Source organism: Gouania willdenowi, chromosome 16 (genome assembly GCF_900634775.1).
Source record: "Gouania willdenowi chromosome 16, fGouWil2.1, whole genome shotgun sequence".
Lineage (NCBI taxonomy): Eukaryota > Metazoa > Chordata > Actinopteri > Blenniiformes > Gobiesocidae > Gouania > Gouania willdenowi.
Window position 1 is genome coordinate 3759640 of NC_041059.1, and position 288358 is coordinate 4047997.

The 288358-nt window shown below is 37.2% G+C and overlaps 1 protein-coding gene across 3 annotated transcripts; it reads right to left on the reverse strand.

The window, feature by feature from the left end:
* Positions 1 to 71694: 71694 nt before the first annotated feature.
* grik3 (glutamate ionotropic receptor kainate type subunit 3) lies at positions 71695 to 235630 on the reverse strand. Of its 3 annotated transcripts, XM_028470423.1 has the most exons (16): positions 234759 to 235630; positions 140248 to 140421; positions 139392 to 139649; positions 139130 to 139311; positions 134889 to 134942; positions 125955 to 126125; positions 123086 to 123229; positions 118894 to 119001; positions 115075 to 115188; positions 106700 to 106903; positions 97449 to 97672; positions 91433 to 91551; positions 81571 to 81788; positions 76095 to 76320; positions 74261 to 74511; positions 72343 to 72672 (listed from the first exon to the last, which is right to left on the reverse strand). In XM_028470423.1, exons 1-16 carry the CDS (start codon positions 234874 to 234876, stop codon positions 72475 to 72477), a joined length of 2763 nt encoding a protein of 920 aa, XP_028326224.1. In that variant the 5' UTR covers positions 234877 to 235630; the 3' UTR covers positions 72343 to 72474. The 3 variants fall into 3 exon arrangements, with proteins under 3 accessions (XP_028326225.1, XP_028326224.1, XP_028326226.1); XM_028470424.1 differs by lacking the exon at positions 234759 to 235630 and having other exon boundaries at positions 71695 to 72670; positions 139392 to 139597; positions 140248 to 140336; XM_028470425.1 differs by lacking the exons at positions 72343 to 72672; positions 74261 to 74511; positions 81571 to 81788 and having other exon boundaries at positions 76184 to 76320.
* Between the last annotated feature and the right edge of the window lie 52728 nt (positions 235631 to 288358).

Here is a 288358-nt window from a genome sequence, read left to right on the forward strand (position 1 = left end):
ACGTTAGTGCTAGTCAACGTGCTAACATGGAGGAGAAGCTAGTGCTAGTCAACGTGCTAACATGGAGGAGAAACTAGTGCTAGTCAACGTGCTAACATGGAGGAGAAGCTAGTGCTAGTCAACGTGCTAACATGGAGAAGCTAGTGCTAGTCAACGTGCTAACATGGAGGAGAAACTAGTGCTAGTCAACGTGCTAACATGGAGGAGAAGCTAGTGCTAGGCAACGTGCTAACATGGAGGAGAAACTAGTGCTAGTCAACGTGCTAACATGGAGGAGAAGCTAGTGCTAGTCAACATGCCAACATGGAGGAGAAGCTAGTGCTTTTCAACATGCTAACATGGAGGAGAAGCTAGTGCCAGGCAACGTGCCAACATGGAGAAGCTTGTGCTAGCCAACGTGCTAAAAACGTTTATACTAATTTTTTTTTACACATGGCACCCCATAGCTCACTGCTACTGATGGGAGTAGTTCTAAATATCTGTCCGAACCCGACCTGATCCGTCAGGTAACAGTGCTAGTTTGTGACGCAAGATGGTCCCAAAACATCACATGATCTTGTTCTCAGCCAATAGTAAAAGTCAATTGGGTTCATGGGTTTCAACCCATAGAGTGCAGTCACTGACATTTTAAAACTAAACACGCTAAATTTAAATGTTGAGAATTGGACCAGGATCAATAAACAGCACTATTAAATACAGTATGTAGATTTAGGGTTTAGTCACTCTTTCAATGATAACAAAATTAAGACAGAATGCGAACCACCGGGTTCAGGAAAACATCTTCAGCTCAATCCCTGCATAGCGTCACCATCATCGTTGACGTTTTTCTCTCTATCACTATTGAAATTTATTTTTGGTCATTTCCCTTCAGGGTTGCAACAGTTAATTAACCACAATGTTAATTTGGTGTTGGTTTGGATGAAATTCACCCTAACTCGTGCCTGTAGGTAAACACCCACACCTTTAATACCTCAAAGAAGATTTAGTCATTAGTCATCAAAAACACTAAAGCTACTCATGAAAAATCATGTAAATACATTTGCACGGGTGAGAATCACCTGCGGTAGTGCTCCAGGGTTAATAAAGTAGATGGGCCTGTGGTTGGATGAGCTTCCTCTGCATCCATCCACTTCTCACAACCCAGAAAGTGACTTTGACATGTGCACTGTCAGCATATTTCTCCTGCCATTTATACTTTCCGATGGGCAGACATGATGAGTGCTGTAGTAGCCAATGTTCTATCTTTAACCTGAGCTCTTAAGCTTTGTTTTTTTCCATCAAGGACAATACCAGTGTAACAACTGAACAACCTGCAATGGAATAAAGTCCCATCGGCTCTCCGTGCCCAAGGGCACTAAAGCACCCAGTCAGACTTCACAGCCACAAAGTTCTCAGTCTCCCACTGGGAGCTCATGCTTCATGTCAGGTGTCAGATGGAGTTAAGTGGAGCGCAGAAGCAGGACTCCATTGTTTGTGAAAACCCCAATCATTGTCACACTGCATTTCTTGCTGCGAGGAGAGACGAGGTAAGAAGGTTTCTAAATGTGATTCTGATCTGGGTCTGTGTTACTGCAGGTACCTGCAAGACACGTTTTACTTTAACTCCACAATAGGGACATGTAGTCTTGATACACAATATTGGTTGTAGATCTGCCATCAAGTGAGTATGTAACATAGAATGTATGTGCGGGAAATCACAAGGAAAAGAGAATGATCCATTGTCTAATTTTAACCCTGTAAAGCCTGAATAATTAAATAATTGAGATAAATTCCAATGTTTGGAAGATGGGGCCTTTATTGGTCCCAATGAATAACCCCCAAAAAATACAAGCAAAAGTGAAACATAACAGGGGTGCAGTGCACGCAAGAGACCCATCAGATGTATATACATAATCCATGTATCAAAGATAAGGATAATCCATGTTAATGTGCAGAAAAAGGAATGTTTTAATGGTTTATCATTTAAAATCCTCCCTCCACTAGGACCATGTTCTCACTGTTTCATTTAAAGCTTCATTGTTCAGGGCTACAGCAGCTGCAGCAGGAAAGGAAGAACGCTGCGCACAAACAACACTATGTGACCGAACCCAAACACCAGTTCTAAATATCTGTCAGAACCCGACCCGTCCGGTGCCCGTCAGGGTTCGGTCGGGTATCTATCTTCCACACTAGTCACAGTATCAACTGTAATAAACAGTTGATGCCCCCGCGGCGGCTTGGCTGGAGGCTGCCGTTACACTCACCACCGTGGTGTCACTATAGAGTCTAATTTATACATCCTGCCCTATGCGCCTTTAAACTTTTCAAACACAGAAAAGTTATTTCTCTAAAACCACATGTGTATCTTAACTCATAAATTAAAATCTTGTAGAGTTACTAAAAGGCCTCCACTGAAATAATTACTGCCCCATGGTGGATTATACTTGTATGTATCCCATGTAGATCATCATATGACGGGTTGGTTAAGAAAATAAACATCACACTGATCATGCAGATAGTTCCAAAACTCATGTATCTAATATGATACATTTGGCGTTATAGGGTTTTTAAATACAGCAACCAATACTAGATTACTATCTCAGGCCTGTACAGAAATAAGGGACAACTGCACAACAGGCAATTCTGAATCCCCTCAAAGCCAGAGGAAGTATTATGATTACTGTCACTTGGCATATTCTGAGCTGTCTTATCCCTCGACGGCCGCTGCAGAGGACGTGTGGTTATTGTGATGTTGCTTCACTCACTCTCTAACAGAGGTTAAAGTGACCAGACTAAATAAGTGGCTGATGGCGCACTCACGCCAACACTTCAGAAAAGGGCTTCACATCTACGATTGTTCCACAACGTTTGAAGGTTCATAAAAATAAAAGCAAAAGTTGAAAAAAGAGGGTTAGGTTTTTGACAAAATGCAGTCCTGTAACTGTGAGTGATTTGAAATAAATGAGAATGAGTGGCGGCAGCAGAGAGATATAACTCTAAATTGAATGGAGATAGAACAGAGTGTTTTATTCAGCAGTTTGTGAATTTACAAGGTCACCTTGCCTTTGACAGCAGCAGGAATTGATGTGGCTGCTGCTCTTATCGTTTTCACGACTTGGGCACTTCAAAAACAAGAGATCCACATCCGTCCTCCACCCCCAGGCCTTTTATACCGACTATCAGCTCTTTTTTCTAAAAAGCACATCTTTATTTACTATGCTATCATTTCACCTGTCCCCAATGAACTGATTCACTGCAAATACGTTTACTCAATTAGAATCAATTCTGCTATTTTAGAGTTAATATCAACTCTATTGTCTAGACCAGTGATTCTCAAATGGGGGTACGTGTATTTGGCACTACAGGGGGAGAGAGAGGGTGAAATTTACAAATGAAAGCATTAAAAATATAGTTTTATAATGTTTATTTTTTGTTAAAAATGATATTACTAAATATTACTAGCAACTCCAAACGACAACAAAAAACACACAAAATAATAAATACACAAAAATAACAGAGAAACATTTAAAACACCATAAGAAACAACCAAACACACACTGAGATAAAATGTTTTAAATAATACCAACAACACACACAAACAACAGAAACACAAAAAAAGAGAAAAAACTATAAAATGAATTTTATATTTTGATAAGTGCATTGAGATGACTTTGTTGGAAATTGCTTTATCCGAATAAAATTGATTTGAATTGAATTAACACTTGCCAGCAGAAACATATGAAATAGTCTTTGGCGGTCTCTTGTGCCTACCCAACCCTAGTGGTCACGGCACGTCACTGGTGTCCAAGAATCCTCAACACCATCTGAAAGGGTTTTCTCCACAGCTAGAGACACCCCAAGTCCAAAACGATCTCGTATCCTTCCTGATAAGGCAAAAATTATCATTTTTCTGCACAAAAATGGTTAATCTACAAGAGTTGATAATTACAGCTGTACTTTTGGTTAATATGTTCTTTTTCACTGAAAAAAATATTTGTTTTATGTCTGAATTAGTATTGGATCAAGTTGTTCAAGTGTAAAAGGAGCACTGTAAATATTCTCAAATGTTTGTAGCCAAAGTGTCATATATTGTATCTATTATTATCCAGTGAAAACAATCCATACCCGTCTTACCTGGTGGATTAAAAGAGAGCTGATATCCCTGCAGGAAATTAAAGAGACAAATATAATATAATAAACAGTTAAAGCAAATAAATCCATTTGTAATATTTAATTCCCTCACCCAATGAGAATCAATGAGAGAATTGGTAAGGAATCAAATCGATAAGCAGTATCGATAATGGAATCAGAATCGCTAAATTCTTATCAATTTCCATCCCTAAACATAACAGAAAAACATAAACAACCAAACGACACCAAAAACACACATTGAGAGAATAATTTAAATAATACCAGCAACACACAAAAACATACAAAATAAGAAAAATATACTGAATAATAAAAATAACAGGCAAACAACAAGTACACAAAATAACACAAAAAATGATAAAGAACACGCAATCCTGTGTATCTGATTACATGACGTACTGCAGTTATATCCATTTCTTGACAAAACTTATGCTGTTAAAATGAAAAACCTAACTCATATCAACCACTTCCTGTTTTACTGAAATATCAAGCAGATAAAAAGGAAAAAAAACAAAAAAAAAACAGAAGTGATCCAATCAGACGCCAAATAAAGCACATTATTTATGCACCAGGCCTCGACAATACCTCTACTGATGGTGCTGAAAGCACCAGATCTGGTTCCAATGGCTGCTGATTTGGTAATCATAAAGGTGAAAGGCCATCCTCACGGAGTGCATTTTTATAACGCTGCTGATTAGGTATTGTTATGTGTCTAAAATCTTTCAAGAGTAGAGAAAAAAAAAATCTTTCAGGGCTAAAACTATTTCAAACAGAGCAAATCTACCTGAACATTATTAAACTATAACGTTCCAATAATGATACTGATGTAATGTATATTGTTCACTATATTTGTGGCAACACACCTCCAAGAAACAGAATATAATCTGATTTATTATACTTGGTCCATCTTTGGGCACATATTCCATGTGTTTGCTGTTCAAGGGTTTGTCTATGAATGATAAAAACAAACTGCATAACATGGTCAAAATCTGCTCTAAAATCATTGGAGTTAAACAAAGCGTTCTGGTCTCTATGGCGCTAAAGAAGGCTAAATGTTTCTTGGGTCAGCCTCTCCATGCTGTGTCCTCAGAGGTTTCGCTCATGCCTTCTGGACTTTTCCGCAAAAACTAATTGTTTCTCGAACTCTTTCGTCCCCTGTCAGTGAACTGTTGAATTCTGAAGGGAATGTGTTTATTAAGTAACAGACCTTTTGAAACGTGCCCTATTTCTATTGTTATGGACTGTTTTCTTGAGCCACTACTCTTGTCTGAATTGTTGGGAGTGACACAGTGACTCTTTGTGACATGTTTGTTTGTGTAAATGTTCTGTTCTGAGGTTTTGAATTGCCCTTTGGATCAATAATTTTGTCATGAATACACCCTGGACTCTGAGGCTGATGGAGAAGCTTACGTAAGGAGAACTGAAAGACGGCGTGGAGACCAGAACACCTTAAATACAGTAAAAATCAGCCAGTTTATAATAGTAGGAAATGTAGTGAGATGTATCTATAGCTTGAACGTGTTATAGATCAGGCTGTTCAGTGTGTGCGTGTGGTCGATGCGGGTGTGTGAGATAGAGTCCGCGGAGCAGATGTGTGTCTGAGTTAGTCCTGAGTAGAGTCCGACACGGCGACCAGGACAGGTAGCGAGGTTTATGATTACATAGCAGGTCGTTAAAGCTGTTATCCAAAGTTTCTGAGAAATGTCTCGATGTCCCGCCCTAAAAAGCCTCACTTCTTCTCCCAATCTACCAGAAGCCACGCCTCCACTTTTCTGCACGTGCATCACGGAACATAACAAGGTTGCATCAGGTCTCATTGATATAGGTCTATGTGTCAGGTAAGAGCCAAAATCATATTTACATGTTTGCTGTTGTGACGCTTGTTTCCGTGCACAGTTCCACATTCACTTTGATTGACAGTCTCTAAAACAGGAAGTTAAAGCCTATTGGCTGGGTGCACTCGACGATCGTTTCCATTTGTATAGGGGTCTATAGGACGAGGGAGGGACTTATATACATTCGTGTATATGAATGACCACCAGTAGTAGACCATAGTAAAAGACATATACATAAACAGATTTCTCAGAAACTCTGGATATTATCTTTATTAAAGTACAGCTCTGCAACAACAAAACGGCCTGTTCTTTCTGAGCTGTACCACCTTTATTTTCACGTGAGTTCTACTGGAGTTAAACCCGGAGGAGAAGCTGCCTGATCGGCCCTGGAGAGTACGGATCACTCCTGTGACCCCAACCACAATTAGGAAACGCAAACACGAAAGTTTTAACAGAAACAATAAACAGCATAAAGTTGCCAAATCCCCACAATTAGTTTGTTCCGAAGGAATCACGTCCGTATTCTGACTCAGAGTCGGACTCGCTGTGATTGATCCACATTAGTTCACGGTAAGAAGAACAGAGGGAGCGGTATATCAGTCTGGTTCCAGTAAAAAGCTGTAAATAGACTGATATGTAGACGTGGGTCATTGAGGAGGTGAGTTTATATGGAGACGGAAACTCACGGAATTCTCTGTTAAAGCGACGGGGGTCTAGCAGCCCTCCTACCTGCCCGTTCTGATTGGCCGAGACGACTGAAGGGCATCCTTATCAGCCAATGGAGTGCAGCCTACTGTAGGTGACGTTTGTATGGCTTTTTCTTGGAAAATTGCTAAAGTATTGAATGCTGCCAATTTAGTCCGGAAAAAACGGTAATTGCACTTTTGAACGTTTTTCCATTGAAGGTTGTTTTGGAGCCTCGTCAAAAATTTTATTTTTCAAAAAGTTATAGTATTGCTTCTACAACAGATTCTGATTCTGTTAAGTTCTTAAATTCTTTAAAAAATAAAGTAACCACATACGGCCATTAAATTGTCCAGTACGTTTTATGAAAATAAAGTGCTATCAACTTCCAGTTAAAATGCATTGAGGAGTGAGGTAGTTTAACAAGGTCTGATGATGCGTTCACTGACACCTAGTGATGAGGCGTTTACATGCTATGTATATTTTAGCACAAATAAATGTTTTTTTTTTGTTAAAAATCATGATTAAATGCTCGATACGATAATCGCACGGTGAAATATCACAATATATTGCCAAATTGATTTTTTCTTACACTCTTATTCCAAACATACACATTGATCTACTCTCATATTGAGCTTTTCTGGCTTCCAAACAATACTTTTTCCACATCTTTCATGCATTTAAGTGTAAATGCTGATTAAAATGTGGAGATCATTTTGTGTTAGAAGAATTAGCTGAATGATCAAAATATATGTAAACAACATTTATCTGTTATCCATAATGCATAGACTGAATGGGACTACAGTGTGGTGTGACCTGGGGAGTTATTATACACAATATCACGACACGTTGCAGAGTCAACGAGAGATTTGAGAATAAATTAACATAAAAATTTCCCCTGAGGATCTTTCTAATCAGAGTATACTATCGTTTTCTGCTCCTGCTTAATGAATCATAGGAATTATAGTCATATTATAAATGGCAAGTCTTTGCAGGGCTATTAGTTTGTTTCTTTAGGGGTCTAATAGAAGACATGCTTCATTTAAGGCCCTGTAGTGTCCCGTAGCAACACGGAATGAATTGCATTATTTCCAACAGCTGCCATTTTCCAATGATCTTATCACAAGTGCACTAACATAATGTGGCAGAGGAAGTTATTATTCCAGACCAGGCGTCTCACTCTCACTTCATAATAGCATTCATCTCCTGTGAGCAGCTCTTTTTACTCGCCGCTCTACATCCTCACCGCCGCACATTCTTTCCTAATTACTAAAGATAGATTCCATCAGTAGATACGTTCCTGGTCAAGATTTATATTCACGGGGTGTTTGACTTTTAACTTTTATTCTGATGCTAATGCCTGTGGCTTATTAACAGCCCAGCGTGTAAACCCAGCATGAAGTATATACGCAGCGGCTTGAATGCAATAACACCTTTTTCAATACGCTGATTGAAATTTGGTGTTTAAAAGGAGCTTTCTCAAGACGGGACGTGTTCTTTCAACCTTATTATTGCTCTAAGCTACGTTTTTATTTCTTTATTTGCGCTCTAACAAAGTATGTATTGGGTGGTTATTTCCCAAGGTTTATTAAAGCTAGGGGTACTCAACCTTGGGGTCGCCTTTAAGAAACTAAGAATATTTTTTGAAAACTTTGAGCCCATTTTTATTTTTTCCCTTTTTCTGCAGCGCATTGTTTCCACTTGCAAGACATTTTCATCACTTATAAACCTTTTCCACCACTTTTCCACTTAATGTCACATATAGCCTCTTTTCACCATATTTAATACTTATATTTTATCATTTTAACTACATTCACGATGTCATGCCCATTATGAACAGTTTCTTCCCAAAAGCCATCCACTCCCTAAATAATAAACACACACTATAGACACCAGAATCACTACTAATATGTGGAATATGAAATACAGTCTCTTTTTAAATTTGTCTTTTTTCAAATATTTTATTCCATGCACTTTTATTCTGATTAACTTTTTATTCCGACAAACTTTAACCGTACCTTATGTTGTTTTTATGATGATTGTGTCTGTTTGGCTGAATCTTTGTGTACGTGAATGTTGTTGGGAGAGGCATGTGCAATTCTGTTGTACTTGTGCAATGAACCTAAACAGATTCTATTCTATCTTCTATTATTTGCCAATTTAATTACATTCACAATTTGTCATGCCCATTATTTGCCAATTTAAACCAGTTATTCCTAATTTTTCTGCCACATTTAAGCCAATATTGACACTTTTTCTGTCATTTTTGCCCACTCTGACTTACAACATTTAACTTATTTCTGTGGTTTTTAAAATTCCATTTCACCACCTTTGCCACCATTTTTTAGTCACTTTTAGACAATTTTATTTCTGATTAAAACAAGGATTTACATCTTTAAGATGACTATATACTATGGCCCATATAATAATAAATTTTCTAGATAACAGTGGATATTATTCAGATAATTAATTAAATGTGGGGTACAGTGGGGGTCATTAGTACGAGCAAATCAGAAATAAGCAGAACATTCATCAATTTCACCTTATTCTTGAATTTTAAAAAATTCTATATCTATGTAAATGATTTATATTTGTTTGCTTTTATCTGCGGCTTCACCAAGATTTTTAGTCTGAAAACTTATACATATACTTACAATTGAACACGTGGTTATACTGCACGTTTTAATTCAAAAGACCCTAATTGTAAATCAACCACATTTATAACGGCAGAACTATACCTAAATATTTGTTTGTTTATACCTGAATAAAGTGTTTTCAATGTGTGTTGATAATAATTTGTATTTATTGTATCTACGTTGTATTCTTCAAGTAAACACCAACAATTTTATTACTGATTAATAAATATGTTCAGGTTTTTTTTTTATCCAATGTATGCATTTGTTGTTATATAGAACAATACATTAAATCTTTTCACACTGACTATCCATGTTTTCTTGCAAAAAAAAAAAAAAAAAAATAGTAATAATAATAATAATGATAATTTAATTGCCCGTAGGAGGGAATGGGTGTGTGTGTGTGTTGTCCTGTGATGGACTGGCACCCATACCTAACTCCCAATGAGAACTAATAATAATAAAAATAATATACAATATTAATAAAAATAATAACACAATAGGCAAAACAAATCTATTTTTTAAAATATTTGAAAATGTAGCACCATATAAAAATGTACATATTGTTAGGTAATTTTTTGCCAAATAATTAAAAGAAGAAAACAATAAATTGGTAGCTTTATGTGAATCTTTATGCTACGTACTTACAGTTTTCCTTGTCGATTATCTTTATTGGTACTAAATGAATAGAAAAACCGTTTCTTACTTCCTGTTTTGTAAAAGACTATGTGCGACAGATTAGTTAAACGGCCGATCGAGTCGATGTATTATTTATGATAAACTGCTATATTAAAGTAACGTTGTGTTACTTTTCTCCTTCTTGGTGTGAATCCAAAGAAACGAGACATTTTAACATCTGCAGGAGCTGAAACTTTACAAACTTCAGACCATTTTACCCAAAATAAAGAATCTTTTGCATTTATTATCACTTCTATAAGTACTATGAACTTTATTCCTCGTGCTTTAGTGGTTAAAGCAGCCACTTACGACATGAAGCCGAGGCTTCGGAGGTCTGATTACTTAAATAAAACATGAGGAATCTAATGGCCCATCAGCCGTCTTTGAGGCACTGAGAGCTGATTAAAGTTTGCATGTTTGGCATTTAAATCATGAACAAACATGGGGAAGAAATGGCAGCCATTAACCTTTGAAGGATTCCTGCTTGTTCTAAAGCACCGCGCGTTAGGACGTTCCAACTCCTGATTCCCATTTTCCGTCACATTACCCCTCCTGAAAAGCTTCCAGCTGTGTCTCTGTCAACACACAGGTGTGTCGGTAATACTCCAACGCCCAAACAGGTTGATATACTGCACACACACACACACACACACCTTTCATTTACATTTCCATGCATTGCTTCACAAACTTCAAGTTTGTTATAATTGTCTTGGTGTGCTTGTGAAGATCTTGAGAACAATTATATATTCTTTAAATCTTTTGCACATGTATTAAGATGATCAATGCACACCAGATGTACCTGTAAACATCTGCAGTAACCGTTCTTTTAAAATGGTGTGCAGGCTGGATTGATGCATTAGAAAGCGTCAACCACTTAAGCCCCAGCCACTTTTCTCCCATAACAAATAACGTTTCTTTCTCAGCTTCGACATGACCTACATGGCTAATTTTTGTTCAGATTGAAGTAGGACCCTTAGTGGTAACAGATTATGTGAAATTTTTGGAAATATATGATATTGAATGACAATAAATCATGTTGTAAATACAGAAATCTGCAGTCCACCGAAAAAAACTAGACTAGAAAAACTAGAGATTTACATCAAATATAAAGCCAATTCTCATTAGGGAAGGCTAAAAAAGAAGTAGTTGACGTAGTGTATGGACATCAACTGCAGCAAGTTTGGTGATAATATTAAACAGATACACATGTTTTTGTAGAAAAAAGTTTAGGGGGAAGCCCACTTTGCCGCAATTGTACTTACGTTTTCCACAAGTGTGTAACTGTAATATGTCAGTCAAATTGATTCCAATCATTGTTAGTCTTATGTTTGACCACTAGATGTTGCAATTTGGCTTGAAATAAACATCCATTTTTATACCGGTTTCTGCTGTGCCATGCGTAACGCTATTTTACTTTCCACTATTTGATGTTGTTACGCATGGCTGTTATTCAGCAATGTTTTAACCAATCAGAATGCTTGACACATTGTTGATATCAAACACCATGGGAGTGGCTTTAGCCCTGGCCAATGAGAGCTGGGTAAAGGAGGGACCAGTCTTTATACGCACGAGCGCTGTGCGCTCATTGGACGGAATTCTTGACTGTGTGTTTACTGACTACATCATTTTTATTTATCACAAAATGAAGTTTTATGCACATTTAGAGCAACTTTTTATAAGAAACATCAAAGGTAAGACACAATGTGTCATCATTGATGACTTTTTCCGCTGTGTATTGTCTGATTCTGTGGCTGTGTTTTGGTACGTAACATACCAGACCTGTATATCAGTGGATTCAGCTCAGCCTGTAGTTTCACTTCTTCTCTTGTTATAGAGATCTGTGTTTATTTTGTGACTCACAGCAGTGGAAAACGGCCGAGTTGTCGACTTTTCCCTCTTTCAACATAATGTCCTGGTGTGTGTGCTGTGGTCTTTTGTTCTGAATGTGGGTTGACTACAGTTTTAGCTTCTATAGTTTAATATTACTGAGAGGTATAGAATGTGTGATTTCATTTATTTTTTACAACATTAAGACCTATGAGAGTCACGGGAGCTGGAGCTGCCCCCGCTGGTGGGTCCGAAGGAGCTGAAGAGGTTAAAAGAAGCCAGGAGCAGAACTGAGGCCGTCAGAGAGAGATCATTGTGTACTTTTGGAATTTCAGAGGTTTGGTGTTTAGTAAGGCTGCACGATTTGTGGGTGATTTTTAAATTTTATGAGAATAATCGGAGTACGAGTCCCTCTCCCCGGGCCGTCTTTGGGCTGCGCTCCTCCAGGCCACCTTAGTAATTAGCGCAACCCTAGTGGAAAAGGATTACAGATGTGGTGACATTCTACGTTGCTGAGGACATGGTCCCTGTTGAAAAAACAGGTTTCAAACACCCGCTACTACCTCTTCTTTTTAAATGTGAATTTTGTGTAAGTTTCCCTCTTTAAATAGTTTTACTATGTCAGTTTAATACTGTTCCAGTAGAATACACAGAGACTTAAAGCAGAATTTCCTCAAAAGCTATATCTATTAAATTATTTGGATTTGCTATTTTTTTTCCATTTGGTCTCTTTCAGTGTTTTTTTTTCTGCTTTCCTTTTATGGAGGACTTGAGAAGGACACTGAAAACGTGCTGTGCAGAGAATCTGTTTGTGCACCTGCAGTTATATCACTGCCACATGAGCTGCAAACAACAACAACAACGTTATGAGGTTTCCGTTCACAGGCTGAAAAACGGGTTAACACCCAACTCGAAAACCTTCCACACACGTCTTTTTGCAGCCACGAGGCGGTAAAAATAGTTAGCCAGGCTATGTTGGTGCTACAATCTGCTCTTTGTCGTTCCTTGGCAAATATTTTCACACATATAGGACTGTATAGCTTTCTGTCTAATCTCAGCAAGAATCACAGTCACAATTCAATTAATCTAAACCGAAATGACCCACACACTTCGGTCTCAAAAAGTTCTGAAATTTTTACCAACTGTTTCGTGATTATTCAATAGGCACACTGTATATTCTTAGTTTTTGGAATATGGCCAATTTAATGTCAATTTTGTACGTCCTAATTTTTCTTCCATTATCTCAGGAACTACATCACATAGGAATCTGAAATATGGTAAAGTATTACAGCTCCACCTACTCTATCAGAATACCAAATATCTGCTATACATCCTATCTGGTGGACATGACAGCTTTGCAAAATTGGAAAAAAGTTTGTCGAATTTGGGTCTGGAACATGTTTGGGCCTTCAGTAAATAACTTAACATATGTCTCAGCTCCCTGTAATTAGATCAGCTTAGAGCTAAGAACATAGACTGTTCACATCACTAATGATTAGTCACATATATGCATTGGTTCTTGGGTGACAGACTTTTGAAATATGAAAAAAAAAAATACTTTTCTTTACTATTTTTATTGATCATAACTGCCTGTGGGAATGTAAGAAAAAAAAAAAAAACAATCTGATTTGTATTAATTTATAGTATATAAAGATTAGTCTTTCTTGGGATGTGAAACATTTTTTTCTATATGCAACTTAATTTTTATTTTAGACTTTAACTTCAGGTTATTATTTATAACATTTTTCACTAAAATAACAATTGGTATAAAGTTTAGAATATTTTGAGACCGAAGTGTGGGGACCGTTTGTTAAAATGACAGAAATGACCCAGTTATTATACTGTATATATATATATATATATATATATATATATATATATATATATATATATATATATATATATATAATGTTTTCTAAAGAAAATGCAATAGTTCAGAGAAATGAAGTGATCAATGACTTTTGACTCTTTATGATTTTGTTCAAGTGTCTGTGGATTTTACGTTTGTTGCTACTTATTGTGTCCAGTGGAATTCTCAATAATAAATACCAATGTCATGCTTTTATTAACCTAGTGTTAGGACACAACAACATAGCCTCCAAAATACCATTAACATTACCATCAACAAAATAAACGCCATTAAAAATGTTATTTTTATATTGTAGCTCTCCTGTGTGATTAGTTTGTCACTCGTAACATAAAAAACACTGCATCAGAAAATCACTTTTTTTTGAAATCATAAAATTTCAAGATATTTGAGACCAAAGTGCATGGAATGTCCTGAAAATTGGAGTTTTTAACGTCAGCACAAAGAAGGCAGACTTCTTATAAACAACCAAATCAATACAGCACTAAACATGATGTTAAATGATGTTTGTACAGTTATAAGTGATGAATTCAATCCCTAAAAAATGAAACAATAAAAGCACATGCATCATTTTATAAGAACTTATTGCTGTCATTAGTCTTTATACAGTTATTGGCAGAGAGTAGCAGTGATTCAAAGTTGGTAAAAGCATCAAGGAGGCATTCATTCTAATTAATCTGACTTGAAATGTGGCATTTATTGAGCTGTCGGGCTACTTTGGACACATGGAGATAAACGCGTGGCACGAAAAGTTACATTTTGTCCAGGAAACGTTAAGGATGCCTCGTTTCTGATTGTCAGTGACAGACTGCCAGAACGCGGCGTGTCATCAGACAGCAGAGTGAAAACTGCGAGAAGCGCAGAGTGAAAGGAAGAAGAAGAAAAAAAAAAAAGCCATCAAATTTTGTGTGAATGTTCCACATATGCTCACATGAAAGAAGTGCGACAATCAACACCAAAAGGTGCAAAACTTCTCTGAACAACTGCATGAGCTGCCATCTGTGGTTACTTCCTCAAGTGTTTCAAAGAAAACCAAGCGTGAACGATGAAACGCACACAAAATGATTGAAATTTGAGTTGGGAGGAAGTTAGTTTTTGTTTCGTGAACTAGCATTACTGTCAAAATAATGCTTAGTTTTATGAAAATGACCAACTTAACACCGACATTAAAGAAAAAAAAAGAAGAATTACGGAAAGTCTTAGAAAAAGTGTGTCTTCTCAAACAGTTGCGTTTGAAAAATAATTAGGATTTCCTTCCAGAGGATGTATATGCACTGTGTGCTTAGGCAGGGTTTAAGTGCCTGTGCACAGTTTGAGGCTTCCTCAGTTTGGACAAGCAGTGCAAACATCTCACAGAGCAGCAGCAGTGGCTTCAGTGGGGAGAGTTTGGAGGAAAACAGTTTCACTTTTTGCTAAACTTCTACAATTCATTCATTCGCCTCGAAAAAAATATATTCATGATAATTACGTCTTAAAGAAAAATACATTCAAGCCAGGATGGGCAACTATCGCAGCGGGGGCCACAAAAATGTGGTTTTATCTGTTCCGAGGGCCAAATTATCAACATTCATGTTAGCATTTAGAATAATGACCAATCTGAGAATAAATACAATATGTAAATATATAAATATATCAGTGGTTTCATGTTTTGTCAGTTTTTTGCTTTTCTGTGTTATTTTTTGGGTTCTTGTTGTTTTTTGTGTATTTTTCTGTCATTTTCTGCATTTTTGTTGTCTATTTTTGTGTTTTTTGGCTCACTTTCTATGTATATTCCTGTCATTGTTTTTAATTTTTTGTCTTTAGAGCTATTTTGTAATGTGTTTTTGTCATTTTGTTTGTTTAAGTGGTTGTTGTGTCTGTCTTTGTTGTCATTTTGTGTATTTTTTTATTTTTGTGTGTGTTTTCGTGTACTTGCTGTTGATTTGTGTGTTTTGGGAGTTATTTTGTGTATTATGTTGAGCTAAATATTCCTTCCAACTTCTTCAAATGCAATTTTTGGGGATTTGTTTTGGGGGCCGCACAGAATTAGACTGAGGGCCACTTATGGCCCCAGGCCGCCAGTTGCCTAAAAATGATGTGGCCTAAAACCCTTAAAATGTAGAAAACTTTTGTCTAACAAAACACAATATTTGTTTTATTAACTTTTAAAAATGAGACTACTTTACAAGTTTTAGAGCCTGTGTTGAAAATTGTGACCACAGGGGGTGAAAGTTTTAATACTGAGGATTTGTAGTAGGCAATGAAGCAGAGAAGAAGAGCTCTCCTAAGGGACTTTTACTCTCCCTTAAACATGTGCATTTTGAAATAAAATGCTGATAAATGATCTAAAAATCAGGCTGAATGTTTCACTCCAATAGAAAACAATGGGATGTTTACAGGCAGTGGGGCTGTGTGACATCATCAATCATGTGATTTCAAGATGGAGGAACACGGGCTGTTTTGTGAGACATAGGTTTTAGGCCACATTTGTAAAATCAGTGGAGGATCCTTTTAAAGATTATAATTTAGCTTCTGCCATCGGGCTTACTTCATGAGGTGCTACAGTAACAGTTAATCATTGATAAGCATTATTAATTTAGAAACTAGTTAAAAATAATCTAACCCAATCAGAACAGACCTTAATGTCAGCCGACAATAGAAATAATTTCACTTTCGTCAGAACAGACCAAGGTTAGCCGACATATGTTTTACTTCAGCCAGAAGAGACTAATATTGGCCGACAATAGTAATTTTTTTTTTAATTTAGTCAGAACAGACTTGTCCACAAAAGAAAAATCTGACCTCAATCAGAACAGATTGTATCACAGTAGAACATTTTAACATTAGCTGGTACAGATTCAACAGATACAATGATTATTTTAACAGGTACAACAAATATTTAAACATAGGTACAATACAACAATATAACGTTAACACAATAGATGAATTTACTTCCCATGTGCAAAGGTCCTGGAGAGGCTGGTCTTGGTCCTCAGACTGCAGGTGTGGGCTTGATGCTTTGATGCTTTGATGACAAATAAAATTTGTCTTTGATTTCTTCAGTCAAATTTGTCATCTCCATACGTGGCTTTTTCTGAAAAGCCGCGATTCTTCTGAAAATTTACTTTTTTTTTTTTTTATGTGTCACACATCAAAAATTTAATATGTGGCTCAGAAAAATTAGTTTGCGCAAAAAAGATTTTTTGTTTTAGTTTTTTTTATGAAATTAACAAATTACGATTCCACTAGTAGACGCGCAATAAAAATTTGTCAAGTTTTGGTGGTTAAAATTCGTTATATTTTAAACTAAACCTGAAAACACAATCAAGTTGTTAAGTAACTATGACAATGTTTGGGTTTGATTTGCTGCTCAAACCATGACTTGCAGAAAAGCATTAATGTAGGTTTTCTTTGTATGTCGTATAAAGACATTTTGATTAACTTAAACATCTCAATGTGTCAGTGCTGTGCTCTAAAAGACAAATGTTTATTTACAGTTAATTATTTTATGTGTCTTGGCCTGATTTGATTTAATAAAAAGATTCTCTTACGATGAGACGCCTCGAGCCGCCGTGCAGAGAAGACGACGTGCAGCAGCCATTAGAGCTCAGAAACACTATGAGTGACTGAACAGTCAAAGCTTAAATAAGTTTGGCTAATCAAGGGAATGAGTTTCACCTGTGACAGGTGAGCTGCTCACTCTCATGCTGCGTTCCAGGACCCTTGGAACTTTGCATTTCTGGTTAAAAACTCTGAGTTTAAAGTATTGCAGATGCAGCACATCAAAATATCTCATATACGTGGCTGACAGGGATAATATTTACATTAAAGGCAATACTGTTCATGTGTTTTAAACTGTAATCATTCAGAATATTCAACAAAGCCAGGAAATTAGGCAATGATAGGGAGCACAAGCAGTGCATGAGTGATTCAGGTAAAGCATTAAAATGAGAAACGGGGCAGAAAATTAAAAATATATAAATAAATGAAATAAAAAACATTTTAATTGCATTTTTAAATCATGTGAGATCGAGACATGTATTGTTCTATTACTATTTTTATCATTGTATTTGTAATTTTTTTTTTTTCTACACAAAATTTTTCTTCCAGAAGAAACAAAAAGAAAACTAAGACAAAAAATAAATAAAACAAGATGTGTACATAATACAATTATATGATTGTGTTACAGTTTATACATGTAATACAGAGGATCATACATACTTAGGCCTAAGATATAAGTTTTCAAACTTGTCTATTTTAAGTCTTTTATGAAATGTAATTTGTTCCATAACAAAAATTGCGTATACCAATCATCCAAGAATTTAACCATCTTTTTGTGATTGATTTTGTGCTGCTAAACTCACTGTACCAAACAGACGTTTCGTCTCTTTATCTGCATCAATAGAATATAACAAGACAAATAGTAATTTGTCCCAGTTTAAAGTTGTTTGTGGATTCAAAATGATTCTCAATTCTGTTTTAACCAAATTCCATAAATGTTGTAGAGATGGGCATGACTAAAACATATGGTATTGTGACACTCCCTGGGCACCACAGTTTCTCCAACAGCTGGAAGTGTCTGAATAATGTGAACTCTGAGCTAGCGTAATGAAGTATCTACAGAGGCTCTTCCAGCCGAAACATCTCCATAAGTTTGAACTGGTGATTTTTCACTAAAAGTCGTAATGTTTTAGTCAAATATGATCCAAAATGTAATTATTTGATTCCCTTTCCCATTTTTGCTTTATATATTCAGTATTTACCATTTTAGTCTCTTGAAAGTCTTTATATAATCTACAAATCAATTTAAAACCTGAGTCTGCCTCCAATGCTTTAGTGAAAATCTTCAAAATAAACATATCTAAAACATTTTTGTTCTTTGGCATAAAACTATTTATGTGGTGACGGATTTGTAGAAATCTGAAAAAAAAATCACTATTTTGTAATTGGTATTGTTTCTTGATAGATTGAACATTTCTCATGGTCCCATTATGAAAATAAGTGCATCACATTTGTTTTGCTAGGTGCAAAATCATGATCATTAGGGGCCCAACGTAATACTTTAATCTCTTCCTACAATATATTTTAGTTTTTATATTGGTATATTTGTATTTATATGGTTACCTTGTTGCATCAGCTCCTTTAAAAGCCGTTTGTCTCTAAGTCTGGCTTGTATTGGACGATCTCCAGAAATACTTGTTTCTATTTCTGTCCATCTCGCTTGATATTGTGATATATTACACCAACACACCAAAGTTCTAAATTGGGCTGATACACAGTAATCCTTCATGCTGGGTAGGACAAGACCCCCCTTCTCCTTTGCTAGCTGAACAGTTTTCATTTTTTTTTTATTGTATTTGTATTTGTTTTTATTCTGTTATTGTAAATGTATTGCTGCTTTTAAATGGGGACCCCAGGAAGACGAGCAACCACTATAAACAATAAAGTATTTATTTAACCATTCTTTTCATGTGGACATCACAGTTACCGTGGACAACACAGATGACATGTATTGTAAAACACTCATACACAACAATGCGACCAGTTAAAACTCTTCATGTGAATGTGTACTTCCTGCTTCCTGTCTGTCTCTGTGCATCCACTCCAATAAAAGTCAATAACACACCTCCAGAGCTGCACTCCAGCTCGTTCCAGGCATTAGCTTGTGCTTGACAAATAAAGCTCCGACCAGATAGCGATCAGAGAGGGCCCGACTTTAAAGCCAGGCTGCTTGCCTGGCAGCGCTTGATAATCTCTTCATTGGCTTCACTCGGCGCTCTTCCTTTAATCTGGCATCACACAATCCCCTCTTTTTTTTTTTTTAAACCCTCCTGATCAAGTAAACGCTTAATTATGACTAATGAATGCCATTCTGAGCTTGAGAAAACATGTCTATCAAAGAAGATCATCCAAGATTTTTAACAGAAGTGAGAAGTGAAGAGGAACAAAAACTGTTTTTTCTGTTACTTACCAAAATAAAATAAAAAATAAAAAATGGCTGTCAGTAATAGTAGCAAATTATGTCTAAATGGAATGAAAATTGTATTCATTGATGATAAAGAGAAAATAAAGGTTTCCATGAATTAATCTTTGAAATGTACTTATTAGTAGATCTATGTCTAAAAAACACGTTATTTTTTGCACCAAATTTGTTTAATTAACTTTTAAAAATGGGATTACTACAGTGTTAGAGCCTGTGTTCCTCCATTTTGAAATCACATGATTGATGATGTCACATGGCCCCACTGCCTGTAAACATCCCATTGTTTTCTACTGGAGTGAAACATTCAGCCTGATTTTTAGATCATTTTGTAGATTTTTCAGTCAAAATAACAACTTGTGCTGCTATTGGTTGCTCAAATAAATATAAAACATATTAAACATATTTTGTTTACCAAAACAAGGAGGGCTGCTGTCCACGGTCATGCTCGTAGCTCGGCAATCAATGAGATTAACGTAAATCTATGTGAGAGCAGGACAAATATGTCCATACCAGCCTCTCATTGCCCGATGCCTTAATTCTGTAAGGCTCTTTGAGTGTCTAAAGCGCTATATAAAATTGATGCATTATTATTATTATTATTATTATTATTATTATTATTATTATTATTATTATTATTATTAAATGACCATGTAATAAATGTTCTCACCACTAGAGGGCAGTCTAACAAAGGCCAATGTGTCATTTGTGGCAATGCATGGAGGCTTCTGACTGCTGCTCTATTTATATTCTAGTTTACTATGTTGTCAAGCCGTTTTAAATTTTTATTCACGTACCCCTTCAGACATTTAACCTGAAACCTCTACACACTTAAAAAACATCAGAATGTCATGCCCTTATGTGGGGTTGCCTGGAATTCCATCGGGGTGCCCTGAAAAGTCTATTAATTATTATTATTATTATTATTATTATTATTATTATTATTATTATTATTATTATTAATAATAATAATAATAATAATACTACTAATACTAATAATAATAATAAGTCTTGGATTGGCAATGCATGGAGGCAATTGGACTTCTGGTTGATTTATAATCTAGTTTTCTGTTTTTATTTTTTATTCTTATACATCCTTAGACAATTTGCGTTCCCGTACCCCTCTTTGGAAACCTAGGGTCTATTGAATCAAATGTCATATTTATTACTAAAATCAAAATGTTAGTTCCTCCCTGAACAACTTGTGTCCAAAGCTTTGTTTCAAAATCCTTACGTGGCCTTTTTTGCTTAAAGCTGCAACTAAAACTCAAGGCGAGTTCTCACCTGTTCACAGCAAGACTTTTTATGGAGTTGTGAGGAATAAATATTTTGTTGTTCAAGAAATGATTTCGAAGTGGCCCTCATGGTGCATCAGACTCCAGCACGCTGCAACCCTGAACAGTTTGAGCAGATATGGAATATGAATGGATGGATAATGATGCGCTGCAGTAAGATGAAGTATCAATCATAAAACATAGGGACACTACACAGAATGGTTTCACAAGAAAATCCTTGTGTTTTTCCTCTTAAGGGGTTGTTTGCAGGGTTTTTTTCATGTGCTTAGCATCTCTAGCTCGGGGAATGATCGTTTTGTGAAGCTGCGTCTCTTATGTAGTAGTGTCTTATTTTTGAGTCTACCAGTGAGTGCAATTGTTATGAATTGTTGATGAGAGATCTGCAGCTGGTGGCTCAGCCAGAAGGAAAAATAAGATCAAACTGTGACCATAAAACTGTTGTGTTGCTATAAAGGTGGCAGTTAATGAAAGTGGGCAGTGACGGACGTAACCAGCCCGTGGCTTGGTCTAACATGGCCCCAAAGTCAATAATATCAAAACACTTATGGTACGTTTACACTAAACACGTTTCGGGCGTCAAAATCGTGCCTCACGCCGCTAGTTGGACGCTTGTGCTCACTGAATCAGACGCTTGTCACCAGTGTCGAAGACGCTCTAGACACGTGTCCAAACAAGTTGGGAAGGGAGCGTGTTTATGGGAGGGGCTTCTCTGTTACCGGTGGTGTTCATACAATGGATGATATTGTGGCGACCAGTGACTGTGAACATTATTGTGTTGAGAAGGCGGTGTTTCCGGTTTGGTGTGACTCAGTGTGTGCACTGTGATGTCAGAGGGCTATAGAGAAGTGTGGGTGAATGGAGAAGAAAGTTTGGAGTTCCTTGCTGAACACGCCCCCTCCGACCCCCTTTCATCAACTCTACATTATCCAGTGAGTGGCTTGGCTTTGTTTGCGCCCGGCGTTTTTTCTCTCTCGTGCCAAGTTTGATGACCTGCTGACCCGAATCGGCGCTCGCATCTCCTACCAGGACACCAACTACAGGCGCTCTATTCCAGCAGAAGAGCGCCTGTCCATCTGTCTCCACCTCCGGTAAGTGTTTTCTTTCATTCATTATTCTGAATGCGTCACGGTTGTGGAACGCATATGCCACAAAAGTTCAACAATCCCAACTCCAGCGTCTGCCATGTTGGAGGCGCTGGACGCACGTCAAAAGTTTGAAATCGCAAAATACACAGCGTCCGCCGCGTGACAAGCTTTAAAACGCGCAGCAGGACCTCTTACGCCCCCTAGAAGCGCGTCCACCATATATTGTCTATATAAACCTGATGCCGCTGACGCTATGGTCACGTTTGGTGTGAACCTGCAATTATTTATTTGTTTTGGTTGAAGGATCGAGTTTCAGCATCGAAAATGTCGTTTATGTATAAAATGAACAGTTTTGGCCCTAAAATTGAACCCTGTGGAACACCACATTGTATGGTTTGACATTTTGATATGTGTTCTTCAAAGTCAACATATTGTCTCCTATTTGTCATATAGCTTTTAATCCATTTTAAGGCGTTGTGCTTTATTCCGTAATTTTGAAGTTTTTCTTCTAGAATATCATGATTAATTGTGTCAAAGGCTTTTTTTAGGTCCAGAAAAATTCCGAATACAAATAGCTTTTTTTCTAATGCTTCTCTTATATTCTCCGTGATGTCAATTATAGCCATTGCTGTTGAACGTCCTTTTCTAAATCCATATTGTCCTTCATGTAGTAGATTATTGTCTTCTATAAATTTGTCGAGTCTTTTCATGAAGAGCTTTTTCAGAATTTTTGATAATTGTGGTAATATTGATATAGGTCGATAATTAGTGAAATTCCATTTTTCTCCACCCGTGTAAATCGGTCTGATTTTTGCAATTTTAATTTTTTCTGGGAAAACCCCATTCTTGAATGAGAGATTACTTATATGTGTTAATGGCGGGGTTATTTCAGCTGTTATGGTTTTTATTAGACTCATAGTTAGATTATTAACGTCTCTGGATTTTTTGAGGTACAGGTTGTGATTATTCTCTCCACCTCTGCTTCTGTTACTTCTTCAAGTACAAGGTACTTATCAATGTCTTTCTTCTCATTGTCAAAATGGTTCCATTTAAGTGTTGGGTGTTTATTAATCCCTTTCTCCGTGTTTTTTCCAGTATTTATGAAAAAACTGTTGAGTTCTTGTGCTATTATGTTTTTATTGTTTTCTTTTACATTGTTTATTATAAAGTGGTCTGCATTTTTTTCTTTGCTTTTGTGCATTGTTATGGTGTTTATAATTTCCCACAATTTTTTGTTTTTGTTTTTATTCTCTTTTAATTGTTTTTCATAATATTCTCTTTTTTTTTCTCTTAGTAAATTATTGACTTTGTTTCTGTATTTTTTATAACGTACTTCTGCTTTCAATGTTTTTTCTGTTATATATTTTTTATATAATATGTTTTTCTTTTTGCATACATTGGCTATTTTCTTATTAATCCATGGTACTTTGTTTTACTTTTGATTGTTATTTGTTTCAAAGGGCAGCATTTATCGTATATTGTTGTTATTGTGTCTGTAAATGTGTCATATGCTACGTTCACGTCTTCTTCCTTGAAAACTCTCTCCCACGTCTGTCTTTTTATCTGTTGTTTAAAGTTTTCTAGTTGTTTTTCTCCTTCCAGTCTTCTGTATGTCAATGTGTTATGACTTTCTTTTTAGTGTTAAGTATCGTAAATATTGGTAAATGATCAGAGATGTCATTTATTAATATACCACTCTTTAGATCTGTGTTTTGTATGTTTGTGAAGATGTTGTCTATCAGTGTTGAGCTGTGTTTATTAATTCTGGTTGGTTTCGTTATGAGAGGTTTTAATCCATTTGTGTACATGGAATTAGTAAAGTCTTCAATGTGTGTATTTTTTAAAGGGTTTAAAATGTTTATATTGAAGTCTCCACATATCAGTAATCTCTTATATTTAATTTCTTCTATCATTTTAGTTAGTTTCTCATTAAATATGTCTATTTTACAGTCAGGTGCACGATACAAACAACAGATTATTATCTTACGTCCCTCTGGACTTGTAATTTTCACTGTTATCCATTCCATCACTTCTTCCACGGTTAAACTCATCGATTCTATAATCTCCATCTCAATATTTTCTTTTATGAATAGTGCCACCCCACCTCCTGGCTTGTGTAATCTGTTCTTATAGACAAATTTATATCCTTTTATCATAAACTCCATGCCTTTTTTTTTCTTTCAGCCAAGTTTCTGACAGTGCTATTATGTCAAACTTATACAATGTGGAGATGTAATCCTTAATGTCTTCAAAATTTGCATATATACTCTGACAAATACAGTGAATAAGTGACAGACCTTTTTCCTTCTTTGTTTCCACTTTGAATTCAGTCTCTGTGTAGTAATGACAGTTTGTGTCTTGTTTCCAGTGTGAAAAGTTGTTTGGGTCCACTTCGTCCACTTGATTCTTTCCATATCCATAATTTCTATCAGTGTTCTTGTCGTTTAGGTACCTCATTCGTATTTTTCCAGGTCTTCCAGATTTAGATTTAAAGATTTTTCCAAAACAGTCGCACCACATGATATTTTGAGTTTTTGAATAACAAAATAAATTACAGAAGTCATTGAGTCAGTAAAATTAGAAAAGAAGAAAAAAAAGACATGTTGCTACACAGCTTTTGATTAAATTCTGAGAGCGTTGCATATCTTCGCTCTGACCGTTATTCACTTTGTGTAGCTGATTCCATTCCCTAGTCATGCTTGACAGTTGAAATAAACAAGTTGTGCTGAGCATCGTTTCACCGCTTTGCCCCTAATGAGGAAGATAGAGCCACCATTCATCCACACAGGGAGTCTTGATCTGCCACAGTTCAAATGTTAATCACTTGGACCACTTTGGCAAATTGACAAGAGCTCCATTCACTGCTTTGCTCTGGGAGTGTGGCGTCCATGAAAACTCAGCTTGTGTTACCCTCGGTTACTTCCTGACGTGGACGCCGTCTTATTTTACAGTCCTCGTGCATCTTTTCCAATGATAACGGACAGAGACGTGGCATCCTCCTCCACTCTATGGTGATGTGGTCGTGTGCTGAAAAGGTCTCATCCGGACTCTCTCCATCATCTTGTCATGCTGATACTGGTGGAGCAGCGACTGAACAAAAGGGTCTTGTTCACACGTACTAGTCAGCTAACGTCCCTGGCTGGTCTGTTAACGACCCTGTTGTTCATTCACTGTGAATAACTGGACAAACCAAAGCAGAATGCGGGAAGAGGAAACATTTGAAGTGTTGTGTCAATATTTGTGTTGGTAAACAGCTGCAACCATTCATCAATTACGTGTTAAAATAAAGTCATCTTGCAAGTTTGGTTCCATCTTTGCAAGGCTAACCTTTACCACGGCGGGGCCACAAAAATATGTAAGTCTGATCTGAGGGCCATGTTATCAAAATTCATGTCAGCATTTAGAATATTGGCATTAATCTGAGCATCTGAACATTAATACAGGGAAAAACAATGAGTTTGTGTTTTTGGTCATTTTGTGTATTTCTCTCTCTGTTGATGTAAAGAGTTTTTTTTACTGTCGCTTTGTGTGTTTTTGAAGTAACTTAAGCATATTGTTTTCTCATTTCATTTGTTTTTTTATTGTGTTCGTGTGTTATGAGCCAATTTGTGTATTTTTGTTGTCATTTTGTGACTTTGGAGACATTTTTTTGTGTATTCTGTGTTTTTATTGCATTTTGTAATTTTTTTTCTTAATTTGTGTTGTTCTTTAGTTTTGTTTGTTTTTGAAGTCATGCTGTGCATTTACTTTGGGGGCCGATCAAAATTAGAGTGAGGGCCGGATGTGGCCCCCGTGCCGCCAGTTGCTCATGTCTGCCTTCGGGTCATTATGCCATTTCACAAATGAGCCACAATTGTTCCTTAGTTATTAAATAGTCACACTGTAAATGTTTTGTTTAATTGGATGAACACTTTGTGAGATATGGTCAATATGAGGGGGGTGTGAGGGGTGTGATGTTGATTTTCCCTCTTCCTTATTTTTCTTCCATTTTCAGTTTCTAATATCTCAGGAACTACATTATACTAGAAATTGAAGTTTGGTATAATAATATAGCTCCACCTACTTTCTCAGAATATAGAAAAAATATCTGCTATACATCATATCTGGTGGACATGCCAGCTCCTCTAAATCAGAAAAAAGTGAGTGTGTGTTTGGGTCTGTAACATGTTTGGGTCTTCAGTAAACGACTTAACATATGTCTCAGCTCCCTGTAATTAGATCAGCTTAGAGCTATGAACATAGACTGTTCACATCACTAATGACTAGTCACATATATGCATTGGTTCTTGGGTCACACGCTCTGGAAATCCTGAAAAAATCCTTTTTTTTACTATTTTCATTGGCCCATAACTGCATGTGGGAATGTGATCTCTGATTTAATTTATAGTATAAAGGTGACTCTTTCTTAGGATAAAAAACACATTTTTTTTCATGGGACTTCATTTTTATTTTGGACCCCAACTTTGGGTTATTTCACCACTTGCAAATATTGAAAATCCTTTACATGAGGTTATTGTAGCTTGACTCTGTGTCTGATAATCATTTGTAATTTATGAGTAAAAAAGAAAAAGTCATTAATTGCATTTTTTTTTTTTGGTGCAACATTTTTTTTGTAATTAAATAATCACAAATTAAAATCCCAGCCCAAATAAAAACACCTTAAATATAATAATATATAATAATATATAAATATATAATATATAATAAGTACAGTTTATGTACCAGTATAATGAAAGGATATTTGAATTCTTTCAAGAAGGTTTTTTTTTTTCTTCTCAAAAGCACAAATGTACAGTATGTCTGTATACAGCGAGGAGATTTCTGCTCTCCATACTGTATACAACCTTTAGCAAACACAACTGGCTTTGGTGGTGCGTTCTCTTTTGATCAGAAGGTTCATGCTTATGGATTTTGCTGCTGTTGGAACAGAACAATCTATACTTATGTTGCACTTTAACAGCTTGAAGTCCAAACGATCCAGCTGTGGGTTAGCGCAGGGGTTCAGGGGTTCAGTTCAGTTCAGTCCTGGTATACAATCATTCACAGTTACACTACGGTGTTTTCTGACGACTACTCATTGCTGGGCTGTGGTTAAACCCTCAGATGGTCCTAATGGACAGCAGCAACGTACTGTACCTCCCTCAGAACTGGTGATAAAATATAGCAAACCTGCTGTTTGGAACTTAGGTGGAAACATGCATTTTTACTTGTATGAGACAGGGTTGGGGTTAATTGTAATTCTGAATTACAATTACATCACCCCTTTAAAGAGTAACTGAACCCCTCCTTTCTGCTGACCTACCACTAGGAGGGAAATTCAAAACAAGCCTTGATTATGGGCATTACTGCTGTAGTAGTAAGACACGCCCACACCGGTGTGCACAGAGACAGACGGTAATGTACACAATGATGTGTCTGTACACACACACACACACACACACACACACATAGTGAGTTCATAAGCTGAGATGTGTCACTACAACCACTGACACACACACACAGCCTTACAGACACCACTCAGGGGCAAACAACCCTGCTCTCCCACCATCTCTAATACATACAGAGACACACACAGAGACAGACAAGAATACACACATAGCATAGATGTGTGTGTAAATACACACATTGCTTGATGAACCCTTTATAGATGCGCAGAGTCACCAACATTACCGCTACAGCGGCTGTTTCTTCTGAGGGCTGTGATTGGAGGAAACCCTCCTCCCTCCTCTCAGCTTTTATAAGAGGGGAGGGGCCAACATTGAAAGTTGATGACGCAGAGAAATCTAAAGAATCCTTCTCAACCAATAGCAAAATTCAGTTGTAATAGCCAGCGTTCATCCCTTTGAGGCCAGTAACTCTGACATTTTACAACTAAATACGCAAAATTAAAATACTTTTACTAAAATGTGAAGAGTGGGACTAATAAACAGCACTACTTAATACCAAATACATACAGTATGTATTTAGTAACTCTTTGTAAATGTGTGAATGGGTTTGGTCCAGAATACATCAGTGACATGTTAGTCAGGTATGAACCCAGCAGGTCTCTCAGATCTATGGACACAGGTCAGATAGTAGAGCCCAGAGCTCACAGTAAACATGGTGATGCTGTGTTTAGTTGTTATGCTGCAAAGAAGTGAAACAAACTGCAGCAGAGCTGAAGTCAGCGTCACATGTGAACATTTTTAAATGAAAAGTTTTCTCTACTATGTATGATTGAGAGGGAGATGTAATGTGTTTGTTGATGATTTTAATGTTCTTGTTGATTTTAAGCTGTTGAATGTTTTCTGTTGCACTTTTTGATCATGTAAAGCACGTTGACTTGCCTGGTGGATGAAATGCTATACAAACACATTTGTTTTTAACTATCCATGTTCAATTACAACTCAGTTATGATTGCATTGACCAGAATTCTTTCCATTTACAGTTAAGATGATTAATTGTCCCCTGAAAGTCAATTACAATTACGTTTGTTGTGGAATAAATGTATGTCCAGATGCAGCAACAAAACAAGGCAGACGACTTGGTTCTCTTTTACAGCTTTCTTGAATACAACACTGTCTCAGAATACAGACACAGTGCACTGCATGTTGATAATAGGTTTCCAATTAAAACCTTTTTAAAGGTCAGCATATACTGTTTTCATTTCCCAAGACACTCTTAGATAAGCACATCTTAGTTGCTCAATCATTTCCAGTGTGTCTGTTTACTTACATCTGGACGTGAATGTAATTAGTGTCAAACCATTCCTGTCCCATAGACTGAATGACTATTTTCTCCAACACGTTTTCAATTACCAAAGTTCAATTACAATTCATTACAAATACTGAGCCTTTAATAAATCACCCCATAAAACAACCTTCCTCTTGTGTTAGCTTTCTGTTAGCATCTCTTATGATAAGTGGTGTCAAGAGATTAAAAAAGTTGTACGATTAATTAATCATGCTCTGTAATTAATTAAAGGCACACCGTGGACTGTGTGACCTAAAGAGTTGACCCATATGAGTTATTTTAAATGATTCCTCAGGCCGATATACAGCGCTGACAGTATCAATGCATCGAGCGGGGCTTGAAATACCGCCTATGTAAGTTTGGAGAGACGGACCGTCTTTGGCCAGGTCATGTGACGTGGAGAATGCCTGAAGAACATATCACTTTATGGCAGTCACATGACCACAGGCTCAGATATACTCATTGGGCTAAAAGACTTTTAGCTAGTATTTTTCAGCTTGTTCGACTCCTGGTCATGGCCGAGGCAAGTAAAAAGGTTAAAACTGCTTCTGAGGAGGCTAAAATGATGTCCCATCCGCTGGCGAAGGGGGCCGACGATGGCGGCGAGGACAGGGAGTGGGGGGGAGCTCCACCGACGCGGCAAGGAGGACCGAGCCCCGGGCTTGCGGCGGCGGGGAGAGGAGGGCGACGGAGGCAACTCCTCCAGCCGTGGTGCGAGCCCAGCACCGCTTCACACCCCAACCCGACCGACCCAGCCCTTAGAGCCAATCCTTATCCAGAAGTTACAGGTCAACTACTGTCTACATGCACAATCCAAAAAGTAGTGAGTGATTGAATGTTGATTTTTGCGACAGTGCTGCGGCACTTGTGGCCACTAGGGGTGCTTAACGTGAAAGCTACAGGTCTAGCACCCCTAGTGGCCAAAGGTTACCCAGTGTTCCTTTAATCTAAAAATCTGTTCTTTAATAACACCTAAAAAATGCTGAGAAACGCCCTCAACTTGAGGTATTTTCATTTAAATCACATTATTGTGCCAGATCAAAAGATTGATACATAAAGTGTCTTTATAAAGTCATTTATTGTTTGTTTTTAACAGAGTAGAACAGATGCAGACATAGTATTTGAGACTAGTGCAGAGGGCTACCTGTCATATTGATGTGTACTTTTGTCAATCTCCAAATAATAGAAAATACAAGTGAAATAAAACGTCATACAATATGTAGCGCTATAAGTTAGCACATAATAAACAGTAAAAACACTTTTCTGAACTTGTTGCTTTCTCTCTTCTTCAGATAATAATATTTATCCTGTGAGTTTGTTTATTTGTCAGTCACAGCGTACTCGCAGCATGTAGCAGTTAGCACTGTCCGAGTGTCCACGCTGGCTGTCTGTGCTAGCTGCTACATGTTTAGCATTGAGGTGGTAGAGAAGGCTGAAAAGCTCCGGTGATAAGGCAAATTCTTTCTTGTACAATTTACACACAACTAGTCTTTAGTTTTCCATCCGATGTTTTTAAAAGTAAAAAATAACGCAAACGAAGCTGAGCAGCTCGGCAGTCAACCATCTTATATTGTAGTATATGTATATTATGTATTATGGGTATACCGGGAACTCTTGAAATGAGAATGGTTCCGCGCTGTTTGGAGTGCAAAAAAAAGCAATTAATGGCATTCATTTATTGTAGCGCGTGAATTTTTCCTGTGATTAATTAATCGTAAATAACACGTTAAAGTGATAGCCCTACTTATGATAACTGGTTAGTTTAGTAAAATACACTAAAAAATAGTCTCTATCATCAAATTTGTTTTTTATCTCTTGGTTACCATGTTAGGCTTCCTAATCAATGAATATATTGTTATTAATATTTTTGGTGTGGGTGTCTGAGCCTTTTTTTGTGTTAGTATAACCCCAGACTTAAATTAAATTCAAATGGTAAAATTGTTTTCAAGAGAAATTATATTACAGAGAATATTTTTTTCAATACCAAATAAAATTAGGTCATAATTGTAATTAATGATCAATTATACGATTGGTATTGGTATAAGTTATTCTTTTTCAATCATCAACTTTAGCTAGATTTCATTGGGGCTCTTTGCGCTCAATAAAGATGTGATATTACTGGTATAGCTGGTTTTATTTTGGTGAGTAATTCCCTTTCTTGTCATGCCATTGTATTTTAGTGAAGCTCCTCTGCAGCACGTCTTCAGTGCAGTACACTAGGAGGATGGCGGCATCTGTCGCTGACAGTGATGAAACAGCCATTAAAGGCAAGTCGACAACCAACATGTGTAGTATTATCACTTTCTCAAGGTGTGGAAGTGGTGCTGTCATATCCTTAATCATAACATCCATCCTGGCTGTGAGGTCCGGATTAAACAGCCCATTACCCTGACTCTCATTAAAGTACCAGCAGAACACCTTGATAGGTGGAGCCCAATGTGCAACAAAGTGGAATGGATGGCACATGTATGATAAGATCATCCTGGATCAGCCCTCTTTGTTCATTCTTAGAGAACTAGAACGCAATCATACATTTCTTATGATAGTGGGAATGATTGTAGACTGTAGCTGTGTTTGCATTACCTATGGAAATGCACAAAATCTAAAGAGCAGAGCACAAGAAAAAGTGGTTAATGGAAACACCTGATATTCGAAAAAATTGAAATATTGGTAAAAGGTTTTTACGCTTTCATGATGAGGTTTTTTAGATGTTTTTATATTGAAATGTATCATAAAAGTGATATAAATACATATTTCCATCCATCCTTTTTCTGCCCTGCTTGCACATTCATGGAGAAATAATGGGAACAAACCAGAACAAAAATGGTGTAAAGCCAATCACTGTCCTCCTTGAAGAAACACAAGAAATCTATATTTCCATTTACAGGACTCCAAATCCCACAATGCAATGTGCAAAAATGTCAAACAGAGAGTGTACGGTGGAGATAAAAGCATGATGTTTGATTTATTGATGTTTGAGGCAGAAACTGTTAACAGATTGGAATCTGGGTTGGAATCCAGATTTTTAGGGTTAGGGTAAATGGTGCCTTTTGATGGACTGGTGCCTTGTCCATGGTGTACCCCCGTCTAACAGCCAATGAGAACTGGAGATCGGCAGCAGCAGACCCTGCAACCCTGAAAAAAAGGAGCAAGTGGGTCAAAAAATGGATGGATGGATGGATGGATGGATGGATTAATGGATGGATGGGTAAGTGTTAGGCTTAGGGAAATAACTTCTCATTTCTAATTTCAATACAACGTTTGAAATTCCTTCCAAGCCTCACAAAAAAACATGACAAATATGATGAAATAAAGTATAGATTAAGTCATTTACGCCATAGATTTGCAATGTAATTACAATGTAATTACATATTTTTGTTGTTGTTTTTCTACCAGTTGTGTTCGAAAACCAAATAAGTTGATTGTGTTTGTGTTCAGTGCACAGCTGGTCCTCAGCTCAGTTTTTCGTTGTGAGATCTGTTGACTTTCTGTTTGGACTGAATCAACATCATTTGGCTAAAGTTCCTCCTTGTTCTCTGTCCCTTTGTATATCCAGTGTAAAGTCAGCTGTAACAATAGAAAACCTGTGAAATGCTCTGCTTAGTGCCTACAGAAGCTTATTGCATTCACTCAACAAAAATAATAATTGTTTTACTGTTTTCAGGGGAAATGTTTTTTTGGTTTTTCTGATTTAATGAGATAAGTTTTTGTAGGAAATGTTTTTATTTTTTGTTTCATCTGAATTTTCTATAAAAAAAAAAAAAAAAAAAACTATTTCCCATAAAAAACATTTTTTTCTTTCTTTTTTTTTAATCTCATCAACTCGGAAATAAACATTTCATATAAAAAGAGAAACATATGGCCATTTCGAATATTTTTTATCTCATCAATTAAAAAAAACTAAAAATTTTTTTTCAGTGAATGCATTCTGTATCTGCCAACCTTTATATTTAGATTTTAATGTCTTCATATTCATCCTGACCATATTAGGTAATGCACATTGTCTGCTCACAGCTTTTGCATTTACACATTATAAGGCAACACACTGTATAATGCACAAGTGCTTTAATGTTTTATTAAATATTTGATCAATTTAGTCGTTTTCTAAATGTGAGCAGCAAATGCAGATTAAACATCACTCTAATAAATACTGTAAGTTGTGTTTCATTTGTTTCCCCATTTTTTATTTTTCACCTGATAAGATGAAACCTATAAATAAAGTATGCTATATATTTCTTTATCTGATTTCTTCCCTGTATATACGTAGCTTGTTGGGAATCACCAAATGTTCTCCATATTTCTGCGTAACATTTCAAAGACACCTTTGAATTGAAAGGTTGCTGCTGACATGTTGTGGTAGGGATATTACGCCTCACAAACCTGAAGGCAACAGCTCTAAATGTAAACACTGTGAGGCCTTGGGAAATAAATAAGATTTATAGCCTGACACCATGTGTCTTCTTAACACAGCCTCAGATATACCAGTGTCAAAAAGCAGGATAGATAACGGGCTTTAATCACTGTTGTTTACACTACTACCACCACACTGGGAATGTTATACTGCCAGCACAACACACGAGGTTATCAACTAAATATAGTTAGAGTTCATTCACTAGTTTATGTGAGCAGAATACACATGCTATATGCAGTCAAACCTTAAAACCATGGAACAGTCAGAGAAAATGTATAGTATTTAATGTGTAGAATAATGGTATGATATAGTATTATGACATTTTAGCCTTGTGTTTGAGAAAATTAACATGTATCTATTTAGCATTAGTCTAGCGTTAACGTCAACCTAGTGTTAGCATCAGTCTAGTGTTAGCATTAGTATAGTATTAACCCAGCGTTAGCATTAACCTATACCATTAACATTAGCCTAGCAATTGAATTAGCCTTGCGTTACTGTTAGCCTATCGTTAATATGAGCCTAGAGTTAGCATTAACCTAGCATTGGCATTAGCCTAGCATTAGCATTCAGCTAACATTAGCATTAACCTAGCAATAGCTGAATATTTGCAATAATGTTGAAAAAGGTTGAAATGGGTTGAAAAAGTTGAAAAACTAGAAAAAAAGCTAATATACAGCATAATGGCCAGAAATTATTTGAACAGTTTGACACCAAATTTGTTGGAATTAGTTGAAAAATGTGGTAGGAGTAGGAAGAAGATGGAAGAAGAATAACTATAATAAAGTTCAACGATTACATTAGTGAGGATGCAGGAGGCATCCTCACTAATTGTTGGAATGCCTGCCTGTCTGTCTGTCTGTCTGTCTGTCTGTCTATCTATCTATCTATCTATCTATCTATCAAAAACAATTGAGAAAATGTTTGCTGTATATACAAATAATGTGGGATTTTAATTTGTAACGAAAATTATTCATATTCCATAAAGAAGAAATATTCTGTTCAGCAATAAATTGATGGTGAAAATAAACAGAAACAATCGATTCAATTAATAATTGATGGATCTCATTATGATGAATAATGATGCCTAATAGAGCTTTTTCTTTCTCACTATTACTTGTGTCTTCCTAGAATAATTCACTAAACAGCAACAATTTTGATCCAAACATAGGAAAGACGTGAATGGAAATCAAGTCATTTCCGAAAGTTTTATTCCGACACCCTTTGGCTCTGAAACTTTTAAGGCAAATGTGGCGGTGGGAGGAGAGAGGAGGGGGAGACGATGTTCTTCATGCTACAGCTCACCTGGGAGACTGACAAGACCTTGCTTTATGGGTCTGCAATTCCCTTCATGTACAACATTTGAGTTAATAGAAGTCTTCATCCCTGACCAACCTCATCAGGAGCTTACTGCCAGAGAAATTATGGGGCTAAAAATGGCTGTACGGCAGCGGCGGGGTAGCCTGGGTGACGGAGGGAAGGGTTGCTGAGGCAAGACAGGGGAATATCATTATAAGGTTAGATGAGAATGGATATCACAAAAAACAGCATTCTCCGAGCTCTGTTCACACATTCAGGGCAGGTAGACCGTCTGGATGAGGCACGGCGTAGGAATACTGCTCAAGTAAAAAAAAACTAATTCAGACAAAACTTTGTAAAACAAAGTCCGTTAAGCTCAAGCTGAAGGTTGCTTGAAGTTATTAGGATTTCTTTTTTCCTCTTATTTTAATCGTGGTTTGACATTTTGTTTCTGATGATAAATCAACACTTCATCACATCAACAGCAACTATGTCGTCCATTTATCTTCATACCAAACTATATGTTGATGAACTGCCAGAGCCTGTTGTAGCTTCTCAACCTTGGGGTCGTGAGACACTGGGAGGGGGTCGCCAGATGCCTTACAACAATTTGAGCCCATTTCTGCCTATTTTTTTACCCATTTTCTGCAACTACACCAAACCTATTTTCATCACCTTTTCATGCCATATTGTTGCTCCTTTTAATGCATTTTTGCTACATTACTACCATTTTTTACACTTTCAAGACATTTTTGGCACTTATAAACCCTTTCCACCACTTTTCCCGCTCCTAATGTCACATATACTGACCCATTATTGTCACTTTTAACCTCTTTTCACCATCTTTCATTCTTATTTTTGTTTTTGCCAATTTAACCACATTCACAATTTATCATGCCCATTTTTTGCCAATTTAAACAAATTGTTCCTATTTTTAAATTACATTACACCCCCTCTTTATGAGATAAGGAGTCATACTACTGTTGCATATTACGCTTTAACATTTAAGAAGCGGACCAGGTTGGATATGTTTTTTTTTCAGTTACAGGCCACATGTGGGTAGAAGAGGGAGTTTAAGACACTGTTGAATCATTGACACCAACAGAGAATAGGGTTGGGCATTGGATATAAATTGCTGACAGCAAAAATCTTCTGTTCCATATCTGGCCGAGTGGGCCCACACCTGGTGTGTTCATCTGGCCCACATACTGTACCACATGGAATGATGGTACTTGGCCACTTCACTCCTGCTTGCCAAGCCACCACAATGCCAGATGTCAGTCCAGGATCAACCAAATAGATATGGTACCTTATATATGGGCCACTTTTGGCTCACATCCAGATTAGTTGACACTAACCTGTCATAGTTCAGCCACAACTGGCCCAAATATGTTTCAAGATAACTAGCCCACATTTGCAGCATCATATGTGGGCAAATTTTGGCTCACATCTATTTTGTACGGGCCAGAAGAAAGCCAAAAGTGCTGGGTCATTGCAAAATGTGGCCCACATTCGTATGCTATCTGAGATTGGTCGAGGGACTAACTTTCCGATTCACCCGGAATCGTTCAAAATTTTAAATTCCTACTTTTGATACCCAGTCCGCTGAAAGAAAAAAAGAAGCCACAGAACACCAACGAAGAAGAATCCACCGCAAGTAACATCGCAGAAACACCTCTGGTTAGCTTGCTCATTTAAAACATGTAAACTTTTTCGACTCTGCCTTTGAAAAGAATCGAAATCTAGAATCGGTAGGAATCGGAATCGCAACGAGGAATCGTTCTAACTCCCTTAATGAGGAATGTCTTACCCGGTGAGATAATCACCAGAAACTTAAATGTTTTGGGACATTTTGGTGAAAGAGTGGCTTAAATTTCGTAAAACTGTGTTTGGTTTAAGTGTTCTTGATTGTATGGCACAACTAATGAGAAAAAAAACATCTTCCATAGGAGGTTTTGAGACAGGACAAAGAAAGACTGCAGGAACTAGAATACGTATCTAACCTGAGCCCAGATGATGAAAAGGCTGAGAATGACCAAAAGTGTTTTGTTGAAGGTTTTTTGTAGTTGTCAGTCATTAGTTTGTCGTTGGCTGTTGGTAATAGTTTCCTGTCTTTTTTCCTCCCTCTGTCTTGTCAGTATAGACCTTATTTTCAGGATTGTGTGGTGTTTCGTAGGACCCATTTGCAGAGAATAAAAAAGGCCATAGGTTGGAGTCCATGTTTATTTCAAACATAAAAAGCTGGAAAATGGTGCAACAAAGACTGCAAAGTTATACCTTAAAATACTACTTAAACCAACAAACCTAGAAACAAAACCCAAAGAACAGGACATCGACTTACCGACCAAACACTCACTCACTGCTCTGACAAACCGTAAGTAGTGGCAAATTAGTGGTAATTAGAAGGTGGAGAACACCTGAGTGGGAAAAGCCTAATCACTCTCACAGCACAGACAGATACTGACAAGACAGTGTGACAATATACAGACAGGAATTCATTACTAACAGACAAAGAGCTCGAAAATAACAAAAAACGAACCATGTGTTACCAACTAAAAGATGAACAAAACAGGACTACACATCAACCAACTGAAAAAGAGATCCAAGGACACTTGAACCCACAATACGTAATCAAACTTAAGGCGCCTTAAGGTGGCCATGTTCAAAATGTCATACTAACCCACTCATACTAAGTTTGACGTCAAAATTAGAATGTAGTGCATTTACATTAGATTGAGTACATGAGAAATACCAGAATGTATACTATATGGGGACATTTTTCAAGTATGCACGGTGGGCACACTAGTCATACTCAACCGTCCCATGATGCATTATGAGCGGACTGTAAAATGGTCCCGGGACCAGCTTCAAGACAGAAATCAAACATCCTCTTTTCAAAATAAAAGCATCTCTTCTTGTCTTCCATGAGTTTTACATGTTTATATTCAACTTGGTCACTGTCTCACTTCAAACATTTTCAGAACTTTCAAAGTAAAGGTGGAGAATCAACAGAGATATTTAGCCTCAGTGTGAACAAGTTTTTGTCGTTGTATGTTCCAAATGCATCTTGGGAAACTTGGAAGTATACTTCAGTGGGAACGCTCATCATCTTTATCATACTTATAGTATATAGTAAACAGTACATACTTATTGAGTTTGTAGTATATAATCCAATTCCTGTTTTCCTTGAAAACTGGGTAATTTGGTTTATAGTTTTCATTTAGTAGATCTTTAAGTCACTACTTTGAAGTCTTTACTTTTGTACTTTGTAGTAAAGTATACAAATATCATTAAAAGACATCCTTAGGTGCAGTTTACAAGCCGTTTTTTAAACTGGGGTACATAGACCTTTTGGGGTCAATGAGCAAATTATATTCGGTTTACCATATAATAATATGGTATGGTATTTGTGGTGTATCTAGGCAAATTATGTCCTGTGCAACTGCATATTTTAACCATGATGGGATGGATTAAGTCACTGCGTAAACACAACAAAATCATATTCATTCAATAATGCATTTGCATTTATTAATCAGCATTACAATACTGGATATCAAAAATTGATTGGTTTCATCCATTTATGTTGTGACCTTCATCTTATCAATAAAACATGTTTGTTTGTTAAGTTAAAGAAAAACAAAAAGAGGTGATACATAATGAGCTACGTTCAAAGTAGATGAATTGTACTCATCAAACAACAAAATGAAAAGCTCCTTTGCTGATTTCCACAGGGCGTCTGCCTAAATGAGCTTTTGGATAGATGCATTATGTCAGGGAAGGACAAGAAAACTGCCGAAACGGTCCCACTTACAAGAGGAGAAGCTCCAGATAAACATATGGCATATTCAATCTTGTAATGCCAGGGGTGGGAGGGGGGGGTAGCAATGAGCGATACAGTGAGGGGCTCCATTAAGGACCGGCAGCTTGTATTTGCACTTTATTATTGCAAATACAGGCTCTTCCTGTTTTTCCCCCCATTGTTTTATGAACACTCAATTTCTCTGCTGATGTCCTTTTCTCCGAGTTCTGAATGGACTGAAAATTTCATTTGTGCTTGTGTTTGCTGTGGTTTTTTATTGTGGAGTATTCTGTGCTAAGTAGGTCATATTGCCATTTATTTAACTCACTGGAAGGAGAAAATTAAGAGATGGTAAAAAAACTATCATTCTAATAACGTCCAGATTCCAATAATGTGAAGTACTTCTATTATGTTGCAGCATTTCTATAAACCAGTACGTGTTCCAACTGTAGGATACTTCACAGTCTCGCTCCTAGAATAAAAACTACATGGTTTGTGAAAGTATCGACCTCATCCCCAGTCATCGAAATGGCCAAGCTCATAATTAATTCATTAGATTCAGATAATACTTAAACAGACTGAGTTTAGTTCTCCCAAAGCTAAAGATATTTCACCTAAAGATGCATGCAACCTACTAAATATGGTCATTAATGACCAATTCATTATCATTTAAATGTGGAGACTCTAAAGTGATTCAAGTGAGTCCATAATCATGTTCACAGAACCAATTCCAGATTATTTCAGCTTTGTTTCATGGTTTAAATCTTTATTTCAATCAAGCCTTGTTACTAGAGCAGAATGAACACTCCACTGTAGGTTGATGGATAGTTTTAGTCGTAAAAGGAGGTCTGTATGCTATTAGGGACTTGTCATGTTAAGACTAACCAGCTTAATAATGATGAAATGTAGGTGATTTGATTCCCCTCATACCTATAAACGTCCAACAATTCAGAATGTACAGTCAAACCAAATGAAAAAAGACCGAACTCATGGGTGTCAACCGCTTTGTTCAGGTGTGGAAAAAAAAATCAACATCATTGTGCCCAAGTTTTCAATATCGCGTTGATGTTACCAATTTTTGTATAATTTTGTTGGATTTTGTGGAATTGTTTGTGAGAAATTGCAAGACTTTCCACAATTTTCAATTAAAAATAAGTGCATTTATGTGATACAAACAAAGGACAAATACAATCATTAAACTGGTGAATTTGAGATATCTACAATTGGATCATTTGACAATAATTCATGTTTTCTCCTGTAGGCTGAATTGGCCAAATTCGGCCCTCGGGCCTTGAGTTTGACACACGTGACCTATCTGCAAGACCATTTAATGTATTTGTTGTTCTTTTGTGTTTTACGGTAATTTTATATGTTTTTTGTTGTCCTATTGTCTTTTTTTTAATGTTCTTTAGAGGATTTTTTTTGTCATTTTGTGTATTTTTTATTGTCCTATTGTGAATTTTTGCTGTTGTTTTGTGTAATTTTCTGTTATTTTGGGCATTTTCTTTAGCGACTGCACAAAATTCGACAAAGACCAAGTTTGGTGTAGTAATAGTTATCCAAGAAATTGCACGTTCACATAAGTTCAACAGCTTTAAAGACGTTAAAGGCATCTGATGGTCCCCATAGCAACGTACTAAACTTCCTATTTTAAGGTGTTGTCCTTCTTCATCTGTAAGACATTCGTGAATCTGTAGTATTTCATTTCTTTATTCATTTTGATCAAACAAATGAATAAAAAAATGAACGACTAAACAAATCTCAACAGAAAGTCTTATCCCCATTCATCACTGTCAACAAATGCAAAATCCAATAAAATAAACTAAATGGATAATACAAATAAATATTCCAATCAAGCTATTAAGAAAAACAGAACAAAAAAACAAACAAACAAAATGAACATGATAAACAGAGATAGATAGATAAACAGGTATCTTTTGTAAAAAAAAAATTTTTTTAAACTGCATTATATTCACACTTAATTTCATCGTTTCATCAAGATCGTTCCACATAACTACCCCACAATTTGAAATACACATATTTTTGAATTAGTAATTTAGAAAGATGGCTGTAAATGCTGCGTCCACCGGCATTTTTAAAGTTTCTCATTTCCTGATTAGTGCAAGGTCAAAATCCGTCCTCCGTAATGTTTTTTAGGATTAAGGCCATAACGTCCAAGGAACTGGAATAAGCGCTGAAATGGCAGATTGGAATGTTATTCTAGCATAGACGCTCTACGGGAGAGGGGCGGGGTCCCTCATGTAGCGAAAACTTCCAAAATGGTGATAGTCACATATTAAAGGTCTCATGTCATGCTATTTTTCACCATCATCTCTATTTGTTCTAAGAACCCCAAAAACATAGTATTTGAGGTTTATTTTCCCAAACTCACCTGTTTTCCAGAGTTTTAGCCTCTAAAAAGTCACTTTCTGATCAACTCTACACAAACAGGCTGATTCGTGGCCTACTTATGCATATTCATGAGTGGGCGTGTCTATAGATGGGACACTGACTTCCTCCTCCGCGCACGGTGACGTAGGGCCAGAGGACGGCCCGCCCTCCTCCCACCCACTCTGTAGCTCATGCTGCTTTATAAACATGAGACAGAGCGTGGGGGCGGGGCGTTCACCAGTACATACATAGAAAATACATACATAACACTGTGCGAAGGACGCTGAAAGGATCACCTTTGTGGGAGTGTTTCTTTACATGTCAATCACAGCAGAGAGCTTCCTGGAGGCGTGGCTTCTCCAGCTCAGTGCTGAGTCAAATTTGTCATCAAAGTGGGAACCCGTCATCAAATAGTAGCGAGGTGTTTGTGCTCACCCTGCAGTAAGAAAGGAGTAAATCACCCTCTAACTAATGATTGATGGAATCAATGAAAAAAAACACTTTGATCATGTGTATGAAGCCCTAATAACACTTTATCATGTTTAAAGCACAGAAAAGTTGATTTAGCTTAACATGGGCCCTTTAAAGGGATATACATGTGTTTGAGGCTAAAATAAATTAGCAACAAATGTATTATTATGCATTGGTTGCCTCAGAATTTTATTCCACGTGATTACATTTGCACTGTTGAGTTTGTTCTCATCACAATTACAATAAATCCTGCTGGCAGCTTTGTCTGTGTCACTCATCATCCAGCGCGTATTGATTGAACAACACACAGCGCGGGTTAAAATCTAAATTCTCAGTTAGATGATTTCATGTGACATTTTAAGCAGCGCATTGTAATGTGTTGTGATGGTGCGACATGTAACTGTCGGCCTCTCTCTGCCCGACACTGATGGCTATGGAACATGATCAGGTAGCCAGAGGCTCCGCCCCCAAGCGATCCATCAACATAAGGCTGCTGCAAACCACACACACATATTTCACCGTCCTGCTGGTTAAATAGGAAAGACAATATGACATCAGTTGAGAATACTATTTCCACAGGTGATGGATTGAAGTCTTACTTTTGTGGCCTTTTGTAAATTAATACCATGGTACTTTAAAGGGTTTTATTATTTTATTTATCTGAAGGTGAGTTTGTGGTTAAATGGTAAATGGTAAATGGACTTGATTTATATAGCGCTTTATCCCCACACTGAAACAGTCCCAAAGCGCTTTACATATCAGCTCATTCACCCAATCACTCTCACATTCACACACCAATGGGACAGAACTGCCATGCAAGGCGCTAGTCGACCACTGGGAGCAACTTCGACACATAGTCAGGTACTGGGATCGAACCCCCAACCTCTCGATCAGAAGACGACCCTCTACCACCTGAGTCACGGTTAAAAACAATGATGCTGAAGGTTTTCAGTATCGTGTGATGTGAGCGTTATTTTTTATTTTTTTTTTAAATTACATATGAACAAAAATCAATATTCATTGATATATTATTGATTTTCTTGTCAGTGATATAAAAACTAACGTTAGCCCTGACAAAGACCATTCCTGGTGGAAACATGTTGACTTTTTAATGTTTTGACTATTATAACAAAAACATCTCTTTCCTCATTTTGATTTTTTAAATTTTTGCACTGCCTGGTTTTCCCATTTTTTGATAGAAAAACTAAACTTTAATGTTCACAATGGACAAAATCCAATTAGATCTAAGTAAAAAAAAAACTTAGGCGTTATCTTTGATACTGACTTATCTTTTAACTCTCATATTAAACTAATCACACGTACACGTACGTAGCGTCTTAGGGTTAGGATATGACCCTATACTGCAACAGTTATTAGGGTTAGAGTTAGTTTACGTTTAGGTTTAGTCTTAGTCACGTGACCTAAACTGGCCAATGTTGGTATATTGATACGGATAGCCACTGCCATATTTATAGGTGAAATACCTCTCCAGGGTGTAGCCCCACCCCCCTAGCCCCTGAGAAAGCCGGAGATAGACCCCAGCAGACCCTCACCACCCTGAGAAGGAGCAAGAGGGTCAGAAAATGAATGGAAATACAATCCACATTGAACAAGGAGTGTTTTGTTTTTGTTTTTTAATTAAACAAGACATTTTATTTTATGTTTGTGCACTACTTCCTGTCCCGCACAAGTTTGTCTTTGCTGAATTAATGCGTTATCGCTCCGGCATTCTGCAAAAATAGAAGATTTGCGTATGTGGTGTGGAGGGCTCTGAAATGACAGAGCACACAAACATACAGTGGATTTTGACACATTATTGGAAACATATCAGCTCCAGTGGTGTTACACAGCAGATACACATACATTGGAAATTGGATTGCGTTTTAGTCAAACAACTGCAACTAAATCAAAATTGCTGTCAAAACTAGCACTGGCTCTGATAAACATGTAAATACAAAAGGGAAAAGAGGGAAATAAAGGTTAAACATAAAAATAATCTTTAATAAATCAAATATTTAGTGTAACTCTTCATCAGTGGTAATGAAATATCCAATAAATATGGTATGCAGAGAGGTCACACTGATCATGATCAGCTTTTAGCAGATATCAACACATTATCTCAGGTTTAATACTGCCTCTTATTCACAGTGGGCTCAACAACATCCATTAGTATCACTAGGACACTTTTTCACCAGCTTTTCATGACCATTCCCATCACTGCAGTGGTTGAATACCCTGTGTTTCCTTTTCTGTCCTTTCTGTTTTTAGACGACTGCAGTCCTGTTGTTTATCACCTTTCCATGTTCCCCTCCCCCTTTGTTGTCATTGACACGATGTATGTAGCATACAAGATGATGTGTACTCAGAGAGCTGAATTAGCATGCTGATGGACAAACAGTAAATGCATTCAACATGTGCCTTTGTTCATCCTTTTACTTCCTTCTCTCCTGCTGACAAACTGGAATAAAGTTCTCATGAATCAAATGCATTGATTTGACATCACATTTCATGTTATTTATTATTGCATAGCATTTAGCACATCATTAGCCCAAATTATTGTCATTTGTATCATAGCTTCAGCATTAGAAACGTCTTAAAAAGATAAACAATAGGTGAATTATGATGTAGCTACAGTATATTGCGCAATCAGAGTTGGTACTTATTGGCATTGTCGTCGTCAGCTAAAATTGTAACTTGGTTGAGTAGGCTAGAGCTGGGGTTCTCAACTTTGAGGTCAGGATGCCATTTGGGGTCACGAGACACAGGGAGGGGGTCGCCATGATGCCTTCAAGAAACTAAGAATTTTTTTTTGAACAAATTGAGCCAATTATTGCTTATTTTTACAATATTTCTGCAACTATACCAAACTTTCCATATTTCAACCTATTCATCACTTTTTCATGCCATATTTTGGCTCCTTTTAGTACATTTTTGCTACATTATTCCCATTTTTGCCACTTCTACATCACATTTTAATGCCTTTTCTGCACATTTTCTCTACTTTCAATACATTTTCAGCACTTATAAACCCTTTCCACCACTTTTCCACCTATTGTCACATATGTTGACCCATTAATGTCACTTTAAACCATATTTCATGAATATTTTTGCCAATTTAACCACATTCACAATTTGTCATGCCCATTATTTGCCAGTTTATATCAATTGCTCCTATACTCTTTAAATTACAATACCCAAACCCCCCTCCTTTCTGAGGTTTTTAAGATCTCATTTCACCACATTTTCCACCATTTTTGTCACTTTTAACCCATTTTATTTAAAACAATAATTGACATCTTTAAGATGACTATATACTATGGCACTAATAATAATAAACGTTCCTGGATAACAGTGAATAAATAAATCACAGATTCATAGAACAATGGACCATCATTTTACTGACTTTATGGATGGACCCCAAAAATCTCTCCCCTTTATTCCCCCTTATAGACGGTCCTGTCTCCACATGACTGTTCTTCAATGTTCATTTTTTCAACCATTATTTAAATGCATTGAACCAAACTAAGTTACTGTTTTAACTCTTAAAAAAAGCAACATAAATCTACAATCTATCATTTATAATAGTTTTAACCAGAAAAGAAACAATTCAATACTGTCCAATGGAAAATCAGGCTACAAAATAAAAATCCACCAAAAACCTTTATATATTGATCTTTAAAAAAAAATAAAAAATGGACACAAACTATTGTTAATAACGCCTTTGTTACAGACTATTTCTGCCTATAGAAAAATCAATAGAGCTTGGCTAATCAAATCCAGTGTGTGCTTGTAGGGAGAGCCAAAAGGGGAACGCAAGCGGCAGCAAAATCGATGGTGAGATATTGCCTTATTTAACAGGTGCCAAAAATAACAACATTAAAATGTTAACTATGACTGAAGTAACAGAGAGGACAAAAAGAGGTCAGTGTTTGTGTCAAAGTCACTTTTTGTGAACTTGAATGCCTCATGGTGTCGTGTTCTATTGAATTCTCCATATATCTGCTAAGTGTATCATATGATACAGCATTACATAATGAGCTGCATTAAATATCACTGTCATATAAAGAGTTATTTAACTTTATAAACAACTCATAGATATGTTGTTGTTTTTCAAATAAACTGATTCTGCTGCCAAATGATTTGTTCATAATTCTTCAGGTACCATATTTGTATAGCAGTATATTATTAATGCCATTTATATTTATAAATCACCATATATACAGTACAAGGTCATATTACAAAGTCATTAACTTGGCAGCAAACATTATGTTTATCATCCATTATTTTTGGCTTGTGAGCTTGGTTTTTTTAGACTGTTGTGATTCAAATATGTCATGAATAGATAAAAAGAAGGACAATCATCAAGAAGAGTAATCATCACAATTACTATTCACACGTTAAAGTCTATGTGTAAAACTCAAGGTCCGGGGGCCAAATGTTGCCCTATAAAGCATCCAATTTGGCCCGCCTGGAGAAAATAAAAACAACAAAAACAGTTTTATATTTCCCAACAGCTCTAACTCCACTAATTTGTGCCTATGTCACATGACCAAAGTCATATTTTATCACAAATTGTGGACAGAACAGAAACTTTTTCTGAAATCTTGCAATTTCCTACCAAATAACGATTAAAAAAATGTGTTTTGAAGTGAATATCCTGCCGGGACTGATATCAGTAACGTACTACTTAATTATTGCCGTGCCTTACATACTTATATATAATTAATAAATGGAAGTGCAAACTAGGGCACATTAATGTTGAAATTGCAGATTTTTTCCCACCAAAAATCTGCGGTCCACATGAGATGAACCTTATAGTGCTCCGTATTTGGCCCCTGAACTAAAATGAGTTTGACACCCCTGCTTTTACATTAATAACAGGAGGTAAATACAAATAATGTAAATAGATACAAGACGTGTAAATGCATGGGCACACCCATTTTTCAAAAAAAAAAAAAAAAAAAAAAAAAAATGCACAATCCGGAAAAAACTTGGTTGCGTAATTGAAGAACAACTGAAATTGAATTAAGACTCCTCAATTACACACAAAGATATGAGTTTTTACAATTTTGCCAATAATGAGAGATACGATTTTTCAATCCAGAATCACTTCATTGATCCAGATTCCCTCTACGTTGAATGGAATCTTCCAAGAAAAAAGGATTAATCTTTGGTTAAAATTCTATCAAAATTAATGATGTAACCATAACGAAATTTATTAAAGTAAAAATAAATTCAACTTTATTGGCAGAGGAAATAATAATATTGATATTTAACTGGAAACACAAGTAATCCAAATAAATCCTGATTCATGCCAATCCATCATCTTGAATTAGAAAGGCAAAGCTAAGCATGCAATAATAAGTGAATTATTTATTTATTAGGCTAATTAATTGATAATGTAGAGTCGGTATTTATAATGTTTAGACATGAAAGAGCCAAAACACAAGCTGCGCTGCAGATATGGATTTCTCGGAGTTTGTCAAACTGGTGATTTTGATCATATTTTCAGTATTGGTTAGTGTTTGAGAGACGTTTCTCCAACTGAGAGTCTCCATTTAATCTTTGTCTCCGTGGTGATACCTCAGCAGCATCTGCCCCCCTCTGTGCCCCCCTCTGTGCTCCCCACACACACACATGACCTCCTCCTAATGCTTCCACCTCCTCCCTACCTACCGCTCCACGTGAGACATCTTGGCCCAACTTCAGAGAAAAGCGGGATTATCAGATTATTTATTTATTTATTATTACATTTCATTTAACCAACATCACACTGGCTCACAAAGGATAAGAGTGAACGCTGGATCGTAAAGGTCACAATGTTGTAACATAAAAACCTATATTGTAGAGATGAACAACTCTATCACAAACATGTGATTGTATCTGATTAAGGGGCCACATTATCAATATTCATGTACAGGGTTCTTTATGTTTTGTCAGTTTTTAGTCATTTTGTTTTTTTGTAAATTTTTGTGTTCTTGGTGTAATTTTCTGCATTTTTGTTGCCGATTTGTGCATTTTAGGGGTCACTTTCGGCATTTGTTTGTTGTTTTCTGTATTTTCCTGTCATTTAGTACATTTTTAGTGAAAATGTTGTGTCTTTGGAGCTATTCTATAATGTGTTGCTGTTTTTGTAGTCATTTTGTGTAGTTTTGGAATTCAACGTGTGAGTGTTCTTTGTGTATTATGTTGTGCTTTATATTCATTCTAAATTCTTTACTTACAATTTTTGGGAATTAGATCGAGGGCCACGTGTGGCCCCTGGGCTGCTAGTTGCAGATATCTGCTATATGGTGTTGTAGACTATGAAATAATACAATGATACAATAACAGTAATTTAGGAAAATAGAAATTGGAAACTTGCAACTAGTTCCTTTGAATCACGTGTCAAACTAAAGGCCCGGGGGCCAAATCGGGCCCCATTGTGTAAATTACCGAATAATTCAGTTGTAAATTGTTGTTGAAAGAACTAAGTTTTTTGTTTTTTTGTTTTTTTGCTCGAGCTTGAAACAAAATATTTGTACTGTTCAGGTTTAATGCAGTAAAAAGCCAAACATCCAGTGTTTTTGGTGAGAAAGTATTGAATTGCTTTTTTTTTACTACAGTGGCCATGCACTTTGTCAAGTTTATGAATTACACTGCATGTGTTTATTTTAACTCCATTCATTCATAATATCCATACAGTCCAGTCCCTAGAAAGGCTTCCTAAATAGGAAGGCGGATATTGTTGCACCTGTTTCGTGTGGAACAAGAATAAACCATAAGTTGAGCTGGATCCACAAAAAAAAAAAAAAAAAATAGTCCTTGGTGTCTATTGGAGGACGAGACGATAGGTTCAGGTGCCATACTGCAAATGTCACAGGAATGGAGTGAGTTGGAGAGGCGAGACAAAAGAAGGGGTCAACCATGCAATGATGATGGAAACTATGATTAGACAGGAAGGGGAATTGACATGGATGTAACAGTAGAAACTGGGGTGTGGGGGGGGGGTAATGAAAAGCTTTCATCCAGGCTTTAGCAGCAATATCTGCCAACCCTGAGCTAAAGGTCACAATGACCTTTCTACAATTCACTGGTTGACTAACGTTCCTGGTTTTTAGGGGTTGCAGGTTTGTGGTTTATGCCTCATGTGCCATGTCAGAAGATCCATCCAATAATAAACTGATTTCATCTATGCTGCTGCAGATTGAAGACGTGTGTGTGTGTGTGTGTGTGTGTTAGGGAACAAAGTCACACATTAAAACTCCCACACTGTTCCTGAGTTGGTGGCCGTTTCCACTGGGAAAAAGAACCGCCCCCGTGGTACCTGGGGCTGCCTTTTTTCATACCTCGTTTGTTGAGGTTCCAAAAAAAAGCAGCCCTGATCTGAAAATGTGACGTAGGCACAAAGCAGACACTGATTGGGTCTGAGAATCATCACAGTACAGAGTCATCAACTCACGGACAGAGAGGAAGCATTTGGCCAACATTCTACTAACAGGTTTTAACAGGAGAGAACATATTTCTCCAGTATTGGCTTCCCTTCATTGACTTCCTGTAAAATCTAGAATAGAGTTTAAAATCCTGTTAACCTACAAAGCTCTACGTGATCAAGCTCCTGTATATCCTAAAGACCTGTTAGTGCCCTATCGTCCAGGCAGATCACTCTGCTCTCATTCTGCTGGTCTTCTAGAAGTTCCTAACGTGTCTAGATGTTTAACAGGAGGCAGAGCATTCAGCTACCAGGCTCCTCCCCTTTGGAACCTATTTATTTGCTAAAGCGTATCCCATATTATAGCGTTAACCTAACCACGAGGAATAAAGCCCTAAACCTAAAATATAGGAACTAAAAACTAAGATTATATAGTAGAACACCAACATTATGTTCAAACACATGGTCTGGTTACATCTACAGACCATGGAGACGCCGCTCCTCAGCTACTGTCAGAGAAAGACATTTTATTACTAAAGGAAATTACCAATCTATGGGAAGAGATTTGTCGCCTTTCTAACGAGCTGAGAAAGAAAAGATGGGACATATTCATTCTCATTTCACTGTATTCCTGTATCATGTTTTTCTGCGGTCAGTGCCTTCTCCTCGCCTTTCTCTCTCTGCTCTATTTCAGGTGTCGTGAAGCTGGAGTTGACAGTTTCAGATCTGTGGTTCTCTGATGTTCTATCTCTCCATCCTGTTCTGGTAGTCCTTCTGTCCACTAAGCCCAACCAGTCGACACAGATGGCTGCCACCTCTGAACCTGGTTCTAACAGAGATTTATTCCTGTTTAAAGGGAGTTGTTTCTTCCCACTGTCGCTGATTCGTTTTCATGTGGATTTTGTTGGGTTTTATTCTTTTTTCTTACAAATGTTATATTTTGACATATTTTGAGAATACTTTTGTTGTAATTTGCTATACCAGCGATACCACCAATGGAAACACGCATTTGTCACATGTGTCAAACTCAAGGGCCGGGGGCCAAATATGGCCCTTAAAAACATCCATATCGGCTCACATGCAGGGAAAGTAAAAATGATTGAGAAAACATGAATCATTGTGTAAATTATCAAATAATTTAGTTGTGAATATCTCAGTAAAGTTTGCAATGGGGCGTAAAATATCTGCCAAATTTCCACAGGAATTTTGGCAACATTCATAAAATTTAAACTTTTCATGGGAAATATTTATTGAAATCAAGCAGAAATTGGGAGTAATATTAAATCACCGTACTGTATATCATATCCAAATCATGCAAAATAATGTTTCAACAGTTTTATTTGGAAGTAGAACTTTACTATTATTCAAGTTTCGAGTTTCATTTTTTCTAAAATTGTTAAAAGAAACATTCATTCATAAAATTCTGCACAATCCTCAAATTATTTGACAAAATTTCCGCAAATTAAATAAATATAGCCTCTACCTGTCACCTATTGCTTGTATATTGTAAATGCCTTATATAGTCTACATACTTTTATATCATTTATACATAGAAATACAAAGTAGCACTAATGTTATTTGTATTTGACCCCTGAACTAAAATTAGTTTGACACCCCTGATTTAAGCCCTGAAAATATGTGTAACTTTTGACCATTTGCTTAAAATACAGTATTTTAGATTGAGATGATACTACCTTTTATCTATATTTAATGCCATGTTGGTTGCACTACATAATTAAAGACACAGAGTATCGGTTTCTAATGGGATTGCCCCACATCTTGCTGGAGAAAACATGCTTGCTTGTTGTTTTTCAAACGCTGTCGCTTGCCTCAAATCTCCCGTGGAGCCGTTGAAAGTCCCTCAAGGATTTTTTCTTCCACCCTGTAATTTATTTTACCTGCTGTCACTTAATGAAATCCCCTGCAGATTTCCCCCAATTAATGAATTATAGTAAAATAGTGCGGCGTTGTAGCTCAGAACAGCTCATTATTTTTGGAAGTGTTTGTTCAGTTACAGCAGAGTCGCTGATGGCTGGAGCTCAACAGATGAGGTCTGTGTTTGTGAGCAGCTGTTGCAGGTTATTGATGACCTTATTAGAATGCTGCCTGCGGCATAACTGCTGACTTTGAAGGACTTCCCGAATGCAATGACACAAACCACCAGCGACGAAGCTTGTGCCACTCGCTTCGTGCCAAACTGCATTTCCTAATAGTCTTTTACTCAAAGATGTTGAAAGCCTGAAAGGGGAAATGTCGCACTGGGGGGTCCCAAATTCCCAAATTCTGTCTACAACTGAGGGCTTTTCAGCAAATGAGGATGAGGCACAATTTGAGAAACGCTCATTGGCTTTCCAGCATAGCTTCTATTATTAATGCATTGATGTGAATGCACGTTTAAAATGATTTATTCAGCGTTTCATGGCCACACGAAAAAGATAACTGCAGCATTTATGCATGGTGACAGGTGCTGCCCCTTTATCTTTTATCACCCAGACACCCACGCGTCTGCATTAATAAAACCTCATTGAGCAATAATACTCAGTAATTAAATATGACTTTTACATTTGGCCTTACTTGTAAACACAGGCAACAAAACAGCTGAAATTAAATGAAATGAAACACAACGAGAGATAAAAACTGGTCATTTCAGTGCTTTCACATTAATGTTGGCTATGAGGGGAATAACTGTATGGCACAACAGTAGTCATCCTCCAATATTTGTGGATTAATCGCGCTAATATCAATCACATACATTATAAATGCAGTATGTTTGTATTTCCACTTTTGTGGGGACCCTATGCAAAATGCAGCTTGTGTAAAGTTTTAACCAAGTTTCATGAAGCTAAGTTTGAGTAAGCAAATCCTAGCTAACTAGCTAAGCTAGCTAGTAGCACAGCTTTGCATTCCTTTTAGATTTTGGGTCTCCGACTCACTTTTCTTCTTGTGTTTTCCATCCCATGGATAAATCCTTTTAATGACATTATGTCATTTAACGTGAGTATTTCACAAACTGGCTGGTGGGTAACAGGTAATTATGTCAGCTGAAGTCACACATTGTGTAACTTTGGAGTAAAGTTTGAATGATATTGGATTTTTTACCAATATTCGTGTTTTCAAAAGCTGATATCCAATATATCTGCCGATAACCAATATTTTGGTCGTTGTATGAAAACGGAACATTGATATACAAAAGATATATGCCACACTTTTTCTACCATGGACAGCTCTTCAAGATCTACTGTGTTGGGGGTTATACTTGTAAATAATTAGATTTGATTATTCACACTTATTAAATTATGAACACTAGAAGGAGTTGTGGTTTGGCTAAAAATTGAGAAAAAATGCCAAATTTGGCCCACTAAATTCAAAATGGCAGAGTTCCTGTTAGGTTAAAGGTTCAAATTACATTTTTGCTAGTCATGGTCCAATGCATATACCTACCGAATGCCATCCAGCTAGTTCAAACCACTGGAAAGTGACAAATTTTAAGTGGTGCTATCAAGTCCTTCAATTGCGTCAAAAAACTACACATTACATTTTTCACCAAACTATTCCCTCCTGCCCCAGGAAGGGCTTCAAAAATCAAATAATTCAATAATTAATCTTAAAATGGCATAATTTGTGCTCAGAGCTATATCTGAAGTCACAATTTCACCCTTTCCATGAGTAAAGCCTTGTATTGGTCATCTTACAGTATATCTTGCTCTGGATGCAATTTACAGTATTTTAAGCTATTTCATGACAATCCTTGTCCCCAAAAAAACGGCCATCTTGGATTTTGCTTTGAGCACATTTTACAGTATTTTAGGATTTATTATTGAATTCCTTGACCCTGAAAACCTATGTTTTGCCACAACTATCATGTTTCTACATCTATTAGAGCCAAAGTTATGGCAAGATTAAAATACAGTATTTTAAGATATATTATTGAATTCCTTGACTCTGAAAACCCAAACTTTTCCACTGAGATCATGCTTCTATGTCAAATAAAACCAAGTTATGACAAAACATCCAAATTGGCAATATGGATGGTGGCCATCTTGGATTCCTTGATTTTGAGTGGGAATCATTGGTTGACCAGCTTGGATCCCATTAAAAATGGATTCAGTGACTCAAAATCACCCATGTACACATTTCCATGCTTTCTTCCAGAAGTGAACATCTTAGCCTCATATGTCAGGCTATATATAAGAAGAAAATAGCTGAATAACGACTAAAACTATGTGTCATCTGGGGCAGTTAGAATAATTCTTAATCAAAAAGTGTGTAGAGAGTTTATCTTTACACAGCCAAGCAGCATTATGGTCGTTGAGGTGGAAAGCGGCTGTTCCTTTAACAGCCTCATAATGAGTTAAACAAAGCATCCAATCATAATGGAGCTGCCAGGCGTTTATGCCAAAATCCCTCTGACTGTCACTGATATTAACGAGAAGCTTCAAAAACTCAAATTCACGTCACCGCTTCAAAACCTACAGAACATTTTTCAAACTATCTGAAAAGTTCTCGTTACCTTGGTGATTTTTTCCCCTTCATAACATATTACTGGAGAGTGATGGGGGGATGAGGCTCTGAAATGATTTTCCTTTCCGCAGGTTGCACAGATTGGCCTTCACACACCATAAAGCTTTCCCCAGCCTGCCAGATAGCTTCTAGCACCTTCCCCGTGCACGGACAGACCGTAGAACAGGGAAGAGACACATGAGAGGGAACCAGGAGATGTGGAACTTCATTTTTTCTTTTTCATTAGGTGAGCATAAAGTTAAAAAAAAACAAACAATTTAATATCATTTTAAAGTAAATAAGCTAATATTACTTCAGAATTAGCCACATTTTTAACAAGCAAAGTCAATTCAGAAAATTTTGCACAATAATACAGTAAAGAAGAAAGAGTTTTTGAAGCAATTCTGTCTTTTTGTCATTTTATGTGTTTTTGGGGTCATTTTGTGTCATGTTGTGCTTGTTTAGTGTATTTTTTCTTTCTTTACATATAAGTACTGTATATTAGCACTATACTGTTGTTGTCTTGTGTATTTTTGTTGTGTTTTCCTGCTTGTCATTTTGGGCTTTTTTGTTATTGTTTTGTGTCTTACGAGTCCTTTTGTGTATTTTTGTTGTCAATTTTTGCTATAAGAGTAAATTGTTGTGTATAATTTTTGTTTTTTGTGGGGTTTTTTTCTCTTTTTATTGTATGTGGTAGTTTTGTAAGTCATTTAGTGTATTTTCCATTCATTTTGGGGTTTATATTCAAGGTTCCGGGTTTTTATTCGTCATTTTTCAACGACTCCGTGAAAAACTAAATTTGTTTTGTGTGTACAGTTACATGCACAACATTTGTTGCTTCCTGAAGAGCAGTAAGCAGCCAGAGTAAAGCATTTTAAGGGACTAACTCAACATCCCACAGTGGATTTGAACCCGCAACCCTCAATCATGCACTGTTGAAGGACTCGAAAGGACCGTGATTTGCTTTAGCCACCAGCGTATTAGCCATACACTGTTTAAGTGGGGACTAAAGGTCCCTTAGGCGAGCTCTTCTTCTCTGCCTCATTGTCTACTACCAAACCGCAGAGTTGGAACTGTCGCCCCCTATGGTCACAGATTTTTTTCGGGTCACAACTGCTTTTATTCTATTCTTCGGTAAAACAAAAAAGGTTTACATCACATTCTTTAACCTTTCCTGATTATTTAGACCAGTGTTTCTAAAATGGGGGTACGTGTACCCCTAGGGTTACGCGATGGCACTACAGGGGGTACTTGAGAGAGAGTAAAATTAACAAATACAAGCAAGAAAAATATGGGGTTTTATATATATATTTTTTTTTTTGTTAAAAATGTTAATCATGCTAAATATTACCAGCAACTGACAAAATGACAACAAAAACACACAAAATAAGAGAAAAATTTACTGATTAATAAAAAGAACAACAAAATACAACACAAAAAGCATACACACACTGAGAAAAATACTAACTATTACCAGCAACACACAAAACGACAACAAAGACACACTAAATGAGAGAAAAATACACGACATCACGACAAAATATACAAGAATAACAGAGAAACAAACAAAACGACATAAGAAACAACCAAACGACACCAAAAACACACACACTGAGATAATGCAATTTTAATCACACAAACACACAAAAACGATAACAAAAACACACAATAATCGAGAAATATAGTGAATATTAAAGAATAACGGACAAACAACAACAAAATACACAAAATGACACCAAATCACACAAAATGCTACATGAATAAATAAATAAATCTATTCAGGAGCCACTAAATACTGTTTCATTCACTTATTTACAAAATCAGATTCTTTAAAATGTGTGTTCTCACTCATTTATTCCATTATTATGCTGTATAGTTATTTTTTTTACAGAATTCTGAGCAAAATGTAGTAGTCAGACTTAAGGGGGTACGTGGATTCAGAAGTTAGAGAAAAGGGGGTAACTTAAAGTGCATTGACTTTGGGGGCCACACAAAATTAGACCAAAGGCCGCATGTGGCACACTAGCCACCAGTTGCCTACGTCTATATCATTCATTTTAATTTGTGTAAATCAAACCTTTAAGGTTGACTATTGCCTGTGTTCAGCCTCAGTGTTTACACTGCGTTGCATTGTGTGTCGGTAGACATGACAGTTTATTGATGCATGACCACCAGCTTCCCGAGCTAATGGATGATGATGTAAGTGTTGTGTTTTGATAGAGAATAGATAATCAAGCAGTGGTGAACTTCATCCCCTCTGGAGATGAATGAATTCTGGACCAGGGCCAACATCAAACAGTCTTGCTGGAGGCTAAAAGCAGCCTTGGAATTAAACACCAGCTCCAGAGCAACAAAAAAAAGGAAGAAAAAAGTGTATTTTAATCAAACCACTGAGTCAGGATCAATTAGTTCAGAATCAATCTATTTTGCACAAAGCAGCATGGAGTACGGTGGCTTGTTAGGTAATGGAAAAAATACTTTCTGTAATTATTTGTCCTAATTGCAGTGGTCTGATGTCAATACAAGAAAAGGCAAATATGCAGCCCCCAAGTCTAATTTTGAGAGGCGTTCAAAAGAAATACACAAAATGACTCCAAAACTGGACAAAAAGACAGAAAAATGCACACAATTATTCCAAAAACACACAAAATTTACAACATAAATACACAAAATGATGCCAAAAACATTCAACACGACTCTGATAAGGCACAAAATATCAACATAAAGAAACAAAATGACTCCAGACTGACAAAAAAAGGACAAAAATATGCAAAAATGCAAAACATTATTCCAAATATACAAAACAACATTAGTAATATCCAAATTACATCAAGTACATAAAAGATTACTACCAAAATACACAATTATTTAAAAAATACACACAATTAGTCCAAAAATACACAAAACTTACAACATAATTACACAAAATGACTCCAAAAACACCCAAAATGACTCTGATAACGCTCATAATAACAACATAAAGAAACAAAATGACACCACATACAAAATTAAGACAAAAATACACAAGTTGACTCCAAGAATGCACAAAATTGTGAGTTCGTAATCTATTTATGAAGCGCTTTTTGCAGATAAAATCACATAGTGCTGTACAACCGTGGAGAAATTATGACAACAGGTGCAACATCATAAAAGAATAATAAAGCATGAGTGCATTTACATCACAGACAATATAACAATATATCACACAAAATGACAGAAAAATGCATTCAATTATTCCAAATATACTAAACAACAATATACTAAACAAACTTACAACTTAAATACACAAAATGACTCCAAAAACAAATTACTCTAATAATGCACAAAATAACATCAATAAACAAAATGACTCCAGACATACAAAATTAGGACAAAAATACACAATGTGACTCCAAGAATGAACAAAACCACAATAAATCACACAAAGTCACAATATTATTCCAAATATACCAAACAACATTCATAATATACAAAATTACACCAAAATCACAAAAGATTACTCCAAAAACACACAAAATTACTATAAACATTACCAAAAATTCTCCAAAATCACTAACACATTTTACAAAAAGGGACAAAACCTTTTTGTTTTTTCTGATTTAATGTCCAGATTGGTCACTTTTATTAAAATGCTGACGTGTAGTTGCCTATCACTGATATATGGTAACCAGATGCCTCCAAAATCGTATCTTATTGCAGGTGAAAATTGAAATCTGTCATAGCTGGTCATGTTTCTTCAGTAGAACATTTCCTTTGAATGCAGTCATTTAGCAAACATTAGCTGGCAGCAGTGTCTATATGCACAGACTGTGGTCATGTGACTCTCTCTCCAGAGAAATGTTGATTATCATTAAGGAAGACATGGCCACTGTATGCACAGAGCCATGTTAAACTGCAGGAACACAGAGTGCTCTCCACATTAAACTCTACGCTGTTATTTCACGAACACGGGAGGAAATTGCTTTTCATCCACAGTTAAATATTTGTGTCCGTTGAAAGCTTCGATTCCAGTTATTATCAGAGGAAAAGAAAGATAAGGGAAAGAGCAACGCGCTGAGGCATCTTATGGCTAATATTAGAGTTTTTCACCAAAACTCAAATGGATAATTCACTATGATGGCGTTGGAATAAAGGCTGTGTTATTGGTGCTTTCAGTGATTTGCAATGAAAGATTCATTCTACAGACAGTTACAGGGTGGACTGGGACGAAAAATCAGCTCTGGCATTTTCTATCCAGACCAAACCACTACATTATGGTCACGGTTTCTGGATGGTGTGGACCCAAATGCAAAAAGAGATGGAGGCAGAATGTAGGCATAGCGTTCTCAGAACCAATCCATGTTTATTTCAACAAAAAAAAAACAAAAAATACAAAAGGCAGCACAAAGAAATCAGGGAACAAAACGCAGCAGGACATGAAGAGGGTAGACAATGACATCAACATTAACAAAGATCCAGCAGTCATACTGTGTCCAAGCACTCAGCTAAATAGTGAGGGAGGCTTGATTGGGAATGGGCCACACCTGGGTGGAAACATGAGGGAGCTAATCAGTCACAAACCAAGGACACAGATATCACTGGGGGTGGAGCCACAAGCACAGAGACAAGAGTTAAACTTGAACACAGAATAAACAAAAGTGCTAAACACAAACCAAACAGAACCTGACAATTATCAGCTACACCACATAGAAGCCATTATTAAGTCAGTGGTTCTCAACATGTGGCTCTCTGTGTCTTCATTTCAAAAAGGGGAAACTTTTCAACCCCTTTTTTACTTTTTTGTTTGGCCATTTTGCAACTTCCTTTGTCCCGTTTTTGCCCCTTTTCAGAAAATTCTGACACTTTTTTCAGACTTTAACTCCTTTTGCCATGAAATATCCCTTTGTTCTTATTTTTTGTCCATTTTTGTCCAATTTTTGTTCATTCTGATTTACAGTAGGTATATATATATATATTTACATAAACATGTTAAAAATGAGTTTGAGCACTTCAGTGTGACTTTAAGCTGTTTTAATCTAATAATGAAGCCATGGGCAACGAACTGTAGCAAGATGTTAACATGCTAGAAAATGGTGCATTACTGCATCTGGAGAAGATACTCAATCCATCCATCTGTCTTCAGAACCCACCAGCAATGTTCAAGGTTACATGGTGCTGGAGTCAATCCCAACTGCCACAGGGTGCAAGGCAGGGTACGACCTTGGCAAAACATTACTCCCACGGTACATTTGAGGACTAGTTTGCCAAAAGTTCAACGAGAGAAACTGTGTGAATTTGGGTCATATAAAATGATGACTTCCTTGTTTAGGAAGTCTACAACATCTTTAAATTTGCAGGTTAAATAATGCATATTAATTAGAAGCATTTCCTATAGCAGACGTGCAACTGGTGGCCCAGGGGCCACATGCAGCCCTTGGTCTAATTTTATGTGGCACCCAAAGTAAACGTACAAAATGACAGAAAAATACACAAAACAGAAGCAAGAATACATGAAAAAAAATACAAAGAATTACAAAATTGTAGTAATAGATAAGAAAAACACAGAAAATACTCCAAAAACACACAAAATGACTTAAACAATATACAAGATTACAGAAAAGTACAACAAAAGTACACAAAAAGACAAGAAAAACACCCAGCAAAACTACAACAGAAATACACCAAAATCACAAAAAAAAAATGCAAAATGACAACACAAATACACAATAGGACTTCAAAAACATATATTTTATAGGTATAATACACAACTGCTGAAATCCAGAAATACACAAAAAGCTCACAACATTACTATAAAAAATATTTGTTATTTCCTGTATTAATGCTCAGATTAATTATTCTGAATGCTGATATGAATGTTGATAATGTGGCCCTATGGTCAAACAAACACATTTCCGTTCCGTTCCGACCAGTTACCATGATAGATCGTTTTTTTGTGTAACTAACATGACTAGGTGTGCACGCAACAAGTCTCTATGCATTCAAATTTCATTTCATGAAATCACATCGTCTTTTATTGCATCACAAATCAGACCTCATGATGCCTGGGCGTACATGCACAGCACACCTTCGGGACCTGAATCCCTTCTTTTATTAGCCTGAAGTATGATCTTCTATTTTTGGCAAACAGATAAGATCTCCTCAGGATATTATACAATTTCCATTTCCATCATTTTACTGGTTTTTGTAGTTAACGGCACAACAACTCATTTTCTTACTTTTGCTGCTTGATTCCGGTTGTAAACAATGAGAAATGTACCGTCTTCTGGTTTCAAAGCCCCACAATGCCGTGTGCTCTACGTCATCACGATACATAATGTGTGTGCACAGCGCTCCTAAACACTCCAGGCTTTGGTTGGAAACGCTCCGAGACGAAGAGTCTGTTTGATCCGCTCTAGACTTTGTTTGCGTGTTCACACCGACCAAACGAGGAGGAATACCCAAGCAAATGGATCCTAGAGTGTTTAACTGCTCTAGGATCCATCAGTGTGAACGCACACCCTAAGATGGAGGAGACGATGGCAGAGAAGAAGACAACACATGAGTTAACCACCTCCTTTAGCTGTAGCAGCATGAAATGAAACATCTCAGACAACTACGCCCAGGGGCGGAGCTATAGGGGCGGCTGGTAGGGCGGCACGCCCCCGGCCTGGCACTGATTTGTTCCGCTACTGACTACGCCTGTTAGACTAGGCCTGATTCTCAAAAAGGTGAATGTTCAGAGCATTTGGGGATAAAAGTGGGGAACCAAGCTGACTTGGTCAATTTTGGTATATATGCTGATTCCAAAAATCAATGTTCCCAAGCTGTACCTTGAGTCCATTTCTTATTTTTAAAATCAAAATTGCAGCCAAAACAGCAGATTTTGGCCAATCTTTAGCAGTGTGATAATGTCAATTTATTTAGTTAAATCATTTTGGAATATCTTTAAAGTTTGTTACATTTCATTAGAGAAAAAACTCTGCGCAGCACATACCCACGCAATGCAACATATTGTGTAAAGATAATCGTTGATGATATTAGCAATACTTGAATGAAATCATTAATTTGTGTTCATGCAGACTCTGTATTTTACACCCGCGTAGTTCTGTACATCGTAGCTGAGTTTTCTGACATTTGCATCACAAGGTTCTGCACAGTTGTTTGGCTCGAGCATGAAATCATCTCTAAGCTAGCCATGTCCATAAGCAGTTTTAAACGGTGAATTTGAGGATAAATGACTTGGGAACATGGATATTTGGAATCAGCACAACACAGTTGTCTTAGATCAACATGTGACCTGCTTTTGTTTGCCGCTAAGCGCTAGTTCCAGCAATCTTTTTGAGACTATATTATATTTGTTTTTACGTGGAACTGCGTAGTTTTTTTATCTCCTGCATGTATACTCACACAAGACCAGAGGTCCTCAATCACCTTGGAACATAGCTTGATAGCTGTGTCCATGTAAACACACTGAAAGTTCAGTGATGTCTGGACTACAGAGGGTGAGTCATTGTCCAAAGCTTGAGAGTGAAAATGTGACTGTCCCAAAAACAATAGCATGTGCTAAATAGTTTCCTTCCACTGTCGAGTCCAATCCTTTATGGGTCGACAAGTTGTGTCGTCCATGTCATTTTGCACAATGTGCTTGAAGTTTATATTGTGTTTTATGTGTCTCTCTTCAAGGTTTCAGAGTTTCTCCTTGCCGTGGCATCAATTCTTACTCCTCCAGAACAGTTTTCATTCTGCTGCATCCGATAAAGCTACATATCCTGCTCCTCCTGTGAGGGAATTCAGTAGGAGGGAATGATGAGTTTGCTCATAATAAGGTTCACTGCACGCTGACCCTCTTCTATCAAAGCCAATCCTCTGGTGTATCTCCTGCTGAGATGGGACTCTCATTCAGTGAGTCCACTGAGATTAGGAATGGTCCGGGTCTGGTAGTCATTCACCCGCCCGCCCGCCCGCCCACCAAATGGATTGATGACGTTCTAACACTGGCCTGGAGTGTCAAGCATAACATCATCCAGTGACAGCACTGTCAAGGTCATCAAAAAGGCACAAGTCTGGACACGTGACAAGACCTGGAGGAGAATGTTGGAGACGGAGACAGAGACAGTAGAAACGCTTCAGGCAGGGGTGGACTGGGACCAAAGTTCAGTCCTGGTATTTTCTATCCATACCAGTTCACTCCATTATCAGAGACACCATGTAGAAGCTTCAAAAACATTTTCACGTTTTTTCCAGATTTTAGCCAATAAATGTCTATTTTTGCAAGTTCTTTTTGACACTTTTATCTAATTATTGTGCTTTCTTTCTTTATTGTTTTTTGACCACTTTTTATCCAAATAAGCTATAAATACCACTTGTTTCCCTTTTCCTCAATATTTTGCCTCTTTTTTTTCACCATTTTGCTCATTTAAGCTATCCTTTGCCATTTTGCAACTTCCTTTGTCCAATTTTCTAAAAGTTTTGACACTTTTTTTAGATTTTAGCTTCTTTTTGCCAATAAATGTCTTTTTTCTTCCTTTTTTTTATCCATTTGGGCAAGTTCTTTTTGACACTTTTCTATATTTTTTTCCTTTCATTCTTTATTTTGGCCACATTTTATCCAAATAAGCTGTAAATACCAATAAATAGTAATTGTTTGCTTTTTTCCTCCACATTTTGCTTCTTTTTGTTCCACATTTTGCCTATTAAAGCTACCCTTTGCCATTACAAACCACCTGATTCCTCTTTATTTGCCCATTTTTTGGCCACTCTTGACTGCTTTTGGCAAAATGTACTCACTTTACACTTTTTTCTTGCCATGTTTTTGCCATTTTTGGACCATTTTTTGCCACCTGTTACCATGTCTGCCTCCACTCGCTAGCGGACCGGACTGGCCCACTGGGACGATGCCCGGTATACCAGATGGCCAGTCCACCCGTGGCTCCAGGTCAGCATTGGGTTGGTCTCTTTCCATAACGTACCTCGATGCACAACTTGTACGATAACGTTCATGTGGATGGATGTGTGCATGGCTATTGCAGGGAATTTAATATAAACCCTTTTTCAACTTTTAAACTGAAACAAAATATGATTTACCACAACTGCATACAGTATATTGATGCCCTACTTTTTACTATCTGCAGCTTTACGTTGACCATTTGTGGATCTGAATATACATCTACAGTAGCTAATCCATAGAAAACATGAGCACCAGTTGGCATATTGTGTAATTTAAGGCTTGCCGAATCACTGTCACAGACTTTTCTTTTCTTTTCACTCACTATTTGGTTTGATTTGATTTCTTTTTATTTTTTATTTTGATCATGTAAATGACAACTTAAGAACTGTTTATAATGAAATAAAGTAAATAAACATCAATAAATAACAACAAAAATGGATCTTACATCTTTAAATTCTTACGAATCTCAGTTTACATGAACAAAAAGGTGCAAAAAGAAATGTAAACTTTTCTGGTCTTACCATTTAATTTTTTCGAGATGTCCTAACTTAAACTTGAACAAAATCTCATTTTACTAACACTTTGAAAACTATATTGTGAATTAAAACATAATACTCACACAAAAACCATGAAATAATTGTTTTTCAAATTAACCAAACTTCCTTTTCAAATAATGCACCATAACCTATAACTTTTACCTGCAGTAATTATCAACAATCATTTCTTTATGCTTCTTTTTAAACAGAATTATTATTACAGTATCTATTTACTCTTTAGTCTTCAACCTGTGTTTTTTTTCTAATGTCAATAAATCATTCCTACATTGTTCTTCATGCTTCTAACACTAAGTGTGTCCTACACTGATGTTTAACCACATCTCTCATTCATCTTCAGCTGTAACAGACCCACATCCATCCTTTTACATAGGCCTGATTCTCTCCTGCTAGCCACGCTCTGTCCAAAGGGATTCATTGATAGTGAGAGATAATAAATCTTCCCATTAGGGGTCAGGTCCTCCTTTGCCCATCACTCATTAAAGTTGTGGACTGGGGTTTCTCCTGCTCTCCCTACATGCACATCTAGCACATCTGCCATCCCAACACCAGCAAGGTCAATCAATATATATACATATATACAGTATATATATATAAAACTTGATTAGGTGCCTCTCAATGACTCACACTGTTGTTTGGGAATTCTTATGCCGCGTTCACACTGGACGCGGGCACTGCGCAAACGCTTCCGCAGGAAGGAACGTTTTCCCCATATTTGCTTCATATGCGCGTCTGAATTGAATATAAAAGCGCCACCAACCAGACTCCTTTTCTTTTCACTATTAACTATGGAGAACCCCAAGCAGTAAAACCTCTGCTCTTTACCTTCTGTGGAAGCTGGACGCGGCGCTAAATGTTTGCGTGGCCAGATAACACAAAGTTAATGGGAAGACGCGGCAAATTCTTCTCCTGTTTGACTCACACGGCAGGAGCTTTGGCCACGACATGTGCGAGTTGAAAAAAAGCCAATCAGAGTCCTTGGTGACAATAACGTCAGGCCGTCTTTTCACCCATTTCAGCATGAAGGAGAAAATAATCTACGACGCGTCTAGTTTTTTTACCGGGACCGGACCAGGAAGGATTTGGTGTAACAGTGAAACTCACTGGGTTGGATGTGTCGCTGATTAACCTGGTGAATCCAGGAACGCCGGCGTCAAGCGTTTTGACGGAACATCAGCTTCCACAGAAGGTAAAGAGCAGATATATTACTGGGGTCCTCCATAGCTGATGGTGAAAAGAAAAGGAGTCTGGTTGTTTTATGTTCACTTCAGAGGCGCATTAGAGGCTTGTGGGACAAACTGCTGTTTTAAAGGGGACATGTCATGCTAAATCCACGTTTTTAGCCCTTAAATGCATTTTTTGTATATTTAGAGTGTTTAGAAGTACAGAAAAGTTCAAATTATTTGCAGCGGAACTGCGGACTCCAGGTCCAACACTTTGAGCAATCCGCCATTTTTATTTCTCGCTTTTATTTTGTAGTCCAAGCTCAAGGATGCCGAAGTTACGAGAGGATAAGTCAAAATGTTGGGTTGTTGGATGTAGTAACCCACACGCTTCATTACACCGTCTCCCAGCATCAGAACCTTTTCAAAGTGCCTGGTTGAGTTTTATTTTTCACGGAAATGTACCCACATCTGTGGGTAAGGTCATTTTTGTGTGTGTGAAGCACTTCAAGGATGACTGCTTCGCCAGTATAAAGAAGGATTTGCCAAAAGACTTTGTCTGATTGAGGGTTCAATTCCTTCTATCTTTGGAGACGATGAACAGAGCACTTCGGTAAGCTGTAAATAACGCTAAAAAGTGTGATGATAAGACGTCCCTGTCATTGTTTTGTTAGCATTAGCAGTTGCACCGTCTTCATATGTTAGCGCTGTGTGTTCGTTTTAGATCCTTGATGATATGGCCTACGTGATTTAATTAAAGTCTAAAGTTTTCATTTGTCATTTCATTTTGACGTTTTTGTCTCTGACTGTATTAAAATGCATTTTGTGACGTTAGCTTGGCGCTAGCGTTAGCTCGGTGCTTGTGAAATAATTCACAAGCACTTGTTAGGGTTCTGCAGGTTCATCATCTTCATTTTCATCTCGCTCCGCCGGGTCAGACTCTGGCTCCAACATGTAAGGCTGGATGGACAAGTCTAACGTTGTTGACATTTTGTAAATAACGTGTGAAAAAACATTTTCTACGCCGCTAGACAATTGTATCTCTTCTATCAAACTACAAAAATGGCCGAACAGGGTGGAGTTGAACCGAGTGTCACCTCTGCAACCTGGAGAGGGGGCGGGGTATGAAGTGTCTCATTTGCATTTAAAGAGACAGCACCAAAAACGAGTTGCTCTCAGAAGCACATCAGAAAAGGGTAGAAAAGGGGTGGAGCTATAATAATGAGGAATTCAGACCCAAGCATTGCAGTTCCGCTTTATATAGACCACAACTGTATGATTTATATGTAAAAAGGAAGGATTTAAATGCATGATATGTCTCCTTTAAGGACGTGGTAAGAGGTACATGCTAGCTATTGGCCCTCCAAGTGACTCGTAGCTAGCGTTGACTTTTGCCAGCGATCAAGCCGCTTAGAAGAAGAAAGAAAGATGCACCAAAGCCCTACGTGAGGGAGAAAGCTGGCGTCATTTTTGTTAAATCTACAATTTGTGCATTTTCTATATTTTTATCAACGTTTTCCTGTCAATTTGTGTAATTTTGTAATAATAGTTTGTGTGTCTTTGGAGCTATTTTGTAGTGTGTTGTTGTTTTGTTTGTTTTTGTCATCATTTTGTTTGTTTAAATGGTTGTTGTGTCTGTCTTTGATGTCATGTTATGTTTCATGAGTCACTTTGTGTATTTTTTGTGTTTTTTAGTGTAAATTTTGGAATTAAGATTTTTGGGGACCTCCACATGTGGCCCCCGGGCCACTAGTTGCCCATGTCTGATCTATAGCATCCTCGTATCTGCAATAAGAACAATTATGTTCCACACTTTTTATATGAATCGATCCACAGAAGCAACAGCTTTAAATATTTTGTATTTTTATTTAAAACGTCATATAACCCAAACAGCAAACTGTACAATTGAATTATTCACAGTGTGTTAAAAAGAAGACTTCTTCAATAACATTTCTTTGATAATATCTTGTTTTACTTATTCTAATATTCTCTTAACACAGACAGATACTAGGAAAACAATCTAATATTTTCCCGTTGTTGTTTCTTTCGGTTGTTTTTACAAAAACCTTATACAAAAACTATATTCATATAAATTCTGCATGTCCACAAAGAAAAAACCCTGGTTGGCACCAACATGTTTATCCTTTTGTTTGAGAGGTTGTTGTTTTTCTTCTTCTTTTTTTTTTTTTTTTTTTTTTTTTTTTGTTTTTTTTCTTCTGCCGAGTCGTAAGAGCTTTGCAACACACACACACAAAAAAAACAAAAACTAAGTGTATGAAAAGAATAACTGCCATGGCGACAAGAAAAACCAAAAAAAAAAGCAAAACCCGTATCGTACACGCTAATGGAACACAGATATTGTAGCTTACATTTTGTGTTGCTCTCTCGCACATTTCATAGAATTTGGGTAGAAATGACATTATTCAGAGGAGGTTTTGTAAAACACACATGACGGACTCAGCCCATTTAGAAATCATCAATCTTGAGTCCCTAAACAGCTACAGGATACACACGTACGTACTGTATGTACCCACGTATCCGCTGCAGCGACACTTTCACCGCAATGTTATCAGGGAAATTAAAAAGAGTAAAGGTCCCAATAACCCAACGACAAATTGCAGCGTTCATATTATCATTCAGGACCGATAAAGTATTTTATTATCCATTTAAAAAAATAAATAAACAGGATTGTGTGGCTGTAGAGCAGGAGTATTAAATTAATTACATTAAAATCACTCCCAAAGAAATAAATAACATCTAGATAATATCTGACAGTCAACGGAATACCTTTTTTTTTCTCAATAGTATAAATTTAGCAAAATACATCATCTTCTCCACCTGTTCTTATCTACATTATTCTACTTTGCAGAAGGGAATCAATAAACAATGATACAATAAATGTCTACCAAACCATCGCTAAGTCTTACAGATTGGAGTTTCCTTTGAATCATTGATACGTCTGATTATTATTATTATTATTAATATCATCTTTTTTCTTGCTTTCTTTTTTTTAATTTTTTTTTTTACATTTTTATGTCGCACCAACAACGTAAACCTCACAGAGGGTTCGTTGTTTGTTCAGGTCCCGTGTTTGAGCAGCTCACAGACTCCTCGAATCCTCCTCAGGCGTGATTTACATTTACTTCATTTGAATTCACACAGTCAGAGTAAATACAGTATCTACTCAGTCCACAACAGGTAGTCAGACATTTAACAGTAACAGTTCACCAACGTTCGTTTTCCCCAACAAACCGTTCACCTTCCACAGACAGCTGCAGCACATCTGGGATCCAGTAATCAAACATATAAAGATGTTCTAAAGCAGTGGTTCTCAACCTTTTCAGCCCACGACCCCTAAAATAAAGGTTCCACAGAGCGGGGACCCCCACTGTAGCTGAAGGTGGTTGAACACAGACATGAACATTGAAGAACAGCCATGTGGAGACAGGACCATCTATAAGGGGGAATTAAGGGGAGAGATTTTTGGGGTCCATCCATAAAGTCAGTAAAATGATGGTCCATTGTTCTATTAATCTGTGATAACCACATTTATTTATTCATCTGAATAATATCCACTGTTATCCAGGAACGTTTAATATTATTATAGTCATCTTAAAGATGGAAATCCTTGTTTTAATCAGAAATAAAATGGGTTAAAAGTGACCAAAAATGGTGGAAAAGTTGGTGAAATGGGATTTTTAAAAATGACAGAAATTAGAGTGGACAAAAACAGACAGAAAATGTGTTAGAAATGTGTCAGTATTTGAACAATAATAAACATAACAAATCATGTGTGGTTTGATTGGCAAAAATAAGCATATAATATGGTAAAAAGAGGTTAAAAGTGACAATAATGGGTCAACATATGCAACATTAGGTGGAAAAGTGGTGGAAAGGGTTTATAAGTGCTGAAAATGTCTTGAAAGTAGAAAAAAAGTGCAGAAAAAGCATTGAAATTTGATGGAGAAGTGTCAGAAATGGAAGTAATGTAGCAAAAATGTATTAAAAGGAGCAAAAATATGGCAAGAAAAAGTGATAAATAGGTTGAAATATGGCAAGTTAGGTGTAGTTGCAGAAAAAGGGTAAAAATTCCTAGATTCTTACTTTCTTAAAAGCATTTGGCGACCCACCCCCCCAGTGTCTCGTGACCCCAAATGGAGCCCCGACCCCAAGGGTGAGAACCTCTGTGCTAAATGATAGTAGAGCTAAGTTTATTAAATAATTTTTAGGCTTAATAATTCTAGCAAGTTAATTTTGTCTTGTGAAGGTTCAGCCCATAAAAAATTCATAAGAACACATCAAAGTGATCAGCAGACACCTCTGAGGAAGACTGGCAGTTGACAGTCGAAACATGTCAGGAGATCAAAGTACATTTTTCTGGAAAAAGTTGTCTGAATAAAAGAAAATCCTTAAAACATATGAGCTTGTTTTGATAAACGGATGTTTATTCAGACACATTTCTTTTGATTTGATGGGGTTGTAAATTTCTAGAATAAAGTTAAAATATAATGTTGAGATTAAAGTCGAAATTTTGAAAATGAACTGAAAATACAATATTGTGATAAAATTTTAAGGTTTTCTACTTAAGTCAAATCTACGGAAGCTGACAAGGGCTCTTTTAAAAACAGCTCTTACGACTCAGTTCCTTATAGCATCTATCATTTTTTTTTTACTCTTAAAGCTGCAGTATGTAGAATCCTCTCTCCGCTCCATTTCAAAACCGAAATCAAAACTTAACCTCCCTTACCGGAATCTTTCGTGAATGCTCTTAGCAACTTATCTTGTATTAGTGGAGAGTTTTCTGGTGTTTTAGAGACTCTGAAATGAACCCACGTATAACTCTGTAGTTACTGCCCTGAACAGCAACTGCTGCTGTCAGCTCGTCCCCGCCACAAGCACACACACAGTCGGCAGTGATCTCAGCTGCCGCTCAGAGCAGAGTGACAACCATCACTCTGCATCCAGACTGTAAAATGAATTCACCTTGGATAAGCTTCTTTTAGGTTTACAGGCGATGTTTCCCAGCTGTTCTCACTCTCCCTCTGACACCAGTACATGGGGCGGACCCTGCACAGTGACGTGGATCTGCGAGGACGCAAAACGGTCCGTTCCGCCTCAGGGTTATGAATTTTTGACCAAATGACTCCAGAAAAAAACCAACATACTGCAGCTTTAAGTCCTACAGTGCAACATTGACAGGAATTAATTTGTGAATGTTAATCTTATCAAAACAAATACAAAACTAAACGTTCAGCTTTCCTACGCTTGAATAACAGTGATGTGAGAGATTTGTCAGAGGGATGGATTTATCTGCACATTATGATTTAATGTTTCAATTGTATCCTATCAATCATCACATTTGTGTAACGGCTAGTTTATTGATCAAATTTAAAATTGTGATACGTGACCACAAGCGTACCACAAACCACACGTTAACAGAGTCTATAAATGTGACTTTAAATGCTCAATTATTCACCCTGATAGGTAGGCTGTGAGTAGCATGTGGTACAACGTTTTACAACATTGATTTGGGGTAAAAAATAAAGAATTTAATTAAATAATAATAATAACAATATTGGTACAATATTTATGCTGCAGAATATTCTTCATAAGCACTGTAGGATTTACAAATATTTGAACAAGCTGCCCTTTTATTGAGCATTTTAATGAGTTTGTATGATTATAGTGTTTAAATACATGGGGACAACGTTTATTTTATTAATTGAACTGCGTTTTTTTTTTTTTTTCTTTCTCGCGGTTTTTGTGCAATGATTGTTTACAATCTCTAAGTATAGGGATTGGCCAAAGCTGTCACTCCAACAGATACATTAGTTCCTGGATGAAGCCAGTCTTATTATTATTATTATTATTATTATTATTATAGCTGAGCCACATTAACATTCTCATTTGTGTCACTAATTCACTGAACTTGTACATTACAAAGCACAAAATCCATTCTCTCAAAAAACAAAGTGTTTTTCTACTCGTACGTGAATGGTCAAGTCTTTGGTAATAGATTGTTCCATTCATTAGGTTGAGCACAAAACAAAACCATTACATTTTAAATATGGTTAAAAATAAAAAAAATTGCATCAGGTATTTTGGCCCATTTATTTATTTCTTTTCTAAAACCTGTGCAGTCAATCCCACATCACAATACTGAAATAAAATCATTTGCTTTAAATGTTGGAGTATTTTTAACATTTTGTGAGTATTTGTACAGCTCCAAACCACATGAATGAGGTACAACACTATTTTTCACTGACTAAGGCAGTAACGGGAGAGTAGAAAAAAAAATCAACAGGATGAGATTGAAAACATTGACGATGGATCCGTGTATCATTCGTTCATTTGTTTTTCATTATGTAACAAAAACATGAAAAACGAAAAAAAAAAAACCCCGGAAGTGAAGCGTTACACATTCCGAGACATCTTTAGCTCTGCAACAGTCTCTAAATCCTCCTAAATGTCCGTGAGGAGGTTCTGTGTCCAACACCAGCTAAAGAGAAAAGGACACGTTTCTGATGCACAGTTGGAAACAGCGATCTTGTCATGTTGAACTGCCGTTAGCATAGCCGTTAGCGTCGGATGAGAGCACACTTCTGGGTCACGTACTTTGGCAAATCGGTGAAAACAAATAAAGGCGTTTACTGTTTTTTGTTTTCTGTACCAAAGCAAAAGAGCTTGAATTTGAAAAACAAGGCGTTTTCCATTTTTTCATTTTTGGTTTTGGAAACAAATATCAAATAATGAGTGTTTTTTTTACGTTTTTCATGTTTTTGTTACATAATGAAAAACGAATGAACAAATGATACACGGATTATGATGGATTTTGTTGTTGAATGATTGCTGTTTTTATCATTCCTGTGATCATTTATTGCCATTCTACAGCCTTTTATTGAGTTTTTCAGTAACACTTTACTTTAAGTTTTATACATAAAGGCTGATATTACGCTGTCATTATTATGACATGACACCTATCATTAGCATGAACAAGGTGTCATTAAGTGTCATTCGTTACCCTAACCTAGGGGTGTAAAACTGATTTTAGTTCATGGGACAAAATACGGCCCAGTTTGATCTCTAGTGGGCCGTGGATTTTAAACAGGTAAAAAAAAAAGAACAATTTTAACACCATTGTGCTCTAGTTTTCATTATCAGTTCAATTCACTTCAAAACTTCTTGATTTTGTTACCAATTTTTGTGTAATTTAGAGTAAATTTGTGGAATTGTTTGTGAGAAATCGCAAGATTTGTGGAAAAATGTTGAGTTTTTTCTACAATTTACAATTCAAAATGACTGCATTCATGTGATAGAAACAAAGGAAAAATCCAAACCCCTTAAAACACTGTGGAATTTCATTAAATTGGTGAATTTGAGATATCTACATCTGGATTATTTGATAATTTACACGATAGTCAATTCAATAGTCAATTGTTTCTCCTGAATTGGTTTTTCTAAAGCAGTGGTTCTCAAACGTTTTTTGGCTCTAGTACCGCCTTTCACTAACTTTTGAATCTAAGTACCCCCCCTTTGTCCAACTATAGATCATAATGATGGAATGAACAAGTGAAAACACATATTTTAAAGAATCTCATTTTGTAAATAAATTGAATGAAACAGTATTTAGTGGCTCCTGGATCGTTTACGCCCAATTCCTGCTTGATGTGGAACCAAGACTGACTCTTATATTTTCAGTTCATGTTCTTATCAAAATCATTTCTATCATAATTTTGTGTGTTTTTTGGTGTCATTTTGTTTTTCTGTTCTTTTTATTATTCAGTAAATCTTTCTCTTATTGTGTGTGTTGATATTTAAATTAATCTCTCTGTGTGTGTGTGTGTGTGTGTTTGGTGTCATTTGGTTATTTCTTATGTTGTTTTTGTCATTTTGGTGTATTTTGTAGTGATGTGTATTTTTCTCTCATTTGTTGTCGTTTTGTGTGTTGCTAATAATAGTACTTTTCTCTCTTTGTCTCTTTTTGGTGTCATTTTGTATATTTTGTTGTCATTTGTCTGTTCTTTTTATCATTCAGTATATTATTTATCACTTATTTCATGTGTTTTTGTTGTTGTTTTGTGAATAATAATTAGAATAATTATAATTTCTAACTGAAAATAAACATTAGAAAACCCCATATTTTTAATGCTTGCATTTGTTAATTTTCCTCTTTATCAAGTACCCTGTATAGTGCCATCGCGAACACTGGATTTGACCCCCGGGCCTTGAGTTTGACACGTGTGCCCTAACTCCTAACCATAACCCTAACCCTACCCAACCCCACTAGATCCCTCCACCTAACCCAAAAAATGCCAACATAGCTCTAAAGGTGTCATAATTTAGCAAATTCAATGACAGCCTTCATGACCACTTGTTCATGCTAATGACAGATATTGACAGCGTAATGGAGCCTTATGTGTAAAACTTTAAGTAAAGTTTGACCAGTTGTTCAGATACATTTCAGTATTTCTGCTGATTGAGATTTCTCTTCATTGCTTTCTACGAACATGTGTTGTTTTGTTGCAACGGTAAACGCAGGACCACATACTGGTATTTCAAGTACCGTACACTGTCCTTTTATCTCAAGAACTTTTCCCAGTTTTTTCCCCATGTATTCCGTATTTTCTCGGGGTTTCTACAGCAGTGGTGAACACTGTCATACCTGTGTGGCTGATGCTGCCAGTTTGAGCTGCCCGTGTTTAGTTAGAGTCCCTATGTCACTGTGGTTAATGGTGTATCTGGTGAAACCGTCGATGCCGTTGTCTCTAGTTTCTGGCAGCGCCCCAGAAACGCTGCTCAGGAGGCTCTTGCCGTGCGGGGAACACAACGTCACGGGAATACGGGCGTCATCCCAGTGCTGCAGCTCATGCTGTCCTTTCCCGGGAGTCGTCGGTCGTTGTAGGCGTGCATGTTGATCACTGCATCCGTCTTCACCTCGACCGGAGGCTGCGGCGGCTTGTGTTTCACCCTTCTCTCGCAGGTGAATGACAGTCTGATCTCGTCCACCATGGCGCTGCACAAAGACCTCTGGGCGAAAAGGGGAGTGGAGCACGAAGGGGAGACGATGGGGGAGAAAGGGACGGGGGAGAGGAGGAGTAAATGCCTTAGGTTTAAATAGTTCTGACAGCAGAGAGCGGCGACAGTTTAAAGAGCAGAGAAAAGATCGACATATTCTTGTGTTAAATCCACTTGTGTGTTCAAGTGGGTGAATATAAGAATTCATGGCTGTCAGCAAACTTCAAAATCACCACATGTAACATGAACATTGTCTCATGGACCATGGTTACTACTAGCATTGTCATACTCGAGACCAGTCTTGGTCTTGAGACCACATGTTAAGGGTCTTGGTCTTGTCTTGGTGTCTGACTGCTCAGACTAGGGATTTTCCGACAACACCAGTTGAGACCAGCACTGATCTGCTATTGTCCTAAAGTTATTAATGTGATATGAAGGAGAAGCACTTGGAACTGTTCCTGATTAATTCATGTTGTAATATAACATTTAGCGTTAGGTCATGGATTGGAAGTCTTGTCCAGTGCCTTATGTGTCCAACACCTGCGAAAACTTAAGACATCTGTCCATCTAGTCTGAAATCTCTTTAATTATTTACTTTAGGCCTCATCAGTGGATTTTCTATATGTACAAGGATTTATTTTTTGCAATAATTTAGTAGAACAAATTTGTCAAGATTTGAGATTTTTGTTGTTTCAGACACCTTCATTTTTAAAAAAGTCAGAATGCTCTTTAACTGTTCAAGCTTGAAATGGTTTTTAAAATTGATTCAACAATTTTTATGGTCATGGTCTTGTCTTGACTTCCAAAACTGTCAGAAATGTCACACTCCATACTATACACTACACACTCAATGAGTATATACTGTCTACTATATACTATAAGTATGATTAGGATGATGAGCGTTCCCACTGAAGTCTTCCAAGTTTTCCAAGATGCATTTGGAACCTAAAGTCACATTGAGGCAAAATATCTATGTTGATTCTCCACCTTTGAAAGTTCTGAAAACATTTTATGTGAGAAAGTGACCAAGTAGAATATCAACATGTGATCATTTGATCCATAAAACTCACGTATACATTTTTCATGCCGACATTTTGGAGATTTTCGGAGACTCAACATTGCGCTACTGACAAAACTTCCGGTTAACTTTAAAACAAGTTATGGTAAGACTGAAATGTGCAATACTTGGATCTTGCTCTGAGCATAATTTACGATATTTGTATTATTTAATTCCTTGACCCTGAAAACCTATAATTTGCCACTGAGATCATGCTTGTATGTAAAATAAAACCAAAGTTATGACAAAATATCCAAATTTGCAATTGGGATGGTGGCCATCTTGGATTTCTTGATTTTGAGCGGGAACCGTTGGTTTGTCAGCGTGGATCCCATTAAAGATGAATTCGGCATACTCAACAACCTTCATGTACAAATTTTCATGCTTTCGTTCAGAAGTGAACATGTTTTTGACATATCTACCAGGCTACAATGGTTTTTCATCAAATAATATGGTGAAATAAGCTACAGTGCTATCAAAGGTGTAATCAAATGAAATTTCAATTCTAAAGCTGACAGCGAAGGCATTCATTCAAATATATACCTGCTCACGTTCCGCAGTCTTCCTGAGCTTGTAGATGAATTCAGCGATCGCTACAAACACCGACAGCACCAGGCCCGATGCCAGCACGATGAATATACCACCCAGGTTCTGGATACCCATGGGGCCCGTCTCGCGACGCTCTTCTTCCAAACAGCTGTTCCCACTCCACCACTTCTCCTTCAGCATGTGCAGGCGTCCGTCCTCCAAGATGCTTAGGATCGCTATGGTGATTTTGTCTCTATACGGGGAGCCTGAAAACACCATAAGGCCTATTTTATTTGAGAGTCAACGCCAGCTGTACGCAGTTATAATAAGGTTCACAAACAAACCATATCTGAAGAGTCACTGGTAAACAACAGGGGGTTTCAAACAGACATGGGGGGTATTTCAGAAAGCAGGTTATAGTCAAACTCTGAGTATGTTTGGGCTCAAATAAGGAAAACTCACATGTCTGGTTCTAGAAAGCCACGGTAACGTTCTCCTTGAAGTGAACCTGCTTGTTGGCAGGTTTTGTAGTAGAAACCCTGGGTTTCGACTGGCTCCGCCCATCTATTGTCCGTTGATTCCAAATCCGATCAATGTTGAGGCTCAAATAACTAGAGATGCTCTACGCCACGAGAGGTGTTTCCATACAAGATTTAATTTAATTTACCTTGACACTCTTCTCTGACCACACATTAGTAACATCACACACCGCGGACGTGTGTTCTTATTGTTACAAATGTTGTGCTGCTTTATGTTTAACTGTAGTTTTCTTTACAACATTGGGGATGCAGAGCATTTAGGGAAATGCAGAGCAATCAGAAAGGTTTCTATGCATTAAAACGCCTACTGACGTCTGTAGTAAACTCGCCTGGATACAAACCTGATTGGCTTTCAATGTTTTTTATATTATTATGATATGTCAATTTAAAATAATACACATTTGTATCCTTCAATATGATACAACAATTTAAAAAGGTCAAATTAAAATCTAATGGTGCGTTTCCACTGGCGGTATCGGCTTTACACGGCTCCGCACTCCTCTTTTGGGACCCTATATTGTTTTTCTGGAGCGTTTCCATTGAGCACCAACCTGACACGCGAAACGTTCAGACTCCACGGATTGCACTTTTTTGATGCCATCCTCACAAGATCGACAACAAAAATCAATGATGGCCAAATGCTTCCTCTCTGTGTGAGAGTTGATCACTTCAACAAAAGGAGGTACTAAAAAAACCAGCACCAGGTACCATGAAAGAGGTAGTTTTTCCCAGTGAAAACACTCAAAAAGAGAGTAGAGCCGAGCTGAGTAGTCGATACTGCCAGTGGAAACGGGCCATAAATGTGGCGAGATGATGACCTAAATATGTATTACCTTTCCAAATTATATTTTTATGTTTAATTTTTAGCTGCTAAAAAGTGTGCTTTTCTCAAGTTGGATTGACCCTAAATGAACACAACATTTTTAACCAATTATTTATACATGTTTGATAGGATTTTAAGTATGGTTAGCTGGTGAGTGTTTGAGTTACTGCATACTAACTTATGCATTCACTCGAGCTCCATCGGGGGGAAAATAAGTCACTCTCTTCTGGCTTGTCGCCATGGTAGGTCGTGGTGTCTTTGCTCCATTGATGATGGCTTTTCATCGTGCACTAGAGTAACTCAAGGTTTATTAACTCAGAGTTGATTGACCCACTTCATACCAGCTGTAATGGAACCAGATACTCAGAGTATGTTAAGCCAGAGTTTATGGATACACTCAGAGTTTGTTGAACCTCCTTTCTGGAATACCCCCCGTGATCAGGTTTAATGACTCATTAAAGTGTTTGGGTCATTGACAGGGGCTTACCGAGGGGAGTGCCGATGCCGTAGCCTTTGCTGTCGATAAGTCCTCCGACCTGCGTCAGGTTACAGTTTCTCCTGGTGATGTAATCAATAGTAGGCGACTCTGTAATGAGGGCGTAGTCTGACTTCAGGACCCTCTGGATTCCGTCTTCAATAGACTTCACTAATGACGTCCTCGGTCTGCTGCTCATGAAAGCCCACATCTTCTCAAAGGTTGAAACCTTAGATTTCTGTGAAGAAACACAAAGAGCAAGTAGAAAAATGTGCCTTTGAACATCATTTGCTGGTTCTCATTGAGGAGGATATTGAAGTTTCTAAATCAACCCTGAATGAAAGGCATTTATGTCTTTTCAAGTGCTTGACGGCAAAACTCAGAGATGACTTCATTAGTGTTCAGTCCTTTACAGCAGAGGTTGTCATCTGATTGGTTTAGGCCCAAAAACTGGTTCACAGCCCAATTTATAGGGCAGAGGTTCCCAACCTTTTTTGGGTCGTGACCCTATTTTGATATCACATATGTCCAGTGACCCCAGAGACATTTTTTTTCTTTCTAGAATTAGTTTTTGATCAAATACAGAGTAGCCAGGAATAGTACACACTAGTATTTAAACTAGATTTATATTTGAAAAAGTTTAAGAATAGGATACGGTTCTTTGATATTTATTGTGTGTGTGATGTGTATTTGGAAAATAATAATAATTTTTTTATTTTTAAAAAAACTTTTTTCTTTCTACCAATTACATTTCAGGTGACCCCATTTTAATTCCAGGTAACCCCAAGGTTGAAAAACACTGTTTTAGGGCGTCATTAGCATTTGCCCAGGCAAAATATAGAAATGAGATGGAATAAAATATTGTGATTTCATTATTGTGACTTTTTTCTTCTATTAACATTTTTATGTATTATTGTTATAATAACAATTATGTGACTATTATAAATTTTTTGAATATGTAGAAATGAAAAACAACATTAATGTCCCACTGCAATGTATATATACTATATATATATATATATATATATATATATATATATATATATGTAAGAAAATAAACTAAAACTGCTGTCTTCATTATTTCTTAAATCTTACATTTTCGATTTTCCGTCTTAAGCAGCACAAACTATCAGACTTTTTTTTATCTAAAGTTATTAATGTTCCTGTGCAACTATATTCAATGCAATTCATTTTAAATTGATAATTTTTTTCTTAAGGATATTTGAAAAACTTGAAAAATCTGCTGCTTTACATCGTTCAGAATGAGGTTTATGAAGCCACTGACCTCTGTCATCATACCTGCAGATGTCTATTATTCTCAATAAATTGAAGCATTGCACACATATTTTCTTTTAAGTGCTCTTGAGGCGGCGGAATGCCTTGCCATTAGTCTTGCATCAACCCATGTGGTATTTCATGCTATTTTTGAAGAGGTCACATTTATGCCATGTCTAATTCTAGATAATTACTGTCTACAGACTATAAGCCATTTCAAATTGTGAAAGATGCTATTATGAGGAGCCCTTTATTATTGTAAACTCCAACAGAGGCAGAGCCGCAGCTGTGTAAAACTGAGATATGATAGTCTGATATTAAAACTTAAAGCTACCAATTACCATTAAAGGCAAGCGTTGCCAAGATGGCACCTGACCATATGGCAACTTAGAGCTGATGCTGCTTTTTTATTACTCCAACGAGTAATTCACTGATGACTCATGGTGATAAATAAGTTACTATTGACTCTCAGATATAAAAACAAACTGTTAGATCTTGATTTTTACGCTGTGAACTGGGGATATCGGGTGAAAAAATGTAACAAATGAACTTTTCATGACCTACTGACGTGACTGGTGATTCCTCAGCCTGCCCTGCTTTTGTTAGTTGAACACCTGAGTCAAATCAGCATTCAACAAGGGAGAGGGGAGTGGTTAAAAAGCCTGAGGAAACCAGAGGCAAAGGCCAAGTTGGAAATGCCACTGCTCCTCAGGGATGGGTTAAATGCAGAGACCAAATTTTTATATGTGTAAAAAAAATATATGCCAATAAATAAAGGTGAACGCCCTTATCCCTCTAACGTACTACTCAGTTTGAAAAAACAAAAAACACGTTACAAACTAAAAGACGAACAAAACAGGACTAAACATCAACAAACTGCAAAAGGAGACCTGAACCCCCATGGCTTTATATTTGATGTAAATCTCGAGGTTTTTTGGGCAGACTACAGATTTCTGTATCTAAAACATGATTTATCAGTAACACATATTTCCAGAATTTCACATCATCTGTAACCACAAGAGATGTAATGATTAGGAAGGAAGGAATAATACAAATGAAGAAGAAGCCTAATAATTTAAATTCTGGTTCTATAGTAAACAATGCAAAACTGCAGAATAGTTCTTTTTCTTTTTAAAAGTGAAAAAGTATTTTGTGCCTTAACAATTGGACTTAAAAAAAAAAAAAACAGTCATTGCATTGTATTTATGTCATATTTGTTTAGACCAGCAGAGGGCGCTGGTAACCCAGTGATAGGTTGGCATGCAGTTATTCTAGCAGTGAAGAAGAGATGCTATGCTAGCAGACAGAGCTAATAGAAAAATGTGACTTTTACAATATTACAGATATTCTTTCGGTTTTAAAGGGGTAAGAAATCATTTATGAACATGTTTAAGAGTAGAAGTCGGCCAGACAGAAAGTAGTAGCAGATTCCGCCCGCCGCCAACACTTCTGGACAAGAAAAAGATAATATATAGTGCCCTCTGCTGTTTAAAAAAAGTACTGCGATTCAATTTTCACAGTATCGATGTAAACGTGATACCTATGAATTGATTTTTCACTGCCTTACGATTAATCGTTACATCCCTAGTAACCACTAAGGGTCCGACTTCAATCTGAACAAAAATAGCCATGTAGGTCATGTAGAAGCTTAGAAAAACATTATTTGTTATGAGTATGTAATTTTCGGAGAAAAAACGGCTGTGACTTAATGCTGCGTTCACACCAAATGCGTTTCGGGCAACAAAATCGTGCCTTACGCCCCTAGTTGGACGCTTGTGTTCAGTGAATCAGACGCTTGTCACCAGCGTCGTAGACGCTCAGGGCGCACGTCCAAACAAGTTGGGAAGGGAGCGCGTTGAGTTTTAGGGGAGGGGCTTCTCTGTTGCCGGTGGTGTTCATACAATGGATGATGTGGCGATCAGTTACGTTCATAATTCACCCATTGACTGTGAAGTGGTGGGGAACATTATTGTGTTGAGAAGGCGGTGTTTCCGATCAGATGTGTGCGTTAAAGGGCTATAGAGAAGAGTGGGTGAATGGAGAATAAAGTTTGGAGTTCCTTGCTGAACACGCCGCCTCCGACTCCCATTTATCGGCTCTACATGATCACCTCTCTACGCTCTACGGGACCTCTCAACGCTCTTAGAAGCGCGTCCACCATATATTGTCTACGTAAACCTGACCCTGTTGATGCTTTGGACGCGTTTGGTGTGAACGCGACATAAGAAGTAAGCTAAATCTAAAACACACCCACACTGCTATATTGTGACACCTCTGTTCTCAAGTTTCCACTCAGGTGTCCTTCATCACCTAATTAGAGTCTGAACAGTCAGTAAGTGTCTGTGGAACTGTTCAAAATGTCATACGAAAGTACGGCACATACTAAGTTTGACGTCAAAATTAGGATCTGAACCGGAACCTCTCGCACCCTGAGTAAGAATCACACTGCGAGACTTAGTTTTTTATCATTAACGTAATGCTGATGTCACAATGTGCAATGATTCTGTTGCACTTGTGTGTCCATTTGTCGGATCATGTGACCAATGGTTGTATCTCTATTGTAGCTTTTTTAATGAGTTTTTGTGGTTTTCTTGGCTTCACAAACAGAATCACCTTTTCCCTCTCTTTCTCCATTCCCTTCTCTTTTATGAAGGCCTGCAATCAAAAACTCGATTCCAATTCCGTTCACCCATTGTCGTGTTAACAAAAGGACAATTGTTAAGCTTTGGTGAATCGAGGCAGTGTGTTGCTACCCGCTAAACAATGACAGCATCAGAGTATGTAAAATTGAGAGTGAAATCTCTACAGATATAAAAAAAAAAAATCACTTTAAAGTCACAAACAATGCAATGGGCCCATGGGAACAAGTTTGTAGCAAATCTAAAACACAGCGTACACTCAGTGTCTCTTTTTGTGTCTGATTCACAACTAACCAAATACGAGATGCCAACGTCTGAATACATTTTTCGGAAGGTAAACATTTCAGGATCAAATGGATGCGCTTACACGCTGTACCTCTTCCCTGGTCTCGTCACAATTGATCGTGACTCTCTGCCTCATTGAGTTAACATCATTAAATGTTTTTTGTCAGACCAAGTAGAAGTGGAGAACACTTGAGCTGAAGGCAATCAGACACCTGTGTCTCCCAATTACCAAGCTGCGTTCAGAGATTTGCATTTCAGGTGTGGAGAGAAAGATCCAAAGAAAGTTTTGACTCCAAAGAAAATCAGAAATTTAATGTTTAATTATTTTTACAGTAAAATCTGCATGACTAAACCTAAGTTAAATATTAATAAAGCCACATTCATGCCAGTATTTAGACGAATGACAGATCTGAGGTTTAATATAGAAAATAACAAAGGTTTATGCATGTTTTAGTTGACATTGTGTGTATTTTCCTCTCATTGTGTGTGTTTTTCTTGTTGTGTTGGGTCTTGGTAAATGTTCCTCTTATTTTGTGTTTTTGGAGTCAATTTTGTATATTATTGTTGTTGTTTTGTTGAAATCTTGTGTATTTTTGTTGTTATTTTAGGTTTTTGAAGTCAATTTAGCATATTCTCGTTGGGTTTTTTTTTGTATATTTTGTGTAGTTTTGTAGTAATCTTATGTATTTTTGTTTTTATTTTGTGTTTTTTGAATACACTTTGTATATTCTTCTTGTTTTGTGAATTTTTGGTGTAATCTTGTGTATTTTTGTTGTCATTTTGTGTTTTTGGAGTCAATTCTGCATATTCTTGTGGTTGTTTTGTGTAATTTTGTCATTTTGTGTTTTTTTTTTTTTCCTTTTCTGTATATTTTCATGTGTTGCCCAAGGAAATATTTGAATAATTCACTGGTAACCAACTGATTTATGCTGCTGAAGCATTGCCCTGCATTTCTAACAAAATATTAGAGTTAAAAGATGTTCAAAGTCTTGGTGAGTCGACATCAAACAGAAAAAAAAGATATTCACTCATTGGTGATTTTTGTAGTAGATAATTTATCTTACCAATCACATGCAAAAACTCCCATTTCACCACATTTTGCATAATTTCTTTCCATCTACACATCACAACATTAGCCTTACTTCAGTGATCTAGCTTCTACGGGCTTGGATTAAGCACCAAGTCTCAGGTTAGTCCTGTTGGCAATCAGCTAACCAATAGATCTATCCTTCACCAATCACTTCTAGCTTATGTCATACAGAGTCTAGTCTGCGGTGTTTGTGCTTTACCTTAAAAAACGACATTGTGGCTCCATCTTTGACCACGCCGTACTCAATCTTGGTCTGCTTAGCGATGTCATCAGCCGAGTCCACTGGTGAATCCATCCTCTCGATAGTTAGAAACGCTGCTAGATTGGCGGTGTATGACGATATGATGATGAGTGTAAAGAACCACCAGATCCCACCGATTATCCTGGTGGACAGAGCTTTGGGCATCAGCTCAGAACCTGTGTTGTGTGGAGCAGAGGGAGGCGACCTTAAGTGGTTAACTTTCCCAATATATACTTCAAGGCCTACTGACAAGAATCGATAAGTTTAAGGAATTGATACAGAAAAAAATCCGGCATGTGTAATATTTTCAAAAGTCATCATGTAATGAGTAGAATGAACATGGCACAAGTCATTAGTACCAGATGCCCTGACCAAGAACTGTGCCCACCTGACAAAGATCTGTACCTTACAAACTCAGCCAACAATGTCAAACACAGTCAATATGTGGCAAAGTAGCAAATGTATCAGCAAAAGGGAAAAAGGTGTAATTATTATTTTGATGTATGAAATCAAAGGGAAAATCTCATTGTCTAATTCCCCACAGCTAATACACTTCCAGCGTTCAATCAGCAATTACACTTATCTAGTAAAGACTGAACGGATTAATGATAGATTGTCATTGACTATTTAATTTTACTGAAATGAGTTTTTGGAACCAATCCTGATAGATGTAAACATTGAGCTCTAATCCTGTACAAAGGTAGTCTGGGTGTAATTAGTGAGGATACATCCTCCCTATAGTTATGATCTGGTTTTATCTTCCGTCTTTCGTTAACTCCTCCTACAACGTTTGTCCGATTTTGACAAATAAGCTGTGAAAACATTCAGAAAGTTCCGGAGATTTATGATTGTACTCTTGTAATTTAAACTTCTTGAGTTATATTAACATGTTCAGCTAATATTTTCAACACATTTACACCTTTTTTAACCTTATTGCTAATGTTAAACTATTGCTAGATTCATGCTATTGCTTGGTTAATGCTAAGGTAGTGCTAATGATTGTTAGTGCTCAAGCTAGGTTAATACTAATATTAGGCTAATGCTAGGTTAGTGCTAATGCTAGGATAATGCTATTGCTAGGTTAATGTTAGGCTAATGTTAATGCTAGCCTAATGTTAACACTAAGCTAATGTTAATGCAGGGCTAATGCTAAGTTAATGCTAAAGCTAGCTAATATGATGCTATGGTGTGCCTCCACCACCGCTTGGATTAAATTCCCAACGGTCACAGCTGCAATCCAGGGGCATGCTAGCTCCGCACACAGCCATCAACGAGCATCGCTCCAATCCGCCTACTGCTGCAACACTTCAACGCCAGGCGATGACAAAAGATTCCCCACAGAAATCAGCGACTCCAGCACCGTTAGAAGCAGAGCCGCTTCAACGCCAACCAGAGCCGATAACAGAGACTTCCCCGCAGCTTTCAGGGACCGAGCTCCACCAGATGCCGGACGTTCCCGGTCAGTATAACAAGCCCACACACACTCCTCACACCTTCTTCCTGCTAACTACACTCATTATCGGCGATTCAATAACGAGGAATATTAGAATCTTTATTGTCATCACACACTGTATACCAGGTGCTACAGTTCACACCATCTTAAACAAATGCTACCCACGCTACCAGCAACTGTCACTAAATTATAGTTATCCGACACAAATCGATACTGACCATAAATGAGTTTAACCTTCTCTTTGACGTTCTAAAAGCATGTGGGAAATCAATATTCATTTCTGGTCCTCTTCGTTCATTAAATAAGGATTTAGAATGATTTAGCCGCCTACTACAGCAACACAACTTCTTACAATCCTGGTGCAAACTCTAATTTTACGTTTATTGACAACTTTGACCTCATTTGGAAACGTGCTGATCTATTAAAAAAAAGACGGTGTTCATCCAAATTTACATGGAGCGCAAATGCTAAAATTAAATCTACAGGCTGTGATTCACAACTCCACACGCGCATGACTAGCTGAGAATAAACCAGCAGTTAAACCAGGCCCAGACCTGTTTAGCTTCCGAGATCTAACCAGATCAGGCAATGACAGGCTGGTATTCACTTGCATTTTCTTCAGGAAATGCAAATATTCTAGTAGGTATTATAACCCCCCACAGCCTTCACAACTATCATATAAAAGACAATCTAAAACACTTTATTTGCTTTTATGCCTGAGTTAAAAATAAAGGCGTTAATATATCAAACAAAGGTAGAGCGAGATACGGCTTGACTTTGAGTGTCCCTCTGCTGAGTAATACTATATCCACATTTCTCACTGACTGCCGTTCCAGTTACTTTATATCTCATCTGTGACAACCTTTGAAATACCCTTGCACTTCTTGGGACTGTTACTTCACTGAGAAGATTTATGAGGGTGATTCTGAGGCGTAACAAGCACCACAGAAGAAGAGGCCAGAGTTCTCGATTCCTTAACCTCTTCTCCCAAATTTGATTGGATTTGTCCTTTATGGCTCGACAAACAGCTCTGCATGAACCCAAACGAGGGAAGACAGTGAGATTCCTTAATTCACTGATCCAGTTGTGCTTTAAATGAAAGTGAACCAATGTCTTATTCAGATGACATGGGCACTGTTGTCAGCAGGACGCTTTAGACGGAGCTGCCTCCAAACAATCTAATAACTGCAATTAAAAGAAACAAATCAGTCAAACAGTCATAGAAAAATTAAACATTTGTCTTGTACATGAGGAAAAAAAAGACATCAGTGCTTTTTTTGGAGAGGCTTCACTGAAAATAACCAGAAAACAGAAAGTTCCACTGTACAAATCAATATATATTCTTCACATTTTTTTAAGAATTGGTCTCAATGGGAGAGTTTAGGGCCCTTTTGCATCACCTTGTCACAAAAACTTCACCTTCTTTTTTTTAGCTAATTTATTTTTGACTATTTGGTTTGGCTTTTACAGTTTTGTCTTTCATAAGATCTTATTCTGTTTATCATGTGCTTGTCTTATGTGCTATTTATTTGTTTTAAAGGGATCATTCATTCTTTTTATAAATGCACCCTAAAACCCTTGAAATGTCCTTATTAGAAGATCTGGCTAACAAAATGCATTATTTTGCACCATATTAGTTTTATTAACCTTTTAAAATGGGACTACTTTACTGTTTTCGGGTCTGTGCGCCGCCATGTTGAAATGACGTCATTGACGATGCAAGTTTTGTAAATATATTATCTGTGGATAAAGGGACTAGTGGTTAAAGGAGGAGGCTTGTAATTGTAGGGTCACTGGTTCTAATCTCCCTGGTCCATCCCTGTGGGATGTTGATCAGTCCCTAATATGAACCCTAACCCCTCCCTGGGTTCTACACTGTTACTGCCCACTGCTCCTCAGGGAGGGGTTAAATGCAGAGAACACATTTTGTGTTTGTAGCTTTACATAATATGACAATAAAGTACAATATATTTTCTATATTAAACCACAGTGTTTGTTTTACCTCTGAGGTAGTTTCTTATTGGGTAGGAGGAGCCAGGATTGCCAGGAGGAGGAGTTTTGACCTTATGATGTCACAACGTGAGAAAAATCCAATTCACTTGTTTGGAGCTGACTTTTTGCAAAATGTGGAATAACAAGGAAGGCAGGAAACAGAACTTTGTCAACTTTGGTCCTCTGAATGAGGCTAAAGGAATGTATACCACGGTATAGCAAAACTATTCTAAAGTTAATTTTTCATAATACTGGACTTTAAAACCTTTTATCAGTGACCAATACTGACTGGTGTTTGACCATTGCCTCTAGGCCTCATGATAACACTGTCATTGAGATTCTGTCTCAGTCTTCAGTTTTGGGTAAAATTATTGTGATTTTACCTTGACTAAACAGAGTGCTTTGCATTTAATGATACCTTTTGAATTGTCATCTGGGTAAAATAATAAAAAAAACAAAACAAACTGTTTTCTTCTGTCGATTCAGGGGTAAATCGTGACAAACACAACACTCTGGTTCTTAAGAGTGATTTCAGAGTTTCAACCTGACGTGAGAGGGATGGTTTTTCAATGGCAACGATTACCTGCACTTAGATCTTCTTCTTCTTTTTCTTCTTTGTAAAGTTATCACACAATGACTGCATTTCAGGGCTGGAGACTTTTAGTGGTGGTTAATTGTTTTTAAGTAATGACATCGTTTAATGGGCGATGTTAACTCCACTCCGAGTAAATAAGACGTGAATTTGAATCTGGGATCCATGTTTGTTGCAGTCGCGTTAACTCCTGTTTATTGACCAGAGTCAAATGAAGCAAGTCATTAATTTGTCTTTAAAGAGGCGAGAACCTCTTATTTGTTGCTAAAAACCGAGACCTGGAAACATTATATCACAGTTTAATCAATGAGAGACCCTCCCAATTGCATCGGAGGGAACACAAAGTGCTTGCTTTTGCACCTCCTAATGTTCTCTGTTTTATTCTCTTTTTACGTTGTCGTGGCACCTCCCTCCCACAGACAAGTTGCTGAGATTATTTTGGATCTGCTCAAACACCCCCATTTGCATTTTAAACATGTCAAAGAAATGGTTTCTAGCTCAGCTGCTGTCAGCGTTGGCAGCCAAGCCAGGGGCGTCTGTTTATGTGACACAGAATAACACTATACCGTTGATACGCTGCACTGCATGTGCTACACGGTGCCACGGCACTAATGAGAGCATGTGCATTTGATACTAAATGAATAATTCATTTTTAATGATGTAAGTTTATGGTTTACATGGTAGGTGCTGTGCATCTCCAGTGCTGTGTGGTACAAAAGTGAGTGACAGGTAATATTCCCGAGGGGTGATACAAGGGTAACGACTACTATCATTTCAAAAACATGATCAAAGGCCAAATTCTTTTATTATTTTCCCAAACAAGTTTTAGGAACATTTAACAGCACTTTACGTATGTGTCTTTTTAATGCAACCATCAGAAGGACCAGGAATGAGCATTTTTTTCTGAAAGATAATAACTCTATATACTGTTTAGTTTGTGTGGTAACACTTTACTTGAACTTTTACACATGAGAATGACATTGCAGTGTCAGTAGCATGAATAAGATGTCATTAAGTGTGGTTTGCTAAATTCTGACACCTTTGGAGCTATGATGGCATTTTTTGGGTTTGGTGGATTGGGTTTTAAATTAGTCTCTGAAATAGTTTTTCTACATAGCAGTTGATAAGTTGGGTCAGACGATGCTATCTGTAGCAGCGCCTCCAGCCCCGCCCACATCCTCTACCACAGAGTGGTCAACTGTCCACTACAATCATTTATCACTGACTTTGTTCATTTGTCACTCATGGATTTATTCATTTTGGTTCTGAACCCTGTCTGAGTGTCAGTGTGGATTGGAGACACTGTTCCAGTAGGACCGTTGTCCCTGCTAGCTGCTACATGTTTAGCATTGAGGTGCTAACTGATACATGTTTAGCATTAAGGTATTAGCTGATACATGTTAGCATTGAGGTGATAGCTGCTACATGTTTAGCATTGGTGTGATAGCTGAGGCTAGAAGAGCTCCGATGATCAACAAACTCTTAAACAATTTGCACACAAACTAGACCAGGGGTCCCCGATCCTGGTCCTCAAGAGCCACTGTCCAGCATGTTGTAGATGTTTCCCTCTTCCAACACACCTGATTGAAATGACATCAGGCTTCTGCAAAGCTTGATGATGAGTTAATCATTTAAATCAGGTGTGTTGGAAGAGGGAAACATCTACAACATGCTGGATAGTGGCTCTTGAGGACCAGAATTGGGCACCCCTGAACTAGACTATCATTTTTTTTTTTTTTATTTAAAAACTAAAATTAACGGTTCCTCCCGTTTCTTGTGTTGTTGTCTGTGCATCAGTATTATGGGTCTACCAGGAACTTGTGAAATGAGAAAGGTTCCGTGTTTTTTGGAGTGTAAAAATAAACCCAAAAATGATCATCTGCGTTATTATTTTTTTTAGTGTATTTTTTATTTTTTTTTGCACATAAGGCAATAAAGTCCCAGCTCTACTCTAAATACTAAAAGTAGCTTCATAGTTTACTAAACGCAACAATTGGTTTGTCGAGTGATGAGTTTGGTTATTGTGACATGTGACCACTAAAGCTATTGGCTTTACAAAAATAGCCTAAATATATCAACAACAAACCTAACGTGAAAGTATTTCTTAATGGCCAAGGCATGTTTAAGCTTTCAAATAGAAATAATTTATAATAGAATAACAGAAATAATAAAATACACAAATAGATGCCAATTATTTAAAACGATGAAAATAAAATATTTTCCTGCAGCATTTTGGGTTACACAAATTTATACTATACTCTCGAGTAATTTGTGATAATTTTAAACACTCTGTTAACGTGTAAAGTGATTAATGTAATTAAATATCAGAGCTTCATGTTTTTCATTAGACCAACTTCCATAATGTGTCGTCATGGCAGGAAAATGAGTGGCCCTCCTCAAGTCGTTGGTTTTAGTCATGTTTTATACTATTGTCTTACATTGCATTGGTTCTATAATGTATCTAGTGTCACATAAGAAGAGGGACTGATTAGATGCAATCGCTTCAATCAACTCTTTTAAAAAAGAGGCTCACTTGACCTGAAGGCTTTGTATTACACACTATTTGTGTTGCCTCTAAATTCCCATCCGCAGCCCACAATGTTATGAATTATTATGGGAAGTTCTCCCCTGTTTGGTTTGATAATGAACACTACTAACTAGCTCATTTGGTTTCTCGTTTCACCCAGCATATACTGGTGCTACACTCACAAGCCCTTTTGCCTGCATGGCTAAATTGGCAGAGCTGCTAACACTGTTTCACACGAGTGCTGCTGAGATTCAGCGGCTAATGAATTGCTGAATGTGTTTTGCTATTCTTATGGGCTAAAGATTCACTGCGGGCTCTCGCTGAGCCTCCTTGATTTGTCTCGTTACATGGAGGTTAAACATTTTGCTACCCGGGTTCTTTTTCTCCGTAGTTGACTTCGTTATCTTACTTCTGGGGCCTTCATTTACTTCCCTCTCCCTTTAGGGGACACACAGCCGCACCAGAAATCTATTTATCACCCTTTTTATTTTCCACTCAGAACAATAACACCTGCAGTTCAAGGGTTAGTTGTCGAAAACAACCAAAGTACCGTAGACTTGAGGTACGTACAGTGGGGTGAAAAAGTATTTGGCAGCCACATATAGTACAAGTTGTCCCACCAAAAAGATGAGAAGTCTGTAATTTTCATCATAGGTTCAAATGTGAGAAACAAATCCAGGAAATCACATTGTTTGACTTTTAAATAATTTATTTGAAAATCATAAAATAAGTACTTGGCACCTACAAACAAGCAAGATTTCTTGCTCTGAGACGTGTCACTTCTTCTTTAAGAAGCTCTTCTATCCTCCACTCGTTTCCTGTATTAATGGCACCTGTTTGGACTTATCTGTGTAAAAGACACCTGTCCACACCTTCAAACAGTCAGACTGCGTCCGAATATTCTCTCCTATCCACTGTTCCTTGACCCCCGGAAGTGTTTAAGTGGTGGCCATGATAAGGAACGTTCAAAATCTCTTTAAGCTCAGGAATATTATCAGAATATAACTGACATAAAACAGAGCAGTCTGTCATTCAAGAAAAATGGATCAGAGACATTTTAGGCACTTTATGTTTTATTCAACATCATTCACATTTGTGAGCAACCATTCTCAATGTTTCACTTTTGTTCCTCGTAGCCTGGTAGCCTCTTTTCTTTTGGTTTACATTCAAACCATGTGATTTTTGATATTATATCAGCGGAAAGTGTTATAAATGTGTTTTTAGTCCATTTTCAGAAATTTGTAGTTTTTCCACCAAGGCAGACGTCACTAACCTTCTAGGCCGTCGGATTATTACGTCACCTAGTGGAAGTGTGTCTGACTGTAAAAACTAACGTGATTGCCTTTTCCTAACTCCTCTCCTAACACTTTTCCTTTTCTTCGAAAAGGCGATTGGACGGACAATTCGGACGCAGCCTCAGACTCCAAACCTCCACCATGGCCAAGACCAGAGAGCTGTCTAAGGACACCAAGGACCAAATTGTAGACCTGCAGAAGACTGAGATGAGCCACTCTACAAAAGGCAAACAGCTTAGTGAGACGAGATCAACTATTGGAGCTGTTATTAGAAAATGGAAGCAAAACAAGATCACTGACAATCTCCCTCTACCAGTAAGAGGAGGACCTGGTCACTGACCTGAATAGAGCAGGTAGTAACAAAGGTTACTATTAATAACACACTACGATGTTATGGATTAAAATCCTCCTGCAGTGCCCAAAAGGTCCCCCTGTTTGAGCCAGCACATGTCCAGGCCCGTCTACAGTTTACCAGTGACCATCTGAATGATCCAGAGGAGGATTGGTAGAATGTCATGTGGTCAGATGAGACAAAAATAGAAATTTTTGGTATAAACGCCACTCGCCGTGTTTCACAGTGGATATGGTGTCCCAAGAACACCATATCCACTGTGAAGCATGACGGTGGAAACATTATGCTTTAGGGCTACTTTTCTGCAAAGGGGACAGGACGACTGATCCGTATTAAGGAAAGGATGCATAGGGCCATGTATCATGAGATTTTGGCCTTAAAACTCCTTCCATCACTGAGAGCATTGAACGTGTAACCAAGGTTACATTACGAAGTATTGAGTTGAACTTTTTCTATTGACCAAATATTAATTGTCTGCACAATTATATAAATAAATTCTTTAAAAATCATACAATGCGATTTCCTGGATTATGTTCTTCACATTCTGTCTCTCTCTAGCTGCGTTTCCATTAGTCTTGGAAATGCAAAACATCTAAATAGGACCAATAAAAACTGGTAATGGTAATTGAAAAAGCACTAAAATATCGCTAAAATAGTTTTTATGCTTTAATGAGGAGGAATTTCAGACGTTTCGAGTTTGAAATGTGTCACAAAAGCAGAATGGAAACACTTTCTGCAAATACACGTCACAGGACGAGACATACCTGGTCACATGACCACGTTTCTCTGAGAAAACATGATGCGGAACGTGTAAACGGAAGAGGAGACCAGGACATTTCTTAGCATTAGACTTAACTATTACTGCCACATTAGACGTGAAACAACAAAGGAATACAGAGTGTTATAAGGAGGTTTGGAGCGTCCATCTTCCTGCAGAGAAGTCTCGCGGGATGAGATTTCACGGAAGTTCCGAGACTCCAAAACAACGGTCAATGGAAACGCAATTATACTTTGTTGACATTTAGAAATATCACTTTTATTTTGCAAAAATCTACATTGGAAACCCAGCTACAGTTGAAGTGTATGAAGTGTACCTATGATGATGATGTTTTTAACTGGGACAACTGACAAACCCTTTTTTTGCCCCAAATGTATGAGAATGTCTGCAGCGAGTCATTCACATTCACAGTCATGAAGCGTCACACCAGCTAGCTCTAGCATATCTGACAGCTAGTATTTGTCGGGCAAGTTCCTTAACTTGCCCTCTGTTTTCCGACATTACGGAAAGCTCCTGAGCAGGGCAAGAGACCTGTTTAAGAAGAAATAAATGCGACAAAGTTCCTCACCCGTCAACGTCTGACAAGTAGCTGTCACATACTTGTCCTTTTTTTAAAACAGCAGGAAGGTGACAACTGCCTTCTTTTGTCAGGTAAGACTGAACCCCGCAGTTGTTGCTGACAGCCAAACGTCTTATGAAACATTCACGATATGGAAATCATTGAAGTTGACAGTTAAAGAGGCTGAAAGTGGAAGCTGCAGGGATGAGTAGGAAAAGATGTGCAAGTGATGGGGATGATTTTGACATGAAGGAAGAAAGGAAAGGAAGTACCTTGTTGCATTAGGGAACCGACTCCAAACCAGAAGCTGTTGAGGAGCGTGAAGTTGTTCTCCACCACGTCTGATCCAGGGTTACAGGGATGGGCGTCGTACCACTCATACGGGCTGAACCTGGGAACCAAACAAGAGGAGTTTAGCTAGGTTTGTTGTGTTGTAGCAACAACTATGTTAGTCTCACTGAAGTTGCTTTAGACATTAAAGCTGCAGTATGTAGAATTGTGAAACCTGTGTGGAATCAACCACGCTCCCCCCTCTCGCCCCTGTTTTGAATTCACCGGTATCCTCGTGAACGTGCACAACTGTGGAGCTGTTTACAACTTTTCTCTCCATACAGACTCGTGACAAATGTATGTTTTTTTCTAGATTGTCTTGTGTTTTTCCATTTTTCATGTGTTTTTCAGAATTTCCCGTTTACCAGATTTTCAAGTGTTTCGATTTTCAAATTTTTTGGGTTTTTTTTCCCCCCCATTTTTCACATTTTCACATTTTTCACGTTTTATTGATTTTCACGTTTTTTTTTCGATTTTCAAGTTTTTCTTTCGATTTTTAAGTTTTTCTTTCGAATTTCAAGTTTTTCAGATTCTCATGTGTTTTTTTTTTGATTTTCACACGTGTTTTTCAGATTTTTCACATTTTCCCGTTTTTCACGTTTTTCACATTTTCACGTTTTTCACATTTTCACGTTTTTCACATTTTCACGTTTTTCACATTTTCCACATTTTCACGTTTTTCACATTTTCATATTTTCTGAAAAACAGGAACAAGCGGGACTAATAATGGATGGATGGAAAACATGAATGCGCATCAACTTTATTCGGGCAGCCAATAGTAACGCTCCAAAACAGCTCATGGAGCACTCTTGGGTGAAAAGTCGTGCCACAACCCTGGATTTCTAAAGCTAAATTACACAGCCAAGAGAAGGAGGAGAGGTCTAGAGTTCTCTCGGAACAGTTTGAATTACAATATGGATTTTTGACCAAATGAAACCAAAACAAATTTACAGTACATACTGCAGCTTTAATTTCAGTTTGTAGTAGTTCTTGTATATACTTCTGAAGAATGTTGGGGCTAGGGTTAACCCTGAACTCACAAGAGATTCAAAGTAACCCTTTTTCAAAAGTGCAGTGATAAATGTGAACAATTAGTTTTAATTTGTGACTTAATAGGACAGATACAGAAGCAGAATCTTCACAGCGTTATATTTGTAGCTACTGCTAATGAGTCTGTGTCTTGCTGTTGTTGTTTTTTTTTTTTATCGTGGACTAAAATGACAACAGTCACAAACCGTGGTGTTTCTGTCTCAAAGTGTTTCTATTAATATTCCAAACTCATCTGTCCTTAATAGCGTTTCCAGACATCAGAGAGGCCTTCAGCAGCTGTTGTAAAAAAAAAAAAAAAGAAGCACTCCCAACCATTTTAATGAATTCCTCCAGGCTGATTTAAAACTGAAAGCAATGGTCCTTTATCGTTTGATTGTAAAGAGGCAGAGAAAATGGGGGAGTCTTCATCCCAAGTCAGAATATATGCGAAAGTAAAAAGAGGCACAAGAGAAAAAAAAAAAAAACAATAATGAAGTGCGCTTTTCCATTATTTTGAGTGCAGTTCCAACATTGACATTTGTAACAGCACTGATTCAATATATACATCCAGGTTCTTTGCTAATTTCTAAAAAGGTTCTGCTGTCAAGCTGAGCTGTAAGATTGCATCAGACTCTGCACTGGAAAACTGCACAGTGGAAGCTTTTTTTAGCGATTCTACAAACTACACTGAAGAAAAACACAAACCCAACACTTTTGTTTTTGCTCCCATTTCTCATGAGCTGAGCTCAAAGATCTAAAACATTTCTTATAAACACAAAAGACCTATTTCTCTCCAATATTGCTCACAAATGTGTCTAAATCTGTGTTAGTGGGCACTTCTCCTTTGCAAACATAATGTTTTTAAAATAAGAGCACATACAGTATATGAGGACGCTGCTGATTTTCTGGTGCTAAAATAGATTAAGTCTATATTTTCTCTGCAGTGTCTTTGGAACCGTACTCAGAAATCATTTTTGAAACAGCAAAACAAGGCTTGTTATCTGCAAAAATCGCTGCAAATATATTGAACTAAAGTGAGAGTGGAAGGGGTTTTTCAGTAAGACATGTGGGGAAATTTTGCACAGAAAATGTTTAAAACATCAGGGAAAATATAAAGATATTTCACATATTTTGGTGCCAGAAAAACAGCAGCGTACTCATACGTGTGCTCTTATTTTGAAAAGAACAAATTCCGATCTCGCCTTAATGAAAGACGGGTGTTTTTTGTTTTTGTTCTCTGGAATTTCTGTTTTTTGGTTTTATTAACAAAAATTGAAAATCAACTGATTTTTAAATATTATTTTTTAATCCCTTCTTGGCCCTGATAAAAAAAATATGCCTTGAATTTCAATTTTTGTTTATCACATCAAATAATGAATCGTTTTTTGTTTTACAATTTAGTTTATTTAACGGAAAATTCAAAGACCAAAACATACACTGACCGATAATCCTTCCCACCTCACAGGTGTGGCATATCAAGATGCTGATTAGACAGTATGATTACTGGTCGGGGGGGGTGTCAGAGAACGCAGTGCATCACGTCTCCTCATAGAGTTGATCAGGTTGTTGATTGTGGCCTGTGGAATGTTGGTCCACTCCTCTTCAATGGCTGAGCCAACTGAACACGCTGTCGTATACGCCGATCCAGAGCATCCCAAATACACTCAATGGGTGACATGTCCGGTGAGTGTGCTAGCCATTCAACAACTGGGATGTTTTCAGCTTCCAGGAATAGGTTGGACGCTTGCATCATGAGGTGATGGTGGAGAATGAATGGCACAACAATGAGCCTCAGGATCTCGTCACGGTATCTCTGTGTTTGTTGTCCATAACGTATGCCTGCCCATACCATAATCCCACCACCACCATGGGCCTGACATCAGCAAACTGCTCACCCACACGACGCCACACGCGCTGTCTGCCATCTCCCCTGAACAGTGAAAACCGGGAATCATCTATCAATGGAACACCTCTCCAACGTGCCAGACGCCATCGAATGTGAGCATTTACCCACTCAAGTCGGTTATGACGACGAACTGCAGTCAGGTGGAGACCCCGATGAGGACAACGAGCATGCAGATGAGCTTCCCTTAGACAGTCTTTGGTTATGCAAAGCGATGGTTACAGCAGCTGTCCAGGTGGCTGGTCTCAGACCATCACGGAGGTGAGCATGCTGGATGTGGAGGTCCTGTGTTATGAGACCGGTTGGATACTGCCAAATTCTCTGAAACGCCTTTGGAGATGAATTATGGTAGAGAAATGAACATTCCATTCACAGGCAACAGCTCTGGTGGACATTCCTGCAGTCAGCATGCTAAAGTGTGATTAAACTGAACATATTTAGAGTGGCCTTTTATTGTGGCCAACCTGAGGCACACATACTGTCTAATCAGCATCTTGATTTGCCACACCTGTGAGATGGGATTGATTATCTCTGCAAAGGAGAAGTGCTCACGAGCAAACATTTAGACACATTTGTGAACAATATATGAGAGAAATAAGTCCTTTGTGTTTATAGAAAATGTTTTAGATCTTTGAGTTCAGCTCATGATTAATGGTAGCAAAAATCTAAATGTTTGCTCAGTGTATCTGTTAAGGTTTCGTTTATGTCATCTCCTGACATGTTTCGACTGCAACTGCCACACCAGGGCAAATCACCCATGAGGAAGACTGGCAGTTGACAGTCAAAACATGTCAGGAGATAAAAATTCCTGAAAAACCTTGTCTGAATAAACAAAACCTTAACATACATACTGTACATTTAATAAAGCCACTATTTCCAACATTTTCAATCCATTTAGTTAGAAAGCAGACTAGAAAATTAGTTATTATGTTTGCTTTTTCATGTTATTTTTTAATTCTTCTGCAAAAATCCTTCTGTAGTCCAGACTGGGAGTTATTTTGCCAGTACGCTGACACGTGCTCTGAAACAAAATTATTACTGATGGTATTTTTGGTACATGGTTTTTCAGATTCTGTATCTAGGCCATGAAAGAGGACGAAAAAAAACTTTGCTAATTTAGCAATTTAGAGTGATTTTGCACTTGTCTAAAGACACTTGAGAACTTGTTTAGTCTCACAGCAGCCAATCAGAACGGAGGAGCTGCAGCTGTTTGCACTCGAGCTCCAGAACTGCTCTTTTAAATGGCTGCTTTTTTTTCTACAACTTCCTCGAGCACCACTTTGCATGAGAAGCAGCAGGAAACGCAGACAATGATGCGTAAAGAGATATTCATCATAATCACGACCCCGGGAAACTACAAGTGGAGAATGTTTCAGCCAATCAAACAGTTCATCTGACTTATTATTACTGTGGGAACTTTACTTTTTATTAATCAGTGTAAATACGTGGCCACCTTGGGTTTGTTTAGCCATTTTTTTCCCTCCCCACACACTGCAGCAGAAACATGTCCCTTATTTTATTTTATTTTTTACGCTGCATTGTCAGCAGTAAAGATTTAACACAGGAACAGGAATTTGCGCTACTGAATGATATTTTTGTATTCCTCCTCCCTCTGCTGATCTGTAGAAAGCCCATGCATACATAAGCACAGTGATCGCTACGCAGCATAATAAACCAGGGCTGGTGACACTAGGCGAGTCTCCCCCGTGGGGGATGCGACACCCGCACTTTATAAAACATAAAAAAAGACAGTCCCCCCTCACTTCTAACAGAAGGATTCACAGTTAAAAACGTATTGGTCCAGTTAGATTGATTGAATGGTGATCAAGCCAATCACAGCCAGCCATTTGATGAAGCCGTCATTCAGAGAAGGTAAACGTGTAACAGCAATGAGTAAAAAAACGACTAAAAGGTGGCAAAAAATGCTCCAAAAGTGGCAACAAACGAGGCAAGAAACGAGTAAAATGTGACTAAAATGGCCCAAAAGCAGTCAAGTGGCAAAACAAGAGGAAACAGGTGGTAAGTAATGGCAAAAGGTAGCTTAAATGAGCAAAATGCAACAAACATTAGTGAAAAAGGGCCAAATGTGGAACAAAAAGAGGCAAATTGAGGGGGGAAAAGGAAACAAGTGGTATTTATTGGGCTAAAGGTCACGTATTTGGATGAAAAGTAGCAAAACATGGTTACAAAATTTACAAAAATGTAATTAAAGTGTCAAAATAAACTTGTAAAAATGGACAAAAATTAGCAATTTCAGTTACATGAAAGTTACACGAAAAGACAATCACATATAACATGGGTGGACAGGAGCGGAGAAAACTCTGGGTCGCCTCTAAGGCAGCGCCCCGTATATTAGATTAGAAGTAGAAAAACATGAGGTAAGAAGAGGGAAAAAGGCAAGAAACAAACTTCTTGGCACACACAGAAGCGTCAAAAAAGACAATTACAACAAAATTTGAGGGCATAGCACATATGGTCGGGGGAGGGGACTTGTGAAGGGGAGGATTGCAGCCAGCCACTGGGGGGCGCACACGTGCAGCCTCTTACAGGCGCCTTGCTCGCCTCTCCTGCTGCCACTACGTGTGACGGTGGGCCAGAGCATGAAAACATGGAACATGATCCCGTTCTCTTCATTCTGTACAGTGCAGCCCATCACACATGATGTGAAACCACCTGACTCAGGAACAAAGTTCCAGGTGGTGGTGGGGAAGAGGAGGAGGAAGAGTAGGAGGAGGAGGAGGAGGAGGAGGGGGCGGAGCGTCAGTCGACACAAACATCCTGGAGAATAGTCACATAAGTCGGCCTTGAACGGCTGGCTTGGGGAGTCAAATGAGATAACGATTTGTTTCTCGGTCAGGCTAAAAACAATGTTCCGTCAGCATTTGGGCACATCTCTCAAGCAGTAAATCCAATATGGTGGCTTTATCTAAAAAGCTGTTGTATTGGGGGCTGGCAGTTACATACAGTATGTCTGTCATAGAGGATTACATAATGGGACTGATAAGACCAAATAAAATGCAACTTGCCTGGCAATGACGAAGAGGACGCAGCTGACGCCCAGGTAGGCCAGCAGGATGTAGACCCAGATATCAGGAGTCATGGGGTTGAGGAAGGAGAAGAAACCACTGTTGGTGGAGTTGGGTTTACGGTACAAGATGCTGATGCCCGCGTTCAGGAAGGGCTTTGTGAAGTCGATTAACTTTTCACGAGAGTAGGTGATGGTGAGAGGAGCAACTGCCAGGTCTGCCCTCTATGGAAGAAAAAAAAACCATCAATTTTAACAGTTGTAGTAGTTTTCTTCTACTGGTATATTTGGTTTAAGTGAGACTTTAATAATTAACACGCTGAATACATGAATAATTAAACACACAGAACTGCTGCTACAAGCAAATGTCTCTCAATTAGGACATGCAAGACAGCAATTAACAATTCTATAGAAACTCCTAAAACATGTGTCAAACTCTGGCCCTTTATAGCATCAAATTTGGCCCGCTCGAGGACATAAAAATTACTTTTTTTTTTTTTAAATTATCAACTAATTTAATTCTAGATATACAAAAATGTTATTAAAATCCACAATATTTGCAGAGCTTAGTTTTCCAGTTTTTAAATCTCAAATTGAACTGTCAATTTTTTCAAGATCTATCAAATTTTCCTCAAATTATTTCTGAAAATCAAGGACATTTAAGTAAATATCCTGCAGGGACTGATATACTGCTATACTTTATCATCATTCATATATCTATTATACATTGAAGTACAAACCAAGGCACAAAATAATGTTATATTTGCTTTCTTTTCCACTTATAATCTGTGGCCCTTTAAACTCAAACTGGTCCATATTTGAGCCCTGAACTAAAATAAGTTTCACACCCCTGTTTGAAAATAAAAAAAATACATCAACATTTTTACGTACATATTTTAAACCTATCAACAAAAATTAATAAAACTCATCAAATATTCTGGACGATTGACGTCAATTTAACTAATGCTTTGCAGATGCTGATGCAGGGTAAAATCCCCTTCCACACCAGTAATCAAAATGAATTAATACAGATGTTTAAAGTAAGTGGTGAACGTGTAAGCAACTACTCTAAATATGAATGTGAGATTGTACAATGTAAGAAACACAATCAAGTTTGTTGCTTCTGCGCAGAAATCAGAAGATATACACCTTAAAAACAACAGATATGACATAATATATATGATTAAAGTGTAAAACATTTAAACAAATCAATAAGTACCATAATGCAAGAAAAACAAGAATATGAACAGTTGACGTTTTGTTGTCTTAGTTAAAACTGTTTAAAATTAAACATGACAAATATGTGATATTTAGGTATTTGAAATGTTATATTCAGGTTATTTTCTTATATCTAAATAAAAACATGTTTATAGAGGTTATAAGTGAGTGGAAGCTGAATCAATGCTGTCAAATGTAGCTATAAAAAAGAGCACATTTTAATTAAAATTTGTATTCCTGTGTAATTACTAATAATTGCAAGTGTTGCTTTTGTCCCTGTGACAAATTTGCAACTACCATTTTTTTATGTCCCAGTCTGCATACCTAGAGAGTTACAGTTAATATCACGTCCCCCCCGCGGTTCCCCGGCGCCACGGCTGGACAGGAGGTTAATGAAACCAGCTGCTTGGTTCACGCTCGGATACTCGCCTCATCCAAAAAAACCACACAGCTCACAAAGGGGCGCTTTCTTCCCGTCCTACATACTGAGCAGTGGGATAGGCCACGCCTTTTGTTCCCACATTTGTTTACTATAAGCATTTTTACACCACTAGAGTCAGTTCACGCACTTTCAGTAAACTAAATCCCTTTATTATCTAAATACACTAAACAAAGAGTTAAAAATAATTAAGAATCCAGCATTTCTCAGTCTTTTCTGTGACCCAACAAATTAAGAACTACGTTTTTGGAATGTCTTGGTTTTGCTATTTAATTATTTATTGAAAGACTAGGACTAAGATTTTAGTTTTTTTACAAGTTTAGCCTAAAATCTTTGAAATGTAGTTATTAGTAGATATGTGTCCAACAAAACACACCATTATGCACATTGACCTTTTAAAAATGGCACTACTAGAGCTTTAGAGTCTGTGTTCCTCCATCTTGAAGTCACATGATTGATGATGTCACACGGCCCCACTGCCTGTAAACATCCCATTGTTTTCTATTGGAGTGGATAATTCAGCTGGATTTTTAGATCATTTAGCAGTTTTTTTAGATCATTTAGCAGTTTTTCAGTCAAAATACCAACTTCTGCTGCTTTTAGTTGCTGTAAATTATCAGGAAAAGTTAAAGATGTCGATGTAAACCTCTTGTTTACAGAAAGAGAATAAAAGCAGTCAAAAGTCAATAAAAAGAGTGTTTACGGTGAAGATGGACACAAACTTCCAAGCTGCAATTTGAATCTTTTACGTCTTTCATTCCGGAGAACGTCATCTTTGATTCATTGATCTTTGAAGGCTATACTATGTCTTCATCTGGCGATATGTCCCTCCTCTCTCTAATGCAAACACATGTGATCACATGGCTGTAAAACAAATGCTAAAAGAATGTCTGTGACTTCAAATAGTTGCTCCCACTGGTGCTGGTGTTGATGGATACACTGTGTGTCCCACTGTGTGCCCTGCTGTCTCTATCAAACTATTCACATTTCTATGTGATGGCTGGGATCCAAATGACGTGTTAATATACATGCAGCGTGTTCATCTACAAAGACACACGTGTTTGGTACAAGCAAAGAAGATAACCTGACGGCGCCCCCGCTGTGTGCCACATGGCTCCATGTTTTTATCTTTGTTTGCAGACGCTTGGTTTATGAGCGTTCTGTGGACGTTCATGCCTTGTAGAAACCATGTGACGTCATAAAGCAAGGAATCGCATATTCAGTTCAATCGTTACATTTAAAAATATTTCTAAGAGTTTTTTTTTATTTATTTTTTTTTTTAAGGAAATCAAATAAAAAAATATGTTTTACAATATGCTGTAAAAACTAAACATGGTGTGAGATGTAAATGTACACTGTTGTGTTTTAGTTAGCTATTTAGATGAAAGTAATTGCTATAAAAAATACAGTAGTTTACCTGTTTGAAAAAACAATTGGAACCAACAATCAAAATGGAAGATTACATTCATATTTTAAGTAATGAACTGTGCTGATAATCTAAAATATTGATTTAATATGAATGTATGTTTTTATCACAATAATAATGTTTATTTTTTCCTTCATTACATTCTAGGGATGTAATGATTAATCGTAAGGCAGTTAAAAATTAATTCATAGGCAACAAATATCTGATGTAAATACAGTGCAGACTGTTTTTTTTTTTTTTTTCAAAATCCAATTGTTAAGGCACAAAATACATTTTCAGTTGCACTTTTAAAAAGAAAAAGAACTATTATGCAGTTTTGCATTGTTTACTATAGAACCAGAATTTAAATTAATAGGCTTCTTCTTCATTTGTATTATACCTTTATTTATTATTATTATTATTATTATTATTATTATTATTATTATTATTATTATTATTATTATTATTATTATTATTATTATTATTTATTTCATTCAAGATTTATTTTTAGTTAAATTGCATTGTTTTGAATAGTTTATCAAGGGATTCTTTTGACAATGAAAAATAATTAAAAAAAAATAGTACAGTATTTTCTTTTCAAAAAAAAATAAAGGAATATTTTTCAGTCATCATTTGTCTACAGTCCCATTTTGTAAAATAAATTGTGAGAGAATCGTATCGTGATCCCAGTATCGTGAATCGAATCGTATCGGGAGTTGAATGAATCGTTAAATCCCTATTGCATACATATGAGTCAATTAAATGATTTTATTATTACTGTTATAATTGTTATTATTGATATTTGTATTACAAACATTTATTATTATTGTCACTCAATTATTATTATTTTTTTTTTATTTCATCTAATTTTATTTATTTATTTATTTATTTTTATATATACGTATATATATATATATATATATTTTTTTTTTTGTTTATTTTTTTTTTTTTTTTCTTCTCAAACACCTATGGTGAGGTTATGATTGTTACTATTTACTTCTAAATTAAAATTCATATTTTTTCAATATAATACTTTTCTGCATTCCTCTACTAATATTTAAACCACTATTTTATGTTATATTTATGTTCTTATAATATCTGACCGTCATGTCCACTTAGCATATTATTAGGTATGTCCTATTTGTGTTGCATCAGCATTATACAAATGATGATAATTTTCCATCCTGTTGGTATAAATATTAAGGAAATCTTTCTCCAAAGTTGCCTTTAGAATGTGTTTAAACTCCAAACAGTAATACTATTGAGTCGCTTTGTCTAATAATGATCATTCTAGTGCTTTAGCTGATTACAACAAAGCTCTAATTATCATATTCCCAGCTCCTTTACCCATTGACCCCTAGTGGAGAAGCTACGTGCTAAACTATCCACAGCATGTCGTAGTTGTTGACGTGTGGAGTTCCTTCAGTCTCAGAGGGAGACACAGTGAGCGTGTGCAGTATGTGGAACAGAGAGGTTTACAACAGGGCTGCAGTGCTGTCTTCTGGAATGGAAACATCCACTCCCATCAACATGTGTGAAAGTGCTCTGAAACTCCAGTGAGGGGATTCTGGTTTCCTTCAAATTAGATGTTTTGTTTCAATTGCCAGTTGGGATCAATCTATTACCCCCTGAAATACCAGGGGGGCTAATACCAGATCTGGGGATAAATGCACAGATGAGGTAAAGCTATGTTCAAACAGCAGGTCTAAATGCACAATTCAGATTTTTTCCAAGGAATAAGATTTATTTATTTTTTTTGCACATTAGATGTGACTTCTATTGATTTAAACCAGTGGTTCTCAACCTTTTCAGCCAGTGACCCCACTATACCTGAAGTTTATTATTATTTGCACCACAGTACCATAGTATATACATAGCTTAAATATATAAATCCTTGTTTTAATCTGAAATAAAATTACTTAAAAGTGACAAATTGTGGTAAAATTGGTTGAAAGTTGCAAAACAAGAGTGGTCAAAAACGAAAAGAATAAAGTGGTAAAAAGGGCTCAAAGTGTCAATATTGGAGAAATTAGTTTAAACTGGCAAATATTTGACATGACAAATTGTTAATGTGGTTAAAGTTGCAAAAAAATAAGCATGAAATATGGTAAAAAGAGGTTAAAAGCGATAATAATAGGTCAACATATGTGACATTAGGTGGAAAAGTGGTGGAAATAGTTTTTAAGTGGTGAACATGTATTTAAAGTTTGGCAGAAAAGGCACTGAAATTTGATGTCGAAGTGGCAGAAATGGGAGTAATGTAGCAAAATTACATTAAAAAGAGCAAAAAATATGGCAAGAAAAAATTATGAAAATAGGTTAAAATACGGCAAGTTTGGCATCGATGGAGAAAAAAGTAAAAATAAGCAAAAATGGGCTCAAATTGTTAGTTTCTTAAAGGCATCTGGCAACCACCTTCCATCTCCTCCTTAGATGCAAAATTGAGACGTTTATTGCATCTCAATGATGTAAACGTCAGATAAATGTGACCAGGGTTAATGTAATTTAAAAAGTAGGAATGTTTAGTTTAAACTGGCAAATAATGGACACGACAAATCGTTAATGTGGTTAAATCGGCAAAAATAAGCATGAATTATTGTGAATAGAGGTCAAACGTGACAATAATGGTCAACATATGTAATATTAGGTGGAAAAGTGGCAGAAAGGGTTTATAAGTGCTGAAAATGCATTACAGTTTGATGGAGAAGTGTCAGAAATGGGAGAAATGTATTAAAAATGTATTTTGGTGTAGTTGCAGAAAAAGCATTAAAAAATTTATCAAAAATGGGCTCAAATTGTTTAAAAAAATATTCTTAGTTTCTTGAAGGCATGTGACGACACCCACCCAGTGTCTCGCGACCACAAATGGAGTCCTGACGCCAAGGTTGAGAACCCCTAATTTAGAGTATGACCTTAATGTGACCCCCATGTGCAAATGAAGTCCTGAGGTAACACATGATGGATTTAGGAACACATTTAGGACCACTTTCGACATCGTGGTGGGAAACCAAACCAAGAAATAAAAATGTTCAAATGTATTTTTGAGCTCAGAACTTTACGTCAACATTGTCCCGTGTTTTATTGAAGACCTAATATGTGGTCATTATCTGGCTCAGTGCATTAGTCAAAACCACCAGATGGAGCATTAGGAGCAATATGTTCCCAATAAAACCAAAAAGCTTGTTTTTTTTTACTTCTGCTTGGCTGTAACAAAAGTAAACTCAAGTGTAACCACCTGGTAAGACACAATTGTTTAATGAGAAAGTCTGTAAAGTATCTCAATTTCAGGCGTAAAATCCCTTGGATTTTGTAAGTGCATTTGTTCTTCCAAAGGTTATTGTTATCTACGTGAATCTTTGCAAAAAGCTCGGTGGGGAGAGAGAGAGAGAGAGAGAGAGAAAAAATAAAGTGGTGCAGTGGGAGCCCACCTTTCCCAACCCTTTCAGCACCAAGCCATTGACTCATGCCATACAATTCCCTCCACTAAATGCCACTTAAGCTATTACAAGTTTTCAGCTGAGTACAGCGCTGACCTGATGGGGCTGAGGACAAAGCCAGAGCACTGACAGGGACACTTATGAAATGCCAGCAGAGATTTGCCACCATCGCATCGACGTGAAGCTGTTTCACGGGTTTCAAAGCTTTGAGTTTGACACGGACAGCTGCTTTCTGCTTTTATCCCCCCCCACCCCCACACACACCCGAACCCTTACAATATGTACAGTTTTACACACTCATTTTATGCATTTGGCTTGTTCAGCTATGAGAAATATTTGGTCTCGCCGGATTACATCGAAACACTTGTAACTTTTAGGCAACCTTGACATAAGTGTGCAATAAACGTAAGTGACAGCTTTGTAGGCTGCCGCCGACTTGTCTTTAATCACGAGCGCAGCACTGTCCACAAGGAGGACATTAACGACAGAACCCAGTTCAATGACAATCTGCCTGATGATGCAAAACATTTTCACTTTGTATGAAGCAACATAAACTCAGACAAGATATTAAAATGACAAATGACGCCCATTTGCTAAGCGCTAGGACAAGTAATGCCTGCATGATGAAGATGTAGCTGCACTAAGCAGTTACTTGGCTTCGACTATTGAAAGGGAAAGAATATAATGTGTCCCCTAAGGTGGCTAATAGCACACAACGCCTCAAAAAGATGTTGTTTGGACTGTCCAACCTTTTTAAGGAACATCTTGTCAGCAAAAATGTGTTCACTTTACATTAAAACTGTAAACTGTAAGTAATAGAGAAAACTGTTTGAAACTGTCCCAACAGCTCGTGAGGAAGCTAGCAGGCTAGCATGTAGCATTAACCCTCCTTGACCCCATTCGATGTTTATCATTAAAAAACAATAGTTGACTTTATTTTGTTGCTTCATATTTCATTTGATCATTTTAATAAATAAAGCACACACTTATCATTATATTTATTTCAATGTGCTGAACTTGCACACATTGATGTTCATCTGGGGTCAATTTGACCCCAAGTTGGTTTGGCAGAGGATTGTGTTGATAACGAGAATGTTGACCCTCCAACAGACACAATCCCTTACAATCATGTGAGAGAAAAGGATGAAATATTTTCAACATACACTAACTCTAAAACTCAAAGTTCTCGAGTATTGAAAGGAAACGTGGAGAAAAAGAATCTAATGTGTCTCCTAAGGTGGCTAATAGCTCACAACGCTTCCAATCCACGTTGTTTGGACTGTCCAACAATTTTAAGGAACACCTTGTCAGCACAAATGTTTTCAGTTCACATTAAAGTTGTATACTGTAAATAAGTAAGTTTGAAACTGTCCCAACAGCTGGAGTGCAAGCTAGCAGGCTAGCATGTAGCCTTTAATAACTGTAATTTAAACTCACATCAAAAACTGTTCATTACTAACATTTGTAAAGTATTTGGATTTCAGAAAAAATTGAAGGGAATTTTGTTTGATCCAAAACTGTCAAATGATTATGTTTTAAGATGCAAAGTTCAGCCATTTTTGGTTGTTAATTTACAGGTAAAGGATTGATTATGAGGATAAACCTCACATATTGTTTATGTTTACCTGTCCGCAGTAAACCACATCCATAGGTTACTTTTTGTTCAACATGTAAAATGGGTAAAGAGGAACTTTCCTAAATCATGTGGCTAAAAACCTTGGTTAGTCAGACTCAACCGCCCCATGATGCATTGCGAGCGTAATGAAAAAGCATCTCTTCTTGTCTTCCATTAGTTTTTTTTAACACTTTTGTAAATAGGGCTCTTGTTTTGAAGTTAACAGGAAGTTTGGTCAGTAGCACAATGGTGGGTCTTTGAAAATCTCCGTAATGTCGTCATGAAATGTGTCTACGTGAGTTTTATGGATCAAATGATCACATGTTTATATTCTACTTGGTCAGTTTCTCACTTCAAATGTTTTCAGAACATTCAATGTAAAAGTGGAGAATCAACAGATATTCAGCCTCAGTGTGAACAAGGTTTTTGTCGATGTAGGTTCCAAATGCATCTTGGGAAACTTGGAAGTATACCTCAGTGGGAACGCTCATCATCCTAACCATACTAACAGTATATAATAGACAGTATATACTCATTGAGCTTGTAGTATACAGTATAGTACAAAATGTGACATTTACAACACAGCCTTAGTCTTGTACATTTTAGGACATCCTCATTTGTCACATCAAACGGACTAATTTTTCAAACCAAACGCCTTCAGATCAAACGGCCTCATGCTTCAAAATAAAAGTTCTCAGACTAAATAGCCTCAGACAAAACTGCCTCAGGCCGTAAAATATGAGGCTTTGGATACAAGAGTAAGTTCAAAGCTCGTGATTTCTATTTATTTTTAAAGGTTAAAATATATCAGTGTTTCATTTAACTATATGAAACAATATGGTGATATATCGTAACTTTAAAAAATAAAATTTCAATTTACTTCGTCAAACAAAACGCCAAGGCGTGAGACGACTTTTATTTTGAAGCCTGAGGAAGTTTCATTGGTTTGACAAGTGAGGCTGTTTGATAAATGACAGAGGTTTTCCTGATACCGGATACCTCACTGTGAGACCTGAGGATGTCCTAAACTGTACACCGTAGTGAAGTCTATCTTTCATTTAAGCAGATTGAATGGTAATATTCATGGCATTAACTATTAGCTACAGGTAATCCATTTAAAAAGAGAAATCAAACCTACGTGTTCGATGAGTTCCCTGATCATGCCGTTCCACTGGCCCTTGTCGTCCTGAGAGCCGTACTTCCCATCAGGCACCAGGCGGATCTCATACGTGAATCCAAGGACGCTGCTCAGCTCCTTCAGCAAGTCGATGCAGTATCCTTCGAATCGCTCGTTTCCCACCAGCACCTTGTCAGACTTCTTAAGCATGACGTATGGCTCCTCCTGCAACACACGCACAGGATCAAATGAAAAGCAATGGTGAGGTCAGCGTTTGCAATTTGTTTCAGCATGTGCACCCAATTAAAGCCAAGGGATGTGAGCTGACGAGTCGCTGTTGCATTTAACGCACACTGACAGCACATTCACGTCCAGCGAGCAGACGCTGGAATAGTACAGAACACTTTTTAATAATTAGACTTCAATGTAAGTCCATTTCATTTCAATAGGTGGAGATCATTTTCCTTTGGCAATCACGGGGTAACAAAGAGCAATATTTGTAGTATTAATCATATGCGGGGGCAGGGGGGGGAGAAGTTTTCATTACAGTTTTCTCAAATTATTTGTAAAAAATACAAAATATACACATTTTAAGTGCCATAAAACAGTGACTGTACAAAATATAATGAATTCATTTGTTATTATTGTTGTTAAGTTATTTTTTGGCGTTCGAGTCATGTGACTTGGTTCTTCGTCTGTTGCACATTGTAAATGGTGAAGCGACACTGCACCCAGCAGTTCATGTATGGTACTGCAGCAAAAATGAAGCAGACAATATTTTCTGTTTATTTTTAAAAGTTAAGACATATCAACGTTTATTTATTAATCAAACAATACGTTGATATATTGAAACCTTTAAAATATAAAATGAAAGAACGGCTTTTCAACTTACTTCGTCATGTATACCTCCGGTTCCTTCAAAATAAAATGCCATGTCGTGTTTTACAGCCTGATGCCATTGAGTCGGATGACTTTTATTTTGAAGCCTGGGGTTGTTTTATCTGACAAAGGTTTTCCTGAGACCTGAGGATGTCCTAAAACGTACACCGTACATGGAAGATTCCATTTAATTTTAGTAGGGATATGGTGAAATTTTAAAAATTAATATCTTGGTTTGTAAGTGACTGAACTTTAAGTCTAATAAAAAAAAAAAAAAACTAGTTTATCTGCCTTGTGTAACTTTAAATAATACATTTCAACACTCACTCAATAGAATTTCAAAAATCTAGTTTAAAATTTGATTCAGTCATGTCGGGTTTGTTCCGAGTTTCTGCCGGATTGGATCTGGATTGCACATTTCATCCAGATGTTTCCAAAAAATGGGATTGCCCATACATTTGGACATACTGTATCATTATTAATTAGGATGTACATTTTTTTAAAGTGTTAATTATCATGGTGCCATGATCAGGACACATAACTGCAAATATCTGGCAAAGAGGAGATTTAGCTCTTGGTGGAGGTTTTGCGCTCTCTGCGTGCTCTTATTATTTATTAAATAGACATTATTAGTTGCATAGCTCAAGCCTCTTTGTGTCTTTTTCTTACATATTATGAAATAATGTCTATAGTGTCAATAAATCTGATCAATAGAACCCATTTCATCCACTCAAGCTACAACACCACCAAACAATGGGTCACCTTCACACTGGAATCAATTACCCTGCTCCTGAGCTCAGTTTGAAAATATCATACCACGCCGTTGGAGGCAATAAATTCTATTATGGCTTTTTTTTGGTAAATGAACCAACATGTTTTGAAATACGCTGCGGGACGTGTGAGTGTATCTGGCAGTGAAATGGTAACAGGCTCTAAATAAAGGAAATCATTCACGAGCAATTGTGTGTGTTACCCATTGTCACTGCGGGGATCGGCTCCGTGGAGGTTGGTCACAAGTGATGAAGGCCACACGTGGCCGTGTTCCATTTCACTGCCGCGCTCGCTTCCTAATCAAGTTTTTTTTACGGCTCAAATTATGAGCAGCCAGGCAGGATATTACAGGCCAGTAAAGAGTGTCAGCCACCCGAGCATTAAATGAAGCGACCTGTGCAGACACCATGTAGGAGAGTCTGTAGGTTTAGGCAACGCGGCTGGATTTGCATTAATACTGAAGGGGGGGGGGGAGAAAAAATAGAATGAAATACATAATAAACCGTCTTGAGATTTGCACCAACCACAATGTGGTTAACATATACGACTAGAATATTAACATTTCCTGAAGAAAATGCTAGTGAGAATGCAGGTGCTGGCCTGCATCGCACTGCATTAGATTAGCATTAGCATTATTATTAGTTAGCATTAGCATTAGCTAGTATTAACATTAGGAATTAGTTAGCGTTAGCTAGCATTAACTGTCACTACCCGATCTTTTCACAGACCAGATCTGTCCAACGCACGCGCTTTGCTATTGAAAAAGAATTAGAAAAGTATGTTTTGAGTGAGTACCTATTTATTTTGGTTTTTATCATATTTTCTGTTTGGTTTTTGATTGTTAATGTTGTGTATTGTTTTTATTTGTTTTTTTAATTAACAAAAAAAAAAAAAAAAAAACCAATTAAAAACACCACAAAACAGTCACATATTTAAATGTTTACTATTAAAATATTTAACAAACACTGAATGGTCAGTTTACATTCAATGATCACGTCCCAGCAGTTCTGTCGTAAGGATCGCGAGTGCAGGAAGTGACGTAGTCTATGCGCATGTGATGAAAGAATCTGAAAGCATTCGGTCCGTGTACGTATTACGCACTGATAGTTAGCATTAAGTAGCATTAACATTAGATAGCATTAGCCAAACGTTAGCATTAGCATTAACCTAGCATTTAAAACATTAAAAAATCCAATGAATCTCAGCATTTAGTCCAAAACACATTAAAACTGCCGTAAAAAATGTAAAATATAACGTCCTATTTACAAGAATAAAGCAGCTCTGCCCTGATTTCTTCTTACTTTTTTATTTTATTTTTTTTTACTCTGTCATTAAAAATCCTAATTTTTAAATGAATGTTTAATTAATACTTTCAACTTACTTTCATATCGGAAGCAGCACATATTGATGACGTCTCGCGTTCTTCCAGTTTTTTTACGGCCTGCGGCGGGTGTATTTGAGGTAGTTTAGTCTGATGACTTTTATTTTGAAGCCTGAGGCCATGACAGCGTTTGGTTTGACAAATGACAGAGGGGTTTTCCTGATACCTGACACCTCACTCTGAGACCTGAGCATGTCCTAAAATGTACACCGTTGTAAAGTCTATCATTGATTAAAATGAAGTACCTTTGACGTAAATCTGCTAACAAACAAACAAATAAACAAACGCCAGTGAAAATATTCCAGTATGACTGCATGTGCAAGAGCCTGGAACTTTCCTCAAGTTGTCCAATTAACTTGATCAAAAGTTTGCATTTTTAGGGAAGAAATCCACTGCCATCTGTTCCCACCCCTTAGATTCCTGTTTATTCCACTTTCCCCCCGTTTACAATCTCAGCATGGGTGGGCGTAACAGAGAGAGAGAGAGAGAGAGAGAAGTAAGGTGAGCCTGCATGCACACATTACAGGCAATGGAGTGCAAACAATTAATGTAAGAGGGGAAAACACATTAGGAAGCTTTAATCTCTTCTCCAGAGTTATCACGATAAAGCTGTCAGACGTCTTGTTCATGCATCACTGGAATCAGTTTGATGCTGCGTCATTAGACGGAGGATGGGAGATTGATATTAAAGAAGAAACCTCTGCTTAGCAATTTCAAGTTTGTTTTATGATCCTAAACTAATGATTTCCCAAAGAGCTTGCAGAGTTAGGAAGATGTCAGAAATATCACCAAAAAAGACAGAAATAACTCAACTGTGTGCAGCACAGGATACACACAGAACAAGGCTTTTAGTTTGTTTAGGGGACAAACATAGAGCAGTTTATTCTCATGTGGGCCACAGTGTTCAAGTAATAGTTTGCACATGCACGTATACATACAACACAAAATATGTAAGAAACGACAATATCCATGCAATAAGTAATAGATATCAGCAGTGCTGGGAATAACGGCGTTTAAAGGGCCCATGTTACACTAATTCCACTTTTCTGTGCTTTAAACATCATAAAGTGCTATTAGGGCTTCAAACACATGCTCAGAGTATTTATTTCATTGGTCAGTGTCCCGTCTATAGACACGCCCACTCATGACTATGCATAAATAGGACGCAAATCAGCCTGTTTGTGTAGAGTTGCTCAGAAAATTACTTTTCAGAGGCTGAAACTCTGGAAAACAGGTGAGTTTGGGAAAATAAACCTCAAATACTATGTTTTTGGGGTTCTTAGAACAAATTAAGATGGGTGAAAAATAGCATGACATGGGACTTTTAAGTAAAACGATGCTACTAAAGGCGCTACTTTTTCGGTAAAGGAGTAATCTAATTAAATACCGTACTCTCCTCATCGTTACAACGCCGTTATTGTTAGTGGGGAAGTAAAGTGACACGTTACAGTTCGGTTTATTAAAGCACCACGGTGTCAGACATCCCATCTCAGCACTTTTCATCCTGCAGGCAGCAGCAGGACAGTGAAGAGCGCACGAGAGAGCAGGGGTGGGCGGAGTCTCCAAAACAAACATGGCGGCCGACATGGAGAAGACCTTTGCAGCTGTTGCTCTGCTGTGTTTTAAAAGACCTGGATTTATTATTGAAATCACAACAAGAAGAGGTTTTAAAAGTGTAAGTTTGTACCGTACTACGGGCTGTTTTCGTCTGCGGGCTAAGAACTACGCTTGTCACGCTATTGACGTCAGACCTGCTCATTGTTTGATTGGTTACTCTGCACGTGTTTGTCCCGCCCCCCTGACCTCAAACGCCGTTAGCGCTTCCAGATTAATCGCCTATATAATTAGGATTTATTCCAGGCTACATCTCTCCCGTCTTCTGATTTTAGTCATAGTTTTAGTCTCAATCAATGACTTATTTTTTAGTTTCCGTTTCATTTTCGTCTGCAAAAATATATTTGTGACAAAAATATTAATGACAAAAATATTTAGTCAAACAAAATATAAAAATAACTTCATAATTACTTTGCAGAGTAACTAATTTTACTTTTACAGCATAGTAACTGAGTTACTATTTTTGGGAGAAGTAATTTGTAACGGTAACTGAGACGCCCAACACTATCAGTCCCAACAGGGTCTTCACTTTAAATGTCCTTGATTTTGTGACCAATTTCTATTTAATTAAGGGAAAATTAAAGAAGTTTGTAATAATTTTTGTTTTTTTTTCAACAGTTTAACATTAAAAAATTACTGCAATCATGTGACAAAAGGACCGGAAAAACTGAGAGCTAAGGCTGTGAAATTAATCAAAATTCAATTACGATTTCCATTACACTCAACGATTACAGAAATTATTATACACATGTTTCATTTGCTAAATAAAACCAACTTTACTTTTTTCAAGTTGCACTTATATTATTAGTAATTGTTCAAAGAATATGTTTTACAGAGTTTCATACAACAGTGAACATACAAACCAGTTTTTTCTTATTTAAATGCTACAGTTCTGTAGTAATATATAGTTCAGATGCTGTGCACTGCATTTGTTTACAAAAGGGAACATATTTGAATATTATTTTTTTATTAATACATTGCTCCTTTTTATTTACTTGCATTCAAATAATATATATTTTTTGTTTTGTGCATAAATTTTAGTGTTTGAAGGTTTATAAATCACTTTTTTGGTTGACAAATAATCATTTTAATTAACGTGATAATTTTTTTTTCTATAATCGAGCAGCCCTACTGCAAATATTGTTGAGTATAATTTATTATTATTATTATTATTATACATCAATTTTATATAGCGCTTTTCTGGGTACTCAAAGTCGCTTTACAATGAAGGGAGCAGTGTATGGGGTCGGTGCCTTGCTCAAGGGCACCTCGGCAGTGCTTGAGAAGTGCCCTGGCACCTCTCCAGCTACCAGAACAACTTCTGTTCTTTTGGACACAATGATTTCAAATTTCTTCTGTCATTTTTGCTCTCTCCTGCGGCCCAGATTGGGCCCCCGGGCCTTGAGTTTGACACATATACAGTAGATCTTCACCACTGCACACTATTTATTCATTATTCATTTGATCCCACTTCTCCTCTTACGACATCATGGATATCACATTAAAGCTAATAATTAAGTCCCACTTTAGCTTTCCTTTGTGTAATTGCAGCTTTGTTATCTCACACAGACGTATTACTAGTGTTTACTCTAGCTGGATGTCTATTTGTCCTGAAGGGCTATACAGGCTAATATGGAGGTGTAAAAAGATCACAATCGTTTGTTCAATCTGAAGATGTAATTAATGCATTCTGCTGCTGATTCATTTCCACGGGCTGCTGCTGCAGGGCTTCTCAGAGCTGACAGAGAGTCACAGCACATAACATGTAATCTATCATTTGGGTTGTGCTATGTTTAGATTTGGAAATTTGTGCCATGTATTATGTACTTGTCATTCACAGGGATGTAAAGAAGCCAGCAGCTCATTGGACGGTTGGAACGGGAGATGCTAAAACCCGGAAACATCCGGAAACATTTCGTAGACATAGGCCAACGGATACAAAGTAAATTGTGTCCCGTACTGCATGCACAGGCTGTAAAATCAGTTTACATATATAATATAACATAAGTTTATCATCGTACCAGTTGCTAGAGTTACTATCTTTACCAGGAAGCAAATATTTATTTATGGTTATTGTTTTCCAGACTTTTATTGAGCTTCATTTTATTAGTTCCTACTGCATATTTACATGTTTATAAATGGTATTTTATTAATGTGCATAGCTCCTGTTATGAACACTAGTGCAGTGTTCGTAGGAAGTAGGTGTTGCTGTAAAAAAGTGGGAGGTTCAGTAGCTTTTTCATGGATGGTTAAATGAGGTTGAGTTTGAAGGTGGGACGTCAGGGACATTTAGGTTTGTTGTGAAATGTGTAGATTGATAATTATTGTGTTTTCATATATTTTGGCTGTTAGCAAGGACACTGTAGGGAGTCGAACCCCATCTAGTCCCATTCCAGTTTGTTGTCCTCGTGGATCCAGATCTCCTCGTTTAGTGTCATTAATCCACAACAGTCAGTTTAGATCAGGGGTGTCCAAATCCGGTCCTCGAGGGCCACTATCCAGCATGTTTTAGATGTTTCCCTCTTCCAACACACCTGATTCAAATGATCAACTCCTCATCCAGCTCTGCAGAAGCCTGATAACGATCCTAATCATTTGAATCAGGTGTGTTGGAAGAGGGAAACATCTAAAACATGCTGGATAGTGGCCCTCGAGGACCGGAATTGGACACCCCTGGTTTAGGTGCACTGAACGGGAGCTAACTGCTAACAGCTATATACAGTACTACTCCAGCTCGTGCCGCTGCAGGTACAAATCCACGGTCACGTAAAGCATGGACTCAGGAGGTGGTGCGGGGAGTGATCTCTCCAGTGATTGGCTCTGGTGCGCACGTGACTGTGGTGGCTCCGGTGGACAATGATTTTTGCAGTCCAAACAAATCTGACATCACACACCCTTGAGCCAAGCAGCAGCCATGTTGAAAGTCTCAGGTCAATCTGAGCCTAATTTGCATGACGTCACAGGGTTAAATTTCTGAGAATGCACTAAAGCCACGTTTACTTTATAACACTTTCTGCTGATATAATCTCAAAAATCACAAGGTTTGAATGTAAATCAAAGGAAAAGAGGCCACCAGGCTACGAGGAACAAAAGTGAAACTAAAAGACACACTCACCTTCCACTCAGAAATATGAATTATGTTGAATAAAACAATGTGGATAAAAATGTCTGATTTCTTATTCTTGAACCACATAGTGTTTGTTTTATGTCAGTTATAATCTGATAATATATTTTACACATAATAGGATATGGGTTTTAGATTATTTAAAGTTGTTCAAGGCATATTATTGCATTGGTAACTTACATGATCTCTGTTACTTGTCAGAGCTCAAGTGTGCGTGTCCCTTTAGATGTTGTCGCCGCAAGGAATTGTGGGTAAGCATTATCTGGTCTCCTTTGGTAAAGGATGCATCAGTGTTTCCTAGGCTAAAGGAGGTTATAAAGGAAGCATTGAGCGTCTTTTCCTGAGTTTAAAAAGAAATCAGACGTTCTTCATCATGGCCACCACTTAAACACTTCTGGGGGTGAAGGAACAGTGGATAGGAAAGGAGATAGGAAGGTTATATTTGTTATAATTACAGTTCAATTATGATTACAGTAAGGAGCATTCTGTCTCTGAAATGTTTCCGGATGTCTCCGGGTTCTAGTATCTACCGGTTGGAACAGGTTCAGGACAGAATGTGACTGATGGTTTCTAGATGGATCTGGATTATTTGTCTGGATTTTCTGATTCTTTCTTGCAACGACCTACCAGGATGGTGGTGATGACGAGCGAGCGGTTCGCCAGGGAATCAGTGATGTTCATCCCTTTCCGCTTCGGCACTTCTGTGATGTTAAGACCTCCTGATGCACTCCACTTTCCCACCTTAGGAAGACAGAAAAGAAAAGTGTGTGTAGCTGAGTGTGTGTGTTGGTGCGCTGCGACCATCCCCTACATCCAACATATGCTGTAGCGCTGCTGGATGGATTAGATGATTGGACAAGTCAACTTAGTGTGGGAGGGTGGCAAAATAGTTTCATTAAATTTATCTTATTATAGTTTTGACAAAAAAATACAAATGATTTGATTGATTGATCAGGAACTGAGTGTTACCAGGTGTTATCTATAAAAACAGCTCGATCAGAATTCTCCATAAAGCAATACATAACCAATCACATGACCTTCATGTACATACAGTACATACTAACCATAGATTCAAGTAAAGGATGACAAGTACTCACGTTACTGTAATTGAGTTGCTTTAATGGGTACTTTTTTTTAGTGTATTTCTAAAGCAGTCATTTTAGTTGTACTTAAGGTACATTTTAAAATGAGTAATTTCTACACCCAACCGTTACTGAGTAAATTCATATTTTTTTTTGTTTTAAAATGATCAACAGACATTGTGAAACTACAAAAAAATGTAATAACCAGACAACAATCAAATGCATCACATCATAACCGACCAATCAGATTAAATATAATAATGCACGGTGCCAAAACAGTGTTAAATGGAGATTATTTTCATAAATGTAGCTATACTATACTTAAAGCCTGGGATTTGTTTTATTTTCAATTGAATTTATTGTTGTTATTTTATTTAAAAAAGAATTGTGCATTTTGACAAACCTTTTATTTTATACAGATGTATTTGTGGCAAATAAATGAAGATGTTTACTGTGTCCATGGCAAGATTTATTACCAAAAATAAACATGGAGGGTGAAAGTAACTCTTTTATGTTGAGTACTATTTAACTGAGCTATTTTTTACTTGTACTTGAGAATAATTTCAATCAAGTAACAATACTTCTACTTGAGTAAGATATATCAGTACTCTGTTACACTTCTGATACTTATCGTACATACAGCATATTTTGTGCAATATTAAATACATAGTTTATTTATTTTATTTTTCTCTCTCTCGGTGCAATAAAAATATGTATAAATACATATATAATGCTAACCATGTGTAATAATATTAGCAGTTTAACTAACAACCAACCAGGCCATGTGCAATTTCTTATTTAAGACAAAATAGTAGCACGTTTTCACTTTAGCACTAAAGCACTTTATCGTCTGCCTTATGCACTTTAGCTGCAATGCTCACTTTATTTCTGGTCTGTCCTAAGCTAAATGTTGTTATATTTGAGTCTTTGTATTTTATTGTATTTGTATTGTATTTATTCATGAACCATTTGACTGTAAACATCCCAGCACAGGTTTCCTATTAAGGTGGGCGACACTGTGTGGATGTTGGCCCATTGTGAGAAGCAGCTTTTTGGATCATTTAGCAGCTTTTTTGGTCGAAATGACAACTTGTGCTGCTTTTGGTTGCTCTAAATTATCAGAAAAAATTCAAGATGAAGAAAGAGGATGAAAAAAAAAAAAAAAAAACAGTTGTGACTGCAGGGGGCAGCAGTTCCAACTCTACGGTTTCACAGTGAACAATGAAACAGAGAAGAAGAGCTCTCCTGAATAGTCATTTTAAGTGGTTTTGGGTTTCACTCCGATAGCAAACAATGGGATATTTACAGGCAGTGGGGCCGTGTGACATCATCAATCATGTGTTTTCAAGATGGAGGAACACTGGCTCTGAAACTGTAAAGTAGAACAAATATGGTGCAAAATAATGTGTTTTGTTCGACATAGATCTACCAATAAGTAAATTTCAAAGGCTTTCGGCCACATTTGTAAAAACAGTGGAGGATCCATTTAAGGGTCAATCAACTCAAATCACTGACAGCTAAAATATAAGCTTTACTAATAAAATGAGAGATGATTTAGAAGCTGTGTATGCGTATTCAAAAACATGATTTGTAGGCAAAGCGATTTATACTGTCCATGATTTTTTGCTAAATGCAGAGAAAAGTATGAGCCACTTTCACTGATCGCTAATCAATAAAAGGCCCCACAAACCATGATTAATATGGAACACAATCCAATCCTTAAGATTAATATAGCATACATATTTTGGTGTGGTAAGATAACACATTCTTTAAATAGAAAACATTCAGAGGATTACAAGAATTCAAATGAACAGAGGGGGGATGAGGGGAGGATGGGGGGGTGGGGGGATGCTGGGTTTACGACACAGTGGAAGTACATTTGTAATCTCAGAGAGGCGAGGAATACAAAAAAAAAAAAAAAAAAAGAAGAGATTACACAAATAAAAGGAGTTAAACATGCAGGACGCCTGGAGGCAAAAAAATAATAAAATCTGTTCATTTTGTAGAGACACACTCAACATATCATTACATATCATTAGCACAAATAGTCCCGCGGCTGTCGCTAACAATCTCCACACAGATTTTAATATTCAATGGGGTTTGTGCTTGAGGTGGATCCATTTAAAGATGTGAAAACACACACACACACACACACACACACACACACACACACACAGGAAACCTCCGTTAGCCTATCAAAAAAGCACGCTAGTCACATCTTGTCACAGGAGAGAGACTCAAAAACACCTGAATGACTTCCGTTTGGCAAAACACTTTCTAATTGTGAGCCGAATTACAATTAGCTCAATTCATTAAGCTACACTGAGGAAAAGGACTTCCTGTAAGAATGTATTTATCAATGATCAGAGAATGGAAACGGTTGCATTCATTTTCCTCTGTTCATAATTCCTGCGTAAGCTCCAACTTGAGCTAATATTCAATTACAATGGATTACCGTATGTACTGTACTTGGAGGGAAGAATTTTAACATTTAAAGCCGATTCCAAGGATATAGATGAAGAAGAGAAAAATGAAATCCCTCTGCCACGCAGTGCTGGATCTAACGTGCTTTAACTGGGGATTTGTCAGTCGCACAATACGAAGGCAGTAATATGGCATCAAATAGGGACGGTGCTCCATGCTTAATTGACCACATGCAGGACAAGACGCCAAGGAAAAGGAGAATTACTTCAAAGCTGCAGAATTAAAAGCTCAAGTTCTCAACAAAAACCAACCCTGCTATTATACAGTCCTGAGTGATTAGTATTTTAAAATAAAAGTGTCCTAAAAACCCTACGTTATAATAAAACACATTTATTGTCTTTTTATTTTATAGTTTAATTTCAAATAAAACGTGTTTATACAGCTCATTACCACCAAACAGCATTTTGGGGCATCACCTCAGATTAGAAAGAGAGGCAGCAATTAACACCCTAATGTGTACCGTACCCTAATCTAATTTGCTTTATGATCCACTAACTTATGCTCATGTTGAAACAGCCAATTTGCTTCCTTGTTAGGAGGTAAATGATACTGTCAGATTGGCATTATCTGCTCCCTATAAAAAAAAAATAAAAGATGTCTATGAAGGCAGTAACCCGTTTTATTCCTTTTCATAGTTCAGGCATCAAAGATGGGGTTTTCATGGGGGTGGGGGTGATGAGACGAAAGAAAGGGTCTTAAAATGAAAGTTAGGGTGATTGAACCTCAAAGAAAGAAATATTATCTGTTTTACCAGGTTTATTTAATTTAATTTAATGATGTTTTAAAATAAAGGACTTGATGTTATATGCCACCTTTTGTAAACTTTGTGTGATTGTTCAAACAAAAATACAGAAAAATAAAGAATAAAATGTAAAGTTACCTTTTCCAGGCCATCCTCCTTTAGACTGACGATATCCAAGTCAAAGTCAGTGCGTAGACCAGTCGTCTTGTTGAAGGATAGTCTCCCAGTTAGACCATCCCAGTGGGACTGAAACACAACAAACTCACACATCATGTTCTGTGGTGCTGGTTGAGAAGATCAGCACACCATAGACAATCTTTGACGTATTTCTCACGCAACAAGCTAGCAGTGCGGCAGAAACAAGAAACACGCTGTGTTAGCCTTAGGAAATATTCGAGTATTGTGTGTACAAAGCACTTATATAGAGGCCAGAAATGTGTGGTTGTATTACATTAAGTGAGTTTCATAAACTCTAAATGGTGTTTGTTGAACTTGGAAATACAGAGTTACGAGTTGTCTTGAACGCAGCAGTACGTGTTTTTCGGTCAGCTCACTTCTTAAGTTAGCTACATTCTATTCCACGTCACAAATGTGTGGGTGGCGGTGGTGGTGTAACAGTTAAGATCAAACAGTACCATGTTTTGGAACCTAAACGCAGCCAAAGAGTTGAGGGATTTCCATGCAGGACCCGAATATAACATTGCACACACAAGAGCGTCATGGATGCAATGCAGGTGAGCACTTACAGGTGTAAATGTGAACTAAACCATTGCATTCAATCCCTGAACAGAGAGTTGGAGATTAATCTGTGGAGGTAGACCACACTGGAACTAGCATTAGCATTAGCATTAGCATTAGCGTCTAAGCGCGCGCACATGTACACGCGCGCTTCTGTGTCCATCGTTACCCTGAAACAGACAGAAGTCTCCAGTATGAAAGCAAAAGTAAAGGGAAGTGCATCACTGTGCTCTATGGACTTTATTTTAAATGAACTAAATGAGCACGCACACATACAAACACACACACATACAAACACACACACATACAAACACACACACACATACAAACACGCACACATACAAACACGCACACATACAAACACACACACACATACAAACACGCACACATACAAACACACACACATACAAACACACACACACATACAAACACACACACATACAAACACGCACACATACAAACACACACACATACAAACACACACACACATACAAACACGCACACATACAAACACGCACACATACAAACACACACACACATACAAACACGCACACATACAAACACACACACATACAAACACACACACACATACAAACACACACACATACAAACACACACACATACAAACACACACACACGCAGACGCTGTCCCTGCTTTCAGAGCTGGTAGACTGGGGAACAAGTCCGTCGCCTGCAGCCGCATTGCTCCAACAGATACATTTTCACCGTTTGCTCATAGGTTTTCACCTTTGTGTAGTGTTGTAGTAGTCAAGGTCTTGGTCTTTATACCAAATTTTAAAGGTCTCGTTCTCGTCTCGGGATTTTCCCTCAAGACCGTTGGAGACCAGCACTAATTCCTGCTATTTTTAAACTTTTTTATAATGTGATAATAACAAGGAGAAGAACGAGATAACACAATCCTTTATTCATTCTTTAATCCATCACGTATAATGACCACAACCTTCCTTAATGTGACTGAGTGACGTGTGTGACACTCACACACACACAAGCAGGAGAGAGAGGCGGAGCTAAACATGTCCGCTAACTTGTTGGTTGTGAAATTTGGTTTCATGAACCACGAAGAATACATTTGTAAAAGCAGAGCAAAGAGGAAACACTCTGTGGTGTGTAGGTGACTAGACATGTTATTTATTGGCAGAAATACTTTTAAACACTTGCTGTACATTCAACTCACATAAAAATCTTTTTTTCAAATATGTAGAATAATTGTGAATTTATCGGTAGTAGTTTTAATATTTTAGTTCATTTTTTGCAGACGCCTTTTTTGTCCGTCAAATGTATTTAAAAGAAACTAAAACTAAAGAGACAATGTTATTTAACTGTCGAACCTTGTCATCATTTTATTTATTTATATATTTTTAAATTAAAAAACTTGACTCGGTCTCGGTGCATTCTGAACATGTGCATATTGCACAAAAATATAAAAATAGTTTGACATGGTGAGGAAACCAATGGATTTTCCCGAACCATGACGACCCTACAGGCTAAAGCTGTAGCTGCCATGTAGCATCGCAGACATTATACTGAGAAGATGGAGCATCAAAGGGAAATGTGTCACCCCCCCCCCACTATATAATAGCTCATACTCTCTGGCCCCCCGCCATGAGAGTGGGCGGCACGTTGAAACATCCCTAATTCAGAGAGTGACACAAATGCCTGTTCCATATCACATCCCAACGGACTATTTGACCTTCACAAGGTGTCACACTTCTGTCTCAATGTGTGCAAATATCAGATCTATTTAGTGTTTCTATGGCAGAAAGGACATATGTGTAGGACTGTGCCCTTTCTTTGACTCAGAAACTGATCCGTCCTCCGTGAAAAGCAATTAGAGATTTTATATAAACCTCCGACATTTTCTAGTGAGCAGCCGTCTACAAATCCAACACAAATACTGCATTTAAAACATAAATAGATAATATAGATAATATAGATAGATAGATTATAGATAGATAGATAAATAATATAGATATATAATATAGATAGATAATATAGATAGATTATATAGATAGATAGATAGATTATAGATAGATAGATAGATAGATAGATAGATAGATAGATAGATATATAATATAGATAGATTATATAGATAGATAGATAGATAGATAGATAGATACAGTAGATAGATAAATAGTATAGATAAATAATATAGATGTATAATATAGATAGATAGACAGACAGACAGATAATATAGATAGATAGATGGATAGATAATAGATAGATAGATAGATATATAGATTATAGATAGATACAGTAGATAGATAAATAGTATAGATAAATAATATAGATATATAATATAGATAGATAGACAGACAGACAGACAGACAGATAATATAGATAGATAGATTAGATTGATTATATAGATTGATTATATAGATAGATAGATAGATAGATAGATAGATAGATAGATAGATAGATAGATAGATAGATAGATAGATAGATAGATACAGTAGATAGATAAATAGTATAGATAAATAATATAGATATATAATATAGATAGATAGACAGACAGACAGACAGACAATATAGATAGATAGATGGATAGATAGATAGATAGATAGATAGATAGATAGATAGATAGATAGATAGATAGATAGATACAGTAGATAGATAAATAGTATAGATAAATAATATAGATATATAATATAGATAGATAGACAGACAGACAGACAGACAATATAGATAGATAGATGGATAGATGGATAGATAATAGATAGATAGATATATAGATTATAGATAGATAGATAGATAGATAGATAGATAGATAGATAGATAGATAGATAGATAATATAGATATATAATATAGATAAACAGACAGACAGACAGACAGATAGATAATATAGATAGATAGATAGATAATATAGACAGACAGACAGACAGACAGACAGATAGAAGACGTATAAACTAAACTTGTAAGGCCCCACCAAAAAAATAAATAAACATTTCTCTCTATATACTCAACCCCCATGTTGTAATGTTGCGCCACTATTTAGTAAATGTTGCTCAGACATGTCTTTGGTCAGATTTGATTAGGATGCTAAACATTGACTTTACAATGAGGTGAGATGATCAAACAGCATTTACCATAATGTACAAAAGTGACTCATATATTTTTACTGCCTTAGTCTTGTGGGTAATAATTAAAATAAAAAAATAAAAATAAATGCTGATTATATTCCCATTAATCTTGCTGTTAAATATGTCCACACACTCCTTGACTGCTACTTTGCGGGCACAGTTTTATATTCTCAGCGTCTATTCGCTCTCATGTTTGATGAAATAAGAGCTGATTACACAAGTTGTGCTTTCAAAAGGTTAGAGCAAATGATTTCAGAAGAAAAAAATGGGTTATGAATACTGGGAATTTATGAGGGCTGACAACAATGCTGCTTTGATGTGTCTATCACGGCTGAATTGACTTTGTAAGCGGATGTGATTGATTTACTGAGTAAATATTAAACCCCACAGCAAATACGTTGCTCTCCCTCTACTCACATTGACTCTTTTTTTTCGTACATTCTATTACGTTAAATGATCTCAAGCTAAAACAGGTCAAATAATGCACACGTACCTCTTTGATGAAGCTCATAAAGCGTCCCCCGAATCTCCAGGGTTTGTGTCGGTGACACTGCAGAGAGTTCACCGTCATCTGTGGAGCGTGTTGGTAGGACACGGACACGATGTGGACCGCGTCATAGGTCAGAGCTGCGTCTGTCTGGAATAAGTTGGAGAAAAACTAATTATGATGATGGATCAATCCAATTATACACAAGCAAGGAAATAAAAATCTCTGTTGAGGACACCTGAGCATTGTCAAAGTAGACCTTCTTAATTCTAACAAAATACACAAAAACAGAAAAAAACAGAGTACTGAGGAATAATCAGTGTTTGTCAACCTTGGTGGTTGGTCACACAAAATGTTCATTAATTGATAAAAAATATGAAAATTATTATTATTATTATTATTATTATTATTATTATTATTATTATTATTATTATTATTATTATTATTATTATTATTATTATTATTATAACATTGACTATTAAAATAATTCATTATTATTAATTGAATTATTAGAGATGGGACTCAAATAAAAAAATCTAATTAATTATAATTAATCTAAATTAATGGCATAACAATATTTGACACGAGAAGCAACATTTTTCCAATTTAAATGTATTTTGTCATATTACTGAATCAATGAAAACAATACATGACCTTAAACAACAAAAGTTTATTATTTATATCACTGAGTGCTAACATATTGTGTTATATGAATAAATAACAATATGATTACATTTTCTGTTTTTGTATTAAAAAAAAAACAGCCTTTAGTGCAGAACATTCCAGAAATGTGTAAATATCATTAAATAAATAGAGCAACTGATGAATTTAGTTTAAAATAGTTTTTCTACATATCAGATGATAAGTTGGGTCAGACGATGCTATGTGTAGCAGCGCTTCTAGCCCCGCTACCACAGAGTGGTCGACTGTCACTACAATCATTTATCACTGACGTTGTTCATTTGTCACTCATGGATTTATCCATTTTGGTTCTGAACCCTGTCTGAGTGTCAGTGTGGATTGGAGACACTGTCTGCTCCACTAGGACCATTGTCCCTGCTAGCTGCTACATGTTAGCATTGAGGTGCTAGCTGCTACATGTTAGCATTGAGGTGCTAGCCACTACATGTTAGCATCGAGGTGCTAGCTGCTACATGTTAGCATTGAGGTGCAAGCCACGACATGTTAGCCTCGAGGTGCTCGCTGATACATGTTAGCATTGAGGTGATAGCTGCTACATGTTAGCATTGAGGTGCTAGCTGCTACATGTGAGCATTGAGGTGCTAGCCACTACATGTTAGCATCAAGGTGCTAGCTGCTACATGTTAGCATCGAGGTGCAAGCCACGACATGTTAGCCTCGAGGTGCTCGCTGATACATGTTAGCATTGAGGTGATAGCTGCTACATGTTAGCATTGAGGTGCTAGCCACTACATGTTAGCATTGAGGTGCTAGCCACTACATGTTAGCATCAAGGTGCTAGCTGCTACATGTTAGCATCGAGGTGCAAGCCACGACATGTTAGCCTCGAGGTGCTCGCTGATACATGTTAGCATTGAGGTGATAGCTGCTACATGTTAGCATTGAGGTGCTAGCTGCTACATGTTAGCATTGAGGTGCTAGCCACTACATGTTAGCATCAAGGTGCTAGCTGCTACATGTTAGCATCGAGGTGCAAGCCACGACATGTTAGCCTCGAGGTGCTCGCTGATACATGTTAGCATTGAGGTGATAGCTGCTACATGTTAGCATTGAGGTGCTAGCCACTACATGTTAGCATCGAGGTGCTAGCCTCTACATGTTAGCATTGAGGTGCTAGCCACTACATGTTAGCATTGAGGTGTTAGCCGCTACATGTTAGCATTGAGGTGCTAGCTGCTACATTTTAGCATTGAAGTGCTAGCTGCTACATGTTAGGATTGAGATGTTAGCTGCTACTTGTTAGCATTGAGGTGCTAGCTGCTACATGTTAGCATTGAGGTGTCAGCTTCTACATGTTAGCATTGAGGTGATAGCTACTACTTGTTTAACATTAAAGTGCTAGCTGCTACATGTTTAACATTAAGGTGCTAGCTGCTACATGTTTAGCATTAAGGTGCTAACTGCTACATGTTTAACATTAAGGTGCTAGCTGCTACATGTTTAGCATTAAGGTGCTAACTGCTACATGTTTAACATTAAGGTGCTAGCTGCTACATGTTGAGCATTAAGGTGGTAACTCTTTCTTGCACAATTTGCATAAAACTGGACATTTATTTTCCACCCAGTGTTTTTTAAACTAAAATTAATGCCTACAAAGCACAGCAACAACTTCCCCCAAAATGATCCTGTCTCTCTCATTGTGGTCTGTGATCAGTATTACGGGTAAACCGGGAACTCGTGAAACGAGAAAGATTCTGCGCTGTTTGGAGTGAAAAAAAGTGATGAACTGCATTTTCTTTTTTTTTTTGGTGGGTTATGTTTTTGCAATTAATAAATCACAATTAATGCGATAAAGTCCCAGGCCTAATATTGACATATTTTTTAATTATTATTATTTAATTTTTATTTTTTACAACACATAATCTCAAACAAAAGTATTCTATACTTTCACTTCCAATATTCCATTTCAAATATAAATCTAGTTCAAATAAAGGCAGTAAAACCAATATCTGAGCTGACATATCTTGTCACTTTTCTAGAGAAAAAAAACGTCTCCTGGGTCTCCAGAAAATTGTGATATAAAAATGGGGTCACTGAGCTTAACTCACTTTGCTCAACAACCATGGAGTGAAAGTGTTTAAATACATTATTTACAGTTACAGAAGGAGGATAAATTAGACATATCTTTAGCAATCTGAAAGGATTGGAAGTGACAAGCAGTCCCAGAACATACCGTCATGATTCCCTCCAGCAGGCCAGAGTCAGGCTTTGGTGGTAACTGACGTTCCATGGACCATTTCTCTACTATGGAGGAAACCTGGGGGTTGTCCACGTTCAGGATGCGGAACCCCGTCATGTTGACTCCACAGAAACGATACGGCTCCAGGTCAATCGCCATCAGGTCCTTTGAAGAGAAAATGATTCTTTCTTTAAGGTGAACCCCAAAGGGAACAATTAAAATGATAACAAATTCAGTGAGGGCGAAAAAAATAAATAAAAAAAGGAAAAATGACTGTAGCCCCTAGATTAGATCAGGAGATGTAAGGATTGTGTGTGAAGCGCTGAGTGTATCAAAATTAAATCTACAAAATGCTCCAGTGGCAGCTGTAGAAGCTTTTTAAAATTGACAGGTTATTATTGCTTGTGCGCCCACAGAATAATCAAACATGCTGCGCGATGACACAATGTAATATAGGTGAGTTATTAAAATGCTACATCTCAACCTTGTTATATCTTATATAGATTGCCTCTTATTTTAGTTGTCGTTGTTATGTGTGTGTTATTAGCTGCTCAAAAACCTTGAGGAAATAGCAATAAACCATTCAGAGGTGAACTGAAGTAGAAGTACTGGTAGTTTGTGACCTAAAGAGTTGACCCTTATTTTAAATGATTCCTCAGGCTAATATACAGCACTGACAGTATGAATGCTACGAGCGCCGCGTCCCTCTTGAAATACAGACTATGTAAGTTTGGAGGAGACGGATCGTCTTTCACCAGGTCATGTGACCTGGAGAATGCCTAGAGAACGTTTCACTTTATGGAAGTCACGTGACCACAGGCTCGGATATATATAGTTCCCACGTGACACACACATATAAGCATTTCCCGAGTCCCGACCCGGCGCCATTGTTGTGAGCAGCTGAACTTCAGGATAAGGATTGACCATGCGGGGTCGCCCGTCCGCCTCAACCCTGGCCGCCACGCGGGCCCTCTGCAAAGGGGGCTGACGACTGCGGCAAGCCCAGGGAGTAAGAGGGAGCGACACCGAGGAAGCGAGGGAGAGGAGGGCGCCGGTGGCTCCTCCAGCCCATACTCCATCACACTCTTATCCTGTACATTTTAGTATATACAGTAATATATCTGTAACAGATTTAGTCGACTAACATCTTTATGTCATTTAGTTGACTAAAACTAGACTTGAACTAAAAATAGTCGTGATGACTAAAACTAGACTTGAACTAAAAATAGTCGTGATGACTAAAACGACATTGTATTTTAGTCAAAAGACTACAACTAAAGCTAAGTAACTCAAATAAATAATACTCAGTCACGCCCCCACATTTATTGTTGGTAATAAATGTTGCCACGGTTCCCTTGCATACAGTAAACATCTCATATATAAACTTAAAAAATGAAGATACCAAACTATCAGGTTGTGTTGGCTAAAATACTAGTCTTCAGTTGTCAAGTAAAAGTATAGATACTTGAATAAAAAATGACTCTGGTAAAAGTATAATTATTGAAGTTGCTCCCTTACTAGCGTAAAAGTAAAAAGTACATGCTACTAAATTTGACATAAAACTTTACATGGGAACAAGTTAAAGCTGTTTCCCTTTATGAACCCCTGGAGAATGTAGCACTTATTATAAATATAATTTGTAAATGAAATGTTTAAAGAAAAAAAAATGCAAATGCTCAATCAAACCCAGCGCATTATTAAAAACTTGAATATTATAAAACGAAGGAAAGTGCCTAACAGAAAAAAGCTCAAACTACCAACATTTTGCATCTTTTCACATCGTGACGTCATCTTCAAAGGACTTAAAAGTAACACATTAATTTTTTAGGTATTTAGATATTTGTTTAAGAAAGTAAGGTGTAAAAAAGTCGCCAAAAAAGTCAATACTCGAAGTGCAAATACCAGAAAAGTGACTGAAGTACAGGAAGCTCTGGTTGTGAGTGATTAGCACCCTCCTGTTTGACACTCAGGTGTGGCTCGTTCCCATTCAAGCCTCCCTCACTGTTTATGTGAGTGTTTGGTTCATTGTGAATGTTTCTCTTTTTTCTCCTGTGCCTTTTTGGTTTCTGTCATTTCTTTCAATAAACACAGACTCTTATTTTGAACTCAGAAACGTGACACAAATTAATTTATTAATTTATTTTCCACGAAGGAATCTGTCGAAAATAAAAGGATTTTCAAAATTTTAATAAAACACCACCGATGAATTCAATTCAAACTTACATCTAATTATGAACTCTGAAACTAAGAAAATGACTGGGATTCAATGCGGTTTTTGCCAATTAAAGCGACTCAATTACAGTAACGTGAGCACTTGTAATGTGTTGCTAATATGTCCTGTCAGTTTACTCCATTAGTCTGCTAAATGTATTAATGACTAGAAAGAATTGGTTCAAAGGCAAAAATCCTACTACATTAGCAGGGTTGAAATTAAGCAAAATGTTTAAGAAAAATGTATGAACTCTAAAATTGAGAAAATAACCTCCATTCTGTTTTAAATTAAAAAAAAATAATAATTTACTCAGTAACGAATAGGAAATGTAAGTGCAAGTGTAAGTGTAAATGCATTTAATTGTTGTCGTTTCATTTTTCCATTGAAAATTTTAAAACAAAACAAAAAATTAATAATAATTTACTCATTTCACTGATTTTAAAACAGACTTAAATACATACATAATACTCACAAAAGTACAAGTACCCATAAAAGCAACTCAATTACAGCAACGTGAGTACTTGTAATCTGTTACTTTCACCTCTGCAAACAACAGAGTAATTCCGTGGGATAATTCTAACATTTCACCATCATCGTTCCCTTGGCAACACCCAATTCAATTTGAGCCGCTGTAATTTCTAGGGCAGCCGTCGTAGCTGAAGTGTGAAGTCACATGTTGACACATGTTGTGTCTGGATAGGCCACAGGGCTCAGAACAACACATTAGAATGAACATAGATATTTCATTAGCACCCTGTGAGGTTACTGCTAGAGCGCTTTAGACGCTGAGGAACGTTCAGGATTTATTTTCCTTTCCTTTAATTCCTCCTCACCACAAAAAAAACAGTCGTATAGCACCTGGTTTTTGTAAAGATTCATCAAAGAAAGCACTTTTGTTTCATAAGACACCCAGAAAAAGCTGGCAAACTAGATCAGGTTACAGGTTGATGTAGCTTTGAAGCTAAGAATACAAAACTAACTGGGACAGAATTGTTTGTGTGATAAATTTCATCCTTTTATGACATTGTTATATTTTATAAAGGATGTCAGTAAAGCAACTTGTTACAATTACAAGTTTGCCAGGTTTTTTTTTTACTCTTGCATTGCACACACACAAGTTATGATGATGGATCTATCGAATTATACACAAGTAATTGCATAAAAAATGTAAAAATCTCTGTTAAGAAGATTAATGAAGAAAACAAATCTAAATATCTAATTTTAAAGTATTGATGGAGGTCAACATTTGGACCACCTAAAATGTGAACACCTTCTTAATTCTAACAGAATGCAGATTTTATGCAGAAAAATTAGTAATTTAATCATTATTGTGCTCTAGTTTGAACTTTCACGTATAAATAAATGATAATATTAAAGCAATAAGTGACAGATTTCAGTCCCAGCAGGATCTTGTGACCCATTTTTATGTAATTTGGGGCCATTTTTTTGGAATAAATTGAAGAAAATTGCAGGATTTGGGAAACATTTAGTTATTTTAACAATTTCAGTTTAAGAATGACTGCCAGCATTTTAAAGCACATGATATATTCTTACAAATAAATGTGTGAGTAATCCCCACCCAGAGAGAGTGTGTTCTGAAATGCAGGGTGTTTGTGACAGCTGCAAATATGAGGACAAAAAGAGAAAAACTCAGCTCGTCTTCTCAGCGATAGCGATGTTGAGGTGAGAGCTATGACAGACTCATTTTGAAGGACATGGAAGTTATTACCCTGAACCCTCTCTGCCTTTTAATGCTCTAATAAGTCGGCCTCACCTAAGAGGATGGAACGTAGATACAAGGGAGCTCCATCAGGAAGAGATAGTACTACTGGGTAGGTATAGCATTGCAAGAAGTATTTGTCATTTTTGGTGAAATCTGCTGCCGGGGCTAATCTTCTTAATGGTGCGTCAGTCAGTGTGACAGCACTGCAGGTTGGATAGATACGATACGAGCTTCAGGAAAGAAAACGATGCACCAGAAGCCTTTACTGTTGTAGTGCTTGAGACCGGCCGTAAACTCAAGACCACATTTTGAAGATCTTGGGAAGTGTTTGAAATGTACGGAGCCCCGAAAGGGACACAGGTAATTTTATTTATTTTTATTGCGTGCTCACGTAAAAGTTACACGCAAGCAGGTGATACTAGTATTGTGTAAGAGAGCATATAAAGGTAATTGTTAACCCTAAGCTTTACTAGATCCTCTAACATGATTAACTCCTTACGAGAGCATGCGAGCACGTGGAACTTTTAAGTGAGCATGGAATAAAGGGCTCAGTAGAAATGTCACACTAACGTAATACTATTAATACTAAATTTTATGTCAAAATCAGTATGTAGTGCCTTCACATTAGATAGTATGAAAAGACTGAGTTTGCAAGAAATACCCCGTTGTATACTATATATGGGGACATTTTTAAGTATGCACGGTGGGCACACTAGTTATAAGCTGCGTCCGAATACCCACACTTCCACAAAGACTGGTTTAGGTGCACTTCCAATGTAAAGTGTGTAAGGGAACAAGTGCGGAAAGGGTAGAATTGGGACAGTTTGCGGTTACGTCATCCACCTGTCATCAATAGTGACTGCAAAATGGTGTTGATAGCAGCTGCGCTAGCTATATTGGCTATATAAATATATATATATATATATAAATTAAATAATTTATACCTCATTTACACTTGAAAATCTATTTTTTTTTGTCATTTTTGCTGCCAATGAGGTTTATTGTGAGAGCTTGTCCGCCATCTTTTTTTTTTTTTTAAATTGGAACGTCCCACGACAAAAGGACTTATGGGTAATTCCCTTCATCAAAGTCCGCTTGCATGCGCGCTTCCCACAGGTGTGCATAGCGGGCGGAGTTAAAGCACAATGCTTAAGAATGGGACACCCTACGCACTCGCACCCTTCAGCGGGAGTGTGCAACCAAGGGGCACAAGTGTGAGTATTGGGACGCAGCCATACTCAACCACTCCATGATGCATTGTGAGCAGAATGTAAAATGTTCCTCGGACCAGCTTCAAGCTAAAAATCAAACATTCCCTTTTCAAAATAAGAGCATCTCTTCTCGTCCTCCATTAGTTTTTTTTAAACTCTTGTAAATAGGGCTCTTGTTTTGAAGTTACCTGGTAGTTTTATCAGTAGCACAATGTAGGGTCTCCAAAATGTTGGAATGAAATGTGTTTCTGTGAGTTTTATGGATGAAATGATCACATGTTGATATTCTACTTGATCACTTTCTCGCTTAAAATGTTTCAGAACTTTCAAAGGTGGAGAATCAACAGAGATATTTAGCCTCAGTGTGAACAAGGTTTTTGTCATTTGAAATGCATCTTGATAAACTGGTATTGCTGGGTAGGTATACCATTACCATAAATATGCGTCTTTTTAGATCAAATCTTGCTGCCGGGGCTAATCTTCTTAATGGTGCGTCAGTCAGTGTGACAGCACTGCAGGTTGGATAGATACGATACGAGCTTCAGGAAAGAAAACGATGCACCAGACACTAGAGTTGTAGTGCCTGAGACCGGCCGTGGACTCAAGACCACATTTTGAAGATCTTGGTCTTCTCCATTGAGACCAGGACTGATCTGCTGTTCTTCAACTTAAATAATGTGATAATAAGTTGAAGCACTTGGAATTGTTCCTGACTAATCAACTAATCAATATTTGAATGTGAATTTAAAACATTTAGCATTAGCTCACTGATTGTTCTACCTCGTTGGAAATCTTTTCCACTGCCTTATGTGTCAGACACCTGTAAACACTGGGACACCAGTCCATGTTATATGACAGCTCCATGCAGAACTGTGCAGCACTGTGGGGGCGGGGATGCTGTGACTGGACATGTTTTAATTACTCTAAGAAAAACGCCCATAACCATGGCATTTTTTTTATTTCCTCCTAGTGGCAGGTCAGCAAAAACCTGGGGCTGTAATTACAATTTAAATTAAAGAGAGAATGCTCTTTAACTGCTGAACCAATAGATTTTTATGGTCTTGGTCTCGACTTGGTATTCTCCATATTCTGGTCTCGGGCAAGTCTTGGAAATAGTATACTCAGTACTACACACTACAAACTCAATGAGTATATACTGTCTACTAAATACTATAAGTATGATTAGGATGATGAGCGTTCCCACTGAAGTATACTTCCAAGTTACCCAAGATGCATTTGGAACTAACAAGGAGAAAAACCTTGTTCACACTGAGGCTAAATATCTCTGTTGATTCTCCACCTTTACTTTGAAAGTTCTGAAAACATTTGAAGTGAGAAAGTGACCAAGTAGAATATATATATATACATATATACAGTATATATACAGTATATATATATATATATATGCGCTTATTTGATCCATAAAACTCACGCAGACACATTTCATTCTGACATTTCCGAGATTTTCAGAGACCCTCCATTGTGCTACTGACTAAACTTAGTGTTAACTTCAAAGCAAGAGCCCTATTTACAAAAACGTTAAAAAACTAATGGAATATAAGAAGAGATGCTTTTGTTTTGAAAAAAGGATGTTTGATTTTTAGCTTGCAGTCGGTCTGGGACGGTTAAGTATGACTAGTATATAGTACACATCCGGGTATTTCTTGCGTACTCAAACTTTTCATACTATCTAATGTGAACGCACTACATACTAACTTTGACATTCTCTGTCTTGGATTGTGTGGTCTTGAGTATAACACTAGACCATTCTATAAAAATTATTTTTCAAATTGTACTGTAAGGCACTGTAACATTATATGCACAAATTAACATGAAGGCTGAGTAAATGGCATCATTTTATCTAAATGCACTGCATGCCAGATTAATGTCATTGCCACTCTGTGAAGCATGAAAGATGACACACACACATCATGCCCCGCCCTCTGTGTCATATCGTGTTATCAACACAGACTGGCTAAGTCCTCTGAGACCAGCAGAGAGAATGCACGAAGGAGCCAGAAACAAAGAGACAATAACAGAGAGTGAAAGAAACAGCTTCAAACATGCTGGTATTTATTGGCATTCAGTCTGTTTGTCTCCGGGGGAGTAAAGGGGAGGTGGGGGCGGGAGGGGGGTTCAGTCAGAAGTGGCTACAGCTCCCTGCTGGGGTCAGCTTGTGTTTGTCAGAACACACTTCTTCATTAGAATGAAGATTTTAAAACAGGAAACATTTTTATCTGAGGTTGGATTGAGAGAATAGTGAACAGAGAGCCATAGTGAGTGTTGAATAGCTAGTTAGCATAGCACGGATTGTTCTCAGGGCCCGGTTTTTCAAAAGTAATCGGCTCAGATTGTGGATAACAAATCGGATCAAATCTTGAAAATGGGTTTTTCAAAATAAAAAAACAACGTAATCAGAATAGATCACGTAATCCAATATTGGTTTTGATCTGGATCAAAACTTTAATTTAATTTTTCAGAATCACTTGATCCAAAAAATCTGGATTAAACTGATCCATTAGAAGGGTGGATTCAGAGTGGATTTCAGACCCAAAATGTCATGAAACTTTAAAAGTGTAACAAATAATAATAAATTTGAATCATGCTGTAAAGCCTACAATATATCAAATGTATTCATAAGGTTTTAATTGTATTTGTTCATCCATCAGCCTACAGTAATTAGGTTATAACAGTGTAGACCTACAGTAAAGTAGAAATAATACACCAAACAGCTCAATATCTATCTAATTTTGTCACTAATTAATGTATATTAATCACAATCAAAAATATTGTTTTGTTTTTAGATTATTTTTTCGTGATGCATGCAATGATAAAACAGGATAATGAAGTAATGACATCACTGGTTTCTGAAATCGAAATTTGAAATTGTGTCTAAGTTTTGTTGCATATCCTGTTTGCTGATTCTGGTTCCGGTTCCGGTTCCGGTTCCGGTTCTGATTCTGATTCTGATTCTGATTCTGGTTCTGATTCTGGTTCTGATTCCGGTTCCGGTTCCGGTTCCGGTTCCGGTTCTGGTTCTGGTTCTGATTCTGATTCTGATTCTGATTCTGATTCTGATTCTGGTTCTGGTTCTGGTTCTGATTCTGGCAGAATGCAGGAGGTTGGTCACTGGTCAGGGTCTCCAAAGGCTTCATCAAACAAAGATGAGCACTGGTTATGCAGATTTGATAATCCTATAAGGATCACATTGATCCAATCAGAAACTGGCTCAAAAGTAAAATAGATTACATGATCATGGAAAACAAGGATTACCAAATCCAGATCAGTTTTATCAGGATTAAACCTTTATTGAAAAAGCAAGCCCTGGACCATTTAAGAGTATGGACTGGGCGTGTCTTAACTGATGCAGAAGCCCCGCCCACAATTTGGATTTCTAGCCTTGATTCACGTCATTCAAAACCTCTGGGTTTAGTTGCTTTTTCTTTCCTTTCTTTTTTTTCTCTCTCTTTTCCAGTTACTTTTCTCCATATTTACACACCAAGACTGAAGCTTTAGATGCCCACGAGCAGGATAAGGCAGTTTAAAAGATGAATGCGCGACCTTACACAGGGGATGTTCACTTTGAGTATCACTTCATTATTTTAATGCTGCAAACTTTAAAAGGCTTGTGTAGATTAGAAAGTGAAGAACTCCAGACACAGCTTTCACTTCAGCTTTGTCAAACAAAATGTAAAAAAACTCGTTCATCAAAACCTCAAGCAGCAAAAGGACAAGAAAAAATAAACAAGACTCTATTTCCATTAACATGTTTGGTACATTACCAGCGTGGTGAAGATGTAGTGGTAATACTCTGTCATCATCCCCATGGTCTGAGCCTGGAAGGTGAAAGAAACAGGAGACAGCAAAGGAAAGGGCTTTAAATACAAGAAAAAACCTGCACGCTCAAGCAAAAGTGGTGATTTATCAAAATAAAAATACCCACAACACTTATGAAAATATAATGTTTTCTTTTTCTAGCCTTTATTCTCAATTTCTTTGCAGCCCATGGAAACAACAACTGTGACAGCACCTAAAGTAATGCATTTAAAATAGTTATGGAATACTTTGGGAAACGCAATGTTTTTTTTTTGTAGAAAATGACGAGCCTTCAATCAAAAGAGCTCGGTAATGGTTTCCCTCATATCCGAGAACTCCATCACTGCCACTTGTTTCACTCCATCTACATTCAAAGGCACCACATTCCCATGGCGACAGTGTTTCCCATTTAATTGTACCATCTGTTGAGAAAAGGAAAAAACGCCAAGGTTATGTAAATACAACGTTTTTGCTTACGAGGAGGCAAATTCCTCCGCCGCAGCTGCAGACATGGACCCAAATGCCTGACATTGAAACTTTGTCACATGTGTGATATATAAAAAATAGTTTCATGCTGGGCCATCATTTTCTAATAATTATCCAATATATTTTTCTGAGCTTCTTCAGAAAATCACCAGCCTATTTTTATTTTATTTTTTGGTTAACCTCCATTTGTCCCAGTTTAAAAAAAGGTGTTTCCTGTTTAAAAAGTGAAAGTGAGTTAAAATGTGAAAACCGTTTGAATCCAAGGGCATCAGATTGTACGTGACAGGTAATTATCAGGCCTTTTAACATTCTTTGGTGAGTCTTACCATGAACGACATTTTATCAAAAAGTGCTGTTGAATTTTTCACTCATTGTTCTAATGGGAACTCAACTGCAGAAAGCACAATCTGCCACAGTAACTCTGAAGTTTAACCATAGCCACTATTTATAAAAGAAACAAAATGTCTACAACCGATGGTTTTTCTACATATTCTATCCTACCTACTTATTTTCTATCAGTTCTCTCATGGATGGAGGAAGGACTTTCTCAGTTTCCAATGCTTTTGTGCTGTACCCCCCTTTAAAGAATGAAAAACTTTTTAAAATCTCATAAAAATAATGTAAAATTTGCCATCACATATTTTAGAACAGTAATAAAGCTCGTTATTAATAAATTGCAAAGAAAAAAACTATTATTTGTCATGCGCAAGGTTCTGCAAGGCCACAATCTCCCCAGAGCCACTGGTACATGGGATTTTATACCAACTTACCTGTATTTTTTTGCATTTTTAACCAGTTATATAAACTATAGAATAATAAAGATATAGTGTAAATCTCATAGATCAATAAATCAAATATATTTTATTAACAAACAAATGTAGAAGGTAGAAATTGTCGCTCAAAAGTTTGTTGTCTCCATTATAATCAAACGGGTTGCTGACAAATGGTCACGTGACTTGAACTTCTAAAAAGTTTGCATGGCATCATGGGATTTGGAGTCCTGTAGAAGAATGCAAAGATGGCGTCGAAACAGAAAGCTTTGTATTATATGGATATATATTTTGAACATTTTGAGCCCATTTTTGCTTATCTTTACCCATTTTTCTGCAACTACACCAAAACTTGCCATATTTTAACCTATTTTAATCACTTCTTCTTGCCATATTTAATGCATTTTTGCAACATTACTCCCATTTCTGCCACTTCATCAAATTTCAATCTTTTCTGCACATTTTTTACACTTTCAATAAATGTTCAGCACTTATAAACCCTTTCCACCACTTTTCAGCCTAATGTCACAATGTTGACCCATTATTGTCACTTTAAACCTCTTTTCACCATATTTCATGATTATTTTTGCCAATTTAACCACATTCACAATTTGTCACGCCCATTTTTTGTCAGTTTAAACTATTTGTTCCTACTTTTTAAAATACATTTTCCCAATCTAAGCCAATATTGACACTATGAACCCTTTGTCTGAACCATCTGTCTGTTTTTGCCCACTCTAATTTGCAACTTTTAACCAATTTCCATCATTTTTTTAAAATCCCATTTAACCTTTTCCACCATTTTATTTTAAATTCAAACCAGGATTTCCATCTTTAAGATGACTATAATAATAATAAACAGTGGATATTATTCAGATGAATAAATGAATGTGGTTATCACAGATTCATAGAACAATGGACCATCATTTTACTGACTTTATGGATGGACTCCACAAAGCTCTCCCCTTTATTCCACTTATAGATGGTCCTGTCTCCACATGACTGTTCTTCAATGTTCATGTCTTTGTTCAACCACCTTCAGAGTAGTTGATAGTGTCTATAATCATATATAAGTATAAGTATAAGGTAGCCACGCCTCCTCTGTGCTTTAGTTTCATTGACCTTGAGCTTCACATTATGCAGCCTTATATGAATACATTTCATCTTTCATATTTCAATAGAAAAGTAAACATTGGCAGTATGGAAGAGATCTGTCTGCTGTACTGTTTTTGCCTCAAAGCCTTCACTCACTACTTCCCTCGTGAGGACGTTGATTTCTGAGCAGGAGATGCTGCCGACTGGCCAGGAGCGAATATGTGTCACCTTAGATCTCCGTAACTTAAGAAGACTCAGTTATTTAAATAAGTTTGGAGGAGATGATGCGTTTGGTAAACACTTTAACAGAAGCTGACAGCTAGCTGAATGGAGGTGGGGTGGATGGTGGGGTGGTGAGGTGTGGGGAGGGGGGCCACCAGTCTGTTCCTGACATCTGCAGAGCATCAGACAACCTACACATTCACCACTCCGTGCGTCGTACTGACAGCTCTTTGTTGACTGGCAATCATTTATATCAAAACACATAAAGACGCAGCTCTGCAAATAAAATATGGAAGATCTTTGCATGGCTGCGTGTTGATCCTTTAGCATGGAGAATGAAAATGTGTGCATTGATTTATTTATATTTTATAGCTAATGGAATCAGAGGAGTAAGATCTAGTACAATATTTAATAGTAAACATAAAAAAATAAATAAAAAATAAATGTCAAAACGTGTTTGGCTTTAAGTGGGTGAGACGATAGATATGGGTCGTTCTATGTCATTTCAACACATTTTCAGGACATCCCACTCACATCTGTCTAAAAACATGATGAAATGTGTACCAAATTTTTTGTTTGATTGGATGAACACTTTTTGAGATATGGACAATTTAGTGAGAGGGGTTTGTGTGACATGCACTTGTCCATTTTCAGCTTCCATTATCTATATCACATAGAAAACCTAATGATGTTTTATTTCTTTTCCCCTAGTTTAATGTGGCTGCCCTGTCAAGTCCTGTAACTTTGTTCAGAAACAGTCCGATTGATCTGCCATTGATCTGAGTTAATTCAGCACCATTTGAAAATGATCTACTGACCATCATCCAGCAGGTCTGACCTCCTGAGCAGCGCTGTGTCACCACACTGCGTAAATTACGCATCTGATTCTGGCCTGATGCTCCGGCTTTCATCAACGCGACACCAGAGTTTTGACGGTCAAAACATCTCTGAAGCGTTGCGTCCATAGCGCGCAAAGCATCCTCTCCCCACCGCAGCGTCACCAGACTCCACACATGCACCGCTGCGGGTGTGCAGCTTTTTCTCTCCCTCAAACAAACTTTACTCTGCATTTTCTTATTCAGTTGCTGTTGAATATTGACTATTGTTTTCTTTAAATTATTTTCTTATACATTTTTTTCCATCTCCACGGTGTTTTGTGTCAACATTTACTGAATCTGATCTCTGCGTGTGTGTGCGCACCTGCTTGGCAGTCGTATTATTTTCTTGTGCTAAAACAATCTCCACAAACAGTTCCAGATTTGATGAATTGCATTGCGACCACTACATTACTGTATTTGCATGTCCTCCTCCCATTTTTTTGTGCCCCTTATTAGATCTGCCTACTTTGCAAATTAATCAGAAGGAAACGCGCTAAATGGATTGAGGGTGCATTCTGACGCACAGTCCTGATTCCCTGGAGTTTGTACTCCTTATTAGCGCGTAGAGTAATGTTTGCACACGTTTTAATACCCCTAAACCTTTAGTGAATCCGCCCCTTAATGTCTTATCATCATAAAAAGTCACATAATCTCTTCCCACCCTTACTAATCGGTAATCCAACTTTACCATTTTTTAAGAAACTAAAACATTTGGTATCATCAAAGGTTTATCATCTACTATGATATCATTCTCACCTGTTTCAGAATCTGCGCCGCCATGTGGTGACTGCAGTCAAAGATGATGCGAAACTCCCGACTTCTCTTCATTTCTTTAAGGAGGGGTCTAGTGTCTTGTGTATCCAGAGGAAGTTGCCGAATCTTTAGCCGAATGTTGTATCTGGACGGAGCCATAATCAGCTCCTGGAGCCTTATCAGACCTGAAAACCCAAGAAGTAGCATGTCAAAAAAAACCAACCACAGCAGATCTTGTACTTCTCAGATGTTGAATGGTTCGTACCTGTGCTATCATCGTATACGACAGTCGCTGTTTTCCATTTGAGGAACTGCACCAGGTCCAGGATAGCGTAGCTTAAAGAGGAGTAATCTGGGTACAGGTTGGCGTAGAACGTGTCCCTGTTGTCCATGGGATGATGTTTCCATCGCACTTGAATGTGTGGCACTTCCAGCGCGTTGCAGATAGACTGCACGGCGTTGGATGACGAGCTATGGGAGGGCCCAAATATCGCAACCACGCCAAGAGACAGCTGGTCACATGCTAGCAGAGAGAGAAATAGAGAACAGGTCTTTGAATTCTATGTTGTTGGTCCATATACTATAAACTCGATGGTACAATTAGCCAGTCGTCCAACCTTTTAAGTTCTGGAAAATGTTGACTTTTAAGTTAATCAATTTAAAAAAAATTTAAGCAATCAATTGCCTCAATATTTTTGAGTTCTGGTAACTTATTTAGGTATAATTTGCACTCCTACGTATACATACAATATTAAATATATAAGAAAGCAGCAATTTCCAAACAGTAAGTGACAAATATCAGTCCCAATAATTAATTTTGCAAGATTCGTGACCAACTTCTATTGAATTACGAAAAATTTTATGTAATATTTTGAAGAAAATTTAAGGATTTTGTGAGAATTTTGAGTTTTTGTGAGCACCTGCAAATATTGTTGAGTTTTATTTACACAATGATTCATATTTTCTCTGTCATTTGTACTTCCTCCTGCGGTTGGTCCAAAGGGCCAGATTTGGCCCCCGGGCCTCGAGTTTGACAAATGTGATATAAACAGTTTATACATATTATTTTATTGTCTCTAAACACTTGCATATCACTTTTTTTAAATATGTATGCCACCCACCTTTTCTTGATGCTTCAAAGCTGTCATAGATATTAATCCTCTGTATGTCATATGTTAATGTCGTATTTGGCAACAAAGTCCTGTTTCTGTTAATATTATTGACGGCAAATTTAAAAGCCAGCTCCTCAGCGCTAACGAGTGGAATCGGTCCTTCTGTTTGTTCGAAGATCCCCCCTAAGAGAAACAACAAAAACACAAGAAAAGCAAACATGAGGAAAGTAGCTCGAGTCCAACCAGTGACGTTCATTCTGGAGAGAAAGGAGAAAAAAGTTGTCTCATAAAATATAATAAATGTTGATATTGGTCAGCTAGTATGTATTATAAACCTATTTTTCCATTCAAATCCAATATTAGTTTTTTTCAATTAAGAATAGCAGAATATCTGCATGTCTCGTTTAAATGACTACAAAAACACACAAAGTTACAATAAAAATACACAAAATGAGAAGGAAATTACTCCAAAATCATGCAAAGTAACAACAAAAATGCACAAAATGAGAGGATAATATTAAAAATCACTGACACCAAGTGACCGAGCATTTATGTGCTATGTTAGCACAATTACATATTTCTTATTAAAAACATCATTAAAAAAATCAATTTGTAAGTTTTTTTGGATTGATTCGATGATCACGCGGTCAAATACCTCAAAATCTATTTTTTTCTTAAAGCCTTATGAGGTAAGAACATAAACTTTTGTTATTTCTAGTTTGAAATATGCTCAATTGGAATTAATTTTGACCTTTAATGTAATTATTATGTAAAACATAATCCGTTGTCTGATGAATAAGATACTCTTTTGGGTTCATTTTTGCAGCAGTCCATGTGACCAACGCTAGTGAATATAATCAGCAAATATGTAGCGGTGTTACAAAAACTAACATTAGCTTTGAAGTTTTATGCCATAATGGATCTAAGCTCCGTGTGTGTGTATTTCTGTGTGTGTGTGTGTGTCCTCCATCAGGGTAGCAGCGTATCTCAGGCTCTCGATTAAGACGTCCTTTTATTTCCCCCTGAATGCAACATCGGTGGAGAAGATAACTCAAGTTGGGCTTCTTTTCAAGCATAAAATTCAAAGGATGGTTTTTTCTTCTTCTATATTTCTTTCAGCCTGAGCCTACTTCTCAAATGTTGTCCATATGAAGATCAAAGCAGAATTGTGCCTCAGATGGTGTTGATGTCAGACCATCAGACGTGGCCAACATTCTGCATGTGGTGATGATGGAAAAAACAAAAAAAAAAGAATGTTTTCCAGTATTTTCAGTGCGTTTATGTTGACCTGCAGAAGACAAAACAATAAAACCTGAGCCATCAAACGAAGCTCGGCCCATAATGTGTCTCATTATATAACGACTCACGTGCACTGAGAGACCAATGAGGGACAAGGTAAACCTCAAACCGTAAGAGGAGGAGTTACAGATTCTTGCAAAAGAAAAAAATAGAATTAAATATATGGACCACGCCAACCACAATGTGTGTAATATCTATTTATAAAGCAAAACGTGTGCGTGTGTGCTTCAAATATCTGCGGTTCAGGGACAGACAGAGCTGAAACTTTCAACATGGCCGCTGCTTGTTTCAAGGGTGTGCGACGTCGGATTTGTTTGAACTCCAGTGATACAGTTAATAGATTATTTCTAACTAATGATATCATCACTGTAGAGCTAGACAGTCTGTTCCAGTCTGAGGAGATCTGGATTCACGAGGACAACAAACTGGAATGGGAATAGATGGGGTTCGACTCCCTGAAGTGTTCTTGCTAAAAGCCAACCTCATTAAACCATCCATGAAAAAGTTATAGAACCTCCCACTTTTCTGTAGCAACACATACTCCCTACAGGCACTGACCTAGCATATAATAATGCAAAAATGATAATAGTAACGTAAATGATAATGTTGACACCCAAAATGACAACGAAAATACACAAAATGACAACGAAAATACACAAAATGACAACAAAAATACACAAAATAAGAGAATAACATTCAAATTGACTCCAAAAACGTTTTACATTGTGAAGAAGAAATGCGCAACAGAAAAACCAACCTAAAGTCCCAAAAGTTTGACCATTTCACTGAAAACGTGTACCAGTATTTTTAAAAGAACAACAAATGAATTAATTTACATTTTGTACAGTCACTGATGAGAGAAACAAACATAAAATTACTACAAAAACACACAAAGTGAAAACAGATGTTTGCAAAATGAGAGAAAAAAAAACATAAAGAGAAAAAAAAATACGCAAAATGAGAGAAAAATATAAAAATACCATACATGAACTGCTGGGTGCAGTGTCGCTTCAATTCAAACTTAATTTGTATAGCGTAATTTACAACAAAGTCATCTCAAGGAGAGAAAGAAAGAAACCATTTATATTGAGAAGAAGAATTGCGCAACAAAAGAAGAACCAACCTAAACTCTCAAAAGTTTGGGACCATTTCACTGTAAACTTATACTACACACCTTAGGTAGAACTAACAAATTAATTCATACATGTTTTGTACAGTCACTGTGTTTTATGACACTTGAAATATTATGCCCATCATATTAACAACTGTATTGAATGTATATTTGCAAACTCGGCATATGCCTGTAACCCTGTTAAAGTAAAAAACAAAACAAAAAAAAAAAACCCTTCATCATCACATCTTCGCATGAAGTGAGATTTACTGATGCTAATCCACTAGCGCTGCCAAACAAAAATAGTTTCACTGTTTCCCACTTTATGCATAATTGTTAAACTAACAAACATCAGATGTGCTGTCACATTAAAAAGTCCCTTTGTGTCGCTGCTGCAGAGGTTTAAACGACTTCTCAAATCACGTCTGCAGGAAATTCATCTTACGACGGGGAGGCCAACGTCTCCACCCCCACCCCCACTCATTTACAAACAAAGCAAAATCACTCAGCCACCAAAATAAAGTCAAAAGTTACAAATATCTTTGCATAAATTTGAATTTCATTGCCTGCGTGTGAGCTTTCATAACCATCTCTGCTATTAAATAGGGTTACGTTTCACCAGAAAATAAAAAAATAACACTCATGCACACGACATGTATAAAATATCAACAAAAACTTTGTAAACAGAGATTAATAAGAAGAATTGGACCAAAGTTTATTAAATATACTAAAGGGTTAATATATAACGTGCAACAGGATATCGTGATATAAAACGTCACAAGATGTAACGTTGAAGGCCCATTTTTGTGTGTAGGCATTTATCTATTTATTCATTAATTGTTAGACTGCCAAAGATGAGTCACGATAAGAACAACAAAAACACACAGAAAGGCTCTAAAAACACACAAAGTGACAACAAAATACACTAAATGAGGGAATGATGTAAAAAATGACTCCAAAAACATGCAAAATGACAACAAAAATGACACAAATTGCAAGAAGAATGTACAAAATGACACAAAAAATGCAAACATACAAAACGAGAGAAAAATATACAAAATGACTCAAAACATCCATTGTGACAACAAAAAAGCACAAAATAAAATAATAATATACAACATGATGACTCCAAAAAGATGCAAAATGACGACAAAAAATCCCAAAATGAGAGAATAAAATACAAAGTGACGACAAACATGCACAAAATGAGATAATATTACACAAAAGGAGAGAATACAGTATTACACAAAATGAGAGAATAATACAGAAAATGACAAACAAACAAACAAACAAACCAGTTCATATTGGTCATTATTCTAAATGCTAACATAAATGTTGATAATGTGACCCTCAGATTAAACAATCACATTTTTGTGGCCCCTGCTATGATGAAATTTGCCCAGTCCTGAAGTCAAGCCTTATTTTATTCTATTTCTGCGTTCTTTTTGTTTTGTCACAAATACAATGTGTATTTTTCCAAAAAGCAGCACATACTGTAGATGTAAAAAGTTGATGTGACCGTGTGTATCAGCTCCTCCCCCTCCCCCTCCCCCAGGACTGGGATCACACAAACAGAATGATGCTACTTCTCTGCTGCTGTGGGCATCAGGAACTACTCAGGGAGCCGAGCTCATCTCACTATTTATGCCTCAAAGCCCCCCCCCCCCAGCATCACGAGGGGGCCGTGATGCATAAACCTGCCCTGGTGGAATGCGTCACATTAAAATAAATGAATCCGTCCATTTGGTGGGCAAATCTCATTAGAGTACATTAAGTGATTGCTGGAGTATATAGTAATTTGACTGTTAAGAGGATAAAATGTGCATTGCTCAGGAGCACTCTAACAAATTTAATAAACAAGGGACTCGGCTCTTAGAGAGGAAAATGCAGCAGATAATTTGCTTTGCCCTTTTCAGAAAACATTGAGTACGATAGCAAGGATTGGTTCCTGAGACACACACACACACACACACACACACACACACACACACACACACACACACACACACACACACACACACACACACACACACACACACACACACACCTCGTATAAAGCATCTGTATTTAGCACGATGCAGAATTTCCTCTGATCCTGCAGAGATTACAGTATGATATGATGAATCCGCGCTAAAAAAAAGAGAGAGCGTTGCAGTGGGCGTGCACAAAACCAGCCAATTACATTTACAGGATCCTCGTCAATTTCCGTCAGAAAACCTTTGAACATCAGCCTTTAATTAGTATGAAATATATACTGTAAATCAGCACACAACATGTCAACGAAAATGAGAATAATATACAATATGACTCCAAAAATATGCAAAATGAAAACAGAAGTTCGCAAAATGAGAGAAAAAGTTACATAAAGATAAAAAAAAAAACAAATTTACTGCAAAAAAAAAATTAGTGACAAGCAATGCACAAAATTAGAGAAAAATATACACAATTTGAGGAAAATTCTAAAATGACAAGAAAAACACGCAGTGACAACAAAAAATGCACAAAATGGGAGAAAATAAACACATTGACTTTAAAAACACACAAAGTGAAAACATAAGTTTGCAAAATGAGAGAAAATTAAACATAAAGAGAATAAAAATGCACAGTAATACATAGGAAAATACACAAAATTACTCCAAAAACATGCAGTGACAACAAAACAACAAAAACACCCAAAGTGAAAAAAATACACAAAATGAGAGAATAATGTACAAAATTACTCAAAACAAACAAAATTAAAACAGAAATTTACAAAATTACTAAAAAGAGAGGAAAAAAATACAAAAAATTAGAGATTACTATACAAAATGACTCCAAAAACTCACAAAGTGACAACAGAAGTTGGCAAAATGAAAGGATTATATACAAATTTACTCCAAAAACATGCAAAGTGAAAACAAGTTTCCTCCAATGAAAGACAAATAAACAAAGAGAACAAAAAATGCACAAAATGAGAGAAAAATATCCAAAATGACTGCAAAAAGTAAGCCAACACACACACACACACACACACACACACACACACACACACACACACACACACACACACACACACACACACACACACACACACATCTGTATATACTGTAGCATGGTGCAGAATTTCCTCTGATCCTGCAGAGATTACAGTATGATATGATGAATCCACACTGATGAGTTAAAAACAGAGAGCGTTGCAGTGGGCGTGCACAAAAAAACAGCCTCATGAATTTACAGAATCCTCGTCAATTTCCGTCAGAAAACCTTTAAATGAGCATGTCTCCGACAGACAAAAAACACAAAAGCCTTTAATTAGTCTCTAAGGTCCCACTGCAATATATAAATCAGCCGCTAATTGCAGCCGTTACCATAATTTGTCTTTTGAGGGCTTTGTGGATCAAATGCTTTCAAAAAGCAGCACATAGTGAATGAGCAGATAAAAGCAAATCAGCAGAATTTAGGGAAACGTTCGCAAAAAAAACCAAAAACGGAAGAAGCAACGAAGGAGGGATAGAAATGCTGTTTATCTCTATAAATCATTGAAATATCAAGAAAAAGAGTCAATAAGGCAACGTGTTTAGGGCTATAAAACATAGCTGCAGGGCATTTGGTGGCCTGGAGGCCAAATGGCTCCCAAAAGTCCAAAAGTAGAACAAAAACACACATAGAGGGAACAAATACAAAAAAATGGCAGCATGAATTTACAAAATGATTTTAAATGCATACAAAATTACAATACAATACACAAAACGGTAACAACACAAATACACACAAATAACAGAAAATATAGAAAATGGCAACAAAAGCAGACAAAAACACAAAATGGCAACAGCAAAATACACAGAAATAACAAACAAACACACAAAATGACTCACAACACTTTTGGGAAGAGCAGAAACACACAAAATGAATTCAAAAAGCAGAAAATAGCAGAAAAATACACAAAATGATTTTAAAAAGCATATAATAGCAGAATAAATACACAAAATGAATTTAATTAAAGCCAAAAATAGCAGAAAAATACACAAAATGAATTTAAAAAACTTAAAATAGCAGAAAAATTTCACAAAATGAATTTCAAAAGCATAAAATAGCAAAAAAAAATAGACAAAATAAATTTAAAAAGCTTAAAATAGCAGAAAAAATACACAAAATGAATTTAAAAAGCAGAAAATGCACAAAATCTGTGTTAATGCTCAGATTAATCATTATTCCCAATGCTGTCATGTTGACAATAAACAATAAAAAAATGCCCATCTCTGGCTCATCATTTATTCTGCATGTGAATTGAATCTGTGTTTTTGTGAGGTTAAATAATAAAAATGAAGGACAAAGACATGCTGAGGTGAGTCAGAATCACAGGTTTCACGTTTTTGCTTTTCATGCTTTTGCAAAAAAAAAAAAAAAAAGAAGAAATCAATGTTTCAGCATAAAAGCATGAAAGCCTTCTTCACGTGTGCAGCATTTACAAGCAAACATCCACCTTTTGTTCTTCTATAGAGACGTTCTGTGTGCGTGCAGAATATTCCGCGGTGGACAACAAACAACGATATGGTGGGAGGAGCTTCACTTGGTGCTAGCATAAACACAATATACAGGACCTGGAGGAGTTTATCGTTACGTATTTGTGACGTAGGAGGAACCGATAAACGGAATTGAAATACGAGCAAACAAACGATTCCTAGGAATTGGATTACTGGGAACCGGTTCTCGGAAAGAACCTACATATGTTCTCATCACTATATAGTCGGCTGTAGACCCTCATAATGTACATTATTTATTTGTCTGTTGTAGTAGATTTACAGGCAGCGATGTAAAGTAGTGCTACTAGTTGCTCGTGTCTGAGAAACACATGACATGACATTTACAGTGCACGCCTGCACGGTACATTACAGAACGCAGCGGGAAAAGTGCTTCATATATTAATAGTATTGCATCAGTAGAACATCATTTATCTGTGTTTTCCCTGCACTCTATTGAAGGTTGTAGTTTTTTTTAAATGTTATCCTGCTTGAACTGTTGAACCATCTGTAACAAACTCATGTTATATTTGGAAACACATTTTTCACTGTGTAACCTTGGACATTTCCACCTCTGTAGCTCCGCCTCTGCTCAGAGAGACGATGGATGACTTTTTTTTTTTTTTTTTTTTTTAATTATGTCAAATTCAACAACCAACAACCTAATTAAAAAAAGACCATCATTACTATTTATTGAAGGCATGGAGTAATGTTTCTAACAGCTCATTAGTATTCAGGATGTACAGTTGTAAATGCTCTTATTTTTGTTTTTTTTTTAAAGCATAATTATTCATAATGTGTTTTACTGCTCAGAGAAAACATTATTATGATGCCTGTGCACCGTTTAATGTAGAATTTCATGTGTTGAAGCTTAAATGTGAGAGGGATAAAATCGTCAACAAGCTCAGTCGATTTTCTGATATTTCCAACTTAACAGCGTTTGTAATTTTAGTCTAAACATCTTTAGCGTTTTAATAGTCGATAAATAGCTTTATTTCAGACTCGGGATCCATAAAAACCATACATACAAACAAACACATAGAAAAATAGTGTTTTTATTTTTCATATTACACATATTGGGACTCGAGGGCGGACCAGGTTTTTCCGCTGATGCCACTTTCAGCTCGAGCTGAACAATTTTGGAAAATAATCTAATTGCAATTTATGTTTTCCTCAATATTGCGATTGCGACTTAATATGCGATTCTTTTTTCAAGTGCCTCTTGTCATGTATTTTTTGATGAACACAAGCAATAAATCAATCTGTTTTATAATAAACAATTTTAGAAATATTTAAACTTTACATAAATATAAAATATAAATTTTAAAGCACAGATTACAACAATATAGCAAACAAATGTGTGGCTTTACCTCTTCAACATGCACTTCTTAAACACTCTGAACTTAACAGGACAGTACAAGACAGGACAAAAAAAAAATTGCAACCTTTGTGATTAGAAAATCATGTTTTGTGATATAGCGATAATATCGCAGATGCATTTAATCGTTCAGCCTTACTTTCAGCCCCGTCCGAGCACTTTTTAAAACCGATGGGAGCAGCTGAGCAGCAGTATGGAAGCAAAGGCCGTCCTCTCGCTTCCACACAGGTGACCCCCGGTGCACAAAAAGACCGACGACCTGGGTCACGAGCGGGCGGGATTTGGACTCTAACTAGGAACGTGTTCGGACTCGGGGGTCTGTATCAAAGTGACCTCCTCTGCTTCCACACTCCTCTACCAAGCTTCACCTTTATTGTTGTTAGTTTTTTTTTTTTTTTTTTACTTGTGTCGTTGTTTTAACAACTGTAAAATGTCTTTGAGTTTTTGAAAAGTGCTTTTTAAATAAAATATATCATTATTATTGATGGAACGAGCAAGATTTCCGAGTGTGAAATGGTACATTTACGAGGTCCACCATTCACTAACCAGGTCCATGATTATTTATTTATTAAACCATTAAGTTTTAATTCAATTCACAAATTTGAAGGAAGTGCACAAGATGGACACTAGTCGATAAATGAAACCGCACCGATCAGCTGATTGGTCACTGAAAATCAGGAAAAACCTGAATTTTTAGCTCGTATGCAGCATTAGCAGCATTAGCTTTAGCGGCATTAGCTCTAGCAGTGAACTCAGTATTCCTACCTTGGAGACCAAAACTACGTTTCCACAAAAAATCTTTGAAGGAATCAACGCTCCAACGGGAAAAATAATCTGTCAGCCATGACGAGTTTAACCCTCTTGAGCTTTGACCTCATGCGCGAGAACTGAACGAGAGCGAGATTTCCAAGAGTGTGAAAAGGCTCATTTACAGGGAGCAGTTATTTTTTTGTACTTTTAGTATTATTCATTTTTCTTTTGCAATTGCAAGAAGATTTTCCTGAATTTATTCTATGTTCATGCACTGAAATGGTACGAGTTTGAATATAATTAAAACATTCGGTTGTTTTTGAAAGGTTTTGATTATTCTTTAATACATTCCATATGTTTTAATCAATCAACCTTTTTAATTTAGACTCAGGTCCATCAAAAAGATTAACATTCAACAATATTTAAAAAAAAAAAAAAAAAAAAAGATCTTGCAGTGTTTCCACTAAGCAGACTGGTATCTTACAGCACTGAGGACAGGGTTAATCAACATCATTATAATGGCATTACAGGAACAGTTCAGTCGACATATAAACTTCAACATCAATCGTCTCAAAAGAGCATGAAAAGTGATGACTTGTACTTTACAAAAGAGTTGACTTGCACTTTTCCATCTTGGTTTATTAAGCAATATACGCAGACGATCATTATACGCAAACCGGAGTTTTTTGTGGATGCTGGCTTTCCTAAATGTAATCCATAAGGACGCAGTATAAAAAGGGGTACAGTAAGCCCTGAAGAGACCCACATTCACCCTCTCAGAACACCAGGAAAACATTCTGGTCAACAAATTTGCCTGCATATATAAAATATGACGCTGTCTATTCATATGTTCATCATCTGTCATTTCATCAGTGATGATGAGTCCCAGATATTTAGTTTTAGTGCAAACAGGAAGCACTTGTCCTGACACGTAAAACAGTGGAAAAGTGATCCCCTTTTACTCTGCAAATCAGAACAGAAATCTTCTTAGCATTATAATACAAATAAACAACCCAGCACTGCTCGGTGAAGCTGCTCAGTTATAGAAAAAACAATAATCACGATTATTCTAGTCATAATTGAAGTCACGATTATTCAAATGATTATTTGTTAGGCAAAATTTTTTTCAATTTTTTTTGTCCAAAACAAAGTGAAATATATTCTTTAAACTAAATCAAATCCTTCAAACGTTGAAATCAAGAAAGTTCACTTTTGCACAAAACACAAACACTTATTGCACGTGATGTGTCCTAAAATGTCCCGAATAACTCAAAGTTAGTATTAATAATCGTTTTTACTAGAGATGCACCAAAATGAAAATTTGAGGCCGAAGCCGAATAAAATATAAACGCTTGGCCGAACACCGGCTACCAAATATCGAATGCGGTTGTTAAGTTTTTCACTATTTTTTTTTTAAATAGTGCATAAATAGCCTAGAATCCATTTTTAGACGTTTTTTTCAATATTAGGACATTTTTGAAATATTCCAGCAGCCTTTGCTTTTCAAAAAAGCACAACAAAGTTTTTAATTTATATTAGCCTTTCAAATAAAACAAAACACGCATTCCAAAAAAAAAGCTAAAGTGCATTAATGGGGAGGTATGATGAAAAAATCACTTTCTAATGGTTTAGCTACAGTGATAAACATCCTTTAGCCTTATTAACATTTTATAAAAAGTCAGCTTTAAACGAGCGAGTTGTATTTTGCCCACGTTAGCAGGTGACGTCACCTAACACGCCTCCTAGAATGTAAGCTCCTCCCTCTCCAACTATCTAACAGCTAAAACAAACACTGCTGTTTAATATAGAATATATATTATACTTTATTATCATATATGTAAATACAAAGAGCTCTACTTTTTCTGCTGCTGATCGTGTTGGGAGTCACTGCTTGGAGCCATGGACCCATTGTTTACACACATCAGCTGTTAGCACACCGTGCTAATGCTACACCAGCCTATGCAGCGACACCCGGTGTAGTGTAAGGAGGAAACTATGGGGATGTTAACGGGTTCGTGGCTCACAGCGCTAACAACAAACTCTGTTGTTTCCAACTTTTACGCGGTGACGGACGACGGAGAGCAGAAAGGAGAGAGTCTGGTTGTGTTTGTGTGTAGAAAGGAGGAGCTACTGCTGCTGGTTCTGCAGCAACATGCACACTCTTTTCTGACTCAATATCACTGCACGTTGTTTGACTGCGTCGCACGCTACTATTTGGCCTTGATTATAACTCACTAAACCCAAGGCTGAATGTTGGTTTTTTTGCAATATTCGGCCGCCAAAAATATTCGGTGCATCCCTAGTTTTTACTCATGTGTCCCACATTCTTTGTAGATATCCTAAATCGTCAACGTTTGTTTTATTTCGCAAAGTAAAAATGTGTATAATTTAAAAAAATAAAATAAAAATAAAGTAATTAAGTTTTTTCTCGATTATGTTACTTTTGTAATCGTTGAGTGTGATAATTGAAATCGTAATCAAATTTCGATTAATTGCACAGTCCTACTGCTAGGTGAAGCAATTGCCAAATTGTCTGCATAAAGTACATAAAATGATTAATAAGTTAATTGCCAACCATACAACCTGTTTTACAGTTTCTCATCTGGTCTGAAAGATCATTAATGTAAATATGAAAAAGACACGGTGATAATTACATTACATTTCCCCATTTAATCTACATGCCCTGGTTTGACAGGATCATTTTAACTCTGCAATAGCAAGAAAAACCCCAAAACATTTTCCATAAAAACTGTTATTTTATTTTTATCTATTATCTATTCTAACTTTTTTCAATAAACAACAAACTGTTTATTTTCCCGATACTTACAGCATGCATAATACGTTTCCTTTGTCCTCGTATTCTTGTATTTACTAAGCTCGCTGAAACAAATGATTTTTGCTGCTGCTGAACAGACCAAAGCAGACGATAAACCCAACTCATTACGCTCCATGATTCGTGCGCTCGCCAACTGCATCTTTTCTCCCCGACTATTGCTTCTTTGTGCATGTGTGCTCTCTCCTCGCTGGTGGGACTCTCAATATCCTGGTGAATTACTTCCTGTCTCCATAGATGTACAACAGCCCTCAGCTTAACAATGGCAGCAGCAAACAATGACCAACACACACACACACACACACACACACACACACAAGCGCATAGACGGAGAAAAGCAGCCAATTTTTGGAGGAAGAATATGTTTCTTGGTAATTACGGATAACAACACAACACCAGGGAGTTGGTGTTATACTGTTATACAACACCAGGCCCAGTGGTGAACTCAGCCAATTCTGACATTTTATAGCTCATATAGCGAAAAATGAGGCCAACAATGTGTTCTGTTTAATCAATGATGATCATCATGTGAGGGAAATTAAGAGTGGTTGTTAATTAATGCTGGCTGCCAACATCTTGGCTCATTAGTTACAGCAAAGTCACCTCGGAGGACGGAGCCCGTGGGTTTTATCTGCACCGTGCACCGCGTCTTATTCGAAGGATTTTATTACAGGATTAGATTTAGTTTCTTCCCACAGTGTAACGCAAGAGTTTACAAAGTTTATTTTGGTTTTTCTCTCAAGTAATTTGTCTCCCATAAACCATCTCAAACTGTTTTTTGTTTTTTTTTATGTTCTTGTTTTACTAAAACTACTCAAGACTCCAAATATTAACTAAACTTTAAATCTTTCTACAATTTGATTTTCTTCCTATATTTTCAAATGTTTCAGCCTTCCTAACGCAATTACTTACAAACGAAACATCCCAAATCACAACAGCTCCAACACGCGTCCTTGTGCTGTCCGTAGTCATTTATTAGATTTACTCATTTTATTAGTATATTTAGTAACTCATAGTAGATATTTGAATGTTCATTAAGATTGTATTTTTATCTGATCTATTAATCTTTAGTAGAAATTGGAATTACGTTTATTGTAATGAAGTTGATGTATTTATAGTGATTATATATCAATGCATAATATATACTGTATTAGATCCATCATTATGCAGTTACATTGTAATGAATTATAGGTTGAAAAGGGGGTGGGGCTTAACAAGTTTATACTTTTTCACACTTTTTTTCAAATTGATATTTGAATATATTTTTTTTCCTTGATTTCATGTATTTTTCAAAATTGAGTTTGAAATAAAAAAAAATCAATCTATCCTTCTATCCATCTATCTATCTATCTATCTATCTATCTATCTATCTATCTATCTATCTATCTATCTATCTATCGAGAAAAGCACCACAAAAACCAATATAAAGAGGAAAAATCAAATCAAATAAGTCAATATATATACAGTATATATATATCAACATAGTATAGTATACCAAAATCAACATATATATATATATATATATATATATATATATATATATATATGTTGATTTTGGTTTTTGTGGTGCTATATATATACAACTACTATATTTTAAAATGGGTTTTTAAAATAAATCTGCATATATATATATATATATATATATATATATATATATATATATATATATATATATATATATATATATATATATATATATATAAATGGTAATTCATTAACCACACTTTTTTGGTACAGTATATACATTACGAATTAAAAAGGAAAAAAATAAAAGGTAAATATTGTTAAACAAATTGTATTTTTGGATGCCTTAGAAGTCAAAATGGTTTGTTTAAATCATGCAAAATTGTAGACAATTCATTGAGATTGTACATTATATATGAAAAGTCTATCTGTTTATGTCTTTCTACACTTTAACCACCCGTTTAATGGGGAAATATGTGTAAATGTGTGATATTCTCCATAAACATATAGGTGAGGGTATATTTTACATGTGTGACCATTTTCATTCAACAGTTTTGTCTTGGGGAGAAATTTTTGGGGTCCATCCATAAAATCAACAAAATGATGCTCTATTGTTCTATAAATCTGTGATAACCACATTTATTTATTCATCTGAATAATATCCACTGTTATCCAGGAATGTTTAGTATTTACGCTATAGTTTACAGTCATCTTAAAGATGTAAATTTGTGTTTTAATTAGAAATAAAATGGGATAAAAGTGACCAAAAATAGAGGAAAAGGTGGTGAATTTGGATTTAAAAAACCACAGATACTAGAGTGAACAAAAACAGACAGAAAAAGCGGTAAAAAAACAAACAGTGGGCATGACAAATGGTGAATGTGGTTAAATTGGCAAAAAGTAAGCATGAAATCTGGTGCAAAGAGGTTAAAAGTGACAATAATGGGTCAACATATGTGACATCAGGTGGAAAAGTGGTAGAAAGGGGTTATACGTGCTGAATATGTCTTGAAAGTGAAATAAAATGTGCATAAAATGCATTAAAATATGATGGAAAAGTGTCAGAAATGGGAGTAATGTAGCAAAAATGCAATAAAAGTAGCAAAAATATGGCAAGAGAAATTGATGAATCAATTTTGAACTTTAAACAAATCATTGCTTTTATTACCACACGTTTCTGTTTTCTATGTTTTGATAATGTGAGATGCAAACGGTTTATGATTACGATTTCACAGTTACAACTTTTCCTCTCGTAATGTTTATTTTGGGACATTCTGTAACAAACCAGGACAGAATAATTAATTTAATGTATCCAGTAATGGTAATACCGCACTGAATATATACAGTAATAAGAATAGATGTGACTCTAAACAGTGTGTTAGAGTCTAAAATGAGAGAAAACAGAACTAAATGACTATTAACTAACTACATTAGTCAATTTTAGCAAGACAGGAAATGTTCCCGGCCTACATTTGTTGGTTCCCACACAGACACTATAGGTGAGTTTGACAATGTGTGCATATGACGGACTGGTGTGAAACCTGGTAAATGTCACCAGTGCATGGCTCAGGTCTCTCTCTGCACCTTTTGTTGTTGCATCAAAAATAATGTGCTCCATTCTCGCCCACCAGCAAATAAATCAATGACCTGTTCACAGTTTTTCTTCATGACTCCCAGCAAACACCACAATCTCTACAATGTGTCAAACTCAAGGCCTGGGGGCCACATGCGGCCCCAAAGACAAATCCACCAAAAATTGTAATTAAAAAAATTGAAAGTAATGTGAAGCCCAACATCATACACAAAATAACTCCAAAAACACACAAAACAAGAGCAAAATGCAAAGAATGTCAATAAAAATAGAAGAAACAACAACAAAAACACAAAAAAAGATTCTGAAAATACACAAAAAAAGACATCAGACTCACAAAACAACCACATAAACTCATAAAACAAAAACACATATACAAAATAACACCAAAAAAACACACAAGGGTAACAGTTACACAAAATGACAGAAAAAATACCCAAAACTACTGAAAAAATATAAAAGGGCACAAAGTGACAATAAAAAAAATGCACACATAACACACAAAAATTGACAAAAACACATATAATGACTCGTAAAATACACAAAACACCAGCAGAAATTCCCAAAATAACAGATAAATACACAAAATGGCTAAAAACAATGACAAAAAACCTTTTGCTCTTCCCTGTGTTAATGCTTAGATTGGTTGTTATTCTTAATAATGGCATGAATGTTAATAATGTGGCCCTCAGATCAGACAATCACACATTTGTGGCCCCGCTGTGATAACAGTTGCCCAACCCTGCTTTAGACCATAAAATTTGGTCCGCAGGAGAAAGTTAAAAAGAGAAAAAAAACACAAATTATTGTCCAAATGACCAAATAATTCAGTTGTAGATAAATCAGCTCAAATATCTAAATACACAAACTAGTGATGTAATGATTCACTCAACTCCCGATACGATTTGATTCACGATACTGGGTTCACGGTATGATTTTCTCACGACTTATTTTACAAAATGGGAATGTCGACAAATGATGACTGAAAAATATTGTATTATTTACTGTATTATTTTCCTTTTATTTTTCATTGTCAAAAGAATCCCTCGATAAACTATTCAAAACAATGCAATTTAACTAAAAATAAATCTTGAATGAAATAAATAAAGGAATAATACGAATAAAAGAAGAAGCCTATTAATTTAAATTCTGGTTCTATAGTAAACAATGCAAAACTGCATAATAGTTCTTTTTCTTTTTAAAAGTGCAACTGAAAATGTATTTTGTGCCTTAACAACTGGACTTTTAAAAAAACAGTCATTGCAATGTATTTACATCAGATATTTGTTTGGACCAGCAGAGGGTGCCGGTAACCCAGTGGTCGGTTGGCATGCAGATATTCTTGCAGTGAAGAAGAGATGCTATGCTGGCAGACAGAGAGAAAAACCTGACTTTTACAGATATCCACGTAATATTACAGATATTCTTTTGGTGCTAAAGGGGTAAGGAATCATTTATAAACATGTTTAAGAGTAGAAGGCGGCCAGAAAGAAAGTAGTAGCTGATTCCGCCCGCCACCTACACTTCTGGACAAGAGAAGAATAAATATATAGCGGTTTCAAGAAAGTACCGCGATTCAATTTTCAGATTATCGATGTGAACCGTGACACCTATGAATCGATTATGAACTGCCTTACGATTAATCGTTACATCCCTAACACAAACTAAATAAAACAACGTAATATTTGGAGGATTGCAGTTTTCCCACGCTGTTTTCACATTTTTTTTGCCATAATCAAATCGATGTAATATGTTTACAAATGCTATACTTTAGTTGTATACACTTTTTTATTTATGTATGTATGTACTGTATGTACAGTATGTATGTATGTATTTATTTGTCTTTGTTTATCTATTCACCTATTTATCCATTAATTCATGTGGTAAATCTATATTTTGAGTCCCTAAATCTCTGTTCATAATGCTAATATACAAAGCTCCATCAATATAAGATGTCTATCCTGATAAAATCAATATATTAAATAGATAATACACAATTTTAAATGGAAAAATAAGTGTTTTCCATAGATTTAAATGCCCCCATGTATCCATAAAAACAGGTTTATTGTTTTATTTCAGTAGTACAATGGTTTGCAATCGTGTTTTTAACCTTGATAAAGTAGCTCAATGTTAGTATATTAAACTCTCAGGGCCCCCAAGACATGTTTAATAATTGATAATTATTATTCAAGCCAAGAGACAGACGTGGAGGCTGGAATCTATGAATGTCAGCAGGGAACGTGATGGATATACAGTACTTTAGGAAAACTTTCTCCTACAGTTTTCTTATAGTTGATGTTATTCACACTGTTATATGAGTTCCTACTGCCAGAAATAAAGGGTTGTATTAAATTCATTGTCTACACTGTTGAATTAGTTACGTCCTCATCCACACTCAAACAAGTCCATCACAGATTGAAAAGAACACGGAGACAATGCAACAATAAATACGTAACCATTAACACACTGGAAAAGTCCAACTATTCTACCTCACATTTTTAATAATAACCTTGAAACGTTAGATAAATTAATTGGGACTCTGGTTTTCTGTGATCGTGGAAAATGGGCAGAAAACGAAGAAATCACGTTCTGAAATGGAAAAAAAAGACACAAATACTTCACATTGTTTTAGGATATTTTGGACATTATCACACATTTATATGCTATTGTTCTCTGGAAAATGGATAACTGGATGTCTAGCAATTGTAAAAAAAAAAATGTACAAATATGTCAAAATTTGCTCATGATCTCATGCGCTACGTAATCACATGGTTGTGTGGGCTTTAGCTCAAACTGAAATGGAAATATCTACAGTATATGACATGTACTAAAACCTTCACTTGCATGTTTTGACACCATATCACACATTACCATGGTATACCACACATTACCATGGTATACCACTTTTAAAAAGAAAAAGAACTATTATGCAGTTTTGCATTGTTTACTATAGAACCAGAATTTAAATTAATAGGCTTCTTCTTCATTTGTATTATTCCTTTATTTATTTCATTCAAGATTTATTTTTAGTTAAATTGCATTGTTTTTAATAGTTTATCAAGGGATTCTTTTGACAATGAAAAATAAAAGGAAGAGTTTTTTTTCCAAAAAAAATAAAAGAATATTTTTCAGTCATTTGTCTACAGTCTCATTTTGTAAAATAAATCGTCAGAGAATCGTATCGTGAACCCAGTATTGTGAATCGAATCGTATCGGGAGTGAATCGTTACATCCCTAACCAGAACTGTTTAAAAGATACCAAGCAGGCACCGATACCCGACCCGAAGCAACGATCACAGATATGTGCCGCAAAATCCTGGAAGGACTGAGTAGTGAACAACAACAACTTTTGGATGATGTACAGGTACAGTTAAAAACAAATGTGATTTATGCAGCTATAGTCAGTGCTAAATATTCCAAACAATGTCATGAACTCATTCCTCACTGCAGCAGCATTTGTTTGACAAAGCACAGTCTCATGAACAGCCTCCATCTCTCACGCCGCCATGAATTAAAGCCTCTATTTGTCACTCAGAGTGATTCATTAAGTCTTTATTGTTGTTTTAATGATGTATTGAACCGACTGATGTAAGCAGTAATAACTAATTGTTTCAATGAAAGCCCCGTATTATTCCATCACACTTCGGCTGTTTATGCAGTGTCTGTTACTTTAATAGACGTTGCGTGAAGTTAAAGAACATTTTCCATGGCTGACTCATATCAGAAACCATTAGGCTGTCTTATATTATTAAAAAATACATTATGATTTGAATAGTTACAGTAAAATTAGAAAGTTGTAGTTTATGACATTGAGAATCACGATCCATAAAAAACTGTGTTAGGGTTAGAACTACATTGTAAAACGTGTGTATCAACCGCAGGTGTTACATTATGGAATAGTTTAACAGAAGAAATAAAAGACAATAGAAAAACATGAGCAAATTTTTAAAAATACATACACAAAACAGATTTTAAACAAAAACAAAGCCAAACGCAGCCAAAAATATGTAATAATATAAATGAAAACATATGGTATCTTTGGTATGGGTATAGTAATGTATATACATTTGGTTTTATGTACAATATAGGTGAGGTCTCCACCTTTCTTAATATAATTATCATTATTTACATATATATATAGGTAGCTTATATTATAAGTTGTAAATTGGTAGTTTATAATATTACTGCGTTGTTTATGTACAATATATAGATGTATGTTTGTGTCATAGATGTATATATATATATATATATATATATATACATATATATATGTACTGTATGTGTGTATACAAATATGTATGTATAAGTACATGTGTATGAATATATAGGTAGCTTATAGATAATATTTATACTGGTTATAAGAGGGGTAGAATTAAAAAAGTCAGACTTCTTCCAACTCCTTTTTTGAACCTGTAAATATTTTAATTCCAGCAAGATTGTTTTTGTCTTTTTTTTTTAATATTATGTTAAGGTTTAAATTATTCAGACAAACTGCTCCTCAGGAAATCCACTTTGATCTCCTGACATGTTTCGACTGACAACTGCCAGTCTTTGTCAGGATCGCTTTGATGTTTCCTTGACTTTTGCATAATAATTTCAGCAAGATTCTTTTTGTCTTCTTTTTGAAGATACAACACCATAACATATTATTCAAAAAGAAGACAAAAAAATAATATTGCTGGAATTATTAAGCACAAGTTAAGGAAACATCAAAGGAAACATCAAAGCGATCAGCAGATGCCTCTGACTGAGACTGGCAGTTTTGGAATAATATGTTAATGTTTTTTTGTCTTCAAAAAGAAAAGAAAAACAAAAATTATCGTAATGAAATATATACGCAGAAGTTAATTAAACATCAAAGGAAACATCAAAGTGGTCCTGGCGAAGACTGGCAGTTGTCAGTGGAAACTAGTCAGGGGATCAAGTGGATTTCCTGAGGAACAGTTTGTCTAAATAAACTAAACCTTAACATATTTATGTTTTATTTAAATATTCTTACTTTGGTTTTATGATTTGTTTTTAAAATTAACTTTTTGTGAAATCAGATTAAATTTGAAATGTGTCAGTATTTTTATTATTATTTTTTCCATATGGTTTGAATGTAAACTTCCTGATTCCAGACAACAAAAGGAATAGTTGTACGTATTATTTTTCCCAGTAGCCTCGTCGTGGTTTACATTAAATGGCCGTTGAGCTCTCTCACAGCTCAGAGGCATTCTTATTTATTTGATGCGATTAGTAGCACTCATACAGACCCTATAATGTTCTGGTATCTTCCCTGTCAGAGGACTGTCAGGTAACAACACATTTGTAAAATCTAATTTTATGCTCAAGTGGTTCTGCTTCTGCAATTTATCGCAGCTATCGCTCACCTCTCTCTCTCTCTCTCTCTCTCTCTCTCTCTCTCTTTCTGTCTCTCTCTCTCTCTCTCTCTCTCTCTCTCACTCTCTCTCTCTCTCTCTCTCTCAGCTCACTGAGGTGTTCTCATCTCATTATCATTCCCAAACATTCACACTGGATAATCTGTGAGGGCGGGAGAGCCTGTGTTCTGCATCGCACATGGCGCCCTGGTCATAATAAGAAGTGTTAAAAACACTTTTTTTTTTTTTTTTAAAGATGTACCATAATATCTTTCTCAGAGGTGAAAGTAATTGATTACAAGTTCTCACATTACTGTAATAAATTAGTTGCTTTTATCAGTTCTTGTACTTTTTTTGAGTATATTTGTAAATCAGTCATTTAGCTTGTACTTTAGTATGTTTTAAAAGAAGTAATTTGTTACATTTCTACACCCAACCGTTACTGAGTAAAAATCTGGCTTTAAAGAACAAGTTCAATTCAATTCAACTTTATCTACTGTATATAGCGCAATTGACATATAGTCACCTCAAAGTGCTATCAGAAAATACAATTCTTAAGAATTTTTGTCGTTTTGTGTATTTTTGTCTTCATTTTGTGTTATTTGGAGTAATTTTGTGTATTACTGTTGTCGTTTTGTTCATGTTTGTAGCAGTTTTGTGTGTTTTGGAACATTTTCTGTTGTTCTTGTCTTTTACTGTATTTTCCTGCAATGTTGTAATTCTTTGTATTTACTGTATAATGTATTCTTGCTTTTGTTTTGTGTCATTTTGTACGTTTACTTGTAGGTTTACTTTAGGCTGCATGTGTCCGCCAGTTGTTAAGTGTCTTTTAGAAGAAGTAATAAGTGTATTTTTTAAACAATTGACAATAACAAAAAAAATATGATTAATTTTAAAAAATATATACATATGAATGAAAACTATACAACATTTATATATATATAGTGTCATGTACTGATCACATTAATATGATCCCATATCAGGCATCAGGGTATTTCTCGCATACTTTTTTCATACTATCTAATGTGAACGCACTATACTAATACGATCATTTAGACTTAGTATGAGTAGTACGTTAGTATGACATTTAGAACACAGCCTCAGTCTTTTAGACGGGCTTTGAATGGACAACTATCTTTGAGAACGTTCCATTGAAGAGCTGCTGGCTTTCATTCTGTAAACTTACATAATTACCGTTCACTGGAGAGATAAACTAATTCTCGCTCCAGCCTGAGATTTAATCAAGTTGACCTTTTGATTTTCGTCGAACTCGCAAGTTTAGACGACACTCCAGAGTAGATAACCACTTATTTTCAAATCTTGCAAATGCAGTATTGTTTATAATAAACATCGGAGGTCTGGGGATTTGCTGTTACCTCAGAAAGGAAGGTGATGTCTCTTAGTGAACCTCTAAAAAAAACAGCTAACCTAAGCATCTGCAAGCTTTACTTTATTTTGTTTTGTACAACTGCTCCCAAAGGCAGATGGAATCTGCTGTTTGTTTCAGATTTCAGACCATGTTTACAACATATATTAGAGCTAAATGTAGGTCACCAAGTGTAGAGACGGGTACGTGTGGACCAAAGCCTTAATAGCTTTGTGTTCATTAAAGTGTGAAAGAGAAGACACTGTTCTGTGTGAGAGCAGGATGATTAAAGGTGCGTTCACGCAGACGAATCCTAGAGCGGTTAAAACGTATAGGATCCGTTTGCTCTGATAGGCCTCCTCGTTTGGTCGGTGTGAACGCGCAAAAGAAGTCTAGATCAAATCAAACTAGAAAATTCTAGAATTCTCAGAGCGTTTCCAATCGAAGTCTAGAGCGATTAGGAGGGAAGTGAACGGGTTAGGGCTAGTGTTGAGACTGGTCTTGGTCTCGTGCCAGATTTTAAAGGTCTTGGTCTCGTTTAAAACTTGAAAGTATCTTTACCCGGTCGTGTCTCGGTCTCGGAGTGCCCAAACTCAGGATTTGTTTGTCAAGACCATGCACTGACTTCCAGAGGTGGCAAATGTACCAGTCTACAGTCTACAGTCCTTAAGTAAAAGTATAGATACTTGAATAAAAATGACTCTGGTAAAAGTAAAAGTATTGAAGTTGCTCCCGTACTTGAGTAAAAGTTAAAAAAAAAAAATGCTACTAAATGTACTTTAGTCAAACATTAAAACAAATATCCCTCTATTAATAAGACAGGATTTTTAAACCAACAAATTCCATAACTTTTATTTTTTTTAAGAACTTGTAGAAAACTGGAAATAAATTAAATCTGTTACCTTTGAACACCTGGAGAATTTAGCACTCATTATAGATAACATTTGTAAATAAAGTGTTTTAAGAAAGACATCAATTGTATCATCTGGACATGCAAAGTAGGAGGTATCTGATTGGCTCGCTCACAACCATGTTAGCACGTTGACTAGCACTAGCTTCTCCTCCATGTTAGCACGTTGACTAGCAGTAGCTTCTCCTCCATGTTAGCACGTTGACTAGCAGTAGCTTCTCCTCCATGTTAGCATGTAAAACTAGCGCTAGCTTCTCCTCCATGATAGCACGTTGACGAGCACTAGCTTCTCCTCCATGTTAGCACGTTGACTAGCAGTAGCTTCTCCTCCATGATAGCACGTTGACGAGCACTAGCTTCTCCTCCATGTTAGCACTTTGACTAGCACTAGCTTCTCCTCCATGTTAGCACATTGACTAGCACTAGCTTCTCCTCCACGTTAGCACATTGACTAGCACTAGCTTCTCCTCCATGTTAGCACTTTGACTAGCACTAGCTTCTCCTCCATGTTAGCACATTGACTAGTGCTAGCTTCTCCTCCATGTTAGCACAATGACTAGCACATTGGCTAACACTAGCTTCTCGTTCATGTTAGCACGTTGACTAGCACGTTGACTAGCACTAGCTTCTCCTCCATGTTAGCACGTTGACTAGCACTAGCTTCTCCTCCATGTTAGCACGTTGACTAGCACTAACTTCTCCTCCATGTTAGCACTTTGACTAGCACTAGCTTCTCCTCCATGTTAGCACTTTGACTAGCACTAGCTTCTCCTCCATGTTAGCACAATGACTAGCACATTGGCTAACACTAGCTTCTCGTTCATGTTAGCACGTTGACTAGCACGTTGACTAGCACTAGCTTCTCCTCCATGTTAGCACGTTGACTAGCACTAGCTTCTCTTCCATGTTAGCACTTTGACTAGCACTAGCTTCTCCTCCATGTTAGCACGTTGACTAGCACTAACTTCTCCTCCATGTTAGCACTTTGACTAGCACTAGCTTCTCCTCCATGTTAGCACTTTGACTAGCACTAGCTTCTCCTCCATGTTAGCACTTTGACTAGCACTAGCTTCTCCTCCATGTTAGCACATTGACTAGCACTAGCTTCTCTTCCATGTTAGCACGTTGACTAGCACTAGCTTCTCCTCCATGTTAGCACGTTGACTAGCACTAGCTTCTCCTCCATGTTAGCACGTTGACTAGCACTAGCTTCTCCTCCAGCTTCGCCATTGTTGGTTTGTGTCTTTTTACGTTGTGACGTCATCTTCAAAGGACTTAAAAGTAACGAGCTCATTTTTAAAGTGTGAAGAGTAGAAAGTACAGATATTTAATTTATAAAGTAATGAGTAAAAAAGTTGCCAAAAAAATAAATACTCAAAGTGAAATACCTCTGCTTATCTCTGCTATTCTTCAACTTTACTAACATGTTTTTGTGTAACCCTGCTAAAGGACAAGCAAACACAAATGAAAAATAACTAAACCTCTTTGGTGGGGGTAAAAAAGTACCATGAAGAAAATTCCCTTTTTTAGAATATACTACAGAAATAAAGTCACATGATATATTGTGATGTTGACAAATATCTCAAGACAAATCAGCCCTTTTCCTCAAAGTCACGGCTAAAAATAAACCTGCCCCACTTCCAAAGCAGATGGACCACACGTCCAAAGGTAATACAGACAAATGAGGCTGGGGGTGTGGGTCGGACCATCGGGGACACCTTGGGCTAGTTTTTAGGACAGCAACCCATCAGCTAGATAATAACTTCACTGTATCAGTGGGAAAACTACTGGATGTCTTTTGCAAAAACCAATCTGAGCAGATGTGAATGGAAGCCTGGGGCGTGTGTTTTTACATTCCTATGGAACGCGTTGGAAGATTCTTTCCTTCAGGCTGTACTAGGAAAAAGACCCTGAACTCCAGAGTAATAACGGGGACGTAACGTCATTATGGGACATTACTGCTGAGGAATACGACATTTATTCCAAAATGTGCCTTTACCCTTCTGAATGAATTCAAAGCAACACACTTGACTTAAAGCAGACATGGGCAACGAGTGGCCCGGGGGCCACACGCGGCCTTCAGTAGAATTTTGTGCGGCCCCCAAATAAAAAAAAAAAACACAAAACAAATGCAAAGATGAACAAAATGATAGAAAATATATAAAAACAAAAAATGCATTAAATTAAACAAGGACCGATTTATACAAAAAGATTCCAAAAATATGCGAAATGACTCAAAACAAACAAAAAGAAAACACAAATCAATGACAAAAACATTTTAAATGAGAGGGAAAATATACAAAATGAAAAGAAAATTATCATAAAATTAATCAAATAACACAAAAAAAGCACACGTGACCACAAAATAAGAGAAAAATCAACAAAATGACAAGAAAAATACTAAAAATGACACAAAAATAAATGTGATAAATATGCAGAAATATGTGAAGTGACCAAAATGCACAAAATTACTCACAAAAAAATACACAAATTGACACATATATACAAAATGATTACAAAATATGTGAAATGACTCAGAAACACTTCAAATGAGAGGAAAATATACAAAATGAATTGAATAACACATAAAAGCACACAAAAAGAGAAAAAAATCAACAAAATAACACAAAAATAAATGTGATAAATAAGCAGAAATATGTTAAATGACTCAAGAAACATAAAAAATTACATAATAAATAAATAAAAAATGCACATTAAATGAGAATAATATCCACATTTCCTGTATTCTTTGCAAGTACGCACAAAGTTACTCGCAAAACACACAAGACGGCTACGTTACATTAATACACAAACTGACAGAAAACACACACACACACACACACACACACACACACACACACACACACACACACACACGCACACACACACACCTTTCGTCTGTTATTTTAAATTATTTTGGCGCTCAGATCAAAATCAAAGTTGTCCATCTCTGGCTTAAAGCCTGTTTAATACCTGTGTATAAAGCAGGAAAAAACCCATTAGGATTATGATTTAATCCATACAAATATCATAAGTCATTGTGCTATTGTATTTTCTCCATCAGCTTACAGCTTACATCATTGTTCTGGGATTGATACGACAGAAAGGAAGCGATAGGAGGAGAGATACCACCTAAATGGGAGTCATTTTGTTCACTGTGTGGAGAACAATATGTTCACAGCTTAAGATTCTGCTTTCTTTTCAAACACAGCTTTCCTATTGTAGCTTCATGATAAAAAGCTGTTTCATCACACAGCACAAGCGTTATTCCCGAGTACTTTGCACTGCCTTTTCAAAGCTGATTAGAAGGCCAGCTCATCCTCGCAAAAAAGGAGGATATTTACATTCCAGCTTCATGTGCAGCACATTTTAATTCTGCTGCTATGATTTAACACAGCAGCTTCACATGAGAGCGTTAATGGCTTCATTCCCTCATTACCTGATCTGGTCAGCACTGACAGGTGCACCAACCAATGAGCTTTTATTCACTGTGCCAAGTTTTCCTGCACCCGTACAGCGCAGCACAAATTAAAATCAAAGCAAACCTTTTTTTTTTCTTTTTTTTTTGAGTCAAAAAGGACAATAACGTGTCACCCAATGGCATTGGGAATATTCTCTTAATGAGATACAGTATAGTGGCTTTGATAAATCTACACAGCCACAGGTCAAACATCATCATTTCTCATGCATTGATTTTTCAGGGTTGTTTTCTGGACATTAACCAAGAACAGCATTAAAGCCATTTTATACAAGCTCATCGACACTAGTGTGTGTTAATACACAGCATATGTAATGGTTTAAAACAGACAGCTCGGGGGCCACATGCGGCCCCCAAAACAAATCATCCAAATCTTGTAAATCAAGACATTGGAAGGATTATAAAGCCCAACATAATACACAAAATAACTCCTAAAACATACCAAAAATATGAAAATTACACAAAACAAAAAAAGAGAGACACAACAACCACTTAAACAAACAAAATGACGACAAAAACACACTAGAGAACAGCTCCAAAGACACAAAAAAAAGTCAACAAAATTCCACAAAATGACAGAAAAATATAACAAAATATAGAAAGTGATCCCAAAAACGCACAAATCGACAACAACAATGCAGAAAATGGCAGAAAAATACCAAAAAAACCCCAAGAAAAACACCACAAATAACAAAAACACACATAGTAACAAAATGCAAAAAACTGACAAAACAACAAAAGCACAAAGAATTAATGCTCACATCGATCATTATTCTAAATATTGACATGCATATTGATAATGTGGCCATGGGAACATATTTAATCAGATTTAATCACATTTTTGTGGCCCCTGCTGTGTTTTTGTTATGTTTTTGTACTTGTAAATCTTTGCATTTCTGTTGTCAATTATACTTTTTTGCAGTCACTTTTTGTATTTTTTTTAGTTGTTTTCTGCAATTTTGTGAATAATTTGTGTCTTTTTTGTCTATTCTGTAATGTGTGTTTTTTGTTTATGTCGTCATTTTGTTTATTGTCTGTCTTTGCTGTCATTTTGTGTATTTTTTTGTGTGTTGTGTACTTTGTGCATTTTGCTGTCGATTTATGTGTTTTGGGAAAATTTTGGGGGGATTTTTTTTTTGGGGGGCCGCATAAAATTAGTCCATGCTGCCGGTTGCTCATGTCTGCTTTAAAGCAGGGTTTGTCAAATGGGGATACGTGTACCCCTAGGGGTATGCGATGGTACTACAGGGAGTACTTGAGGGAGGAAAATGAACAAAATGAAAGCATTAAAAATATGGGGTTGTATAATGTTTATTTTTAGTTGAAATTTATAATCATACTAAATATTACCAGCAGCTCACAAAATGACAACAAAAATACACTAAATAAGATAAAATTATACTGAATAAGAACAAACAATCACAAAATGACACCAAATACACACACACTAAGAGAGAAAAATAGTTACCATTACCAGTAACACACAAAAACCACAACAAAGACGCACTAAATGTGACAAAAAAAATACACAAGATCACGACAAAATACACAAAACACACAAAACGAGATAAGAAACAATCAAATGACATCAAAAACACTCACACCGAGAGAATTATTTAATACATAATACCGACATAAAAACGTAAAAAAACACACAAAAAGAGAAAAATATCCTGAATAATAAAAAAAAACTGACAAACAACAACAAAATAGACAAAATATTTTTGATATACTGTAAATGATCTTAATTAGAACATAGGTGGGAGATGACCATGAAAAATAGTAATAAAAAAATAATGTCACTCATTTAAAAAAGGAGATTCTTCAAAATGTGTGTTATCCCTCATTCATTGCATCATTTATTATGCTCTATAATTAATTCTTCACTGAGCAAAATGTTCTAGTCGGACGATGAGGGTACTTGTTAGATAAAGGGGGTTTGAGAACCGCTGACCTAAACTCCCGTAAATGTTTTCCTTTACTGCACCACTCACACGTTGTGCATCAAACGTACATTTCAACCATTTCTCACGGTGATTTTTAAAGCCTCACAGAGACATCCGTGTGTTCCGGCCGACATCTTTACGGCCCTGTATTATCATGTTTTTTCCCCTTTCCCCACTCACCCACTGAGCGATGGTCACACACGCTGCACAGCATCAATTGTCTTCGCCTCCTGCTTTGATCCCTGACACTTACACTTACATCGCGCCTCAACCGCTCGCCGTGGAGGGCTGACAATCATCACACGCTTTGTAGTTAAAACAACACATAATACACGTAGCCCTTGTGAGAGTGGGCTATATATACCAGTCTGGGCCTCATGACTGAACATTCACCTGAAAAAAGAAAAATGATTCAAGGCTTGTGATGATTTAGCTGTCACACTCACAAACAGCGTCTGTAAACACCAGGTTGATTTGTACGTGTGACATGTTCAACGAAAGGAAAGACGTTGTTTTTCATTTTGTAATAAATAGTTCAACGATGAGTACCTGGTGTTGTTTAGATGTGTGTTCACGACACCGCAACATAAATCATGAACTTGAGGTCAAGACTGAGAAAATGCGAAAGGGCTGTCAGGTCAAAAACAACACGATTATTTATATTTAGCTTTAATTTTGGGAAATAATAACATTTTATTATTATTTTCTAGGTCTGGGACTTTAATGCACGTTTATTGCGATTAAGTAGTTACAGAAAAACAATGCACTATAAAACACAACGCAGGTAATTGCTTTAGAAGACAATTATTTTCCATTCCAAATGTGTAAATATATACATATTATTTTGTAATATTATAAATAGCATGTTTGTGGTGAAATTGTCTAGTTTACCATCCATTTTTTTTATACAGGCAGACATTCAGATATTTGACTAAACTGTGAATGTGCTTGAATAAATCACAAGGTCATTCTGAGCAGACTGGATGGTGTTCATTCTTCCTCCAAATGAAAAGCAGAAAACCTCAAAGGAAGTGAAAGGGCCACAGAAGCACATCTGTAACTGCTGCTAACCTCACCTACTTGTGCAGTCAAGTCTGAGTGCTTTCATCTGACAGGCCTAATGCCATTGATAAGTACTTGAGAAAAAAAAGAAAATTCCCCTCAATGCAACAGCAGTTCACTTTGCATTTGTGGAGATACACATTGGCCACGTTTTAATGCCTCTTTAAAGCAGAATAAAAGTTAATTCCTTTTTAAACTGACCTTAAATCCTAATGCTAATTTAATTCTGAATTAAACTTAATCCTAATTAGGTGGCTGGTTTATTCCAATTTTAATTCTGAATTAGATAATTCCTCTATTTTGTAAACACTTAACTTAATAAGTTAATTCCGGTCATTCTGCACATGTGAGATGACGCGTTGGTGATGACATGGTGATGGCCACCCAGACTCAAGTTGAGGCTAATTATTTAACTCATTCAGTGCCATTGACGTGTTTTTACGTCATTTCAAATCCTTACGCTCAGTGCCATTGACGTACTTTCACATCAATTACGTTTTTTCACGGGGATTACTAGAAAACACCCTGGCAGAGGTCCCTCATCAATATCTAAGCTGTAGGGTGATGTAGTCACCAACTGTGCCCTGAAGGTGGCAGCAGCGCACCATTAGATGTGCGATTAGCCACTGATGCTACCATTAGCTAAGGAGGAAGAAGCAGAAATGAGGGAGATTATGGTGCTATGGAGTGATATTGTGAAGTATCCAGCAGCTCACAGCTCCACATACTAAGAAAGAACATGTGTGGACCTGAGTGGATTATTGATAATGTTGCGATCGTGAGATAAAACCATCAACTAACCGGGCAAAACGGGTCATCGCTGCATATCGGGAGGAAGAGGAAGTTACGTCTGTGTGATTGACGGGGGGAGGCAGTCAGCGAAACATTGAACTGTGAGCCACATAGCAGCACACGTTTGGATGAGAGATCATCCGTGATGGACAGAGCTCAGAAGCAGAGGAAATGAGTTTACGAGACACAAAATGGCGCTACAAGAGTTGATGCTGAAGTTCCCAGCAGCTCACACTCGACCAGAACATGTGCATGAAATTAGATACTTTAATCTTTCAGAATCTGGTGTCAGAATTCAGACTGTCATAGTACAAAATATTCTATGGGTCTTTAAAAATCAGTCAAAATGCTCAGAAACGGCTGGCACTGAATGAGTTAATAAGAGCCTTAGAAGATATAGATATAATGAAAAGATTGGATGGACGGAAGCATCAACATGCAGACTTTTAAACGGACACATGGTCCTCAGTCTGACCACAACTTACCAAGTGAGAGAATTCTGTAATTTATTATATCACTTACATTAAAAATCATCAATCAATAAAGTGCAGTTAAAACAACATCCTCCCATCTACAGCTAAACGTGTCTTGCATGTGTTTCCGAATGTTGTTCAGCATATTTTTTTGTCTTGCCTATAAAACTGAAGGAGCCAATCTTGCCCTACCTCTTCACATGCAGAGAAAAAGGTGTTTATCTCTCTGCTATTCTAATAAAAGATAATCAAGCCCATATGCTTGGAAACAACTAAGCCCACCTCGGCCATTTTCAAGGGTGCTTGAGGGACTAAGAGCCCAATGCGAGCATATTGCATGACCTAACCAGAGCCAATGGCGTGGCTCAAGAGAGTCGTAACTGTGAAACACTTCCTTTTATATATAAGCTCTAGTTTAGCCACAGTCTCTCTAGATCCAGTGCACAAATGTGTCTAAAGATAGCAAAAGAATGAAGTCAAGAACCTACTTTGTCATTCAAAGCCAAGTCATGTGGAGAACTTAGATGTGACCTTCGTTACCTTGTCTATAATATCCCATTACACTCTTTTTAAGGAGGAACGACTGCAGTGCATCATTGAGTTCTGATCTCTCGCGGCAAAAAGTGCTGTGACTCATCTTTAAGAGACACTGCTTTAACTCACTTTAGGGAAGAATGGTCCATGAACCTTGACATGTGAAGTCATAATCAGTTCACAGACTTCATTAAGAAGCCGACTAACTACTCACGACTATAAATGTAATAATTACGCCATCAACGTTCAGTCTCAGGCAGAAGTCACTTTCCCAGTCTGTTGTTTGTTCAAATAGCCTAAATCCAAACGGGGACAGTCACTCAAAATCAAGTCATCATCACTCTGTAAAGAAGTCCTTCTGAGTATGCAAAGCATGCACCAGTGGCTCATGAAATATGTTACCCCCCCAATCACAGGTTACATCCACGCCATCAATCCTCAAGATTAATTTGGCCTGCGAGATGAGTTACTCAATAATTCACAGTGTAATATGTGTCTGCAAATTAATCCTCATTCAATTTGACAAGCAATATTAAATGATTGCTAACCAGGTAATTTTAACATAATTATTCTTCTTTCAAGCAATAATCTATTGTTGAAAACCTAAAGGGCTTCTGCTGCTGCTGCTGCTGCTGCTGCTGCTGCTGCTGCAGTGACGACGTACAATTAATGCATTAGCTCTAGATGCTAAACGCTGGTCATATCGTTGTATGATACACATGCTGGTAATGATCTTTGTTTTGTCGTAGCATGCTGATCTGTGCTTTCACACAGGTTTAGTCCTGGACAGGTGATCATTTTATCACCTTGGTTTGGCTCAGTTTGCGTTCAGACAACAACTTCGGATGTTGAGGGCGCTGTTACCCGAGTAGAAACTTATCTACACAGAGAAACAGAAACCTGAAGAAGAGGCTCTCATCTATGGGTCAAAGCTAGCACTTAAGAACAGCGACGGTTCTGGGGAGGGGCCAGCAGGGGCTGGTGCCCCTGTAAAACTGACCTGGGCCCCCCCGTGGCCCCCCTCCACACCAAACAAGACTCTGTGACAGGCGGAACAAATGGGTGGAGCACTTGTTTCCAGTCAGACAAAGCGCCACACCACTGGAAGATTGCTGCGCGGGAGAAAGAAAATCCTAGTTTTGAAGGGTTAAATGTTTAAAAAATGTTAAAAAGTATAACAAAACCTGCTTGAAAATTTAGCAGAATCTATGATCTACGTGACCTAAACATGAGCATTGTTTTTTTTTGTTTTACCTTTTATGGAGTTATTTAGCTAGCTGCTACCATACAGGCATCATTGAGTCCAGAAAAGATACAACAGGTTGGGTTTAATTTGACATGTTATTCGTTGTTTAAAAATCCTCAATTCCTATTCATAGACCGTCTAGACAAGCCTTAATTAGCCATTGGTAGATGCTCTTACTGTTTCATCATTTTTAGGCTGAGCTACAGGACTCAAAACGCCTTCACTTTGTTGTTCTTCTTGTTGTTGTTTAGTACACTAGTTAAAATCACTACTCCTCTGTTATTCGTGAATGGATTGGGATGAAATTTGGTAGCTATAATCTATGGACATGTACGCAGCAACGCTCAGAGCCTGATTTTTTATTTGGGACCCAGGGGGGCCCCAAGGAGCCCCAAAAGACAAAAAAACAAAAAACAAAAGCTGATTTCTCATTTATTTGCGAGTCAAATATTATGACAGTTGGTGGTACCGAATTATTGGCACATACCAATATATAAATGGGGCCCATTACCCCTTACGTGTCATGGGGGCATAATTTTTCAAATGACTACTCCTCCGTTAGTTCTCATTAGATCGGAATGCAGTTTGATATGAATACTCTATGAATGAATATGATGAGATGCACAGAGCCCTTTTTTTTTAAATGGGGCACGGGGACCTACTCCTGGCCCAATTTTTGGTAATTTCCTAATTTATGGGAACATAGTTGTGTGAAATATCGTTTCAAAGGTAATTCAATGTAGAATATGATTATGCCTCACACAATTTGATTAGGAGCCTGAGGGGCCCACCCCCCTTTTTTCAGCAATTTCCATTAAAGCCATTTTCTCATTTATTTGTGAGTCAAATATTGCAAGAGTTGGTGGTACTGAATGATTGACACATACAATACAGTATATGCATGGGGCCCATTACTCCATATGTGCCATGGGGGGCACATATTTCAAATGACTACTCCTCAGTTAATGCTTGTTGAATCAGGCTGTAAAATGACATGGATATTCTATGAGCGGATGTCAAGAGCCTCTCAGAGACCTTTTCTACTCTGTGGAACCGAGTCATGTGACTGAGCTCTCGGGAACGTGGGACCTGCTATTCATCATGGAGACGTTCTGCGGGCCCGGCCGTAGTTCATCTGAACTTGTTTTCATTGTTCATAATGTTACACGGTGTTGTTGTTGAAGCCAAGAAGGATGTTTTAAATTTGTTTCCTTTACTAATTTCTTTGGACATGACAAATGCAACGTTCCTTTTTGGAGTCGAGACCAAGTCAAGATCAAGACCGAGACAAAAACCAAGGCTATAAAAATCCATTTCAAAGTGGATCCAGATCAATATACTATTCCTGAATCAGTAACGGCTCTCCTAAACAGTTAGCTCATGTAAGTGCACCAGAGGCTGTTTGGAGCGGATCAGAAGTTGTTCTCAGAACACCAGCTGAGACAAACCTGGGACTAAAACATGTGTGAATACACACTATTTTTTCCATTTACAAAAGGAAGTCAGGTAATGATAAAATATACTTCTGTCCTTTTTCCATTCTGACCCTTCTATGGTTTGGTGATGATTATAGGAAGTGTTTTGTAAGAGGCTAAATTTAAACTCTTGTTTAATTACGTTAAACAAAGTGGTTGTCAAAAGTGCGCTGTAATAATGTGGGCTAAATTAAACAATGCCTTTCCATTTTTGTCTAGACTTTGAAAAGGCTCGCAGTGAAAAGCTCCGGCTTTATTAATTGAGCCTCTAAAGGTAAAATCAATGTCAATTACACACTATTGTTTTTGTGACCCGGAGTAGTTATCTAACCTTCCACTTTATAAACTACGGCCAACAACCGTCTGCTCTCCTTTAACCCTCAGGTGGAGTCATTGGGTGTGCAACAGGTCTGTGACAAAGATGTTAAAGGGCCCTTTCAAAGTGGTGCTAATGAAAATGAGGCCCTCGGGGCCCCCAAGTGGGAAAACATAAAGAAATGAAGAGATTCAAATGGCAGCCTTGAGGTTGGTGACGATAACAGTTAATTTTTAATGCTGCTCTTACCCTAAGAATCATTGTGTTATTTTCATTCCAACAAAAATTGATCTGCCTGACTGAGAAAATTTGCTCACTAAACCTAATTTAATATTGAGAGTCAAATAATGCTTATTTAAAAATGGCCTATTAAAAACCATTTGGAGTAAAGCTGCTTGGAGCCAAACTAGTAAATAAGTAGGGAAGCTAATGGACCACGCAAAAGATTTATTGAATATAAACAGCCATATTTTCTATTTAGTGACGTTTGTTTTTTTAATCATTTAACCAATACAAAGTCCACTAAAGAACTTTTAAAGCTAAAAAGTGTTAAACTTATAATATCACTGTAGCCTATGGCGTTGGATGCAAACAACAAACTGGATCAGTTTGAAAAAAAGTATTACATTTCATATTTGACCAATCTTTATGAAATTGGACTCAGTTCTGTCATGTTGGTTCTGTAATTACCGGATTGCACATTTAATCGAGATTTGTCAAAAAAATGGGGGTGCCCATACATTTGGACATAATGTATGGATTGTAATGGGAATAGAAATGGTCTTACATGCCTTTGATTTGTAAATTTGGTAGAAAAGCTGTTTTTTTCTGGTCGTAGTACTATGCACTCAAGATGAATTTTGTTAGTTGATTAAATTATTAATTAATTAAACATGTTAATGATTACCTTCCCAAAATGTAATACCTAATTGTGGGAACCTTTGTAATCAACTTCTACCAGGATCAGCTTTGTATTTTTGGTTTATGTTTGTGGGCTATGTTTGAAGTTGTCACAATACCTTTTCTTCTGGGTTTTTTTTTTTTTTTTGAACCAAGTTGGACGGTTTAATAACAACCCAATTTCAAAAACTATACTGTGAAAAAATTAGTGGTGTCAATAGATTTAAAAAAATTGTGATTAATTAATTATGCTCTGTAATTGATTAATCGATCTAATTAATCTTTTTTTTTTTTTTTAATCACACCTAAAAAATGCTGAGAAAAGCCCTCAACTTGAGGTATTTTAATTTGAAATTACATTATTGTGGCACATCAAAACATTGATTTATAACAAAGTGGCTTTATAAAGTAATTTATTGTTTGTTTTTAACAGACTAGAACAGATGCAGACGTAGTATTTGAGTATATTGATGTGTACCTTTGTCATTCTCCAAATAATAAAAAATACGAATGAAATAAAACATGTAGTGCTATAAGTTAGCACATAATGAACAGTAAAAACACTTTTCTGACACGGAAGTTGTTGCGTTCTCTCTTCAGATAATAATATTTATCCTGTGAGTTTGTTTATTTGTCATTCACAGCGTGCTCGCAGCATGTAGCAGTTAGCACTGTCCGAGTATCCACGCTGGCTGTCTGTGCTAGCTGCTACATGTTTAGCAATGAGGTGGTAGAGAACGCTACGAAGCTCCGGTGATAAGGCACATTTTTTCTTGTACAATTTACATCCGGTGTTTTTAAAAGTAAAAAATAACGCAAACAAAGCTGAGCACCTTATATTGTAGCCTGTGCATCAGTATTATGGGTATACCGGGAACTCTTGAAATGAGAATGGTTCCGCGCTGTTTGGAGTGAAAAAAAGTGATTAACGCTGTTATTTTTTTAGCACGTTATTTTTTTCCTGCACTTAATAAATCGCAATTAACGCGTTAAAGTGACAGCCCTAGAAAAAATTTTGACTATTGCAACAAAATTTCAACAACTATATTGGGGCTAAATTTGGACCAATTTGGACGTTATTTCAACAAATTAGCCCAAAAAAGAACATCCAAATGACTTTACTACGTAATAACGTTAAGTGTTTGGTGGGTTCGGTACAAAATTCTTTGAACCGTTGTACTTCAAACAAACGACATACAAGCTGACAGCTCATAGATCACATGATTGTGGCTGTAGAATGTCGCTCTGGGTAACATTGTGATGAAGTGCCAGGATGTGGGATTTTTCAGTCATTTCTGCCACTGAACGTGGACTAGATCCGTGGTGTTTGGTGAAAACACTGACGGGGTAGAGACCGTGATGGACACAGGTAATTTAGCTTAGCTTACAGCCTCATCCGCCTGGCATTGGACGCCATTGTCTTGTTTGTGTTTCTCTGGCACAGCCTTTGATTGAACTGGCGGCCTGGGCGAGGATTTGGCATTCACGACAACAATGGGCCAGAGGCAGTGGAGGTGGCTCTGGGTATCATGCATTGTCAGAAGGGATTGTCTAATGGACGTTCACTCTGCATTGTTCACTGTTTCTGGATTTAAAAAAAAGAAGGGATTTTGTGGTTTGTAAAAGGGCAGCTGAGCTTGGGCTGGTAATCAATTTTCATTGGCTCTGCTTACAATTGCAAATATGCATAGACAGTCTCTCATAGACAAGCAATTGACACAATAAGTAAATAAAATACATAACATAGAGAAAGATCAGAGGTGTAAAAAGTACTGATATATCCTACTCAAGTAGAAATACTGTAACTTGATTGAAATTGTACTCAAGAACATTTATTTTTGGTAATAAATGTTGCAACGGTTCCCTTGCATACAGTAAACATCTCATATGTAAACTTAAAAAGGAAGAGACACAACATTGCACAATTTGAACATAATTTATTTTCCACAAAAGCATCTGTATAAAATAAATGGTTTGTCAAAATGTACAATTCCTTTTTAAAATAACACCAATGAATTCAATTCAAATGAATAAAAAATAAATAAATTCTCAGGCTCTAAGTGCAGCTACATTTATAAACTCTAAAACTGAGAAAATAACCAGCATGCAATGCTGTTTTGGTGGCATACATTACGTTTAATGTGATTGGTTGGCTATTATGTGATGCATTTGATTTTTGACGAGTCATTATATTTTTTGTAGTTTCACAATGTCTGTTGATCATTTTAAAACAAAAATATATAAATTACTCAGTAACGGTTGGGTGTAAAAATTTTATAATTGCTTTACTTCTTTTGAAACATACTTAAATACAAGTAAAATTATTGATTTAGAAATATACTAAATAAAGTAAAAGTACCCATAAAAGCAACTCAATTACAGTAACATGAATACACAAAATCCATGACTTTTATCTGAGATCATACTTATATTAAATACAGCGCTTCTCAACTGGTAGGTCGGGACCCAAAAGTGGTGAGCAGACCTGTACTGGGTGGGTCATGGACAGCTGGTCAGAAAACAAAGAATAAACTCAATATTTATCATGTTGGACTTTCTTTTGACAGGTATGCTGTGAAATGCATGTTGCTCAGGAAAATATATAGATTTATGTTTAAAAAAAAAAACATTATATATGTGTATGTGTGTTTTCAGCAGCAATTTTTGAAAAACTGAATTTGGTTGGTTGAATTTTAAATAAAAATGGGTCATGATTTAATGATCGTGGAACAATGTGGGTCCCCTGTAGTAGGTAGTATATACTCATTGAGTTTGGGTGTGTGCCATTTCCAACCCAGTCAGACAGAACTGTTACACTGGGTCGTGGCAATTATATTTGAACAGCGACGCAGTTTCTCTGACATTTTAAAAAAATTGCAGCTTGAAATCCACACAACACGTCAGTGGAAACGAGACAAATTCACAGCAGTGAGTTAAATCAAAAATAAAAATCCTGCAAGAAACCAGTGTTTACACCTACGAACGACTACAAGGAGGATATCCAGTGTGCTCAGCCCTGCTGTCTACCTGTCAGAATCCTCCCTCCCTCCCTCACTCCTCTGCTACATTCACCATCTCTGTCAGATTCCCGTCTCCTCTCACACAAACAGCGCTGATGTCTCCAGAGCTCCCAACTGTCACTTAAATCACTCTGTGCAATTCATAAGGAGAAGCACGCATAACATGTGTGAACTGAAGAAGGAAAAGATACGGTCAATGCTGTCAGCCAGAGGTGGATCATGTATCCTGATAGATTACAGATGTTGGCTTCATGTAGCATTAGTGCAGTGACTGATGCTATGGCTACACCTGAGTATCAGCATCACACATGTTCCATAGTTCAACACATAATATTACAGGTACTAATGAACTCATTTGGACAGATTTAAAAAGCAACATTAGCGTTATTTCAACCACTATGGCAATATTTGTCCCACCTGCACTTAAAGCTGCAGGAGATGATGTTTTATATCAGAAAAAGATACAAGTCTCATAGATCAGTGGTTCTCAACATTGGGTTAGAGACAACATGTTTGCTTATTTTTACCCCTTTTCTGCAACTACACCAAACGTGGCATATTTAAACCTCTTTCCATCACTTTTTCTTGCCATATTTTGCATTTTTGCTAAATTACTCCCATTTCTGCCACTTCTCCAACAAATTTGAATGCCTTTTATGTACATTTGTTCCACTTTCCAGGCATGTTCAGCACTTATAAACCCTTTCTACTGCTTTTCCCACCTAATGTTGCATATGTTGTCCCATTATTGTCACATTTAACCACTTTTCACCATTTTTCATGCCCATTATTTGCCAGTTAAAACTAATTGTTCCTACTTTTTTGCCGCTCTAATTTGCAACTTTTAACCAATTTCTGTGGTTTTTAGAAAGAAGAAACTAGGAATATTTGTTTTGGAACAATTAGAGCCCATTTTTGCTTATTTTTATTCTTTTTCTGCAACTACACCAAAACTTGCCATATTTTAACCTATTTTCATCACTTTTTCTTGCCATATTTTTGCTCCTTTTAAAGCATTTTTTGCTACAATACATTACCTTTACCACTTTCAAGACATATCCAGCACTTATAAACCCTTTCCACCACTTTTGCACCTAATGTCACATATGTTGACCCATTATTGTCACTTTTAACCTCTTTCCACTATATTTCATGCCTATTTTGCCAATTTGACCACATTTACCATTTGTCATGCCCATTATTTGCCAGTTTAAACTAACTGTTCCTACTTTTTCTGCCACTTTAAACCCATATTTACACTTTTAACCCGTGAAAGAAAGTACATCATGTTCTGATCAAAATGGCAACTCTCCCTAGCTTATGCCAAAAGGTAAAATATTATTTTAAAAAGTCCTTTTTAAGGTGTTTTTTTTTTAATACAAAAAAGGTGCACATATTTTTGGGTATTTTATTGGTAATACATTAAACACATTTTTTGTTAAATACATTTGCACTACAGGTACCGTTTAACTTCAAAAGAAAAGCCCCATTTGCAAAAGCGTTACAAAACTAATGGAAGACAAGAATATATGCTTTTGTTTTGAAAAAAGAATGTTTGATTTTCAGCTTAAAGCTGGACCCAGGACCATTTTACATTCTGCTTGCAATGCATCATGGGGTGGTTGAGTATGTAGAGCGTGCATACTTGTCCTCATATAGTATATATCTGGGTATTTACTCTAATCCAGCCATTTTAAACACAGCCTATGTCAGAAACCTTTTAAAAAGAAACTTGATCCTCAATGATTCTCTGCCTGGTTAAAAAGACGAATATTGATCTGGAAGAATAGATGGAACAGTCAGTTCCGTCTTCCAAACAGACAAGCTAATGAGAGGATTCGATCAGGTTGCACATTTTGAGCCAGATGTGATGTGTAAACAGGAAATGAATCTGCCAAATCTTTTAGCACTTATCACTTCATAAAAAACCTGCATTATGAACATTTGTTAGAAGTTTCCTGAATCAAAAAGCCTCTAGAATTGTTTGAATGTTGCGCTCACCAATTTAGATCAATGTTGTTTCCCACATAGCTCTAGTGTTTTCTCCCCCCACACCAGCCACTGGGGGGGGTGAGGCCTTTGTTGTACATGATTTTGGGGCGAGTGAGTGTAGCCCAGCTGAGTTAATCTATTTTCCGCATCAGTGACTTGCAACAAGTCGACTCTCTTTTTCATTAAGTGACTGAGGGATCCTGGAGGCTGAGCGACGCAGGGAGCACAGCCGCTGTCAAAACACCCGCTCAGCTATCGCACACACTGCCAAGTACCCGATGGGAGACGTTTCAGAAAAAGGTTTATGTTTTAAACTCTAAACATCCAAGTATAGGCATGGAAAAACACCCTCTTTATTAGCCTGAGTTTCAATCTCTTGTCTTCTATGGCAGGAGCTCTCAACCTCAGGGTCGTGAGACACTAGGAGGGGTTGGCCAGAAAACTTTAAGAAACTAAGAATATGTTTTAAACTATTGGAGCACATTTTTGCTTATTTTTTTACCTTTTTCCTGCAACTACATTAAAATTGTCATATTCTAACCTATTTTTATCACTTTTTTTCTCATATTTTTGCTCCTTTTAATTAATTTTTGCTACATTACTCCCATTTCTGCCACTTCTCCATCACATTTTGATGCCTTTTCTTCACATTTTTTCCACTTTCAAGACATTTTCTAGACCCTTTCCACCACTTTTTCCACCTAATGTCACATATGTTGGCCCATTATTGTGACTTTTAACCTCTTTCCACTATATTTCATGCTTATTTTTACCAATTTAATCACATTCACATTTTGTCATGCCCATTATTTACCAGTTTAAATTAATTATTCCAATATTGAGACTTTGAACCTGTTTTTACCACTTTTCTGTCTGTTTTTGGCCACATAAAATCTCATTTCACCACCTTTTCTGTCATTTTTGTCACTTTGAACCCATTTTATTTGTGATTAAAACAAGGATTTCCATCTTTAAGATGACTATAATAATAATAAACATTCCTGTTTAACAGTGGATATTATTCAGATGAATAAATAAATGTGGTTATCACAGATTCATAGAACAATGAACCATCATTTTACTGACTTTATGGATGGACTCCAAAAATCTCTCCCCTTTATTCCCCCTTATAGATGGTCCTGTCTCCACATGACTGTTCTTCATTGTTCATGTCTGTGTTCAGTGGGGGGCCCTGATCTCAGGAACCTTTATTTTAGGGGTCGTGGGCTGAAAAGAATCAGAACCACTATTCTAGGGGTAAAACAAAAAAAGACCATCCAGCAGCACTGTTTTTTGGCAGTCTGTTTATGTCCATGTTTTGTCCGTTCTCAATTAGGAATGTACTGTTTACAACGATGTGCTGCCATACGCCTGAGGAAGGAACAGGAGGCCCCGGTGTCCCTGACAAAGGGGTGCCACCATCTCCTCTCTCCATCTGTCTGCGCGCTCTTCCAGGGGCTAATTATCCTAATCCCTTGAATCCAGAACGTAGGCATGGTGGCATGTGCCACAGTCCCAGGACGGGAGCATTTTGCCTCCCAGTTAAAATGTGGAAATTTAATTAACGGCTGCCAGTGGGAGGAGGAAGAGATAAGACGACCAAAGGAAGGCCGGTCCCTGGCAGATGTGGGAAGGAATTTGGAAAATACTCTGGAGTACTTTAGGTAGGGATTGAGTATGTTAGCTAGTTGGTTCAACACTGTTTGGTAAACAATGACATATGAGTTAAAAAAACTTAAAATTATTTACCTTCCTGTTTAAAGCAAGTCAAGTCACAAAACCAACTTATCTTTGATGTTGAAAAATGATTGTGATTAAAACTGGAATAATTCATATTTTTGATTAAAATGTTAAAGTTTTATTTATTCAGACAACTTTTTTCAGGAAATTGACTTTGATCTCCTGACATGTTTTGACTGTCAACTGTCAGTCTTCCTCAGAGGCATCTACTGATCACTTTGATGTGTCCTTATGAGTTATTTCTGGGCGTGGCCAACTTGACATTTCTGTCAGGGTGGCCACGCCCCCGCCTCTGAGGAAGACTGACAGTTGGCAGTCAAAACATGTCAGGAGATCAAAGTCAATTTCCTGAAAAAAAGTATCTGTATAAATGAAACTTTGACATTTTATTCAAAAAGAAGAGAAAATGAACTCCCAACAAGGTTATTACAAACCTTTTGAGATCACATGACACAGTGTGTGTCACCAAGTGTCTATTAACTATTAAAGATTATACGGAATCAAAATATCATACACATTTTAAGAAAATAAGAGTATAAGTCACAGTTTTGTTGTTCTTATTTGAACTGTTGTAAACTGAGATTACATTGATACTCTTGGCAACACTTGTTGGCAAGCAGGTACGATGTATTATTACTGTATTATTTGTTGTTGTAAATTGTAAAAAAAGTCAGACGAGACACCACATACTAAAATATGAATATAAACAAAAGAAAAACATATTCAGCGTTTATTTCTGATTAAAATAAATCATTAAATATTTCACTGAAATATAAAACCTTCTATTACAGAGTAGGTCTGAAAGGTTTTAGAGATATTTTTCAATAAATGCCTTATCAATTGATAAAATTAGCCTTGGTTTTTGAAGATGATTCTGTTGATATGATTTTGGACAAACCTTCCAATGTGGTTAGCAAAGTTAGCATCAGAAGTTAGCGCTAGATGTTAGCGAGTAAGAAATCAACAACAATAGCAGCTCTTCATAGAAACGTGGTCATTCCCAAATAGCAAAATGCTTCTGGCCCAGTGGTCCACGCCTGACATGTTCATCTGACCCACATACCACATGAAATGATGGTACTTGGACAATTCGCTCCTGTTTGCCAAAACTTAGCCACAACCAAGTCATTACAATGCCAGATATCAGCCTAGGACAGACCAAATAAACATGGGACCATATATATGGGCCGCTCTTGGCTTATATCCAGATTAGTAGATCTTAACCCAAAAATAATTCAGCTAAAACTGGCCCAAATACTAGCCCACATTTGCAGCATCATGTGTGGGCCAATTTTGGCACAAATCTATAATGTACGGGCCAGAACAATGCCAAAAATGCCACATCTGTATGCTATCTGGGGTGATAATGTTTGTCTTATATATAACAGGTCATTTATTAATGTTAACCTGTAAATAGAAGCTAAGGTTATTCTTTGATTAGGATTGAATAACCTGGATCTAGGGTTATTGTTGTGAAGGATGCAAATGTAATTGTCTGTGTAAGATAATGTTGTAGCCCTACCCATGAGCAAAATATACACCAACCTGCAATAAGGTACAAATGTATGGAAGCCAGTAATCGTAAAAAAAAATAAGTTCTTGTAATGTTAAAAATTGGAAGGTACCTTATGCAGTATGTTATACATGAACAAATTCAGGAATGAATCAACTTACAGATGCACAGCTGTGTTTTTCAGCAGGAAGTACATTTTACTTAATGCGATACATGTCTGACCTGTGTCCCAGCTAGGTAATGGAGGTCGTCACTGAGCCCGTTTCTACGGCCATAATAAAATACCCAGACGTAGCAGAAAGTGTGTGTGGTGTGTGACGTGACACTCAACTCTGCTATTTTTTAAGCCTGCAAATGAAGGTCCATGAGATTGTGCTTAATACTTATAAGCTGCATTATGGAATTAATAGACTTTTGAGTAGCTAAAAGAGAACAGTCCAAGCTTGATGTCTTTAATTGACCAGTTTAATCCATGGGATAAAGTGTCTGACTCTAACAGAACACCCAGGTTGTGGCTCCTTCACTGATTAGCATTAGCATGGCTTCTTGGCTGACAGGAGGAGCTAATTAGTGTAATCACCTGCTCTAATGCAGCACATGGTTTCCCAACGTTGTTTGATAAAATGTAGCAACTTTGTTTTTCTCTAGGAAACAGTGCTGCTTGATTACAGCATGCAGTGGTATTACTGACACTGTAGTATACAGTACATCCTAACGCTGCACTTGACTTCCAGGATTGTGATCCACCTTCACATCTCCTCATTAGAGACTCTTTGCTGATCATTACTGCAGTAAGTGCCTTTAATTGATAGTCATTTCTCACACATGACTTTCCCGTCCTTTGCTGATGAGCCTAAGCACTTGTTAGCCTCATGAGTCTCTGCTCTCCCACCTTTCACCCCCCAATAGATTGCAACCAAATGTCAACGATCATTTATTTAAAACACGAGCGTCTTCAGCTCTTTTTCTTTTACGGATGGTTTATTTTACGGACTGGCTAGTGAAGGCTGTGTTTGAAATGTCATCCTAACATACTACTCATACTAAGTCTGACGTCAAAATGATTACGTAGTGCTTCACATTAGATAGTATGAACATATTGAGTATGTGAGAAATACCTGGATGTATACTATATGGGGACATTTTTTAAGTATGCACAATGGGCACACTAGTCATAGGTGTTGTTCTAAATGTCACACTGCACTACAAACTCAATGAGTATATACTGTCTACTAGTGTTGTGTTCAAGACCACACTATCCGAGACCAAGACTTGCCCGAGACCAGGATGCACCAAAAACCAAGACAAGACCAAGACTTTCGGGAGCCGAGACCGAGTCAAGACCAAGACCATAAACTATTTTTTTTTTTTTTTTAATTAAAATATATATATATATATATATATATATATATATAAATAAATAAATACAATCATGACAGGGTTCAACAGTTAAATAACATTCTCTCTTTAGTTTTAGTTTCTTTTAAATACATTTGACAAACAAAAAAAGGCGCCTGCAAACAATTAACTAAAATATTTAAACTGCTACTGATAAATTCACAATTATTCTACACATTTGAAAACAAGATTTTTATGTCAGTTGAATGTACAGCAAGTATTTAAAAGTATTTCTTTGCGGTTCGTGAAACCAAATTTCACAACCAACGAGTTAGCGTACATGTTTAGCTCCCGCCTCTCTCTCCTGCTTGTGTGTGTGTGTGCATGCGTCACTCAGTCACATTAAGGAAGGTTGCGGCCATTATACGAGGTGGGTTAGGGTTAGGGTTACCCTTGGTTACCGGAAATTTTGTCAATAGTATAATTGCGGATCACCGAAAATCTCCAAAATGTCGGAATGAAATGTGCATAGATACTCGTTGAGTTTGAAATGTATTGTACAGAGTGAGACATTTCCAACACAAGGAGACTCAAACCCAACACTAGCTGGGTTTCCATTACAGACTTTTACAAAATAAATCCGATATTTGTAAATGTTGACAAAGTACAGTATAATTGCGCTTTGAATGTGTTTCCATTGAACGTTGATTTGGGCAGGAGCCTCGTAACTACTGTTAAATCCTGTCTTGTGAGACTTTACCGCAGAGAGACGGACGCTCAGAACCTCCTTAGAACACTCTGTATTTCTTTGTTGTTTCACATCTAATGTGGCAGTAACAGTGTTAAAATATAATGCTAAGAAATCTCCCAGTCTCTTCTTCTGTCTAGACATATCGCGTCATGTTTACTCGGAGAGAAGTGGTCATGTGACCAGGTACGTCACGTCCTGATGTGTATTTGCAGAAAATGGTGTTTCCATAGCGCTTTTCAATATCGAAACGTCTGAAATTCCTCCTCATGAAAGCGTCAAAACTTTTTTGCAAAATTTGAGTGTTTTTTTTTTTTTAAACTTGGGTGTTTCCATAACCAGTTTATATTGCGCTACTTAGATTTTGCGCATTTCCTGGGGTAATGGAAATGCAGCTTGTTTTTTTTCTACAGCTTAATAGGTAACATGACATTCAGACAGTCATGATTAAAGTAATCTGCTGCTTTTATTGTTCTCAGTGTACATCTTTGTCATTGTTACTACATTTTAAATGATTGTTTCATAAGAAAGTGTTTATATTGAAAACATTTTAATACATGAAAGCCTACAGATCAGTGGTTGTTGTGCCTTTCTTCACCCTTTTTGTCCTAGTGTCTGTTCCAGGCTGAAGCTCTGCCTTGATTCTTGTTAAAGTCTTTCTCTGCAGGTCTCTGAGGCCCTGATTAGCTGATTATTTGAAGGTGTGACCAGCCTTCTTAATGGCACCTGCCTCAATCTCTTTCTCAGTCTTTCTCTTCTCAGATGGCCAAAGTCTCCTCACCTTTGTGTTGTGTTCTTGAGTTCTGTGATACGTTGTTACGCTGCTACCTTGTTGTTTGTTGCCTCTAAGCCAGGGTTGTGAATTTTCTAACTCAAAATCAGGATAAATATAGCATGCTGATAACCAATTATGGCCTACTGTTGTCAGAGGTGTTTATTCAAGGGTTCTCCACTGTATAAACAAAGGTCATTTTTCCAATTACAAGGAAATATCTTCAGATTTTTTGCCCAAGCAACAAAGTTGACACACTAAAAACTGTCATGTGTCAAGATCCAATGACTATTGGGCCAATATCAGCAAAAAAATGAATAATGCATCTAAGTCTATGATATGATGTATATTTCATTTTTGTCTTTGTCTCAAACTTGAACAACAAAAAGCAAGACATTACAGAAATCTGAGTTCAAGACGCTCTTTTTCTCTACTGCGTATGACTGAGAAAGATATTTTAAATACATTTACTGCTGATTTTAAATGTTTTTACTGTTTAATTAATGTTCTTATTGATTTTTTTAACTGTTTAAATGTTTGTTTGTTGTACTTTTCAATCACGTAACGCACAAATATACATGGCCGTTGATTGTAGAATATTCTTGGTGAGTTTTTCTTATACCTACTGTTGCTTACTATCCTTCTCTTTCTGAGTGATGTCACTTGATCGAGCTTTTTCTAACAATCCACACTAGGAAATATGTATGATCCATGTTGGTATTGGGTCGTATGTGAAGTAATGATGTCGTATCCACATATTTTGGGTCCCGAACCTTGAGTTGAGAAACTGTGGTCCAGAATAGCAGTAGAAGTAGTCAGAGAAGTTTGAACCATCTGTGCATTTTAGACATAGTTTTGAGTTATATGACTTGTTTTGAGTCAAAATGTGTGGAAAATTTACAAAAACTGGCCAAAAAAGTAAACTCCAGACTTTCACTGATTAACTTGAAATAAATAGACTCTGCGATGTGTACTTTTTTGTTTACTCTATATTCTAGGTGCTTGAAGTGGGGTATGCAGAGTTATATTTTATATTTATAAAGGGGTACTTGATTTCTTTTTTTTTTAACAGCATGACAACATTAGAAACTGGAATATAAATGAACCAGTAGTCAGGAGCCTCCATGCATTGCCACAAACTAGAAAACTGCAAGATCAACTAGGGATGTGAATCTTTGGGTGTCTCATGAGTCGATTCGATTCCGATTCTTAGGGTCACGATTCGATTCAAAATTGATTCTCATTTTAACCAATTTTCGATTTAAAAATTGATACAATGCGTAATGTGTTAAGGCAAATGATGGCATCAAAACAATGTAGTTTGTATAAGATGTTTTAAATTGATTCCAATGATGTATTCACACTTTTAACAAAAGGTAACATTTATTCAGGCTAAACAAATAAAAACTCACTTACTGTACAAGAAATAAAAATAAATAAATAAAAGCTTAGGCTAGCTGCATTTTTCTCCCAGAAGTTACAAAAATAAACTGTACACAAATAACACAAATTGGTGTTTTGTGTGCAACAGAAACTTTTTTTAGTAAGTCTCAATTCTCAGTGACTACAAGAATAAGTTAAGGTATACAAAAAATTAAGTTTTTGTTAATAAATAAAATTGCCTTAATAAAAGCTTTGGCTGGCTGCCTTTTATCTCTCATAAAAGTGTCTATTTCAAAATACACAAAAATGAAACATTGTACAGTCACAGTCAGTAAATCACATTAAGCTGATCTAAATTTAAGACAATTTAGTACTTTTTCAGGCCTAAAAAACATTATTATTATTAATATTTTTAAATGATTTTTGAAGTTTATGAATTGATTCAGAATTATGGATGATTAGAATTGCGATTTTTAAGTGAATCGATTTTATTTTATTTTTTCTCACCACCACTGCTACAAACATGCTTTGACAAACATGAAAAACAAATATCGACAACATTTTGCACGAAGAAGGATTTTTTTTTTGAGTGAGTTTCTGCATCTTCTCAACGTCACACTGTATTTCACAGCTTCAGGGTAATTAATATGTTATATTACTGCTATATGTTCAATCAACAAATAATTGGTAGATTTATTTTTACAAAATAAGAGATTTTTCTCACAATGAAAATACCAATAGACTAATTAACTAAATAAATTAAGAGATAATTTTGAATAATATGTTTTATTGCGTGCATACAAATTATTATTATTATATATTATACCTCAGCAGGATAGGTCAAATTCAGAGACAAATTTCACTGTAAGGCTACATTTTATATGGCATTATATAGTTTACTTTGATTTATTTTATTAAACGATGCAAAAATCAACATGTTACAGCAGCCAACGACACAAAGAGCAAGCAAACAAAGAACACTAAATATAAAAACAGAAAGGAAAATTAAGAGATAAAATAAATAATAGATATTGTTAAAGAGAAATAAGAAAAGCTTGGGAACTACTGATCTATATGCATCAATATTACTGCAGCTTTTGTAATACACTTTAAAGAGAGATTCAGGCAAATATAGTCTATGTTCTTAAAAAAAAAATTATCACTCAAGTATTACCAAAGACTTGTGCAAATATTCAGTGTATTATAAATGAGACACCAAGTATTACGTTTGCTCCTAATGTCTACAGGGGAGAAAATTAATATTTGATGTTGGGACTAGAAGGTAACTCTGTGGAATCAGATCTCAAACCAAGGAACATAAAAAAAAATCTGTGTTTGCCGAGGTGGATGAGTGTTCTTTCTTAATACGATTGCTTTTCCTGCTAAATCCTATGGAAATATCCCAAATCACAGGAAATGAGCCTGCAACACTAACACTGCTCTTATCCTTCTCACGGATGAATGAACAGACACCCAGTTGTTCCCTTTTCTGCAGTGAGCAGCGTTTTTGGCAGCTAGTGTCTCACCTCTGGGCATGCTAACAGGCTAACGATACGCTAATGTGTCCCATTACGCCCCGGTTTTGCCTGCAAGGAATTGTGTTTTTTCTTGAGCATCATCATCCTGGTTATGGTTTTTAGATGGACGCAGTACGTGCGCTCATAAAAGATACACGCTCAGAGTCATTAGGAGGTCCATTTACACACGGTGCCTTTCTTATTCACGTACGTCTGCAGGCTCTAAAGGAGCCACAAGACCACACAGAGATAATGAAATGGAAGTGGGAGCCTAGATTCAGAAAAAACTAGATTTATCCCACCCAGCAAAATATGGTTGAAAAGATGTTTTTTGCCACGTCTAAACACCGTAAAAATTTGGTAGAAAGGTGAAACGCCGTCTTTGTCTGGTCGTAGCACTATGCACTCAAGAATAAATTTGTTAGTTAAACAGTTAATTAATTCAGAACGTTATATCTTACCTTCCCTAAATGTAATACCTAATTGTGGGAACATTTGTAGTCAACATGTACCAGAATCAGTTGTTTCGTGGTTTTTATTTGTGGCTGTTATGTTTGAATTTGTTAAGATATCTTTAAGTTCTATTTCCAATCACTATTTTTGGGTCACACTTGGACCAAATGTGCAAAACCTGGACTAGGTTAGACCGTCCAAAACAACCCAATTTTAACAACTATGTTGTGAAAAAAAAAAAAATGGGCCTAGTTGGACGGACCAATAGCAACTATATTTCTACTAATATATTGGGGCTAAATTTGGACCAATAAAAGAAACCAAACCAATTTCAACAACTATAACTGGGTTAGAATTGGACCAAGTTGGATGATCCAATGACAACTAAATTTGAATAACTATTTTGGGGCTAAATTTGGACCAATTTTTGACAGTAAAACAAAAACAAACAATTTCAACAACTAAAGAAGGGCTAAAATTGGACTACGTTGGAAGGTCCAATAATAATCAAATTTCAACAGCTGTATTGGGGCTAAATTTGGACCAATTTTGACAGTTAAAAAAAAACCACCCCAATTTCAAATTCTTAAAAATTAGAAATAGTTGGACGGACCAATAGCAACTCAATTTCTCCGACTATATTTTAGCTAAAATTGGACTACATTGGACAGTTTCAACAACTACAATTGGGTTAGAATTGGATGAAGTTGGATGATTCAATGACTAAACAAAATTTCAACGACTCTATTGGAGTTATATATTTGATGGTCAAACCCCTCCCTCCCCCCTTCCCCCATTTTCCACAACTGAAAAAGTGCTATAATTGGATTACGTTCGACAGTTTAATAACAAACCAATTTCAACAATTATAATTGGGCTAAAATTGGACCAAGTTGGACGATCCAACGACAACTACTGTAAATTTCAACAACTGCTGAAAATTGGGGCTAAATTTGGACCATTTTTGAGGGTCAAAAACTCCTTAAATTTCAACGACTAAATAAGGGCTAAAATTGGTCTACGTTGGATGGTCCAAAAAAAAACCCAATTTTAATGACTGTATTTAGGCTAAATCAAAGCTGAGACAGACCGACCTGAATTAGCCCAAAAGAGAGCGTCTAAATGTCGTTGGGTGTTTGGTGGGATAAATCCGTTTTTGTTCAAAAAAAGCCCACATATTATAAAAATCACATTTTCTCTTTGGCAGTGCATCTAAATGACTGAAGGAAATTTGGACAATATCATCTGCCAGGATCTGGATTTTCTGCTTGCATTTGCAGAGCATGACGTTCACATTATCATGGTGTGATGCAAGCGAGTGAAGGAAAATCACTAAAGCTTTTTTCTGCCTTCTCTCTCTGGCCTTCCCTCATTCCATTACATTGAAAAGCTGAATCCAGGGCTGATGTGAATTGCACCACTATATGACCTCTTATTTATTCATTGATTCTCCCGCTCGAACATACTATTAAATCTCACATTTTCCTCTTTTTTATTTGTATGGCAGCTGTGACAAACTGTGCACACTGGACACCTTCCCAGGATGTGTCATTTTCCTGTTTTCCATCAAACGCGTGAATTTCGATCTGTAATGGCTGTATTGCTGCTCAGTGTGAGCCACTGAAATGAAAAAAATTATGAACATCTTCTGGAATAAAGTAATATACATAACTCAGTTTCTTACTACATGTGTTTGATTCCCTATCATAGTGGTTCTGTGAAAAAACTACTTTAGAGCATAATGATGAAATGAATGAGCAATAACACACTTTTTAAAGAATTTCATTTTGTAAAGAAATGAAATTGAACAGTATTTAGTGGCTCCTAATTATATTTATTATCATTTCCGTTCCTCTCTCTCCTGATCCTTGTATTTTCAGTTCATGTTCTAATCAAGATCATTTTCTATGATCATTTTTGATCATTTTATTATTATTCAATATATTTTACTTTTTGTTTGTTGTTGGTATTAATTGAATTATTCTATCTCAATGTGTGTGTTTTTGGTGTCGTTTTGTATGTTTCTCTGTTATTTTTGTGTATTTTACTCTCATTTTGTGTGTTTTAGTTGTCGTTTTTGTGTGTTATGGGTTTATTTAAATTATTTTATCTCAGTGCGTGTGTTTTTGGTGTCGTTTGGTTGATTCTTATGTCGTTTTGTAAGTTTCTCTGTTATGTTTTATTTTATTTTGTAATGATCATGTGTACTTTTCTCATTTAGTGTGTACTTTTGGTATCATTTTGTTGTTTTTTTTATTATTTAGTACATTTTCTCTTATTTTGTGTTTTTGTTTTCATTTTGTTGCTTGAAGTAAAAAATAAACAGTGTACACCTCCATGGTTTTAATGATTTCATTTGTTAATTTTCCTCTCTCTCGCACTCAAGTGCCATCGCGTACCAGGGGTACACGTACCCTCGTTTGAGGACCACTGCTCTAACACTTTCATACTGACCAAACTTTTAATGGATCTTTTGCAGTATTTCACAAACGATAAACTTACTGTTGGTGCAACACTTGTTTTTCCTTCTAGCTGTTCAATCCCACATTACAAGTATTGCCACAGCTAAACTGCACGCTATAAAAAAGATAATATGATCTAATAAAACTTCACTCTGTATCATAAAGATGGAGTTTTGCAAAGCGGATGATAGAGGCAACGATCCACCAATGTTTGAAAGGGGCCACTGTATATTCTAAACTCGAGGTAAATAAAATATGCTACATGGAGACCTTTTAGTAGATGCTGTTACGTTGAAGCATAGCAATCAGCTTGAAGACCAAGATGAATAGATATCAACTTCTTTTTAACCACTTTTACTGGAATAAATGTAATTAAAGCAGATCTTGTTATAGCTTTAGTAGTAATTGTCAAACAATAACAATTTGCCTCTTTGAATCCATAGGTTGGATTTAATGTCATTATAGTTGGGTTTCAATTACAGATTTTTGCTAAATTAAAGCAATATTTCTAGTACAAAGTATGTTTGCGCTTTGAATGTGTTTCCATCGTAAGTCGACGCTCCAAACCTCATTTTAACACTCCAACATGGGAATATAGCTGTAATATTTTTTAGGTATAATGCTAAGAAATGTCTCGGTAGTTTCCATTGCACTTTCGCGATACACCTCCTCATGAAAGCAAAAAAACTTTTGAGCAATATTTTAGTGGGGGTTTTTTTTTTTTTCGAAATTCAGGTGTTTCCAATACCAGTTTTTATTGCACTATTTAGTTTTTGTGCATTTCCAAGGATAATGAAAACGCAGCTAGAGACTAAGAGGTGGATTCACTAAAAGTTTAGGGGTATTAAAACGTGTGCAAATGTCACTCCACACGCTAATAAGTGGTACAAACCCCAGGGTATCAGGACTGTGCCCTCAATCCATTTAGAGCGTTTCCCTCTAATAAATATGTAAAGTAGGCGGAATGGGAGGAGCAAATGCAAATAAATTAATGCAGTTGACGCAATGCAATTCATCAAACCTGGAACTGTTTGCGGTGATTGTGTTAGCGCCAGAAAATAGTACGACTAACAAGCAGACACACACGCAGAGATCTGCTGCAGTAAATGTTGACACAAAACACAGCGGAGATGGAAAAAGGCTCCAGTTAACCTTAAAACAAGTGCATGTGAGGGAGAGAAAAAGCTGGACACCGAGGCAGTGCGTGTGGAGTCCAGTGTGGCTGCGGTACAGAGTCGCTGTGCAAGGAGATCCGTGGATGTCGCTCTGGACGCATCCGCTCCAATGAGCTCCTGTGTCTTTCTCTCCATGTTTTGACCCTAAAACTCTCGTGTTGCGTTGATGGCAGGAGCGTCAGGCCAGAATCAGCTGAGTACTGCTCTAGAGCTCAGACCTGCTGGATGACGGTCAGTATAGCATCTTCAAATGGTGCTGATCATCTGTGTCGCTGCATTAACTCAGATCAATGGTGGATTCTTAAGATGGTTTCTGTCCAAATCTGCCTGTTTTTCATGGACTGATGAGATCAAAGTTACAGGACCTGATGGAGCACCGGCCCACATAAAATTAAGGGGAAAAGTTGTTTTAAAAAATCAACAAAAAAACATTTTTATTTGTTTATTTTGTTTCCTAAATGTTTGTGCAGCAGACATAGAAGTCCACCCACCTCCAATTTACCTTCTTTAAATGTAATTTTGTGCTTCTGTGCACTCACATCTCCACACTGAATGAGCAAAATGTTCATTTAAATAGGGCGGTCTCCACCGTGTCTATATGCGCACCTATAAGTGCCGCAATGTTAGTGAATTCCCCACAGCAGGTGAGGAACCAGCGCCACCAATGGATTTAGAGACGCACCTTGTTTACCACCCTTTATTTCAGATCTTAGTGAATCCGCCCCAAAATGTAAAGGTGTATTCACATCGACGGATCCTAGACCGGATAAAACGCTCTAGCATAGCAGAAAATATGTATCCTAAAATATTAAACTCTTTGATTTTGTTAAAGCAAAGTGTCTCTATCTATCTGTGTTCTTCTCCCACTGCTGGTTAATAACGCCATTACAGTGCCGCATCTAAAATCTGTCTACAGTTTAAATGTGATGGCCTTTATTATTACATTGTCTGCTGTGCTTGACAAAAAATGATTTTTTTAAAAAAAAAGCTCGGCAGGTTTGTACGCCTGTGGGCTGGGATATTTGCTCCTCCAGAGCCAAACAGATTATTTTAATGTAATAATTTACACTAGAATGCTGTGGGACATCATCAGGTGTGCTGTGAAAAAACGCCCACTTTTCTTTGTTGGTCCAAAGGTGTGATAATTGAAAATATTACAGCAATTTTCTGAAGTAGATGTTCACATTCCTCCAATACAACAGGTGGTACTAGGTACCAAAACTATTTGTGTGATGATGTACAAAGTAGGGCTGGCGATATGAACCATAATTCAATATTTTATCTCAAAATGACAGTCTTGATGATTTTAATTCAAATAATGTTTTACCAAAAAGACAATTCTGGGTTAAATTTACTAATGCAAAATGCTACACAGGGTCATTTATTAACAAACAGCTGCACAAAATGTGCCACTTTCGGCTTTTTCTCCTGTAAGAGACAGCACGTGTGAGTGAGTTCTGCACTGTGGCTTGTTTAGATAAAGGTCGGGGTTAGTACGCACTCAGTAATTCCTCTATCTGTGGTTTTCATTCTGTTCTGAGAAGTAGCGAAAGCAGCAACTCCCAAAACAAGTATTTGAATACAAAAACTAGTATAAATGTATATAGTTCCAGACATAGGCAAATTGCAACCCGGGGGCTACAAGTGGCCCCAAAACAAATCCCCAAAAATTGTATTTCAAGAATATAAAAGCCCAACATAATAAACAAAATAACTCACAGATCAACAGCATAATGCACAACAACATACAACAAATTCCAAAAATACACAAAATGACAACAAAGATAGACACAACAACCACTTCAACAAACAATATGACTACGGAAACACAAAACGCAACAACACATTACGGAATAGCTCCAAAGACACACAAATTGTCAACAAAATTTCACAAAATGACAGGAAATTACAGAAAACAACAACAGTAATACAGAAAATAACCCCAAAAATGCACAAATCTACAGCATAAATGCAGAAAATGACAGAAAAATACAATAAGAACACAAAAAATAACAAAAACACACAATGACTATAAAAAACACACAAAATATTGTAATTTTCTATATATCGCCAAAATGGAAAACTCCATTTATCTTGAATCTCATTTAAATGTTGATTTAAAGTCTGTGTTATTTGGCTCACTGGCCTTTCTCAGATAATGTGACAAAATACTGTGTGTGTGTGTGTGTGTGTGTGTGTCTAAAAGAGGAGATGAAGTAAAGAATAAATTGGGCGATGGTCATGGTGACACTGCGTAAAATGTTAAAGTGAGATTTTTTTTCTGACACGTTTCACTTTACATCAACACACTCTGTGATCATTTCAGATTTTTTTTTTTTTTTTTTTTTTTTTTTTTTTTTTTTTTTTTTTTTTTTTTTTTTTTTTAACTTTTTTTTTTAACCTTGTCTGCACATGCTGTCGAAGGTTAACACTACAAGAAGTGCAATCTTTTAACAGCAATGCATATTTTATTATTGCAATTAAATAAATTTATTTATTTCATTGCATAATTGTGACCATCACCAGCCCTCCCTAGGGAAGGGTAAGAAATACTTTATTAAAGGGAGGATGTAAAAAAAGAGAGGGCAGTGTTTACACCAAGGTGAGGGGTTGGAGGGGGGTGGGGAAGTTAACAGGGAAGAGGGATACAAGATAGGATATGGAATGAGTGGGGAATAGTTGTTAGGTTCCAAGTGATGCGATGTGAAATTGTGGTTGTGTATATTGTGCAGTTTGGTGACCAGTGTGCGGTTTAGGAATAATAGTGGTGGCTGTGAACAGAGGAAGAGGTGAGTGGAAATTCCATAAAACAGGTATTTGGGAACAAGGTGTCTAAGGTTGAGCCCAGTATGAGTGTTATCCCACAGCCCAAGGCCAGTGCATACATGACAAATGTATTTCCAAGAACCGCCACTGCAAAACCCACGAGCCGCCCCCGGGCCCGAAGAAGCAGTCAGGCCAGCAGCGAGAGCGGGCAGCCTAAGGGCCCCCGGCGACCACCCCACGGCCAAGCAGCCCCCCGCACGCCCCCAAGGTCCCAAGCCGAGAGGCAGCCATCGCCCCCCCCATACACACCCGAGAAAGCCCCAAGGAGCCAAGGACCCAGCGCACCACGCCACCGATCCCACCCCCAACCCCCAGACCCCCCACCCCACCGACCCCCCCCCCCCACACACACCCCCGCGCCCAACCCCCCGAGGGGAGGGCCCAGAGAACTCCCTGCCCGAGGCCCCAGCGGAGGAACCGAAGCCCACGCCCAGCAGACGACCAGAGCCGCGCCGAACGGGCAGCCGGCGGGCACCCGCCGGCGAGCCCAGAGCCAGCAGGGGCCCGACCCCAGGCCAGAAGGACCCGGAATGGATGCAGCACCAGGAGCAGCCCGCCCAGGGAGGACGACCACACCCCAAGCCGCATAAGGCACCAGGGGGCCGCTGGGAGTCCCCCCGCCGGCCCCCAGGCACCCCAACCTAGCCCCCCATGGCGCCCCAGATCACCCCCTGCTGATGCCGCCCGCGCCACGAGCTTCAGTTTTTTTTAAAGCCAGGGCCCCCCCCAAGGGCCAAGCCAGACCGCCCCGCCGGGATGTGGCCCCCTGTTCGGGCCCCGACACCCTGCCTCACGGGGCACTGCCCAAGCAGGGGCCGTACCAGTAGGTACGCAAGGGCGCGGCACGCGCCACCCGCCCCGAAAGACCCCCGCCACGACCGGCCCGGCCAGCAGGCCAAGCACCCCGGGCCCCAGGAGCACCCCCCGGGAACAGGACCCCCCAAGGGCAAGCCCCCGGGCCAAGCCCCCCGGGACGCGCCCCCCACCCCGGCCCAGGACCCGGCCACAGCCCAGCAGAACCGCACAGCCCCAGACGGCACAAGGCCAGCAGCCCAGGGCCCGCCGTCCCCCGGACGGCGCAAGCCACGGGGCAGCGCCCCCCGCCGGCCCGCGAGCAACCGGCGACCCCCACCGCGGGGACGGAGGCACCCCAACGGCACACATCAAGTAAGGGACAGCAGCCCCCAGCCAAAGATGCCCCGGACCCACCCACCAGTCCGCAGATGGCAGGACGTACCCACCAGGCGGCCGAAAGCAACCTCAACCACCGGAACAGCTAGCGCCGCCCCCCCAGTAAACAGCATCATCCCGAGGCGCCAAACAACCCCGCCCCAACCCCGGTGAGGACACCAGCACCCCCCCAGCACACCCACCCCCCAAACCGGCGAGGCAGGCCGCCCCGGGCCCGCACACCGCGGGGCCCGCCCCCAAGGCCACCAGGAGACGAAACAAGCACCAAGCCACACCCAAGGGGGAGAGGCACCCCCGCGCCCCACCAGGCCGACACCGCCCGGAAAGACCCCGCAAGGAGAGACCCCGGCAAAGCCCCTCCGAGACCCACCGCCACGCCCGACCGCACCATCGTGATGTATTTTTACTCTATGCAGTGGCCCAGCCACCAACAGAGGGGCCAGGCCCCCACCGGAGAGGCCCAAATGTGTGTACCAACCCACCACCCTGTTATGGTGCCTCTCCATTCCCCAATGGAGAGGCACTTCCCGATCCCCTGTGTGAATGTGTGTGTTTGGTGAATGTATGGGGTGTGATTAAAAGAAGGGGGATGGAGGGGAGCGGTGCTCCCCATCCAGCCTCTGTGGATTTATGTGTATGTGGTGTAATAGGCCGGAGGGTGTAAGTGATAATACACCCTCCGGGGGGTGGCATGTTGAGATGTGATTAAAATTGGAGGGATTAGTAGGGCAACTAGGGTGGGAGTGCCGCCCCCACGCCACTACATAGTAACACAGGTGGCGGCCCCCTCCACCCCCAGCCCCACCATCCAGCCCCCCAAGGGTTGGGTATGGGTGTGTGGTGCATTTTGTGAGTGAGCCAGACCAGCTGGGAGTGTGGTGAAGTGAACATGTAGGAGGCCTGTCCGGTGTGAGCCGGGCCCGTCCGCATGGCGGGCCACGCGAGAGGGTAGATGGCGCAGACGGGCAAGTGGCACTGTGGGCCCCGGAGCAGCACAGCCAGAGACCCCCCCCCACGGCACCCCCCAGACCGCGCCGGCCCCGCGGAGCACGGCGACAACCCCCACCCCCGGGCACAGCCAGGCACCAACCCCATCCCCCGGCGCCCCAGGGGGCGACCCCCGCCGCACGCCGGCCCGGAGCAACGCCACCCCGCCGCCAAGGGGAGCGGCCGAGCAGGGGGGAGGCCCGCGCCCGCACCAGGGCCAGCACAGGCCCACCCGGCGCCACGATACAACACTCTCCACCGGGAGGCGGCCCCGGCCCCCCCGACTAGAGAGGACGCCATCCACCGCCAAGCAGGGCCATCCCGCCAGCCACGGACCGGCAAGCCGGAGTACCGAAGCACCCCCAGCCCGGAACCGCCCCCCCACACCAACGGCGCCAATGGAGCCCCCCCCCCCCCACGGAGGCGATCCCCGACGACCCACGCACCGGCACGAGACACCCCCCCGACGCCAGCCCACCCCGGACGACAGCGGGCCCGAGGCCACCAGCCCCGCCCCGCCCAAGGCTGCGCAGCGCCGCCACGAGCCGCGGCCGGTCCCCGGGCAGATGGCAGGAGAGCACTCCCCCGGAAACGTAGACCAAGGATCCGCCCCCGGGGCACCCCCGCCCCGGAATCGCGCCCACGGCGCCCGGTGCACCCAGCCAGCAGACCAGCCAATCCCGACAAGGATCCACCAGGCCAAGAACCACGCGCCGCGCCCCCGCACACCCACCCAATACGACCCCCGGGGAGACCCCATAGCACCCCCCACCCCACCCCTCTAGCCGTAACGGCCACACCCCGGCCATTGCGGTCAAACAAAAAGCCCCGGAGGGGGCCCCGCCTGGCTCGCCGCGCAAGCGACATCCCTGGCAAAGGCGCGCCCCAGGGAGCCAAGCCTAGGACCCGCAAGGGCCGACGGAGCAACCCACAGCCACACCCCGCCACCCAGCGACCCAGGAGGCAATCGCCGACCCCGGGCAGCAGCCACCCCCAAAGCCACCCCCACCCCGGATCCCCCCGGACCGGAGCCAAGGACCCCACCACCCCAGGCCCCCCAACGAGACCACCCCCCAGCCAACCCACCCGGCACGGCACCGCCCGTCCCCCAGGCGGGAGCCACAGCCCCCCCACCAGCGCCCCAGGCCAACGGGAGCCCCCCAAACCCAACCCAACAGGATGGCGGGCGCAAGAGCAAAGGAGGAGGGGGGGGGAGGACGAGACAGGGGGACAGGGAGCAAGGGGAAGGAGCGGCAGGGGAGCACGCAGGGCCCCAGCCCCAGAGACCAACCAGATGTGCACGCGAGGGGCAACAGCGCCAAATCAAACAGCCCCGGGACCTCGTGAACACCCAGAAGGAATGCACACCCGTGTCGAGGCAACAAGAGACCCCGGCAACCCACCCCAGCCACCCCGGCCAAGACCACCCCAGAGGCCCAAGGTGGCCCAAGCTTACAGTTGGGCTAGTGCGTTAGTAAAGAGTGGTGCTGGCAGTCGCTTGCAGGCTAGATCATCAGGGTTTTAAAAATTTAGATTTAATGCAATTAAAAAAGGAGTCCAACGCTCCTCAAAGCACGTTATTTTTTTTTGTTTTCTGAGAGCAGACATCTTTTCCATGGAAATAAATTCTGTGAGGAGATTTTGCCATTGGTTTATGTTTAAGGATTTTTTGTCTTTCCAATTTAGTAATATTGTTTTTTTTGCTATGGCTAGTGCCGCAAGGATTGATTGTGATTGGTTTGCTGGAAGTTGAAGCATTGTCAGGTCTCCAATCAAACAAAGATTTGGAGATAAAGGAATCCTGCAGTCCAAAATGGAGGACAGTTTTTCAGTGATTAGAATCCAAAAGTGTTGAACTGGGGAGCAAAGCCATAAGGCATGTAGATAGGAATCCGCTGTATTCTGGGTGCACTGAGAGCAGATGTCTGTTGCTAAGAAGCCCATTTTATGCATTTTCTGTTGGGTAGTGTGGGATCTGTGGAGGACCTTGTATTGAATTAGCTGAAGGTTTGTGTTTTTTGTCATCTTAAAAGTATTACAACAAATTTCTGTCCAGAAATCAGTGCTCGGGGTGATTGAGAGTTCGGCCTCCCACTTCGCGATTGGTAAGTAATTACAGTTAGTGTTCGAGAGCGCTCTGTATATTTTTGAGAGTTTTTTTGATTTTGTTGAGATTTTTTTCATATATATAGCCAGTTCTGGAGGTTGTAAAGTAGTTAAGTCTAGTGGAGTATTTTTCTTTATTGTCTCTGTTACTTGTAAGTACTGTAGAAAGTTACTTTTATTTATATCGAATGCTTGGGTTAGATTGTTATATGGCCTGATCTTGTCATTTTCAAAAAGGTCTTGGAGATGAGTGATTCCACTCTCTTCCCATGTTTTCAGATAGAGTGGTGTTTTTTTATTTTTAAAGTCAGGGTTGTGCCAGATTGGAGACAGTATACTAATTTTTAATTGGACATTTGTGATGTCCAGGGCTTTCCACCATGCAGTCAGTGTGGAGGCAATTAGTGGGTTTTTAAAGCAGTTGTGATGTTTGAGGGTCGCAGTGATAAAAGGGAGATCAGAGAGTTTAATGTGTTTGCAGTCTAACTGTTCTATTTCTAGCCAGGTGTTGTAGTATTCTTTTGGTTTTAGCCACTCTGTTAAATATAATATTTGGTTTGCTAAGTAATAATGCATGAAATTAGGGGCTTCTAAACCACCCTCGTCTTTGTTTTTTTGAAGGGTTGAAAGGCTTATTTTAGGTTTTTTATTTCTAGTATAGAATTTTGTAGTTGCAGAATCTAATCTTTGAAACCATTGTTTTGGTGGTTTCAGTGGTATCATTGAGAACAGGTAGTTTATTTTAGGTAAGATTTTCATTTTAACTGAAGCTATCCTGCCAAGTAGTGAGATGGGGAGATTGTTCCATCTCCGCAGATCTTCTGTGACTTTGTCCAACATCGGATCATGATTTAGTTTAATTAATTCATTTAAGTTTGGTGATATATTTAAGCCTAGATATTTAATTGTATTTGTGGTGGAGGGGTGTTGTGGATTTTGGTTTGCAGGATTCCATGAGTTTTTTGTCAAAGGGAGGATTGATGATTTTGTCCAGTTAATGGAATAGTCTGATAATTTAGAGAAGCTGTTTATTAGATTAAATACTTCCTCTAAAGAGGATTGCGGTTCTTCCAAATAGAGTAAGATGTCATCCGCGTAAAGATTAATTTTGTGTTCTGAGATGGATGAGTGGATTCCTTTAATAACAGAGTTCTGACGTACAGCTGCTGCGAGAGGTTCAACGAATATTGCAAAAAGCAAAGGTGAGAGTGGGCAGCCTTGTCTGGTTCCCCTCTGCAGTGTGAAGCTTTGGGATGTTATTTGGTTTGTGGTTACTGAGGCCTTAGGTTTATTGTACAGGGTGGAGATCCATTGTATGAATGATTCTCCGAAGCCAAATTTGCCAAGGACAGTTAGGAGGAATGACCAGTTTACTCTATCAAATGCTTTTTCTGCATCGAGTGATAAGATTATTTTTTTCTTTTTAGAGTTCTGTGCCATGTTGATCACATTAAACAGTCTTCTCACATTGTCTGTGGAGTGTCTATTTTTAATAAATCCTGTCTGGTCTTGGTGTATAATTGACTGTACTACTTTCTCTAACCTGGATGTGAGTGCTTTGGAAATAATTTTTAAGTCTGTGTTAATAAGTGAGATGGGACGATAGCTTGAGGGTAACATGGGGTTCTTGTCTGGTTTAAGTAACAATTTAATGTTCGCTGTATTCATGTGACCTCCTACATAACCTTTATTTTTGATCTCTGTTACTACTCTGAAAAATCATTTCAGATTTTTGAACTATCTAAAAGATACAGACACCCTATTTTTTCAATTAAAGCCCATCAAAGAGCATGACAAGCATGAGGGGATATGAGAGGGAATGAATATGCTGCATGTGCCTTTTTTAATTAGGATGGCGACGCAGCAGGAGAGACAGTTTGGGACAAAGTTTGCAGAAATACTTTAGGAAAAACGCTGATCGTGTAATGAGGGACATTAATGCATCAGAGGAAGTCAGCAATGATACAATTATAGAATCATTTCTTAGGATATTTGAATACTTTTAATGGCTTAAGTTCTGTTCTTCCATCTTCCACATCTTATCATGTTTAAGGAGTCTAGTACTGATAAATATGATCTGTTTAATGGATCATTCAATACGTTGATTTAAGTCATTTGATTGATTTTAACAATAACTTTTTGTTCATAAGCATAAAATACTAATAATACTATGAATAATAATGACAAATGGTATTCATTTTTCAAATATAGGAAATCTTACAGTACTACAAGCATAAAATCGAATTACAAATACTTTAGAAAGGAATGTTTTTGTTTTTAATCTATTTTTGAGAAACTTGTCTTACCATAATCTAGAAGCAGCTAAAAAAAAGTAAAATGTATTAAATATCTGTATATAAATAACAACAACATTAGTGCAATTATAATAATTATAATATTAAATATTATTTATTTTTCATAGTCTACAGCTCAAAACCATAAAATATAAATACAAAAAATAAATCTACAAACCAAAAGTGACTCTCGAAAGGAATGTTTAGATTTTCAGCAAACAACTATTTTTATTTTTAATCTGTTCTTGATAAACTTGTCTTAATATAATCTAGAAGCAGCTAAAATAAAAGTATTTCATATAAAATACATGTATTAATCCTGAAACTTTTTTTGAAGCTTGCGCACACACCGAGCGTGTGCATCCGTTATTTTGGACTTATTTGGTGATTACGTTTTAAAACTTTTATTTTATTTTAAAATCACCGCAGAATCAACGCGGGTGGCACCGGATGGAGGGTTAGACCAGAGAGGGGGGAGGGTCGTCTGAGTAGCTGCGCTCACACTGATATACTAGCAAAGCTCTCAAGTCTCACGCATTGGGAGTGAAACACATGCATTTCAACCTGATGGTCAGGTAGCAACACACACACACACACACACACACACACAAGTGGGTGCATGCGTGCGGCTAATGGCGTGCGTGTGTGAGAGTCTGCACCCACGGAGGATAGATGGACGGTACCACAAGCACAAAGAGGAAAGGTTTTAACAGCACCTTAACACCTACAATAAACAGCACTAACCAATTTATACACACACACCAGCATTTAGACATTTTAAATGCTAAATAAATAGTTTTATTTGTACAATTGCATTGGGACAACTTTATCAGTTTATCATCTGCATGCCTCATAGAATTAAACTAGGGAAATCACACACGCTGTTTAACTTTGCCTCCACAAATAAACCCCTTTAGAACACTACAGAGTACAGAGTGTGTACACCTCTTTGTACATCCAACCTTCAAACACATACTCAATAATTAACATCACTTCTTAAGTTCCCACATGAATATATACTTCCGACAGGCACTGTGTTAGTTATAATAATAAATGGTATTTATTTTTTTCCATTATAGGAAATCTTATAGTGCCACAGGTCGAAAGCATAAAATCTAAAGATGGAAAATAAATATAGAAACCAAAGTGACTCTAGAAAGTAATGTTTAGATTTGCAGCTAACTGTTTTTTTTTATCTATTCTTGACAAACTTGTCGTACTATAACGTAGAAGCAGCTAAAATAGACGTTAAATGTATTAAATATCTACCTAAAAAATAATAAAGTGTATAATAATAACAATAAAAATAATTTAAGCAATAATTTAATAATATAGTTTAATAATAATTGTAATAACAAATCTTAAAAAAATAGGTCATTGAAAGTACTAAAAAACTGTAACTGTAAAAATACTGTAATTGTAAAAATACTTACAATCTCTATAAAACATAGTAGCAAATTAGATTTCTTGCTCCTTAACCAGATTTTCTTTTTTAAATATATGCGTTCCAGACTTTCCTGACCTCGAGTGTTCAATTCATAGATATGTAAGAAGCAAATCACGTAACAAGCATACACACTTATCAGCTCCCATATTCCTGGTTCCTCCAGAGAACTTATGAAATTAAAATGTGTTGAGGGAAACGTGGAAGGCCTGACCTATGTGCATCCAAATCAATACTTTCTCCGTAGAGATGCCAAGACCGTATTACACATAATCACCATGAGGCACATCAGGCTATTAAACATTCATGTGGCCAGATGCCTGGAGAAGAGGTCAGTGGAGTGGGTTTGAAACCAGGAGGTCATCCTGTTGTAACCCCAAGAAAAAACATTTTGTTTTTTTTGTTTTTTTTCAAATATGGAAGACACTGAAAAAGCACTGAAATACAGAGCATCGAGGAGAAACCTGAATTGGTTTATTAAATTACAAAAACACTGACTTTATTCCAAAGTCGTGACAAGCTAAAAATATAAGAGTTTAAGAGTCAACTTGTGTTTAATGAGTATTAGCCACTAGTGGAGCTGTAGAGAACTGTAAGGTTGATTATCAGCTACACAGATGACACACAACTATATCTATGAGTGAATCCAGATGACTATGGTCCCATAGAGATGTTGTGTGACTGCTTGGAAAAAGTAAACTGCTGGATGAGTGAAAACTTCCTTCAACTAAATCACGACAAGATGGAGGTGATTGTCTCTGGTATCAAGGAAAAGAGGACTGCTATCAGCGAGGACCTTCAGTCTCCATCTTTAAAAGCTAAAGACCGAGTCTCAAACCTTGGTGTTCTGATAGATTTGATCTGACTGCTGAATGTCAGATCTGAGTCAATCACAAAAACATCTTCTACCACCTAAAGAACATCTCCAGGGTGAAAGGTTTATTGACTCAGAAAGATCAGGAGAAACTGGTCCATGCTTTTATCTCCAGCAGACTGGACTATTGTAATGGTCTTCATCAAACATCTACAGATGGATCAGAACAAAAAGGTCAGAGCACATTAGTCCAGTTTTACAATATTTACACTGGCTCCCAGTCAGCCTCAGAATAGACTTTAAAGTTCTGCTGCTGGTCCAGAATACATCACTCGCTGTGTTTCCATTACCCTTGGAAATGCGCAAAATCTAAACAGCGCAATAAAAACTGGTTATTAAAACACCTTGAATTAAAATAAAAACTCAAATATTGCTAAAAAGTTTTTACCCTTTCATGAGGAGGTTTTTCAGATGTTTTGATAATAAAATGTATCGCAAAAGAACAATGGAAGCCCTTTTTCACAGAACATGACGTATCTGGTCACATGACCATTGCTCTCTGAGAAAACATGGCGCGGTACGTGTGGACAGAAGAGGAGACGGGGACATTTCTTAGCACTATACTTTATAATTATTAGAACCACACTAGAAGTGAAACAACAAAGGAATACGGAGTGTTCTGAGAATCTCCTGCAGAGAAGTCTCGCGGGATGAGAGTTCACCGGATTATAACGAGGCTCCAAAACAACTTTCAATGAAAACACGTTCAAAGCACAATTATACTTTGTGAGATGTTAGCTAGATTTGAACCCAGCAGCAAACATGGTGACGTTGCTTCTAGTTGTTATGCTGCAGAGCTGAAGTCAGCATCACATGAGAACATTTTTAAATCCGTTAAAACCACTCTTTTTCTCTCCTGTGTATGACTGAGAGGGATATTTGTATTGATTTTACTGCTGATTTTAATGTTCTTATTGATTTTTAAACTGTTAAATGTTTTCTGTTGCACTTTTAAATCATGTAAAGTACATTATTTTTGTATTTTGTAACTGTGTCTGTTTTATTGAATATTTGAAGTGTACATGAATGTTGGAATTTCGTTCTATTCTATTCTAAGTTGTGTATGAAATGTGTTACACAAATGCATTTTCCTAGAGCCTAAAACACATGATCATTGTTTACAATCATGCTTGTAAAAAGACCCTAAAGCATAAAATTCTAGTGCTAAAACCTATAAAGACGTTTTTGAAAGCCTGTCTTTCTTCATCTCGAATGCATCTTTTTTTTCATATTTCTCTGTTTTCTAGTGTACTTTTAAAAGATCTTAAGCATCAGCACTGAAACGACCCTCACATTTGTCAGCAACAGCGTGACGCTCCATTTGCAGCAGAGACAAACTCCTTGTCAAGGTATGGATTTATTTCTGCAGGAAAATACCGAATTATCCTTTCTCTCAACCTCGCTCTGCGCCACCCAGCAGCTTGTCAACAAAATGACGATGTGTTCTTTGATCCAGAGTGAATAGAAACAGTCTCAGCAGTGAAACGTTACAAGAGAGATCCGTGGCTTTGCAAGATGTTGCGTATTATTCAGCAGCTCACAAAGCCTGAGTACACAGAGTGTAGTGGTGGACTCAGGGGTCACGGAGTGGAAAACTCACTTGGCTTTTTATCCGTGGGTTTTTAAAAAATACAGCATTTTTCACACAATGTTCTGTAAGTCATCAAGGAGGTTATAGTTGGAAAATAGATGTGAAAACATACATTGAATGTGTTAAAATGCCAATCATCCAACAACACTTCCTCTCAAATTCCTCTCATTGTGATGTTCTGTATTTCACGTGTCACACTCTAGACCCGGGGGCCAAATCCAGCCCATTGGAGCATCCTCTTTGGATGAGAAAGTAAAAATGACATGAATCATGTGTAAATAAAACTCAACAATATTTGCATGTGGTCACTGCATGAATACAGTCATTTTTTTATATTAAACTGTTGAAAAATTTTTAAATTCTTACAAAATCCTTAAATTTTACTCAAATTTTTTAATAATATTTCCCTTAATTAAATAGAACTTGGTCACAAAATCTTGGTAATTTAAAGATATCTATCACTTATTGCTTGGATATTGTGAGTTTCTTACATATTTAGTATTTTGTATATATATAGAAGTGCAAACTAGAGCACTATAATGTTAAAATTACTTGTTTTCCCGCCTAAAATCTGTGGCCCTTTTGAGATCAAACTGCTCCATATTTGGTCCCTGAACTAAAATGAGTTTGTAGTCTGTCACCTCCTGTTCTCAGTCCATATTCAACACACAATCCCTTAAGCACTATAACAGCTTCTGTGAACTCCTTCATTAAGATGTAAACAAGAGGCTTAGTGCAGCTTCACAAAATACATTAAACCTCTTGGCAATCTAAAACAAGAGGCTTGTTACGTCAATCATTTAACTTCATATTGAGTTAGCACCGCTAGCGTTGATGCTAATGCTCGATTGCAGAACAAATGTTTAAAGTAAAGTTAATGTAGTGAGATAAAGAAAGGTCAAAAAACGCATTTAAAGCGTGTACTGAATGTAATCAAGCTAGAGCTTTGTGTTTGCTTTGTTATCAACGCAGAATTTGAAGGTTCAAGCAGGAAATGTTTTCATGCTGGGATCAACAGGCACTCATAGGGTCTATCCTCCCCAAAGCCTTATTCGTCTTTACAATAATCTGCTGGATTTGAACCCTTCTACTGGGAAGGAAAGGAAACTATGAAATGTAGACAAGTTAGGATACACAGTATATGCTAACAAGCTAATTCTTGCTTTATTTTCACAGCTGGGTTTTAGCAGTTCACAGCATTAATTTCTTCAGCTCTTTGAGCTACTGCAGATCATTTGTTGGATCCAACCACATGGATCATTTTCAATAAGTCTCGGATGTTCCTGATTCTGTCACTGGTTTACTTGTTTTCCACTCTTAGGGTGAATCCGAGAAAACTAATCCGAGAGCGTTTAAAATGCTCTCGGAATGGTTTGCTCTTAAAGTCTAGATCTAGATCAAACATCAGACTTCTAGAGCAGATGTTTCTGTCGGTCTCGTAGCATTTCCAGTCAAAGCCTAGAGTGATTCTAAACGCCGTGAACACAACACAGGAAGTATCGGCGATGACGTAGAGCGCACAGCATTATGGGTGATCAGGAGAACCGGCAACGGCGCAAATCACGGCGTTAAAACCACTAAAAGAACAATAATTTGCTGCTCCATTGTTGAATGTTGTGAAAGAACAAACGTTGAAGGCAAAAGTTTCTGAGCAGTATTAGGTGTTCGACTACTGGGGTTAGAAAAAATAAATAAATAATCAATTTCAGCACCTAAGAATTGACTTTGGAAAAATGTTATTAAATCAATTCAAGATCAATTTTTTACTCAGCTCTAGTTCATATTAGATAGTGTGAAAAGATTGCGTGAATTTATATATGGGGACATTTTTAAGTATGCATGTTGGGCACACTAGTCATACTCAACAGCACCATGCATTTGAATATATTGAATATATGCATATATTCTGAGAGAGTAGGTGGAGCTGTATTACTGTACCAAATATCAGTTTCCTATGTGATGTAGTTCCTGAGATATTAGAAGCTGAAAATGGAAAAAAAAAAAGACACAAAAATCTATCAAACTAAGAATGTACAGTGTGAATAATCACAAAACAATTGGTAAAAAAAAAAAAAAAAATCTCCAAGATAACTGCACCAAACAATTGTCTCTTCCTGCAATAAACTAAGAAATATTACAAAGTCATGTTTTTAATAGAAGAAAGATTCCTCAGAACTATTGCAAAGCATTACATACTGTACACTATAACGTAAGCTATAGTAAAAGACTTGGAAAATGAAACCTTTTAGATGTATTTGATTACATTTCACTCATCATACTTTAAAGGAAAATTTAGATAAAAGTGAAAAATGTAAAATTCTTGTAGATCCTATGATTGTTTACCTTGGTTTTGTACTGGTGGATGTCCTCTTTAAAAGTCACATTTACCTTTTTTTAAATAATGACAATCGCAGCAAAAAGAAAAGCATTACAGAGAACTGGTTGAAAGTCGACCACTCAACAGTGACTCAATGGATGAATATATTGTATTATAGGGAATATATTAAATGTAAAAATGGACCCATTACCTGAAAACCCAGTTGAGAAATTTTGACAAACGCTGGACCAAACGGATGAATTATAAGACAAAGGACTGAATATTTACAAGGAGCAACCTTTATATTTAGTTTTATCATATTTTTGATGTAACAAACTGTACAAATTTAAATATAGAGTTAAAAAAAATACAATTTACTCAATTTAGACACAAAAGCTAGCAAACAAATGATCTGAACATCTAAAAATCCAACATTATGGAAAGCAGAGACCCAGGGATGTGCCACTAAGGATTATGGGATGTACTCTGCCTTGCATTGCAATGAGAGTGGATTTGCTCAGCTGACTGAAGCGTATACTGTTGGTTCCAAACCCACCATGCACTAGTGGGGTTATAAGGATACTCATCACCCCAGCAACTGACTATTTCTGCTCCAGTGCTCATTGTAGCTGCAGACCCTCAAACACAGTCTCACGCTACTAAATAGTGACACGTTTGCTCTAAAACTTTAGCTGCATAAGGAAAAATGATTTATAAACTTCTGCACATCCTTCAATCCATTATGCATGTCTTAAGATTCTCGTCCAAGGTCCAAACGCTATATTCAAACTAATAAAGGCTATAGAAGTACAGCTTGATAGCAGTGATATAAGAAGAAGTCTCAACTTGAAGAAATTCCGATGCCATCGGAGGTTAATGCCAGGACATAAAAATAATGAACAGAGTCTATATGATTTAATGAGTCCCACCTCGTGGACAAGTTCATCCCTACAATATTCATCAATCAATAACCCGGGTCAGAGTATTAGGAGTTCTTCGTTAGGACTGCGTTAACTTTAAATCATGTCTTCTAACTCAGTGATTGTAAATGCCATCGGGGCAATTCTTTTCCAATTGCCTTACTAAAAAAGACATTACGCCACGTCTCGATGGGAGTTAGTGCTGGAGTTGGCAAATTGAGTCTGGAAGCAAAAGGAAGCAATGCTTGTCATAAATATTGTACTTCTAATTCATTCCAAACCCACTTCCATATGGTTCAATATCCAAGGAAATATTGAAGAGCCTTTAAATGTTGCAGTCACACAACGATCTAGATTCAGCCCAGCTATGAAATGATATGTGAAATAAATGTCTAATAGCTGCTGTCGATCAGTGGTTCTCAAATTTTTCTGATTCTGAATCCAAGTACCCCCCTTTGTCCATATACAGTACATTTTGATCAGAATACAATTAAAAAACAGCTAAAGAGCATAATGATGGAATGAATGAGTGATAACAGTATTTTTAAAGAATGAAACAGTGTTTTGTGCTTCCTGAATAGATTTATTTCTACAGTTTTTAACATTATGGTCAACTCCCACCTGGTCTGAGACGATGACTGATCCTTGTATTTTCTGTTCATGTTCTAATCAATGTTGTAATTATAATTTTAACTAAAAATAAACATTGTAAAACCCCATATTGGTGGTGGTGAAAGAATAATGCCTTAATTCTGTAAAGCGACTTTGAGTGTCTATGAGAAAGCGCTATATAAAATTGATGCATTATTATTATTATTATTATTATTATTATTATTATTATTATTATTATTATTATTATTATTATTATTATTATTATTATTATTATTATATTTGTAATGCTATTATATATTAGTTTTCCACTCTCTCTTGTACCCCCTGTAGTGCCATTGTGTACCCCTGAGGGTAAACGTACCCCCATTTGAGAAACACTGCTGTAGATGATAGGGAGTGACCAATATGGGTTTTTTAACGATTTATTTATTAGATTATTGATGACTCGATTTATATTCCTATGATCCAACTAAGTCATTCTGTGCTCGGCAAATTGGCCTTTCAGATGACATTATTCGAATCTAAAAACGTTTTAAAAGGTAATCAATCAATTGTATCGATACGAGGGAATAACGTATTAGATTTAAGCAGAGCACACTTTACATGTGTTTTAAAAGCACTTTTAATATTAAATATGTCACAGAGCCGTCTGTGTGTGACGTCAGCAGAAAAGCAGATAGCAAGGAGAAGAAGCCGACAGACGATAAATGGATGAAACCACCTTTGGGTCCAGTGTGTGGAAACACTGAGATATTCTGAAGGTGTTGCTCACTGTGTCCACCGTTCACCACCAGGCTCTGCAGCAGCACATGTAGCGTTAGCATGTTAGCATTAGCTCTGCAGACGCCTCACGATAACCATCAAGTTTATACAAAAAGTATCAGGTTCAACCACTGCTCATTTAACCAGAACAGATTTTGGTTTTACTTCATTGTTTATATTAATATATGTATAAAACCAATCAGAAGAGTCAGGTAAACCTCATATGTTAAGTATTTTTTTATGAAAACGCATTGAAAATGAGAGCAGAAAAGTTAACGTCCTGTTAATTTAAACTGACGTTCGTTGGACTTTATTTTAATCTGTTTACCCTTCGTTCTTTGGTTATTTCGTTTCAAAGCCAAATGAAAAAGTCAAAAAAAGGGATTGTTTTTTTTAAATGTTTTATTAATTTAAAACCAGAAACAGGAAAACAGAAAAAACAAACAAGCAGCGTTTTGTGTTTTAAAATGAAATCTGGTTCTGTTTGTTTGATATTTGGATATTTACGGGGAAATTAGGACGAGAACTTCATGTTTTAACCTCACCACACAAAACAACGACAGACAGACTTTTACTCTGCTGCGTATGATAAAATGATCTGTATCAGCAGCCGTCAACACACACAAAAGTTGATCTCAAGAAACGAGGAACACCAGTAGACTCATTACACCACCTCTAGTTCTACATATCATGAGCATGTTTTACGTAACATCTATTTTTTGGTTTTGATTTATTTATGTATTAGTAACGTTTGAATTCACCAGTAATGTGACTTATGCGTCGCTTCTTTCTATGTCCGGACCAGGGGCAAAAGTCTGCTCAGTCACCAGATTATCTGGATACTATCTGGACCGTAACACTGTTCAGTAAAGTTGGCAGATATTCACAGATTCAGACTTCCAGCATCAATAACTCTTTAACGAAACATCATCGACACACAAATTACACCTCAGTGGAGGTGGAAAAGATGATACAAGATCATTTTTTTATCAAACGCAGCAGAATAAAAGTCCGTCTGTGTGGTGAGATTAAAACATGAAGCTCTCGTCCTAGCTTCCCTGTAAATATCCAAATATCATTTTTGTTTTTTCTATTTTTTTATTTGGTTTTGAAACAAAATAACCAAAGAACAAAGGGTACACAGATTTATTCTAATAAAATGTGAAGACATTTGACATTAAATGTTGTTTACTTGTTTGTTAGTCCATAATTCATTTATAGGTGATTTCCTTACAAGAAACAACAGGAATTGTTCTAAATTAACCAATATCATCCATGGATCGAATCGGCAACAACAAATCGTGATTTGAAACAAATTGTGTTTAAAAAAAACAATAAAGCCCTAGTAATTAAGGAAACTGATCAAATATATTCATTTGCTGTAAAAAAAAAAAAAAAAAAAAAAAAAGGTTTGGTGTCAAAATAAGGTTGTGGCTTCTTTCAAACTTCAGCAAAAAAAAATTTTATTGCAACTTCCACATTTCCTCAGTGGGGGCTGTAGGCGGGACATTGTTATACAATCAAGAGTGAGATATATAAGAGTATAAGAGTTTTAAAATAAATCTATTTTATGAGCTATCTCCGGCAACTTTAAACAGGTCGTTGTTTTCCCTTTCAGTTTTTAATAACTAAAGATGTTTTAAATATTGGATAAGCAACAGGAAAAGCTAAGCATATGAAAAAAAAAAAAGAAAAGTTTGGACTTTGGACTGCAAAGCAAAGCGGGGGACAATTGCAGTGCTGCATGCAATCAAAAGGTGGCTGAAAGGCTGAGTTGGGTCTGATGAGCCAGTGTGTCACTCCAGCGTCCCCCCTAGCTAATCAACCACCAAGGAGGGGCATCACTCACGCCCTACGTCACCATGCCAAGAGGAAGGCAATCACCAGCCCATTTCTATGTGCCGTTCATCCCCACCAGCCTTCCACTCTCAAATCAAGGTGCACAGATGTCTCCAGTGCACGGTGAGGAGGTGAAGAAGCAAATCAAAATCAAATGTTCAAATCAGGAGAGTACAAAATAAAGAGGGATGGAGTTCTAGAAGATGTTTGCGAAAATAATTAAACATGTTTGAATAATTGAATAATTCTGCAGTCGGAAAGGGACTGAGTTAGACTCAGTTGTCATCCAACCAAACTCATAAAATGTCTGTAGTCAAGGGCCCAAATGTGAGCCTTTAATGCTAGAGAAGATGAAAATGTATTGGCCATTTGGTCAACGAAATTAACACAAGTCATCTGACAAGCATAATGTACGTTTGACATCCACACAAAGGGTAAAATATTGGAATTTAAAATCTGGCAAGAGTTAGCCTGAGCATTGTTATGTAATTACAGAACTCCCTCCTTCTGGTCAGACTGCCATAAGCAGACCAGATACCATCGTACACTGAGAACATTCACCAAGATGTCTGTCTGAGGAGGCTACGCTATGTCCTGACTACCGCTATCAGCAACATACACAGCACTGAGAGACATAACACCAGCCTGTTCCCCCAATATCTCGTAACACATAATAAACCCTGTGTCCGCATCTGACCAGCAACCCTAAAGCTTGAGTCCGTCTCATTCATCCAAACCACCACAACAGAGCACATCTGGCCTGTGCTGCAGTGAGTAATACTGCAACATCCCAGTTTGCTTTATTTTGCCAAACCCCTTTAATCCAGATAACATCTAATTCCAGGGGTTTTCAAACTTACAGGGGAGAACATTTTTCAAGGACCCCCACATCATCCTCGTGTCAATTTAACACAATTTCCTGTTATTTGTACCCCAGAATTCCATAGGAATTATATAGTCTTTCAACGTTTGTCGTAGAAATTAACTACTTGTACTCGTTTTGTATATAACATAAAATGTAGTAAATGTATTATCAATAAGAAAAAAAAAATTCCATCCATAAAAGTGTAAGTAGGCTACACCCTAAAACCTTTTTTTCTGCTCAATACATATGATTAGGTATGAAATAATGTAATTTATTGATTCTAATCCCATTCTTAACATTTTAAGTATTTGGATTTAGCGTTTTTAGTTGTAAAATGTCAGTGACTGCCCTCTATGGGTTGAACGCTGCTATTGCAATTGAATGTTGCTATTGGCTGAGATTAGATCTGTGATGTCACTAACGTCACTGTTGGCCCCGCCCCTCCTGTAAAAGATGGAAGGAGGGACTAGGTTTCCTCAGTGAGCATTGATTGACAGCTTCATGTGAAACTGTGCAGCGCTGTGAGGGCGGGGCTGCTGTGACTGGGTGTGTCTTAACTACTCTAGGAGCCACGCCCATAATCATAATAATCATAATAATCATAATTTCCCCCTAGGTCAGCAATAGCCTGGGGGTGTATTTACACTTACACTTTAACTTTTGATTTTAATTTTTAAAAAGTACTTTTGTTTACACGGTTTGTTTTATTGTTGCATTGCAAACACTTTTTTAGTGATACGACACAAACAAAATATATTTTATTGATTATTCCACTGACCTCCAAGCTACAGGTCGTCCTCATAAATGTGTAGTTTGAGATCTTGTATTTTCTATCTGGAAACTAAAATATAAGACGTGTAATAGAGTTGGTTGCATTGGGAAAAGACACAGGGCAAAGTGGAACAAGGGATTAACACAATGAGCAGATGATAGCGGGGTCACACTTCCAGTCCAGCAAAGAGGAAGAGCAATGAATGGAAGCTAAACAAAAGCACTTAAAATAATATCAGTCCAATAGTGAGTTTTTTTTCATAAGAGCGAGGAGATGTAGAGGAGAACGAAGGGCTTCTTGCTCCCACCATAATATGTGTAATGTGGAACAGGAATGAATGAATAAATGGGAAAAATGTCTGACATATCTGCCACGGGATGCTTCTCATGCTTCACAAAAGCCCCACACCGAGTAATTGGAGGTAATATCTCCTCCTGTTCTCTGGATTGAGTTTGACATTGGCGGGACAGGCTCCTCGCTTTAATAGGCTCCACTCAGAAAAATCAAACACGCACACACACACACACACACACAAACGAACACACCACGCTCAACCAGCCGTTTTAAAGTGTTCCCTCAAAGAAGTCAAGATATAAAGGTCCCTGATCCACCGCTGCAAGAGCACGTCTGTGAAATCAGATGACAATACCTGCTGATTTTCCTCCTAAAACCTCCTGATGAAAGAAAAACGCCACTTTCCGAAGTTCCACTTTTTTGGTTATGAAAGAAAATGTATGACTTCCTTTCAATTTGGAGAAAGTGGGAAGAATGTCACTGCATTCACTGCCCATTTTATGTTGGAAACACCAGTGTTAAGTTAACGTGTTGATATCCAGCTTCGTAGTACAGCTGCTCTGGGATTAGTTAATAAGGATCCAAAAAAGTCTCATGATGACATACACGTGTCAACATTTATAAATAGTATTACCCTCTAAATCAGTGGTTCTCAACCTTTTCAACCCGCGACCACCAAAATAAAGGCCCCAGAGAGCAGGGACCCCCACTGTAGCTGAAGGTGGTTGAACGCAGACATGAACAATGAAGAACAGGACCATCTATAAAGGGGAATAAAGGGGAGCGATTTTTGGGATCCAGCTATAAAGTCAGCAAAATGATGGTCCATTGTTCTATGAATCTGTGATAACCACATTTGTTTATTTATCTGAATAATAATAAATCCTTGTCTTAATCAGAAATAAAATGGACTAAAAGTGACAAAAAAAATGGTGGAAAAGGTGGTGAAATTAGGTTTGGAAAAACCAAAAAAAGTTGCAAATTATAGTGGCCAAATACGGACAAAAAAAGTGGTAAAAAGGGTTCAAAGTGTCAATATTGGAACAATTAGTTTAAACTGGCAAATAATGGGTATGAATAATGGTGAATGTGATTAAATTGGCAAAAAAAAAAAAATGAGCATGAAATACGGTGAAAAGAAGTGACAATAATTGGTCGACATCAGTGACATTAGGTGGGAAAAGTGGTGGAAAGGGTTTATAAAAGCTGAAATGTAAAGAAAAATTTTATGGAGAAGTGGCAGAAATGGGAGTAATGTAGCAAAAAGTGATGAAAATACGTTCAAATATGGCAAGTTTTGGTGTAGTTACAGAAAAAGGGTAAAATTGTGCAAAATTGGCTTATATACACATTTTAAACTGGATAAAGCTCATATAGATCAGATTGTGTTTTAGGAAATTGACTTTAAAACAGAAATTAAAATCTTAGATTGAATTCCTGAATAAAAACATGCTAACTAAGGCTATGCTAGTATGGTAATTACTTTTCACCACGACTGAACATAATACAGTATTTCCCTGTGCCAAACAATCTGCAATCAGCATGTCTACTATCAGCTGTGATTAAAGGGCCCAACAGTGCAGTCATCGTATGTAAATTTAATGAGGGATCTGTAGTATATTAGAGTGATCATTTCCTTTGCCAAAGCAAACAATAGATGTCTTGCCGGTCGTTTCATCAGAATTGCCATAAAACATTAGCGTTAGCTGGAAGTGGAGCTCTTAAACACATTTACTGTGTTTGTGACATTTAACAGCTGTGTAAGTGTAACCTGAGGCGTTGGTGATGTATGTATCGCCTTTGTTGCCAGATGTCTTTAAGAAACTAAGAATATACTATTCAATTTAAGATTATTTTTACATTTTTTCTTCAACTACACCAAACTTGCCATATTTTAAACTGTTTTCATCACTTTTTCTTGCCATATTTAAACTCCTTTTAATGCACTTTTCCTATAACTCCCATTTATGTCACTTCTCTATCAAATATCAAAGCCTTTTCTGCATTTTTTTTCCACTTTCAAGACAATTTCAGCACTTATAAACCCTTTCCACCACTTTTCCACCTAATGTCACATATGTTGACCCATTATTGTCACTTTTAAGCTTTTTTGACCTTATATCATGCTTATTTTTGCCAATTTAAACACATTTACGATTTGTCATGCTTATGAATTGCCAGTTTAAACTAATTGTTAATGCTTTTTAATCACAATACCCCACCCATTCCCCCATTTCTCTAATGTATAATGTGTATTGAAGCCCATTTTTGGCTTATTTTTACCCTTTTTTCTGCAACTACACCAAACATGTCATATTTTAACCTATTTTCATCACTTTTTGTGACATTACTCCCATTCCTCCATGAAATTTCAATACCTTTCTGTGCATTTTTTCCACTTTCAAAACATGTTCACATGTATAAACCCTTTCCACCACTTTTCCACTTAATGTTGCATATGTTGAGCCATTATTGTCACTTTTAACCTCCTTTTCACCTGATTTCATGCTTATTTTTTTCTCCAATTTTAACACACACAATTTGTCATGCCCATTATTTGCCAGTTTAAACTAATTGTTCCTACTTTTTAAATTACATTACCCCCAACCCCCCTTACCCAATTTCTAACATGTATAACATGTATATGAGCCTATTTATGCTTATTTTTACCATTTTTCTGCCATATTTTCATCACTTTTTCTTTCCATATTTTTGCTCCTTTAATGCATTTTTCCTACATTACTCCCATTTCTGACACTTCTACATCAAACTTCAATGTCTTTTTTCTACATTTTTTCCACTTTCAAGACATTCTCGGCACTTATCAAACCTTTCCACCACTTTTCCCACCATAATTATTGTCACTTTTAAACTTCTTTTCATCTCTTTATTTTTGCCAATTTAAACACATTCACGATGCCCGTTATTAATACTGATTGTTCCTACTTTTTAAATTACATCACTCCAACCTCCCTTTCCCTCATTTCTATAATGTAAAACGTGTGTATGAAGAAAAGGACAAACACTCGTGACTGAAGAAAGCTCTGATTGAGGCTCGATGGGATAAAACACTTGAGACTAGAAAACATGATTTAGGAACAATCGGAGCCTTAATTCTTCATTAACTCCTAGTGATAGAAAATTGATTTAATCTGTGAAAAAAAGAAGAAAAAAAAAACCCTGCCGCTTAATCACAACACAATCTACGCTAATCAATCTGGATCACTAACTAAATGGTTACTATGGCAACCCCTAAAAGGGTAAAACTACTCACATTTCTTCTTGCTTTTCTACATGAAAAGGTTTGATTCCTCGATGCACTGCCACTGCCAGTCTGTAGACCACGCACAGTTATTCCCTCTCCACCTTTTGCTTCTTTTCCCTGGCAGTAAGAATCTCTGTCTAGTTCTCTGTGTTTCAAGACAAGCTGTCCATAAATGAGTCACGGGGGAACATTTTGTGGTTAACCACACTGCTCTCCAGGGGCAGCCCTGAACTAGATCTGCAGTAGGTGGAACCCAAGGTAAGGCGGAGTGGAGACGACCCGCCTCGGTAGCGCTTAGTGGAATCTTCTGGGTATTTGCTGTGTTAACTAAATTGACATTTGTCTCCCAACCTTCTGGCTTTCTATCAGCTGAGTTTATGTGCAGGGAAGGGGGGGTAGTAACCTCTAAGCCTTTTTGCACTTTCTATAGAATTCCTTTCAGTTATTCCTGCCAGCGAGCACAGTTTTGCTGCTCTAGGCAAAAATCTGTGATGCCGCCCCTATATTTGCAGCGTGCCATGATAGCAAAACCTCACAAAATCCAACATGTCAAACTAATAGAGCAAAAACCAGCATCATATTAACGACAATAAGCCACACACAATGCAAAGCCGAGCTAACAAGAGTTCTCAAAGTGTCAACAATATGCAATATTCAGCAATTCATATCACGCAAATTGTAGCAATGCACAAAAAAACACTTTTATCACCGACACAACTCGGCTGTAACAGGATGTTGTCAGCACGCGTTTGTCTGGAAACGGTCCAACGTGAGCGCGCAGCCCTCAGTCCACGTCTGACGTGCACCTCCAAAAAAAATCCAAGCTTTTTATCAGAAGCATAAATTCATCTTTAGTCTGTCAGCACACGTTTCACAGAGATCTTCAGCACTTCATTGCGACTGTACTTTATCAGCATTAAAACATCATCACTGCACAAGAATTTATACACGTCAATGGATGTAGAAAACCTGTGGAGACGGAATCAGAATTTTCATTTTGGTGCATCCAAAAAAGGCAATAAGCTTTTTTTTTTTTTTATTATTATTTACAGCAGGCTCCAGCCAGCATGTTGGCCAACCCCTGAACAAATAAATACATTACTCGTGTGAAGCAAACAAACGCACGTGCACGTATTAAATGTAAGCATTATTATATAATAATAAGCAATTAAAGCTCACCTTTTAGAACTGTTTGTCTTTATCATCACAAATCAATATATCTTAATAAAATAACAAATCGCTCTGTTTTCTCTCTTTGTTTTCACAATCATTTTAGGCGTTTACACGCATGCCTGCAACGTTTGTCTGAAGCCGGCATACATCTTTAGAACGTTTTCTTCTTTTCTCAGGCACACAAACATCATGTCAGTAGGCCAGGCTGCCATTGGCTCTTGAGAGCTGGGGGCGGGAGGGTAGGGAGGGGGCGTGTGCAGGTGTAGCGTGCGTGCATGTGTGTGTGTGTGTGTGTGACATATTCCTCAGTCTGATTCTTTTGAAAGACTGTGGTCTACTTGATGATTTGCGTCATCAATGACATCATTTCAACATGGCGGCACACAAGCTCTAAAATGGTTAAATAGTCCCATTTTTAAAAGTTAATAAAATGAATATGGTGCAAAATAATGCATTTTGTTCTACTAATCTACTAATAATCTACTAATAAGGACATTTCAAAGGTGTTAGGCCACATATGTAAAAACAGTGGAGGATCCTTCAACAGTACAGTAGTCCCTCATTTATCACGGGGGTTTACGTTCTAAAAATAACCCACAATAGGCGAAATCCACGAAGTAGTCAGTTTTATTTTTTACAATAATTCTACATGTTTTAAAGCTGTAAAATCCCTCACCACACACTTTATACACTTGTTTAAACATTTTCAAAGTTTAAACCTTCATAAATTTTAAAACATAAACCTGTTTTCAAACATACAGCATGACAGAGTCACACTGCTAGTGATCAGACATTGATGCAGAACGCAATCAGAGTCTTTGTTGACGATGACGTCACGACAACACGTCTGTTCACCCATTAACCATGGAGTAGAAGCTGTGTGACCTGGAGCTGTATGACACGGCCTTTATAACCAGGACCAGACTAGGAAGGATTAGGTGTGGAGGAGAATCAGCGAGGAGGTAAAAGTTCTCTCTGTAGCACTGAGCTAGCATAGCATTAGCCGCTAATCAAACCGGCTTTTTTCACTGGTGGTTTATGTTTATGAGAGGAGAAAAAAGGAGCACAGCTCCTCGCTTCAGCAGACAGTGAAACTCACTCAGTTGGATGTGTCGCTGGTGGGTGAACGCAGCATTAGCCAATCAGAACGCAGAACACAATGCGCGTTCATACACTGTAAAAAAATTGCATTCCAATACTGCACTGTAAAAAAAATCTGCGAAACACCGAGGCTGCACAAGGTGAACCGTGTTACAGTGAGGGACTACTGTATACACAACAGAGAAAGGCGTATGAAACAGTTTGTGGAGGCAAGAATCATCCCCTTGATATTTTGGGTGATAGCCATTAATTTGTCGTGTTTTGCCCCAACGAGGTTTGAGTTATCTGTTTCTTTTCTCTGGGGGAACGGAGGCATGTTCTCTCTCACTGTTCATTAGTATGCCCACCTCTACCTATAATATGCTCCTGGGATTCTACGTCGACTTCCCTTATAAATCCCCTTGTCATGCACACACTCATCTCTAGGGATGTAAGAATATTTCCTATATCAGCTAAAAATTGATGCAAATAAGAGTGGATTAAAATGGATACAGCCCAGTAAGTGTGTCAATGCTCTGCTTAAACAGTAGGGGGCACTGAAACTGTTTTAATGACGCATGTTTAGACCTCACGGTACTGGTTCAGTCAAAGACCAAAAAGAGAAAACCTGGCCCGAACCCGACAGAACATGACCCGAATCCATCCATCCATCTTCATACCCGCTTATTCCCGTTTATCAGGGTCGCGGGGGTCTGCCGGTGACAATCTCCGGCTCTCATAGGGCGCTGGGCGGGGGTACACCCTGGACAGGGCGTGACCGGAATCCGTCCGACCCAAATCAAGCCGATGTCTCTTTAAACCCGAACCAGTTTCAACCGGACATTATTCACCTCCATGCGCGCGGCGTGTTTCTCGTGCTAATCAAAACACATCACGTGATTTACCTCGCAATGCCCGAACCCGACCCGAACCCACGGTATAACGATCGAAATTAAGCCTGAGCCGTCGGCACATAGCAACACGCGACGCACACACACACACAACGACACACACACATTAAGGAAAATATGTAAATTCCAAGCCAGGAACACGAGCAAACTTTTCTTACATTTTTATTTTATGTTTTTAAAAAAAAAAACATGTATTTTTGTTTTACTTTACATGGTGATAAATGAAGAAATGTCCGGTTTATTTTGATTTATGGGTATTTTTGAAATCAGGATGGTTGAGTGTATCCTTACGCTTCGACTCATCTCCCTGAAATCATGAAACAAGCAACGTGAGAAAAATCACACCGACCAATACCTGACATTTGCAGTGCACCTACTGTACAACAATGGGGGCTCGATTAAAAGGGCAAAATGAAACCATGTCAGCCTCTATTCACTGTCCTTAGCCTCGGTCAAATAGGATTTAAACCCGTCCACTGTCAATTCCTGATTGCTTTAAAGCACTGAGAAGAAAAAAAGGTCTTGTTATTCCAACGCGTGCTCGTCGTAGCCAAATGTAAGTGAGGTGTCAGAGGTGACCAGGTTTACATAGAGCGTCTGGACGTAGATAAGGATGGTGTGCTCACAGAGGAGGGGAAGGTCATACTAATACTGCAGCGTTTGAAACGCGAGGGAATAAAGAGTTTTATCGCGCTCTGGGCCATACACAAAAAAAGCAGCCATTAACACATTGTGGTAATAAAAGGTTTAAACTAATTAAGCAGCTAAATAAAAGTGTGTGTATCCCCATCGGATTCCTATGACTATTTGTACATCTAACAAGTCTGTGTTAGAAATGTATAAAAGAAAGCATGGGTAAAGTTGATTTTCATGTCGTATTTAAAAAAAAACAAAAAACACTGAATCACTTCAAACAAAAATATGTTTCACGCTGAAAGCAAAACGCCCCATTATGAGTCTTTGTTCTCCATGTGTTTGATGTTTTTTTTTTAACTTTTCCCGCTGAGCCCTGAGGAGGGGCTGAGATGGAGAGTCAAATAGAAAGGACAAGGGCACTTAATAAAGACAAATGGGCTACAGCATGAAATTTGATTCATTGCCTCATTCACAGGGAAACAGCCAATACTGACACGCTATGAATTCCAAAACATAGTCAAATCCTTCTTTACTGGAATGACACAGATTCCCTGAGGGAGTTACACAACGGAGGGGTGGGGGGGGAATCAATCAAATCAAATGGGTGTTTTGATTGACAATTCAATGTTGAGTGAAAATGTTTGAAAGCAAATTAGCTTTAAAAACCACACATTTCTTTCAAAAAGGTGTAAAGAGTACTGGTATTTGACTGAAATTGTACTCAAGTACAACAAAAAACACACAAAAATACAGAAAACACACAATTATAACAAAAATACACAAAACAACATTAAAATAACTAAAAAACACTACCTCAGTATTAATATTATGTACAGTACATGTCTTATACATTCATGTGTATGTATATGTGTGTACGTATGTATATATGTTTGATGTGAATGTATAAACTGTAGGGGTGTTGAAAAAAATTGCTTCTGCGATATATCGCAATATTATGTCGCGCGATTCTCAGATCAATTCAGAATGCATCCGTATCGATTTTTTTTATAAATTATATATATATAAATTATATATATATCAAAGTTGGTTTAAAGTTGTTGGCACATGGCATGTTAAAGCCAATGTTTTGAGTGTAAAATATGCCAATAAAATATATTTCATACATAATGTTCTTATGATGGTGTACACATTTACAGATTAGTTGTTTCTTAAGTCATATATATAGAAAAAAAATTGCAATAATCGCCTGTTATATCGTATCGTAACCTATGTATCGGAATACAAATCATATCTCCAGATACCAGGCAATACACACCCCTAATAAACTGTATAAATAAAACTTGTGCAGAATACATATTGAATGTATATTGTGAAAATAGTAATATAAGTTAAATTATTTTGTGTGTGTGTGATATTATGTAGAGAACCTTGTTTTGTTGTGATGGGGTACGTACTGTATGTGCTTTGCTTCAACCTACACCCTTTCTGCTGAAGAATTACACAATTGAGTTTTGTTCTGTTCTGTATTGTTTTTGTTAAAACTGCCGAGACAAAAAACAAAAAAAACGCAATTCACAAAACATTACACAAGATAATAACCAAAATACATTAAACGGCATCAAAATTCATTCAAAAACACATACAATTACAAAAAAGGCAACAATAATACACAAACTGAGTAAAAAAAACACAAAATGACAATTAAAGTACATAACAGCAAAAAAAAATGACTAAAAACACACAAAATGATTCCAAAACCACATAAAATTTTACAAAAAGGCAGCAAACAGTAGTATTAAACGTAAAAGTTACTAGTTACTTTCACCACCACATTTATTTTTGGTAATAAATCTTGCCATGATTTCCTTGTATACAGTAAACATCTTATGTAGAAACAAAATATTGCAGAGTTGGAACTTAATCTATTTTCTACAAATGTATCTGTGTAAAATAAAAGGTTTGTCAAAACGTACAATTATTTTTAGAAAAATAAAATAAAATAACGCCAATGAATTCAATTCAAAATGAAAAAAATTATTCAAATTATTTCATTTTTTGTAGTTTCACAATGTCTGTTGATCATTTTAAAAGCAAAAAATAATAATACTCAGTAACGGTTTAGTGTAGAAATGTAATGAATGACTTTGCTTCTTTTAAAACGTACTTAAGTACAAGTAAAATTAAGGATTTAGAAATATCCTAAAAAAAATACAAGATACCCATAAAAGCAACTTGATTACAGTAACGTGAGTATTTGTAATGCGTTACTTTCACCTCTGGTTTTAGTCAACTAAATATAAAATATATACGTATATACAATTAAAATACTGTCTACAGTATATACAGTACTAAAATATATACAGAAGCATAGGAGTTTTTGCATTTTATAAAAAAAGATTCAGTTACCATTTATCAACCTGATAAAGGATCATAAACACACAGATTTCATGTAATCAATACGTAACACCAAAACAGGATTTTGTCCAATGTGATGAAATCGCAGTTTAGTTTTTATTAGTTGACAAAAATATCCCAAAATAATTTGTAGTTTTCATTCACATGTATTTTTTTAATTAGTTTTGTTATTGTCACTTGTTAAAAAACTACACTTATTACTTCCTTTAAAACATACTTAAGTATAAGTAGAATGACTGATTTAGAAATATACTCAAAAAGTAGTTTCCATAAAAACAACTCAATTACAGAAGATTCTTTGTTTTTTTTATGAACTTCAGGCGTTTAAAGCTGACCTTAAAATGATTTGGTTTAATCTGTATGTCTCGTACATAGAATTAACTCCCTTGCATTAGCTATGAATGTGTTTAGCTTACAGATCATCCTCCTAATTCCCTCTAAGTATAAAAGGTCAACTTTTAGTTACTGTCAGTCAAAGGCAGAAAATTCCCGAGAGGAAAAACCTGAAGTTGATCGATCCGCTCACCTTTCTCTCCCCTTCATTTTTCTTTTTCACTTTCTTCCCACATTGAAAGCTCACTTTGTTTCAGCATCTTTTGTCTCAGGAGCATCTTTCTTTGCCCATTTCCTTATTCACAATCAAACCATTAGGATTTTAGTTTTTATGTTTGTACATGTACTTATGTGTCATTTTATATCAAAGTTCAAACCTTTAACTGATTAAAAAACCTTTTTTGTTCAGAAACAGGACTCCTGCCGAGTGTTTGTGATATGAAAACACCATCTGGTGTGAGAGCCGCGGCTATGCTAGGCTAGGCTAGGCTAGGCTAGCCTGATGCTGGATATCATGGCTCTGCTGCTGAAACACAGGATTATTTTACTGGTTGGTAGATTAGCTCTATTAGCCTCCAGGATCTGGGATTATTTAATGATATTTACTATGTTTAACTGAACAATAAGTTAATATTAGGCACCTGATTTTCATTGAGGCACTTTGTGGTCATGCTAATGCACAAAATATGGATGTAATGGACAAGTAGGTAATAATATCTTCATATTTCATTTATTCAGACAACTGTTTTCAGGAAATTTCTCCTGACATGTTTTGACTGCTTCAAGTCAGTCTTCCTCAGAGGTGTACGCTATAGGGCAGACATAGGCAACTGGTGGCCCGGGGGCCACATGCGACCGTCTGTCTAATTTTATGCAGCCGCCAAGTAAATGTAGAAAATGACAGAAAAATACAAAAAACAACTACAAAAATAAACAAAACGACAACAGTAAAACACAAAATAACACAAAATGACAAACAAAAATGCACAAAATGACTCAAAAACTATACAAAATTACAGAAAATCACAACAGAAGTACACAAAAAGAAAAAAAAAATTACTCTGCAAACCCACAGCACTAACAAACAAGAAAAAGGCCAACAGAAATACACAAAAATTACACCAAAAAATGCCAAATGACAACACAAATACACAATATGACTCCATAAAACATACATTTTACAAGAAAATTACACAAAAGGACAACATAAATGCACAACATGTGATTATAACAAGCAAGACAACAACAAACATACACAAAATGACAGAAAAACACACAAAATATATGATAATGTGGCCCCTTGATCGAACACATTTTGTGGCCCCCGCTGTGATAGAAGTTGCCCACCTCTGCTATAGGGTGACCATATATTGACTTTCAAAAAAGAGACATCTTCACACTTAAAGTTTTCTTAAATTTACCTTGTAACGGCAAAATACAATATAGTAGATCAAAAAGTTGTTATTGTCCATAAGATTTAAAAATCAAATTCTTTTAAACTTTAAAAAATGACATATGTAAATCACCTTTATTATACATTACAACAATATGTCCTTAAAAATGTCATGTAAACCTTCTTAAAATCTCTCAATCATTGAAACAATGAGAAACATATTTTCCTAGAAATGAGAAAAACTCAAGGCTTCCTGAATATTAGATGGTCATTAAATATTTACTTTAATAAATAACTGTGAAAGTTTACATCCCATGCTGACTCTGTGCTTTATTCTGTCTGTTGTCATGGAGACCGGAGGTGATGCGGTCTCAACCAGATGATGGAAAATCTATCTTAACTTTCGAAATTCTAAGTTTATCTCAGTTCTTCCTGTTTTTTTCTAATCTCTCTCTGAACCTCCATGGAGATTTTATCATCCAGGAGGAACTTCCTGCTGATATTTTTAATTAAATCCACCAGCATTTGGTCTGTTTCAATCCATCTTAGACTTTAGTCTCTCTTATCTTTTCCTTGTGTCTTACAATTTCGTCAACTCGTTAGCTTTCAGAAACTGGTGGAATTTCTGAGATAGAGCAAATATGACTTTTTATTAAGTTTTTTGGCTCAAGTACCCCTTTCTCTTATTTCTAAATCCAAGTAACACCCTTATGTCCCACCGATTGATCGACAGCGATTTCCCTGATTTTGGGAGATCGACAATCGGCCGAACTTCGCATATTAAACCGATCGTTTCCACTGATCTTTTCTGCCTCCGCAAACGCCTAAAGTCCGTCTGCTACACAGGCTAACAACAGCATGGTTAGCTTAGCATGTCAGCAGTTTTACGCAAAAAAAAGAGAGTAATTGTAATTCCTGTAACGCGTAAATAAGTCGTGGTGGTGCTGCAAACAAAACGTGACCTTTTTCACCGTTTAATAAACCACCACAGCGCTCAGTGTGCAGCATTTGAAGCTAGAGAAATCAAGCTAATGCTAAAGCTATAGCTAGCGGTAAACAGAGCCAGGGGTCCGCTGAGAGGTGTTTGACGTCAGTTATGAAAAAAATTGTCAGGCTTTTAAAAAAAATCAGTGATTGGCCAGAAAAGTGCAATTGGTGTACCCCTTATAGAGCATAATGATGAAATGAATTTTTCTCTCATTGAATGTGTCTATGTGGTCGTTTTTGGTGTAATTGTGTGTATTTTGTTGTTGTTTGTCTGTTTTTTTTATTATTCAGTGTATTTTTTCTCCTTTTTTGTGTGTTTTTTGCTGTCGTTTTGTGTGTTGCTGGTAAGAGTAAGTATTTTTCTCTCTTAGTGTGTGTTTGTTTTTGGTGTAATTGTGTGTATTTTGTTGTTTTTTTTGTTATTCAGTGTATTTTTTTCTGTTTCTGGTAATATTCACTGTGATTATCATTTTTAACAAAAAATAAACATTATAAAACCCAATATTTTTTTTGCTTTCATTTGTTAATTTTCCTCTTGCTCTCTCTCAAGTACCCCCTGTGCTATCGTGTACCCCTAGGGGTACCCTACCCCTATTTGAGAAACACTGCCCTAGACCAAGACCTAGACATAGACCCTAAAAAACGTTAAAAAATATTTTCATGAGTTTGGTTACCCTACGTATCGTTATCGCTTTGATGTGTCCTTATGAGTTATTTCTGGGCGTGGCCAACCTGCCAGTTCTGTCAGGCTGGCCACGCCCCTTCAAAGTAGATTCCCTGTAAACAAAAGTCGTCTGAATAAATGAAACCTTAACACATTAGAGTCATAGATAAACAGAAAAGGCAGCACATGTTTGCAAACGGGTCGTACGCTCAACCAAATAAGCATCTGTTGTTTCTCATCAGCGAGATGGAAGCAAATGATGAGACACGAGTGTCGCTGAAAAAAAAACCCAAATAAAAAAAAAACAGAGAGAAGGGGATTGAATTAAATAGAAGAATCCCAGCGAGACCAGACATATACGTTCTAGAACATTCTGTGGTGAATGGGTGTAGGTTTAGAAAGCAGAAAGGGCTTCTTCTGTTTCTCTTTCCCTATGTGTGTTCCTACCAGTGGATGATGATGATGATGATGATGATGATGATGATGATGATGTGTTAGTGCATATAAAAACAACAGTAGTATTCCTCCCTATTTCAATCCCTACTTTCTCTAACACATAATGGAATTACACATCAAAGAAGCTTCTGTGTGTATATTCAATTCTTCTGTGACCTCTACCAGCCTTTGTTCATATTCACAACACCCCCCCCCCCCCCACACCACGCCCCCTCCCCCATGCTTCCCCTCCTCTCACTCTACCTACAGGGAGAGATTAAATTTAGAAGAAAATGAAATATTCATTTTTATTCAGCGACTGATCGTAATTTGATTCAACTTTTGATGCAACATTTCTTTATTGTCTTTTTTCCCCGTTTCTAAACATATTTCAGGTCACATTTTGTTGACTAAAAATGTTCTGCCGTAGTTATAAAGAGACTATGAGGAATTCTAAAATAAGAATTTCCCAATTACGGATTTTCTTGTCGGAGAGTGGATTGCGATATTACAATTATCACATTTATTTTAGCATTATTTAATTACACGCAAACATGAATAAGTAAAATCAAATAAACAACACTTCTCATAAAGTCTATATTTTTAATGTATGTCCATCCTTGGATGCTCTAGTAACAAAATAACAGATCAATAATGTAAAAGAACCAAACAGTACAAGAAAAATATGTTAAATATGAGTTAAAAACAAATCAACTAAATAATCAATAAATGCTAGATATTAACAACGATATATACTTCTTTAAGAAGTACTTAAACTATTCTAAATATTCTAAATAAATGTCAAATAGAATAATTTGTTATGAAGTAAATAAGTATAATTAAATACGTCAGTGAGGAGCTTTGTTTTTGTTCCGAGCGTTTTGTGCTAATAAAATTCTAGCGTAATAATTCCTGTAAAATTGACTGTATTTTAGGAAACATTAAGATGAATTATTTTTAATGTTTAATATCACAATTATTTGTGAAAATGGGTAATCGTGACATTTCTATTCGAAAAAAAAAATAAATTGTTTTTTTCAGAATATTTAGGAAAAATTGCTGTTAGAATTCGGCCTGGGCAATATATCGAGAGTCAAGATTTCTGTTTTGGCGATATAGAAAATTACATTATTGCCTATAACTGTATATTTTTATTTTATAGCTTATTTGTTATAAATAAAATAATTGTTTTAGGAGTCCTTGCATTCACTACTTCTCAGAACACCGTGGAAAGCACAGCATTTAACCCCAAAACAAGCCACACTACGACCAACCGTCGCCATTTTGGGTCATTTTCAAAAGCACACACACCCAAATGCTGTACTATTACAGTGTTTTACATTCTCTTAAAACTTCTGAATCATTTCAGATGACACTGAAGCACCAACCCTGTTCAGAAAGATCACATGACTCCGTCAATGCACTCGCTAAAACCCGCTGGAGCAGTTAATAACACAAGAACTAGATAAAGACTTTTACCAAGAAGCCAGAATCCCAAAGCCTGTGAGCGATGGTCACACTGCAGCGTGAAGCTTCCACTGCTGCAGCATTTGTCGGCTTACGCTCAAATACTGTGGACTGCCTCCAAGACAACAAATAAACCCAGAGACTATAGCACGCTCAGAGGAATTCACCAAAGTAAAGCACATTCTTTTTTGGGCTCAACCTGGTCAATATGGTCCAAATTTAGCCTCAATATAGTCTTGGATCGTCCACTTATAGTCGTAGAAATTGAGTTACTATTGGGACTATGTTTTCACAATACAGATGTTGAATTTAATTTAGCACATTTGGTCCAACTTCATTTATGGTCATTAGCTGAACAGATTTAAACCAGAACTAAGTAACTTTTTCACCTTAATAAATCCTTCCCTGCGAGGGTAATAAAAGTGTTTATGGGGTGATGGGGGGTCTTTAATCACCCCTATTGTCTCTTGCCAGAAAACTGTACTTGCAACTTTCCTGTCTCTGACCCGGTGATAAGACGTACTGCTTTATGGCAGCCCAATACAAGCTAATGCTAGATTCTGACCAGCGCGCGGTTGTCTACAAATTCACTTTTCTCAAACTTATATCATAGCGGAGCCAGTAAAAACAAGGCAGAGAAGAAGTTCGTCTGAGGAACTGAGCAACTCCATCAGTGACAGCTCAGCAGCAACACACAGCAATCACACACACTGTCGTCGTGGCAACAAGCATGCACACACACTCACAACAAAGATTACTATTGCAACAACAACATCATTAGTAGGGTCAAACTAACCTGTCTCACAATGGTCTGCAGGCAGCACACACACAAATATCTATCTATCTATCTATCTATCTATCTATCTATCTATCTATCTATCTATCTATCTATCTATCTATCTATCTATCTATCTATCTATCTATCTATCTATCCATCCATTTTCAGAGCCGCTTTTTCACGACAGTGACATAACCATAAGGGACCTTTAGGGAGAGCGCTAAGCACAAGTTACTTAGTTCTGCTTTAACCCTTTTATTGGGGGATAATTTGGACCAATTTAGCCAAAAAAGAAAGAGAAAAAGGCATTGTAACAACTTTAAACATAACAGCCCACAAATGTAAACCAAAAATACAAATAAAAGAGGTTAAAAGTGACAATAATGATGGGTCAACATTTGCAACAAGGTTTAAAGGTGCCAAAAATGTCTTGAAAGTGGAAAAAATGTGGTAAAATTTTAGCCCAATTATATTTATATTCATTGAAAATTATTTGCTATTGGGACGTCCAAATAGGTCCACATTTTCGCACAATATAGTTGTTGACATTTAGTTGTCATTGGTCTAGATTTAGCACAACTTGGTCCAAGTTTGGCCCATAAATAGTAATTGGAAATCAAACTTCTCATTTGGGAAAATTAGCTCAACAATTTTAACCCTTTTATTTGGACTAATTTGGAGTAAAATAGCCACAAAAAAAAAAAAAAAAGAAAAAATGTGTAACAACTTCAAACATAACAGCTCACAAACACAAACCAAAAAAACAAATCTGATCCTGGTCCATGTTGACTACAAAGGTTTTCACCTTTCTACCAAATTTTGAAGTTGTTTAGACGTGTGGCAAAAATGTATTTTCTGTGTGTGTGTGTGTGTGTGTGTGTGTGTGTGTGTGTGTGGGCAGGTGACGTGAAGGCAGTAGGATATGAAATCAACTTCAGACGATGAGGGACATTGATTAACTGGCACTGATTAAGTGCATGAGGTAGATAAAGAATTTGATTATTCAATAAATCCCCGTCAGGCAGTGAATAACCTCATTGATAGAGAAGACAGCCACAAATGATAGATTAGTTTAATCAATCTGCAAATGAACGCGACAATGTGTTTCACTACTATATGCCTCATCATGAGATAGAATATTAGATACATTATACTTTTTATAGCTAATTTTAAAATCAAGCAATCCCTCGCTGGTGTGAAGGGGCCCAGTGGAGCAATAGTAATAGAATGGGTTGCAGAATAAAGTAAAATCTTGTTATTTTTATGTTTCTAAAATTGTCCATTACAGGTTATCTTTAGAAACAAATGAAAACAGCATTCTTGCATACATAGCATGCAATTTCAACTAGGGACAATGTGACATTGCAAAACATGTTGGGGGGAGGACACAGGTATTCTGAAAGGCAAGCGGAGCAAGACCCAAAAAAAAAAAAAAGCACAACACGAGAGAGAACAAACACCCGAGGAAAGAAGAGTCTTTTTTATTCCCTTCAACAAATAGAAGCTGCTGAATGAAACGGAAACGCAGCAGCAACCATCTGGAGTCAACTTAGAGCAACGCGCTGTAAAAAAGCACTAAAATCAATGGCAACAACTCTACCTTTGGATGCCCACCATTACCCAGATGGTGAACAAGTCCAGGAAGTGCAAGTCATCTAAGCAGAGGATAGACGCTGCACTGATAGAGACCAGCAATAGCAACAGCCATGAATCTTGTACATTCATGTCGGCATTCAGAATAACCACCAATCTGAGCATTAACACAGGAGAGAACAAAGAGTTTTTAGAGCATTCTGTGTACGTTTGTTTAATTTCTGTTGTCCTTTTGTGCATCTGTTTTGGAGTCATATTGTTTATTTGTGTTGTTTTGTGTTTTCTTTCTCTTTTTTTTGAGTCTTTTTTGTGTATTTTTGTTGTTGTTTTGTTTGTTTGTAGCACTGTGGGTTTGCACACTCATTTCTTGGGTGTTTTTCTTGTCTTTTCGTGCACATTTGTTGTCATTTTCTGTAATTTTGTATAATTTTTGAGTCATTTTGCGTATTTCTGTCGTCATTTTATGTGTTTGTAGTGCTGTGGGTTTGCAGAGTCATTTTCTGGTATTTTTCTTGTCATTTTGTGTATTTTTGTAGTAGTTTATTGTGTTTCTGGAGTATTTTGTGTGTTCTGTCATTCTGTGTCTATGTTTGTTCATTTTGTGCATTTCTGTTGTCTTTTTTGTGTATTTTTGCTGTTGTTGTTGTTGTTTGTTTGTAGTACTGTGGGTTTGCACAGTCACTTTTTGGTGTTTTCCTTGTTTTTTGTGTACTTTAGTTGTCATTTTCAGTAATCGTGCATGTTTTTTCAAAAAATCATTTTGTGTATTTCTGTTGTCATTTTGTGCGTTTCAGGAGTATTCTGTGTGTTTTTCTTCTCTTTTACTGTATTTTTTCTCACTGTATTGTTACTGTTGTTTTGTGTATTTTAATATCATTTTGTGTGTTTACTTTGTGGGCCGCATGTGGCCTCTGTACCCCCAGTTGACTACGTCTGCTTGAAGGCATGACATGACCCACGGTGCACTAACTAACTATGAGAGAGCCCTCTGTTGGTGTTTGGCTGTAGATTCACGACACAGAGTGAAAGAAACCTAAAAAATCAAGGGTCTTTCCCTCCTTTGGTATTCAGGTATAATATAAAATCTCACATAAATAAGCAAAAACAACACATCTGCAGTGGACACAACAATGACAGACTCTTCTAAAAGCAATGAAGTAAATGCAGCTTAAATTTGAGCTTTTCTTTTAACACTTTTTAAACTAATGCCACCTTTTGTTTAGTCGTCTCCAGTGTGTAAATAACAAGACAAACAAAACTAACGGATAATAATAAAGTGTCTGAAACGTGTTTGAAGTGCACGGCAGTGACATTGCACAAGTAGAAACTAAAGCCTGTCTGTGTAATGCTTTAACATTACAGAATAGAACAGAACAGAACGTGATTTGTCATTGCAACAAGAACAATGAAATTGCTAAAGCCATTAGGTCAGTGCAAACAACAAGAATTTTAAATACAATAAATAAGTAAGTTTATTCTTGAAATTCAAAACACGCAAATGCAACCGACTGTATCCTATTCAAGTGAGCTGCATACCAATCAAACAATATATTATATTAAACATTTTGAAAATAACTGACATTTTGAAAATAACAACAATGTAATAGAATCACATATACTGTAGTTATTTATTGTTTACTTCAATTCATAAAAATTCCTTGCAGATTTTTTCCCCTTTCAGGTAAGAAAACAATTTACATTCTGGAAAATAAATACAATTCAGACAAACAAGACCCCCAACACACACACACAGACACACACACACACACACACACACACACACACACACACACACACACACACACACACACACACACACACACACACACACACACAGGTCATATGTTGGCATATACGTGCCCAATGTCATTTCGAGTGAACATATTGTGCCAAATGTCAAAAATAATTTGTATCATGACGAAAAAAGGTATCGATGCGTTTCACGATCATTCTCACGTGTTCATATAGCAGCACACACACCAACACACACACACACACACACACACACACACACACACACACACACACACACACACACACACACACACACACACCAGCTTATTCTTCTTATATTGTGTCATAGCAGGAGAAATAAATAAAGGAGTGTAAAACTTTGCTCATGCTTTTTTCTGCTACTGGGTGTTCTTGTATTTCATCAGTATTAATAGCTCACTGCACTTCCATCTAAAGAACATGTGTCAAACTCAAGGCCAGGGGGCCAAATCTGGCCCTTTCGAGCATTCAATTTGGCCGCAGAAAGTTGTAGTGATCTCAAATTCACCAATGTAATGAAACTCCGTAATATGTTTAAGGAACTTGCATTTTTATCCCCCCTTTGTTTATATCACAGTCGTTTTTTAATTGCAAATTATGGAAAGAACTCTCAATTTTTACAACAAATCTTGCAATTTCCCACAAAAGAATCAAGCATTTTTGAGGTGAATTGAAGCGATATTGAAAACAATTGGCACTGGAGGTCAAACTGGTCCAGATTTGGCCCCCGAACGACAACCCCTGATCTTTAGGGACCTGATAAAGAGCTTAATAATATAAGTGAGCTGGTGAGTCAACAACAACAATAACAACATGCTCCATGGCTGAAGTCAATGAAAGCTGTGGAGGTCACACTGACTGAATCACACATTAATCTAGAGTTTCATGACTAACAGTCAATGACTTTAAAAACCAATGAAATATTATAAATAATAATGATAATAATCTAAAAACCGTCCCACAGACCTGAGCGCGCAGCGGTTACGCATAAAAATCCGCTCATTTCCAACTAACTTTGAAGCTTTTCTGCGCAAATACAAGCACACATGCGGAGAAATGAATTTACCTATTCGGATTACATGAGGCATCCCGTGAGAACACCGAATCCATAAGAGACACGCGAGCAGCGGAGTCCAGTATTCCCAAGCCGCGGTCCGCGGAGACCTCCAGGCATTATTTCTCATGGTTGGAAAGTCCCGGGGTCGACTTCCTATATTCTTCTTATTTATTTATTTTTTTCTTTAGATTTCCAAAGATGGGACAGAATAATCTCTCATCAAAACTGATTAGGATTGTGCGTGTGTAGATAGGGCAGGGAGAGACGCGCACTCATTGTGTCATTCTGCTCTATTTCTATTCTCCCATGCAGCGTCTCTTCTTCTTTTATTTGTGGTTCCCACGGAGCCTCGGGTCCAGTGTCCAGTCCCCTCACACCGACACAGGCTGCAGGAGTCTCACTATCTCCTCCTACTTATGGGTCCGTCTCCCAATAACGCACCGTCTCCAGCGACAGCCGAACCGCGTCTCCAGCGCGCGCACCAGTGGCTGAGGAAGAGCTGCGCGCACGGTGCGGAACTTTAATTCTCACAGAAAACAAAATCAGCAATTGTAGAATTCTCAAAATGAGTTCTCCTTCTCCAGCCCTTTTTTTTTATTCCGCTCGTGATAAGAGTTGAAGGTTCCGTTCCGTTCCCGTTACGCACGAAGCTCGTTATGGAAGGATGTCCAAAATCATGTCGGATGATAATCTAGGGTGATGGTGGAACATAGCGTTCATTCACACACACTGACACAGTAACAGTCAGTTAGAGGCTGGACGGGATGGTTGGAGTTAGTGGAAGAAGGAAGCCCGCGTGCCCGCGCTCCTTCTCCGTCTGATGATGACGATCCTCCTTCCAATCCACGGTGCCACTAGAGGCACGCGTCGTTACGCATTGATGTCCATGAAGTGTTGTGTGAAGGTGAGACGATCCAGACACACAGACAGTCGCTTTCCAGATGTTTCCAGCTGTGTTTAAACAATGCTGGTCTGCCCTTTATTGTGGAGTGCAGCTTTAACCGTCTTTATGATATAAAATATGTTAATATTTCTACACATTTTGGCAAAAAACAGAAAATGTATCCTATAAGGTTAATGAAATAATGTGTTTAAATTAAATGAGGAATATAAGTACCTGAGATCCATGTTCTGTCATTTAGCACTTTGTGGGCAGTTTTATGTTTTTGGAGTATATATTAATATTTGTATATATATATATATTTATTTATTTTTTATTTATTTATTTATTTTTCTTTTTTGCATTTTTTGTTTTTCGTGTCATTTTGTGTAATTTGCTGAACGCTGAATATGAAAAATAGGGGGAAAAAATTCTTAATACTATTGTTGTGAAATATTTTATTGCGTTAAGACAGTTAATGCAGTAACAATTGATTTAATTTTAGTCAGTCTTTTGACTAAAATGCAACTTCATTTTGTCAAAATATACAGTCATCAGGACTATTTTTTCAGTTCTAGTTTTAGTAAACTAAATGACAGATTTTAGTCAACTGTCACAGATAGTCGATTCAAATATCAAGAATATGATTTGCATTTAAAAAAATCAGATTCAGTTATGGTTTATCAACCTTTAATGGGATGATAAATAATGTTTGTAAATACACAAAGACAGAACTGATATGATCAATACGTGACACAAAACCACGTTCTGATTGAATTTAGTCCAATGTGACGAAATGATAGTTTCGTTTTCATTAGTTGACGGAAATATCATTTTTTTATTGTCACTTAGTGAAAAAATACAGTTGACGGAAATGTTTAGTCAATAAAATTATTCACTATAAAAAATACAATTAATTGTTTTTTTAATTGTTATTATTATTACTATTTGCACTCCAAACAGCGTGGAACCTAAGTGCGATTAGTTTGTCTTTTTATTTTATTTGATTTTTTTGTATTGCAAAAAAATAAGACACTAAAAAAAAAAACTTAGTTAATTGCGTAACCTCATTGCACATGTTCCTGGTATACCCATAATACTGATGCACAGACCACAACACAAAAAACAGGAAGAACCCGAGGAGAAGTCGTTGTTGTGCTTCATTTAGTTTTTATTAGTTGACGAAAATAGAAACTTTATTTTTTTGTATATCTTTCATTTATATGTACTTTTTAAAATTAGTCATATAGTTTTGTTTTTTTTAACTTAAAAAAATACAGTCAATGAAAATTTTTAGTCATCAAAATCATTATCATCATTATAATTCACTGCTTTACAAAAAGCCTTGAGTGACGCTGTTTGTGTTTGTGAGGTAAAACTATTGGAGTTCACTGCGCGCAAACAGATGTTGATTTATATGAATTTTCATAGTCAGGTGACAAGAATTATAAGTAATAAACTGACGGAAAATAAACTGAGTCATGTTGCAGCAGTTTGGAAATAATGAGCAAAAAACACACAGCACTGGACATTTTTGACTGTTGATGAACTGAGTTTTTAGACTTTAAAAAAATAAAATAAAAAATAAAATAAACACCCAGCAGCTTTTTATTGTAAGACAAATTGCCATTTCTCAAGCATCTTTGAGAGACACATTGCTAGATTGTTTCAGTGTTTAATAACACTCTGTTGATGAGAAAGTGCTGCGGCTCATTGGTTTTATTTTTCTGTTTGGAATGAACTGTGCGTCGGGGGGTGGAGGGGTTGGGGGTGGGGGGGTGAGCAACCAAGAACAAGCCAGACCGACTGCCACTGCATATTCATGTCTCCCACAGCAGATTTATGGCCTCTTGGCTCAATGTAAGGACTATCAACGTGAGTTATGTGGCCCCGGCTCTCGCATTATCCAGATTCATTGACTCGCTGCTCTTTGAAATACAAAATGTACACAGCTCTAGCAAACAAGAGCATTTTGGGGTGTGTGGGTGCCCTCTATGGAGAGATGGAGGTTCTGTGCTCTCAATCTCTCTCTGATAGGCTGGAGGGAGTGAGGAGTGATGGCCTGTGTGTGTGTGTGTGTGTGTGTGTGTGTGTGTGTGTGTGTGTGTGTGTGTGTGTGTGTGTGTGTGTGTGTGTGTGTGTGTGTGTGTGTGTGTGTGTGTGTGTGTGTGTGTGTGTGTGTGTGTGTGTGTGTGTGAGAGAGAGAGAGAGAGAGACGTACCTCATGAAATAAAGTGTTTTACTCACTGAACACTGAAACAAACAGTATCAGCTCCATGAAGTCGTCACACATGGCGTCACTTGTGTTTCCAGTCATTTTTCAAATAGAACTAGCTAGCATCAACATTAGCATAGCATTAGCATTAGCCTAACATTAGCATTAACTCATTCATTACCAGCCATTTTCAGATTTTCTACCCCCTCAGTGCCAGGCGTTTTTGAGCATTTTGACTGATTTTAAAGACCCACAGAATATTTTCTACTATGACTATCTGAAATTTGACACCAGATTCTGAAAGATTGAAGCCTCTACTTTCATCGAAAAAAAATTGTTTCTGGCTTGTTTCGTTCTTTTGTAATCAGCCGTTGAATAGAGCAAGTTTTACACAAATCTTCAGTTTCAGAGCAAAAAGCTGAGAAAAAAAAGCCTTTTTCTAAAAAAAAACCCCGAACATTGTTTCCTTATATAAAACAAAACAAAACAAAACACTGAGACAGGGCTTTTTCTATCTATGTCAGAGTTGAATACATTTCTTACTGTATTTTGGCGTTCCTCCAAGTTTCTCTCCCGTCATTCTGCACACACGCAACTTCCTCTTCCTCCCGGACATGCTGAGTGTCACTGCGTTCCCCGTTTTTTTTTTTTTTTTTATCTCACCATCACCACATTATCCATGAGTTCCACATGCTTTGGTCGAGTGTGCGCTGCTGGGAATGTCAACTCTCATACGTAGCGCCATTTTCTGTCTCGTAAACGCCTTTCCTCCTCTCCCTCTTAGCTCTGCTGAGCATGGATGATCTCTCATCCAAAGGTGCGCTGCTACCTCCTATGTGTAACCTATTATTTTGGTACTTGGCTCACAGGCTATCCCCTCCTCCTGACACCCAGCGATGACCCGTTTAGCCCTGTTAGTTGATGGTTATATCTCACCATCGCAACATTATCAATAATCTACTCATGACCATACATGTTCTGTGTTAGTATGTGGAGCTTTGAACTGCTGGATATGTCACAATATCACTCTGTAGCGCCATAATCCCACTCGTTCCTGCTTCTTCCTCCTTTGCTGGGTAGCATCAGTGGCTAATCTCTCATCTAGAGGTGCACTGCTGCCATCTTCAGGACACAGTTGGTCACTACAACACCCCACAGCTTAGATATTGATGAGGGACCTCCGCCAGGGTAAATGGAATGGTAAATGGACTTGATTTATATAGCGCTTTATCACCACACTGAAACAGTCTCAAAGCGCTTTACATATCAGCTCATTCACCCAATCACTCTCACATTCACACACCAGTGGGACAGGACTGCCATGCAAGGCGCTAGTCGACCACTGGGAGCAACTTAGGGTTCAGTGTCTTGCCCAAGGACACTTCGACACATAGTCAGGTACTGGGATCGAACCCCCAACCTCTCGATCAGAAGACGACCCTCTACCACCTGAGCCACGGTCGGTGTTTTCTAGTAATCCTCGTGAAAAAACTGAAATGACAAGTTATGTCGTCAATGGCACTGAGTGAGTGAACAATCAAAAACCAAACAGAAAATACGATAAAAACCAAAATAAAATGGATTTCACTCAAAGCATAAATTTCAAATTATTTTAAAAAGCAGGGTTTCAACCTTAAAAAACGTAAAATAGGCCGCCCGGATGTAGACGTGTTTCGCGCATGCGTTGAAAGGACCTGAAAGTATCTGGCCCGTGAAAGTATTGGGCACTGACAAGCGTTAACATTAGTCTTACATTAGCATTGGTTTTGTTTTGTTTTTTTAAACAGCAATGGTGGTTCATGGAACCTCACACTAGTTCTCAGAAGTGATCAGATGACTATTGTAGCGCGATGGAGGTAGAGCGGAGGAGACAGTTTGTATTTGTACTAAGGTAATGGTTCTTTACCAGTACAGGTCTGTAAACCATTTGGTTCTGGAAAGCAAAGAAAGAATACATTATATATGTATTTTATTTACTGTGCAATGTGAAAAAAAACACTACGATTGTAGCCACAGCTGCCCTGGGGCCCCTCCGACCACCACCAGCACTCACTCACACACTACATTCATACTGGTCTCTGAGCTGGTCTCATATGATCTATGTTTGACGGCTCGGTCAGTCCTGGTTTCTCTTTGTGGAAATGATCGCTGTAGCTTTTATACAAAGCTTTTTCTGCCATGTTGGTCCTAACTAATGGCTTTAGAAACATCAAGTGTCCATTGTGAAGCTGGAGAAAATGAGCCGAGACGTGTTCTCGTGTAAGAAGATTGATCAACACATTTAGTTTATTTGCGTTTATTTTTGAAGATTTTTTTTTTTTTTTTGAAGAGAAGAGGGAGTCCATTCGATCAATTCCCACAAAGCTTTTCACAGCTTGTTTACACGCCTCTGATTGGACAGTGCAATCCCATATGTGAGATTGTTCATAATTATGTGGCGAAATGACCACGACTTCGATTGTGCCTTTACAAGTGAATCATGTGAAACACTTTCATTTCACTATTGATTTGACTTTTTTTTTTGTTCAAGAAAAATACAAGGAACTTCAATATCAGAGCTGGAACTGCCTCATGTACAAGTTTAAATCTCATCATAATAAATGCTTTTAGGATTAACTTCACAAAAATAAAACAAGTTGTTTTTCAGGAGAATAAAAAACCCTGTCAACTTTTCAAAGTATAAAGACATTGATTACAGAGACAGAAACATTATAACAATTCAACCTCGTGACCAGATTTTACCCCATTGACTCCCATTGTAACCACATATTTTCCATATACTGTAATCAAGTCATAATGCTTTTTTAATTAATACCAAATAGATCAAAGCCTCTACTTTCAAAATATTGTTTTTTGTCTTGCAAAACATACAAGGTGTACGTCTTTAAAACTGTCCTTGTGCCAAATATAATAATGCATTAAGTTGAATTCTGCTATTAATTAATGACACGGTCAAGGCTGTGATATTTTCATCAGAAATATTTCACTTTGACACTTATTTTAGGAAATACTGCATTTTTAGTGAAAATAGAGAATCTCATCATAAAAAGTCAATAGGAACATAAAAAAGCTCTGAAATGTATAATACATTTTATTTCTATGGATAGGTCTGAAGTAGTTGAAAATAATGATACGGTGGAAGTAAATAAAAAATAAAAAAAAATCATACATTTTTATTGCACTTTTATGAGATGGAAGTGTATGTGAATGTAAAGGAGCGAACAAGGATTAAATTGGGTCGACTGAAATTGATTGGTCGAAAAATAATTACAGCTAATTTCAAATTATTTAATTATTATTATTTTTCAAATTAAAACACAATTTTAAACAACTACTTTATACTTTCACTTTCTGAAATGTAAATGTAGTTTGAAATAATATACAGATTTGATGTGATCAATGCATCAGCTCACATGTTCACTTGAGTTTTTAATGGATTTTGTCCCGTTTGACAAAATGATAGTTTAGTTTTCATTTGTCCACAGAAATATAAATATATTTTGTTGTGATTTTCGTCAATCTTTTTTTTTTTAATTAGACAAAATGTAGTTTTTTTTATGTTTAAAACTATTTCATATTCTTGACTTCATTATATTATATTTACTTTGGTGTAATAATAGATGTAATTCATTCACTGAAACAAACAGTATATCATACATGGTCAACCGGTGGTTCGTGGCCCAGATGTAGCCATTGATTAGATTTTGTGCCCCCCCCAAAAAAATTTAAAAAATTTAAAATAATATATACGCACACATTTATATATATTTGTATACACAAACGGACACAAAATGACAGAATAATCATCAAAATGACTCCAAAAACACAAAAACAAATACGAAACAAATACGAACAATCTGACAGAAAAAAAACCTGCAGAAAACTAGAACGAAAAATAGACAAAAACATTTTTGTCTTTCTTGCATTAACACTCAGATTGCTCACTATTCTAAATACTGACATTCTCTTAGTGATGGTTACTATTCACAACGTTGTTTTTGTTCTGTAAACCGGGCCCCCCCCCCCCCCCCCTAAATATCTACTAATACATTTCAAAACCTTTGTTCTTTAGACCTGTCAGACTTTTTAAAACAACGTGTCACATCCAACATAGCTACTCTTTCTTCCTCCAGCTGTCATGAAATGTGCTAACCCTATTATATCACATCTGCACTGCTCAGGAGCAGACAATTAAATGTCACTTTGCCTTCCCTACTACAACCATCGCATTGGTACGATTCAGGGAAAGGTGCCCCTGTGTCGACTGCGTTATGAGAAATAGGCCCATTCTGCCGTTGATTGCGACGTTTACCGCAGCTCTACTTTGTGGCTGAAGATGTATGTGCTGCTGCCGACGTATGTGCTGATAGTATATACTCGGGAGGGAGGAGACAATCACAACCCTGATCAGTCATCCAGACAGTCTGTGAGATGGGAAATGACTGCTAGCGGGGTTCAGCCGCTGGTTATAGACGAGAACGGCTCAGAGTGATAATAGATTCCTGACCAGCCTGATTTATCAATTGAAATATTAGCGTTATCATCCTTATCGTTCCCTTCATTTATCTTCTATAATCCCTACGTGCCAGGTTAAATAAGGCTAGCAGTTTGTTTGTGTGCATGTGCAGCTTCTGAACTTCTAGACCAGTATTTCTCAACCTTGGGGTCACGAGACACTGGGAGGGGGCAAGAAACAAGGAATATTTTGAGCCTATTTTTGCTTTTTTTAACCTGACACTTTTTCTTCTTTAATACATTTTTGCTATATTAATTCCATTTCTGTCACTTCTCCATCAAATTTCAATGCATTTTCTGCACATTGCTTTCCAATTTCAAGACATTTTCGGCACTTTTAAACCATTTCCACCACTTTTTTCACCCACTATTGTCACTTTTAACCTCTTTTCACCATATTTCATGCTTAGTTTTGCCAATTTAACCAAATTCAGCCATTCTCATGCCCATTATTTGCCTGTTTAAAGTAATTGTTTCAATAATGTTTTCCAATATTGACACTTTGAACTCATGCCCATTATTTGTCAGTTTAAACTAATTTTTCAAATATTGACACTTTGAACCGCTTTTACCACTTTTTCTATACGTTTTTGGCCACTTTATTTTGCAACTTTTAACCAATTTATGTGGTTTTTAAAATCCCATGTCACCACCTTTTCCACCATTTTTGGTCACATTTTATTTGTGATTAAAACAAGGATTTACATCTTCAAGATGACTATACATTATGGCACAAAATGTCCTGGATAACAGTGAATATTATCCAGATAAATAAATAAATGTGATTTTCACAGATTCATAGAACAATGGACCATCATTTTACTGACTTTATGGATGGACCCCAAAAATCTCTCCCCTTTATTCCCCTTATAGATGGTCCTGTCTCCACATGACTGTTCTTCAATGTTCATGTCTGTGTTCAACCACCTTCAGCTACAGTGGGGGTCCTTGGTATCTGGAACCTTTATTTTGGTTGAAAAGGTTGAGAACCACTGCTTTAGATGATGAACACATCACAGCTTAGATTAGATTTGTCTTTAATAACAGGGACACATGTCATAGGCGTTGCTGTAGGCTATTAAAGAATAAATGTTGTATTGTTCTCACAATGAATGACTCATCACTGGAGGAGACCTTTGAGGTCAAGCAGGCGAAACAAGAACTCAAATCCGACTCCAACACTTCTGTTGAAGAACCTATAGAGTGGAATAAAGGAGTGATTACATTTCTCACATAAATGATTACACTTGACCCCATCCCACTTAAATACATCACCAGTGTTGCCAGATTCTCAGGTTAGAGCAACACAACAGCTCATTACAGAGCCATTGTGAATGGCTAAATGCTAATCCAAACAGTATGTGGCCCCTCTTAAAAAATAACATGTTAGAGTTTTTGATATTGAAGCAAAAAAAAACAAAAAAAAAACGTCTTTATTAAAATAGGTTGCAAAAGCTGGGGTTATGTTTGATTTTCATCTTTATATTTGTGGATTGTGTATATGTATGTGTCTAACTCTCCTCCTGATCCCCATGATTCCTTGTGGTCCAAATTTTTGGCAGTTTGTTTCTTTGAGATTTATCCTCGTGGTTTATTTAGAATCTTTCCTCTAACGTTCTCCTTACAAATCCCTGACAGAAGGGTGATGTTCCCCTTGAGCATATTGAGCCGCAGCTTAGTTTTAAAACAACAGCTTCTGATCTAAAAATGTATTAGATATAACACTAAAGATTTTTGTTTTTGTTCAATTTTGATAACGTGGAAAAAATGTCATAGGCTACATAGAAGCTTGAAAATAAAAACATTTTATATTAGTCCAGACACATTTATAGCTTCTTGGAAGCCCGAAAATGCTGTTGCTGCTTGTTGACATAACTTTATGGAGAAATTCCTGATCCAATTAAAAGGGAGTTTTTCTTCCAACTGTAGCTGATGCATGTATATGTGGATTTTGATGCGGTTTTTCTTAACAATTTTATATTTTCATAAGCACTACAAGATTATTGTTGTAATTTTTGCTATACAGTGTAAATAAAGTTGAATTGAATTGAATAAATGTTCCATAATTACAGTTTCATTTAGCAGATGCATTACAACACGAGCAGTCAGGGTTACGGGATTTGCTCAACATTTCACAGTGATGGACCACATTGGATTTTTACCGGTGACCCTCTGATTACAAGCTAGCTTCCCTCACTGTTATGCCACCACCGCCAAAGGATAACTAAACTAATACTTTCCATCCGAAGCCACACTATATGTGCAACGTTGGAGGTCAGCAATTTTCACATAATTATGAGCCAAAAACACTCGCAGCAGAAGTTTAAAATCACAATTTTTTTTCCTATATTCTACACTTATTTTTGGGCATAACAGAAATAAAGACATTTTCCTTCTCTTCAGGCGAGGCTAGTGTTTTGTTCAAAACTGGAATATTTGAGACCGAGACTTGCCTGAGACCAAGACAAGACCAGGATCAAAACCGAGACAAGACCAAGACTGAGACAAGACTGAGAAAAGACTGAGACAAGACCAAGACAAGAAGAAGACTAAGACAGAGACTGATGCAAGACCAAGACCAAGACTAATACAAGTAAAATACCAAGACCAAGACCGAGACAAGACCAAGCCAAGAAGAAGACTAAGACAAGGCTGAGACAAGAAGAAGGACCAAGACAAGACCAAGACCAAACCCAGACAAGACGAGGCGAGACCAAGACCAGACAAGACGAGACGAGACCAAGACCAAGACCAAGACCAAGACAAGACGAGACGAGACCGAGACCGAGACGAGACGAGACGAAACCAAGACCAAGACAAGACAAGACAAGACCGAGATCGAGACCGAGACCGAGACCAAGAAGAGACGAGACGAGACAAAACCAAGACCAAGACCAAGACAAGACAAGACAAGACAAGACAAGACAAGACAAGACAAGACCGAGACCGAGACCAAGAAGAGACGAGACGAGACAAAACCAAGACCAAGACAAGACAAGACAAGATAAGACTGAGACAAGACCAAGACCAAGGCCAAGACTGAGACAAGACTGAGACAAGAAGAAGACCAAGACAGAGACTGATACAAGACCAAGACTGAATATAAAGTTTTTGTTTTTGCTTTTTTCACAAAAAATCCATTCCTCATTCAAAACAACATACATATTTCTGTTTATTATGCATATGTTTGTTGGAAAGTTGAAACACTTTAAAACGTGTCTATAGAGGCAGACAAACAAGTGGGAAACGTTATGTGCAGATTCCCAGCAGGCGTTGTTTGGGAGGTTATCTCTGCTCTCTACTCTCTCTACTTGCTCTACTAGCCTCTCAGTTACGAAGCGAGGGCAGCGGTGACAGCCGCAGCGTGATTAGACGCTACGTCTGCTAATATTGCTCAGGCAGCTGAAGGGCCAGCCTTTGTTGTTGTTTACACAGCATTCGCCCATCATTAGGCTTGGCAAGGCTGGCTGCCTACTCCTTTTATTTTAATTAAAGTGAAATCTACAGTAAAGACTGCACGTGTGGCTCTTAGCCAGAAATTTTGAAGCAAGACTCAATTAACCTGTGCGACCCCGTCTAACACAAACACTGAGACATTAATTATGTGCAGCATCCAGCCCAGACAAGCTTAGTGGCTTCAGAACTACAATACCAATAGGTTTGGATGCATTTTTCACCTTGTTTATGTTTGTATCTGCCAAATCGATGGCCCATTAAGAAAATATGCAGCAACATTATATGAGCATCATGAAAGCGCAGGTGTCTGCAGAGCAGGCAGCCTCAGAGAATCACTTTTCATCGACCTCATATTAATGTGAGGCAGTCAAAAGCTGTCACTGGACTAAAATGAGCAGCTTTTTCATATCACATGCATAGTTTCCCAAATGGGAGGTTTTTTTTTTTACCTTAGCTAACATTATACAAATCAGGAGAGTCAGTTAAAGAGAATAATCATGATCACTGCAAGCATTATTCTGTGTATGTGTGCGTGTCATTTCCAGGGCTGGGGTTCATATTAATTTCAATTGTATCATTGATAACTAATGCCAGTTATGACGTAATTGCAATTGTAATCGCAATTGTAATTTAAATTGGATCATGTTCTAATCATAATTAATTTGTAATTGAACTCAGATAATTGACTTTGTAATTTTAATTGTCATGGAAATTCTATAAAAAGTTACGATTTAATTATTCATCTTGGGGAACTGACTGCACATGTGCAAACACATATAAACACAGGCTATGGGAACAGAGGCAGAGCAGCAATGTGCCTTTGGGAGAGGGTGTGGCCTCCTCCTGGCTCCTCCTCCAGCCTCACAGCAGAGTGAGACTGTGCAGCGTCTCAGCCGTACCAGGAAATAGCAATGCTTAGTCATTTGGGCTATGAAAAGCACAAAATGCTGACACTTTTAAACTTATAGATAATGTATGCTATCGGAGATTAAATAATAATTCATTTTTAATTACATTATAATTAAAACAAATAATCAAAATATCAATTCACAGTTGGGTAGGCACTGCCTACCTTGCCTACCCTGACGGCAAGTCGCTGATTTTAACATAGGAATCTTCACAGCATTTCAATGTCAACAAAGGTAGGCCTAACACATTCTAATCACCTGATTGTGTTTATTAAGTGGTCGACAAGTGGGTATTTTACACTTCTTGTCTTAAAATATAAGGGATAGTGGAGCTAGGGTGAGGTGGTGGGACGGGTCATAGCGGGCGCCAGAAAATCTCCCATATTTTCAAATCCAAAACTTGACAAGTGTGTGTGTGTGTGTGTCTGTGTGTGTGTGTGATTTTGTTTGAGACACAACCACAAAAAAGGGTCACACTAATGCAAAACATGCTACAATTTCCGTACAACGTTATTAAATGGCTCTCATGTTCATTTGTTGGCTATAATGAGAAGTTGCACCCTGCAGCAGTCTCCAGCCCTGGATAATATTAAAGCACGCTACAAAGTGCACATGCTCTCAGTTTGATTGATTGAATCTGGTATTGAACACGAAGGCTTCGTCTCTAATTCATAGAAAAATACATGTATTAATAAGATTACCTCACATTGTGGTGTTTGTTTACACGAGTGTGAGATTACCTTTTGTGTTACGTTTGATAGGGAAAGACTGGAAATGCTGAGAGAAGCTGAAAAAGCAGCAGGAGTGCAGAAGGCTTTTATTTTGAAGAGCGTGAATTCACTTTTTTGGTACCCCCTTTCTCTTACTTTTGAATGCAAGTACCCCCTTATTTACGACTACTGTATTTTGATCAGAATACTATGTAAAAACAACTATAGATCACAATTTTGGAATGAATGAGTGAAAACACACATTTTAAAGATGGAATGAAACAGTATTTAGTGGCGCCTAAATAGATTTATTTCTATATTTTCCTTTATTTTGTGTGTTTTTGGTGTCATTTTGTGTTTTTTTTTATTTAGTGTTCAGTATATTTTTCCCTTATTTTGTGTGTTTTTGTTGTCGTTTTGGTGTGTTGGTATTATTTAGATTATTTTGTCTCAGTGTGTGTGTGTGTGTGTGTGTTTTTGGTGTCGTTTAGTTGTTTCTTTTGTCGTTTTGTATGTTTGTGTGTTTTGTGTATTTTGTTGTTTATTAATCAGTATATTTTTCTCATAATTTGTGTGTCTTTGTTGTCGTTTTGTGTGTTACTGGCAAGTATTTTTCTCTCTTAGTTTGTGTTTTTGGTGTGATTTTGCGTCTTTTGTTTGTTATTTTTATTATTCAGCATAATTTCTCCTTATTTTGCATGTTTTTGTTGTTATGTGAGTTTCTGCTAATATTCAATGTGATTATCATTTTTAACTAAAAAAATAGACATTATGAAACCCCTTATTTTTAATGCTTTCATTTGTTAATTTTCCTCTCAAGTACCCCCTGTAGTATACCTAGGGGTACACATAGCCTTATTTGAGAAACACTGTTGTAATTCATAGAAAAATACATGTATTAATAAGATTACCTCACATTGTGGTGTTTGTTTACACAAGTGTGAGATTACCTTTGTGTTACGTTTGATCGGGAAAGACTGGAAATGCTGAGAGAAGCTGAAAAACAGCAGGAGTGCAGAAGGCTTTTCTTTTGAAGAGCATGAATTGTACAGATAGAAACGCTGACAACATGAATGAGCGAACCCACCGTAACCCTCTCCTCAGGCAGTGTGGATCATTTATGTCTGGTATAGTCCAATGTTTTTCCCCGTGGAGATAAATTCATGTGTGTGTGTGTGTGTGTGTGTGTGTGCGTGTGTGTGCCGTCCATCATTTGAGGAGCAGATGAGTGTGAAGTGAAGCACACACTAACCAGCAGCGTGTCACTCACGCTTTGCTCCCCTCCTGTCACACATGAGTCCAGGAACAAACTCAAGTGTGACTGTTTCACATCAGTTTGGAGCAACACGTCAAGACAACCTGCAAAAGCAAATGTTATAACCTCAACCACAGAGGAAAACTTTTTTATTATTTATTATTTTATTCCAGCTTTTAACATCATCCATACATAATCAGCAGTGTTGGGAGTAACACATTGCAGGGCAAGGAATGGGAAATATATTTGTGTAGTGTATTTCATACACAAGGCAACTCAATGTGGTTTACATAATCAACAAGTGCAACAGACAATATTCAACAGCTTAAAAACCAATAAAAACATTCAAATCAGCAAGAAAAAAACATTTAAAATCATCAACAACAACATGACCAATAATCTTCCTCTTCCTCTTACCTCATACGCAGAAAAGAAAAAGAATGCATAATTGCAAAAGTAACAAGTTGCTGTAATATATTTTCAGTAATGCAGTAATAGAACCCATTACGGAAACAGAAATCAGCAATACATTACTCGTTATAATCCCAGTAACACAAGTTACATAGAGTCTTTAATGAATTCTCATGACATTCCAATGAAAACTAATAAAATAAGACAAAAAAAGTGTTGAAAACACCACAGTAAATTCTACCCCTTTCTGTGGCGTAGAAGAAAAAAAATCTACATTGTGATATCATATCCTATGGGGTGCCAAATTTAATATTTAGATTTAGATTTAACATTTAGATATAACATTTAGCATTTAGATATGATTTATAACATTTAGATTTAGATTAAATATTTAGTCTTAGATTTAACATTTAGATATAACATCTAGATTTAGATTTAAATATTTAAATTTAATGCTTTTTTTTAATCTCTATATATGTGGTTAAATGTTGTGTTAAATGTAGGAAAATGTGCTAAATATGAGAAAAGTGAGATAAATAATGAAAATGTGTTAGCTACAACTTTTATAGTAAATTTTTACACTTGGCACCCCATAATATCCATACATTTGGCTCTGCTCAGGTCCTAAGTTATTATTTTATTTAGGCATACATTTTTTGTTTAAGTTGCACAAACTTTTATTTGGCTCCAAGTCACATTTTATACATTAAAAATGTATTTACAGTTAAAAAAAAATTTTCAGTCATTTGTTTTATGATGACTGACTGAAAGTTGTTTTTGTAACGTTAGCCTATGTTTAGGCATTGTTTTGGAAATGTTGCACATTTTAAAGCATTGATTATATGTTTATATCATTAAATAAGAATATGTTAAGATGCTGATGACTGATTAAAAAAAACAATAAAATATAATAGTGTTTTGTGGCGTCACATTTGTAGAAATTTTTATTTTAAAATGGCTTCACATAACTTAAATGTGTGATTAGCTAAAAGTACCTTAAAGTAGTGTAACTAATGTTTTAATATAAATGTGTTTTATTGCATCTAACTCTAATCATTGTAGAGCAACTTGCCCAACACTGATAATCAGTGTACAGCTCACATACGGTATCTTGCATATCTACAAACATCCATGCTTTATCCCACTGGGAGTCATGGGGAGCTGAAGTCTGTCTCCTGAAAAGGTCGCCAGTTCATCACAGGGACAAAACAGACACACAGACTGATTCACTGGGATCCAAACAAAGAACGCTGAATAAGGTGCACATGCAAAAACTTTCCATTTATTGTTTGTTCACGGCACAGATGCTCGCAAGTTCTCATGTGGAAGAGCAGAGTGGTCGTAAGCAGGGCTTTAAAGGTTCCATATCATGTGTTTTTCACCCATTTGTTCTAAGAACCCCAAAACAGTATTTGAGGTTTATTTTCCCAAACTCGCCTGTTTTCCAGAGTTTTAGCTTCTGAAAAGTGACTTTCTGACTAACGGGCTGTTTGCTGCCTGTTTATGCATATTCATGAGTGGGCGTGTCTACGCACTGAGTTGCCTGCGAGGCTCCTGCATGACTCGCTCTGAGACAGATCAGTGATCACCAAAGCCATTTTCTCTTGCTATCCACTCACTGTTGTTATTGTTTTCAGCCAAAAAACTGCACATTACAGTAAAACACGTGGATATTTAAGAAGTTATTGTGTGAGTTCGTCGCTGCACTGTGTTCATCCAGCAGCAGCAGCTTCAAACACTCACTGGAGTGTTAAGCTGCTAATTCACTTTCTTCTCCTTCTCCTCTTTATTAAATACAGGAATAGTGAATTTAAGCTGAAAATCATTTGTTTTTCACCTCAATCATTGCGTCGCATTGGGTCACAAACACGTCAGATCAAGTCAAAGGCGATACAATGACTGCTCCCTGGATGCCTACACTGCAGTGTTCACCGTGGAGGCGTGGCACCAGCAGCAGGCACTTCCTGGAGGGGGCGGTTCAGAATGCTAATGATGTCACTAGCATTGGAACCACTAGATTTTCAGAAGAGAGCAGAGAAGCAGCTCAGAGAGCAGGAAGAAATCCCAATAATACTTTGGGGGGGGCTGGGGGACAATATAGGACCTTTAAATTAACACCCGCCAATTGAGGATAAAAAGGAGCTTCGGTGGGTAACGTTGTAGCCAATGAAACAGCCAATGAAACAGATACCACTGCGTCTGTTTGAATTGGCAGGCTGCAGAAACATTTCAACAAGTCATTGTTGCCAGATTGGGCTGTTTTTCCCGTCAAGAAATTTGAGGGTTTTCTTGTGTGTTTAGATTTTAAAACATAATGCATATCTGGCAACATTACTGGTTGTTCTGATCCTACATTTCCCATCAACACTATGTCGTGACGTGTCATAAAACGATTGGCTACGTGCTTACGTTAGCGTGATTGTTATAGTTTGGTAACCTTGCCTGCAAGATGGATTCTCCTGGTGTTCATCTTATGCTGTTCCCGCCTTTGCCTTTCAAGACCGATTGGAACCAATCATGAGGCAGTGTTGTGGTTTAGGGCGGGATATCCGAGTGTGAGAAGGGAGAAGCGCTGAAGCAAAACTGGCGCATGTGCAGTTGCAGGGAGAGGAACTAGCCGGGCTGCCGCTATTAGCATAGCTCCGAATCAAAATAGTAAGATGTCGACACAGGAGGATGAACGTGTTGAAGCTGCTATAAACTCAGTTTTTAACGACATTATTATTATTATTACATGTAATTCTTAGTACTGATTACTTCTATTTTTTCTAACTTCAAACAGTGTTCCAGGGGTCCAATTTTTATTTTTTTTAATCTGAGATAAGTTTGTTTATTAAGTAATGAGAATATATTTTATAAAAGGTTCACTTCTTCGACACAGCCAAAGTTCCATATTACACCTTTTAGGCATTGTTACAACATTATTTTTAAATTAAATGTTTATATTTTTTACCATTGTAATGTATTTCTGCAATCAACTAAAATAAAAACTATTTAAAGAAACATGAACACTTAAATCTATTCTGTGGTTCATACTGTAGTTTATTTTGGCTGGTGGAACATCTGGTTGGCTCGTAACTTTAAGAATCTATTACTAGCCATGCTGGCTGGTTATTTTAAAGCCCTGGTCGAAAGTGCAAAATGACCAAAATGTGTGTTATCACTCATTCATTCCACCATTATGTTCTATGATTGCTTTTTCACAGAATTTTGAGCAATATGTTGTTTTCAGACAAAGGGGGGACTGGAACCAAAAAAGTTGCAGAACTTCTGGTCTAACAAACCAAGCCAATCCTCAGAAAACTAAATAGCAGATGAAATATAACTGAGCATCATTTAGAAATATTAATTTAATCACATTATTCCAGGGGCATCCTTAGCATTACCCATCATACTGTAGCTATTCCTGCATTTATTTTTAACGCCACTTCTTACATTCAGTGACATTTGATTCTAATTGTGCTTTAGATGGAGCACAGATCATCATCTTTAATGCTAGTTAGTGCTAATAATAGCTTAATGATAATGTTAGCTCAATGTTTGGCTAATGCTAATTAACGTTAATGCTTTGTTAATGCTATGCTAATGCTAAAGTTAGTTAATGCTAGTTATTGTTAATGCTAGCTAGTGCAAATAATAGCCTAATGCTAATGCTAGTTTAATGTTTAGCTAATCCTCTTGCTCGTCAATGTTAATGCCAGGCTAATATTAATGCTATGCTAATGATACGATAATGCTAATGTTAGTTAATGCTAGTTAGTACTCATGCTAGCTAGTGCTAATAAAAGCCTAATGCTAATGCTAGTTTAATGTTTGGCTAATGCTAGTTGATGTTAATGCTAGGCTAATGCTAATGCAGTGTTCAATGACTCGGGCCAACGCCTGCATTCACACTTGCATTTTCTTCAGGAAATGTAAATATTCTAGTTGTACATGTTACACACAAATCTCGTGACGGTTTATATGATTAATTCTTTTTTCCTCCCCCCCCCCGGCAAGAATATCAAACTCCGCCTACGAATCTAGCCTCGATTTGTAATTAACCACTTCCTGCATTCAGTGACATTTAATTATAATTAATATTGCATTTATATATTTATTACAAATTGGATTTCAGACCTCCATTAAACGCTGTCTACATAGTGACCACAGGTGATATGTGGATCTCTCTGACTCCACACAGATAAACCTCTTTTGCAGTGATTTAGTGGATAGAGTCCTGAGTTAGACTGGCTCCTGTAACTCAATATATGCAAATGTCAGCCAGGCAAGGTTCACTTGTAGCGATTATCCATGTACACGATCTGTGATTAAGCCCGAGCGGCGCGGTGTACATTGATTGAGAGAACACATTTCCAAATGGCCCCGGTGTCTCATTACACTTCTTTTTTTCCTCTTAACCCACTCAGTGATTACCAGCAGGTTTGGTGCTCGTTATTCCAGCTCAGTCATAATAATCAGTTAGCCATTAAGTGGCTTATTGCTACCTTCAAAAAGAACATAAACCTTTAAATATTTTATAAATATTCTTTAGTGAACAAAGTACGAGATCTAAAGCCCTAAATTAGACATAGACACATACACACTGGTATGGTACTGCAGCAAAAATGAAAAACTAACTTACTAATCATTTTGCAGGAAACATCCTCACTGATGTTTTCCCTTTTTTTTCCGTCACAGAATTCTGGTGCATTTCAACTCCTTCGGCAATTGACTGATTTTGACAATTAAGATATCAAAAAGTGTCAAAAAGTCAGCACAGGGGTGTTAGTATTTTTGTGATTTGTGACTTTTATCATTTGTATTTTAATCTTTTTTGTTCAAAAATGTCCCTGTTTATTTTGATTGGGAATTTCAGCATTTTAAGATTTAACAGCTTTACCTTTTAATTTCAGCTGTTCGGCCATTCTTTAATGGATTTCAACCATTCAACTTTTAAAATATTCAGCTATTTGATGGCTAATGCTAGAATAATGCTAATGCTGAGCTAATGTTAGCTAATGGTATTGCTGGGTTAATGCTAGGCTAATGTTAATACTATAGGTTAATACTATTGTTAGTAAATGTTAATGCTGGTAAATCTTATTGCTGTTTGAATGTTTTCTGTTGCACTTTTTAATCATGTAAAGCACATTAAGTTGCTTATTGTATGATATATATACAAATACATTTGCCTTGCCTAGTGCTAATAATAGCCTAATGTTAATGCTAGTTTAATGTTTGGCTAATGCTAATGCTAGTTATTGCTAGTTAGCGTTAATGTTAGCTAGTGCTAATAATAGCCTATTGTTAATGCTACTTTATGTTAATGCTAGGCTAAGGCCATTGCTATAATAATGCTGTTAGTTAATGCTAGTTAGTGTTAATGCTGGCTAATGCTAGTAATAGCCTAATACTAATACTAGTTTAATGTTTGGCTAATGCTAGTTGATGTTAATGCTAGGCTAATGCTAATGCCAATGCTAATGCGAATGCTAATGCTAATGCTAGGTAATACTAATACTAATGCAGTGTTTGGCGTGACCGGCCATTAGCATAATGTCTCTGAATTGCGGTATAATCATTGCATGTATCATCGTGAAAGAGAAGTATTTCCAAAGCAATATAGTGAGTGGTTGGGTTAAAAAAAAAAAAAAAAAAAGTAAAGTCAGCCTTCAACAACGTCCTGATAATTTAATCTCATGCAATTTACTGAACAGTTTTTCCTCCTTTTAACAGAATTGGGAGGTTTCAAAGGAGCATTTCTCCGTTTCCAGAGAACCAATCGGTGCTGCTGCTGCTTTATAGATCCAAGCTTCAACTAAAAGACCTGACGTTTAAGTGTTTCACTACTGGGAGGTTGCAAAGGTATAATTAGCCACTGTGTCTGCTCTGTCAGCTACGGCAAACCTACACAAGATGCTTCTCTCCACTGTCAAGTACATAGAGTAGAAACCCAATATTACACTGCCAAGCTACTGCATCAGGTTCCTGCTGCATGATTCCCTCATGGGAATTCTTCTCACAAGCAGAAACAGCAATTATCCATGGACGACAAAGTGAAAGGTGAAAAGATTAGTATTTAGCAGCAACTCAGGGGTTAATCACAAACCGGGGGCAAAAGAAAAAAATAGAATTTAATTTAAAGACCAGGGGCAGCAAAGTAGTTTTAGTTCAGGGGCCAAATACGGAGCAGTTTGATCTCAAGTGGGCCACAGAATTGATGCTGTAAAACAAGTAATTTCATCATTATTTTGCCCTAGTTTACACTTCTACGTGTACATAAAATACAAAATATGTAAGAAACTGACAATGTCCAAGCAATAAGTGACATATATCAGTCCCAACAGGATCTTCACTTTAAATTTGCTGGATTTTGTGAACAATTTCTATTCAATTAAGGGGAAATATTATGTAATAATTTGAGGGAAACTGAAGGATTTTGTAAGTATTTTGAGTTTTTCCAACAGTTTAACATTAAACATGACTTCCATCATGCAAAATAAGCACCAGGAGTGTTGAGTTTCATTTACACAATGACTCGTGTTTTCTCTATAATTTTTACAAATTGGATGCTCCAAAGGGCCGGATTGGGCCCCCGAGCCATGAGTTGTTCATGTCTGATATAAACCGTTCTAAGACACTAACTATCACAGCAAACACAGTCAATTATTTTGTCAAACTTGGGGAAAAAAATGGCGACATAAACAAACCAGCACTCCTCACCTTTAAAGTGATGCCATGTCTTATTGAATCCATATATTCCACCAAAAAAGGTCTCAAAATCCTCCTAAGACATTCAAAAATCCAATGAATCCCAGCATTTAGTCCAAAACACAATGAAAGTGCTATAAAAAAAAAAAAAATGCATGAAGAAAGCAGCTCCGTCCTGATTTCTTCTTACAATATTCTTTATCTCCGTGAGGCTCAACGTGTCATTAAAAATCCTCTTTTTAGATTAATGTTGTAAATTAATAATAAAATACTTCTGCTTTATGTTTGCTGCGGTACCATACATGAACTGCTGGGTGCAGTGTCGCTTCACCATTTACATTGTGACGAAGAATTGTACAACAGAAGAAGAACCAACCTAAAGACAGGTGGAGGATGGTCACATGACTCGAGCGCCAAAAAATAAATTGTATTTTTAAAAGAACAACAAATTAATTCATATATATTTTCTACAGTCACAATGTTTTATAACACATAAAATGTTATAAATATTATAGTAAGAATTGTCTTTTTTTTTATAATTTGGGAAAACTGTAATTAACCTTCTGACCTCTTGGGGGCAATGCTACCCCTGCCTTCCCCCGCAAACTCTGCGTATAGCTAGATCGGTGAAAAAGGTAATGCTGGTAATTTGTGCTGAATACATTTTCAATAAACACCTCAGTGAAAAGACTTTAGGCAAATGTGCTGAGCTGTAGCACAAAGCAGTCGACTATTAGTTTTTATTCAACCCGTGGGGTACATCTATTGTTGGGGACTTTCTCAGCGTACTATAACTACTCAATGAAGGAGACACTGCAGTATGCTCAACATCAAGAAGGCCCAGGAGGGTTTCTCCTCCTCTTCTTCATCAAGTCAAGTTTAATTTATCACCCTTAATTATAACCACTGTCTCCAAGGTTTCTGTAGCTCCTAAATAATGACACAACAGATCCTACAAGGGATACACAACGCCAGACGGCTTTCAATTTAAAATAGATGAAACATTAGCTTTTATATCCATGGGTGGAGCGTTAATCTCGATGAGTGTTTCATAATAATACCAAATCACAGGCTGAATCCTAAGGTTTAACATAAGGAATGTCCCATATGCAAGGAACGACCAGTGGGCGTGCACTGTCGCTGTTCCCGCTCAACGTTCTTGAAGCTAAAATACAGTGCTTAGGGGTGCTTCCATCTTGCAAACTTGATGTCATTTGGAGCCAGAGTCTGTACAGTAGGGTCTGGTGGGAGGAGCTCTGGTAACAAGCCCCGCCCATTTAGCTTAATGCCCTCATGGCTTACACAAGCCCAGCTACGCCAAGATCATAAGTATCTTTGCCTCTGGAAATTCTACCAACGTCTTGTTCAGATCATAACATATATATATATATATATATATATATATATATATATATATATATATATATATATATATATATATATATATATATATATATATCATAATGTATTTAGACTCAAATATTTAGTGAAATGGTGTTTCGGTTTTCCTTCACGACGTAACTGCTATTAACTAAGGGCTCTATTCTCCCATGTGCGTAAGTCCAAGAAGCCGCACAGTGGCGCTGTTTTTGGCTGTGTGCCAAAAATCAGTCGCTATGCGCCTTCATCCCAGTTACACACTGTGGGTGGAGCAGCCTTGAAATGTGGGCGTTCCCATTCAAATCTGGCTTTACGCACATTCTCCGGTGTGCGTAAGTCCTTTTCATCTTACACGCTTCTAACCCTGGAATAAGTGCAGCGCCCTCATAAGGTGAAACAGTATATTGTACTAGAAATATGGACTGAGTTACATTTAAAGCCACATGGACTCATGCGTCGCGCAGCAGCAGCTGTGATCACTCAGCTGCTGCTGCTGCGCGATGAATTAAAACTCTGACAGACGCAGACTTCTGTCCACGTTGGTCACAGTGATTCAACTATTTTCATGCTATATCCAACATAAAGTCACAGTTTGATCCACTACAGAGTGAAACAAGCTGTCGTATGCAGATGAAGATGGACCACAAACCGTTCCCACACATACTGTATATTAATGAGGCTCTGCTCAGGTCACTTTAAAGTATTTATATTTAAAACTGTGTATTATAGAAGCCAATAGTTCTGTTTCACTGCAAACTTCCCTCTGTATTAAAGCAGGACGTATTGTATTTATTTAATTGCATAATTGTGACCATCACCAGCCCTCTCTATGGAATGGTAAGATTGGTGGCACATAGGGAAGCTTGCATTCCTCACCGGGCGAATGAATGCATGACTGGAGGATATTTATTGTTTTACCAAGATCTTCTTATGATTGTTATATTCATAAAGTTGAAGAATAGCAGAAATCAGTGCTGCTCTTGGCGGAAATTCCAGAGTCTGGGTAGTTCTAGAATGAGAAGAGAAAAAATGCTTTGAGTGTGAGACAAGACCTTTAAAATGTGATCTGGACTACTACACCACTGGTCAGAAGTTGTCTTCCGTGTACGGCTTATATAAACCGTCTAGTTGTTAAATACCACTAATTTACCTTCACTAGTCAGCAATGGACCATTCACCCTTTCTCCAAATATAGTGCAAACACTATTATCCAGCAGCACTGTATTGTGTCATTAGAGCATGGAGCAATTAATTGCAGCGCTATTATGAGGAGCATTTTGACAGGCTGTGCTGACATGCCAGTGAACCCCGAAATCATTTACAGTCAGCCCTAATCAAACACAGGTGCAGCAGCAGTAATTACCAGTGAGGTACGTGACACCATCACGCCACACACAATACACACTCTACGTAAGCGTAGATCTCACTTTGACTCTAGATCATTTATCAACGTTCCATTTATTTCTGAATGCAGGACACAAAAGTCCAATCAAATAAAACACAACTGTGGGTGTTTTTAGAGGTGATAAAGTGATAAAACTCTATCAATTTGTGCTGTTGTTCTTGCTTATTTTTAGCTCAGTGCTGATAAAACAGCTTCATCCACTCAGTGAAGGGAAATAAAAATGCCAACTACAGAATTTGAGAAAAGCACTAATTACCAGGACATCGATCTGGAATCATCATCAGCCTAATGAAGCTGTCTATAGCCCATTTTATTATTAATGGAGCAGAAAAGACTGGATTTCCTTTGATTTCTGTTACAAAGACACAAACGAGTGATTCTTTTCATTCTGAAAGCATGACTCAACGCTTTTGCCTGGGATTTTTAATATTTTGAGCCGATTTTGCTTTATTATTACCCATTTTGTGCCACAAAACCAAACTTGCCATATTTTAACCTATTCTCATCACTTTTTCTTGTCTTCCTTTTGCTCCTTTTAATGCATTTTTGCTACATTACTCCCATTTCTGCCACTTCTGAATACCTTTTCTGCACATTTTTTCAACTTTCAAGACATTTTTGTCACTTATAAACAATTTCCGCAACTTTTACCAACTAATGTCACATATGTTGACCCATTATTGTCAATTTTAAATTTTTGCAAATTTAACCACATTCGAGATTTGCAATGCCCATTATTTGCCAGTTTTAAAAAAAATTGGTTCTACTTTTTAAATTACATGATCCCAAATCCCCCGTCCCACCATTTCTGCCACTTTTAAGCTAATATTGACACTTTAAACCCTTTTTACCACTTTTTTTTGTCCGTTTTTGGCCACTCTGCTTTGCAACTTTTAGCCAATTTCTGCGGTTTTAAAATCCCATTTCACCACCTTTTCCACCATTTTTGGTCTAAAGATTAATCAAACCCGTCATGTTTTTTAAAATTAATTTTTGAATTGCAATTTATGTTCACTACGCAGCCCCACATGTGACATGGTACTGTATATGGTCTATATATATATATTTATGCCAACAAAATACTAATTAATTATATTAATATTATGTAGTGTTAATATAGTATTAGTATTTTGTGGCCAGAATTATTTTTTTAATTTTTTTACCATGTCATATCTGGGTCTCCATAGTTTCCAACTAAAGTAATTTCAATATAAAAACCATATTTTGTGCTGTTGCGCTCCCCTATTGAAGAATAAAAAACTTCACACACATTCAAGCCCGATTCATCTTCAAAAGTCACAAAAACAACATAAAACGTGCAGTCTCATATTTCAGAACAGTTATAATAAAGTATCTTAGAGTGCAAAGAAAAAAAAAACACCTTTTTTCCATGTATTTTTCAGGCTCAATGTCCCATTATTGTAGTTCCTTTTTTCCTCTTTACATTCCAGGACAAAACAACATTAGCTTGATTAGCATATGGCCTCCAATGTTAATTAACGTGATTTGACACAGGGAGCTAATACTGCCTGTTTTGTAGTATTTAATTTAACAAAAAGCAAAACATTAATTATAATTGTTACTAATGCTTCTGGCATGCAATATTCTCATTAGTAATTTCCATTTATTTGATATCAGCAAAGGCAGAGCGAGGACGGTGAGAGAGAGAGAGAGAGAGAGAGAGAGGTGTGAAGACAGAAATGCATTTAGCGTGCACGAAGGAGAAAAATCAAAAAGATCAGTGAAAAGATAGAAAAACGGTCATGCTGCGAGGAGCTGCCGCTAAGCCGTGGAGGAGATGGAGAAAACAAACACACCTACACTCGTTCTTTACACGTATGTGGTTATTTTGACTTTTCTGAAGGCCACTCGATGGGTTTAAGGTGAAATTACAGATTAAATTCAAAGCTGTGGATGAATCTGATGCATGTGACACCTGAGGCTCTTAGTAACTGTTGTCAAGCTCATTGGAAAATAAAAAGCGTTTGTAAAAAAAAAAAATGTCATTTAACCGAAGCTTAACGTATCCAGAAGGCTTTGTTTTCAGAACACAGGAGACTTTGTTGTGTTGAAGTGAGATAACTGATCTTTTTTCAGAGCTTAGAAACATGCTACTTAGCATGCGGCGGCGGCGGCGGCTACAAACAAGCCCGCGGTGGGTGAGACAGAGAGAGATTGATATGCGTGCACTTCTGATCGTTCAACCAACACAAGCTTACTTTACCGCTTCTGTGCTTTATGCATATTTGTGTTTATGGAATTTGCAATCGATTGTTACAATTACATGCGCGGCTAGACAGAAAAAACGTTGTCACAACTGATGTGCTACGCTGAATCAAGATTTCTACAAAAACACTTCAAATGGGTAAGGTGTAGGTAGGAACACCTGTGCTTTACAAACATCACACAAACATTTAACTGTGAGGAGCCACTGAACCAATAACACAGGCTAAATACAATAGCGCTAATAGCTATAATTAATACTTCCTCATGGTTAGATTTAAAAAGCCTCAGAATTTAAAGTCGGGTTTGATCTGTTTAAAGGTAATCTGATGAATTTATATAATTAAAAGGTTTCTGAAATGTGATTTAATCCTGAATGTTTTATGTTTGCAGATGATACAATCATAATTTGTTGTGGAAAAAAAAACAAAAAACTTTTGTTTAAAAAGAAATTAAAAATAGAAAAATAACCTGGTTTGATATAAACAAAATATCACTTAACATTGCAAAAAAAACCGAAATTTATCATTTTTGGAACCTAAAATGAGGTATTTGAAGATAAAAAGAAGATAAAATTGAATGTGCCTTCAATAGTGAAATCTCAAAAACACTTTGTGTGTTATAGGAAATAAAAGATTTACTTCATTACAATGAATTACTTGTTTACTATTTGTTGTACTTTGATTCTGCCATATATGATGTACTGCATAGAACTCGAGGGAACCACTTTTAAAACCATCATAAATTATATTGTTTTATTGCTTAAAAAAAAAAAAGAAAAAAGGCCGTAGAGTTGATAAACAAAGCAGGATATTATGACCACACACAGCCAGTATTTGTTAAAGCAAAACTTGTGAAATTTAAAGATATTGTTTATTATAAAATAACAAAGATAATTTTCAAAGCTAATTTAAATGCTCTTCCAGAAAGCATTCAAAAATATGTCTCACTACAGAGCATCACATACACCATAAGATATCAATTTATGTTTATTTATCCAAAAGCAAAATTTATTATGTTATATGTTATAAACCCTTTGATTGTTTGTAAACATTGTGACATATTTTGTTGAGTTGTGACATATTTTAGCCTGGAGGGCAACCATTATTAATATATATAAACACTAGATGACTTATCCGCGCTGTTAGACAAAGAGGAGCGACGTAGCAACGTGGCGGCCATTTTACCTCAGACAGCTGGTCCCGCTCTTTACATCGATGTCAATAGTGGATGTAATATTTAAATAACCCTAACTTGCTCAATAGTCAACCAAGCGGCAATTTCAACATGTACAAGCATCCTATGTCATACTTACGTATAATAGGGTTTGTAATAAGGCAAAATGTTTGTAAATATGTCAATATTTCATTGAGTTAAGGGTATTATTGTTTAAATACCCTTAACTACTAGCTACCGTAGAGCGCGTCGGAATTTCAGAACGTCAGTTGTCGGAGGCTGCTGTTGAGCTTATATATATCTATGCATTAACCAGCGCCATTAAGGGGTCTGTAGGGGTTATATTGTGGAATAATACAAAAAATAATAAGAATGAGTGATGCTCTATTTAATTCAATACTATTCAATATATTTTAGAGAGTTATATGAATGTTAAATGTTGTACTGTATATAAAAGAAAGTACATGTGTATGTATATATATATATATATATATAGAGAGAGAGATTTTTTTATTTATCTTTTATTTATTTTTTTGCATTATATGATAAAAGGCAACTCAAATGTACTTGTTCAATGCTTGCATTTATTTTGCGTGTATTATTGGAAAAGTGAACTTGAATGTTATGAATTATGTTTGAAGATTTTGTTAGACTGAAAACTGTATTAACTGTAAACCTGGTTCTAAACTTAAGTTTGTGTTGTTCAAAACTTTTCTCTAAGATTTGAATCACTTTGAACTCAAAAAAACACAAATGAAATTGTTACATTTCTGCAAGATATAGGCCTACATAACATTGTAGACATACACATATAGAACCGCACTAAGCATTCCTAGGTGAATAAAATATGTTGAATAAAACATAGTGTGGCTGAGTGTCTGTTTTCAGTTATCGTGAGTTTCCGTGAACACTCGTAAGAGCTGGTCCCTTTAAACAATGTCGCTGCAAGGAATTGTGGGTCAACATTATGTGGTCTCCTTTAGTAAAGGATGTATCAGTGTTTCCTAGGCTAAAGGAAGTTATAAAGGAAGCATTGAGATTCCTTTCCTTAGCTTTTAGAGAACTGTAACAATCCTTATCATGGCCCCCACTCAAACACTTCAGGGGTCAAGGAAAAGTAAATAGGAAAGGAGATAGGAGGGAATATTCGGACACACTTTCAGCTAGATCAGGGGTGCCCAATCCTGGTCCTCGAGGGCCACTGTTCAGCATGTTTTAGATGTTTCCCTCTTCCAGCACACCTGATTCAAATGATATAATAGTTGTCAGGCTTCTGCAGAGCTTGATGATGAGTTGATGATTTGAATCAGGTGTGTTGGAAGACAGAAACATCTAAAACATGCTGGATAGTGGCCCTTGAGGACCAGGATTGGGCACCCCTGAGCTAGATAGTGAGAGAGGCTTGATTGGGAACGGGCCACACCTGAGTGCAAAACAGGAGGGTGCTAATCACTCAGAGGGGTAGAGACATGATCAGGAAGAGCTGAGAAACAGAAAAATACATGAAACAAGACAGACTGGAAACTCAACAGAATGAACAAAAACAGAGGACCACAAGGGCTGAAGTCAACTAAAACTAAACAGAAGCTGACACCGTCTAGTTTACAGGTACCGTACCTGTAACTTTTGATGTTGTCTCTCAGCTCACCACATTTTAATTAAACACCTTCAGAACTTTTTCAGATGTCCTGCTCACAAACATCCACATGAACAGACGGACGGACAAAAGGACAAACTCCTTGGCAGAGGTAATAAAACTTTTTTTTTTTTTTTCAGTGATCTATACGCTATATTCATTAAAAAAAATCAAATACTGTTATGGCATTTACAGTGTTTTTATTAATGTATCTGTCTGTTTTTTTCTGTTGTGGCAATAAATTATAAATAAAAGTGGATATTCATATTTTTGTGATTTGAAACCAAACAAGTTAACCCACGTTGGCTCATATTTCTTCTTTACATAACTTAAAGTTATGTTTTAAGGGCCCCATTTTAAGCAGGGCACCTAGAAACAGAGTTGTGTAATTAATTAAAGTGTGGTTAGTATTTTACTTGAGTATTTATTTTTGGTGATTTTAACTTTTACGCCTTACTTTTTTTTTTTTTTTTTTAACAAATATCTGTACTTTCTACTCCTTACATTTTGAAAATGAGCTCGTTACTTTTAAAATATTTGAAGATGATATCACGACGTAATAAGACGTGAACCAACAACTGCGTACAGTAACTGTTTGTGAAAGGCTTTTCAGCAGAGCGACTCATTTTCAGAGCAAAAAAAGCCACGCCTCCATTCCACAAACGTGGAGACCATGATTCTCTTGAGGCTAAATTAAACATTTTGATAGTTTGAGTTTTTTTTTTTTTTTTTTTTTTTTTTTTTTTTAGGTCACTTAGTTTTTAAAAATGTTAACCTCAAAGCTGTTCTGGGTTTAATTGAGCATTTGTAATTTATGTTTTTTCTTCAAACATTTTATTTACAAATTGTATTTGAGTGCTAAATTCTCAGGTGTTCAAAGTCAATAAAACGTGTTTTCATGTCCCAGTTTTCTGCAAGTTCTTAATTTTTTTTTTTTTTTTAAAAAGATATGAAATTTGCTAGTTGCACATTTAGATGCATGTACTTTTTTACTTTTACTCAAGTAGGGGAGCAACTTCAATATTTTGACTTTTACCAGAATCATTTTTAATTCAAGTGTCTATACTTTTAATTGAGTATATTGAAGACAAGTACTTTTGTCACCTCTGGGGGTCATAAGGTGTGTTCTCCCTGGAGGAGAGGGGAGGTACCTTTGTTCCGATCTGATTCAGCTGAATCAAACCTCCTCATTATTCATGAAGATAAACCTGCCAGAGCTAAAGGCCTCTCTGAGAAATCTGGAGCTGTGATCCAAACCTTTCGGGTCTGAAGTGTAATCTATTCCAATCCGATGTTGATGTAAATATAAAACTAACTGAGCTACAGTAGATGGCAGAAAATAGGATTTCCTAAATGTTTTTGAACAACTAGCCTGAGGAAATGAAGTCACATTTGTCCAAAATGACATTGTAAAGTGAGTTAACGATAGTATCAGAGTTAACTTTTCAGCTACTTCCTGTTAGAAAATGTGCAACACTTTAATGGAGGATTAAAGTGCAAGTAGACACTGCAGAAATCATTGGAGTGATTTTCAAGATTTTAAGCGATTGGCAGTCATATTCAGAAAATTAATTATTTATTATTTTTCTGTTGCAACGTTGCACAAGAGATTTGAAACCCCTGCTGTTTTAATGAAACGTGTTCAAACTCATGCAGAAGCTACAAACACACACTGTGGTTCACACTGTGTTCAGTGTGACTCTCTGTTGCTGCAGGAGAACTTCAGACCTCAGTTTCCCTTTTTTTTAACCCACAGGCTCTGTTGTGTTGCCAGCATTTACAGTGTGTGTGTGTGTGTGTATATATATATATATGCACGCTTTGGTCCTACAGCAAATGTCAAACTCAAGGCCCGGGGGCCAAATCCGGCCCTTTTAAACATCCAATCCGGCCCGCATGGTGAAGTAAAAATGACTGAGAAAACATGAATCATTGTCTAAATTACTAAATATGTTAGTTGTAGATATCTCAGTAGGGTTGCAAAGGGGTGTAAAATGTCTGCCAAATTTCCACGGGAACTAAAGCTCTGGAATTTTGAGAAAATTTTTCATGGGAATTATTTATTGAAATTAACCGAAAATTGAGAAATTTTACATCACTGTATCATATCCAAACATAAGCAAATAAAAAATAATACACTTTAAAAAACACAACATAAGTTCATTTATTTGGAAGTCTATCTTTACAATTCTTGAAGTGGATTTTTATAAAGTTTGTCACAAATTTAATGAAATTCAACAATATTTGCAGGGGTTTCCAGTTTTTCCATGCTTCTATAACACGATGGAAGTCATTTTTACTCTTGAATTGTTGGAACAAACCTACAGTAGTTTTTCCAAAATCCTGCTCAATCCTCAAATTATTTGACAAAAAGTCCCCAAATTAAATGAATATTGTCACTACCTTCCACTTTCTCTTATTGCTTGGAATTTGGCCACGGTTACGTGATTTATTCTGCTTCATGTTTACATGGAAATAGTCATTCCAATCTGAGGTTTACATGGAAAACAGGTTTATTTGCCTTTATTCCATTCCACTTTAGGTCTTGGAGTTGGGAAGGGTTCTTATTGGACAGGGGGAGAACGTGACGTATCACGTCTATAGGAAAAAAACACATAACAAACCTTGTATTTTCGGTTACAATGTAGAAGACCACATAAGAACTGTTTTCAATTTTATTTGTTATTGTAGTTTTGAAGCAGCAGCTCTAATAAACTGTTTCACTTTGGTCCGCTGAGCAGGAGAAGAGAAAACTGTATTTTGGTCAATCAAAGCCAACGATTAACGCAACGGCTGTTCTACCTCCGTCTACTCCGTCATTAGTGAAACTCTGGTGCTTCATGTCTCGGTGAAGCCTGTTCCGTTTGCCGATGTCTGTGTGTGCTCGTAATAAATCCACATGTTTATGCTTCCATACATCCACTCTTTTCATTATATCCATGTCTTCTAAGTCTCTTAACAAATAAAATAGTCTAGGCTCCAGTCCGGGCGGCCATCTTGGACTATGTCGTCATCAGCACGTCGTCGCTGCAAGTTGCGCATGCGCAGAACGACGTGAATTAACCTAAAGCGCAATTAAGTGTTAGCAAGACTGAGTAATTACTTAATTGAGAATCAAAATCAGAATAAACCAACCACCTAATTCAGATTTAAGTTTAATTCGGAATTACATTTGCATTAGGAATTAATAAATGTTTACAAGGTCTGTTTAAAGAGGATTTAACTTTTATTATGAATTAAAGGGGAATTAAAGCTCCCATGTAAACGTGGCCATAGCTTAGAACTTATCTGTATTATTTGGCGTAAAACTAAAATCAGTTAGACACACCCCTGTCCTACAGTGAACGTGTATATCACTTTACATGGTTTTTGATTTGAGTTCTCCAAGATTTCTTTTAGTTTTCCTTGCTTCCTGGTTGTGTTTGAATTCAGCGTCAGCCTGCCTGGCTACAGCTCCTCGTTTGCTTTTTTCCAAAATCAGTGGGTATTGAACATGAACAGACGGATGGATCATTTCGGACTGAAGCAGCAGGTCTGGGCCTTATGCTGGTTGGAGTCTGCTCCGACAATGCCAAGGATATTAGACGTTAGAGGGAGATGACTTGCTGTGAAAATCTCTGAAGGGAACGGCAAAAAGAAGAATAGTGGTATTTCACCAGCAGTAGGGGTCTCCCACTTATTCTACACCTCTCAGGTCTCTTCACAGCACCAGACTAAATTCAAGTGCAACAGGGTTTCGTTTTCCCACTGAATCCAATAACATATAAAGAAGCAAAACTCAACAAGTATATACTTTGAAAACAAGGGAATCAAACCAATCAGAAACAAATAAACGCTCAATACATTCAATATTGGAATACTATATATAAGGAAAAGGAAGCATTTTAAATACATTTAATAATCATTTATAAGCTATCAATGATTATTAAATATATCTAAAATGCTGTATGATAAAAATTGTCCAGTAGTAAAACATAAAAAGGAAGTCAGTGCTGTAAAAAACCGTGGATGACAAAGGACCTTCAAAATATAATCAGAATTTGTAAAAAAAAAAAAAAAATTCAATAAATAAACTGAGAATAATGCAAAGCAAGGTATATGCACAATATTAAATAGTATAATTAGAAATGAAAATAATGACTATTTCCCATATTTTATGGAAAATAACAGTATAATTAAGGATAAGGAGGAAATGGTAAATAGATCATCAATCATTTTTCCATAAATATTGGACCAGAACTCATCGGAAAAAAAAAAACGGTAGAATGGACGAAAATAGCTGCAGAAGATTCATTTTAGGGTTTTTTTTTTTTTTTTTTTCAAGGCTATTGAAATTAATTATTTTGTGCGTTCATTTAAGAAAAGGTTTGCTGGTGACGGCCAAAATAAAAAGATAGAAGGAGGACAAATCTCTACCTCCATCCATTAAACGGAGCAAATAATAATGTTTAAGCAGCCACTGAGTCCCATAAATCGATACATAGAAGTGTTTTTACTTCATTAATAATGTGATTTATTTGTTTCTTCACCAAACAAGGAGGACAGTGACTCACTTGACTTCACCTCCCTCCACGAGACATTTCATTTTGGGCGGATTCATATATTTCCATTGTCCTGGTACCGGTGTCACGAGTTTACCTTGTCCTGAGATCGATTATGAGCATATATGCGTATGCACGCACATGCAACCCTAACCCTACCCTAAAACATGTGTTCGTTCACTTTGGAAACAAGAATAAACAGAACGGGGGGGGGGAGGGGGTTAGGGTTAAAATAGGATCCTATACACCACAGAATATGGTATATACTCGTACAGTTTGCAGTATGTAGTACAAAGTGTCTTTTTCTGATGTAAATCTTTAGCCTCCTGCAGCTTTAACTGAACCGCTAACTGTCCATGCTAACATCAGTGATGGTGAATCCTTTCCAAGGTGCTGCGTCGTCCTCCTCCTGAAGACGGTAGAAGTAAATTAAACAAGATTGGTAATTCAGGACGATTTGGAACTAAGGGACAGGCTTCAAAATGAGATATGACAGTGCTTTGATGTAAACTGAATTCATGGTGTTCCTCCACAAGGCGAGCGTGGTCAGAGGTTTTTCTCATCTGCCCAGCCTCATTTCACTCACTTGTCAGAAACGCTGCTTGTGCTGAGGTCGTGATCTGTGGAGAAACAATCACTTCCACATTAGGAATCATCTTGTGATTACTGTAATGCTAATCAGACAGTAATCACCTTAAGAGCCTGTCAAAGGGCCATGATAAAGTGTTGTGAGAGCCACCGTTCTCATCAATGTGACCACACAGCTGACAGAAGTCTCATCCTGTTACAGGCACTGCTTTGAACTGCAGCCAGCAGCAATATGCTGACTGAGATATCCATCCGTCGCCTATTCTTCTTCTTCTAATCTCCTCCCACGGAACACTTTCAATTTGAACTTCTGTTTTGTAAGAAATGTGAGAGCAGGCCTTGAAGCTGGATTTCATATCTCACTGGATGGTGTTTAAAAAAAAAATCATCCATTAATCATCTTTTAATCTGTTTTTGGTCAGCCAAGTGTCAATGGTGATCTATCCATAGATAAACACAATAACAATGTGTCAAGTTAAAAATATTAATGCCCTGTTCTCTCAGATAATCACAAACTTTGACAAATCCAAGCAAAGACAGGTAAACAGGACATCTAGGAATAAATCTCAAGGACTCTAATATTAGAGACTGGGAGACATGAGAACATCACTACTAATTGTGCTTTTCCATTGGCAGTGCTTAATAACTAGGATGGGTTCCTTTCACATTTGATCCGATACTCAGTACCAGGAAATCGGTATTGGTACTTAACGGTAGCAATTTTTGGTATTTTTGTGTGGTAATACCTCAGGGGTGGCCAATCCTTGTCCTCAACTATCCAGCATGTTTTAGATGTTTCCCTCTTCCAACACACCTGATTCAAATGATTAACTCATCATCAAGCTTTGCAGAAGCCTGATGACGATCCTGGTCATTTCAATCAGGTGTGTTGGAAGAGGGAAACATCTCAAACATGCTGGATAGTTGAGGACCAGGATTGGCCACCCCTGTAATAAATGGTCAACAATACAATCTTAAAATATTCCAGTTTGTCATATTTATTTCTCATATTAATAATGATAGCAAATTTTAACAAATATATTAAACCAACATCCAACTGTTTATTGGAGGAAGATTTGTTTCACACATTTTTTCATCACGAAAACTTAACGACAGCGACGCAGTTTTTTTTTTTTTTTTTTTTTTTTTTTTTTTGTAATAATGCACACATTAAAAAAGCAGCTTTATGTGACAGACCTCTGTATTGTGATTATTTCACTTAGATTTGTGCCCATAGGTGAAAACCTATGCCTATTCAGCCAAAAGAACCAAGCTTTTGTTTGGTGCTATTGCTCGTGGCAGAACTTAGTTGGTTCTCATGTTCAGGCACTGCACCAACTCTTCCAGCATGGTACCGTTTATGTGAATTGGTACCAGGTGGTGCTGAAGAATCCGTGTATCATTTGTTCATTTGTTTTTCATTATGTAACAAAAACATGAAAAAAGTAAAAAAAAAACACTCATTATTTGATATTTGTGTCCAGAACCAAAATGAAAAATGGGAAACACCTTGTTTTTCAAATTCAAGCTCTTTTGCTTCAGTACAGAAAACGAAAAACTGAAAACAAACATCTTTATCCATTTTCTCCATCACCGATTTGCCAAAGTACGTGACCCGGAATGAAGCGTTACACATTCCGAGATATCTTTAGCTCTGCAACACTTAGGAGTCTCTAAATCCTCTGAATTGTCCGTGAGGAGGTTCTGTGCCCAACACCGGCTCAAGCGAAAAGGACACGTTTCGGATGCACAGTTGGAAGCAGCGATCTTGTAATGCCGAACTGCCGTTAGCGTCGGATGCGAGTACACTTACGGGTCACGTATTTTGGCAAATCGGTGATGGAGAATATGGATACAGATGTTTGTTTTCAGTTTTTCGTTTTCTGTACCGAAGCAAAAGAGCTTGAACTTGAAAAACAAGGCGTTTTCCGTTTTTTTATTTTGGTTTTGGACACAATATCAAATAATGAGTGTTTTTTTTTTTTTTTTTTTTTTTGAATGAACGAATGACACATGGATTCTGAAGGACTTCAGTCGGTACCTTAAAAAATACAAAGTTCGGTGCCCATCCTTACTTATAACTGCACCACAATCATTTTGACTCTTTCCATTGTCCTATTGTAGGTACTAGTAGGTTCGATTTCTTGCACTTACTTCCTGAGTCACGTTGGGCTGAGCGAGGCAACATGTGACGTTGATTGCCGGTAAGAACTGATTTGCGCGTGGTGACTGGAACGTTGCGTTGCTACTCATTTGCAGCAGCTCGCACTGCCTCGAGATTCTTCTGGAACAATTGTCATCATCTTTTTGTAAAGCCACAGATCAAGAAGCAAACACACCAGTCCTGCCACTTTATCCATTGTCGTCGTTTATTATCAAATCCGAGTACGACTCAGTAAAAAAAGGTCAGAGGATGTAAGTGAGGACTGTCCGTTACTGTACTACCAAACATAACTGGAACCCATGCGTTGTAAGACGAGGGCTGTCAAAACCTGGACCTGTAAAATGAAATCCTACAAGTTGCAATGAACTCCATACTCTCTAACACACGTGAATCTAAAACCTGTTGAACTATGATCTTTCATGATCAAGCTTAGTCCCTGTAGCATTTTACTGTCACAACTTTGGATACCAAAAAAATGTTACCTTTGACCAGCATTAATCATATTACTCACATTGTTTCTTTCAAATGGCAAATTAAAGTAAAGTTCTTTAAAGTGTACAGTAAGTACACACCCAGGTTTTTGCTGACCTGTCACCAGGGGGAAATTCAAAAAAATGTCTTAATTATGGGCGTGGCTCCTAGAGTAGCTAAGCACAACAGCCCCACCCCCAATTTACCTCTGTATTGAGATTATAGCCCTAACGTAATCCAATAAACAAATACAACACGTGTCCGTTCACTTTGGAAAAAAAACAAAACAGAAATGATTTATTTTTTTAACAAAAATTAATTTTTCGGTAGTGCGCGCATGCACATATACAATCTCAGTACGATGCGCACGTACATGACTCCAGCACAGTACCATATGACGCTGTTAATCAATGTTCACTGAGGAAACCTAGTCCCTCCTACCATCTTTTATAGGAGGGGCGGGGCCAGCAATGGCTGATAATGACATCACTAATCTAATCGCAGCCAATAGCAAAATTCAATTGCAATAAAAATCCAGCAAGTTCATTTTCTCCTTTTTTTTTTTTAAAAAAAAAATAGATGTTAAGGTTTCATTTATTCAGACAAGTTTTTTTCAGGTAGTTCTAGCTCTTGACATGTTTGCAATCACCTCTGGGGAAGACTGACAGTTGACAGTCATGTATATTTAATTTGCAATAGCCCATAGAGGGCAGTCACTCTGATATTTTACAACTAAAAACGCTAAATTTAAATACTAAGACTAAAATGTGAAGAGTGAGACTAGGATCAATAAACTACATTATTTCATACCTAGTATTCATATATGTATTCAGCAGAAAAAAAAGTGGTTTTAGGGTGAACTTAGACTTCAAGGATAACTGTAAATATTTGTCAACTAACGAGAACTTTAGACCAACTCAAACCTATCCAAAGGGAGATTTTAAAAAGTAAAGTAAATAGAAATACCTTGATAAGACGTCTGAGAGTTTACCACAATACTGCACATGAGTCTGTGGACAGTGGAGTAAAACGTGGAATCTTTATTTAAATAAATCACAATGGTATCAGTACTCGGTATAGTATTGTATATTGCAGCTCACATTACTGTAATTTAAAAGTCTCACTGAAGAAAAGGTAAATAAATTCCAAGCAGATATTTTAAATCCACTTCAGCCTTTGTTGCTTTGAGTTTTTACACATTTTTTCTTTTAAAAAAAAAAAAAAAAAAAAATTCCAACCCCTACGGTGTAGTGGACTAAGATCACAATATGTAATGTGAGTATATCATTAGTTTTGTGATTTAATTTAAATTCTTTGGGACAGACAGTAAGATGCAGCCAGATACTCAGTCTTAAAGCATCATTCCTCTGTAACTGGGCCGACAAAACAATTATACAAATGACCTTTGAAAACATTACCGTATTTACTTCATTAGGTTAAGTGGTTCCTGCAGGGCCAGATAACCTCCGCTTGCCTCCGATTCAGGTAATTTCATATTAGGCCACGGTTTCCTTTTTGTATTTTTTTTTTTCAAATGAAGAGAAATAAAAAGTCAGAGGTCATTTGGCAGCGTATATCAGTCAGCTTCAAACCCTAACACTCCACATACCCCCTGAAATCATAGCTTGGTGTCAGCAGAAGCTTTTAGTAACCTTTTCATTGTGAAGCTCTGCAGATGGAAGGAGAGAGTGCAGCATTTTAAGGGAAATTGGTTAGCGCTGAGAATAGACTGTCACTGCTGGGAGAGCAAAGAGGGAGCGAAATGAGAGAAAACAGGTACATCTCCCCCAGGTCTATAATCCTGAGATTACTGTTTGCTCTGGGGCCTGTCTCACTGCACTCGGGGCGGCCCGAGCTTCACTTCTAATCTCCTCGGCCCCAGCTGTCCAAGAATTGATTCGAAGATTCTCTGAATCAATTACTCTCCCATCCGAGGCCTCATTGCCTCTGAGATGCACTCACACATGTGCACACGCATACAGTGATGGAAAGAAAAGAACAAATGCAGGGAGACGTTCTCCCATAACCTCGTCTACTTCACTAGTTCACTAACATTAAAGATGCATTCTTTTAAACTTGATTTTGTCACATTTGTTTTCACCAATAACTAATTACAAATGACTTTTGGTCCGTGTGGTGTTCTACAGATATGATTCTGTTTTAAACATAATTATTCCATCTTTTATCACCCCAAACCTTTAAACTTCCTTATTCCCAGGTCAGCGAATAGATATAGTCTCTCCCATCACACCATATAAGATAAAAGTAAAAATGAGACATACTTTCTGCAAAACACAATAGAAAACAATACCATATAGGCAGAGAGAAGTAAAATTATACATTTATATAACTGCAGATGTAAATTAGCTACATTTGCTAACTCTGGTGTAATTAACTATTACACAGTGTCCCTGTTTAAATAAACAATTAATTAAATTAAATGTCATTTTTGTTCTGGTTTGCCACCGGTTAGTTGCCCCGTGATATGACGTCACTCCGATTTCGCATGACTTTGGGGGTTTCCGTGAATTAATTCGAAAAAAAATAATAATAATAATTCTTAATATGACACAGTAATTGTACAAAATGTCTGTAGTATAATTTTTTTAGTGAAATGGTCCCAAACTTTTGAGACTTTAGGTTGGTTCTTCTACTGTTGCTCAATTCTTCTTCACAATATAAATAATGAGGCAACACTGCACCCAGCAGTTTGTTTATGGTACGGCAGCAAAAATGAAGCACTAAGCGGCCGCCGGCCTGATTTTATCATGAATTTACAACATTAAGACGCGTCGACGTAAATTTTTTTACACTAGTTTTACTTTGTTTTGGACTAAATGCTGGGATTAATTTGATTTTTGAATGTCTTAGAACTATTTTGATGGAATATGGATTCATTAAGACATAGCATTGCTTTAAAGGTGTGTTTGCTGTGATGGTTGTCGTAGAATGGTTTATATGGTTAAAATTGTAAGATTCTAAACTTTCAAACTGTATACGATACTTGTGATATGCTTCTGTAATTTAGTAACATTTAATCCCTTAAGAGCGTGAATGAGTGAGAACATGCATTTTGACCCGTATTCGGGACGGACGACATTACGACGTGTCAGCTGAAATTTTTGTAGTCAACATTATCAATGATGTTACTAATCATTTTGGCAGTATTGTATATGTTACATTGTGGTTTGGTGCAAATCTCGAGATGGTCTATAGGTTTAATTCTATGTATTCTTTTGCCACCCTGGCAAAAATCTCAAACTCCACCTCCACCCTGATGGGGAAACTCATTTACAACCAAGTCGCACTATTATCTTGTCCGTTTGTCCCAAATCTTCTGATGTCAAAGAATTTTGACTCATTTTAGTTTGTATCCTTTATGTTTACGTTATTTTAACAATAACTATTGTTGAACGTTCTAAAACCAAACTAGTAGTCTAATAAAACACTATACCAATGTGATATTTGCAGTGTACAATTACAGTGTGATCAGTGAAGTTTCCAAACACACACTTTCCTAAACGTATGAATAATTCACGTGAACAGGGAAGAAGCTGGAGAATGAATGTTGCACAAGTGACTTCAATTGAGCGTATTATTAATTCATCCATTTTTTTTATTGAGTCATGGAAGTCAAACATGAGCCCGACCATAGGCTCCTATTAATAGAAAAGAGAAACGATATTAAATACTTGGGGTGTGAGGAAACCTTTTGGATGAACTTGCCCAAACCCCTGAGCTGTAATTATTGTTCTCACTTTTTGCACATAAGGAGAAAGAAACAAGAGACATTTGAGCTGGCGTTCTTCTTATTTGTTAGTCCAACAGTGAGCAGAAGCTCAGAAATGCAGTTTGCAGCTGTAAAAAACAATTTGTAGTTTATTGCCAATTAGGCTAATGAGTTCTAAAATAGCCTCGAGTGTGTTGTTTGATTAAACAGCACAAAACTGCACAGTGAGCGAGGACAGTAGTGGAAGAAATTAGTGTGGAAAATTACCGGGGAATTCTGCTGAAGTAACGTGGACACACACACACACACACACACGCACACACACCTGTCTGGTTTCCAGTATCACCACCTGAAAAAAAAAAAAAAAAGCCGTGCATCTCCCTGGCAGATGTCTTCCCCAGGCTTTAGCCTCCGAGCACAGCGTCATTAATAATGCAGCACACTTTTACTCAACCCTGCCTGACAGATGTGCATAGTTTGTGCCTGAGGTTCCTTCATCAAAAGTCGGCTGTTATTCTTCTAGGGGACAACTTGAACTACAGTTGGGTACAGCATGTTTTTAGCTGAAAACATGTTAAAAAAAAAACACAAAAACAAAAAAAACACAATCTTCATCCATCTATCTGTACAATGTCAGAGAAAAATCTTTGACATCTATTCCAGTCACCTCACACTGGTTAATCCTGAGTGGTTTACAGCTTTAGGGGAGTGGCATATCTACTGTAGCTGTGTTTCCATCAAATACATTTAAATAAAAAAACGTTTTTATTTTATTCAATTGTAGATTATTCAGGTGACACTTTACTTAACGTTTTATACATTACGCTGTCCCCATCTGTCATTAGCATGAATAAGGTGTCATGAAGACTGTCATTAAGTGTTGTGTACTAAATTACACCTTTGGAGCTATGTTGGTATTTGTGGAGTAGGTGGAGGGATATAGTGGGGTTAGGGTAACAAAGGGTTTACGTTACTATAGGGCAGGGGTCACCAACGCGGTGCATGCGGGCACCAGGTCGCCCGTAAGGGCCAGATGAGTCGCCCGCTGGCCTGTTCTAAAAATAGCTCAAATAGCAGCACTTACCAGTGAGCTTTTATATATATAGATTTATTTATTTAGCTATTCTTGTTTAAATCACACTTACATGTAACTTAGAAATGACAATACATATATATAAACACTTAAAATGTAAAGTGTTTTTTGTGTTTAATACATACTTGCCAACCCTCCCGATTTTCCCGGGAAACTCCCGAATTTCAGTGTACCTCCCGAAAATCTCCCGGGGCCACCATTCTCCCGATTTTCTCCTGATTTCTGCCCGACATTGTCCGGGCGGACCATCCTTCACTGAGCGTCGTTTCCAGCCGGACAATAATAACGATTACGCCGCATAAGAAGAGGAAGAAGACTCTTCTTCCTCTTCTTATGCGGTGTAATTATATTATTGTAATAATAATATTGTTGTAATAATAATAACGATTACACCGCATAAGAAGAGGTGTAATCGTTATTATTGTCCGGCCGGAAACGACGCTCAGTGAAGGATGGTCCGCCCGGACAATGTCAGTGAGGAAATCGGGAGAAAATCAAATCCAACCATGTGTAGGGAAGTGTTTCTGTTATGGTTATAGCCGTTGTTGTATAGGCTATGTTTAATTTTCCTTTTGTTGATTATTTTTATTTCAAGCATACATTGCATAGATTGATGGATAATTTATGCAATGTATGCCTTTTTTGTTTAATTTTATGTTATTTATTTTATTTATTCTACTACTACCACCATTTTGCACGGGTACTGTGGAATTTGTTCTTCACTTTATATGTGTTTTTCAAATAAAAGTACTGGTTAGGGTAACTTAGGGTTGGGGTTGGGGTCAGGGCAGGGGTCTGCAACCTGCGGCTCTGGAGCCTCATGTGGCCCTTGACTCTTTGGCAAAGGGTCCCTATAGCTTAAAAAAAAAGTTAAAATAATTGTGTTAACCTATAAATAAATCACATTGTCCAATAACTCTGACACCTTCCTACTTCACCTCCTACAACATCTACAGACCGTCACCTTTCCTGCACCTGTGGCTAACCTTAAGTTTTAAATCACTGATAAAATAACTAAAATTACACAAAAACTATTCTGGAAGAAAATACAGATTTTAATTGTGTGTGGAAATATTTATTTAATTGCCAACATGCCGCCTTAATATGCATGTTTTATATGTGGCAAGAAATTAGCAATTAGCATGTGTTGAACGACATAATCATGTTATTAAATTCAAGTTATTTTTTTTATAGCCCTTCAAATACATTAACTCGTAAATGTATTAAATATTATTTTAACTGTACAAAATAATAGCATTTAATTCACTGTATTGTCTTCATTGAGAAGGTATTTTTTTCGGCTCCAGAAGGATTTTAATGCAGGTGAGATTTGGCAAAATGGCTCCTTGGAGAGTAAAGGGTGCAGACCCCTGGGTTAGGGTAATGAAGGGTTCGGGTTATTGATTAGGGTAACACAGGGTTAGGGGTTAGGGAAAGGAAGGGTTAGAATTAAAAGTTAGGGTAACAAGGGGTTAGGGTAATGAAGGGGTCGGGGATAGGGTAACGACGGTTTAGAATTAGAGGTTAGGGTAACAAGGGGTTAGGGTAACGAAGGGTTAGTATTAGAGGTTAGAGGTTAGGGTTATGAAGGGTTTGGGTATTGAAAGTTTAAGGTTCAAGAAACATTTTATCAAATATTCTTGTTTCAAGTTCAAATGTAACCAATTGGTTAATAATAAATGACTCAGTTTTTCTCATCCCTAGTGTTGCTGACTATTGTTCTGTTTGAGTGACATCACTTGATCAAACCTTTTCTAACACTAGAAAATAGGTCTTAAACGAACGTACGAGTCATGATATTGTATCGTAATGATATCGTATTGGCTTATGGCTCCAATATCTATTAACGGTCAGGACGTTGCTTCAAGCAGCTTTGCTGAAAGTGCTGAAACATCAGTCCAGCTGCAGGGACGTCACATGGACTGAACAGTGCTACTTAGGATTAATGGCTTTGACCTGACATTGGCTGTTTGTTTACTCTACGGCTGCAGCACAGGAGGGAGTAAAACCAGGGAAACCAAATGGCTGGTTTACCGTGAGATTTCTTCCTTATATGCTGTATTTCCTCACCTCAAAAGGAAAAGCCAGACATCTGGCCGTGTCATTGAAGCTCGACCATGAGTAAAACAATCATTTGCATTTCAAAGGGAAACAGAGACGGCTAATTCATGAAAGCAAGTGCACCTTTCAGCAGATAGCCATTTTCATTATGTTAAAAAAGATGTTATCACATCAAAAAAAAAAAAAAAATTCTTACAGATGTGACAGCCGACAAACCGTGGCGTCCCCTGGTGCGTGGCGTCATTGCTGGCTGGGCCGAGGTGGCGCTGAGGTTATTAAAAACACACTTTCTCCATCTGTCAGAGCCTCCTGTGTTTCTGGCCTTTTGTTGCTTTGAAGATGTCAGGCTTTCCACCCTATGAAGTGATCGCAGATAAAACCAAAATCCTTTATCAGCATGTCTGTCAGCTATCGACAATCCCATCTGTCTCCGCCGATAAGACTCTTCTCGCATCACGACTTCAGAAATTTTCTTGGTGAGGCGTGGACGATTGTGACTGATGCCTGCGAAAAGGGAAATGTGATAAAATTAGAAGCAGTCTCATTAAAGATTAAAGGTGGTAAATGTTGAGCCTAATAGAATTTTCGTCTCACGATGCATTGTGAAGAAAACATGAGCAGAAAATGGATCTGAGATTTCAAAGCTAGGTTTTGTTAATGTGATATGAGACGCTGCATCAAACCTTTTACGCACTGAAAGTACCTTATCTACAAAAAAGAAATGGCATTCTGTAATGCATTACTTTTGATGTGTGGTCCCTTCAGAGTCGGCACCAGGCGGTATTAAATGGGGGGCATTAAGAAAACAGTGGGGGGCACAAAAACCTTCCGCATACTTGCAAAACATCTTAACAATGACGTTAGCCTGACAGTCAAGGATACATGAGGTTTGTTTGTCACATATGTATAACTATTACTACTGAATAGTACTTTATGACATGTAGTGAATTAACATTAGGGTGTTCAGCTTTATGTGCACAATGTGCAGCTAGGGTGAAAGAAAAAAGGTAAATAATAGTAAATGAGCATTTAACGACAACCTAATGCTATATAAACAAAGCCACAAAAACAAAGTTAGCTCGCTAAGCTAACCAATTTCTGACCAAGTGGTCGCTACAGAAACGGACATCAGCAGACTCTGCTCCTCCCGACCGCAAACGTAGGTTTAAAATCCAGCGTTGTTCTGTGAGCTTTTTACATTTCACCTTTGTGAACAACAATCTAAGGTACTCTATAAAATCTCTTTTCTTTTTCTAGGTTAGAACGATTGGAGCAGCCGTAAATTCCACAAAATATGGGCATTTTGCTGATTTCAAACGGCAGATTCTCAGGCTTAACTTCCTGCTCTCCGTCTGAATTGTTTGCTCTCGTTTTGTCGCGTTGCAGCAAAGTGAGTGACGTCATATGAATCAACAGATCAGGCCATAGACATATACATATTCTATTGGTTGATCCTGACAACAGCTCAAGGCTACGTTCAGTAGCACAAATGTAAAACAATTACACCACAGTACATTATATCTGGAGCAGACTCCCGTCCGCTGTCAGTGAATAAACAGTCAGTTGCGACAGCCAATCAGATATCTTTGTTTAATAAAAAACTCCCCCTGTAGTGGGAAGAATGTGTGTTGGGGGGGGCACAGTAGGTCAGCCGGGGGGCACTCCCCGCGAATGCCCCCCTACGACTCCGACACTGGTTCCCTTTAATATTTAATTTTTTATTATTCATTGTATTTTTCCCTTATTTTGTGTGTTGTTGTTTGTGTGTTGCTGGTATTATTTAAATCATTCTCTCTGTTTTTGGTGTCGTTTCTTATGTCATTTTATGTTGTTATTTTTGTGTTATTTTTTTATTTTGGTGTCATTTTGTGTATTTTCTTGTCGTTCGTTTGTTCTTTTTATTATTTTGTATATTTTTCCCTTATTTTGTGAAACTTTATTGTCGTTTTGTGAGTTGCTGATAATATTCAGCGTGATTATCATTTTTAGCTAAAAATAAACAATACAACCCCATATCTTTAATGAATTTAGTTATTAATTTCCCTCATGTACTTTCTGCAGTGCCGTCATGTTCCCCTAAACACTGCAGTCATGCATTACTTTACGTTTTTTTCTTTTTAAACCATTCGTGCTGAGAACAAAGCTGGACTTTTTCCTGCTGATAAAAATATAGGTTCTATATGTTCCCACTGTAATGAAAAAACAAAGGAGTAAAAAAAAACATCAGCACTTTTCATAAGCTCTTCTATAGTGACATGTAAAAAGAAAAAACAAAACAAGGCTGACAATGAGATTTTGCGCTCTCATATCTAATGCAAGTGAGGAACAAAAACTTCCAGTGCCACACAATGCACAGGCGTGGAAAGTATCTGTGTCTGAACACAAGTGTCATCTCTGAATTATTAATGCATGAAGGCAAATGAGCGCTGCCATATCACAGCACAGATAATCAAATGAGAAAGTGTGGAAATAAGTCAGATTAATAATAAATGAATCTGACCTACTTTATATATATATATATAATACTTGTTTGTATTTAAAAACATCATCTTAACACTTCTGGTGGAACATCACGTACCAACGTTTTGATTCTAAGAACCACATTTATTCACCCTCGTCAAAAGCAAGGTGGCTTATTTAGAGTTGTTTTTTTTTCTTATAGGACGTCATTGGGTGAAATGGTTCAGATAAGACGTAATATAGAGATTGTCAACTGGCAACTCAGGGGGCCACATGAGGCCCTCGGCCAAAAATAGTGGAGCCCCCAAAATAAATGCACAATTTTATCACAAAAGGATAACAAAAATACACAAAAGGGGAGAAAAACTGACAGCATGACGGCAAAATACACAGAATAAGGGTCAAATATAACACAAAAAAATGACACTAAATGACAAGAACATTTGAAAATGAAATGACAGCCAAAAAACACACACACAAATACACACATTATGACTCTAAAGAGACACAAAACAAAATAAAAAACAAAAAACAAAATAGAATTAAACAATAAAGCAAAAACACACAAAATGACCCCTAAAATCTTTCTGATATCAATATTCAGATTGGACATTATTCCTTCACTGTCATAAAACTGCTGCTTTAAAGCCTAAAGGCTCAAACATTTATGGGCGGAACGGAGTCCACGCAGAACGTCCGCACTCGTCAGAGGTTCTATTGTCGAGCGCGGTAGTTTACTGTTAAATTTCCAATCCAAATCTTTCCCACAATCTTTTGCGCATTCCTTACATTTTTCAGTAATTTTTCCATATTTTTGGAGTTGTTTTAAAGATGTCACTACTGTCGTATCTGGTTTCCCTCTCTCCTGCTCTGTTTCACCAGGTGATCAAATGCAGGTCGGTGTTACATTTAATGCAGGATGATATGAAAAATTTGCGCTGTTGTAAAAATTGAGCTTTGCACTCACTGGCCTTGTGGAAGTTCGTGCAAAGTTTGCGTGGACGTCCGCGGAGTCGGCTCCGTTTACGTTTCAACGAGTACGTTTTGGCCCTGAGGGTCACTCACAAAACGGTTGATACGTCGTTTGCATTGAGCATCTTTATCATTAGATTTCTTCTTGTATATGGTTGCAGTAGCACAATGAAAACATAGCTTACACTTTAAGGACTCCATTTTAACTCATTCACTGCCAGCCATTTTCAGGGGTTTTAGGTGATTTTCACTGATTTTTCAAGTCCCACAGAATATTTTGACCTATAACAATCTGATTCTGAAAGATTAGCCTCTACTTTCATCAGGATAAAAATAATTTTGTCTCTAGTTTGTGTCGTTCTTCTGTAATCATCAGTTGAATAGAGGCAAGTTTCACACAAATCGCCAGTTTGTGACAAAAAGCTGAGAAAAATGGCTTTTTCTGAAAAAATCTATTAGTGACTTTGAAGCTTTTTTTTTTTCTTTAGTAACACTTCAACATTGGTTTCTTTCTATAAAACTACAAAACCAACACTTAGACCAGGCTTTTTATGGCAAAATGATTATTATTTTGCTATCTGGGTCAGAGTTGAATGGATTTGTTACTGTATTTTGGCGTTCCTCCAAGTCTCTCCCCCCATCATTCTCCCCACACGTAACTTCCTCCTCCTCCCAGACATGCCGAGTCTCACCTCTTGCCCCGTTTTTTCATCGTTTTCTCTCACCATCGCCACACTCTCCAATAGTCGACTGAGTTCCGCACAGATCTGGTCGAGTGTGAGCTGCTGTGAACTTCAGCATCAACTCTCGTGGCACCATTTTCTGTCTCATAAACTCTTTTCCTCTCCCTCTGAGCTCTGCCCATCACGGTTGATCTCTTCTATAGACGTGAATTGCACTCAATGATTTAAGAATAATTAGCACTCGCCAATGTCCAGATATATTTTGGAGGGATGCTCGCAGCACGATGACTATTATCGCTATATTACTCGTGTGTACGACCTAGCGCACCAACTATGCAGTGCTCTGGTCGACCTCATCCAACCAGGCTGTTTAACATGTTTGCAGATGGGAACCCTTGCTGTGGCTCTTTGGTTTAAATACCTAATCGTGTTTTTATTAGTAAATGAAACACCAGTGATGATATGCAGCGTGCAGCTTCGTCCCAGTGTCACCTTAACTCCATCATCTTAAGTTGACGATGAAAAAGACACGTTAGGATTCAGAGTGCACGTTCTCATTTGTATTCTGTACAATTTTCTGTGCAAACACAATATTTCAAAGTGTTACAAAGAACTTTTTGCAAAACTTTCTTTCAAACAGTCAAAAGTTCATCTATGAATGTTGAGCTGAGTGGCAGCAAATAATATCCAAAATGTGTTGGCAGTTTATATGTGTATCATATTCACTATCAAATGTACTTTAGCCAAATCCCATGGTAATTTACAACTAGCTAGTGGTCATAGCAAGGTGTTTTTTTCCCTTGAAGGTGACATCATTACACCCTCTTAAGTCCACATGTGAAGTAAGATACTGTATACCCTCGTGCATACATTTAAAAAAACACCAGCAGATGAAAATAACTTAGGGATCCTCGAAGATTTATGTAAAATCAAGCGGTGCCATGTTTTGGGACCTAAACGCATCCTTGTGACTGCGAGGAAGTGGAATAGTAGGTGGTTTTCTATGCCGCACAATAAAGAAAGCGGTGCAGTTTTCAAAATAATAATAATAATAATAATACATCAATTTTATATAGCGCTTTTTTAGGACTCAAAGCCGCTTTAAAGAATACTGAAAAATAAAGGAATGAAGAAATAATAATAAAAGTAAAAGAAAGGAAAAGCAAGTTTAAAAAGTTGGGTTAGAAAACACTTTCTAGGTGTAGTTAATGTGAAAAACAAGACAAATAGTTACATATTCTTTTGATATAATTGATAGACTTCATATATTGAGAAATAAATGTGCAAAAAAAAAAAAAAAACTAGTGGTGGGACTCGATGAAAAAATTTATCTAATTAATTAGAGACTTTGTGATTAATTGATCTTAAACGTACAACAATATTTTATGTTCTTTTCAATTGCAATGGATTTTGGTATATGACTGAATCAATGAAAACAATAAATGAGCTTAAATGACAAAATTGTGTTTATTTTTGTTTATTTATGTTTTATTTCTCATCACTCGTGAACTGTTCCGCACTGTTTGATGTGAATATGGTGTGCCATATTTTTCTGTTATTAATTAGTCGTGATTAACGCGATAAAGTCCCAGCCCTGAAAGTAATATTTAATAACACAAACACACACAAAAGTACTGTTGAGTTAGAATCAATTTTGTTCTGTAAATGTTCATATTTGTGAGTATTGGTGCAATTCCCCACCTGACCTGTGTGGCAGTATTGAGTCTGAATTTTATCTTGCTTTATATTCACTTTTCTGACTATTAAAATATCCTCAAGACTTCATTCAAGTCTTAATTTCTCATTAGCCTTTTGATCTTTGAAAGGATCAAAGCTAAAAAAAAAATAAGCCACTTGAAATAATGTGGTTTTTTTTTTACTCTTAAGAAAATATTTTATAAAATCTTTGACCATTAAATTATCATAAAACCTTGATTTGACCCTCAATAGATAAATAAATCCTGACATCTCGCTGCTAGTGGTATCTTAAATTCCTACCCTCTCCGTTATACATTATTTAAACCACATGATGATAAAAACTGCACTATTTGTTTCTCATTAGTAAATGTGGATATTTTACTGCAGATTATTCTGAATTTGGTGCCAGCGGTAATTGGTGTTTGACTCTTTCGTGCTCTTTACCACCCCCACATACAATAAGTTAGGGCAGAGATTTAATCATATTCTCCCACTATTCTTACACTGCAGTCCTCATGTGTTTATCTGATATCGAAGTAGTAATGGCCTGTTAGTCGGGTGCACAACCAACTACTGTATTTCCATGGCTCACACACACTGGTGGAAACAACAACCCAGAGCTTGTCTGGCAGAGACTGTTTTTATTCCTAATTTGACCATTGTGTATTTGTGTGGTTTCAATTTTTTTACATTTTAAATCCACCATACCAACATAGTTTTTAGAATATCAACTTGAGGCTGAGACAACATTTTTCATCAGATAAATCCTTAGTGTAGGACTCATTTATCAATAAATTGATGATCATTTGGTTGAAAAAAAGATATAAAAAGTTGAAATTGTTGCTTGAAAGTCTGTTTTGATCTCCACTGTAAACATTCTTAGTAACCGTGTTTCCATTACCCTTGGAAAAGCACAAAATCAAAATATTGCATTAAAAACTGGTAATGGGAACATCGGAATTTTGAGAAAAAAACACTCAAATATCGGTAAAAAGTTTATACGCTTTCATGAGGAGGTTTTTCAGACGTTTTGATATTGGAATGTAACGTAAAAGACAAATGGAAACACTTTTTCCACAAATGCACGTCACCGAACGTGTCGTACCGGGTCACATGACCACTTATCACCAAGAAAAACTGGCGCCGTACGTGTGGACAGAAGAGAAGAGATTTAGCATTATACTTATACATACACATTATACATAGAGTTTTTGTTAACTAGTGGTAAAAAGTTTTCATTACAGTTTCCCAAATTCCTTCGAAAAAATACAATTCATTAATATAATGTACATAATTTTACTAATATGTTAAGTGCCATAAAACACAGTGACTGTACAAAATATATATGAATTAATTTCTTGTTCTACTTCAGGTGTGTAGTATAAGTTTTTAGTGAAATGGTCCCAAACGTTTGAGACTTTAGGTTGGTTCTTCTTCTGTTGCACAATTCTTCTTCACAATGTAAATGGTATATATGTTACACTCAATGGATGTTGGCATGATTCTTGAGACGGTCTATATATTTAATTCTATACTTTCTTTTGCCCCACGGCAAGAATCTCAAACTCCACCTATATAAGGTTATAAGGAGATTTGGAGCATCCATCTTCCTGCAGCGAAGTCTTGTGGGATGAGACTTCAAAGGCTCCAAAACAACCTTCAATGGAAACACTTTCAAGGCGCAATAATATTTTGTCGAAACTATCGAAATATTGCTTTCATTTTGCGCAAAATTGTAATGGAAAACACAGTTATTTACTTTGTCGGAAAAGGTTTCACATTTGTAAATAACAATGGAGAGGAATTTAAGAGAGGACAGTCGCCACCTGACTCAAAAGTGGGATTTTATCTTTTGTTCATTTGAAATGCAAACAGAGCATGCCCAGCAAAGCCCTCCTGTCTCTTTCTCACTCTCATTTGCATTGAAAGGCCTACAGGGTTGGTTAGTGTGTGAAGGTTCATTTCTCTGTGTTGGTCCTCTTCAGCTCCCACTCCCACATAACGGTGAAAAAGTGCGAACAATGGCACAGGATCTGCACTTTGGGGAATCACTCACTGGCAACTACGTAGTTTCAAGCCCTAATCGTCAACTGGAAATTCATAATACATACAATATAGTAGAGCACTGGTTCCCCAACACGTTTTAAATCATGAGCCCATTTCAATATCGCAAATTTGTGGTGACCCCCAAAGACATGTTTTTTTCTGCAATAATTTTTACGATGAGTAGCTCAGATATTTTTTATACTGCATTTTATTTGAAGTATATTTATATTTAAGAAAGTGAAAGAAATTAAAATATGTTTTTAATCAGTAATTAATTTTGTGGATCTTTGTCTGTTAATAATTTTTTTTGTGTGTATTTCTTGCCGTCTTGTGCAACTTTCATTTAATTTAGTGTATTTCTGTTCATTTTTTATATATTTTTGTGTCTTTAAAGCTGATATACGGAGTTTCTGAGAAGCGTCGCGATTGTCCCGCCCTCAACCACTCCATTTCCTCCCCCTGCCTCTGCAATCGACCAGAAGCCACGCCTCTACTTTTCTGCATGCGCATCGTGGAACATAACAAGGTCTCATCAGGTCACATTGATATATATCTATGGGTCAGGTAAGAGCCATATTTACATGTTTGCTGTCAGCCTTGTTTCCATGCACAGTTCCACATTCACTTTGATTGACAGTCTCAAAAACAGGAAGTTGAAGCCTATTGGCTGGGGGCACTCTGCGATCGTTTCCATTTGTATAGGGGTCTATAGGACGAAGGAGGGGCTTGTACACATTAATACATATGAATTATTTTTTTGCATTTCAAATGAATCATACATAAACATGGATTTCTCAGAAACTCCGGATATCAGCTTTAAATCTTTTTGTGTATTTTTGCTGTCAATTCATATGTTAGTGTTATTTTAGTAAATTTCTTGTTTTTTTTTTTTTTTTTTTTGTAATCTTTATTTCAAACATGAGTCAGTGAAATCAACACAACAAAACAAAAGTAATAATCCATAATAAATAAATATATAAATCAACCATTCTATCCATAATCCTACCCCCTAATCTCTATTATATATGTATACACACACGCACACACCTAATTTCTTATGTACAACTCTGCATGATTATCAATATGATATAGTAACACATTCACACATCAATGTACGCTAATATAATGATATCTATACCTGGTTTTATAAATTAATATATCAGGGTCAACAGTATATCAGATATGCATAAGAATAAAACCAAACAATTTAAGAAATATAAATCGAGGGGTATAGTGACAAAAAAGGCTCAGATTCCCACACCATAAATATTCAAACCTATATTTTCAATGATTATGAAGCCTAACAAGGTAATCAATAGATAGGAAAGAAATTACATAATAGATTTTTTAGTGTATTTTACAGCTGATTTAGGATCCATTATCATAAGAGATGCTAACACAATTATTTATTTCAGGCTCAGTAATTGTAATTGAACTTTAGTAATTGAGAATGTAATTATAATTGTCTTTCTGAGGATGAAAAAAAATATTATTTTATTTGGAAAAAATGCTGGTCACTGTAATTGCAATTGAATTGTAATTAAACATGGATAATTGAAAATGTAATTGTAACTGAAAATTGTAATTGACCCCAACACCTGGCAGCAGCCATTCATGTCTAAATGTGGCCATAATAACAAACTGAACCAAACTCCGGAAAAAACTTTGGGTCCTACAGTGAGACGTGCACGTGCTCCTGTGCGTGTGCACGGGGCCATACTGAAATAAGGGGGTACAATGCTGACCGTCATTTTCCTGAGCTGTCAGGACCAATCATTGTCGAGCAAGTTAATGGAGAACACCAAACCTATTTAAAAGCTACATTTACCACTTGGCTGATTCCATTACATTGTGTAATTTCCAGGTGTCACATTTCCCCTCCACACGTCTGTCTTAATGCCCTCCTAAGCACCCTATGATTAGTCAGCCTCGACTGGCTCCCCCAAATCCACTCTAGCACGGCACCCCGTCCGCTTACATCCTCCTTGAAGGGAAAAACTCCTTACTGCTCATTTTATTTGGGCAAGTTAGCAGATAATATTGGACACGGGCCGAGCTGTAAAAGTCTAAACGGTTGAAGGCTCTCCTGTTCTTGGAAGGTACGATCCATGTGGCAACAATCCTAAGAACCAAAGAGGCAATTGATTTTAAATGGCACCATGTCACTTAGTGGAATTAGTGGACGAACGGATGCATCTATGTGTTAAACCTGCCCTGTACCAAATTTTAATCAACAAAA

Excerpts from the sequence above, each read along its gene's own strand:
- grik3 (XM_028470423.1), bottom strand. The coding sequence starts at position 234,876 with ATGAGAAATAATGCCTGGAGGTCTCCGCGGACCGCGGCTTGGGAATAC. Across the intron at positions 139,312-139,391 it reads CGTATACGATGATAGCACAG|GTCTGATAAGGCTCCAGGAG; the intron begins GTACGAACCATT and ends TTGGGTTTTCAG. Across the intron at positions 76,321-81,570 it reads CCACAATGTCGTTTTTTAAG|AAATCTAAGGTTTCAACCTT; the intron begins GTAAAGCACAAA and ends GTTTCTTCACAG.